This window comes from Lepidochelys olivacea, assembly GCF_965140295.1.
Source record: "Lepidochelys olivacea isolate rLepOli2 genome assembly, chromosome: 11".
NCBI classification, from domain to species: domain Eukaryota; kingdom Metazoa; phylum Chordata; order Testudines; family Cheloniidae; genus Lepidochelys; species Lepidochelys olivacea.
Window position 1 is genome coordinate 53,144,366 of NC_140421.1, and position 288,358 is coordinate 53,432,723.

General features: G+C 41.8%; 3 protein-coding genes across 6 annotated transcripts; 1 reads left to right on the plus strand and 2 right to left on the minus strand.

The window, feature by feature from the left end:
* The first annotated feature begins 12,453 nt into the window (after nucleotides 1–12,453).
* GLS (glutaminase) lies at nucleotides 12,454–120,231 on the plus strand. Of its 3 annotated transcripts, XM_084643286.1 has the most exons (18): nucleotides 12,454–12,809; nucleotides 24,788–24,884; nucleotides 27,314–27,435; nucleotides 36,505–36,634; nucleotides 38,277–38,356; nucleotides 41,345–41,508; nucleotides 50,597–50,655; nucleotides 59,753–59,785; nucleotides 60,065–60,123; nucleotides 62,212–62,278; nucleotides 62,918–62,968; nucleotides 66,376–66,552; nucleotides 67,297–67,428; nucleotides 69,218–69,310; nucleotides 108,273–108,334; nucleotides 111,239–111,315; nucleotides 111,403–111,466; nucleotides 113,672–120,231. In XM_084643286.1, the coding sequence occupies exons 1-18, from the start codon at nucleotides 12,499–12,501 to the stop codon at nucleotides 113,826–113,828; spliced, it is 1,935 nt and encodes a 644-aa protein (XP_084499412.1). In that variant the 5' UTR covers nucleotides 12,454–12,498; the 3' UTR covers nucleotides 113,829–120,231. The 3 variants fall into 3 exon arrangements, with proteins under 3 accessions (XP_084499412.1, XP_084499414.1, XP_084499413.1); XM_084643288.1 differs by lacking the exons at nucleotides 24,788–24,884; nucleotides 27,314–27,435; XM_084643287.1 differs by lacking the exons at nucleotides 108,273–108,334; nucleotides 111,239–111,315; nucleotides 111,403–111,466; nucleotides 113,672–120,231 and adding an exon at nucleotides 70,477–72,155.
* STAT1 (signal transducer and activator of transcription 1) lies at nucleotides 117,088–160,471 on the minus strand. Of its 2 annotated transcripts, none has more exons than XM_084643285.1 (24): nucleotides 160,328–160,471; nucleotides 151,410–151,538; nucleotides 150,436–150,580; nucleotides 148,750–148,848; nucleotides 147,052–147,141; nucleotides 146,026–146,104; nucleotides 144,680–144,771; nucleotides 143,841–143,992; nucleotides 142,420–142,578; nucleotides 141,057–141,149; nucleotides 138,806–138,865; nucleotides 137,375–137,404; nucleotides 137,181–137,274; nucleotides 136,076–136,117; nucleotides 134,908–134,991; nucleotides 133,575–133,673; nucleotides 132,809–132,944; nucleotides 130,112–130,167; nucleotides 129,169–129,263; nucleotides 125,650–125,789; nucleotides 124,133–124,318; nucleotides 123,397–123,472; nucleotides 122,187–122,262; nucleotides 117,088–121,374 (listed from the first exon to the last, which is right to left on the minus strand). In XM_084643285.1, the coding sequence occupies exons 2-24, from the start codon at nucleotides 151,535–151,537 to the stop codon at nucleotides 121,351–121,353; spliced, it is 2,235 nt and encodes a 744-aa protein (XP_084499411.1). In that variant the 5' UTR covers nucleotide 151,538; nucleotides 160,328–160,471; the 3' UTR covers nucleotides 117,088–121,350. The 2 variants fall into 2 exon arrangements, with proteins under 2 accessions (XP_084499411.1, XP_084499410.1); XM_084643284.1 differs by having other exon boundaries at nucleotides 122,160–122,262.
* Nucleotides 160,472–176,404: 15,933 nt separating this feature from the next.
* STAT4 (signal transducer and activator of transcription 4) lies at nucleotides 176,405–238,622 on the minus strand. Its single transcript, XM_084643373.1, has 24 exons — nucleotides 238,481–238,622; nucleotides 231,904–232,032; nucleotides 230,857–231,001; nucleotides 208,033–208,131; nucleotides 206,244–206,336; nucleotides 203,787–203,865; nucleotides 202,243–202,328; nucleotides 201,124–201,275; nucleotides 199,401–199,559; nucleotides 198,448–198,540; nucleotides 197,445–197,504; nucleotides 195,975–195,992; nucleotides 195,795–195,888; nucleotides 194,606–194,650; nucleotides 190,042–190,125; nucleotides 189,098–189,196; nucleotides 187,354–187,489; nucleotides 185,366–185,418; nucleotides 184,248–184,342; nucleotides 183,633–183,769; nucleotides 183,313–183,504; nucleotides 182,174–182,240; nucleotides 181,301–181,409; nucleotides 176,405–180,020 (listed from the first exon to the last, which is right to left on the minus strand). The coding sequence occupies exons 2-24, from the start codon at nucleotides 232,029–232,031 to the stop codon at nucleotides 179,994–179,996; spliced, it is 2,250 nt and encodes a 749-aa protein (XP_084499499.1). The 5' UTR covers nucleotide 232,032; nucleotides 238,481–238,622; the 3' UTR covers nucleotides 176,405–179,993.
* Nucleotides 238,623–288,358: the final 49,736 nt, after the last annotated feature.

Here is a 288,358-nt window from a genome sequence, read left to right on the forward strand (position 1 = left end):
GACTTTTGGGGCATTGGACTTTTGGGACTTTGGGTGATTTGGGGTTGCTGGACTCAAGAACCAAAGGGAAAAGGGCATGCCCCAATTTGCCTGGGGTGGGTTTTTTTTGCTCATGGGTTGTGTTATGAATCCTGTTGGTGGTGTTTCCCCAACATAATGCCACATTGTTTCTCTCTGTTATTAAAAGACTTTTGCTACACTCAGACTATGTGCTTGCGAGAGGGGAAGTATTGCCTCTTGGAGGCGCCCAGCGGGGGTGGTATATATTTGTCCCAGGTCACTGGGTGGGGGCTCGAGCCGGTTTGCATTGTGTTATTGGAATGGAACCCCTAGATATTGAACCCGGCCCTTGTTGCTGCCAACTCTGACGGGCAGAAGGGTTACACATACATAGCACATGTGCTTTCGTTACAAGGTCGCATTTTGCCTCCTCCCACCGCGTGACTACCCCCTCAACCTTCCCCCCTCCCTGTGGCTAAAAGTGGGGAACATTTCTGTTTAGCCTCAGGCAAACAGCCCAGCAGGAATGGGCTCCTCTGAGTGTCCCCTGAAGAAAAGCACTCTATTTCAACCAGGTGACCATGAATTATATCTCACTCTCCTCAGGATAACACAGAGAGATAAAGAACAGATGTTGTTTGAATGCCAGCAAACATACACTGCAATGCTTTGTTCTACAATGATTCCCGAGTACGTGTTACTGGCCTGGAGTGGTGAAGTGTCCTCCCATGAAGGACGCAATAAGGCTGCCCTCCCCAGAAACCTTTTGCAAAGGCTTTAGGACTACATCTAGGAGAACCGCAAATGCCAGGGCAAAGTAATCCTTTCACATGCTTGCTTTTAAACCATGTATAGTATTTTAAAAGGTACACTCACCAGAGGTCCCTTCTCCACCTGCTGGGTCCAGGAGGCAGCCTTGGGTGGGTTCGGGGGGTACTGGCTCCAGGTCTAGGGTGAGAAACAGTTCCTGGCTGTCGGGAAAACCGGTTTCTCCGCTTGCTTGCTGTGAGCTATCTACAACCTCCTCCTCATCATCATCTTCTTCGTCCCCAAAACCTGCTTCCGTATTGCCTCCATCTCCATTGAAGGAGTCAAACAACACGGCTGGGGTAGTGGTGGCTGAACCCCCTAAAATGGCATGCAGCTCATCATAGAAGCGGCATGTTTGGGGCTCTGACCCAGAGCGGCTGTTCGCCTCTCTGGTTTTCTGGTAGGCTTGCCTCAGCTCCTTCAGTTTCACGCGGCACTGCTTCGGGTCCCTGTTATGGCCTCTGTCCTTCATGTCCTGGGAGATTTTGACAAAGGTTTTGGCATTTTGAAAACTGGAACGGAGTTCTGATAGCACGGATTCCTCTCCCCAAACAGCGATCAGATCCCGTACCTCCCGTTCGGTCCATGCTGGAGCTCTTTTGCGATTCTGGGACTCCATCATGGTCACCTGTGCTGATGAGCTCTGCATGGTCACCTGCAGCTTGCCACGCTGGCCAAACAGGAAATGAGATTCAAAAGTTCGCGGTTCTTTTCCTGTCTACCTGGCCAGTGCATCTGAGTTGAGAGTGCTGTCCAGAGCGGTCATAATGGAGCACTCTGGGATAGCTCCCAGAGGCCAATACCATCGAATTGTGTCCACAGTACCCCAAATTTGAGCCGGCAACGTCGATTTAAGCGCTAATCCACTTGTCAGGGGTGGAGTAAGGAAATCGATTTTAAGAGCCCTTTAAGTCGAAATAAAGGGCTTCATCATGTGGACGGGTGCAGGTTTACATCGATTTAACGCTCCTAAATTCGACCTAAAGTCCTAGTGTAGACCAGGGCTCTGATCTGAACAGAAAACAATATTCAGAGGAATGATTAAATGTTTCTGGGAGAACCTATTCCAAACTATTATATACTGCAACATCTCACTTTCTTTCACACATATAGTAAAGGAAGTGATGATGTAGACAAGTCTTTCAACCTCATTTGCTGTTCAGCAGCTGGTTTGCAAAAGAGTGCAGCTGCCACAAAGAGACGTCACCTTGACAATAGAAATCAATGGGGAATTTTGTCAGTGTCTATAGGACCGTATACACGTTTAGCCCTGGTCTACACTAGAGGTGGGATTGAGCTAAGTTATGCAACTTCAGCTACGTGAATAACATAGCTGAAGTCGACCTACTTAGATCGACTTACCGTGGTGTCTTCACGGCGGTGAGTCGACTGCTGCCGCTCCCCTGTCGACTCCGCCTGCGCCTCTTGTGGAGCTGGCATACAGGAGTCGACAGGAGAGTGCTTGGGCGGGAGGGGGAGGGGGTCGATTACTAGACTAGACACGATAAATCGATCCCTGCTGGATTGATCGCTGCCCGCTGATCTGGCGGGTAGTGTAGACATACCCTTAATGATCAAATGCACATACTGGAAATGTTATCCATTACTGCGACCTTGAAGTGGGCGATCCTGTGGAGAGAATGCAAAAGGGTATAATGCCTCTCTTTCTGAGATATGTCTTGCCTATAGTTAGAATGGTTTAAACAACGGAAAGCTTTTTGATGCTCCTTTCGGGAGCAGAATAACAATGGACAGGAGAATTTCATAGCAGTTGAAATGCCAGTTGACTGGGGAGAAGATAAAGAGCAGGTGAGGCCTTGGTCAGGAGCTTGAGCTGCTGCTGAGGGGTGATAGAGATGGTTAAGATAATCTAGAAAGTTCAAACTTTCCACTATAGAAAAGTGTAAAAGAAAAAGAACAATATACCAGAAGAAGCAATGGCCTGTCCAGAAGTGAGAATTTGAGGGTCAGATTCTGCTCTGTTAGAGCAGAGAAAATCCAGAGCTGCTCCACTGAAGCCAGTTACAGGACTCTGGGTTTATACTGATGTAACCAAAATCAGAATCTGGCTCTGGCTTTCTTGGCCTAATGGAACTGAAATGGCCCTGGAGTTTGCCAGAGACTGAAGAATTTACCCTAACCTTGAAACTAATATACTCATTGGGTATCTTTGAAACGCTGAAACTGTTTCTTGCCTACCAAACATCACAGAGAGTGGGACTCAATAATTGGTTACAGGGAGTATACTGGGTAATTTTAATAAAAACATTAGAATTGAAACTGCTTTGCATTGTTTTATATGAACTAACCTTAGGGCTACATTATACATCTCTAGTGATATTTTAAGTGTGTCTGTCTAGTAATGGGTGAGACCACAGAGGCCTATTTTATAGGCACAGTTTGTCAGGCTAAAACAAGTTTAAATTTGCTTCCAAAAAACTTATATTTTATTTGCAGAGTAACTGGTGTTGATGTGAGTGAGAGTTGTAAGCAATGAGCAAAGATTGTTCTGTTGTTTTGTGTGCTTTGATCATCTAAAACTTTAGGCATATACACAAACAATTTGTTTTATGTAGTCCTATGGGTGCACTTTGCTATAACAAGGCAAGTAAAACTCCCATTTGAAAGGGGAAGAATAAAATATCAATACCTTATAATAAGGCATTTGTAAGAAATGTTCCTAGAAAGGTTTCAGAGTAACAGCCGTGTTAGTCTGTATTCGCAAAAAGAAAAGGAGTACTTGTGGCACCTTAGAGACTAACCAATTTATTTGAGCATGAGCTTTCGTGAGCTGTAGCTAAGGTGCCACAAGTACTCCTTTTCTTTTTGTTCCTAGAAAGGTCACCTTAACCCAGAACTACCCCCTTCTCCTCCACCCCGACTCAGTGGGACAGCTGAGCATGCCCAAGTCAGGACAGACTGATGAGAAATAGGGTAGACTCACCCCAAACTGTCTCTCTAGTTATTTTATCATTAGATTATACCAAGCCAGTGACAAAAGTGAACTTTTGTATCACCACCCTGGTTAACAAGAAGTCAAAAATGCAGTCTCCTTCAACATTCCAACACTGGACTTTATGGTGAGTGGTTACTGAAAACCAATTTAATCAGAGATAGTGTCCTTCCAATACTAAGGGATCAGCTAATTAGCCAGGTGAATATATAATTCAGATCTTACCCAATAACCATGCTGATGCCAATCCATTAGTAGCTAAAAACTAAAGGTTTAAAAAATATAATAAAGAAATAAAAGGGAGTTATTGAATCATTAAATGATCATATACATACAAATTATTTTCACTGTTCATAGATCAGGATTACAGCTGTAATAGAATACACTGGTAGCTTACAAAATTCTCTCTGGAATCACCAAACAGATTGGGGGTCATCACTCCTTGTTTAGAACTTCCTTGTTAGAAGTCCAGTCCACAGAAATGAAGCAGGAAATGAAGACAAACTAGAGATGTCTTTATATATCCTCTGCCATGTGCTTGGAATTTTACTGTGCGAAACAAAGCCCATAACCCGTTTATGGAAAATTACTGGCCCAAGATGGAGTCCAGGGTCATATGAGCATATCACATGTCCTTACATGGTTTGCTGACTTACAGGGGTTGGCCATTGGCCCCTCAGTGTCTCAGGCACGCTGAGAGAGAACTATCTGGGCAGGATGAGTTTCTTCTATGGACCTTTGTTAGAGTGAAGTGTTTTTAATGGGCCATCAACACAGAGCTGTCTAGTCTAGGTGGTAATTGTCTTCTCTTTTCCCCCAAAAAGAAGTTAGGTGTGATAGGCTTAAATGTTGTTTGTCCAATCCCATTATCTTCAAGACAAACACAAAAAAAAGAGAAAAAAGAATAGCAAACATAGCACATGCAGCATCTCTTTCTGGGGCTGACTACTTGCAACCTCACTGCAAGAGAAACACAGGTACAGCACGTGGTCTGATTAGCCACTCCAAGACCTGACAAACTTGTTCAAGCATTGGGCTGTTTAGGCCACTGCTTTTTATCTGCCTCTCTGGTCATAGCTCACAGCACTCTTAGAAAACATGCAGTCATGGCTAGCTGAGCCAGACTCTTATTAAACAAAAGGCAAAATGAGAAAGATAAATAGTAAGATGGGGAAGGGAAAGGACACATCAGGGAGGGGATGACAAAAGGAATGCAATTCTTACATTTCAGGTATTGTGCAATACTTAGCTGAAGCCAGTGGAGGTGGTGATGTCATCTGTTCTCTGACCCTGTCTCAGGGCTGGCCAGGATACTGAAGGTCTACTGCTGTCAAGGTGGATTGTGGTGTTTCAGCCATGATGGGCTTCTTGGGATTCTTTAAATTCACATGTCCTCCGGTGCTTTGTTTCCCTTCCAAAGAGTCTTTTAAGGACCCCCAAAAGGGGGTGATAGATAGAATAGTACATCCTGTGATTATTTTGCCTATTAATTAGACCTAATTTCTGACCCACCATTAATTTCCCATTATTTTCTCCTTTTGTTTACCATTCATCATATCAACACAGTCCTTGGGCATTATCACTAGACCTTTTTGTTAGCTTTAATTCAGTCTGTCTCCCTTTTGTACCTTTTCCTAAACAATTCTATATAATAGTCTGAGCTGGACTTTTGATACCTTGGACAACTTAGCATATAGGCCTCTGAACAACAGTCCTGTCACAAACTCCAGATTGCTTTGTCTTGAATTTTTATTTGAAATCGACAGACATTGGGAATTTTTATTCTTCTCTCAGTCAGTAGTTTCTGAAAAATACATATTCATTTGTAGTTGAAAGCCCATGCTGTTGCTTGAGTATTTCATAAAGGCATCTGAGTTTAAAAAAGGAAGAAGCTGAAAATGGCTGACAGTTTAAGAAATTGGATGGTAACAGACTGCAACTCCCAATGATGATTGAACCTGGTGATATCCTGAACATAAAGAGCCCACAACCAGTGGTTAGCTGTTTCCATCTCTTCAGACATAACAGGCTTCAGATTCCCATACAGAGTAATCCTGGACTCTAATTTCATAGATTCAATATAAACAAAATACTGTACTTAAGAATATCAGAACATAAGAACAGCCATACTGGGTCAGACCAAAGTCCATCTAGCGCAGTATCCTGTCTTCTGACAGTGGCCAATGCCAGGAGCTTCAGAGGAAATGAACAGACCAGGTAATTGTGATGTTGCACCCCATAATGATTTATAGAAATATGCTTATGAATGTAAATAACTGGACATAACTGGAATATGTTTTATGCTACATATGCCATGTAACATATCTTTGCAAAGGTTATGTTCTACTGCATGTATTCATCCTATTCATATGCATGTATCATTTTTATATCTGAAGTTATGAGCATTGGCTCTGTGCTTGTATTTAAAGTGTGTGCTGTAGAAAGCACCTAAGCCAAATTTGATCAACATAGTGTGAGGGGGTTATTCAAGTAAATGGAAGTAATTGGCGAACAATGGATCTTGATAAGACGCCAGTCCACATCTGAGCTTTCCTGGGAATGTTCCTGTAAAGAACTAAGTCATTCATGGACGTGTGACTTGCCTATTTCACCATGATTTCAACAATTTCCATCCCACCATCAACCTCAGCCTGGTCCAGTCCACACAAGAGATCCACTTCCTGGACACTACAGTGCTAATAAACAATGGTCACATAAACACCACCCTATACTGGAAACCTACTGACCGCTATTCCTACCTACATGCCTCCAGCTTTCACCCTGACCACACCACACGATCCATCGTCTACAGCCAAGCTCTGCGATACAACCGCATTTGCTCCAACCCCTCAGACAGAGACAAACACCTACAAGATCTCTATCAAGCATTCTTACAACTACAATACCCACCTGCGGAAGTGAAGAAACAGATTGACAGAGCCAGAAGAGTTCCCAGAAGTCACCTACTACAGGACAGGCCTAACGAAGAAAATAACAGAACGCCACTAGCCGTCACCTTCAGCCCCCAACCTAAACCCCTCCAACGCATTATTAAGGATCTACAACCTATCCTGAAGGATGAACCAACACTCTCACAAATCTTGGGAGACAGGCCAGTCCTTGCCTACAGACAGACCCCCAACCTGAAGCAAATACTCACCAACAACCACATACCACACAACAGAACCACTAACCCAGGAACCTATCCTTGCAACAAAGCCCGTTGCCAACTGTGCCCACATATCTATTCAGGGGACACCATCACAGGGCCTAATAACATCAGCCACACTATCAGAGGCTCGTTCATCTGCACATCCACCAATGTGATATATGCCATCATGTGCCAGCAGTGCCCCTCTGCCATGTACATTGGTCAAACTGGACAGTCTCTACGTAAAAGAATAAATGGACACAAATCAGATGTCAAGAATTATAACATTCATAAACCAGTCGGAGAACACTTCAATCTCTCTGGTCACGCAATCACAGACATGAAGGTCGCTATCTTACAACAAAAAAACTTCAAATCCAGACTCCAGCGAGAAACTGCTGAATTGGAATTCATTTGCAAATTGGATACTATTAATTTAGGCTTAAATAGAGACTGGGAGTGGCTAAGTCATTATGCAAGGTAGCCTATTTCCCCTTGTTTTTTTCTACCCCCCCACCCCCCCGTTCCCCGAACGTGTGGACGTTCTGGTTAAACTTGGATTTATGCTGGAAATGGCCCACCTTGATTATCATGCACATTGTAAGGAGAGTGGTCAGTTTGGATGAGCTATTGCCAGCAGGAGAGTGAGTTTGTGTGTGGGGGGGGGGGGGTGAGAAAACCTGGATTTGTGCTGGAAATGGCCCACCTTGATTATCATGCACATTGTAGGGACAGTGGTCACTTTGGATGAGCTATTACCAGCAGGAGAGTGAGTTTGTGTGTGTATGGGGGTGAGGGGGGTGAGAAAACCTGGATTTGTTCTGGAAATGGCCCACCTTGATTATCATGCACATTGTAGGAATAGTGGTCACTTTGGATAAGCTATTACCAGCAGGAGAGTGAGTTTTTGTGTGTGTGTTTTTTTGAAAAAAAAAAAAAGGGGGGTGGGGGGGGTGAGAAAATCTGTGTTTGTGCTGGAAATGGCCCATCTTGATTTTCATACACATTGTGAGGAGAGTGGTCACTTTGGATAAGCTATTACCAGCAGGAGAGTGAGTTTGTGTGTGTGGTTTTTGGAGGGGGTGGGGGGGTGAGAAAACCTGGATTTGTGCTGGAAATGGCCCACCTTGATTATTATACAAATTTTAAAGAGAGTGGTCACTTTGGATGGGTTATTACCAGCAGGAGAGTGAGTTTGTGTGTGGGGGGGCGGAGGGTGAGAAAACCTGGATTTGTGCTGGAAATGGCCCAACCTGATGATCACTTTAGATAAGCTCTTACCAGCAGGAGAGTGGGGTGGGAGGAGGTATTGTTTCATGGTTTCTGTGTATATAATGTCTTCTGCAGTTTCCACAGTATGCATCCGATGAAGTGAGCTGTAGCTCACGAAAGCTCATGCTCAAATAAATTGGTTAGTCTCTAAGGTGCCACAAGTACTCCTTTTCTTTTGACTTGCCTATGTGACTCCAAAACTCCATCTTGTAGAGGGGATTCTACACAGGGGGAGGGAGGGGTTTAGACCCACAAGGATAAACTATATAAAGCCTTGGGAGACCCCTCCATTTTGTCTTCAGCTGGCTCAAGAGGTAGCCTCTCCACCTCCAAAAGATACCTGAAAGAAACTGGAACAAAGGACAATAACCGCAGAGGTGTGAGTGATTGCTGGACCCAGACTAGAAGGAGGCTAGTCTATAAAAGAAGCTTACTGGAACATCTCTGAGGGTGAGATTTCATCTGTAATCACTTTCTTACTGTATTAAGCTTAGATTTGCATGTTTTATTTTATTTTGCTGGTAATTCACTTTGTTCTATCTGTTATTACTTGGAACCACTTAAATCCTACTTTTTGTATTTAATAAAATCACTTTTTACTTATTAACTAACCCAGAGTGTGTATTAATACCTGGGGTGGCGGCAAACAGCTGTGCATATCTCTCTATCAGTGTTATAGAGGGCGAAAAATTTATGCGTTTACCCTGTATAAGCTTTATACAGGGTAAAAGGGATTTATTTGGGGTTTGGACCCCAGTGGGAGTTGGGTATCTGAGTACTGGAAACAGGAACATTTCTTAAGCTGTTTTCAGTTTAGCCTGCAGCTTTTGGGAGACATGGTTCAGACCTGGGGCTGTGTTTGTAGGAGGTGAGCGTGTCTGGCTCAAACCAGGCAGGGCACTGAAGCCCCAAGCTGCCAGGGAAAATGGGCTTAGAGGTAGTCTCAGCACATCAGCTGGCAGTTCCCAAGGCGTTTCTGTGATCCAACCCATCACAGTAATCATCAAGTGATCCATCCCGTCACCCTTTCCCAGCTTCTGGCAAACAGAGGCTAGGGACACCATCCCTGCCCATCCTGGCTAATAGCCATGGATGGACCTATCCTCCATGAATTTATCTAATTCTTTTTTGAACCCTGTTATGGTCTTGGCCTGCACAACAAACTTAACTAAGTACAGTGTCTACATGCTATTTTTGTATTGCTATTTACTGATACTTCCACAATGCAGTGTCTGGTATATTTAGCCATTTGGGTTTATATCAGAGGCGGGCAAACTATGGCCCGCGGGACCCTCCTGCCCGGCCCCTGAGCTCAGCTAGCACCTGGCCCCTCCCCCGCTGTCTCCCCCTCCCCTCTGCACCTCAGCTCACTGCGCTGCCGGTGCAATGGTGTGGGCGGCGCAACTGCAGAGCCCGGCCTGACCCGGTGCTGTGTGCTGCACAGTGGCGGGGCTGGCTCCTGCCGGGTGGCGCAGCCGTAGCGCTGCCAGCCACCGGTGCTCCAGGCAGCACAGTCGGGGGGCAGGGGGGGTTGGATAGAGGGTAGGGGAATTTGAGGGGCTGTGGGCAGGGGGCGGGGCGGTCAGACAGTGGGGAACAGGGGGGTTGAATGGGTGCATGGATTCCGGGGGGGGCAGTCAGGAATGAGAGGAGGGGTTGGATGGGGTGGCAGGGGGCAGTCAGGGGCAGGCGGTCCAGAGGGGGACAGGGAGCAGGAGGCGGTGGATGGGGCAGGAGTCGTGGAGGGGGCCATCAGGGGACAGGGAGCATGGGGGGTTGGATGGCGTAGGAGTCCCGGGGGGCCATCGGGGGCGAGAAGCAGGTGGGGTTGGATAGGGGTCAGGGGCTGGGCCATACCTAGCTGTTTGGGGAGGCACAGCCTCCCTTAACCAGCCCTCCATACAATTTTGGAAACCCGATGTGGCCCTCAGGCCAAAAAGTTTGCCCACCCCTGGTTTATATACACACCTGGTGACTTCTGTGTAATTACACCTGCTTATACCAGGTCTGAATCTGGATTTTTATGTCCATAAATTTAGAAAAAGTATAACTCCTATTATAACCCATTTACTATTAAAAATAAATTCAGAGCTGGTTTAGCATGCAGGAGGATAAAAGTTGTGCTTCAAATAGAATAGATTTTAAGGATGACAGACCAAACATATGCCTGTAGAGATGCAAAGAACTTTACCACTGAGTCTGTAGCTACTATAACTGGATTATTAACCACTTCCTGTACTACTGTTTTCCTTTTAATCAATCTTAATATTTTCATAGAAATTCCTGTATTATGTATATGATCACAGTAAGTATCTAGAAAAAGGCTTACTGAAAAGCACTGAAACCTAATTGAATAATTAAATTAGGTCGTTGACAAAAAATTAGTCCAAAGGCACTCAGTATGTTGTTCTGGTACCATGGTGAGTCTGTAATCCATGTCAATCTATTTGCCAACTATTTTGTCTTCTCTCCTCCATTAGGGGGCAGTACAGTTGATATTTCATGGAAGTCATTTGTATCCATGAAGAAAAGGAGTACTTGTGGCACCTTAGAGACTAACCAATTTATTTGAGCATAAGCTTTCGTGAGCTACAGCTCACTTCATCGGATGCATTCAGTGGAAAATACAGTGGGGAGATTTATATACACAGAGAACATGAAACAATGGGTGTTACCATACAGACTGTAAGGAGAGTGATCACTTAAGATGAGCTAATACCAGCAGGAGGGTGGGGGGTGAGAAAACCTTTTGCAGTGAAAATCAAGGTGGGCCATTTCCAGCGGTTGACAAGAACGTCTGAGGAACAGTGGGGGGGTGGGGGTGGGGGGGAATAAACATAGGGAAATAGTTTTACTTTGTGTAATGACCCATCCACTCCCAGTCTCTATTCAAGCCTAAGCTAATTGTATCCAGTTTGCAAATTCATTCCAATTCAGGAGTCTCTCGTTGGAGTCTGTTTTTGAAGCCTTTTTGTTGAAGAACTGTTACTTTTAGGTCTCTAACCGAGTGACCAGAGAGATTGAAGTGTTCTCCGACTGGTTTCTGAATGTTATAATTCTTGACGTCTGATTTGTGTCCATTTATTCTTTTACGTAGAGACTGTCCAGTTTGACCAACTCCCCCCCCCGCTGGTATTAGCTCATCTTAAGTGATCACTCTCCTTACAGTGTGTATGGTAACACCCACTGTTTCATGTTCTCTATGTATATAAATCTCCCCACTATATTTTCCACTGAATGCATCAAATCAAGTGAGCTGTAGCTCACGAAAGCTTATGCTCAAATAAATTGGTTAGTCTCTAAGGTGCCACAAGTCCTCCTTTTCTTTTTGCAAATACAGACTAACAGGGCTGCTACTCTGAAACCTGTCATTTGTACCCATGGTAACTTCCATGTGACATTACATAACTCCCTGCTACTTCTAGCGGAGAGAAGCTTCTTGCTTGGCCTTGGCTAAGATCAAGCGTCGTATCCATTTCTAACACGTCGTAAAAGAAACCGGAATAGAAAGTGCTGCAACCAATGTTAGCAGAAAGCCATTAACTCTTTTTATTTCCTCTTCGGTTTACAATGGAAACCTTCCCCCTCTCTTACTGTAAACTTTCCTACGCTGAGCTCTTTGGGGGTGGAAAGGAAGAAGGCTGATTTAGGTGGTAAAGTTTTTGCTATAGAAGCTTTCTGTAGCTCTGCTCTCCCTGGTGCTGCAGCAGCTATCGTTCCAGCTCTGCCCCTCCAAGAAAGGTCTCAAGGCCTGAGTTTTTATGGGTATTTGTGCAGAGGAGAGGCGCTCAGCTCTCCCACCCGTTTCACCCTTCAGCTGTCTGTGAAGGCCCATCTCCCTCCCGGGGGGGGAATGGACTGCGCTGTAGCGCTCACGAGGGGGCAAGGGCGGCTGTGAACAGGAGCGGCGGGGCTCGGTAGGGCCCGTCCCCACGCTGCCCCCGCGGCGCTACCCTCCCCGCAGCCGGCGGCCCCCGCCCGCCACCCTCCGCGCTCTGAGGGAGGCTCCTGCCACACCCCTCTTCCTACTCCCCAGCCGGGCCCGGCCGCTCCCCGCCCCCCCCCCGCAGGCTCCGCCGTTGACTTCAACGGAGCAACCTCAGACACCAAGTGCGCCACAGCTTCGCGTCCGCTCTCTGAGGGGGCGGGGCGGATTGTGAGTGGCGTCTCCAGCGGCCAATGGGCTGGCAAAGCGCCTGACAGCTAGGCGGCGGGAGCCAACAGGCGCGGGGCGGGGCGAGCGCGGGCGCCTCCGAGCGGGCTCGCGGGCGGCCGGAGCGTAGCACTCGGCGGAGGCAAGCGAGGCGGGAGGATGCGGCTCTGGAGCTCTGCGCTGTTCCGGGAGCTGCTGCGGCTCAGCCAGCCCGGTGGGGCCGGAGGCTCCGCGATCAGGCGACCGCCAGCCCCTTTCGCTGCGGCCGCCTGGGGCGCCGGCTCGCTCCCCAGCCCCGGGCGGCTGCCGCCGCCGCCGCCCCCCGCCCGCAGCGTCTGCACCCGCTCGGAGGGGGCCCTGCAGGAGCCGGGCAAGGGGCCGCCGCTCTCCGCCAGGGCGCCGCCCGCCGACACCGGCAACAACAACAACCACAACGGCGGCCAGGAGCTCGCGGGAGGCGGCGGGGACAAGTGAGTCTCTGGGGCGGGAGGCGGGGGCTGGCGGGCGGCGCCGGGCCGGGGCGCTGGCCACGCGGGGAGATGCCGCTGGCGGCGGGCCGTGCCTGCGCTGGGCGGCGGGCCCCGTCTTGGGCGCGGAGCAGAGCGGGGTCACCGCTCGCGGGCCCGGCAGAGAATGAAACAACATTCACTTAAACACTTTTTTACCATCTTCTTTGTGTATTGACTCCTGTGCGCATCTCTCTCTCTCCCTCAAGGGCGGAAGCAGATAAATGCTGCAGACACGCCGAAAGAAATCTTGCAGTGTCCATCAATATCAAGGAAAAAAATCTCAAAATAGTGCTGGTACAGGCTTCTATTCTGAATGTCTGGTGTAAATTTATTTAATTCTAGTATTAAAATAAGATATTTTTAATGGATCTTTCTGTACTGAAGTGCAGTGGATTGCATCAGCAAATTTCATCAGGATTCAGCAGATTATGAACATGCCATTTTTAATGGCCTATAAATTATCTGCTGTAATCCGAATGGGGGGAATGTCAGAATCCCTAGTCTGGGGGAAATAGTTGCTGCTATAAACTGGAGACCAGTGATAGTCTTGAACATATTGCCTGCTTGAAGACAGTTGGATATTTTTCTGTAAAAAGCACTGTAGTGCTGTTGAGCAGGAAATACCTACATTTCAGTTCAGATAAGACCATAGTAGTAATGCTTTTTTGTTAGAATGGTATTTTGTGTGAACAAAAGTACTAGAAGTAAAGTTATGTACCTCTTGTGCTAATTATTAAAGGTAACCTCAGTACTGTCAAGTACAGTATGGTCAGTTCTCTAATGGTGTTCTCAATTACACTGCTATATTGGGTGATTTTTAGCAGTTAACCATTAGATTATCTGATCTCCAACCTATAATTAATAGAGGTAGAATTAATGTGAATGTTGATTATAGATGTTTACATTGATTCCCATGGTGTATGGCTAGAGGAGTAGGTAGGTGGATTGATTGGAATGTGTGTGTTGGTCTCATGGTCCTATGAGGGTGGGGAGTTGAAAACGACAGAGAGCAGCCAAAAGCTGATTTCATTAAACTCATTCTCATATCTGAGAGGGCTTAACATTTATCGCTCACTGAGCTAAACTTATTAGCTAGGAAAGGGTTCAAACCACAAAGGGGAGTGGGACTTTCATTATTAAGGTCTAGGGAACAACACATTCATTTAAAAACTTGAGCACCTCACAAATGCTCTGACTGCTGGGAAAAGAAAAGATGCTAAAATGTCTATCTGAAGGACTCCATCTTTCATATCGGCCTTTAGCTCAGGGGTGGGCAAACGTTTTGGCCTGGGGGCCAAATCGGATTTCCAAAACTGTATGGAGGGCTGGTTAGGGGAGGCTGTGTCTCCCCACACAGCCAGGTGTGGCCCGGCCCCCGCCTCCTATCCGACCCCTTCTGCTTCCCACCCTGATGGCCCCCTGGGACTTCTGCCCCATCCACCACCCCCGGACCCTCCACCCCTGACTGCCCCCCGCCGTCCCATCCAACCCCCCACCCCCGGACCCTTGCCCCCATTCAACCCCCCTGTTCCCTGCCCTCGGACCGCCAGATCCCTATCCACACCCCTGACCACCACCCCAATTCCCCCGCACTCTATCCAAGCCCCCCTGCCCCCTTATCGTGCTGCCTGGAGCACTGGTGGCTGGCGGCGCTACAGCCGCACTGCCAAGAGCACCGGGTAAGGCTCTGTGTGTTGCTTCTCTCTTTCTCCTCAGGCTTTAGCTTATGTGAGGGCAGGTCATCCCCAGTACTGGGTGTATGAAATTTGTGCTAAATTAAACTCCTATTATTCTTATGCACACAATGTGTATGCATAGTATATTTTGTGCACAGGCAAAGTTTGCTATTTGGGTATAGTTTCATGAATGATTGTAAATATAAATTAATAATGTAACATTAATTTCCATGAAAAGAAAAGGGGTACTTGTGGCACCTTAGAGACTAACAAATTTATTTGAGCATAAGCTTTCGTGAGCTACAGCTCTCTTCATCGGATGCATCCGATGAAGTGAGGTGTAGCTCACGAAAGCTTATGCTCAGATAAATTTGTTAGTCTCTAAGGTGCCACAAGTACCCCTTTTCTTTTTGCGAATACAGACAAACACGGCTGCTACTCTGAAACCTGTCATTAATTTCCATGGTGGTTCTAAATGCAGTTCATAGAATTATTGAACTTTAATGTCAAGATAATATTTCATATTTCAGTGAGAGAAACGTACGCTGTATGGTTACGGATGCAGAAAGGGCAGCATCCTAACTCCCTAATTTGAATTCTTATTCATTCTTGTTGGTAGATTAATTCCAAAGTAGTTATATTATTTTACAGACTTCACCTGTATAACCTATATCAATGCAGTGCAATTTACTAGTGCAAATTGTAAATAATAAAATGTCTAATCACTTTGATATGACTTAAAAAAAAAAACCTGTTTGATCACACGTGGGGCTAAAAAATCACAAGCCACATTTTAAAAATCATTCTCATTGTGTTCTTTGAAGCATGGATGTATCTAATAGTCAGTACTTACTTCAAGCTTTAGTGCTTAATGCACAGAGAGTAGTTTCTTAGAATGGCCAGAATTCAAGACAATTACGCAGTGATTTATAAATAAATAACCAGTTTCCAAATACTCTTTTTCCAGCTGAGCAGGCAGTGCTGGAATTATCACAACTTTTCAGCCAAACTGCTCAGTGCTGGATGCTTCTAGTTGGGAATTTCTTAATGCATGATTTCAGAAGATTGATCTATTGCACAAACATCACAGGCATACCAAGCTCGGCTTTAAATATTTCTATATATAAATAAGCAAAGAATGAGAAATTAAAAAAAAAAAAAAGGGGGTTAACTGTTCCATAAAAATTTGTTGAGCCCCAACATATGTAAAGTTTCAGAGTAGCAGCCGTGTTAGTCTGTATTCGCAAAAAGAAAAGAAGTATTTGTGGCATCTTAGAGACGAACAAGGTTTTAGGTAATGTTTATATAGAATGTAGCTCTGTGTAAAGTGCAATATAGAAAATTTTTGTGTGTGTATAATACAAACAATTGTCTCCTGCTCTGATTCTCTTACATGCTGCCTTGGTTGTTTTGAGGATGTGGGCTGAGGTACTGCTAGTCTGTGGATCCCACCAGTCTTTTTTAAGTTATCTGCCTGTTACTGAAAAGATAGCAAACTTTTCTTTTTCTTTCCTCATAAAATAAGATCAAGGGGACATTTAATGAAACTAAAGATGACAAATCAAAAACATAAAGAGATGTGTTTTTTCATACAACACAGCTTGTGGCACTCACTGCTGTACAGTAACGGAGGTGAATAACTTAGTGGGGTTCAGAAAGAGATTAGGTGCCTACATGGATAACGAGAAAATCCAGAGTTGTTATAGTAGCTATTTAAAACAAATAGTAGTACCCACTGTAGGAGGCAGGACGCTGGACGAGGTGGACCAATTATCTGATCCAGTATAGAACTTTGTTTTACTGAATGGCTCCAGGGTCTGCCTTTACTGCTGCTCATGATTTTGAAATGCACAGCCTTCTGCTCCTGTCAGCTAGTTAGTTCTGTAGCTCAAGTGGGAAAAGTTTGTGGTGCAGTGCTGAAGGTTTAGAATAAGTATGTATGAAGCCTATGTATGAAATTACATATTAACCTTTCTTTTCATGATTTTTTTTTTTATTTAGGCCAAGCACTTGAAAGTTTAAAAAATGCCAAATTTATAAGCACCTGCTCAACTTTAATTCTTCCCTTTTGTGCATATATATATATATATATATATATATATATATATATGTATGTATGTTATGGTAGTCTGATTACTCGATCATATTATTTGTTTTCCACACGATCCTTGTCTCATTCAGTTCACAGGATGGATGCACAAGGGGGCAAAATTAAGGTTGAACAACTGTAAATTTGACGTATTGTAACTTTAGAGTAGTTGACTTTGCAATCTTAATAACTTTGAAATGTAGTTTTTTGTGTATAATATTTGTATAATTTTCAATCAAATATCTTTGTACACCAGAAATGGGGGGTACTTCTTTCAGAAATAGAGAAGTTCTGTCATGTTAGAAACATACATAGTTTCTCTGCTTGTTAATTTGTAATTTTTTTCCTGTGATAGACTGAGTGATACTTCTTTTTAGGATTTTGTGTAAATTCCTATTTATAAAATCAGAAAAAATATTTGTGGGAGAAGTGTAGATTTGAGACAACTGGGCTGCATATGAAACAGCTGTAAAATAATTTTTTTAAAATGTCATATTTTTAGGGTACAAGAATCTGCAGAAGTTGTCATGGCTGTTTTAGTCATTCAGTCTACGTCATGGGCCAAAAGCAGTATTTCCAGAACTTCTGTACTTGGCTGTGTCTAGCCTGAATGTACTGAGATGTTTCCTTGAATTCTATTTTCAGCATAATGCACATGATTCTTCCTACCTCTTGTATTTTAGAGCAGGGGAAAGAAAATCTTTTATTGACGTGAGACCACTGTGGCCCTGGTCGCTAGAGGGGCCACACTGAGAATACTCAGGGCAAGCTGCAAAGACTAGGGCAGATGATCTGCAAAACTGGTGGTTTGTTCTATAATTAGATTTTACCAACCCAGGGATGAAACAGATTCTGTAATACCTTACTGATTCTCAAGAAGCTAAAATACAGCTCCTCTTAAGCAATCTAGCTTTTGGCTCCCACCCAGACAGCCAAGTCTAACGTAGCGAGCATTACTTAAAATCTTATTCACCATATATGATAGTCTACTAGCCCCAAGAAATCAGACACATTACCCACCAGGTCAATTAATATTTCAGATCTTGCCCAAATACACACATACAGCCAAGTCTTGTTAACTAATCTAAGATTTATTTAAGAAAGAAAAGAATGTTATACATACAGATAAGAATAAAAGCCTTGGGTAAGTTTCATAGCGAGATGACATGCTGCTGATTTGTAAAACTCCTTCCAGAATCAGTTCAATTAGGTTATAGTCCAATAGGCAGTCCACGTGTAGAGTTTGTTCAAATTTTTCTATGAGAATTTGTCGGGGTAGTCCAGGGCACACCTGGAGATCTCAGTCTTGTGACTGGAACTTCCCCTGACAACGTTTAAGCGGATCTTAGATAAAAAAGGATTAGGCCCGAGACCTTCTTTTCAATTCCCAAGCAGGCTGAGAAGCCTCTTGTCATAGCAGGACAGTTGGAAGAATGGGTAATATACACTGTTGCTTTGAAGGAAATCTCTATTTCCTAGGCATACACTGATAACTAGTTGCATTGATTAGCATAAGGCAGTTAACATTCAAACGGTTCATAAGTAGTTTACTACAAACGTCAAAGAGAAATAAGGACAATGATATTACACCACAAGTTTCATTTAAATGTTAATATCCCCTTTTGATCTCTGGCTCAATATAATATAGTGATGAACTATCATAAGAACAGAAGTTTAACATCTACAAGATAATTAAATCACATTGTTAAATTTCTAACAGATGTAGGTAAACACAGACAAATACAATTAGTCTAATTCTCTAACAATACAGACCTCTCATCTGTTTAACATGGCTTTGGTAACTATCTACAAGGAATGGCCCCATTTACCATTTCAGTACCTCTTTAATATGTCCTTAAAAGTTGATTTTGGGTCACTTAGCCTGCTGGTTGCCCAACCGTCACTGGCTCTGTGCCACAACCACTTTATGCATAAGTTATCTAGGTTCTTTATTTTAAAAATACCAAAACACTGTGAGCAGAGCTGACTTAAAGTCATAGGTAGATCACAATAGCCCTGACCCAGGACACTGGTTTATGATTCTGAAATACAGTAAAACAGTTACTTAGGTTCTCTATTAATGGTGCTTTTATAACTTTCAAGGCTGGTTTACAAGTGATGTGGATGGTTTTAAAGGGTGAGATTAGACTCTAATAATATAGTGTATCCTTACCTAGTTAATTTATTTTCAAATCCAGCCCAGGTTACATAGAAAGTGCCATACAAGAACAGACCAGTGGTTCATTTGATCCAGTATCTGACAGTGGTCAGTACTGAAGGTTCAAGAAACCCAATTATGCAGGTGTATAGGAAAGCCTTTTTCCTAATCCCTGTCCGTTAGAAACTGGCTCATGCCCTCAAATAGCAACTTTTGAACCCTCCCAAAACTCTGGTTTTTGGTGTGTGGTTTTTTAATAATGTCTTTACTACTACATCTCTCTGGATGTATATACATATTTAGTCCTCTTGAATCCAGCTAATCTCTTAGCATCTATAATATGATGAGGCTACAAGTTTCACAGGCTAATTTTACTTGGCGTGGAAGAGATGTGTGTATCAATTTAAAATTTGCCACCTTTCAGTTGCTGTGAGCTCCTTATTCTTGGATTATGCGAAGGTGAATAGAAGTGATCAATTCATACCAATTTATTTACATTATTGGTTATTTTATAAACTGTTTTGTCCCCTGTTATCCATTCCCCCTCCAAAGTAAACAGTACCAGTTTTTCATAAGGAAGTTTCTTCATAGCTCTAATAATTGTTCGTCTGGTAGGTAGTGGTAATGACAAGAAAGTTAACACCAGATTAAGGTGGTTGAGCATCCAATGTGAAATGAATTGATGGTCTCAGTCAGTTTCCTACTGGGTAGGTGTCTATGGGTATGTCTACACTGCAATTAAAAACCTACAGTTGGCCTGTGGCAGCTGACTTCACCTTGGCCATGGCACAGTTTAATTGCTGTGTAGATGTTCAGGCTCGGGCTGGAGCCTGGGCTCTAGGACCCTGAGCGATTGGAGGGTCCCGGAGCTCAGACTGCAGCCCAAACCCAAACTTATACACCTAAGTTAAATAGCCCCTTAGCCCAAACCCTTTAGCCCAAGTCAGCTGACACAGGTGAGCCACGGTTGTCTAACTGCAGTGTAGACATACCCTCTAGGACAAAAATCAACAGCGCATTTGACACTTCAGTTTTCTATTTAAAAAAACAATCTATTAATTTTGTGTGAGATTGACTCTTGTGAACAGCCCTGCAGTTCTGTAGGTTGGCTCCATGCTGGGGTAGAGGGGAATAAGGGCAAGGTTGAGGTGGCTGGATCCTTGCTCACATGGTCTGTATGTTCTAGAACCTTTATGTTAAGTGGTAGTGTGGGGCAACCTCCATTATTCCAGCCCATCGACTAGAACAATATTTGTGAAATCTACTTCAGTCTTTCTTGCCTAAAATTAATTTACACCTACTCTTTTCCTTGTTTTTCAGAATATGGTATAAACCATAAAGCAGGGAATAAATTGGATATTCCACTTTAAGCTAACTATGGCAATAGCATGTTCCCTCCACTTCGGTATATTAGCTCTATGCAACATATGCTGAATAACACTTTCTTGCTAAGTGTGTTAGTTACCGTGCTAAAATATTGCTTTTAGGTTAAGCAAATGTTATGTACTAACAATATTGAACTGATAAAAAGGGCAACATCTTATTCTACACTTTTAACTGATAAACTTTATTGAAGGGTAGTCTATTTGACAAAGCATTTTCTGTAAATATTGAATAGTAGCCTCATTTGCTTTGGCAGCTGGTGCAAATTTATTGTTAAATATTGTGTCAGTCAGCTTGATTTAACAGCAATGGATGTGAAAGATATGATGGGAATTTAAAAAAAAATCTTCAGTTGTGAAATAAGTGTAAATGTTACAAAAGGTAGGGGTAAGAAACTTACTGTCAAATATTTCAATGTTTAAGGGCATAAATCTGCATTGCTATAAATAGGACAGGTGCAGTTTTCCTGGGACATAATTATAAAGCTTGTGATAGAGCAGATTCATGGATTTCAGCTCTTTTTGCACGCTATAAAATATTTGTAAGTATATCCATTGCCCAAGTGACAGCAAAGATTGAAATCTCAATTTCAAATTTCCAGAAATCAAATTTTTTTTTGTTAAGGGAAACATTGTATATAATTCAGAAAGTTTATTGGGAAATTTACTGAAACTCTGTAAAGTTTGAAACTCTGTAAAAAGGTCAAAAGTCGATAACACTGGACTTTCGAATGTATATAGTATTGTAACTCCTAAAATATATGAAATAAAAATTGCGTACTTTTGGGTTATTGAAATGTAGAATTACAGCTTTAACAATGTATAACATTTTGAAGTCTAGAAATAGTCTTTTCAGAAGCTAAGTGCTTGGCTTTTATAAAAATGCAAAATGTGGCATGGAATAAAGTTCTCTAACTTTCTTGGTGTAGTTGCACATATTTGTCTTTGTTGAGTTGCCAGCCTGTCTGTACACTAGCCAGCATTGCATCATTTAAAATAATGTTAATTTTCTGAAGTGAAAAGAACAGTAAAAGTTCTGTTCGTTTACAAGTCCTCGTCTTTTCTTAGTGCATGAATAAGTACAGTGTTTTTCTCTGATTTATTTAATAGGAAGTCTGATATTTACCACTGGTTTGGGTAGAGGGAAGGAGAATTTAATACGGTATGAGGCCCATCATTAACATTAAGGATAGGATTAAATACATTTAGGTCATTGATTCATTATTAATCTTTAATGAGTAAGCTGAACTACCATTGAAATAGTTTAAGCTAATACTGAATTTAAGTGTGGATCTGCAGAATTTTACTGGTCGACATGGTTTACGTGACTACCAGCAACAATTATTATTGCAGTCTTAGGGTGGGGTCCTGCAAGTCATCTTTAAATATAACTCGGAGAATTCTTGGTAATCTTGTGAAAGAGAGCTTTTATAGCCAGGCAACAATTTTTCAAATTTTTGCTTGTTTATATATTTGTTTTGTCTGAAGGCTTTCATTTCCAGGAAAGAATATGACTTGCAGAGGTGACATATAGTAACTAATTCGAAGATCATTTTCAAATTACAGTTTATGCACTTATTATTTTTAATGGGTAAATTTAAAACAATAAGACTACTTACCATCCCTTTTTGTAGGTGGCAGTTATCTTTATTTACAGACTCCCAGTAGTAATGCTCTGTTACCTTGTACTAAATTTGTCAAATACCAAAGAGCATTGATTTTAAGTTGACACGAAGTCTAAAAGAAAAGTGAAGCACATACAAGACAACCTATTGGGGGGGGGGGGGAGGAAGGAAAATGATTTGAAGCCCATTGTAACTTTGTTCCTAATAGTTCCGAGATGTAGGTCCGTCAGGTAGAACGTCCACAATCTATTACCGTGCCAGTCCAGAGAGCAGAGTATAGAAAGCTGACTCTAAACCTGAAATTCCTGGCATGCTTTTGGAGGTGACATTGTGAACCTTCAAGAAAAGACTGTTGGTTCTGGTATTTAATCGTCATCTAATTTGGGGAGGAGCTGGGAGGGAAACCAGTTTTGTCGTGCTACCTGTTTCTGTTTTAGAACTGATCCTGCAGCATTGCATTAAGGGTGGAACATCAGAGAGAAATACCAGTTTAGAGAGGCAAGGAGAACAGGATAAGAGGTGTGCAAAATGAGTTATTTAGAGAAGGTGAATCTGGCTCTTCGATTTACACCCTCATATAATATAAAAATAAGAGGACATTGAATAAAATTTAAAAGCCACAGATTTAAAACTTATAAAGCATTGTGCTTAAAAAAAAAACAAAAAGTTTCTTCTCTAACTAACTTTTCACAACATGTAATTGATGGCAAGAACTGATTCAGATTGAAAAACTGCTTAGATGTGTATATGAATAATGAAAGCATCCCTAGCTATATTAGGATATCATGCCTAGGCGGTATAATTAAAAAAAGAAAAAAAAGTATATAAACTTGTGCTTACAGGCATGAGCCAACTCCTAGCCGATGGGGCAGGGAATAAACTTCCATAGAGACAAGTTACTTTATAATTATCTACTCCTGAGGGAATTTGGCACCTAAAAGTTATGCGCACAGTATTTTAAAATTCTGCAAATTTTATTTGTCCATAAATAAATAGGCTACAGCAAGGCAGTGGGGAGTACAGGCCACTGGCTGCATTGAAGTGGGAGATCACCCTGAAGCTCCCACCTCCTTCAGTATAGGGACTCTGCAGTGAGGTTGCATCTGACCCCGAGACAGTGCAAGGGCTGGGCCTGTATCAGAAACACCTCAGGACTCTGTGCCAGGTGCACCAGGTGTGGGTGGGGAGGCTCAGCCCAGCAGGATCCAAGTGTGGAGAGGCTTAGTGTGGGAAATCCAGATGTGGAGTGAGAGGTTTCTGTGTGAGGCCATCTGGGTGCACAGAGGCTCATTAGGGGTGCAGGGGCAATGGGACTCTGCAGGGGATCCAGGTGAAGGTGGTTGGGGAGTGGGGGGCTCGGTGTGGGGAGATGGGGCTCAGTGTGGGGATCCGGGGGCTGGGCGAGCGGGCTTGATGGGGTGGCGGGTCCAAGTGCAGCTGGTTGGGGATCAGTGGGGTGGGGGTCTGGGGGTTGGGGGCTCGTTGGAGCTTTCCAGGTATAGGGGGTAGGGCTTGTCAGGGTGAGGGTTCAATGGGCTTCCTAAACAGGGGAGCTCCAGCTGCTGCCGTGGGGATGCCGGGCTCTTGCTTCCCCCTGCAATTCCCCTTTCCGCTTTTTCTCCATCCCCCGCCCCTCACTCCCACAGTCTCCTCACCTTGCCCTATTTCATCCCCGCTTCTCTTCCCCACTGCCTCTTACCCCTCACCCCTGCTTCCCTCATTTCCTCCCACGCCTTACCCAGCCTCACTGCGGGCACTAAGTGTTGCACAGAATAGAAAACAGGAAGGCTCCCAGCACACAGAAGGGGAGCACGAGTGGGGCTAGAACGCGGGAGGCGGCATTCAGCTTCAGAGTCAGCCAAGCCGAGAGACAGCCTTAATCAGCTGGGCAGCTCTGTGCTTGCAGAATGGGATGCGGGGGGCACTGGCATGTAACCCCATGTGTCCCCCCCCATGCCTCACCTCTGTTTGGGTAGGGGGCAGTCCCCCAAAGACTTTACCCATGGTTCTCTTTTCCCCGCCCGCCCCGTGTATGGCTTCCCTTTGCTTCCCTGCTGTTTTCTCTGTGGGGGAGGGTTTTCTGCAGGTCCGCAGTCTCGCAGAATCCTCTCAGGAGCAGTTATCCTACCACAGGAATTTTGCATCTTCCCCTGAAACTTCTGGCACTAGGCCACTATTGGAGAGAGTGGGTTAGATAGATTGCTGGTCCCAACCAGTATGCTAATTTCTGAGGTTGTGAAAACTGTCTAGCAGTTACTTTTTGTTGTTTTCATATCTCATGCAGTGTAAATATTTTAAACTTCAGATTCATCTTGATGTATGTGTTCAGGGAAAGTGTGAGGTGAAGAAAAGAGCGTAGGTTATGAAAATGTAATGCACATATTTGTTCTCGTGAAAACCAGTATCTTCTTTACAGTTAGGTAGGTAGGTCTTTATGATCTCTAGACAAATTCTGCCCTTCTGCATGTGTAACTCTCGCTGAAGTCAGTGAGAAGGCTGCTTATGATTTCAGGTGTGGAGTTAAGCCTTGTGAACAAAACAAAATTTATGCTTCTTCCTCCCCTTTGTTTCCCTGATATATTGGGCTTTAACTTGACCTTTTTGTCAAGTGATGCAACCTTTTTGTCCATATGCATTCTCATCCTACAGAATCTCATGAACAGTAAGATGTGATGTAGCAGTTTCACAAAGTGATATTAGAATAAATATTTGTATCTCTTCTTTCATTTTTTAGTTTATTGCCATATACAAAACTGATTGTAATACCACTAATGCAAACTATCGTACATCTTAACTACAGTTTAAAAAAAAATAAAATTAAACATACATGGTGCTTTTTTTAACTATCAGTTTTTTGGTGAAAGTGGAATTAAAATTTTGAAATAACCGTCCTGCAAATGTTCCCAAGTTCTCTAGTAGCAGAATTGGTCTACATTGCTTTTTTTACGTGGATACATTGTAAATAATGCATGTGTACTAACTCTTCTGTGACTTTCTTTTTATTCCTAGTAAGATGAAGCAAGGTCTCTTGCCTAGCTTGGAAGATTTGCTGTTCTATACTATTGCAGAAGGGCAAGAAAAAATTCCAGTTCATAAATTCATTACTGTAAGTTTCAGAGTGGATAAAAATATGACATACACAACACCCAGATTTTTTAAATTTGAATTCATCTTCCTTTAAAAAAAAAAAAATTTTAATTACATTTGTAATTATGACAGCTTGTGTTAAGGCCAAAACGTATTGTAGTAAGATCATATAAATAACAACAACAACAAAATCAAGCAGTACAAGTATACTGACTTTCTAAAGAAAGTCAAACCATTGAACTGGTGGAGGTCACTGGCTAAGCACCTGAAGCCAGAGTATGTTGAAGTCCTTTTGATAGCAAGTAGCTTTTTCTGCAGGTGCAGAGAATATTTTCTTCATTTCTGTTTGTTCATTTCCATTTTATGTAACTATTCAGCTAGTTCATTCAAAGTTCAGAAATAATTGGGAGTTGAAAAAATAGGAAAGCTTGTTCTCTTCCAGTCTGTGAATAAAAATGAGGTGTGAAAGGATGAGCTCTACTAGTTCTAAAGTGTTAAAGGACATGGTGATCAGAAACAGTCAGTTCAGTTCATTAACTGGTATTAATACTTGATTTGTTCAGTAAATCAGTTTTCAGTGTACAAACATGTTTTGATAAACTTTTTTCTAATGTATCCAGCACATTTAAGGTAGTTATTTAACTAGCAAAAACAATTTTGAAGTGCTGTCTTTGTGCCTTTTTAAGTGAATTCGAAATTCCGTTTGACTGCAGCTTGATACAGATCATGAGTTTGACACATTTATTTATTAGATTTTTTTAAATCACCATTTTCTAACATAATAAAAACCATGAAAATTAAGAATCTAAATAAATATACGTGAAGCTATATAATTACTTACATAAATGTGTATAGGTTTCAGAGGGGTAGCCGTGTTAGTCTGTATCAGCAAAAACAATGAGGAGTCCTTGTGGCACCTTAGAGACTAACAAATTTATTTGGACATAAACTTTCATGGGCTAGAACCCTCTTCATCAGATGCATGGAGGTATAAATATACAGCACATGAAAAGATGTGAGTTGCCTTACCAAGTGCTAATGAGGCCAACTCAATCAAGGTGGATGTGGCCTATTTCCAGCAGTTGACAGAAAGGGTGAATATCAACAGAAGGAAAATTACTTTTTGTAGTTACGCAGCCACTCCCAGTCTTTATTGAGGCCTAATTTGATGGTGTCAAGCTTGCAAATTAATTCCAGTTCTGCAGTTGCTCATTCAAGTCTGTTTTTGAAGTTTTTTTGTTGCAAAATGGCCACTTTTAAGTCTTACTGAGTGTCCAGGGAGATTGAAGTGCTCTGCTACTGATTTTGAATGTGACAGTTCTGGAATTAATTTGCGAACTTGACACCATCAAATTAGGCCTGAATAAAGACTGGGATTGGCTGGGTCATTGCAAAAAGAAATTTTCCTTCTGATACTCTCCCATTCTTGTTAACTGTTGGGAATGGACCACATCCACCTTGATTAAATTGGCCTCATTAGCACTGACCCACCACTTGGTAAGGTAACTCGCATCTTTTCATGAGCTGTATATTTATACCTGCCTACTGTGTTTTCACTACATGCATCTGATGAAGTGGGTTATAGCCCACGGAAGCCTATGCCCAAATAAATTTGTTGGTTTCTAAGTTGCCACAAAGACTCCTCATGGGTGTTTTTTTTGATAAAATGTATATAGATATGCTGTATCCTCCTGGTTAGTAAAAAGAAGTACCAAATTATATCAGCCTTTCTTTAGGAAAATTACTTAAGTATAAATGCACCAAGATTAAAGTTGATTAAATCAAGGTTTTCTTTCTGATTTAAATCATGATTGAGATTGGTGATTTAAATCCATCTTGGTGCGTTTTCTACTTCCCAAGTTCTGTATAAAAGCTAGTTGGTATTCTGATAATACATTTTATGCTTTAGCAAGCAGCAGTCAGGAGTATTAATTTAACTTCTCTGTTACATGGTGGGCAACAACTTCGTGTGACATTCCTTGCTTTTACAGACTTATCACAGACTTTTACAGACTTATCACTGAAGGCACTACAAACAGGGTGAGGCTTTTCATAGTCATTAGACTGCACACAACTTGAAAGGATTCACTTGGAGGATTCTTTGTGTCTGTCATTTAAGAATAAATACTATTTTCTTGGGAATAGTCTTTTTGTACACTCAAATTCCCCAAGAATGTGTTATCTTCTCTCCAAGTTATGGCCCATTTAATCAATTCACTGATCTTGTTAAATCTGTGGCGGTCTTTTGAAGCCAGTAGTAAGGGTGGCGTGGCAAGAGATTGGGGTTTTGAGCCCGTGTATAATTCAGTGAAATTTTGGTAGGCTGATTTATGTTTCAGTTGGAAGAGGAGAGCAAATAGGGTTAAGCACTAGAGAATTTAATATTATTTCAGTAAAGGTGTATTTTTCATATTTGTAGTAATTCTGACTTCTCCTTTATTGTAATAGGCACTCAAATCTACAGGATTGCGTACATCTGATCCACGGTTGAAAGAGTGCATGGATATGTTAAGACTAACTCTTCAAACGACCTCAGATGGCGTCATGCTGGACAAAGATTTGTTTAAAAAGTAAAATATTTCTGATAATATTGTGATGTGGTTGCTATATTATACAGTACTAAGATCATACGCCTTATTTAAGTCACATTCTGTCATGGAATATATATACTGTGTATAAATCTAATATGTAGTTAAAATGAAAAAGGAGTGAGACACCCATATTTAATTTAACTTACATTAAAATAGTGTTTGAGAATGTTTCACTATCTCATGAAATACAGCAGGCTAGGTTCATGTTGTTACTCAAGGAATAAAATCCTGCATCTCTCTTACCTAATTGTTCACAAAATGAAAAAAAGCTGTTGTTCTTAAAATCAGCTACTTTCTGTGCACTAATTAGTGATGCAGAAACTCAGCTTATTTTTGAGGAAAAAACCCACCGGAAACAGTTATAGTATTGTTAAATGTGCAGTAAGATGCAGCAAAGAATTAAGTGTGAATCTACATTTATAAATGAAACTTGTGTGCCTATTCCTGCACTAAAAACTAACCTCTGTGACATGCAGTCATTGGATAGGTTTTTTAAATACCTTTGTATGATACAAGGCCTGCTAAATGATTTGGTTCAATTAAGTGTACATGCATATTTTCTAGACTTAGTTACGGAAAAGCTTTATACAATAGTACACAGTGTAAGAGTTATAAAATATCTGCAGCAAGTTAGCTAAACAATATCCGTGCCGTTTACAAAGTTCAGTTCATGCCAAGCGCTCTCCTTTCCCCTATTTTCAGTTTATTTTGGATGTTTAAAAAGGAATGTAAACTAGTTTCTATTTAGTTTTTCAGTCTTGGGAATTCTTAAATCTTGAAATGAGATTCTAGGCTTGTGTTAAGAGTAGAGTGTAACTTCTTTTCATTTTTATTCTGTGGCATGGTGATTCTGCAAGCAAAACTAGATCGGATGTAGAAGTTTTTAAAATATACTCTTGAAATTCAACTATTCTGTCAGTGTTGTGTATTTCCTGCTTCTCTTTGTGCTGGGTGGGATACTCCTTGCATTTGTGAAATGTCATTGGGGTCTATAACAGAGCAGGCTGGGGAACAGTAATGTTATTAGCAGCGATAATTCCTCCTCCTTCCTTTCCCCCTAGCTTCGCTAGTTAAAATAAGTGAAATGTTTACTTAGAAGGTTTTTTTGTTTTGTTTTTTGTTTTGGTTTTTTTTTGAGAATGGGAAGAATTGGAAAATGAGTGATTTTGATCAGGTTATGTCAGAACAACAAAGCATTTCACTTCTAGATCACTCTGTTGAATATGGGATGGATCATTAGGCAGTTAAAACCTACCATGTGAATGGATGAGAAAAATCAGTAGCTTTGTCCAGTTACTAATGCGTGTATGTTCAAGACCAGGTGTCCACTGGAACCGTTTGCAGGTATAGTAATCATATATTAGGTAAGGGTGTGAGATTTGTTGACAACATTTCTCTCCGGGCAGAAACCCTAGTGTAGGGAAGTTATACTGGATAAAAAGTGCTTTTGCTGATATAGCTTATTTCTTTCTGGGAACTGGTATAAGTTATTGACAAAAGAACTCATGCCAGTATAATCTGCTCCTACGCTAGAAGGGTTTGTCTGTATAGCCATAGTGGCAAACCTTTTCTAGCAAAGACAAGATCTCCGTGTCAAAATCAAATGATATCTGTTGGGGCACTTTTAGGTAACTCATTCAAAGGCTGAAGATTGAGCATGGAGACTGAATAATCTCTTGGGTTTGCTCCTCCATGTTAAGATAATGCACGTTGGCAACATAACTTGGGGAAAGCTGGCTTGATTGCTCTTCTGTGCATAAGACTGACTATGCTGAAGATTGGAAAAAACACTAGATTTTCAACACTAAAATAATTTTATGGAAAACTGTAGGAGTTGATAAATTTTTATAACTAAAATCAATTTCTGTTACAGGTTGTCTATACCCCCTGTATTTGCCACGCAACACTGTTTTAGGGGGTGATGAGCTATTTCGTGTAAAAATGTCAAAATTAATACAATATTAAGCTTGCACACTTAACTCTCATGAAACAGGAAATGCAAAAGTTAGGGTCCAGCTGACATGCTGACTTCCCCACTGCACAAATGTAATAAATGGTATTATTGAAACAATATCTATATTTCTGATTTCATGTAACCTGTAACTCTCCAGCTTAAAAGTCAAATTCTGTCTGAAAATTTTCCTTGCTGTTAACTTTTAACATCATGGATTACTAGTGAAAAAGGATGAAGGGAATTTAAACATAGCCCAGGAACGACTCTTGTAAATATACTAAGTTTAGCTATTTTTGAGTCCCTGGTTTGGTGGTGGTTGGGGGCATGGGGGGAGAGGAGGTTTCATGGAATATAGGAAATGTTGCTTTTCCCATATGTCTCATGACTCAACAAAACTAGGTATTTTGAAAAACAAAATTGATTCTAGGGTGAAAGGAACATGGAAAATTTCAGCTAAAACAATTCTGGAAAGCTGTGAGGGACTCAAAATGAGATTATGGAAAGTGTTTTTTCCCTTAATTATAGTAGCAGCTGCTGAGCAACAGCTATAATATTGCTATATCTGAATTTAGACACTAATTCTCTTTCAGAGTAGGTGACTTGGATATTTAACCTTCATATGAAAGAAGTTTTGTCTTTGTCACAAGGCACTTTGTCCCACTTTTATTGACCCTGAGTGACACTCTTTTCAGCCTGATCTCCTCTGATCTGCTGGTAGAAAGCAGCAATTTGGGTATATTCTATTGTAAATGTAAATCTAACAATCTGCAGTCTGGCCTCCAGTGGTCTTTTTTCTTTTTTCTTTTTTTTAATGAAACTGATCTTCCTGTTATGTAAATCAAGATAGCAAATTCCTGTGAAATATTCCATTCTAGGCTTAGTCATACTTACCCTTAAATCCTCAAGTTACAAATGTTTTTATTCATTTGGATGGTCTGAAAGCTTTTGTGACAGAAGGTGCATTGGAGTGTTTGGAATGTTCATATTAACATAAAAGTATTTCATTTACCACAAATTATTAAATTTGCATTTGTTTTCCTGAGGTGATTTGTTGGCCAGGCTTTCAGATGTCTCCACTCTCTTTTAAAAACTTTACTAGAAGAAGTACTACTACTTACATGTACTGGCATAGACAAATACCCCCAAATCTTGTTGAAATTGGTGTTAGTTCAGGTTTGTAACTGTAGCAGGATCAGGACCATATTTTGAATACTTTCCCAGTAGAAAGACTGACAAACAGGCTTTGCAAACTCAAAAAGGTAGAGAAGAAAAACACCTTGGAAGAATTGTGAAGATAAGGAATATAGTAGGGAGGATGAAAAATAACCCTGACTTATGCACCCCAGTATTCTGCCTTCCCAAAACTCTACTCCTGGATTGTACTATGGGTGGTGAAATGCCATTTGCAGCCATATGGTGGAAGTTTGGGGAACTCAAGGGGGATCCTGTTTCTTACAGGTTGGATAAAAATTCATTTTTTTGGAGGGGGGGAAAATTTTGATTTAAATCAGATTTTTTAATTTGTTTACATTTTTAAAAATCTGTTTAAGATGAAATCTGAACTTAATACAAAAATGTTAAAGCCTAAATTACTTATAATCTCTTAAAACATTTTAAATAAAAACTGAATGTGCTGAATCCGTGAGCCTCTATTAAAAACATGGAATTAAAGGCTGCTTGTCTATATAAAGAGACATGGTTTCCCCTGATTCTTTCTTTTGAGGTCAAGCTTTGTCCTGATTATCAGGGGTGATTGGTATTGTAAATTCTGTATAGTCTTCTTACCTTCCTGAGTTATGTGCATATGTATGCCAGAGTGTCTGTCTAGAAGTTCATACAACAGAATAAAAATAATTATTTTATAATCTCTCAAAAAATAGAAAATGGATGATGGTGCTCCAGTTACTGAGTTTAGGGGTGGCTCTGAGGTGACCTCTCCCTTTTCTCTTTACCGTACACCTGATTGTTGATCAGTATTTTTGCTTACCAAAATCTGCCTGATTTCCACTCATTCTTTATCTTTAGAGCTCGGGGGCTGGAGGGAGGAGTTATTTCAGGCTTCACATATTCTTTACAATTTCTTACCTAGCTGACAGCTAGGAAATAATTTATTCCTCTGATTAGAACTCACTGGACTCAGACTTTGGGTGTGCTGTTTCTGTTGCCATAAGCAAGTTACTTGGTATGGTATAGAGCTACCACTCCCTTTGAGTTATGCACTCCTGATCCTGGGTTCCACATGCACTTGTCTTACAGTGACATGAAAAGAAATAGCCTAAGGTGAAGCGTGGTTCAGATCCACTTGTGGGCCATAACCACATCTTCTCCATCTTGCTTGATCCTGAACTATTGTGCATATGTGCAGCAGCATGAAAATGGCCCATATAGTAATGGGCATGAAATATTTCTCCAATGCATTGGATGCATCCTTAGAAAGTTGAAAAGGACAAATGTTGATATGAGGGGAAAAGGGGATTGACTGTTGGTTCGAGAGGATCTTTTAGAATGAGATTGCATAGCCTTGGTCACTGGAAGAATTTTTAAAAAGGGAAGAATTTACCTCTTTCATAGGGCAATTAATGGGAGTAGGAGATAATGGAGGCTGCAGTGTTTTTACAATTGTTGACTGTGGGGAATAGCTGACCAGTTATCCTCCCACACGATTTCATGTGCCTTGCAGGTTGCGGCATTCTCCATCAGCCACTCTCCTCCTAAACACTTGCTTCTATTCATCTGTCTCTCCCTCTGTGGCCCCTGTGACTGTCATCTCTGAGCCCCAAACATGGCTCATACTGCAGATCCCTTTCAAGCTGCGTTCCTCTATGATAGGAGGATCTGGGGCATAAATCATATGTGATTTGTGAGAGAGGTGTTAGTTACAGCAATCTAAGCCTAACATATGCCCCTGAGAAATGGCTGAATTATTCTGAGTAAGCACACTAGGACTGGTGTAAGTCTCTGAGGGGGTGAGTACACAACCTGTTGTATAAACCAGTGGTGCCCAACCTTATTACGCAAGAGGGACACATAAACCTAAGCACAGATGTGTGTGGGCCAGACACATTCTACATATTTTAAGAAGGTTTCAGCTAACAGCAGGAGTCCCAGCATGGGCCTTATGAAATATTCTGGGGAGCTGTAGATTGGGCACCCCTGGTATGAACCAAACTTCCCTATTACAGAGACAGAAACACCATGTGGAATACAGAGCTCCATGTTTTCTGCATTCTGCCTTGGGATTGTTTGTTCAGGACAGGGGTCGGCAGCCTTTCAGAAGGGGTGTGCCAAGTCTTCATTTCTTCACTCTAATTTAAGGTTTTGTGTGCCAGTAATACATTTTAACATTTTTAGAAGGTCTCTATAAGTAGATATTATGACTAAACTAGTGTTGTATGTAAAGTAAACATGGTTTTTAAAATGTTTAAGAAGCTTCATTTAAAATTAAATTAAAATGCAGATCTTATCAGTTTAGTGCGGTGGTTTTTAACCTGGGATGCACACACCCCCTGGGGGTGTGAGATGCCCTTTCTGGGGATGTGAAATATGAGAGTTTTTTGGGTTTTTTTAGAAGGTAAATCATCGAAAACCCAAATTAAGAACAGGCACATAAGTACAACTACTTGGTTTCATCAAACCTATGTGTTTGTTAACCTTATACATTTTTTTAACCATTACTGTAATATACAAAGTTTTTAAGTGTTCAAAATTATAGGGTAATTTTTGATAAGGGCTGCAGAGCTTTGGGCCTAGGCCAGGAGCAGAGCCCTGGGCTGGGTGCAGGTACCCCAAGCCGGCAGGAGGGCTGAGCAGGGCCGGAGGCCCGGACCCCGGCAGGTAGGGGGCTGGGCAGCTGGAACCCCAGACCAGCAGCGAGGTGAGCGGGGCCAGCGGTTGGTATCCCGGGGCTGATGGCCGGGACCCCAGCTGGCAAGGGGCCGGTGGCCAGAACCCCAGACCAGTGGCGGGCTGAGCAGGGCCGGCGGACAGAACCCCAGACCAGTGGCGGGCTGAGCAGGGCCGGCGGACAGAACCCCAGACCAGTGGCGGGCTGAGCGGGGCCGGCGAACAGAACCCCAGACTGGCGGCAGGCTGAGCGGGGCTGGCAGATAGAACCCGGCTGGCAGCAGCATGCCAGTAAAAATCGGCGCACGTGCCACCTTTGGCACGCGTGCCGCAGGTTGCCGACCCCTGGTTCAGGAGCACCTTGAAGCCTTGGGAGACTTCCTGGTACCTCTCATCATCGTGATAGTGCAAACCAGTCACAGTGCATCTGAGAATTGAACCCATTGAGTGTGCATATATTTCTTCTGAGTGCCCAGTTGTCTTAACTGTTGTTACTTAATTGCTTCCAAAAGGGCAGGGATCCCCTTGATATAGGTAACAACCTCTAAGGGTGATTGGTCATAGAGGTGAAATAGGTCTATGAAAACTACATGAGTATCTACCAAAAAGGGATAGATTGTCATTACAAACTATGTCAGAAGTATGCGCAAATTGACAGGGTAACAAAGTAGGTCCCCTATACAAATTTGGCAGGTTGCAACCAATAAAAACCACTATTTTACGTATCCTTCAGAGAGGGCTGGTTCTATTCTTTTCTAGTCTTTCTCCTTCACTGTTGGAGAGAGGTACCTTCTACTATTTGGAGCAATCTTGTCAGATGAATTTAGGGTGAATTTCACAAAGTGTGAAGGGTCAACATGACTTAAACCTGAACTGGGGCTTCACAGAAAAAGAATGTGTCACAGATTTAAGGGGAGAATAGATTTATTCAATAACCTGCATACAACCTTATTTTGAGCTGTTAGTGATGCTATAGTACAGAATATTTGGGAATATCCTTTTTTTGTTCTTCATTGTTTGTAATTAAATGACATATGTAAGGGATTGCAGAAGACTTCGTTATGGCCTAGCTAGGGAACTTCCACTTTCTCGAGGCCACCCGGTTACTGTAGGACATGGAGAACCAACTCTAACCAGCTTTAGGTTGGTTCTGTCTGCCCTGTATGGCCCTTTGCCAGTTTGCGGAAAGCCCCCTGTAGGAAAGCACCTAATTCTATATTCATGAGCTGTTTGTGTGTACTGCATATTAGGGCTCGCTGGTCACTCCTTCGTCGGACTCCGTCCCAGGCGAAGCTCCGGTGTGCTGGATTCTCCGCCTCCGTGACGGCAACGCTGGGAGTCCCTGTTGTGGATGTGTCGCTAACCTTCAGTAAAGCCAATAACTCGCTTAGCTGCGTGTGGGTCTCGTTTTCCAGAGTACCTCTGCCGGCCTGTGATGCTTCGAACACCTTGGCCCAGAACAACATGTTTCTGGAAATATCACCAGTTAAAATGTTATAATTTTGAACCATAATTTAGTCTTAATTTTTCTGAAGAAATATCACTAAATGATATCAATTGTAGGAAGAATGCAGTCTCTTTTCAACAAAATTCTTGCAGCTCTTAACTTGATTTTGTGTGTTAAATTTTTAGTGTGTGCTACAGTTTTAGAGGCTTAAACAGACTGATAGAAAGTGTGCTGATTCTGTATCAGTGTTGCAGTAGTTTCCAACCTTTTTTGTGTTGGACCCACTCCTCATTGGAATAGAACTGTTCCTGCCCCGTTCCTCCATATGTCCCCTCATGATATGTCTGACATATTTGTTTCACTTACATATCTGTTGTCTTGTTCTTGTCTGTTTTCTTGCATACTCTTGTTTTTTCCTTCTTGCAGCATTTCTCAGTTACCTTTCTCTGTTCTGTCATCTTCCCTTTCTTCCAGCTTCCCCCATTTTTGCTTTCATCTTCTTGCACCTAATTTCCACAATTTCCCTGGCCCCATGCATTCCTGGCTCTCAGATTTACCAGAGGGGGTGGTGCTGGGGGAGGAGTGGGGAAGGATCTGTTGGCTGTTGTGGGAACAAGGGAGTAGAGAGGTGTACTCTGGGTGGGTTGGTGGCAGCTTGAAGGGAAGATGTGTAGGTGGCTTTAAAGAAGCATCCAGCTGCTTGCTGTCCCCCAGTTTCAGCATTTATGGAGCACTTATACAGTTTGGGCTAGAGCAGGGGTGGGCAAACTTTTTGGCCCGAGGGCCACATTGGGGTTGCGCAACTGTGTGGAGGGCCGGGTCCGGAACGCTGTGCCTCCCGAAACAGCCTGGCCCCCCATCCACCCCCTCCCACTTCCCACCCCCCTCAGAACTCCCGACCCATCCAACTCCTTGACCCCTGACCGCACCCACCCAGGACCCCCTGGGACCCCACCCCTTAGCCAACCCCCCTCCCCTCTTGCTCTCTGTCCCCTGTCTGCCATGACACCTATCCACACCCCTGCCCCTAACTGCCTCCTGGGACCCCACCCCCTATCCAACTCCCCCTGTCCCCTGACTGCCCCTCATCCAACCCCTCCCCGCCCCCTTACTATGCCGGAGCCAGCCATGCCGCCGCGCTGCCCGACAGGAGCGGCAGGCCAGAGTGCTGGTGGTGCAGTGAGGTCAGGCTGCAGGGGAGAGGGGACAGCAGGGGATGGGGCTGGGGAGAGCCTCCCTGGCCAGGAGCTCCGGGGCCGGGCAGGATGGTCCTGCGGGCTGTAGTTTGCCCACCTCTGGGCTAGAGTATAGCCATTTCCTCACTTTATCCTACTTCCTGACACTTTTTGCAGTTCAATCACCAAACTCATAGAGAGGATCCCTTAGAAGTGGGGCTGAGGGAGAGAGCCAGCCCTGTGGAGCTCGGCGACTCTGAGTATGTGTCAGACTGAATGAAACTTGTGATCACGTACAATTAGAAATGCAGTGCACCCCTGCAGTTGAAACCTTAAATAAGAAACTAAAATAATTAAAGAATAAAATGGATCAGTATTCAACTGCTGTAAACAATCAATTAAAAATTTCCTAATACCTTTGTGCAATGGAAGCTTCTTTCTAATAAAGAATATCTTATGCCTGTAAGAATAATTAAGGGCCCAGTCACCCAGTCCTTACTCATGCACATAATGCTGTTTACTTCAGTGAATTACACATAAGCAAGGGCTGGATTGGCCCTTTTATAGTCTTTTGAGAGAAATAAAAGGCAGCTGGAGTATTTACTTAACATTTTTCTTACATTCCGCAGGTGTGTACAAAGCAATATTGTGTTGCTTACTCAGGCCTTCAGACGAAAGTTCGTCATTCCAGATTTTATGTCGTTTACTTCACACATTGATGAGCTGTATGAAAGTGCTAAAAAACAATCTGGAGGACAGGTAATTTCTTTGTAAGGGGGCGTTTTATTTTTTTTGTTTTTCCCTTCAAACAGCTCAGCCTAAAAGAGAGCCACAGTTTGTTAAAAGTGGAGCCAATGGATTTTATATTATATATTTTAAGAAGACTGTTTTAGGGGTGGGAGGAGATTAGAATCCATTACAGACATTTTTTGAGTTCTTGCAACCTAGTAATATTTTTATACTTTTGGTTTAAATTAACCTAAACTGCATTAAATGTAGTATAGTCTCATGCTTTACATGCCTTCATCTGAAAGCATTGCCAAGCTTCTAATGATTTTTGGAAATTAAGCAAACTCTGGGTTTTCTTCTAATTGGAGAGATTTCCTAATAATTTAATAAAGCCATGGAAATACTGTCTTGCAACTGATGGGTTCTGAGCTAACTCATGTCTGTGACCATATAAAAATAATTAGATAGTATATGTTTAAAAAGACTTCCATTTAGTGAGGTAGTGGTAGGGGTTTGTATGCCAGTAGGGGTTTTTACGTCTTGCGATCTGAGTTCAAATTCTGTGTTGGACTAACAAGTGAAAAATTAGTGTTGTTTCCTCATGCTTATTTGTATAAATAACAGAACTGCCATATGTTTGGCATGATTCAACTTACCTGCAAGAGAGCTCTAAGCCTTAGATAATAAATCGTTTAAGGACAGCATCTGAGACACTCTGGCATACCTGTGTGGGGGAAATTGTATATTTATCAATACTGTACTTCTGTTAGCGTACTGCAATTAATCCATTGCTTTCACTAATTTTGTTTACAAGATTTTTTTAAAACTCTGTTTCAAATTAATTATCCTTATAATTGGAAGTTCCTGAATGCATGAAAGTTTGGATGTTAATTACTCCTAGACTAAGCTGAAGGTTGTTGTAGGTCACTGGAAAATACTTTTCTGTAAACTTGCAGTAAGGTTTTGGATTTGATCTGTGATGATTGGCATGTTAATTTAGTCATTCTCAGCATATCTCACATACAGTATGCTTCTGTTTATCCAAAACCCTATTATCTGAACCTCTCAGTTATCTGAATCCCTTCCTTGTCCCCTCCCCAAAACATCAGCATGCTTGCAACCGTCTGGTGGAACCAACTGGCACCCATGCACTGCTGCTGGTAATGCATATCCCTACCTCCTCAACTCCTCCCCACACCTCCGCTGTGGAGTTGCTCTTCAGCTGGTTGGTGTCATAGCTGTGGCCCTGGATGATGCAGCACCGAGGTCCCCAGCCTCCATGCTGCTTCCTGGGCGGCCCGCAGGACCTAGTGCTGGGTCGTGCATGCACCGAGCAGCTGCAGTAAGCCTGGGTGCAAGAGTCTGCTACCTTATTGTTACTGCATACACGTAGTAATAATGGTAAAGTCTATTCCCTGTACAGCTATTTCTGACTATAAGGGAGAGCGCTGGTGGGGATTGGTGCAAGAGACTGTCTTCTTGCTTATCTTAACTCCTGATTATCTGAATAAAATCTGTGTCCCCCAAGCTATTCAGAGAAATGGAATATGCTGTATTCCACGGCATAATATCCACACACATTTATGCCTGTTACAGTATGTTGCTTAATAATGAAAATAAACATTTTAACAATATAATGAACTGTATAATTTCTTTTCATATTTTTGGGTAGGTTGCTGACTATATTCCACAACTGGCCAAGTTCAGCCCTGATTTGTGGGGAGTGTCACTTTGCACAGTGGATGGACAGAGGTATATTTTTAGCATGTTGAAGATTTTCACTATTGGTGTAACTTGAACTACAGCAACACAACTAATTGTGATGTTATATTGCTCAGTTAAGTTTTATTGGTATTGCCCGTACAGTAGAAACCACTTCATTTTATTTGGAGCAGTAGCCACCTGATCTTGTCTTTTGATATTTGGCAGTACAGCATCCGTGGCCGTAGCATTCAGTAGTGATCTTATGAATGAACTTCAGTAATAGCCCAATGACTTTTCAGCTGCAGTAGATGACTTCTGTTCTTCGTAGCTACACAGTGAAGATTGGCTGTAAAGGGGACTTATTTTGGAGGCAATCTTTGATAGGAGCTATCTTTTGAGAAACCCTCTCCACTTCTGAAATCAGAATATATGTATTATGACAAAAGGTCTGGCCTTCCCGTGAGTTAGTATGCCAATTTTGATGTGTAATATGTTATTCTCTTCTCTCTCATCCATAGTAATCAAATAACTATTTTCTTAAGGCATACTGTGTGTATAGTAGATGTTTGGAAAACAAAGGGAAAAATCACAAACTCTTGCTCAGTCTGTGCCCAACCCCATCCCATCTCCCCCCCCCCCAAGCTTTTGGATCAGCTCTTATTTAGATCTGAAGTTTGGGATTGTCCTAATGCTTGGAGAGCTTACTGTGAAGAAGACGACAGTAGATATAATTGGGGAATTTCACAATTGATCCTTACTGGAGGATATGAGGATGGGGCTTGACGCCACTTGGCCACTGTTAAGCTGAAAATCATGGGAGGCTTATCTTAAGTGTTCTCTGGCCTCAGAACTGTTGAAACTCCTTCTAGTGCTGTGTACGCTAAGGCTCTGTTAGGCCTCACCTGCATTTAAAACTTACAGCATCATAGCTATGTCAGTTAGGGGTGTGAAAAAACACATTTCCTAGAGGCATATGCTGACAAAACTGCATCTACACTGGGAGGTATGCCAACAGAAGAGTGCATAATTAATGTCATTCAGGGAGGTGGTGTTCCTTTATCGGGAGAAAAACTCCTTTTGTTAGTGTACTCTGTATGTCCATGCTAAGGGGCTGTGCCAGCATTGGCTCTGTAGTACAGCCTAATAGCTTTAAGTCATGCTCATAGAATCCATGGAGATTTTTCATATCTGTCTTTTGAAAGGAAATGAATACGCAGAGACTGACCTAAATTAACAAGACCTATGTTTCACATTTATTAAATGAAAGTTTCTCTCAAGAGCATATACTGGTCTGGATATAACTGTTGCCTGGGTGATCCTCATTGATTTGGACTGTCCTTTTCTCCAGTAACAAAATGGTTGAATACCACCATTCAGGGATGCTTGAATGTCCGAAAGAACGGAATAATTGACTGTAGCATCATTAGAGCTGTGCCTCGTGGCAGCTGGCCAAGAATGTTGATTTATGGTCATTTCAATATCAACTTAGGTATTTTTATCATTTTAAAATATTTACATACATATGAAGGGGGAAAACGGTAAAGCTGGAAAGCTCTTGTGCTCTCTAAGTCTAGTTATTTCCTTGAAGCAGGAGTGGTAAAAATAAAATCTCCAGACCAAGAGAAATTCAGTTTGCAGCCTCACCTATACTTATTGAACCAAAGATAGGAACACAGCACTGCATTATAAACAGCTTCGTCTTTCAGTTGTGCAGTTATTCTTATTTTAACAAAATAAATATATTAATTCAAACTAATCACACAACAAATATGTTCTGATGAGAATATGGCAATTCAGAATATTTATTAATTTAGTGTGTATTCATGCAGCCTCTGAAATGTAAACTCTAAAGCTTTAACTTTATTTAAAAAATACATATTGCGTATGGGGCCAAAATGTGTTTTGACTTAATTGCAGCAAATAAGAAAAATGAATTGCATGTCTAAGTGCCCCATCCAGCCAGCTGTCCCTTGCACTCCAAAAGGGTGAACCCTCTGGAACAGTGTTGAGGCACACCACAGAGGCAGCTGTAATAGTGTGTTTTCTGTGGCTAGAGAATTTCGGGATCCAGTTCAGTCAAACTGGCAAGCATTGAAATGAAAATACTACACAATTTTTTGTAAAAGTGATTTACCAATGTTCCAGTTCAGAAGCTTCCTTCACTGGTACATGAATTATATTTTGTTTGTTCTTTGCAGATTAGTTTTAAAATGTTGACTCAAGATATTCCTGTTTGTCATGCTCCTAAGGTTAGGATTTTGCTTTGTTAGGAATATTACAAAATATATTAATGAAAGACCATCAAATATATTGTTAATGCCATCAAAGGGGTTCTGTGAGCTCCATTAAAGGCTTCTTAAAAGAATCTCTTTTTTGCAAATATAACAAAAAAGTGTACTCTTAAAACTCAGCTGACAGACAAGGACTTGATAGGTTTGGAGACCCATATTTTAGGCAGATTCAGACTACTTTTGCTAATCCATCCTTGCTTTTACAAACATTCTGCATTAGTTGTTAAAACCTACTAAGCAATACATTTTATCGAATTTTGTCTTTCATAATCTCATTACAGAGCAGATGTTTGCACTGAGACCCTTTTGAAATGTAAATCTTAATGCTTGAACGCAGGTCTGGAAGCTCAGATCCAAGTTGGATTGCTTTAATTATCTAGACACGAACAGGTGTATCCATTCTGGATGCAGGTTGTAGCTTAGTGACTTGAGCACAGGACTGGGATTCAGGAACTCCTGAGTTTTAGCTCTGACACAGATGCCGCTCTCTAGATTTCAGCAGCTCATTTATTTCGGTTTTCTTATTTATATGGTGATTGCCAGTGTTTGACTTCACTGTTGCCTTTACAGATGTTGAAAAACAAAATATGTTGAATTGATCAGAGACTTCTGTTCTTTTAAAATCTAATTTAACAATATTGGTAGTGCAATAAATAATAGTCTGAAGAATTAGTGGAGCAATTAATCTTGGCACAGTGATCAAAAAAGGAAAAATATTAAATAATTTTATCTGTTTCTCTGCTAGGCATTCTGTTGGAGATACCAAAGTCCCCTTTTGTCTTCAGTCCTGTGTAAAGCCTTTGAAATATGCTGTTGCTGTTAATGACCTTGGCACAGAGTATGTGCACAGATATGTTGGTAAAGAGCCTAGTGGATTAAGATTCAACAAACTGTTCCTGAATGAAGATGGTAAGAATTAAATATTTAATAATGAGAATCTTCTACTTCTTGTTTGAGATCAGAATATCATAAAGGAAGATGCTATGTTTGTTTGTTTTTTGTTTTTTTTCAGTACATCAGATTTGTATCCTCTCACCAAGCCGATTATTAGGTTCAGTGCCCCCAAAATACTTTTCCCCCTGGAATTGTTTCACCCTTTGATTATAACAGTTACCAGTTTTGTCTCACTTCCAGACTTGGCATAGTAAACTTCATTGGGTTTTTTAATTGCCTATGTACAATTTTGTAAACATTAGTTATGGAGATTATTGTAAAGTACCTTTCATAATGTATGTTTTTAAAAAAATATTATGGAATTCGACTCTTTATTTCATTGAGTAGGTGGAGCTGGGTAGCTAGTCTTGCCCTCTGCAAAATGGTTTCTTGATCATAGAATGATGTGTTAAATTGATTGAAAGAAATGTGATTATGAGTCATCCTCTCCATTCTCAGAGAATTTGGTGCTAGTGCCAGATACAAATGCTGGTTGACGTCCAGATAATAGAAGCAGAAGATGGGACTGGCTCCCCACAGATTCTGTAACACTGAAAAAGTGTTCTGCTTCTGATTCAAAACAAACGTTGTTTGAAATAGTGTTTTTTTTTGTTTCACAAGAGTGTTTTATCTAAAATGATTCTGTATAATATTTTATCTAGACTGCTGCTGCATATAATAATACATAACCATAAAAGTGCTGTTTTTTAAAAACAGTGCTAAAATTTTGGAAGGATGACTCATTTAACCTTGGAGGAAACACTGGATTTTTGTCTCTGAAACAAATATTTCTAGTGGATCTTGCTCAGTAAGAGGTCAGACAAAATTTCTTGTTGCCATGGTACTGCAATTAATATTTAATAGAATTTGATGATGAAAGATGTAACCCTTTTAAGAACATAGTCTTTGTGTTGACGAATATATTTAATTCTTACATTTGTCATACCAAAAGATGAACATGAATTTTCTATTACTGAGATGTGGAAATTAGCATTTTGTTCCATTGTGCATAGTGTTTGGTTTTTTTTGTTTTGTTTGATAGTGTCCACAAATGCTGAGGTGCTGTACAAACATAAAGGAGGAGGAGCGGTCTCTGCCTTGGAAAAACTCCCAATCTAAAAAGTAGGGATGTTACTGAAAATCAGCCAGCTTTATGTTGTATCATCAATTTAACATAGTTCCTATTGCTGTAATGAGGAAAGGCATAGAAGTTACTTTTTTTTTCTTTTAATACAGGTTTAGAACAAAAAAAATGCAGTTAAATAAGGAAATTAATTACTAGTCAGTTCATATTGATATAAATAGTTTAAACAAACGAGCAAAAAGAATTATAGAATAAGAGAATCTGTTTTTTTTTAAAATACTCTACTGCATCAAATTAACTGAAAATGTATGGTATATATATTACAATGTTATTTTTCTGCTGGCTGACATAAAGCTAAGGACAGAGACAAAATAACAGTAAATTACAGAAGTTTGTCTGTCATAATTGAAATGCAAATCCATAGAACAGATCCTGAAAATCAGGAGCTAGGCAGACAGTGTAGCTGCATAGAAAGAAGGAATATTTTTTTCGTATATAATGTTTAGCTATAAATTAACCCATATGTGTCGTCTGGGTGCAGCAGAGCACCTGGCACACATTTGAGCTTTCTTGAACACATGTATTCATCTTAAATGAGCAGGTTTGTAAACAGAAGTTATACGTTGTATCCTTAAGGACTGGGGAGTTTTATATTTCTCCACCTATAATGCTAGTATTAAGAATCCCGCTTAAAAAAGGGACAGGGAAGATTGTAAGTAAAACTGGAAAAAAACAAAAACAAACAAAAACTCTCTTAAAAATGAATTGAACAAATTTTTCTAAGGATAAAAATGTCACCATTAAATGTTAAGGTATCTTAGAAACTTCAAGGGCATCAGGCTTGGCTGTGTCCCCTTTGGAAAACGGGCAATATCCTTTTTTCAGAAATAGAAATTTCTCATTTTTAGCTCTGCAGCATTGTGAAATATCCCACAAGCCTTCTCCTAAACCACAGGAATGAATCCAGAACTGACTGTCCATCCTGCATCTCAGACCACTGTAGTTTGTTTTTTTGGGGTGGGGGGGCACATTTCCATGACGCGCACGTGTGGTTTTTTGTTTTTAAACAAACAAGTAATCTAGTTGCTTGAAGCAAATCAGGAATTTCAAGTGTTAGAATGTGTCTCTGGACTACATATTAATGGGCTGACTGTAGGTGAGATGTTTTTAAGGGACTACTGAATGGCTCTGCAACTTTGTCACTTGTCACCGAGTATATGGGTGTGTATGATATGTACCTATGTAGGCAAGACTCCTGGCACAGTTCAGTCTTTAATTATACACGTCCTTTGCCAATATAAAAGTGACTAATTCTTGGTAGAATTTTGTATGACTTGTTCGTACATTAATGTGCCTTAACTGTGCAAGAGAATGGCGAGAACTGGCTTACCTTTATACTTGCAGAGGGGATGTCCTTAGCTAAGTGTTGAATTGTGCTGGATACTTTGACATCCTTTATTAATCATTATAGCAGGTCAGTACATGAAATTGGTTGGAATTCAGTGCTTTGCATTAGACTCATAGACTTTAAGGTCAGAAGGGACCATCATGATCATCTAGTATGAAATGCTGCACTTTGCTGGCCACAGAACCTCACCACCCACTCCTGTAATAGATCCATAACCTCTGGCTGAGTTACTGAAGTCCTCAAATCGTGATTTAAAGACTTCAAGTTACAGAGAATCCACCATTTATTCTAGTTTAAATCAGCAAGTGACTTGAGCCTTTTGCTGCAGAGGAAGGTGAAACAAATCCTCCCTCACCCCCGCCCGTGTCTCTGCCAATCTGACCTGGCAGAAAATTCCTTCCTGATCCCAAATATGGTGATCAGTTAGACCCTGAGCATGTGAGCAAGACCCACCAGCCAGACACTTGGGAAAGAATTCTCTGTAGTAATGCAGAGCCCTCCCATCTAGTATCCCATCATCAGCCATTGGAGATATTTGTTGCTTGAAGTTGCAGATCAGCTATATGCTATTGTAGGCAGTCTCATCATAACATCCCCTCCATAAACTTGTCAAGCTCAGTCTTGAAGCCAGTTAGACTTTTTTTTTCTTTGCCCCCACTGCTCCCCTTGAAAGGTTGTTCCAGAACTTCACTCCTCTGATGGCTAGAAACCTTTGTCTGATTTCAAGCCTAAACTTGTTGATGGCCAGTTTATATCCATTTGTTCTTGTGTCTGCATTGGCGCATCACTTAAATAACTCTACTTCCTTCATGGTATTTCTCCCTCTGATGTATTTATAGAGAACAATCATATCTCCCCTCAGCCTTCACTTGGTTAGGCTAAACAAGCCAGGCTCTTTGAGTCTCCTGTCATAAGGTAGGGTTTTCTGTTCCTGGAGTCATCCTAGTAGCCCTTCTTTGCACCTGTTCTAGTTCGAATTCCTCTTTCTTAAACATGGGAGACCAGAATTGCACATGGTATTCCAGATGAGGTCTCACCAGTGGCTTGTATAATGGTACTAACACTTCCCTGTCTCTACTGGAAGTATGTTGCCTGATGCATCCTAGGATTGCATTAGCCTTTTTCATAGAACAGGAGGACTTGTGGCACCTTAGAGACTAACCAATTTATTTGAGCATAAGCTTTCGTTATGCATCCGATGAAGTGAGCTGTAGCTCACGAAAGCTTATGCTCAAATAAATTGGTTTGTCTCTAAGGTGCCACAAGTACTCCTTTTCTTTTTGCGAATACAGACTAACACAGCTGTTACTCTGAAACCTTTTTCATAGGTGCATCACATTGATGTCTCATAGTCATCCTGTAATCAATCAGTACACCCCAGTCTTTCTCCTCCTCTGTCACTTCCAACTCAAATGCCCCCAGCTTATTGAAAAAATTCTTGTTGTTAGTCACTAAGTGCATGACTTTGCACTATTAAATTTCATCCCATTTCTGTTACTCTAGTTTACAAGGTTGTCCAGATTATGTTGTATGATTTTCTGGTCCTCGTCTGTATTGGCAATACCTCCGAACTTTGTGTCACTGCAAATTTTATTAGCACACTCCCACTTTCTGTGCCAAGGTCAGTAATAAAAATGTTAAATAAGATTGGTCCCAAGACCAATCCTCCATCATCAGCTTGAATCCTCTTAGAAACTCAACCATAGTTTTCACCTGCATTTCCAAACCTCAGATCTTCTCTTCCATCAGCTCTATCAGGCAGCACTTAATGAAGCTCTTCTCAGGTAACTGCTCCAGGATGTACATTCAGCAACTTCCACATCTGGGCATCTTCATTGTCTCTTCCAGTGCTTGGGTCACAGCCACTGTTGTTTCTGTGTCTGTCATCGCCTTCCCACCTAAAGTTCACTGCCCTCTAAGTACCAGGGGCTTGCCTCATCCTGCCTCCTCCAACAGTACTCCCACTCAAACTCCCCTGTTTACAGCTCTGTTTGCTGGATCTTGTGGATTGCCATGTTAGTGTTCTCTAAACTAGATTTTTTTTATCTGTAAGCTCCTCTGCTCCTTAACACTTCTTAACATGGTTTTGCTTGCGTGCAGAAATTTCACTGAGGTAGGGAATCCCATGGTAATTTTAGATGTAACAGTTGGCTTATTTTTCCTTTGGTTGAGACATTTTCAAGTGACCTCTAAGACAGAGGTTTGCCAGTTAGACATGATCATCCATAGTTTCATATCTAATAGTGTTATATTTTTCTCTGCTAACTTGGGATGCAGCCATGCAATCTTTAATTTATGCATGTGTATAACGTTACTCATGTACATAGTGTTTGTAGGGTTTTATCTTAAATTTTAGAATTAAGATTTCTTCATCATGTTTACTCATCTCATTACTACATAAGAACTAATATAGTGTCATATCCTTGGTATTGTTCCAAGTATGTAAGTGTCTGTAGTCTGAGCCAAAGGCAAAACGATTCAGCTGTTAGGTCTAAAAATTACAATAGTACACCAGCTCAATATTTATATGGCATAATATGCATATACTTTTAATAGGCAGGCAGTATTCCTTATCATACTGAAAATTGTACACTACAGGGAACCATGTTAAGTTCTATGGGAGTAGAAGTCTGTATAAAACAAGTTGGGATATTTAATGCTAATCTGATAATCATAAGTAACCTGAAGCATCAATATGATCTTTATTTAAATATAATATAATCTGTATGGATCTGACAATGGCTATGAAGTACACAGAGATAGTGATTCACACAGTAGTGAAGGTAGCTGAATTTTCAATAGTTCAGTATTGAATTTTCTCCATTTTGTCATTTATATCACAACAACTGTTGTTAATGTGGTGTTCTATGTTAATCCACTCTTTAAAAAATCCTGTCCATAATGATGTGAGAACGCTTATATAAGAGAAGACATTGTAAGTAGCACTCTAACAATAAAAAGCCAAAAAACTCCTTAAATCAAGTCTGTGGAATATACATTTTTTTCATTTCTTCTCCAAACAGTGGCAATTAGATGACTTATTTGGGCTTCCTATTTGCACAGTTTGCGTCTTCAAAAATATTTTGGTGTGTTCTGCTCATAATTCTTTGCATTAATAGAGTACCTTTCATTTAAGTATCTTAAATTGCTTTACAAAAGTGTGTATTATCCCTAATTTACAAATGAGCAAATTATTGCACAGGGAGGATGAGTGAAGTTTTTCCAAGATACTATAAATCTTTGTATTAGCTAAGATTAGTGTTTTGGTTTCTTAATGCCCTGGTGCTACATACGTGCACATTGGGATGTATATTTATAACTTAAGGCTTGTCTTCACTACCAGGGAGATTGACGCTGCTGCAATTGATGCAGCTGGTGTCGATTTAGAAGGTGTAGTGAAGATCCACTATATTGACGGCAGAGTGCTCTCCAGTCGACCCTGGTAGTCACTCTTCTCGGAAAGGTGAAGATAAGTTGACCAGAGAACAGGGTGGATAAAAATCAGTGATTTAAAAAAATATTAAAAATTCAATTTTTTTTATTTCAATTGGATTTTTGATAAAATGCTTTTTGAGAGGAAAAAACCTATCTAAAGATAGTTTTAATTAAGCTACATTATAGCTCAAAGATATCTCATCATGGAATAGGGATTATAAATTATAATTCTGTAGTATGAGACAATATATTCATGTAATGTTTAAGAAAAGTTTTGTAAATGAGTTTCAATAGTTCATGGATTAGGGACCCAATCTTACGGGGTTCCAGGGGCTTCTGTATAGATTATTTAGGGTAATCTTTCTATCTACCCAATGGGACTCAGTGCTCAGTCTAGAAGATACCATCAGAGATGCTTAGTTTTGGAGTTCTCAAACTGGGGATTTGTGTCTCCAGAGGTAACATGCTTGTTAACAGCAAAAATGCTTTTAAATAAATAATATATAGAGGTGAGAAATAACAGACCTCAACTGTATTGTCCCTCTGCAAATTTGTGTAAATAGAGTCAATCCCTTACCTCTCTAAAACTACAAAGTTTCAGAAGGTTCAGTGAATAGAAGATTGTTGGGGGCGGAATAGATCTGGACAAGGAGAAGAAGTCTGGAGTTAAATGTGAGAAGCAAGGGACATGTGCTCGTTTTATTAAAATGTATTATGTTTGCTGTTGAAGAAAAACATCCAGAATACTTAACATTGTTGTTTTAGTTAAATAAAACAGTTTAAATGTCTGTCTGGTGGTGGTCTTCTAATACAGCGTGGCAAGAAATTCCTCCAAATATTAATGATTAACCTGTTGAATTGGAGATAGTTCACCTCCCAATGACTTCATAAATATCTGCTTCAATTACCTTTGGTAAATGAAATAACAAATCTGTCATTTATTTTCTGATATAGCTGTAAAACTAATCTGAAAAGTTTTCAAAATAAATCACTGTTTAAAAATTTATAGTGTGTACCTTCTAAAAATGAAATCTCTTTCTGAGTTGTAAAGAATATGTATTAAGGTTATAACAGCCAACAAGAATGCACTTTTATGTAGAAAACCATGATTAGAGTCTTTCTGACTAGTGATTTACATCAAATCCACCCAGCCAGAGAATATCTCCTGTCAGTGCAGCGCAGTGAAGAAGTTATTCACATAGCTGGAGTACCGTAACTTAGGTCGACTTATCCTGGTATGAAGACAAGCCCTTGCTTAACAGGAGCCATACTTATCTGTCAGTTACACCTGTTTGTACTTGGTTAAACACATGTTGTGGACTTTATGGAAAGCTTCTTTTGAAGGCTGAAAGTAAAGGCCTGGCTTGATCCTTGAGAGTCTAGCACTAAATGCTTACATGGGTCCTCTTGCTTCCTGAGTGAAAGGACTGTCTGTAGGACTCTCTGCACTCTTCTTCCTGTCTCTTCCCTTGTGCACCTGCCCAAAGGCATAGCATGCCTTTTATGTTTTGGGAAGTGTGACATGTATTTGACCTGAGCTATGATCTTTTCAAATGTACATATATTTATAGTCTGTGCAAGGGTTGACCTTTTTCTTTCTCTACTTGGAGTTTGCAAGCCAAATAGCTAGGGAGTCAACACAAAAAGGGCAGAAGGTCAGCAGAGGAAAAGCAACTGGGAAAACTGGCAGAGAAGAGATGGTGTAATTTGAGTTTACTAGGGGAAAGGTCTGTGTTGCATATGGAGTAATTGTATGGATGTAGGCTTGAGCAGTTATTCCAGCAATGCAACAGTAATGAACCATTAGAATAATAACTTCACTGTTGTACAATATGGTTCTCACTGAGGCTCCATTGTAAATACACATTCCTCCAATAAACAAATGACTCTTCTCCTATGGACTACTTATTTTCCCTTTGGGATGGAGATATTTGATCTGCACGACCATGCTAGAGAAAAGAGAATCCATCATGGATTGAGGGAAAGAAACATGCTTCTTATATGCTGGAATGTAAATATTGTACTTTATACTTTATAAAGCACTTTATGCTGAAACATAATATAAAACAAGCCACTAATGAAATTTTAGTTTGTACTGACTTCGCTAGTGCTTTTTATGTAGCCTGTTGTACAATACCCCCAGGGGTACGTGTACTCCTGGTTGAAAACCACTGCCTTACAACTACTTTTTGAGAACCATTTTTTTAATCCATTTTTAGTATGGGCTCCACTGGTTTTGTTTAGTGTTAATTTTTATTAGAATGGCTTAGTATTTGTCTAATTCACGTCAGAAGCCTACGTATGTTATGTCAACTTAGTCTGTATGACACTCGGATTTAAAAATTAAAAAAAATAGGCTTTTGTTCTGTCCAGGGTATTAACATACTCACTTTAGAAACTAGTATCAGTAGTACATAATTTCTCTCATGAAATGTGCTAGTTAGAATAAATTTATATGAGCCTTCCCTGCATGGTTAGTGGGTTTATAAATAGTAGGAAGCTAACTGCATCTGCCTGTTAAGGATTTTAGTTCTCTTACAGCTAACTAAGAGATTCACTAGTAAAATCGACCATGCATGTACACCACTTGGGTTTGACATTTGCTTTGGAGACTTTGGGTTCATACATGAATTAATGTGTTGTTCATCCACCTGTTGTTTCCTAATATAATAGTTAATGTACGGATAATGGATTCATTATTCAGTTAAGACTATAAATATAATTCAGGACAAGTTAGGAATAACCTTTTCACATAACTGTTTCAGAGCACTGTATGTAGTAGAATCGTAACAACTGAAAATTACAAATTCAGAATGTAGAGGCTGCAGTGTTGTAAAGTCAGCTAGTGATGTGTCTCGCTTCATGGACGGAAATATGCTATAGGTTCTAGAGTGATGCATTTGTAAATACAAAAAAAATGCACTACATATTGCTCAAGTATATAAAGTTGGATTATAGTATTGTAATTTATTATTACAATCAAACAGCCATAGCTTCAAGAAACTTGTGTATAATTTTTACTCAAATATGTGTTGGCTGACTGATTTTTTTTTATTTTATTTTTTTATTTTGTTTAAAACAAGTGTGAACTTCAGCCCTAAGGATGTATATATAATTGAAATTTTCTTATTTCACAGACAGGCCTCACAATCCTATGGTGAATGCTGGAGCAATTGTGATCACTTCCTTAATCAAGGTAAAACGTTCACACTTAGTTTTGTTTTGAGTATTGCATTTGAATGCGGAAAATTAGCTTAGCAGTCAGTAGTGTTGTACATTTGTGTGTGTATAGATAAGCAGTCTAATTGGAATTTAGTAACTAGTGTACAGAAGCATGCAAACAAGCCGTATAACTTGCAAAGTACGCACTTCAAAACAACGGTAGTACTAAAACTTCCATTAATGAGATTTCTGGAAGAGACCATGATCTGACCCAGAGTCATTCGGTTGAAACACTGTTTACTGCTTCTTCTGTTTAGAATTTTATTTTTACTACTTTACCTATCTAGTTAGCCTCTTGTATGCTGAGTGAAGCAGACAAATAGATAAGATTGGTACCATCTCACAGAGAGATTGTTTAGTGCAATTTTGTTATGAGAAATGTCATTTAGTTGTCGTCAGAAGCTGAGTACATCCTCAGAAATGCACTAAATCTTCTCTTGCCGAATGAGAGAGAGTCACAAGTGTGCTCCTGGACTTAGTCTCCTATCTTGCATAAAAGTAAAATAGGTTTTTTTTCCTTCTGAGGTAAAATTAGAGTGCTTTACAATTTAGCTGTCATTTATAGGAGCTGCACAACTAAATTCCATGCTCTTATATTAAACTTGCCCATAATTAACCTTCTGTGTAGCTAAATCATTTATTTAGTAATTACTTTGTATTTATTATTACTTTGGACATAAAATGTCCACTTTCTCAAATAAGTGGTTGGAAACTAACAGCTATGCATGTTTCCATGAGTAAACATTAGATTACATAGCAAATATTGCCCTGTTAGGCCATGATCCTGCATAAATGCATGTTTGTTTTTGAAAGGCAGGATTTTGCCCTTAGTATGGGTGTGCAGGTGTATTGTTAAAGTTGTAAATGTAGATTGTATGCTGACTTACTCAGATCTTGTCTACACTAGACCTTATATCCGTATAACTTTTGTCGCTCAGGGACATGAATAAGCCACCCTCGGAGTGACGTAAGTTATACCGACCTAAGCACCGGTGTAGACACCGCTATGTGAGTGGAGAGCTTCTCCTGCCAACGTAGCTACCGGTGCTCTTCAGGGCTAGAGTAATTAAGTTGAAGGGAGAGCTCTTTCCCATCGACTTAGAGCGTCTGCACTAGCAGCCCTAAAGCGGTACATCTGCGCTGCTGTAAGTGCTGTACTGCAGATGGAGCCCCAGTGTTAATCATACCATTGCTGCAATACTTAGAATGAAAATCTAGTTTTGCAATGGTGAATTGCTATCTAGAAGTTACTGACTTTTAGTGAATATTTCAGTCCTCCATAGTTTTGATGTGGAAAATTTAAAACTAGATTATGTAATTTTTCCAAGCATGACTTCTTAATTTCTGTTTATATTGTGTTCATTACATCTGGAAACTCATTTAGCCTCTGGTGTATTTCCTAGCTCCTGCCTGCGAAGTGTTAGTTATGAAAGGTTCTTTCTTATTTTTCCATAATGAATTTCTGTTTTATATGAAATAAGGTGTAAAAATTCCTGCTTAAAGACCTTTATCTTTAATAGCTATAGGTGAAAGAAAATGGCCATAAGTAAGACAGGTAAATGTCATGATTTGTTTTTCTAAAGGTTGAGCATTGAAATTCACGTTGGTAATAGTGAGTTTTAAAATCTGCATTTGTCTAAGCTGTCAAAATGTCACTCCTACTATAGTGTCACTTACTGGCCATTGCTCTCTGACAAAAGCACAGTGTGAGACTATTTGGAAGACACCCGTGTAGAGTTCTTGATAAATGGTGTAGTTAAATTGATACAACAAATCTTAATATTAGTGCATGTAACTGTGATATTTGTTTTAAAAGTGCTGTGACATTTTTATAGACCAAATTGCATTGAACTGACATGTTTGGCTGTAGTAACTGCACATCTGATAGACACATACCATACTATCGCTTCATTATTTGTTTTCAGAGTGACAATATCTAGATCCTTTCATGTACTGCTTCCTCTAAAATGGTATTTAACATTTGAATAACTAATAATAAGTGTTACTTGCGGAAAACTACCGGTATATTCGGGATAAACAGGTACAAAACATTAACTAGTTATATTTTGTGCAGATAACCTATAGTCTGCAATTTAGCTCTCTTACATATGAATTGTGTAGAAAATTTGGATAGACCACTGGCGAACTTAAGTTTGGATATAATCTATATATACAGATTTATCATTATTTTCTTACACACTGCTAGATTAAAACCATATGGTGCCCTCAGTTCACATGCATTCACTATCATTGGGATCCATGGGAATTGCTCATATTTATAGAGGACCATGCATAGCCTTGGGAATCCAGCAGTTAAATGTCTTTTACATTATCTTAAATGTGATCAAATATATGAATCTTATAACATAGTTTTATCAAATGACAGCATGTCAAGAAGTATGGAGAGACTATTGCTATATTTTAAAATTCTGACCAGATTTTACCTTTTTGGTGAAACTATTACTTCAGTTACACTTAAGAGCTCCTTGATTTGATCTGTTAATTTTCTGAACAATTAAATTAAAGGTATTCTAAATATAAATAAAATACAGTACGCTGGATGTATTAGTTTAAAAAAAAAAAGTTGAGTGTTGCCTCAAAATTCTTGTGCAAATTATCATTTAATACCTATGGTAGTATGGGTACTCGTGGCGCGGAGAAAGTATCTCACGGTGAATTTTTCACTGGACAAAAGTTGTTGCTGACATAAGTATCTTAACACTTTTAAGGGGAAAATTTCTGCCCTTGGGATCACACACAGCACTCTGACTACAGTTGGAGTTATACATATCTTGGAAAAGAATACGAACTTAAATTAATTGCAAAACCCAATTACATATTATTACTTATTTACTGTTAACTTTCATATTGGTTTTTCTTACTAAGCATAACTACGTAATGTACTTTTTAAAAGCTTGCACAACACCAGTAATATACTGGTGTATTTAAAATTTGGTGCCTTAATTTCAGGCTCTATTCTAACTGTACTTACACCCCACATAACTATTTCAGAGATTTAAACCATGTAAAAGTGCTTTAGTTTTGGGGTTCTGAATCTTTCCTGCTGCTGACTGGATCTTAATAAAAAGGCTTTTAGACCATTTCCCCTCTCATTTATGATTAGGCAGCCACTTTCCCTTACATGCACAATAATATAACATTATTGTGGTAATTACAGCAATTGTTCACATGGAAAAGAAATTTTAGGAAAGTATTTATTATCATTTTAGCTGTCTTCAGTGAAATACAACACTTTGAAACATGGAGATACAGCACCATGTAACCAGCCAGTTTTTTGCAAACTACCAATGGTGCATTGTTGGGGAGATATATATTTATCTAGTATAGGTGACCCTGTCAGTTATTTGATCTGCTGTTGCCATCTGAGGCCTTGACCCTGATTGTCAAAGCTCCTAATTTGTAAGCATTTATCTATATCAGTGACTGCATCTCCTTTTGTAACGTACCAAGACAGCTGTACTTCTTTAGGAAAACAACACATGGCACCCAGGACAAACCTCATGAGAGCTTGAGAGGAAGAATGGATCTTTCACTAAGGGAGTGGGAGGACAGGATAGCTGTGGAAGGAATTGCCAGAGGAGAAGAAATTGATTCAGAATCTGACCACAGAGTAGGATTGCCAGGTGTCCAGTTTTTGACCGGAACACCCTGTTGAAAAGGGACCCTGGCAATTCTGGTCAGCACCGCTGACTGGGCAGTTGAAAGTCCAGTTGGGTTGTGGCTGACAGGCTCCCTGTCCCAGCTTCTCTCAGCTCCCAGGAAGCAGCTAGTATGTCCCTCTGGCTCCGAGGCATAGGCCGGCCATGGGGGCTCCATGTGCTGTCCCTGCTGCAAGTACTGGCTCCGCATTTCCCATTGTCCAGGAACCGTGGCCAATAGGAGCTGTGGAGACGGTGCCTACGGACAGGGGCAGCACATAGAGCCCCCTGGATGAACCTATGCCTAGGAGCTGGAGGGATATGTCACTGCTTCCTGGTAGCTGCCTTAGGTAAGCGCTGCTCGGAGCCTGCACCCCTCACCCCCTCCTGGGCCCTCTTGCACACTCCGAACTCCTCAGCCCCACCCCACCCCCATCCCAGAGCCCCCTTGTGCACCCTCGCTCCACCCCAGAGCCCACACCCCTAGCTGGAGCCCTCACTCCTTCCCACACCCAAGCCCCTGCCGTAGCCCGTAGCAAGTGAGTGAGGGTGGGGGAGGGGGAGCGATGGAGTGAATGGGGGCAGGGCCTCACAGAAAGGGTGGGGCCTCGTAGACAGGGCGAAGCCCAGGGCAGGGACAGGGCAAGAGAGTTAAGTTTTCTGTGATTCGAAAGTTGGCAACTGTACCACAGGGCATGTTGCAAGACCCCCTCTGTATTGATAAAGCTTTCCTGCCATAATGGGAAGGACTTAAATGCACAAAATGTAAAAACAAAGACATCTTTAGTAGAAGGTTCCGCAGTTAAGGAAAGGAGAAGAGTTGGATGCTCCATGAAGTGCAGTTCTCTCTTCCAGTTGAAATGGGAAGCATTTAGATACTACAGTAATGAGTGCTATCAAAAGTCCTTGGGGTGGGGGGGGGAGTTGCAAAGGATTATCAGCATAGGGGTAAAAAATAAAGATCAGGATAGAAGTGGTGCATGCACATCCTCAGCTAAACTTAAATAACCTTGCAGAAAGATAAGGTGTGCAATTAAGCTGCTTCAGACACTTTTTTAAACTAAGCATATAAATTAGTGTCCTCCAGCAGTTTTACATCCTTCCTAGTATTCTGACATTACCTTTGTCATGAAGTGCTGTGACTCACAAAATTAAATGAGATTGCGAGTAAAGAGAAATGTGGCTGACAGTGCCATGGTCCTGTTGAGTGCCACTACACAACCTTTAGGTTCATAGAAGTTTAAAGATGGTTTTCATACTCCATCTTCATACCACTTGATAGGAAAAGTCCCTGCTTTTCATCCAGTATATCTAATAGTATAATTACATAAGCACATGCCATCTTTTTTCTTAATTTATCTTCTGGTTGTCTGACACTTAAATAGGTGTATGCATATGAATTTGAAAACGTACCAGCGTGATTATAGAAATGCCCAAGGTTTTTATTTCCTCTTTTACTTGGGTGTTGGTTCATGCTATTTTACCTCTCGTCTGTTACTCAAACTTGTAGGATTTTTCTTATTTCTCAGTTCTTTATATTATCTGATTCAGTGATTAGTAAATATTCACATTCTTTTGTCTGTTTTTTATTATGACCTATTACAACTGGAGTAAATTTCACTTAATGTTACACTAGCTGGCATAGAGTCTGTTCTGTAGTGCACAGTGTCCCAAATTATGTAAAGAATTTATAATCTCACACAGTAGTCAATACTTACATTCAGGACACAAGAAAAATAGTTTATATATAAACATATATAATTTTAAGAATGTCAGTATTGTTCTTGGTGGATCAAATACTGTCTGACATTGTGCCCCCAAGTATTTCAGAGGTGAAAATGTTATGCTAAGCAGCCAAGACACCAGTTTTCACAGAGCATGCACAGATTAACCAAAAAAAAGGGTGTAAGTACAGAAAGCTAGAATAAAGCCATTAAGAGATAAATTGATGTATTCAAATGCAAAAATTTTGCTGCGGTAATTAAAATAATGTCAGTATTTGCGTTTTCTGGGGGCTTTATAAAACGTAATCCTAGCATTCCGCTTCACTGAAATTTGTCAAAGTCTTCACTCAAGGGTGCATTTTTTGAAGATCTAAATAAAATTGTTAGGTATGTTTAAGCATCTTGCTATATTTTTACCGCATTGGGTTGCTTTCTAATTAAGAAATTATTTTGATTACATTATGGTCTAGTCAACTACAACTCAAATGTTAATGAAAAGTTGCTTTTCATTAAGTCAGTTTTACATGGGTTTATTATTGCATTCCTTGACAAGTATTTACAGCACTCTGTTTTGCTATGTCAAATACATATGCACTTGTATTCATATGCTCTACATATTATGGGAACAAAATGCTACCGTCTTATTCAATTATACCAAGTCGGAGAAAGTTTATCTTAAAATAAGAACAAACTTCCACAGAATAATTTAATTGCTTTTAGAAAGAAAAAATAATACCCCCCCTCCAACCTAAAAAACCTCAGCCTATTTAGAAACCACTAAGGTCCTAACATAAATTGACAAAGAAATTCAAAGTTAGGATTGCCAGCCATAACTTTTTCATTATGTTTAAATAAAAATGCATATGAGTTTTAAGAGCTGCATGTCACAACTTTTGAATTTCCTATCTCTCATCAGATTGTTTGTCTTAGCATTTTAAACTATTGTGTTCATTTATAAATGTTTGTTCATTCATGTGTGTATATACACAACTGCATATACAAAAATATACACACAAGCATGTCTACAATAAGTGTGTATATGTATATATATTTTAATATATGTAATATTAGTGTTTCTGAAGACGTTGCATGGAATATTTCCTTTCATTAGCATTCTAGATAGATGGATTGCTTATGAAGCTTTTAAAAATATCAATTAATTAAAGCCACAAACTGGAAAACCAGGCTAAGTCAAATAAAACTTTAGAGGCCAAAAGCTGCCCTGGCTTTAGTTCTTTAAATTAGCAAAAATATCTTCAATATTTCCATAGAAAGTCAAAGTTAAATTTTAGTATCTATATTTGAACTTCAGTCTAAAATGTGTTGTCTCTGTGTCCTGTTGATTTAGAAGGTGGGTGGTATGCTTCCTTCGTCTGTAGAAATAAAAAGGGACACTACTGTAGTTATCAACACATAATGGAAATAAAACTTTTTGTTCTTTTTCTGAATTATATTGTGTATATATAGGCTCCGATCATGCAGTCACTTATGCATGTACTTTAAGCATATAAGTAGCCTCATTGACTTCAGTGGGGCTACTTGTATGTTTAAACTTAAGAAAGCATGTGTACAAGATCACGGCCTAAGTGTACATCAGCTGGTCAACATGCTTGTTAGTACCTGTATACAGAAGATGCTGTGTAAAAGTGTTTATCTTCCCCCAGTGTGAACTCAGATGGTGCTTACAAAAAGAAAAAGAAAACACTGAATTTTTTAAATGCTGAACGAAAATAGTTAGTACTCATATATTAATCGTACATCTGACTTTTGCCCATCATGTTTATATTTTGTTAGTAAAATCAGTTTAATAAAGTGTAAAGGATTTTTTCACTTGGGCAAGAAAGAACCGAAATACTATGTATTTTTGTTTTTTCACAAAGCATGATCTTTCTCCTCCCTTTTTTTAACAAAAGCATAACTTATTTCATTTTATTTTAAATGTCTAACCCTATGATTATTGATGCAGCATCCCATAACTAATGCTGACCCGATTTCCCAAAAAGATGTTCATTGTGCATTTAAAAGGTTGAAAAGGTTTTTGTGGTTTAAATGTTGTTACATATTTTACAGCATTAGGATCTATGGAATATTTTGACAACTGCAACAGTTCAATGAAGTTGGTAATTTCTTTTTTTAATTATTTTTCATTGAACAGATTTGGCATTACATTTTTAAGGCTTGTATTCTGGTATATTATACAAGACATTTTGATGAAATGTATTGTGAATTTTTTTTAGCATACCTGTTTGTTAGATATTGTCTAGCTAGAGATTATTGGCTCTAAGAGTAAGATTATTGATTAGCTTTTATTTTATAAGCGTAAGGGACCATTGGCACATCATTTTGGCACAGCAGCGTGGTATTCCTTTCAGCTAGGAATCGTACACGTGTGACTGCACATTCTCTTGTAGATGAGTTGATGCGTAGGGCTTCACAGGTTATGTGCAACACCTTAATCCACTTGTAGAGTGGGAAATGAAACTGGCTTTATGCATTTCATTAAGTAAAATGCTGGTACATGCAAAGCTTCCGTTTTTTTGTTTTCCCTATACTAAACATAGTGTGAGTAATGTTTCTTGATTTGTCTGAGGTAATACGCTAGCCAAAAATATTTATCTAAATAGAATATCTTCAATACTGAAGTGGTTTATAAAACAAACCTCTGATGTATTGTCTATTAGTTTATACGATGCCAACTGATACGATTTCAGATTTTTAATCCATTGTTTGTGAACTTTCTCTTAAATTAAAATGAAGCTGCTTGGCTGTTTTCAAAACAAACTAAAATGCATGAGCTTTTTTTTATTTTTTGGCCCCCCCCGTAAGAATTTATGGCAGGCCAGTTATCAGAAATTGAGATAAGGGCCAATACATCTTTCACTGGCATTTACCAAATTTAAGAAAAAATCCTTTAAAAAAATTGCCTAAGAACTAATTTTAACAAAAACATTGCTAGCAAAATGTTGATGTAGTTTTAGTGTTTTGTCACTTGAGGTTTTAAGATTCTAAAATTGTAGCTTTTTAATAATACCGTATTTTGCTAACCCAAATAATCAGTTTCTTTATATAGGTAGGCTACTTACCTTAAATCTGAAATTAAGTGAAGTTATTTTTATAGTAAAGGTAACACTTTATTTTAAGTCGTCCATCTGAATTAAATTTTTAGCATGAACACTAACCATAGGAAACAAATTCAGACTCCAGCCTATAAAGTTTCTGTGCTCAGCGCTAATATAAATTAAGACAAGATCTTTAACCTCTTATGCTTGTAATCCTGTGTTATGTTCATTATAGGAACATTGATCACAATGAATTTGTATGTGTCACGTATATTACTATATACTATTCTTTGTCAATATGTTGTGTTGAATAGAGAGCGCTTAAAATAAAGCATACCTTTCTTTCTGATTAAATCCATCCCCGATATACAAGGTATTTGATAAAAACATCTTGTAGCATTCTTTGTATGAATGTTATCTGAGCTATTTACTCTCCTAACTTTTTAATTTTTTATTGTAATTATATTAATATACAAAATGATCGTAGTAATTTATATTTAAATATCTTTGTACATTTACATCTTTATTAGTTATATACAAGTAAAAAAACCTAATTATATTAAGTGAACTTCTGACTACAGTTTTTTGTATGTTAACAATTCTTGTAAATATTTTTTCTTTCCTTTCAGCAAGGAGCAAATAATGCAGAAAAATTTGACTATGTAAGTGAATATTAAAAAATTCTGGTGCTATTTATCATATTTAGAGTTGATGATACAGGGGCTCACATTGTCCTCATGGAATTTTTGCCTTCAAATTGCAGGTGACACTTGAGTTGTTTGAACAGCTATCTGATTTGTAGGTGCAGTTTGGTATTTAGACATCCTAATGACTTTCACTGTATGCCCCAAAACAGTCTCAGTTAAGGCCAGGTTAAAAATTTGGTCTGAGTTATGATGTTATCAGATCTGAAGATTTTGGGATGCTTTTTTTTTTTATAGATGATGCAGTTTATGAATAATATGGCTGGTAATGAGTATGTTGGATTCAATAATGCCACGTGAGTATTTTTTGTTTTTGTTTGAGGTTTGGTGGTAAAATATCTAGGGTGAAAGCGTGGCCCCCTTTAAGTCAGTGGTAAGGCTTCAGTTGACTTCAGTGGAGACAGGATTTCACCCTTTATATTTAAGATCTTACTTCAGTCCTAATATGATTTACATTTTTCTGATTTAAATATATGTTCATTTTTGTGGTACTTAATGTACGACAGTCTCTTTGATAATAGTTTTGATTAAATCTTATGTACAAGTGGTTCCCTCTTAGGTGTTGAGAGTCTTCTCCCTTTGAGTGCTGTTTATGTGGGAACTACAGATCAAAACTGTGTAAGCCTGGCATTCATACCAAAAATGAAACTGCCCACTTTAACATTAGTTGTACCAAAAGGATTATAAATCATTCTTTTACACAGTTGTTATTCCTTGGGTTATTTATTTATTTATATAATTTTTTTATGATGGGGAAACTCCCCTTATGGAACTCTTAGAATGTAGGGTTCCTGCAGGAAAACTAGGCTTTTCTATTACAACTGCAGGATTTCCACCATTCTGAGGGCTGTGTGAGGCAACACTCCTATGGAAACCATAAGTGTGCTCCATAGTCTTGGGGAATTTTGGATGCTGATTGGTTTGGGTAGAAGAGAGGTGATTGTAATTTACCTGAGTATAGTTGATGCAGGAATGCTTACTGTGGCAGCTGATAGCTTTCATTAAGACTTCTTTAACTATGAACATAAATTTAATGGGAGAAGAGTCTCATTGCAAATGTGAGATTGTCCACGTGTTCACCCAGACCCTCTCTGTCCCTGCACCCTGTTCAGACACTCAAACCACCACTTCAGTTACATGCACCCCTAGGCAGCTGCCTACCTGTTGACTTGAGCCTCAACCTGATTCCCTTTTTCTAACTGTCAAATCCCTCTTGATTGTACTTGCATAAATCACAAGGAGGTGTATATTCATTGTATTTCACTGTCATATGTCCTTCCTTTTCTTTCCTTTTACTGTCTTGCCTCTTTCAGTATTACTTTTAAGAAAAGGGTCTTGTGCTTTTGTTTCAAAATTTACTGGCCTACCTATAAATCATCTTATATATACTATGTATATTTTATTGGTAACCAGTAAAAGTAGATACTGTTCAACTGTTTAAAGTTCAGTTCTGAGCCTTATTGTGTTAGATTTTGCACTGATAAAAGCATAGTTATTTACTCTTCTACCAGAGAGAAAATGTTATTGAATTAGAGTAAACTTTAATTAGGACTTAAAATCTATTCACACTATATTGTCAATTTCTTCAGAATTTAATCTTATATTTTAAAAAATGACACTTAAAGTTCTGTGGTTGCCAGGGTAACCTCCATGTGTGAACCAAGTATAAATTAATGCAGCACCTTTCCAAATCTGCAGAGAGAAGGTGCCTGTGTTGTTGCTCGAGTTTTGCTAAACAGTAGTAGAGTGAATGAAACAAACAACACTGGTCATTTTTACTGTTGATAATTAAGACTGTTTTAGTCACGGGTATTTTTAGTAAAAGCCATGGATGGGTCACAGGCAGTAAACAAAAATTCACGGCCTGTGACCTGTCCATGACTTCTACTATATACCCCTAACTAAAATTTGGGCCCAGAGGGGGAGCTGCAGGTGCATTGTTGTCTAATGTGCTGTATAAACATAAAACACACTCCTTTCTGAGCAGCATAGTCTAATTTCAAGACAAGACTTGACTTGAATGGGTTTAACGAACAGTGGGTCTGTTCCTGAATTCTTTAACTCATTAGGAATTTTACCATTGGCTTCAGTGGGGGTAAGTTTGGAGCAGTAGGACAGGACGAGGGTAACAGTGTTGAGATGGTGTGATTTACATAGACTAGCTAGTGCACAACTTGGTGAGTCCAGTATTCTTATACCTTTTTTAATGCTTGATTTTTAACAAATACAAAATTGTGCTTTTCATTGCTCTCTGCCGGTTTCTTTTTTGTTGACATCTGCCTTTGCACATAAGTTTAAAAACAAACAAACAAACAAACAAAAAAAACCCTCTCACCATTGTGCTTCGCTACAGTCCAAGTATTTGAAAACTTTTTTCTTTTCAGGTTCCAGTCTGAAAGAGAGAGTGGAGATCGAAATTTTGCAATTGGCTACTACCTGAAAGAAAAGAAGGTTTATCTATCTTTTGTTTGTTGGTTTTGCAAGACTTCTACTGCTCATAATATTGACCTCTGAATTTTTGGCATTATATCTTATAATCTGGGTTTTATTTACATGGTTTAGAATACTGTGTGTGTTTCGTACAAGAGTTTGCAAGTATGTTTGTTTTATACAATTTGGAGAGAATGTAGACATATATTTAGGTAATCTTACAGAACAGCCCAAATCTCATTTCTGCGTATTAGATTATTGATTCTAAAGTCATGTCCTATAACTTTTTTAAAGATTCAGTACAAGTGACTCTTTTTAAAAAAATTAAAAAATAAAAATGCATTAGGTGTTTTTAGGTGTTGCCATATATAGTTAAAGATTCTATGCTTCAAGTCGTACATAAAGGTGTTTTAGTAGCTAGAGAGTATTAAGCTATCTAACAGTTGCAGCTCTTTAAACAGAATGTCATTTAATTTTCCTTAACGTTAAAGTTTTCTCTTTAAACATTTGTATAAGTGTTGGCTAGATTTTAAAATTAAAACTAATGTTTTAAACACTGGCTGGAATTTATTTATTTTTTAAATCTCTTTAGTTTAAAATTGATTTACTGTCTTGATATAATCAACATGTTTAAAAGATTACTTTTACTTCTTTCCCCAGTGTTTTCCAGAAGGCACAGACATGGTTGCTGTATTAGATTTCTACTTTCAGGTGACTGATTCTTATTTAATCTTGAGTATTTATAATGGAATTGAAATAAAGTTTTGAAAGTGTAAGCAGCACAAACTGAATTAATCATAGATATAAAGGAGCCCATTAATACCTAATTTTTTTGAATGAACAGAGAACATTTGATGTATTAAACTTGTAAACTAAATTAAAACTAACTTTTGGGTCTCCGTTGGTTATGTGAATTAGCAAGTTTCTGCTGTGGGAGAATAATATGTATACAAATTTTTAATTTCAAGTTTGAGGGTAGTATTCAAAGTGAGGCAACACTTTTGCACCCCTTCTCTCTCTTGTTTAATTAATTCTTATGAGCCAAACAAGAAACTATATTGTGTAAATAGTCAAATAGCCCATTTTTTGCTTTGCTTTTATCTAAAATAATTGCACTTGTCACGACACAAAAACTTGGCAAGCGGGGGTTTTCCACAGATAATCCACTGACCATTCACGCTGTGCATGCTGTAAACTGTCCACAGACTGACTAGATTTTGCCTTTCTGTCATTTCGTCCCTGTCAAATTTGAAGCACTAACAAGTCAAGAACAATGTTTTGAAAAGGAGCACGTTTCTGGTTCATATTACTCCCTCTTATCTGCTTAACTCTGAGCAGAGTATTTCTAAACATTAGCTTTATCTTAACATTCATGGGTGGGGAAGTGACTCCTGTAGATTCTTGACCTATTGACTATTTCATTTATCTATGATAAGCTGCATCAGCACTGTGAGGCCAATTTAGTGTTTGCCTTTATTACCTCAACTAGACAAGGCCAAACTAATATTCAGGTCAAAGAATTGTTGTTAGTAAACAGTAAAAGTGAGTGCAGAATTGTGGTAACATGTTCTGGATTGCGCTAGCATTTAAGAGCTGTAGTATTTATTATATATTTTGATACATTCTAATATCACATACAGGTTTTTTCTTACAGGACCTAAGTCTCATTCAGTGCACGAAATGGACTGTCCTCCCTTGGTGAACAGCTAATTCCATATTTTGTTTTCTCATTGTTCAGTATGTGGTCCCATACCTTGTTTACTGTACTCTATTCAAAACCTGCTCTGAATGTAGAATTTTTTATTTCATCATGGGCTTTTCTGTGATGCTCATCGTAGCGTCTGAGTGCTTCACAGACATTAATTTATTTTCACAACATCCCTGTGAGATGAGAAGGTATTACCTCATTTTACAAATGGGGAATCAAGGCACCAAGAGATTAAGGTCAAAAGTATCCACTAATTTTAGGTGCCCAATTTGAAAAATCCGGTCCTAGGCATCTCAAAGTGTACTTAGCATTATATAGCAATTGATATATTCAAGCACAGCTCACATTGACTTCTGTTGCAGCTGTGAGTGCTCAGCACTCTGCAAATCAGACCTTATGGTTTCAGTTCAGGCCTCCAGAAAATGAGGAACACATCATTAGTGACCGCATGTGAAAAGTTTGGTGTGACTTGCCCAGCATCCCATAAGAACTCTGTGCCATACATAGGGATAGAATCCAGTTTTCTACTTCAGTATTCATCTGTGTTAGCCGTGAGACCATCCTTTGTCGTCTTACAAACTACATAGTGTATTCACTACACTCCCTTCCAGTTTGTGCAACAAATGAGGCCACGGTCCTGCAGACAACAGCCTCTTTCACTACACAACCCTGTTTCATCCTCAGAGCAGATCCATCCTGTGCAGTGAATAAATCTGGTACTGTGGAGAAAATAGTAAGCTATCAAGTAATTAAAGACTGTAGTATAATGCATATAAGGAAGGTAAATTATGTTTACACAAGCAGTCTTAATTTTGTCATTTCCTGTCTATTTTGAATGATTGATTTGATAACCTTAACATCTAACATAGTTTTCAGTGTAATTTCCTAGCTTTTTTTTTTAAAGCAAACTGAAATAACAAATTCCATCATGTGACATATTTACTTCCACACAGTTTATAAGTAGGGTTGGAACCTCTAGAACTACTACTCAAACCTCCTGCCACTTAAGCTAACAGAGTAATACTAGTTTGTCATTCTCTGTAGACTAGCTCTAGAGGGAATATGGGACACTTTTGCCAGTGGGTTTCACAGATACTTGCTGATAGCAGAAGAATGGTGAGACTCAGGAATCTTGGATTCCATTGTAGGCTCTAGAGGAAGCGTGCTTTAATGGACACAGAATCTTTTGATCGTTTCCCACCAAGTGTGTGACCTCCTTCTGCCCTGTGCACTCCAACCTGTTCTTGTCCCAGTCCTGTCTCTGTCTCACTGCTAGCTTCTTGTCTCAGCTGTTGTCTTCAGCTAGCTGGTTACAGTCTCCGCTTCTCAGGCTTCTCATCCCAGTCTCTTTGCCCAGCCCTCTCCCCAGCCCTCTGTTCATCTGATCTGTCCCCTCCTCTGGCCTCCTTTCACATACCACCTCCCTGCCCACATTCCCAACCCCAGTGGCTCCTAATCTCTCCAGTTCCTCATCCAGTCTCAGTGTTTGTCTACTCCCCAGCCTCATCCACTGCAGTTTATCTCAGTTTCTTTGTCCAGCCTGACCCAGTTCTTTCCCTGCACCCTAACTCCTTGCTGCATGTATCTTCCCTTTCCCCTCACCTCCTTCCCATGACCCCATTGGTTCTCATCTCTTTGCCAAGCCTGTCCTAGTTGTCATTCCCCCTGGCACCACCTACTTATCCAATCTGTCATGTCATTGTGGTGTCTTCTCCATCCCTCCTTAGGTTCTTTTTCAGTCTGTTCTCCCTCACCCGAAATACACACAAACAGTTCTGGTTCTTACCCCCTCTGCATGTGAATCAGGCAGTTTCCTTTTCAGTGCTGCCTGTGTTCAGGAGCTGGTCATTGGGAGCACTGGAGAGACAGGTTCTCTGCTCTCAGCTCAGGTGACCTGACCTAACGTTGCCCGCTGCCCAGAGCTGCAGTTTCAGGGAAAGTCCGGTTCATCTGCCACCTAGAGCATGGTTAACACAGATAGAATTTCTCGGAATTACGCTGCTAAAATCTAATAATTTCCTACTGAGCATGTACAATCTGCATTTTTACAAAGGCTTATAATTTGGCCAAATTTGGATAGATTTTCATGCAGCTTGCACAAGACACATTTCTGAAAAAAGCCATCCGTTGCCAAATTTTAAATAGCTGCCGTAAAGTGTGGGGATGCTAGAGCTTTTCAAAGAAAAGCTCACTAGAATTTTTTAAAATGAGCAAAACAACATTTTCCCCAAAACTTGTTATCAGAAAACAGCCCAACCATTTTGACTGAGACGAAAAAATAATCATTATTCAGTGATACAGATCAACTCATGTAATGACGCTAGTATGTAGACCTCCAGTTGTTCTTTAGCATATTGTATGTACATAGAGATTATACATACAAATAAGAATTATTTTTCCCTTCCATTAGCTGTGTTCTATTGAAGTGACCTGTGAATCGGCTAGTGTGATGGCAGCAACTCTGGCTAATGGTGGCTTTTGTCCAATTACTGGTGAAAGAGTACTGAGCCCTGAATCAGTCCGGAATACCTTGAGTCTAATGCATTCCTGTGGCATGTATGACTTCTCAGGACAGTTTGCCTTCCATGTGAGTAACTGTTGGATGCTAATTGTATCTGGCAAATGAAACTAATCTAGACTGGCTTTTAAACAAACATTTCAGGATTGACCTTTTTATACTTAAGCTGTTATGTGAATTAATCAGAAGTTGAAAACAACATTTTTTTGAAAATCTGTTACTTACAGCATCGTGAAATTAAGCACTTCAAGGTATTTCAGACAAGTACTGTTTTCAGCCTAAAACATAAGTTGGGCTTCAAAGATATAACTCATCTCTTACAAGAGCAATATCTACATTGCTTATTCAATTTAGTTTTTATCCAAACAAATGTTACAACTGGTGAAATCCTAAATTAGGTGGTAAAATATTGCATGCGCGCAGGCACACCCAAGTCGTGTTAAGCTGTCACGGTTAAACAAAAGGGATCTTTACGCTCATACTATTTTGTAGCACTGTCATTGTTGCAAATTATCAATGACTTGTTGGACATCTGTGTGTATGTTTCACTTCTCTGCTGAGATTATCAGGCCTGGGGTATAGTTCTTGCTGAACCACTAATATGCTGTCTGACCTTAGGCGAGCAATGTGATTGCTGCTCTGTCTCTCCGTGTGCCTTATCTGTCAAGGATAATAATGCTTACCCAACTTAGAAAATATTCTGGGAATGATCAGCTAAAGTGCTATATAATAATTTTTTGTGTGCTAAGTGTTACAAATAACACAACAGACTAGAATGTTAACATAGTATACTAAGTCTTTAACTTCCTGTAGGTTGGTCTTCCTGCAAAATCTGGAGTTGCTGGTGGCATTCTTCTGGTTGTTCCTAATGTTATGGGTCTGATGTGCTGGTCACCTCCTTTGGACAAAATGGGCAACAGCGTTAAAGGGATTCACTTCTGTCATGTAAGGAAGGCTTCCTCTAACTTTCAATAATTTGTCTTTTGCAACCAACATTTACCTAATTGGTTAGCATGGCTAAGGCCTAACTGAACTTAAATGAAATCCTTAAATTTGTTCATGTACATAATTCCAGTCTGACCTGACCTGAGATTGAAAAGCAGTCTTGTTTTCTGACTTTCGTGGCTGTAATTCAAATTAGATTTATTATTGGACTATGCAAACCTTTAGAAAACATGGTGAAACCAATCTTGGAAAAAATGTTCATGAAAAAATTTAAAGGAATAGTGTCTTGTGACATGAGAATGGCACTGATTTCTTTGATATATTAGAACACAAGATCTCTTCCACCTTAAAGAGGCTTGCTAAAGTCCAAATGTTCTTAACGCTGGCATCAAACAGGGACGTGAGTTTTTCAAAGGTCCAGTCTGTAGCAAAGACAAAGCTAAGGGTGGCTTGTCTGACAGTTGTCTTCTGTATAGAGACATTTTGTATGTGTTATTCACAGAAAGACACTAACAAACTCCACTTCGCTCCAATATGTTAGAATAACAATAATTTCATTTACTTAGCACTGCTTACTGGGGCCTTTGGCGGCTAATAATAAAATGGGAATGGTGTTTCTTATATTTTGGCCAATATCATACTTGTATGTTTGGGAAGAAAGAAGATGGGTTGAAAGTCTCCGCAAAGAGAACTGTCAGACAAGCATCCTTAGCTTTGTCTTTTGCTGCAAATATGACCTTTAAAAAATTGAAGGGCCCTGTTTGGTGCCAGTGTTAAGAATATTTGGACTCTGGCCAGCCTCTTTAATTGGTAGAGATCTTGTACAATACTTCATTTCCACAGTAGTAATGAATGGTGACACATCACTGGCCTTCCAAACAGAGAGAAGAACATGGCAGGGATGCCTTCTGCCTCTTTCTCTTCTCTCTACAGCTGGTGGCAGTGCAAATTAAGCGGTACTCAGACAATCAAAGACCTCAACAGAGGATACTACAATATTTAAAGCATTGTGCAACATTTAGAGTACTTCATTCACGTGACTTCTGTATCAGATGCATAACAATCCAAGTTTGCACCTCATTCTGGTGTGTGCGTGCCGGTACATTGTGTCTCTTACTATTTTTACTATGTTTGCCTTTAAGTCCTATATTAAACAATACTTTCCAATTAAAATCAAACTGTTTTTAAAAACAACTCTTTTTAATAAAGGAAGACCTAATCACTGATGATTTGGCAACCTTCACATTGCTGCAAAATAAATAGCTATAAATGTGTATATATATTATATATAAATAAATTTGTTCTTTAACCTGCAACAGCATGGAAAAGCTACTTGCCATAATACTTGTGATTGGCTTTCCCTACAGTGATTCTAGTTTAATTAAAATCAAATGTTGCAGTGAATCTTCCTTGTTCAGCTCCCTATCACAGGTTTTGTGTTACTGTGATATATAGCACCTTGCAAGTGTTTGTGAAGTGTACATTACAAAACCAAATGCTATCATACCTGTACCATGAAATATTGGTGTAAGTTAGCTTTCTTTCAAAATACCAGCAATAATTCAGTATTACAACCTGAAAACATGTCTTTATTACCAATGTATGGAAGGACATTTTATGAAGAGAGTAACAAGAGGCTTTTTTTGTAAGTCAGGAACTTAGCCAAGTAAGTCATATTTGTTGTGAAGCAAAAATATTTAAAGTGTGTGCATTATCAACCTCAGTTGAGAAAATTAATAAACTATGCAGTATACAAAGGATGATGTAGTTTATTTTTGACTGTTTTCAGGATCTGGTTTCTTTGTGCAATTTCCATAATTATGATAACTTGAGGCACTTTGCAAAGAAGCTTGATCCTCGCAGAGAAGGCGGCGATCAGCGGGTAAGCTAAAGTTCTTTTAATGACTACTTTGTATAGTTGTCAGCTGGAAAATATAAGGTTCATCTGTAAACATAAAACTGCTCAATGACATGTATTGCATCAAGAATTAAAGATAAGTTAAGCTTATCAGTCTAGTTTCACCAGAGCAGAGTTTATTTGTGACAAAGACTGTCATATCTGTGATGAGGCTTAAACAGTTACAAGATTTTGTGTAAGATTCATAATTGCTAAAGACTTCAGCCTTTTTTCTTCTCCCCAGCTAGAGTGGGTGTATGGTATTTTAATATTCAGGATGAATTTCACTATTCTGCTTACTTTTTAATAAAAATTTGGCCAACTGGTAGCTTAGTCTTTTTGTTCTGCACTGCTGTGCATGAGATCTGGGGTCACTATTTTTCACATTGATCTCACTGAAATCAGAGATGTAAAATCCGGCTCGAGGAGACATACCCATGCTAGCACTTACCAAGCTAGAGTGCTAAAAATGGAAACGTAGCCGTGGTGGTGGGAGGGGCTAGTGCCTGCTGTCTCAAGTGGGGTCAAACTCAGGGCAGCTAGCCCCTCCTGCTGCTCATGCTGCCGCAGCTGCTCTCCATTTTCAGTACACTACCTCAATCAGAGCTAGTGTGGGAAGGTCTGCTGGAGCTGCTGTTTACATCTCCAGCTCCAAGTGTAGACATACCCGCAGAGAGTTGTAGAGGCAGTGCACTCAGCACTTATGTGTGGCTGGGAAGATAGAGTAAAATGAGGCTATATTAGTGCCCCTTATTGAGGAGTACTGTTTTCAGGCTCTGAAGAGAATCACTTCATTTCTTTTGTACTAAAGGATAGTAGAAGTGTTATGGGTGCTTGAGGGTAGAAGGCAAATAGTGAAAGGTTTTCCTTAAGGATTTTACAGGGATATGGAGGTCTCCCAAAGGGAAGATACAGTAATATGAAAGATGTTTGTTTTTATTTGCATGTACATTTCTCTTTATAACTATCTGATATGGAATTTGAACTTTATGTATAGCTGGAAAACAGACCATAACTATTTGTAACAACATGTCAAGAGGTGGAGATGGGTGGAAGTTCAGGCTTTTGGCATTGATTGCAAATATCAGTAACACGCAGATTTGCTTTCTTCAAGTACACTAATAAATAATGTATGTTGCTTGAACAACTAGCATTCCTTTGGACCATTGGACTATGAAAGTCTCCAGAAAGAACTTGCTTTGAAAGGCACAGTGTGGAAAAAAGTGTCACCTGAGTCAAACGAGGACATCTCCAGAACCATAGTGTATAGAATGGAAGGTCGGGGAGAGCAAAACTAAAGGAATGGGTTATAGTTTCATAAATTTCTTCATTTTAAAAGCCCTCAAGCATCTCTAGATTAAACAACTTCAGTTGTGTTGTTTTCCTTGATATTTTTGGTTTATATATAAACTTTTTTCTTTTAATATTGTGTGAATACTGTATATGCTATACCAAAAATAGAATATTGACATTTTTAAAAAATCTGTCAACCAGCTTTCATGGTTCCTTAAAGTAAATTTACTTTAAACAGAAAAATCTAAATGTTTTAAAAGATAACTCCTTTGATATATTTGAGAATTTATACATTAATTAGAGGAGGACTTTATGGAGCTCTGAGAAGATTTTGTGATGTGTCCTCTTACCAGATCTGGAACATAGAGTAGTGCAAGTATTGTATATCTGGAACATAAAGTAAAACAGTACACCAGAATACAGTAAGATGACGAATCCCTAAATAGGTATACCTGAAAGAGAAATGGTTTGTGAATCTTGACATTAGCACCCGTATCTTCTGTTTCACATACACTTACAAAAGCATAAATAGCATCCCTCTGATACACCATGTTAGCAAACGTAAGCAAAGTAAATTACCAAATCATATTCTTTTTTAATCAAATCATTTTAAATTAAGCATGTTAATATTCGATTAATAGAAGAGCAAGAGGCTTTTTAGCTTGCAAAGCTGCTCTAATTGCTTAGTTAGCTAAGTTAGGAAGAGAAGGATTTCTTACTGAAGTATTGTGAGTGATCCTCTAGGAGCTGTCCTGCCAGGTATGACTCATAAGTCTGCCTTACTAATAATACTACACTCCACTTTTATTTTAAAGAATGTAAGCAATCTTAGTTTTAGAGGGATAGGTGAAGAGAAAATATATTCAAAGAAAAATTAGAAATGTTTATTACTTTTTAAACAGTTTTAAGTCTTACTGAATGCAAATGAAAGTACTTCAGTTGTTCTGGCTGTGTTGGTCCAAGGATATGAGAGACACAAGGTGGTGAAGTAGTATCTTTTATTGGACCAACATCTGTTGGTGGAAAGAACAAGCTTTTGAGCGACATAGAGCTCTTTTTCTTCTGCCAGCCCTGCAAAGAGCTCTGTGAAGTTTGAAAGCTTGTTCTTTCCACCAACAGATGCTGGTCCAATAAAAGATAATACATCACCCACCTTGTCTTGCTCTGAATTAATTTTAGCAGTTATAATATCTTTTACCTCTATTATATATGTACCCACACACATACGCGTAATATAATTTTATAAGTTAATAGAAATAGTTTCCCCCTCTTTTCTTCGTTTTTTGTTTATCTACTTTGCACCTCTGTGTAGTCCTTCCCTAGTAACAAAATTTCTATCTTTTACCGCAAATTATGAGCATGTTAGTCTCAAATAATGCACTGTTCATACTGTGGAACAGTTTGATCTGGTATGAAATGGTCACCATAAATCTTAAAAGTAGGGCTGTCAAACAATTTAGAAAAAAATTAATAGTGAGATTTTTAAAAAATTGCGATAATCACCGTTTCAATCTCATTGAATCCCATTTATTTGAATATTTTGGGATGAATCCCATTTATTTGGGATGTTTTCTACTTTTTCGAATATATTTATTTCAATTACTACACAATACAAAGTGTACAGTGCTTGCTTTATATTTTATTACAAACTTTTCCATGGTAAAAAAGATAAATAGTATTTTTCAATTCCCTTCATACAAGTACTGCAGTGCAATTTCTTTATCATGAAAGTGCAACTTACAAATGTAGAATTATTTTTGTTACATAACTACACTCAAAAACAAAGCAGTGTAAAACTTTAGAGCCTACAAGTCCACTCAGTCCTACTTCTCATTCAGCCAACTGCTAAGACAAATAAGTTTGTTTATATTTACAGGAAATGATGCTGCCTGCTTCTTATTTATGTCATCACTTGAAAGTGAGAATAGGTATTCGCATTGCACTGTTGTAGCCAGCATTGCAAGGTACTTATGTGCCAGATATGCTAAACATTCGTATGCCTCTTCGTGCTTCATCAGCATGGAAACACGTCTTCTGGAATGGTGGCCGAAGCATGAAGGGGTATATGAGTGTTTAGCATAATTGAAATTAGTATATTAGAAAATGTAAAAAAAATCCAAAAATATTTATAATAAATTTAAATGCATATTGCGATTATTTTTTAATTGAATTAATTTGTTTTGAATCAATCACTTGAGTTAACTGCAATTAATTGACAGTCCTATGTAGTAGTTCAGACTATGTAGGTGGTGATATACAGGGAAGCCATATTTTCTGAATTCTAGAGGCCAAATGCATAGCCATTTTATGTGTTTCTATTGATGCTGATTTTTCTTGTAAAATTCTTCACTCCCTATATAGTTGACCCCCGTTGCCCTTGTCTCTAGCTGATTATGCTTTGTTCCACGCCCCCTTCCACTTAACCACCATACAAAGACCTAATTTATTGTTAATTCCAAAAATCTGCCCAAATAACTTCAGATCAGATCTCTTTCTAAGAGCTACTGGTTTAGCGTTTACATAAAGGTCTCAAACTACATATGTAATTTTCTTTTGGACAGAAAAGTATGTGTAGGTGTGTGTGTGTATCTCTCTTTCTCTCTCTCTCTCACACACACACACACTCACTCACACACACACACACACTCTCTGTATTAAACACCGCTCTGAGACATGTAGCGCGCGTGCTCACGTAGGCCCCCTAGCATGGGTACAAAATAATAGTGTAGCTGGTGAGTCCTAGCTTAGACTAGTAGAGGAAAGACAGGGTGAAGGGTATGGGTATGTGAGTACATACTCTACTTGCCCAAGCTGTGCCCCCCTGTCTACACTGATATTTTTAGCAATGTAGAGTCCTGCTGCCTCCTTGATGCCGAAGCGTTTCCCCTCTGCAGGAAAAGACTCCCACATTAGGGCAGACTGTGGCAGGGAGGAGAGAGTGGGGAAGGCTTGGGCAGTTCCCCGCTGTAGAGCTTTTCCATACCATATGGAAAGGCTCTGCCAGCGCCCGGCTGCTGGAGCTTGCTTCTGCCACAAGGAAATACTTTTAGCAGTGGGGAAGAGCTGAGCCTTTCCCAGCTTTCCCCTTGCCAGAGCATTTTCCTCTACCTAGTGAAAGGCTCTGGCAATGGGGAACTTCTGAAGCTTTTGCTGTCCCACTCCTGGCAGAGCCTGTCACTGAGATGTGTAGCTACACACCACAGTGTGGGCACAGCCTACTTTTTACTGTGGCGTTTAGCTACAACAGATGCTCTGTATACTGCTGGAAGTGGTGTGTAGTGTAGACATAGCCTGAACCGTTAAAAGGAAGGGATGCGCTCTGAAACAACTTGGGATCTTATAAAACAAGAAAATGCTTAAAGCAAGACGTGCCGTGAATGGTGATGAGGAAACCTATCCTGACTATACCATTTAAGGAATGATTATAGCTAACAAGGACCTGTCTCACAAAAATGTAGAAGTACTGTTTAAGATGTTCTATAAACAAGTATGGTTGCAAGTGAATCCAAGTGATCTTCTTGTAGCAATACATTATATTTTTTATAGTTCTGTTATTGGGGCTATTTGCATTTGAAGCATACGATTATAAATTGCTTAGGCAAACCTTTTCAGAAAATTAACATACAGTGGACTTTGAAATCCTAGTAAAATAATGCAGCAGGTACTGTTAAGTGCACTTCAGAAAAATGGCATAAATTACTGAATGAAAATTCAGCATATAATTTTATCCAAGTTGTTTTGCTTACATTTTTTCCAGGGTTACAGTAAAGTAAGAGTAAGGGAAGGTTAGTTAAGGTCTTTAAATGTCCTTAAAATCAACAGTTTTACATGAATAAGAAAGTTACGGTAAAACAGTAGTCACTGCGATACTGCAAGCAAAACTCTGCGTGTGCACACCTGAGATGTGCTCAACTGCTGTATTTGGTTAAGTTGTATTGAACATTCAGAGGGATTGCAGGATGGAGCCTAAGGGTATATCTACACTACCTGCTGGATTGGTGGGCAGCGATCGATCCAGCAGGGGTCGATTTTATCGCGTCTAGTCTAGATGTGATAAATTGACCCCCAAGCGCTCTCCCGTCAACTCCTGTACTCCACCACCGCGAGAGGCACAGGCAGAGTTGATGGGGGAGCGGCAGCAGTTGACTTACCGTAGTGAAAACACCACGGTGAGTAGGTCTAAGTACGTCAACTTCAGCTATGTTATTCATATCGCTGAAGTTGTGTAACTTAGATTGATCCCCACCCAGTGTAGACCAGGGCTAAGCATCTGTGACCTCTAGTGAAAAGAACTCAACGTTGCTGAATATTTTTTAAAAAGAAAGTGTACCTGTGTGGGGCAGGGTTTACGTAATATAGCTCTCAGTGCATTCTTTGCTGATTTCACATTATTTGGAACTAATTTTAAAACTAGCTGAAGTTGGAGAAATTGTTTCTGCTGGATTCAGATCTTAAAATAGTAACCCACAAAGCTTTAAGTATTTAGGTATGTAAGGTTTCAGAGTAACAGCCGTGTTAGTCTGTTTTTGCAAAAAGAAAAGGAGTACTTGTGGCACCTTAGAGACTAACCAATTTATTTGAGCATGAGCTTTCGTGAGCTACAGCTCACTTGCATCCGATGAAGTGAGCTGTAGCTCACGAAAGCTCATGCTCAAATAAATTGGTTAGTCTCTAAGGTGCCACAAGTACTCCTTTTCTTTTAGGTATGTAAATTATACACGGAGTTTTGAGAAGAGGAGGCAAGTCATAGGTGGTAAATGTGGCAGGATTCAAAACGTACAGGATTCAAAAAGTGATTGGACATTTATATGGATAACAAGAATGTCCAGAGTGTTTTTGTGTTTTTAAGTTTTGGAAGGGATATAAGCCAACCTCTAACTATTGTGGATAAGTTGGAAACTTTCCTTTGGGCCAGTTTATCCCATAACCTGCCATCTCCACAGTTTCTTGCTCCTCCTCAAAAGCTTCTGTTACTGGCGGCTGTTGGTGATAGGTTACACAACTAGTTGGATCATGGCCTGATCCACTATTGCAATTCCTGTACGCTTACTTGTATGTTTTGTGACTAGGGTCCTAAAGAATGTTGTGGTGGGCCTAATTATTAAATGTTTTTATTGAAGATCTTTCTGAGTATATAAAGGATTTAGTATTCATCTGTGTTATGGCAATACCAGTTCTTGATATTCAAGCATTTGAGCTGTTTTTTTTCTTTTGTCAGCATCAGCATTTCATTGGAAATGTAAATACTTTTGTAAACTTCATTTTAGCATTTGTGTTATACCTTTTGGCTCAGTTCTTTAAGTTACTTGTCTTGTTTTCCATTTTTCTTTCACATTGTATGTGTTTATGTATGTTGCTCAGGCTTATTTTTGTATTGTGTAATAAATTTATTTTAAGCCAATTTTATTGTATTTTTTTTTATCGGTGAAGGATAACTTCCATTCAAGCACATTTTCTGAGACTAAATAAGATAGTGAATATATTCCAGAAACGTCATCCTGGTTTAAAATAGGTATGGTGGATGATGCAAGTTAGTTAAAACAGTAATTGAAAACACTTTAAAGAATCTCTCGACTATGTTTTGTGAAATCATTCTTTTTTCTTTTTGTTAGAAATACCATCTTAGAAGCTTGCAAAAAAAATATTTGTCATGGTTCTTTTCAACTTCCCACACTTTTCTACAAAGCAGAAACTAATATGATAGTGTTTTTACTTTTGCTTAAACATTAGCATCATTGATATCATTTTGGAACTACATGGCTGAGGATAGAATTTAAGTTCAATATTTGGTCTGGCAAAATAATTGGGGAAGTAAGCATGTTGGTTTTGGTGCCAAACTAATAACTGTGGCTATCAATAATCATTTTTTTAAATTAGCAAAGTATAACTTCTGTTAAATCTTATTTATAATGTAGAAAACATTCCACACTTAAGGTTGCCAACTTTCTAATTGCACAAAACCCAGCATGCTTGCCCTTCCCCCTTCCCCAAGGCCCCACCCCTTCTGAGGCCCTGCCCCCACTCACGCCAAACCTCCCCCACCCCTCCCAGGTCGCTCGCTCTCCCCAGCCTGCACTCACTTTCACTGGGCTGGGGCAGGGGTTGATTGTGGGAGGGGGTGAGGCTCCAGCTGGGGCTGCAGACTCTGGGATAGGGCAAGAAATGAGGGATTCAGGGTGCGGGAGGGGGCTCCAGGCTGGGGCAGGTGGTTGGGGTGCGGGAGGGGGTGCGGGCTCAGGGGTGGGGCTAGGGATGAGGGTTTTTGGGTACAGGAGGGGGCTCCGGGCTGGGGCCGAGGGGTTTGCAGTGAGGGAGGAGGCTCAGGCTGGGTCTGGGGTGTGGGAGGAGGTTCAGAGTGCGGCCTCCAGGAGGGAGTTTGACTGCTGAGGGTTGGGGTGTGGCTTCTGGGAGGGAGCACAGGGCTGGGGCAGGTGGTTGGGGTGCAGGAGGGGGTTCCACCCTGAGGCAGTGGGTTGGGGTGGGGGGTCTGTGAGGGAGTTAGGGTGCGGGAGTGGGTTCCGATCTGGGGCAGGGGGTTGGGGCACAGTAGAGGGTTCGGGGTGTGGGCTCTAGCCGGGAAGCGCTCACCTCAGGTGGCTCCCAGTCGGTGGTACAGCAGGGCGAAGGCAGGCTCTCTGCCTGCCCTGGCTCCGCACTGCTCCCGTAAACGTCTGGCATGTCCAGCCCCTAGGAGGAGGCATGGCCAGTGGCTCTGGGTGCTGCCCATGCCCACAGGCACCGCCCCCACAGCTCCCATTGGTGGCAGTTCCCGGCCAATGGGAGCTGTGGAGCCAGCGTGGGGGGCAGCATGCAGCACTTCCCTGATCACCCCTGCTGCTAGGGGCCGCAGGGACATGCTGACAGTTTCCAGGAGCTGAGCGGAGCCAGGGCAGGCAGGGAGCCTGCCTTAGTCCCACTATGCCACCAACCGGACTTTTATTGGCCCAGTCAGCAGTACTATCTGGAGCTACCAGGGTCCCTTTTCGACCGGACCTTCTGGTCAAAAACTGGACACCCGGCAATCCTATCCATGCTGCATTTTAACATCTTAAAGGTAAGGTGGATTTGGGGTTTAAACAGGTTGGTAGTGATTGTTGCAGCTTTTTGGGGCAATAGCTGGCTTTTGAAAGAGCCCTATGGTTTTGGTATATTCTGCATGCTTTGTAACAAAATTAGTGTTGATGTCAATGGAAGTGCACTCAGAGTGCAGGATATTAAATAGAGATCCTTAATGTGGATGGTTTTGAAACAGGATTTAGTTTTATTCCAAATGAATTTATAAAGTGTAATTACTTATAACATGCTTTGAAAAATATTTTTATAATACAGTGAATAGAAGTGTGCTGGACTTTTTCAAAATATAGACAAAATAAATCCCTGATCAGAAGAGTTTAGTTGTCTTCAATCAGCAAGATGAGGAAAGTTAAAGAAGGGGAGTAGCTGTGGGGCAGGTGAAGGAGTTTACAAATACAATAACTTACTTTGTATGTGCCCCTTGTGTTTTGGGTGGTTTTTTTTAATATGTGCCTTTTTATCTACTAAAGATAATTTTTGATGGACAAAAGGACTGGGTATTGTAAAGTGGAAGCTGGAAAAAAGGGAATAGTGGAAAAGCCAATAGAAGAGTGAAAACGGCTAAATCACCCAAGTATTTACTCATCTGCACTGTAAAATATTATTGCTCACATTATTTCAGGTCTTGATACATACATGTCATTGATTATTAATGCATAGCATGGTACTTCAAGAATGAGCTTTATTTAAATTATAGTGTTCTGCCTGTTTCTCATTAGTATCTGGAATGCTGTAGTTTTTTTTTAATTTGGTTTACATTGGGCAAAACAGTGCAAAGTTTCATCTTTCTTTCGTTGAAAAGTTGAATCCACTATTTAAAAATGTTAATGTTCATCAGAGAGAGCTGTTTTTTTGTAATTATACTTGAGTTTATTATTGGAACGATTTAACATGCATAGTGAATTGTATTTTCAGTACATGTTTTGTTCTGTTGCTTTGTTTAGGGATCCAGATATCACATGCGACATTCCACATTTATGCGAGTTGTTACAATGGCAAGAGGCTGTATAACTCTGTGGGCCTCGCAGTGGTGATTATGCAGTGCCTAAAGCAGGGGTCTCAAATTCGAATAACCATGAGGGCCACATGAGGACTAGTACATTGGCCCGAGGGCTGCATCACTGACACCCCCTTCTTGCTGCCCCAGCCCCACCCCCACTCCACCCCTTCCATGAGGCCCTGCCCCACCCTTTCCCAACTCCTTCCCCGAAGTCCCCACCCCAACCCCCCAGGGGTTGCAGGGGGTGGGGGGTGTGGCGGGCTCAGGGCAGGGAGTTGAGGTGCAGGAGGAGTGCAGGGTATGGCAGGGGGCTCAGGGCAGGGAGTTGAGGTGCAGGAGGAGTGCAGGGTACGGCAGGGGGCTCAGGGCAGGGAGTTGAGGTGCAGGAGGAGTGCAGGGTACGGCAGGGGGCTCAGGGCAGGGAGTTGAGGTGCAGGAGGAGTGCAGGGTGCGGCAGGGGGCTCAGGGCAGGGAGTTGGGGTGCAGGAGGAGTGCAGGGTACGGCAGGGGGCTCAGGGCAGGGAGTTGAGGTGCAGGAGGAGTGCAGGGTGCGGCAGGGGGCTCAGGGCAGGGAGTTGGAGTGCAGGGGTGTGTGGGTGCGGCAGGAGGCAGGCAGGGAGTTGGGGTGCGGGGCGCAGGAGCGGTTCGGGGTATGGGCTCCGGCCCGGTGCCGCTTACCTAGAACCGCTCCGGGGTGGCAGTGGTGTGCAGCGGGGCCACGGCAGGCTCGCCGCCTGTCTGCCCTGGCCCCAGGCTGCTCTGCTCCGCTCCAGGAAGCAGCTGGAGCCATGTCGCGGGTGGGGCCACAGGGCTCTGTGTGCTGCTCTTGCTGCTCCTTCAGGTACCTCCCCCGAAGCTCCCATTGGCCGCGATTCCCCATTCCCAGCCAATGGGAGCTGCGGGGGGCGGTGCCTGGAAGCGAGAGCAATGCATGGAGCCATCTGTCCCCCCCACCCTCCGGGGCCACAGGACATGGATCCGGCCGCTTCAGGGAGCGGCAGGGGGCCGGGCAGGAGGGGAGGGGCACTTGGCAGGCCATGCGAAACGCGAGCTGCATGCAGCCCGCAGGCTGCATGTTTGAGACCCCTGGCCTAAAGCTTGCTAGCTGCTTTACAAAACAAAAAAGACATCTTTGCCCCAAGAGTCTTGCAATAAAAGATGAAATAACATACCTTCAGATGTGTTGATGAGGCTGGAAATCAGGTAGAAATCTGGTAATTTAAAGTCACCTTACAGTAACTGGTTTCAGAGTCGCAGCCGTGTTAGTCTGTATTCGCAAAAAGAAAAGGAGTACTTGTGGCACCTTAGAGACTAACACATTTATTTGAGCATAAGCTTTCGTGAGCTACAGCCTTCATGACAGCTTATGCTCAAATACATTTGTTAGTCTCTAAGGTGCCACAAGTCCTCCTTTTCTTCTTACAGTAACTGTAGCTCTTTGAAATGTGTTGTCTATACATATTTCACTTTTGGTGCACATGCGTCATATGTGCATGAGATCGGATTTTTTTTTTTTTTTTTGGAATAGCCGCGTCCATGAAGCCATGCCTGTGCCCCTCCATGCCTTCTTGGTGCCTATAGCAGAGGGGTGAGGGGGCGGCAGCCCACGCTCAATTCCTTCACCAATAAGATTCCTGAGATTGGGCCTCCAGCGAGTGGGAAGAGAAGGCTGGATGCAGAATTTGTGTGCACAACATGTCTTGAACTACAGTTACTGTAAAGGAATCGTAATTTCTTTGAGTGATTGAGGACACAGATTCCGCTGTTCGTAATTAGCAAGCAGTCATCTGAAAGCTACGAGGCAAGTGAACAAAGGCCTACTTGAAGAGTGCTTGTAGGACCGCCCTGCTGAAGCTTGCATCTAACCTATAGGCTTGCGGCAGGGAATAAGAGGAGATAATGGTGTGGTCTGAACTTCATTTAGAAGCTCTTGAGTATTTCAGAAATGGGGAGATGTGCAAGGCAGGCCACAGAAGCCACCTAGGCACAGGTAGAATTATCTCTAATGTGTCAGGGTGGGTCTTTGTTGGCTAGGGTATAATATGCTGTGATAGTTCTCAGGATCTCAAGGGCTCAGTCACCTTGTTGCCCCCTGCCTCTAGTGAGAAGTAGTCTTACCTGGAGCGGCTGGGTATTAACTCCCTAACACCACCAGCCTTTTAGCCACTCAAGCCCTCTCCTCTGGGTTATGCCAACCTTGTCTTCACTTTGCAGGTTAACAAGGGGAGCCTCTTCGTGCTGGAGTCCCTTTGAATTGTTCCCCTGTGATATCCAGCCCGATACTGGCCACTCTCAGAAATCCCAGATCCTCTGCTCCCTAAGGAGCAGTGTATCCCAGTTTACCAGTTTTACCTTAAATCATTGTTCTTATAACATGCCCAACACTTGTGAGTACGTACAGTTAAAAAAAAAAAAAAGAAGGTGCCTAGGGGAGGAGCCTCTACTATGGACTTGAGAGGGAGCGGGAGAAGAGTAATTTTCCTGCAGCTTAAGAGCCCCTCTCTCTGGTGTGCTCTGCCTTAAATTCAGTACTAAAGGGAGACTACCCAGAGCCAATCATAACTGTGATTGGGTACTGGTCTGGCAATAGGATCCATCAATGCCATATGGGGGCCAGTGCCAAAGATGTGACCGGTGCTGAAGGCTGTGGTACAGTGGTACACAGGACCATCCTGGCTGAAGCCATGGTGCTTGGTGCTGATGTAGGCAATGCCAAAGTGGGAGTGCACTCCTTGTATTTGAATGTGACTATGGGTCCCAACTTTGACTTTGTTGCTGAAGGTTCTGTATGGGACTCCATTTTAAGACTTGACAAAAATCTTAGAGGTTCTCCATCACCGGTGTGGCCAATGTGGAGGGCTTATGTGGTGCACTCCAGGAGCTCAGACTGGTGTCGAGGCTAATCTAAGCACTGGAGGTGCCTGCTACTGATGGTTTCTCAGAGGGTCTGCCCAGAACAGAGGCTGCCTGCATTGATCTCTCAAGGAGAAAGAGCTTCAGCTTTGCGTCCGTGCTCTTGTGTGCTCTGAGAGAAAGATTTACAGATGAAGCAGCATGCCGGCATGTGGCTCTGACCCTTGCATATAATAGGCATCAGGTATGGCTGTCACTGACTGGCATGGCTGTATCACAGGATGGGTGGATTAGAAAACCAGTGACTTGGACTCTGCCATCTTGGATTATATACAGGGGGATATGTACCAGCGAAGGAGAGGAATATAGGAAGAGAAGAAATGCTATAACTACACTAAAATAAGAAAAAGGGTGTTTCGAATGCACTCTAAGGCAGAATCTATAGACAGTCTCATTTTAAAATCAGCAGTCTCAATTTTAGAATCAGCATTCCGTTCCTCAAATATATCTAGTCTCATGCTAAAGATACTGTCCCTGATTAACAGCAGTTAATTAAAATACATTAACTGATATGTGCAATGTTACATGAATAGGGGATTTATAATGTACAGATCGTGATCTCTTCAGGGCCAGGAGTATGTCCTATGTGTCCAGAAAGCACCAAGCATATTGTGGGGGCTTGTGTAATCTAAATAATAACCTTCTTGGTTTGTTAGAACCTAAATACAGATTGTGATTTATATTTTGCTCAGTCTAGGTATTCTCATTCAAAATCCGAATATCCTATTATGACTTTCCATTTTTAGTTAAATGAAAACTTACTCCATCATTGCTAAAATTTTCATTCCTTGATGCAAAATAGTTTTATAGCTCATTTGAATCTTTTCAACCAAGAAGTCTATTTTTGTCTGGCCTGATCTGCACACACAGTTGCACCATTTTAACCATATCTATTTAAAATATTAGTTAAATCTGTGTATCTTTGTGTGTGAGTAAGGTCTTATGGAATTAATGGATACGCTTTAAATTATAGGTTCAAACTAAACTAATATGAACCAGGTTTAAATATACATAATTGTGTCAGTGCAGAATTTTTCACCGATTAACTAAATTGGTTTTTAACCAATTGTTAAACCAGTGCAACTTGTGTGTAGGAAGGCCCTAAAATAGATGTGTGTATTAAATGGACCACACAGATTCATGGGAGGCAGAGATAATTGTGCGTGTGGGGGGAGGAATCCAGAGTTAAGAACTTTTAATACCTGAACTGGTCAGGAAAAGGGATGAGGGGGGAGGAATTGCACAATTCTTTTCTTCACTTCAAAATTGTCAAAATCTACTTAACACAGATAAATTTACCTAGAATTAGCAACAAACAGTCACTCCCATCAGTCACAACTGTAAATAATTATGAAGGTGTTTTGTATGATAGTATAAAAGCTATTGGCCAGCAGTATGAGATGTGTCACTAGTTAGCGTTTCTGGTTCGAGCCAAACTTTGAGAATTGAGTGAGTGTGCTGTTGGAGACACTAAATTAGAAGTTCAATTTGGTTGCATCCTTCTGACAGTCCCTTTCTGTTGCTTGCTTTGCAGTTACCTTTATAAAATGGAAGAGAGGCATGAATGTGAGCATTTGGGCCCCTCTATAATTAAGTCTTTTTTATTATTAGCTTTGAAATCACTGGGGGTTTTTTATGCAGGTGGAGAAAAACTTGTCGGTTCTATGGTAATAGTATCTGCTTTTTTAAGGTCTTTTTCTTCTCTTTTTTGTATTCTTGAGCTACGTGACACCAAGTATTCAAGAATATAGTGCCTTGTTAGTCTCTAAAGTGCCACAAGTACTCCTTTTCTTTTTTCAAGAATATTGTGTTTCCCTGTATCTTCATTACCTTGAAACGTCATTCTGTGGTACTTCTTGCACATATTCTCTTCAGTCTTCTTCTAATTCCCTTCTCTGATCATCTACAGGAAGTTTCTCAAGCTATAAACAGTGCTAGCTGTAAATTATTGGGAGGTGTTTGCCAGTACTTCCTCTGTGAAGACCTGGCTATATATTAACTTTAATTACCTGGTTTTCCTCAATCTAGGAAGGTAAACTATTCCTCCACGTAAATGTTAAGATACCACCATTCAGTCTCCCTTAGGTGAATTGAACTGTGTTAAAGCTTACCAGTTTTTGACACACTGCATACTACTGAGAGCTGAATTTTCTGCATTTTTCTTAGTCTATTTGGCTCCCAGAGTTCAGTAGAGTCACTTGGAATTGATTCGGTTTTTGTTGTATGTGTTATAATTTTCATAGTGGCAGAAGTGACCTTGTAAGTCATCTAGAACTTTCTCTGCACATTGAAATCTATATATTTACTGGTGTATAAGAATTGACAAGAGATTGCTTTATTTTTCCCTTCCTGGATGTAGATTTATAGTGATGTATAAGTCTTTAACAGTTAAAATTATTAGTGGTACCCCAGGTAAACTGTGTGCACTTTGTATGCAAGCATTCACCTGGCTTTCCATCTTTATACAATATATTTTCTTAGTTCAGGTAAGTCAACCTGTTCAGCAGGATGTTCCCACACTTTGCCTTGCAGGGCACCAAAGGGTCACACGTCATTTGCATTAAATAAAGCAATCTGGAGACATGGCATATGGCCAGACATATGGAACCCCCGCACTCTGGCCTGTTGGTTCAATATGGAGCACTGCATGCTGAGATCTGTTGCCGCTAAAAGTTGCACTTCTGGGTTGAGGGCCACCTTTAACCACCATTGCACTGAAGCATGATTTCTTTCCTGCAAATAATTTGTTGTATTTCCATTTGACCCTAAATTGGATTTCTGAAAAATTTTGGAGATGTTATTGTGAATAAAAGGACATGATCTTTTTTTTTAATTACATTTTCTATTAAAATATTTGGGTGGTGAATGAAAATATCAACTGGAAATGTATGTGCCTCTGATCTGGAAATACATTACTTGCTAAGGGAAAGATTAGATCAAGGACCACGTGGAAGCCCTCGTCATTTGAGTAATTATTAACAAAACGATGTGAGCTAAGAACACGGTGCTGAGCAATTAGAAGAGGTAATCGTGCTTGCTTCCTGTTGATGTGATTAGCTAGTCAAAAAAATTTTCCTTGAAGTAGTAGACAACTTCTATATGCACGATTACTCACACAGCGTCAGAAGTATTTATTTTAGGTCTTTTAGCCACTTGTAGACTTGGTTTTGGTTAAAATATGTAGAACATATTGGCCTGCTTTTCTGTATCAATACATTAATGTGCATGGTCAGCATAAATTCTATAAGGCTGTTCATAATCCTTGTTTCTGCTTGTCAGTATTTCTATTTTTAAGAACTTATTTTTCAAAAGATTAGAACTTGCCTAACTGAACCCGTAAGTGTTTGAAGATGACATTTACTATTCTGAGTGAGATAAATTATTTAATTTAAAATCAATAGGTTTAATATTCCTAAATTTGGTAGAGAAGGGAAAAATCAAATTTTTTACTAGTTTCATGTGTACAATTTATGTCTCTAGACTTAAACAGAAACGTAAGCTCTTGTGTGAGTGCTTGTCTATCTGTTTTCCACTCTTTTTGTGCTCATGTGCCTGAGTTCACGTTCTTTTGGCAGTGTCTGTTGGGCCACACCTGCCCCCCAGATTCCTTTGTATGACCCACATAAGGGCATAAAGGGTGGGGCAACCTCAACTGTCCTTCAGTTCCTTCTTAACGCCTCTGGCTAAGTCGGAAACCCTAGCAGTGTCCGAGTCTCTCACTCACTGTGATATTAATCCTTTTGTAGTGTGAGAAATTAGGGGTTTTTTTTGAAAAAAAACAAAACAAACCACTGCTTTTTTCCCCCCATGATTTCTCAGAATTCTGTGGCACTGGGTCCAGCCCTTACAGCAGAGCTGAAGTCTCCTGGATTTAAGAATGGTTCATCTGGTGATGTGATGGTCATAAGCAATGTACCTGTTGAGCCTTGGAGAGGGGCATATTGCTGACAAATGTGGCACTTACAGGTCATTCTCTAAGAGAGTTTTAGGGAAGACTGTCTTGCCTTTTGTGTTCTCTTTGTTGGGGTATTATGGGCCCCTCTGCAGAATCTCGAGTGTTGGATGCTCAAAAGCTTAAGCAAACCTTTTCAGAAAGTGTTCCTGTGAACTTGGGATCTGCTCAGAGCTCAGGGACTTAAGTCTAGAAGAGGCCATCTTCTAAGACCAGTAAAACATCTGTGGTCCAGGGGAGGAAGATCCACTTCTCCAGCAAGGGGTGCAGATCTCTGTCTCCCTTGCTGGTTCCTAACCAACAAACACCAAAAAAAGGCAGAGATCCCCTTGGTCTGCCTCTTTTAAGGGTAATTCAAGGTCCAAGATGACTCCAACTGGCACCCTGTCAGGCACCGGTCACCGTGCCTCTGTATGGACTGACTCTGAGCTTCAAGTATTGCCTGGTACCAACAACACTGATACCCAACACTTTTGATAGATTCTGTCTGCCATACAGCCTTTTTCAGTGCTGACAGGTTTTATAGTACTGAGCCATCTGGCTGTCTCAGCGCTATGTGGGTCACCACTCCTTTCAACTACGGGGAAGATAACCTCTTCCGGTCTGGTTTTACCTCTGACTCCAATTAAGACTGCTGCACCTCTGGAAGAGGGAGTCTGTCTCCTCTTCCTCCTTGGAGCATAGCAAAGAGGCATCACCAAAACACTCTAGAAGTCCTGATCATTTTGATTCTTTGTGACTTTGCGACGGAATCTAGGGCACACTATTACTCTAGAACTAAGAATTCTGAAAGAGAGCACTCCCCAGGTTGCTCTGCCTCATACCCCTACCATCAGCCTTGTCGCTGTTGGGCACCACGAGGCTTGGAGCCAGCCAGAATGCCAGTTTCTGCAGCCCCACCTGGGGTTAGGACTCCTTCCACAAAACAGCAGGAATTGCTCAAAGACCAATTCCCCTAAACAGCTGCAGGAACAGACTGTGCAGAAGAGGATCTGCAGGCTGGTGAACAGATCATACCAGCACCCGTTCCCTCTTCTTCACCTGTTGAGACAGTGGTGGTACCTTTGTCATCATGCACAAAGCCTGATAATAAAACATTTCAACATTTATTATGCCTTATGTTAGACATGCTCAAAATTTCTGGGGCAGTTGTCCAGGAGAAATCCCATAGACTCCTAGGAATCTTACAATCATCTTTGCATGGATTGTGATGCCAATAAACAAGGGCCTTATGGGGCAAGCCAAACTCCTCAAGTAGATACAGGTTGATCAGTGATATCAAGTCTCCGTGTTAGGATTTGAACATTTCTGCATACAATCTGTTCCAGGTTGCTAGTAGGGGCTGTGGTCCATAGGATGACTAGACAACTGGGATCACCAAAATTCATGTTCAGAGAAGCAGCCTGAGACTTGACCTTATTTGGCTGCAAAAATTATTCTTCAGCTAGTCTGCAGGTGAGAATTCTCAATTATCAGGCTGCATTGGCAAAATGTTCTAAATTGGGATAGTGTACCTAAATTCATGGACAAACTCCCTCATGACAGCAGGGAGGAATATAATTCTCTTGTCTGAGGCTCAGCTTATGATACATATTTCTTTCCAGGCTGCTCTCAACATTTTGGACACAGCAGTAAGATCTCTGGCCACTCCATTGCTGCGAGGAGGTCCTCTTGACTACAGCCATCTGGAGTATCAAAAGAAGAGCAAACAATGAGAGAGTTGCAACAAAGTTGCATTTTGTTTAATAGTAAAACAGACAAAGGCCTGCACTTACTAAAAAATTCTAGGGGAACACTGAGGTCACTAGTACTAGTTCAGTCATGGCATCAGTATGCCTTCAGCCATCTTTGAAACATTCAGGCAGAACCTAAAAATGAAGTACCAAACAGCAGACTTGTTTTTATACTTGTGTGGTTTCATTGGAGAGCTTGGACAAATCAGCTTCACAAGTGGCATATAGTCCTTTTTATATATATATAATATATATATATATATTTTTTATAATCAAAATGCTTTATATGAGACTGAGAGTCTCAGTCCTCATTTACAGACTGGAAAGAGGAGTTTTAGTCACTTACCCAAGCAGTGATTCAGTGGCTGAATGAGCTAGAACTTAGTTCTCTTGACTCCTAATCCTGACCTTGAGCCACAACTAATTTGTATGGGTTTTTTTTTTTTCTGGGTTTATTTTTGGCTCATTGAAGTGCGTGCTCCTGCCGTCTGCCTTCCTGGCACTAAGCATTTTAAAACCTAATCAGGAAATCTGGCCTTCTCCAATTTTTAAACTCCTAACTTTAAGCATTGTAAAAGCTTTATCTTCTGACACATTAGGGAAATTTTTTTGTTAAACTTTTCTCTAAGACTGAGAGTTTTTATGGATGGCAGGGATGTACTTGTTAAAGCAGATTTTTAAAACCTGTTTAGTTAGTTACTTTATCTTGAATAGCTTTAAAAGAATGTTTACTTCATAGTCCCTCTAGGACAGTGGTCCCCAAACTTTTTTGGTTGTGCCCCCCGCCCCCTTTGCCCAGCCTGCACGCCTCTGGGAGTTGGTGCTGGGAGACACAGGCAGAGCCGGAGGCTGTGGGGTGGGCCAGAGCTGCCACTGTGGCCAGGGCCATAATAGGAACGGAGCTATGGCCTGGGCTGGAGCCAGGGTCAGGAGGGGGGAGGCAGCTGGAGGTGGGGCTGGGTGGCGCCTCCACCCTGCCCCCTGTGCGGGATGGCCCGGGCCCCTCCATGCCCCCTGAATGTTCCTCTGCACCATTGTACGGGGCTGCGCCCTACAGTTTGGGGACTACTGCTCTAGGACCAGAGGCATCTATTACGAGGGGTGTGTTTTGTTCCAGCTCCAACCTGCTTCATAGCTCCTCCAGGTATTGGGTTCCGGGGGAATGGCGGCCACTCACATTCCCATTTTCTGGCTCCCAGGCCTTTATTATATTTTAAAAATTAAAATAAAATGAAAACACTGTTCCGATAAACTCTACCCTCTGGGGGGGAGACAAGGCACAGGTGTAGCCCAACAGACACTGCCAAAAGAATGTGAACTCAGGGTACATACAGGATTTTTTTATCGACTTTTGGTGAAAGCATAGTACGTCTGTCCAACAGTCAGTAGGCTGTGTCTGGTGGAGAAGATTCTCCCAAAAATTAGTTTAATTTACATTGAAAATTGTAATCATACACAGACAATGGTTCCCAATGTGAATATATTTAGTGGACTATAGAGGCACATTCCAGTGCAATATACATGATGTAAAACTATCTCTTGTTTCTAAAATAAGTTGGTGTTATCCTGTGTTGGGGGCTGAAGACTTTATTCCCCTTTCTGGTGGCATTTCTGATGTTTTTGTCCTTTTCTGCCTATTTTATCAATCCAAATTTCTAGAACTAAGACAAAGTAAAAAAAAAAACCTAGAATCTGATTACTTTGTAATTCAAAGATGTTTTCTGTATTCTGACTCTTAAAACTTCAGGCACTGGAAACATTTCACTGATAGATTATATTCAGATTTATCATAATCAGAAGGTTAGGCCAAAACTTTCAAAAATAGGAAGCTAACGTTAGGCTCCTAAATCCATATTCAGTTTGGGTTTAGAACTTCAACGTAGTTTTTTCTGTTTTAGTATAGATCACTGCACCTGGTTGAGATCTGACATCAGCACATCCTGGGATTTAGAATGTGTGCACTGCTGAAGTATCAGGTTTAAACATGGTGCATTTTATTTATTTATTTATTTATTTATTTTTCAAAACAGGGTAACAGGTGATTTAACTTGGGTGATTTATTTTAAAAATAAAAATTAATCCCTATGAAAAGACATTTAATTAATATGCAGAAAAACAAAGTAGCAAAGCGGTGTGATTTAGATCTTGCTACATTTGGAATTTGGTACTTTTGTATTGAGACAGTCCCCTCTCTAGGGCTGATTTGAACTTTCTTCAGCAGCAATTTGACCACTTCCACAGACCAGCTATTAAACAGATCCCACTGAGAGCTGAGAATGTAGGGAAACCTTGTAGCAGTAAACTTCTCCCCTCAGTGTGACACATTAATCCAGGTTCACTAGACACACTCACCTTCAACAGCTCAGAATCTATTTTTTGAGTTTCAGAGTTAATCCAGCTCAGAGATAGATTAATGATGGCATATCCTGTTAACAATAAGTGCAAAAGCTCAGGAAGTCCAACGGCTGTTGCAACATTCCTGTCTTGGAAACTTGCCCTTAATACAAAGTATTGATGCACACGCACGGTCATTTTGCAGCCTGTACACTTGCACATTGTTTAATATGTCAATTTGATTATGGCAGAGCTGCTAACCAAAAATGACTTTCAACAGGCCAGAGTATGAGCCAAGAGTAGGAGCACAGAAGAGAGATCACTTAGTGCTTTGCCATAGTCAGACAATAAACAGAAGCAGAATGTGGCATCTCTACCATGACCTGTAGCCTTGAAATAACTTTTAGCAGACCTTTAACACAAATGTGTGGAGGAAACCGAGGTTGCCGTGGCAATGTCATCCTCTAAAAGCCCACCACTGTTGTTCCAATACTGCAAGAAGACAGATGTGACTGTTTAACTAGGCTGCTACTTTATTAATGTGTTTGGAAAGCTATCCCTCAATAACTCTTTCAGTGCTGGTCATCCTTCCTTCTATAGTCTGTGCTATCTGGGAGATCTGTCAGCCGTCCAGCCTTTTAACCCAGCACCAATGCTCAGACCCCATTCCACTCCCCTTGTAGGAGGGATGATGGTATGGGGGAAAGGGGTTGGCTACTTGCTGTACTACCTGACATTAGGAGCTCCAACCACTTTCCTCACTTTCTGTAGGGGATGCTGTCCCCTTATCCTGCTTGCAGTTCAGTTTATCAAGGAACTTGGATCCCCTTTTGAAAAAGTAGCTTCACTGGACACTTGCCAAGTTGCAACAACATGAATTTTACAACCACTGTGTCTCTGGGCTGCTGAGAAGAAGGTGGAAAAATCCCACTTTGCCCAGGCCAATTTAGTGGTGTGGGGAAAATTTCCTTCCCAGCCCTGAAGTGACCAGCATGATACCGGCAGGCCCAAAACCCCATCCTGTTTTAATCGCAAAGGGTGAGAGCTCTGGTTCATGGGTGCAGAAGAGCCTCCTGGGCAGGGGGAAGGATTTATAAACCTTCCCCTTGGGTGCATGGGATCTAGTTTGCTTTGGCTGCACCCTTTAATCCAGCCCATCAGGTAAGAACCACCTTTTCCCTTGCTACCCTTCCCCTGCTCAAGCCCACAAGGAAACTGAACTCCCACAAGGGTGGGGGACAGAAGGAGCCCCAGAGCTATTTTCCCCCACTGGTCCAGAGAAAACCTTCCCATTTCTGATGCTTAGCAAGCATTCTTTTAGAACATGTTCCATCACATCCTTAATATGTCATCTGTGTGATCAGCTTCTTTCAGTGGGCATAGGAGGGGGTATGTTCCACCCACAATGGTTCAGGGCCTCTACCGTGGGCCAGAAAATTAAGAGTAAGGAACTGCAATAATTTCAGTTATACTTGAAGGCTGGCTAGTAAATGAATTACGTTTACATCACACTGAAGTTCAGACACTGTCAAGATGCTGAGTGACAGGCACATTTAAAGAACATTTGCTTTTTCTGTCACTTTTTGAATATCCTGCAAAAGATTGTAACCACTAAGGTTTTTTTTTTTCAAGTGTCATGTGAAGAGATTATGTAGAGAACAGATCTCCTACGCTAATGTAATCCTATCAGCATGTTGCCTCATCTGTTGGTTAGGTATTATTTAGCCTTTCCAATGTAACACTCTGTGGGTCGGCAGGGTTCATTTGCCCCAAGATCAGCCACATTATTACAGTTAGTTTGGGAGCAAGGATCCCAGTGCATGCAGGAGAGACACTTTCTTTCAGGGAAGACCTTTTGAATTTGCAATAGTTTTTATTTGTACAATCAGCAGTATTACAAACACTACAAAGCAGATGAGGTAGTACAAGCATACAGAGCTACTACTTTGAGTGGTGATCCAATAGGTGCTCTACTCTAGATGTGTCTCTGTCCCTGTGCCTAGAATCAGAGATTTTTGGTAGCCATGCCCATTTGGGTTGCATATGTGCCCTCCCTGTCTCGCGCCGTACTCTGCCATTGTATAGCGCTGTGCGGCCAAACTGCCCAAACAAGAGATCCCCAGTACGGTCAGTGACTTCAGTACTGACCAGTGCACGGCTGAGTACCTTTAAGGCAGTTGGAGCCTCGGGTACTGTCGCTGCCGTTAAGCCGAAGGACTCTAATAGGGCAGGCTCAGACAGACATCCCTGTTGGGAGAAACGAGCGGAAGCGATAGGCCCAGCCTCTTCTTAAGATAGCACCAACAGAACTGCTCAGACATGCGGCACCAAGTAGATCGGCTCTGCAAAAAATTACAGTGCCGCCTACTGGACACTCAACAAAGCCCAGAGTGGCCACGGCACCAAACCACCATTTAAACTGTAGCAGCAGTGACAGCACGTGCTGCCACGGTACCTATAGCCATTACGGTATTACAGGGAATTTGTGTGTCCAAAGGACTGCCTAGTATCGGAGATGCCTGAGTCTCCGCTTTTGGGTACCGATGTGTTTGCGGTACACATCTCATCCTCAGACGTGCACTCTACTCCACCGCCCAGGACTGTTCCTCCTCCTCTAGTGCTGATGACAATGAGGAGGAGGAAGGCATTTATTCGGTATCAGCACGGGGCTCCTCACCACAACAGGGAGCTACCAGAACTGACCCCTATATTCAGATAAGCTACCACCACACATAGGCATTGACTTCTGCTGGCGCTGGTGGATGCTCGATCCCCCTCTATCCCTGGCCCCGCCCCGACTCCACCCCTGCCTTGCACCCACGGAGTTGGCGCCTAAGCCACCACACCAGACATGATCCACAGGGTTGATATGAACACCCATGGATGTCCCCACCCATGCACTTTCCATCGCAGTTGCCTTCCTGGGACCCATGGACTGTATACGGGCAGCAGTTTTCCAGACCCTACAGTACTCACAAAGAGAGAGTGAGACATTCTCCATCAGCCTTGATAGACAGCCTCCCGATCCTCAAGAGGAAACCTTTGAGGAACAGGAGAAGAGACCAGAAAAAGAAGCCACACCTGCAACCAATATTTCTTCATCTTCTCTTGATGAGGCTGTCATGCCTTCTCTCCCCCCCAATAGCAGCAGATGATTTCAAGCATTTTCAGGAGTTCTTCAAAGAGAAAATTATTCTCTACAAATCCCCATTGAAGAGGTTAAAGAATTTCAGCAGAAGTTGCTTGCTATCCTCCAGACATCGGCATCAGTGAAAATTGCACCTCTCATTAATGAGGCACTGATGGACCCAGCTAAAGCTATCTGGTGGACACCGGCCACAATCCCCCACACTTGCAAGAGGGCAGAGAAAAAGTATTATGTACCCTCTAAAGGCATGGACTTTTTATTTTCTCATCCCCTGCTGAATTAATTTGTTTTCGATGCTGTGAATGAACATGGCAGACAGTACCACACTAAAATCACTCCATATGATAAAGCCTAGAAGCTTTTAGATTTATTTGATCACAAAGCATCTTCATCAGCAACACTGCAGTTTAGAATTGACAGCTATGAAGCCCTTATGGGAAAATGCAGTCATACTAATTATTCAAAATTGAGTGAGTTTATTCATTATATTCCAGCTGATAAAAAAGAACAATTTCAAGCAATCATGGCTGAGGGTCATTTCCTGGTGAGTAAAAAGAAAAGGATTACTTGTGGCACCTTAGAGACTAACCAATTTATTTGAGCATGAGCTTTCGTGAGCTACAGCTCACTTCATCAGATGCATACTGTGGAAACTACAGAAGACATTATGTACACAGAGACCATGAAACAATACCTCCTCCCACCCCACTCTCCTGCTGGTAATAGCTTATCTAAAGTGATCATCAGGTGGGCCATTTCCAGCACAAATCCAGGTTTTCTCACCCTCCGCCCCCGCCCCCCCACACAAACTCACTCTCCTGCTCGTGATAGCCCATCCAAAGTGACCACTCTCTTTAAAATGTGTATGATAATCAAGGTGGGCCATTTCCAGCACAAATCCAGGTTTTCTCACCCCCTCACCCCCCTCCAAAAACCACACATACAAACTCACTCTCCTGCTGGTAATAGCTCATCCAAAGCGACCACTCTCCCTACAATGTGCATGATAATCAAGGTGGGCCATTTCCAGCACAAATCCAGGTTTTCTCAGCCCCCTCCTCCCCACACACATACACACAAACTCACTCTCCTGCTGGCAATAGCTCATCCAAACTGACCACTCTCCTTACAATGTGCATGATAATCAAGGTGGGCCATTTCCAGCATAAATCCAAGTTTAACCAGAATGTCGGGGGGGGGGGGGGGGAACAAGGGGAAATAGGCTACCTTGCATAATGACTTAGCCACTCCCAGTCTCTATTTAAGCCTAAATTAATAGTATCCAATTTGCAAATGAATTCCAATTCAGCAGTTTCTCGCTAGAGTCTGGATGAGTGGCATTGCTGAGCGGCATTGCTGGCCATGTACATTGGTCAAACTGGACAGTCTCTACGTAAAAGAACAAAGGGACACAAATCAGATGTCAAGAATTATAACATTCATAAACCAGTCGGAGAACACTTCAATCTCTCTGGTCACGCAATCACAGACATGAAGGTCGCTATCTTACAACAAAAAAACTTCAAATCCAGACTCCAGCGAGAAACTGCTGAATTGGAATTCATTTGCAAATTGGATACTATTAATTTAGGCTTAAATAGAGACTGGGAGTGGCTAAGTCATTATGCAAGGTAGCCTATTTCCCCTTGTTTTTTTCCACCCCTCGCCCCAACGTTCTGGTTAAACTTGGATTCATGCTGGAAATGGCCCACCTTGATTATCATGCTCATTGTAAGGAGAGTGGTCAGTTTGGATGAGCTATTGCCAGCAGGAGAGTGAGTTTGTGTGTGTGGTTTTTGGAGGGGGGTGAGGGGGTGAGAAAACCTGGATTTGTGCTGGAAATGGCCCACCTTGATTATCATACACATTTTAAAGAGAGTGGTCACTTTGGATGGGCTATCACGAGCAGGAGAGTGAGTTTGTGGGGGGGGGGGGGTGAGAAAACCTGGATTTGTGCTGGAAATGGCCCAACTTGATGATCACTTTAGATAAGCTATTACCAGCAGGAGAGTGGGGTGGGAGGAGATATTGTTTCATGGTCTCTGTGTATATAATGTCTTCTGTAGTGTCCACAGTATGCATCCGATGAAGTGAGCTGTAGCTCACGAAAGCTCATGCTCAAATAAATTGGTTGGTCTCTAAGGTGCCACAAGTACTCCTTTTCTTTTTGCGAATACAGACTAACACGGCTGTTACTCTGATTCCTGGTGAGTGTTGGAGACCCCAGGGCATGGCCACTAGTTAAGTCGAGGGGATGGAACGCCATAAGGGTCGAGGAAGTCTCCCTGCTGAAGGCCTAAGGGCTTCTTCTCAACCTCCCTTAATAGAATTCAGGCCTGGCTGGTTTAAGTAAGCTCTTTTGCTCTTAAAACAATGTTGCAGCCGCAGATAATGCCTTATAGTGTAAGGTTTGCTGACACCATGTTAAAGATAATAGGAGAGAGAGCTACAAGGCCAGACAGAATGTGCTGGTTGTTTAAGTTGCTAGGAATGCTTGTTAGAGGTTACAGGAAATAAATATTGTTGGAAGGCAGAGTATTTGTGCAAAGTTTTAATTGGCTGATGTGTAGTGCAGTAGCATTAAGGAATATAAAAGTGTGTGTAATAACCTGCTCTGGTGTGCAGGATTTGAGATTCTATTCTCCCTGTACCTTGTTTGCAGCTGCAAATAAACTTTTCTGCTTCTCCACCCCATTGTGATTACTGAGTGAAGCACACCAGGTAACGAACCCCTGCTGTTGTTTTGCCTCTCGGCACTGGGTGCTGGCAACATGAGGATTGCATTACAAGCTTCCTTGGATGCGTATGACACAGCTAGTAGCTCGATATCGACAGCAGTGGTCATGCGAAGGGCATCATGGCTTCATCTCTTAGGGTTCTCGAGGGAGGTTCAAGCCACCGTGGAGGATCTCCTCTTTGAGGGGTCAAATTTATTTGCAAATAGGACAGACGAATCCTTCCACTCCTTTAAAGATTTGAGGGCAACTCTATGGTCTTGAGGTATTTAGATCCCTATATAAAAGAGAAGGAAGATCTGGTAAATACCACAGTGCACAGAGACTCAGTTTCTCCCTCCTCAAAGACACTATGACCCACAAAGAGAAAGAGACAGAGGGCTGCAAAACATAGACTGCCCCATCACAAATATCAGTGTCTCAGCCATCTACATCAAAGCAATAATTTTGATCAAAGCCCCACGTTACCACCCCTAAAGTCACTTGCTGCAACAGCCTAAGCATTTCCATCAGTTTGGCAACAGCCTTACCCTCTTCTCTCAAATGTGGCAGAATATCACCACAGAGAAGTGGGTCTTAGAAATTATCACCATGTATACTCAATCCACTTTACCACCCTCCCTCTTCAGGGACCTCTCTCGTGAGCACCTTTTACACGAGGAAATGAAAAAACTCCTACAACTAGGTGCAATAGAACTAGTTTCAATCCAACACAAAGGGGAAGGGTTTCTATTCCAAGTATTTTCTGATACAGAAAAAGAGTGGTGGGTGGAGACCCATTCTAGACTCAAGGGCACTCAACAAGTTCATGAAAGTACAACAGTTCAAGATGGTTACTTTCGTAGCAATAATCTCATCACTGGACCAGAGGGATTGGTTCTCAGCCCTTGATCTCCAAGATGCCTATTTTCATATTACCATTAATTGATCACACAGGAGATTCCTCAGGTTCACCCTGGGACAGGATCACTTCCAATATAAAGTGCTCCCGTTCAACCTGTCATCTGCACCCAGGGTGTTCTCCAAGGTCCTCGCTGTTGTAGCTGCACACTTCCAGAAACAAAGAATTATTATATTTCCATATTTGGACGATTGTTTGCTCAAAGTTCCTTTTCTAGACAAGGCATTAATAGCTATGCAATCGGCCCTGGACCTTTTCTTACAAATAGGCTTTCAAATAAATACTCAGAAATCAGCACTGACAACTTTTAGTTCATAGGGGCCTATCTTGAGGTAGTGGAGGCCAAAGCCTTCCTTCCAGTGCATAGATTCAGCACCTTAGTTAGCTTGGTCTCAACAGTTCAGACCAGTCCATAGGTATCAGCCAAAACCTGCCTACAACTACTGGAGCACATGGCGGTGAGCATCTTTCTCATAACACATGCCAGACTCCACATGCGTTGTCTCCAGGAGTGGCTCAAAAACTACCCAACAGATCCAATTTAAACAAGCTTATCTCAATGCCCTCTACAGACAAAAACTTACTCAACTGGTAGACGGATCTCCACAATGTGTGTGCCAGAGTTCTCTTCATCTAACTACCTCCTTCACTAATACTGATTACAAATGCATCCTTATTAAGATGGGGAGCCCACTTGGATGAGTATACAGAGCAGGGCAAGTGGTCCCCTTCGGAGTCAACATTACACATCAACCTGCTAGAGCTCAGAGCAGTAAGAAATGCCTGCTCACACTTTTTACCAATAATCAAGAACAAACACCCAAAGATAATGACAGACAACGTCACTTGCATGTTTTACATAACCATGAAGGGGAAGAAAGATCACCTTCCCTTGTGCTGAAGCAGTGAAATTATGGAATTGTTGTATCCAGCACAGGATCCATACCTCAGCTGCTTACCTGCCAGGACTTCAGAACATCACAGCAGACACACTCAGCAGGAAGTTCTCCCAAGAACACAAGTGGGAAATAGATACCACCATTCTACACAGAATATTCATACCCAGGGAACTCCTGTGAATAGACCTCTTTGCCACAGCCGAGAACAGCAAATGCCCACAATTCTGCTCAAGAGCAGGTCAGGTCGTTGATCTCTTGTGGATGCCGTCCTTCTCAAGTGGAACAGACATCTCTTACATGTGGTTCCTCCCATTCAATTAATACCTAAAGCAGGGGTGGCCAATCTGAGCCTGAGAAGAAGCCAGAATTTACCAATGTACATTGCCAAAGAGCCACAATAATATGTCAGCAATCCCCCATCAGCTCCTTCCCCTCCACTTCTAGCATCTCCCACCCACCAGCAGCCCCGCCGATCAACACCTCCCCCTCCCTCCCCGCACCTCCCAATCAGCTGTTTTGTGGTGTGCAGGAGGCTCTGAGGGGGGGATGGGGAAGAAGCGAGGGTACTGCAGGCTCAGGGGAGGGGGCCGGAAGGGGTGGAGTAGAGGCAGAGCCATGGGATGAGCAGTGAGCACCCCCCAGCACACTGGAAAGTTGGCACCTGCAGCTCCAGCCCCGAAGTCGGTGCCTATACGAGGAGCCGCATCTTAACTCCTGAAGAGCCACATGCGGCTCCGGAGCCACAGGTTGGCCACCCTGACCTAAAGTAATACACAAAATAAAGGAAGAAAAGGCCAAAGTTATTTTGATAGCTCCAGCAGGGCGCAGACAGACACAATTTCCTTACTTTTTACAGATGACCCTCCAATCGCTCTTCACCCCATTTCACAACTCCTTTCTCAGGATGTGGGCCAGATCCACCACCCGAATCTGGGAATTCTCTGCCTGAAAGTGTGGCTCCTAAATGGAGGACACAATAAAGTTCTGATAAGTATCAGGAAAACAACCACTCACCACACACACATTCAGAAATGGAAGAGATTCCAAATATGGTGTTACACTAGACAAGTTACCACTATATTCTTTCCTTTGTCTCTGGTGCTAGGCTATATCCTGGAACTAAAAAAAATCAGGACTATTGTTAAATTCACTGAGAGTACATCTCGCAGCCATTACAACCTTCCAACGCCAAATAGAAGGGCACTCAGTATTTGCTTATTCCACAACAAAAAGATGTTTCTTAAAGGTATGCAGAACCTTTATCTTCAAATTTGAGATTGCACGGGACCTTAATTTATTTCTATGCTGCCTCATAGGTCCCCCCCTTTTGAACCTATGGCCATTTGCTCACTCCTACACCTCTCTATGAAAACGGCATTTCTAGTGGCCATCATGTCCGCCCCTAGAATGGGAGGAGAGAGGGGCTCTCATGGCATACCCTCTCTTTACCGTTTTCTTCAAGGATTAGGTCACTTTTCAACTGCACTCAAAGTTCCTACCTCGTGTGCCTTCATCCTTTGACTTGAATCAGCCTATCCACCTCCCATCGTTCTTCCCCAATCCTCACGGGGCTAAAAAGGAGGCAATATTGCACACACTGGATGTTAGGAGAGCATTAGCCTTCTATTTAGAAAGAACCAAGCCTTTCAGAAAATTTCCAAGACCGTTCCTTTCCGTAGCAGATAGATCTAAAGGAGCCTCGATATCTAAGCAAAAATTCTTGAAATGGATATCTGATGGTGTCAACTATTGCTCTTGTCAGCACTACTTGCAACCCCCACCGGGGACTTGCACGCACTCTACAAGATGGCATTCCACCTCCATAGCTTTCTTGAATGATGTTCTGATCACAGACATTTATAGAGCAGCGACCTGGGTGTCCGTTCACACATTTACAGATCATTCTGCTATCACTCATGACTCTGCATCTGATGCACTGTTTGAATTGACTGTTTCATCATCAACAAGAAATCCAATAGGGGCACTGCTTTACAACCACTTAGAGTGGAGCACGCATATGGATGCTACTCGAAGAGGAGGTTACTCACCTTGAGCAGTAACTGAGGTTCTTTTGAGATGTGTCCCCCTATGGGTGCTCCACTACCTGTCCTCCGTCCCTCTACTTCTGAGTTCTTATATATAGACTCTGTGGTAGAGAAGGAATTGAGGGCAGTTTGGCTGCACAGCACTGTATAACGGCCAAGTACGGCGTGAGACAGGGATAACGTATGTGTGGCCCAAACAGGCACTGCTATCAAAAATCTCTGACCCTAGCGGCAGGGACACAGGCACACCTAGAGTGGAGCACCCCTGAGGGGGGACACATCTCAAAGAACCTCAGTTACTTCACAAGGTGAGTAACTTCCTCATGCATGCTCACACTATCCTTTGTTGGGGAGCACCGTAGTAGGTAAGATGACCCAAGAGTGGTCCTTGGCCTGACTGGTTCCAGGAAATCTCTCAGGAGTGCATGGGCTGAGATGCCATCTTTTATCATAGATTACACTAACATGTACTATGCTTAATGCATATTCAGTAGGTGTTTCAACGCCTTTACCTTTTCTGTATTTCCTCACCTTACTAATATTGGGGTGCCCTTCTCCCATAGATTACTAGGTCTTTTGTTTCAAGTTTATTAGCATATATATCATTTAGTCACCATGATATTCTTTTGGTGGGACATCTGCTGATATTCTTACCTTAAAATATCTAAAGTTCCTCTGGCATTTTGTGGTTACCTGTCAGCAATTTAGCAACAGTTGCTTATGACAAAACTCTGTCTTGTGATCTTGTGACAGTGGGTCATTTATGCGATTAGTTACTTATGTCAAGGTTTTAGGCCTTAGGCCTCTGTTAGTTTGGTTAACCTGTTGCTTTATGGGTTTGAGACTTATAGGCTTTTATATTATTGCCTTAATCTGTACCTATACCTTAATATGCCCATGTATCTATAGCAACATAGCTGGCTGCAAATCGTCGCCTGTCCCCCCTTTGATGGGGTGATTACTAGTGAACGGAACTATTTAGGGTCTTACAATATCTCCATATGGAGGCTTAGGAACTGGACATCCTGTTAGTGGCTGTTGTGGATGAATAGGTGCATAGGGATATTCAGGTACCTGGTATATTGGTGCTGGTTGCATGGACACACATGGCTTCTCAGATTGGGTTACTTGAGGTTGATTGGTCACCTCCTGAAAGGTAATAGAATTCTGAGTGGAGATAACTTGGGGTTGACTTCCCACAGAAGGTGTTTGATATCCTTTGCATGGACCCCTGATTTTACAATGCATACAACACAATACAACAACGATTATTTCGACTGCAATATCTTGCACAAAATCCTTCCCTTTATTCCAGTCTCCATTTAGCTAGCACCTCATCACTTCCGTCCATTAACCTTGTGAACATTTGTCCTGCCTTGGTTACTTCATCACTAGATGTTATTAAGTGTGAATATTTACTCTCTATTAATTGCTTCAGTTTTAAATCTAGTGGGGGAATATGAAGCTGGAACATTGGTGTGTTCTTTGCTGGACTAGATCCTGGTATTCTGGATTAGTGGTGATAACGGTTTCATTTTCAAAAACAGGTACGGGACAAATTTCCACGAGCCCAGTTAATATGTGCACCTTTGGATCAAAACAAAATTTTTTAGTTATGACCTTGTGCTCTGATTGACCAGGATGAAACTTTTGACTGTTACTACATAATATTGGCCATTGTCACAATAGGTCACCCTTTCTGTGGGAAGTTGCTACTTGGCCAGCTTAAGAGTATGGTGATGATGACAATTGGTTTTGTAGTTGGTACCCTTCTTCCTGGGCAACACAACAACGTGTCTACCTCAAACACGTTACTTCTGCAGATGTACGAACACCATTTTTCAGAGCAACAGGCAATATATGGAAATTTCCAGGTTTGGGTGCCTTAGTGATAGACCACCAGAAAAGGTACATTCATTTGTACCTTATAGATGTTTTCTACGTGACCTGCTGAGTGGATTGCTGCTAATTGGCTAAAAAAAATCTTCATGTGGATTGAACACAGGCAGCGAGTCCCTGAACGAGACATATAAGGATTTTGCCATGATACAATATTTATTAAATAACACTGGTCACGATCAGGGTGTGGTATCAGCAAATCCACAAGCAGTAACCCAGGGCAGAGGGCTGTCATGGTTGATGGCATCCCACAGGATGATCACCTGGAAAATATTAAAGCCAGTAATAATATTATTTAATGAAAAATGGGTGAAGAGGCTGTAATGCTTTCTAAAGAGCGTGGGAGGACTCTCGGAAAAGCAGGACACACAGTAATAGATTATAATCTGGATTCAGTGACCCTGCTCAGCCAAGAGCTTCTGATGGAGTTAATCCAGTTTTGAGCTAAATTAATTTTTTCCAAACAGGTTTTTTTTCCTGCATGCGCAGCAGCGACATTTCTCTCTCCTATATCATGTGCAAAACTGTTAAGGGATTGAAGAGAGACAGTTAAATTAAGCAAACACCCTTATTCCTTGGCTGGCACTTCCACAAGACAGAAATAATTGATTGGGCGACCCAGACAATATCTTGCTGAATTGAACATGATCCACGACCTGGCAGGGCCTGGATCTTTTCTAATGAATAGAGCTCTGCATCATGTAACTCAGGGAAGAGGTTAGCTTGAATGATGATCATCACAGCCATACCTGATCATGTGTAAGAGAATTATTTATATAAAGTAAACGTTTGTTACATTTCTGTGCTAACTGGTGGTAAATGATTCCCATCATATCACTTATGTGCAAATATATTTGTTTGCTTTGAGATATCTCATGAAACTTTGAGGTCCTGTTTACACAGTGAAAACAGCAAAACCAGCTACTTTGATAATACAGGAAGTCCCCCTTACTCCAAACATGGTTACAACACAGGTTTCAGAGTAGCAGCCGTGTTAGTCTGTATTCGCAAAAAGAAAAGGAGTACTTGTGGCACCTTAGAGACTAACCAGTTTATTTGAGCGTCAGCTTTCGTGAGCTACAGCTCACTTCATCAGATGCACACACAGTTATTCTAGTGGCGTGGATAGGACCGTTCATTGTTAGCTGTTTCCAACCATGCTCATGTCTTTGACTTGGGGTTGGAAACTTTTACACTATTGAGAAATCTTTCTAATGTGGCAGGCTTGGATTTTTGTTTTCAAATCTGGAATGGGGATTCTTTAATAACCCTTATTGTCTTTATTTAAATGCCAGTAACAATATACCACACCAAGTTAGTGCAGTGGGGAAAGGACAAAACAAAGAGATGCTTTTTACAACTACTACCTTTGCAGCCTTGTATACATTTACCCATATGAGATCAGTGCTTGTCAGTGGGGCTAGACTGATAACTCTAAAAATTAAAGTCCCTTTCCCCACAGTAGGAGTAGTGCACAATTTCCCTGTCTGTTTCCTCTGGGGGAACCACGTCTAGCGATGAGAAAATGCTGTTCAGTCTCCATGCCCATGCAATCCTTAGTGCTTCTAAGACTGCCAGCATGGGTGCCAGTTGCAGTGATTTTTGTGGTGATGGACAGCTGTCTACTAGAAACTGTATTGTGAGCACAGAACTTCCTACTTAGGACAGTGAGGCTGTCATATCATACCAATCACTACTGAGATGGAACATTGCTCAAAATGCCTTGTTTGCCACATGAAGTGGACGATGAGTGAACCCAGAGGACTGCCAACTAGTTTATGCTTAAATAGCAAGCTGCCTTCTTAAATAGTTGACTCTGGTCATACATTTTAAGAGATTTAAGTTGGTTTAAATGGCTTTAATAAGGATACATGGCTGTAAAGCAGAAAATGGCAAGGGGTTGAACTAGTTTCAGGTCTCAGAGCTAGGAATGACAGATGCTGTGTTCTTGGGGAAGACATTTAACCCCTCTCCCTCAATTTCAAAATTAGGATAATACCTCCTACACAAGTGGGGTTGTGTTCATGGTGGCAAAGAGTTTTTACAATAATACATCCAACAGCATAACACTTTTGAAAAGCCGGTGTTAACTATGGCCAGAATATTTTTTCATGTTGGCCACTTTTAGCTGATTTTTGGAGCACAGGATAGTTCATATTTTCTGCCTGGAACTTCCTCTGACAGACTCCCCCCTCCCAAAAAAACGGTAACAAACCCCCTTAATTCATGTCAGAATTAGAATACAAAAATAAAATCAGAAAAACTAAGTTGGTACAAACCTGAGTTGGCAGCAGCAGCGGCGTAATACCCATATTTTGTTTTCCAGCACTCTGAAAGGAAATCGATGCAAGCACTAAGAGCCAGTTTACTTTACATTTCTCATCACTTACTGTGTGTCAGAACTCACGTTAGAATGTTAAATGTAACAGTCTGTAGTGTTGTTGTAGCCATGTTGGTCCCAGGATTTTAGAGAGACAAGCTGGGTAAGGTAATATCTTTTATTGGACTAACTTTTTTCTGTTTTTGACAAACAGAAGTTGGTCCACTATAAGATATAACTGTTCCATTTTGGATTCTGCACCGGAGCCGTGTGCTGGTATTTAATCCAAAACATACATTTAACAATCACTCCCTTCTACTTGTCCTTCAGCTGCTTAAATCTCCTTGGCTACAGAGAGTATATAGTAGGGGCTTGCTCCAAAGCCTACTGCAGTTGGTGGAAAGACTCGCCTAGACTTCAGTCGGCTTGGATCAGGCATAAGGTGAATTTCCTATTCTTGTTTTTGAAGATGAAGAGAAAAATGTTTCTACCAATTTGAGTAGCATAAACAGTCAACTTCTGAACATCAGACATACCATTCCTTATCGTTTGTGTGGCTAGAGTGGTGGCGATTGCTTCTAATCAGATTGGCTGGTTTCACTGGCATAAAATGTTTCCCTAAGCAATTGACTATCAGTTTATGAACCCATTCTACTTATCTCCCACAACATACTGGAGTTTTTGCTCTCATTTATTTTGTGTTGCAACACAATCTTGCTCCTCATATTTCCTTGCCTGCTCCCAAGAACAACGTAAACTATTTGGCTACCTTCTATATCAAAGTTTTCACTTTTGCAGTAGATGCCATTGTTTCAGGCTAACAATTTCAGAGAGTGCCGGCTGTTCATTTTTAATTTTTAGAATACAAAACTGCTTTGATATCTTCTGAGTTAACTTCCATAAATACAAATCCTCCAACATCTGGCTCTTTTTAGTTACTTTTCACAATACATTTTTGCTGAATTTAATTGCGTTTATCAGACTGATATATGGTGTGTTAACATTAGTTAGATTATTACAATATTTGGATATAACCAAAATTCACAGAAACAGTTCCTTTCTGGAACCTTCTGAAAGGGCTGTGGAAAGTCTCATCTGGAATTCAAGCAATGTCTGGTATTTGTTGAGAGGATTTTCGGTGTTCCTTGAGGTTTAGTAGTTGGATCCATTTATATGCCCATATGTGTGGTTTTCAGCTGCTACCTTTTGAATAATTCCCATGGAAAAGTCCACTCCCTTACTCTTGTTTTGTGAGTCACACACTCATGGTGAGACGTAGGGGTGAGAGATGCTGACAAGCACTCAGAAAAGGAAGGAGCCTCTCTCTCCTACAGAGCCCAGAAACTCCAGAGAGAAGGGTAAGGAATGTCTTCTGCAAAGGTTTGTAGAAGGAGGCCAAATATCTGCGTCCCCACCAACATTGCGTACAGTAGTGAGGAGTGGCGTAGATTTTGTTTAGTGATGTGTGTGATTTACTGAAGGCTGAATTCAGTAAAAGACTTGTGAGCATGAGACCACTGTTGTGCCTGTATCTCAGACCTCTCATTGCTTTGTCTTATGAACAGAACGTTTTCTCCTAAATTGATATAGTATGGTCAAGACTTTTAGAAGATGTAGAGTCAAAATTATCTGTTGCTCACAGAAATGCAGGAAAATAAATAACTTATGAATACAAAGTTTTTAACTGGATCTGTAGCCACTCACAATCCTTTGGCTTCATCTTTGCTTAGAAAGTTACATTCTGGATTTTCCAGTTTAATAGCAAAGCAGGAGGAGGAAAACTGTTTAAAGAGGACCTTAAAAATACTTCTGGGAAATGCAAATTAGCCTAGCTCAAATCAAGAGTTTAATTTTCTCTGCACCTATATTACAAGGTGCAGAATGCCCTCAACTCATGCTGAATTGGGAATTGAGGGTGCTCAGCAGCTCACAGTTTTGAGCCCATAATTCTTAAATTTTATACTGTCAGCAACCTAAAGAGTAGGTGGGGGGTTCTTGCAAGCAGTGTAGCAGTTTTCACTCATCTCTGGGGAGAGCCACTTCCTGAATTGCATTCAGATAAAATTAAAAGGTAGTTAAGCTAATTTCCATTTGTTGCCTATATTTCTAAACACAGACTTCAGACCGATACCTGGAAAAGTACAGTGTCATCAACTGTACTTAAAGGGGTCAGCAATGGGGTACAGAACTGTAGAGCTCCAGCTCATGTCAGTAGTGGCCATGTTACCATCTAGTAGCTGTCCAGTAGCTTATCTGAAATGGGTTTGGTGGTCTCAGCATGACCCGCAGAGTACATGTCCACATCACAAAGCTAGAACCATCCCGCTGTTCGGCACTTTCATTGGTCGTCTCAGTAAAGAGGTCAGGAATTGGATGGTCATGGAAGTTGAACTACATTTTCATTCGGGGGAGCGACCCCTCCAATAACAAGGCAGGGACACATTAGCAGGATAGTGTGAGGAAGTTGCTGCTGTTTCTCCTGATAAATAGATTAATTCAATCTACCTGTCTTAAGTACTCACATCTCCACAGTATTGTAAGGCACCTTACAATCCTGAATGTCTTTATTCTCAACACCCCTGTGAGGCAGAGCAGGGCTAGTCTCCCCATTTTACAGATGGAGAACTGAGGCAAAGAGAGGTTCAGTGACTTGCCCCATGTCACCCAGGAAGTCTCAGGCAGCAAAGAATTAAACCCAGACCTCCCAAGTCTTTGGCTAGTGCTCTAACTATTGGACAGTCTTTCCTCTCAGTCTGGCATTGTTTGTGCGTGTGCTAAAAGAAAAAAACCAAAACAGCATATAGACTAGAAAATGGGTATAATACATTGCAATGAGGCAGTTAATTAATTACAAAACCTTTTCTATAAGCTGTATATAATAAATAGTGGACTGAAACCCAGGAGTAACTTGACAGCATATGCAGCCTTTCCCCTCTATTTAATTGATCTCTTGGAGAAAAAGGGGAGGTTTTAAAACTCCTGGAGTGACAGTCTGACATTATTTTTTATCGTGGTAGCCAAGTAAACATAAGTAACCAGCTTGAGCTCCAGAGCTCCATGCTTTGCCCTGCCTGACCATGTTAATGATACAGGTCTATCTGTGCGTGACAGTTGCAGTCAAGCACACCACAAGAACAACAAAATATAGCAAGTAGCTTGGCTAATAGCAGAGAGCATGAAACGAATGATAACAAGAGCGCGTTCTTGGGGCCCACCCTGCAAATTGGCAGGTGTCCTCACCTCCCACTGAAGTCATTGGGAGTCACAGGCCCTCAGCACCTTGTAAGTCTAGGCCCTAAGTTAATAGACTTTGGATTTTGTCATTTTCTTCACAAAAGGGCAAAAGGTGACTTGACCCAGTGCACCTATGACTCCAGGGTAGCCCAAGAAAGTTGTCAGAGTGCTAAAGCCCAGAGACCTTGTGTCAGTGTCCACACAAGGGGGCAAGGCAGGAGGACAGTACGCCAGTGAGTCTGCTAATATTGATTCAAGGTAACCCCACTAGTGTTCATATACTGCTGGACTAAAGACACTGGCTGTGCCTGCCTTCGTCTTTGTGTTACAGGTTTTGAGGTCACAGCATATGCTGTAAAGAAGTGACTTGTTTATGCCCTTCTCTTCTTTCCATATAGGTTACTGTGCTGCTTTATAACAAATACCTTCATTTGGTACTTGGTAATGTGAAATGATTCCTCGATTCTGGCTTATGAAAGGCACAGATGATGACACAGCACCCCTTAACCTGCTCCCAGTGCCCCAGGACCACGTCCACGCTGTTCGGGGAACAGGTGGAGAGGTTTGGGTGGGCGGGTGTAGAGAATTCCTTCCTTTCTGGTGCACCAAGAAGAATGGTGATTCTGTATTGGTCTGTTACAATGATAGTCTATAAAGGAGGCAGAGCTCAAACCAAACTGAGTGGAAGAGTTTAAGCTTGGGAACCTTGGTGTTGGAGGGCAGTGCAATGTTGCAAATCTCATTGTAAAAGGATAAGACTTGGTATCTCTACCTGGCCATAAATGCTGATGAAACCAACTGTGTGAAATGTGTATTTGGCCCTTATTATCTAGAGCAGCCTTTTTGAAATGTGCCTTTTCTGTCTTGCTTATGCTTATTAGTTTTTCTTTTTATTATTTAACACTGTGAAGCATTCTGGGATGTAGTCTGTAAAAAGCCTCCATAGTATATCAGCTAAAGTGATGGAAAGTATGAGCAACAACAGTGTATTGAAACAGGTGCTGTATGCAGATGTCCTCAGACAGCTTTTCCTTGGAATCCTTCGTGCTGACTGGTAACATCCCCTACTCTTCAAGTCTCTATTCAGCGTAAACGATCAGTCATGATGAATTATGCAAATCATGCAGTGGGTTAGAGAGTGAGTAGTATATAGTGTTACATTTAAAAGAGAAATACAATTTGGCCAACAAAGGAAAATATTTCGAGATTTTTGTCATAGTAAAATACAAATTGGTGATGTTCTACTTTCTAGTGTTTCTATGCATTCAGAGTTGGACCAATAAATTACCTGTGGTGAAGCTGTTTGGAATTCGATCTGACAACGTTTTCAGATTGTACTGCAAATGTACCTAGAGAAATTGTTACATAGTTGACATGTTTGCCAACAGTGACCCTACTATATCTTAGCTTTCTTCCCACAAGTCACCTCAAGAGAAAAAAAAAACTTTTTTCCTTCCCACTTTGCAGGTGAAGTCTGTGATAAATCTCTTGTTTGCTGCCTACACTGGGGATGTATCTGCACTCCGAAGGTAAAACCAATATGGTGTTGGGGAAAGGACATCACTTGTTTCGACTACTATTATACTTTGTTTCTGAACACATGACCATGTTAGGAGACGTTAGAGCTGCTTTAATACGCCAAGGTAGCAGGGCCATTTAAACACACGAGGTGTTAAAAGAATGTGCTCTATTGGATCTAGCACTGCTTTTAATGTCTAGTCTTCAGATCCCAACAGAACAAGGAGTTAAGCTTATTACACAATCAGTCCTTTGTTCTGCATATCAAAACTTCATGTGGATAATATGAAAAATAATGTGTACATCAGGTTATAGTCAGAGGTATAACCATATAAAATGGCACCACGCTGCTTTGATATAAATGGAAAAATCAGTTTGTGTCTCAGTCATGTTATCTTCCTCACAAATTTTTACAGCAATGGAAGAGCAAGCTGGGTTCTAGTCTGCCTTGTGAACCAATTCCAGAACTGTGAGCAAAGCTCAAATTGAGGAATGTTTATTGCTAGTGAGGTAGGAGCCAGATGGAACCCAGCTTGATTTTCAGATCCCACGTATGGTTTTTGTTTTGTTTTGTTTGTTTTTTGTAGGGCTGGCAGTATTTAAAAATCCTTTTGCATTTTACACTAAGCAGATTTCACACAAAGTCCCTGAGAGAGCAGATAAATGTGGAAGGCTTAATTCTTCACTGTACCTTTGCAAAGCTGGGACAAAGCTAGCAGTGGAGCTGCTGTAGTAGCTTTATACTGGTTAGAGATTCTTCCGACACGGGGGGGATTTTCCATGAAATTTCTCCAGCTGATGTAAGTTCTGTTTGTACTTCACATCCCAAAGTGATCTCACCCAGTCAGAGAATCTGCCTGGAACTAGGGTTTTGGCTGGACTGAGAGAGGTATGTATGCACATAAGTATGCTCCATAGTGGCATTTTAAGAGTGATTTTTCTGACTGGAACCACAGATGAAGATGCCAGGAAGGAAGCCAAATCTCTAGTCTAATCTTAAAGCCAGGTCACTTTGGTGCCTCTTTTATTAAATCTCAGATGAAAATATAATGTACTTTTGATACTGTGACGGGTTCCCCCCGGGGGTGCCATCTGGACCTGGGGTACCCCTGAGCCCCTGACCCACCAGCCTGGGCTCCCTTTACACTGTACTGCTGTGACCAGACTGCACTTCCACCAGCACACATACAGGTAGGGAAACACCCAGCTGCAGTTGCATGCAGACGCTGTGCTCAGCCTTGCATGGTTTGACTCCAACTAGGGAGCTTCCCAGCTACTCAGGCACGCACCCCCTTTGGGGTGTAAACCCAAAACTATACCATCTTGCATTGCACAGGGACTGCACAGGGTAAGCTTATGAAATTGGCCCCGTCCCTCAATGTAGAGAGGAATATACAACAGCTTTCTGCCCCAAATTCTGACTTCCACATACTGGTTTTAGATAAATCAGAAACCAGTTTATTAACTATAAAAGATAGATTTTAAGTGATTATAAGGGCTAGCAAACAGATCAAAGCAGATTACCTAGCAAATAAAAAATGCAAACTAAGCTTAATATGTACTACATAGGATGAGAATTTGGTATTCATATCTGATCTAAGTGATGATACAAGCAGGCTGCAGATTCTTAAAGGGCAAGCTGCACTTGCTTTCAGCTTGGAATCCCCGGGTATTCCATTCACAGGCTAAAAGTCCAGCAGTTCCGTCAGTTCAATATTTGTTCCTTAGGTGTTTCTAGGAGTCTCTTTGGGTGGGGAGTCAGTGAAGAACCAAGATAATGTTGCTCCCTTGCCTTATATAGCTTTTGCATATGGCAGAAACCCTTTGTTTCCAAGCTTAGTTCCCACACCAGTCAGTGGAAGTATATTGACATCCCAAGATGGAATCCAGCACCAGGTGACCTGGTGACATGTCGCTGTAGTGTCACAGCAGCCATGACTCAGAGGCAGTGTGCAGCATCCTCAGGAAGGCCCCCAGGTGGGAGATAAGCATCTTCTAATGCCTATTGTTTTCTCTAATGGCCCTTCCCCACCCAACTTTTTAGAATGAAAGCATCTTGTCTAGTGGGTATTCCGCAGGTGTAAACACATTTGTAATACAGGTTTCAGAGTGGTAGCCGTGTTAGTCTGTATCAGCAAAAACAACAAGGAGTCCTTGTGGCACCTTAGAGACTAACAAATTTATTTGGCATAAGCTTTCGTGGGCTAAAACCCAATTCATCAGATGCACGGAGTGAAAAATACAGTAAGCAGTATAAATATTACAGCACATGAAAAGATGGGAGTTGCCTTACCAAGTGGCGGTCAGTGCTAATGAGGCCAATTCAGTTAAGGTGGAAGATGCCTATTCTCAACAATTGGCAAGAAGGGGTGAATATCAAGAGAGGGAAAAGTACTTTTGTAGTGCTAACGAGGCCAATGCAATCAAGGTGGACGTAGCTCATTCAGCAGAGGGAAAATTACTTTTTTGTAGTGACCCAGCCACTCCCAGTCTTTATTCAGGCCTAATTTGATGGTGTCCAGTTTGCAAATTAATTCCAATTCTACAGTTTCTCGTTGAAGTCTGTTTTTGAAGATTTTTTTGTTGAAGAATTGCCACAGATACATAGTCAATACGTACAGGTACATAGTCAATATTCCTAACTTCAGATACAAAAATGATACATGCATACAAGTAGGATAATCCTATTCAGCAGATCATAACCTTTCCAAAGACACCTCACTGATCTATCTTGCATAAAATACATAACTGTCATAATCCTATCATAACATCACTATGAACAATATGGGGTACAGTGTCACAGATACCACTTAAATCCTGTCAGAGGGCATTTCATTGTTTTACAGTAGAAGTATGATCACTTCTGTATTTTTGTAATTCTTTCTAAGATTGTCTTTCTGAATTTGGCTTTTCAGATTTGCTTTGTCGGGTATGGATATGGAGCAAAGAGATTATGATTCACGAACAGCATTGCACGTAGCAGCTGCAGAAGGTAATGACTCTTGACAAATAAAATATTATCTATTAATTTAGTGGGCTTAATTTAAAAAGTATATTAAATCCTTCTTTTATTTTATAGGTCATGTGGAAGTAATTAAATTTTTGCTGGAAGCCTGCAAAGTGAATCCTTTCCCCAAAGACAGGTGAGTAGTTGCACTGTTGTATGAAGGAGGGGAGCTCCAGTAACTAATTAGATTGGTGAATCCAACTCTAGTGCGGTCAATTGACCGGAGTCCTTGTTTCCTCTGAAATCTCATTGGATGCTGAAACTAGTGACAATTGGGACCATCTGATCTACCCAGCTAACTTGCAGCTGGTGCTAGAGCTCCCTGGAGCTGTTTCTGCTCATTTGATCTAGCAACACTAATTCCTCCCTTAAAGAAGCAGGAATTCCAGACCTCAGTAGGGAAGACTGAGAAAATAAATCACTGGCTAGAGAATTTTCTTTCAAAATAGGCATCAAAGCAAGAAAAAGGAATTTGTAGTTTGGTGTGTGTGTGTGTGTGTGTGTGTGTGAACATACATGCGGAACACGCACGCGGATGTGGGTGTAAGAGGTGTCTCTGTGTGTTCCTGTCCAAAGTAACTAAAACTATTCACAAACTTCAGTGTGAACTTGACCCCATTAAAAAAGGCTGTTTTACTGTTCTGGTGTCCTGAGAGAGGTGCAGTTCACATGGTTTGTTATGTATAATCATTAACTTTGTTTTTAATTTCACCTCCAGTTTTATTATTGTAACTCAGAGTGTGGCATTGGAAACCAGAAAAAAATAGGTCCGTGCAAGGTCCCTCACCAAAAGAAAACAAGGCCCGACATCAGTAATGAAACCACGCTCGCCCACTCTCTCTAGCTCTCTTAATCAAGTACATTTGTGTCGTTGTCTCTGCTTCCTTCAGTGTGCGTGTACCTTTCAATGCTTCCCTCCGCAGAACAGTGATTTTGCTATTTAACAGTAAAGCATAGAATTAGCTTTAATTTGATAGTTTATTTCATGTGATGCTGTACAGACTAATATAAGTCTGCTAATGTCTTGTATTATGTGCACAATGTCCTCCTTACGGCACTTATAGGAGTGTCAGAAAGGCAGAGCGTTTTGAGTCATTTATCATTACCTGTGATTTTTTGAAGCTTTCCTGTTAAGGTGAGATTTTTACTTTTTGATACTGTCCTTTTCAAAAGGAACTCACAGTGCTACAGAGTTCATACACCACAATTAAAATGTAACCAAGTTTGGTGGGAAATCTGCATTGTGTTTACACCTGCTCTAACTACCAGCTTTTCCATTAAAACCCCTCAGGGGAAGAGTTTGTCCTGTACTAAAAGGACGTCAAAGATCAACACTAGGAAAACACTTCAGTACCAATAATCTGAGGCACGTTTCTGGGGTTGATTTACTTGGTGAAAGGAAGGCAAAAAATAAATACTTTACATTGGCTTTGTTGAAATACTATATTTAGATATCTCTTACTCTCCTGTTTAAGAGGGGAAAATATACAATTGTATGCAATAGCCTTTGCATATTGTTGTTACATTTGAGAGGGTTTAGTGTGGATGATGTGAAAATAGCAGCAGTTACACTTGTATGTGTGTTTAGCTATGTTTTGTTTAGTCTGACGCTATCCATTAAAGTGCAGTTCTGATGTGAAAAATGACTGAAAAAAATCAGTTTTTATCGTCTTTTAGTGATTTCCATATCAAATGTGTTCAGTTTTCACACTTTCAAGTAAAAAAGATTTTGTTTCCAGTGACTAACCGTGCACAATCAGCCTGTGGGCTGAAGATCAAGTTGGGTTCTTCCTTTATGTATTACCAATGGTCATGGTGGATTCTACATCACTGACCATTTTTTAAATTAAGATTGGATGTTTTTCTAGAAGAGATCATCTAGGAATTATGTTGGGGAAGTTTTATGGCCTGTGTTGTATAGAAGGTTACAGTGGTCCCTTCTGACCTTGGACTCTGAATCCCTGGTAATAAAAGTTCTTCATGCCAGATTTTGTCCTTGGTGACACCTGTGAATTCACACTGAAGACAGTGGTGTTACACGGATATGTGACTGGTTGAGCTGAACTTTATTAAACAATTATACTGAAGCATAAGAAGGAATGGAATCCCATTCATTCTCCATTAGTTATTTTGATACTGAAGGGGTAAAAAGTTGTGAAAACATCTGTTGTCAAAAAAGGTTGTGACCCACAGTCCAATTCACTGAAGGTACTTACGTACTCCCTGAGCTTAGTAGATACTGTACGGGCAATTGTTGTCTCAAACATCAAAGTATAATGGAATTCATAGTGGTGGATTTACTTGCTTACTGATTTTGGAAATATTGTGCTCCCTGTTTCAGATGGAATAACACTCCTATGGATGAAGCTTTACATTTTGGACACCATGATGTATTTAAAATTCTTCAAGAATTCCAGATCCAGTACACACCTCCAGAGGATTCCAGCAATGGAAAGGAAAATCAAACAGTTCATAAAAATCTAGATGGCTTACTCTAACCATCTTCAGCTAGATCCCAAGAGTCAACTCACTTACCTATGCTTTTGTGGAAAATGAGTATGAAGAGCGTGTGTATTTGTGTCTGACAGTGGTGTATATTTTACAGAATATTTCATTTATTTCAGTGTTACAGGAGTTTTCTTCATGATACGCAGCAGACAAACCTAATCGCTCCAAAAAACAAACAAACCCCAAACAACCCCCTGCCCCCCCCGAGAGTCTCCCTCTGTAATGTGAGCAATATTACCTTGTGTTGCGTATAATTGATGTAAAAGAAGTATTAGCTGTTTATGGCTTGACTGTGCACTACTTAATTTATTTTTGTGTTCTATGTATATCTTCAAACCGTGGTCAGGAATTTTTCTGCTGAATTTGCATTTTTAAACAAATCTCTTACAGTGTGGTTAAGTGGAACCATGCTGTTGCCATGTGCAAGTGTCACTGTGGTTTTGCTAGATTTCAGGAGTTGAGGATGCTGGTGTAGATTTAGCATGGGTGCGTTGAACAAGGATCTGCACTTACCTTTTTTTCCCCCTAAATAATTTCCCATGCAACCTTATTTACATCATCACCTTGTCACCTACATCGATCGGTTGCCGATCGCAACGCATTGTTCATATTGTTCTGGTCAGTCCTTCAGCCACCTGTTGGCCAGGTTTGTCAGTAGCACCAGACGCCCGATGAGCATAGCACACCGCAGCCCAGAACCCCTGAGCTCAAGCGATCCACCAGCTTCAGCCTCCCATGTAGCTAGGATTAAGGCGTGCGCCATCTTGACCGGTTGTTTACATAGTATAAATCTCAAAATAATATATTGGTGACATTTGTCAATGGTCTGAGCTAATTGTTCTTAGAGATGATTTTTTCAGGGAATCTGTTTTAAGGTTGGTTTGATGACCAAATGGCATAGAGGAATATCACTTGTTTGATGGTTTTTTTGAGCTGTTTCTTTCAAATGCCCTTTGTCTAGCCTCTCTCTTCCATATTCAGCTGCTGAAGTGCTTTTCCCTTAGTTGGGAAAAGCAGGTGCTTCCACAGAATGCATTTGTTCCTGACAGGCATACGTGCATCATGGGGGGACTTGTAGGCTGCAAAATAATTCATCTCAGTCTTATGTTTTGTCTTTAGCTGCAACTGCACCAAAAACCTTTTCGGGGGATGTAAGTATATGAAAGGCAAAATACTAAACCAAATGTTTGAAATGAGTTAGGCTCACAATAAAAAACACTGATGGCATGAAACAGCTTAGAGAAGCATAAAGCTAATCAAAGCATGAGCAAGGTTGTGGATATGCCAAACTGTGGGTCTAACTCTCTTCTTATGCTGGCATAAATCCTCAAATAGTTTTGTTGAAGCTTCTGAAGTTACACTGGTGTAAAACAAGTAAGAAATCAGAAACAGGACCACAAATCAAGCAGTTCATTTGTGTGTGAACTGTCGCATTTGCACTCTTCACATGGTAGTCTGTGCCCTACATACGCCAGTTGTTAGAAATCTAAATCCAAATATTTGTTCTATTTTGGGGACCTTTACACTACATCAGCTTCTTGCCCAATGCAACAATATGTCTGATTCCTGACACTACAGTATGAATGAAGTCACCTTTAAAAAAAAAAAAATCTTCTGTAGGAGTATCCATTTCACATTTGTTGGAAGTAGGTGATAGTCAAGACTCAGACAGTGGATGGGAAATGAGACCATTTGTGGGAACTGCACACATCTCAAAGATATGCCAGTAATAATAATTCATCCCTAGATCTCCAGATGCCCACTTTACAGATGGTGAAACTGAAGCATGGAGAAGTCACCCAGCAAGTCAGTGGCAGAGTCAAGGTATGGAACCCTTGTCTCCTGCATCCCTCTCCAGTGCTCTAGCCACCATGCACATCGCCTCCCCTAAGAAAGAGAAATCAAATGGAGGCACTTGATATTCAGCACAAGCAGTGGCCTATCTCATAATAAAGATGCTGTCTTGTAGTAGTTTGAAAGCCTAAACCCCTGAAATCTGATTGGTAAAAATTCTTGCCTGGCATCCATCTCTCTCTCCTCCTCCCCCCCCCCCCCCCCCCCCGATCTGATATTACTGCTCTCAAGCTGGTTTTTTGCCTCAAGTCAGTTATTCACCCGAAGGCCTCATGCTTTTTTAACCCTCTCCTTTCATGCCTTGTGTCACAGCCACCCTCCTCCTTAACCAAAAACTGGATGGGATTCCCTTTGAACCCTTCTTGGCCAGATGGGTCACTGTTGAGAGCACAAGGCCCTGGCTCTGCTGCACTCCTACAGAGGATAAAACCAGGCAAACTAAATCCCATGTCTTCTTCTATAGTATTCTTAGACCTACCAAATTGATCCTATGGGAGTCAAATTTCTCAGGTTGGGCTCTGGGGGTACTGATTAGTCCCAGACTATGAGACCCATTCTGTTTGTTAACTGATCAGATTTCTATGTATAGCTCTCTGGTTTGCTAAGAAAATGTATCCTCTGCTGTCTCAGAAAAAATGTCAGTGATTTATTTTGATGTAATTGAAATCAATCAGGTTTACTTTGCTCAAACACTAACATTTCCAAAAGGCAGGTACATGTATTGAGAAGATAAAGGCATTTTAATTAAATAGTTTAGAGATTATGGCTGTCCCTGCACCTAACGTTTTCCTCCACCCTATTAAGAGCTTTTAGCTAGAATTTAGGCACAAACGCATTTTCGCCAGGATAGTTTTAGCATTTTCTCATTGTACCAGGAGATATTATTTTGCAAAGATTTGTGCCCAGTGGAAGCAGTGCATTTATTTATATATGCAATTTATTTATAGATATATGTAGTTCACTGGTTTGGCTGCTCATTGCTGGCACTGACATGTAGATTCTAATTTAAATGGCTTTTGTTGTGTTATCAAATGCTGACATCCTTATGCTCCAAAGAGTTTTCTGTGTTCTGTCATATATGTGTTTCTTATGTATCACAGCAGCTAGAAATGGTTATGCTAACTTAATGCTTTATACACAGAAATATTGTGCTGGTCTTAGTGTTAATTATCCCATCTTTTTGTGAAAAATGTGATGTACTGGGCTGATAACTTTTTAGCTACTGAGCTAGAATGTCAATGAGTGTTTTTATTGATGCTGTAGGATCAGCAATTGTGACAGATTGGTGTGACATTATAGATTCCTTACTGTGGGGAATAGACAGTGATGAATGTATTTGCTTTCAGCAATTTCCCGTAAGTAAATCTAAATTTAAAAATACTTGAGCTGTACTGGTTCTGAAAATGAAAGAGATTTATTTTAATGAATAAAATCCAGGTATTGTTGCTTTTTACAGCACAATTAAACAGGAATACCAAAAAACAGATGTTTGAGGGGTTCTTTTATTGGTTAGCTACATCGTTTACCCACCTCTAATACCATCCCAACTGAAGTAGCCAAAGAGAGTGGACTTTGTGGAGCCCTCCAATTTAGGCTGCTTTGATATCCTCCAGTCTCGAGGCTACTTTTGCATTGGGAAGGCCTTGTGACAAGCTTTAATTGTAGCATCAAATCATCAGGAGGCTCCATCTCGTGGCCAGTGAATACTGTAGTTTTAAATCTAAAAGCTTGATATAGCAAACAGGAGCTCATTGGCTTTCCCTCACCCAATACAGGTGTCCAGTTGGTGATGGAGAAATGATGCTACAACGGAATACCCAACCTGCTGTGGGCATTCTAACAAGAAGACGACCCTAGTGTTCATATCTTTTTGAAGTGCTGGAGGTCTCCAACATCTATTCTTTAGGAATAGAGGCTGTCGCTGGGATGGGGAAGTAAAGGTCTCTGAATCTGTTGAGTTAGGAATTAGTTGGGATGGTCTGGCTATTGAAATAGTTGAGTACCACAGAGGGTGAAATAGGGATATACATGCATCATTTTGCTCCTGAAGGTTCCTCACAAATTCCAGCCTCAGACGGCAACAGAAAATTGTGGAAGCAATTAAGGGATTCTACTGAAAATCAACATCACCCAGCCCTATACTAAATAGGTCTCATATTGCAGCCAGGAGTGGAGACATACATTGTTGCTGATTTCATGGTTTCAACATGTTGTAGATGGCCTTATGGAGTGCTTGACAGCCCTAAAAAAACCTTTTCTTACGTGACCATGCCATGTATGAACCATGAGCCCCAGCTGGGCTATCCACATTCTTAAGGGGTTGCCTCTGTCTGTCTCCCTCCCTCCCCCCACCGCATTATTTTACTCCTTGTTGTGTCAAGTTTATATAAGCTTGTAAGTGACTTGGGGCAAGGACAATGTCACTTGTTCTGTACTGTGAGGAGCAGCAGCATAGCACACTGATGGCACTGTGAAATAATTAGCAACAAATAATGCCTTGACTAGCCAGACTGCCACTTTGCTAGATTACTTGTTTGCCCAGAGCCTATTAGAACATATGGCTAATTCTCTAGCCATAGAAATAACTGACAACCATATAGAGATGAAACTGCCCCAGTGGGCTTACAATCAAATTGAGGCCTCTGTTATGTCAAAAATTCAATTAAATCTCACCAGTCTCAGAGAAACATGATCTCATTAGTAACCATAAAACAATTGCTAAGTGACGCTTCAATTTTTTAACCTGGAAAAGAATAGTTCTGGTATTGTAAAACTTCTTTTTATAACTATCATCCATGCAAAAATTACATGAAGCTAGCTACTGTACATCTACTGGACTCATGAGAAAATTTGACTTTCAGATGTAACTTGAATTCAGAAGGGAAGGTATTATAAGCACCATCTACAGATTAACACATCACAATTCTTAGGAACACCCACTTCATTTCACTTGATAAATATATATGTGCACATAGCTACTCTAATGAGAACGGTAATAAAATTAACCTGTTGATATATTTTGCATTTGTGGTCATTGATTTTTTTTGTTAGCGATATAAAAATAAGGCAAACTGGCACTATTTTGCTACCTAAGCAAATACTCTCAGATCCATTCAACACTGGCATGGAATCATAGGACTGCAAGGGTCCTCCTTGCAGGCAACATGCTAGTCTTTACAGGCACAATGTACTAAATGGATTTACCACTTCCTTTTCATGAAGCAGGCTCAAGCAGCTGATTGTTTTTTAACCTATCTGAATGGTGGAAATGTAACTTCCCCATCCCTTATAAACTAACTAGCAAAACGCTAAACTCGCAAGCTGCTGAGAGCCAAAGCACTGCGGCTGTTGGAACACTGAGGCAAGAGAATTAGTGATTTTCAGTTTCATGAGGAGTTATGAGTTCATGGTGAGACTTGCACAGAATTCATTGAATTTCAAGAGGCCACCCTCATTAGGGAACTGTGGCTTAATTAGCCTCCAGTGTATTGAGAACAAATCTGCTCCTCTGCTATTAGCAGACTGCCTCTTTCCTCCAAGTACCAATGCTTCCGTGGGCTGTAAGCACTGACTTAACACAGAGTCGATTGTAATTCATCTTTCTTTATCCTACTGCTATTAATGAAGCTGTGTGTCTATGCAGAGACTATGCCCTCTTTCAAATAAGCAATAGTAAAAATGAGAAGTCTTCTAAAATGTGACTTAGTTAATAGTGCTATGCTACAGGAAAAGTGTCCCCCCAAAGAGATTACAGTCAAAATTAGTGCGGGCAGTACAAACGTGTAAAGCAGCAAGGCCTGCAGCTAGTGCATATCCGCATAGCTCCACTGACTTCAGTGGGGCTGTGCTGCAGTCAAGCCCCTTAGGATATGTCGATGCTGCAATTAAAAACCTGTAGCAGGCCTGGGCTAAGGGACTGCTGAATTGCACTGCAGATACTCAGGTTTCTTAGTGTAGCAAAGCCACACCCTTGGAGGCCTAAAACTAGTTTATTTTTCAACTAAGGTAACCGTGCTACTTTCACTAGTGGAGTGACGTGCTAGGAATGCTTCTGTTTGCTGCTACAAAGAGGAAAGCAAGACACAGTTATGCTCTGGATGGGCTTGAGCCTACTCCCATTCAAGTCAATAGAAAACTCCCATTGACATGAATGGTGCAAGATCAAGCCCTCAGTGGACAACGTGGACTTCTCCATTCCAACAGTTCCTGGCTAAACTGTGAACTATAAAAATAGCTGCAATCTGACAGGCCAAGAGATGCCATCTATCGGTTTGGCAAGTTTGCATTTCTTGAGGATTTTTTCTTTTTTTCCCCCTCAATTCTCAACTTACTTTTCAGGCTTAAGCCCCTTGCCAGTAGCAAGGTTAGAATATTTTCTCTTTGTTTGGATGGCAGGTGTGTCACAATGAAGGAGCCCTACTCTTAATTTATTTTAGTTTTGGTTACTTAAAATTAAACTTTTATGTGCTTTGTGGATACATATATTTTCATGGTAGACAATGATTAATAACTCTGACAGTGTCAAAGCACTTCCACCTCCACAAGTAACTACCGGTCAAGGGGTAGTCTATGGTGACTTTGCAGTCAGCTTACAAGGATGGTTGGATGGAGGGCAGTGCTTGTATTAAGGATCCTCTGAGAAAACATCTCTCTGCTGCCTCACACAGATTTTATTGAACTGTACTTCAGGAAGGGACTGGGTGTAATTCTACAGTGTCTAGCTTTCAATTCCTTTATGCCATAACAGAAAGCAGAATATGCAGCGCGTGCTCAAACACTGTTCTCTGGGGTGACATGATACCTTTGGGAATTTTCTCCATGAAAGATTTTGTGAAACATCCTATTCAATTGGTGTTTCTTTTCTCAATGAGCGCTACAGTCACAGTTTTGGATTTCACTCTTACCATAATAACATGCTAGTTTATTTTTACAATGAAGCATATGCCACTGATTTAGCAGAGCAGAAGTAAACACAGGTCAGTGCAGTTTGTGGCTGTATCCTTTGAGAAAGTATCTAAGCTTTCATTTAAAAGAAAATATTCCAGGCCTCCTCATTGCAGAAGAAAGCCAAATGTGAGCAAAGTGCAAACTGAAGCTGTATTGTCTGCCTGTGTATGCAGGCAGCCTGGAACCAATCTCAGAGGTGACTTACTTTAAAACCTAAAGACAACATTGTAAATGTCAACATAACTATTTCATTTAAGATAAATTTAGTAGAAACACGGGCTTCTCCCATAATCCCACGCTGCTGTCCCAGCCAAAAGCCCTCACTGTTCCCCCACGCTGTTGCTAAGATTTCCAGCTTTTCCCCTCCACCTTCTGTGCTGGAGTTTCACAGTGGTGACAGAAAATTCTCTAGCTCATTGAAAATTACAATTAAACGAATGTCATATCACAATCAGTAACATACAGGTTACTCTGGGTATTATGATTTTCACACTGAATTCATTAAGAACCTCAATTCCTTAATTTAACTGAAGGTCCAGTCTGATGCATTGGTGTGCCACACCATCCAAGGGCTTTCTTCAGAATGTAGGGAAAGCTTGCCACAGACTACACACAGCCTTGATGCATACCTCTGCAGGCTCGGAAGCAGAAAAATGCAAGCTACTTAAGGATGGACATGTGCAAACAGTATAGCAGAGAGACCAATAACACTTAAGTCGGATAGGCTGAACACATCTGTAAAGAAAGAGCACATGTTGATTAAAATCTATCCTAAAACAAACCACAGCAAAGAATTATACTAAAATACTCTTTTACACTTACATTTTACCATGCATTGTAGTAGTATTTTTCAGGGGGTTACACAGTAAAGGCACTGAGACTGATGTGCTGCTATCTATTATTAATGGGGGCTTGAACTCTGACAGCAGAATTATTAAGTAATATTCAAAAAGTGTTACCCAGGGTTTTCAGAACCCAGTGCTATTTGCTAAACCAACCAAGACTATGTCATCTTTTCAGATTGCCACAGGCAAATTCAGATCTCTCAATTCAACTTACTGTGAGAACAAGAAAATTGTATTTTGCCAACTTTGTTCCACTGTTAAGCCAGATAATATGACAGTGCTAACTGGCCAAATCTATTCATAGCTAGATGAATCACCTTACTGCTGTTTGTATAGTAACTTTTCCTATTGTGTTTCCTCCACAGTCTTACCTAGCCTTCCTCCAGGACATAGCATATAAAGAGAGCCACTGTCCTGGAGTCCAAAGAGGGGAGAAATAGGTTAAAATGAAGCAAAGTAGCTCCAGCCCGCAAAGGAAATGCATTTGCATTTCTAACTAAAGGTGGTAAGTTGTTCTGGAAAGCCAGTTTGTGTTCAAATCACAGTATTTTTAAAATATGAAATATTCAATGGCAGGATAAAAGCCTTTTAAAAGCAAATTCCATGTCCACCCCCGCTCTCTTCCCCTTCACCTCCCCCACCCTGGCCAAAAAAAACCCCAAAAAAACACCATACCACAGTGTCAATTTCTGCAGGGCTCACCATTCGAGACACCTCATCAAAATCTTCAGGAGACATGGGTAAGAGGTTTTCTGTGGTCTGGAGTCTGGAAGGGTGGCTGACATGGGGAGAAGAGAAGGGACAAACCTTCAGCGTATTAACATTAATTCCAATGAAAAAACAGCACCCTTGAAGTCAATTCATTTCCCATTTCAAACTCTTTTCACTCTATTTGATTTTTAGTAGCATGTGCCCCTCACCATGGCATCTGGCTGCCTCTCATTCAGTTTAAAAGGCAACAAGTAGGTAGATGTCACTGAGATGGGTGACTCATCAAAGTTACATCTTACTCATTCTGCAGTAATGTTACTTACGCAGTCTGAACAAATGTGAGCTGTGGGGAAGATACTGTCTTCAGCAAGAGAACCCATTACAGGGAGCTCCTGGGCCCCATACGCAGTACCTGAAGTCTCGGGATGGGTGCAAACCCCTATGCCCATGGATCCTATTACCGCTACATCTACACAGGGATAAAAAACCCAGGGCTGGTCTAGGTCAGTTGACTCAGGCTGCGAGGCTGAAAAATTGCTGTGTAGATCCTGCAAGGATGCAGGGTCCAGAGCTCAGGTTCCAGCCCAAGCCCAAGAATCTACAAGAATCCAGCAATTTTTAGTCCTGTGAGCCAAAGTCAGCTGACCTGGGCCAGCCACAGCCGTGCCATGGATCTTTTATCCCTGTGTAGCCATACCCTGCAAGATCAACCACTCTGACTGTAGTAGGTCACCAGCAGCAGGATGTCCCACAAGCTAGAGTGTTCTACTTAGAAAGCCCGGCCAGTTCTGAACTGCATCGCTGAGACACGAGGTTTCACACTCTGCAATGCCAGAGTGGTTTTAATAACTGAAATCAGAGGTGGGTGGGTGGGAAGACGCACTGATCTGCTACAGTCAAGCCAGGATAGGTCATGTTTGGCCAAAGAAAATGGAGGTAGCTAATTTTTATGAAAAATCAAGTATGGGAAACAGCTGTAAATTGCCCAAATATGTCTACATTTTGTACTTTAATATAGTAGCCTTTTTTCTGTTCTATTATGTGTATTGTGGTGTCTTCCTACCCAGTGGGCTTAGCAAAGCAGGGGAGAGATCTAATGCCAAACCATATACATCTTTAACACTCCTAAAATACACAACATTTTTAGTAGCTTCAAATACTATCCCATTTTTAGAAATCCAGCTGTTCTGGGCAAACTTACACTTCAGATACAGAGATTAATTCAGTCTTGATGTATCCATTCCCTTTGGGGCCATCTAAATCCATAGGCTCAGAGGCTAAAAATAAAATACACCAATGCTTAGCAAATGTTTACTTTGAGAAAAATCTTTTATATGAATTAAAGGAGCAGTGTCAAAAACTGCATTTCTTCCTGAAAACGTTTTACCGGCTACTGTTACAACAACTAAGGCTGTATTTCCACTTGGTTTCCATTGTGCATTAAAGAAGACTGTGTCAAGTCAGTTCCCCCGGCTTGTGTGACTTTTCCCACATAGCATGACGGAGGGGGGAAAAAAAGGAAAATATGGCCCTGATCCATTCACGCAGCAGCTTCTACCCCCTGAAGTCAATGCAGCGCCACACAAGTGCCAGCGTCCAGTTACGTGGATCTAATTGCTAGTGGGGACATAAGGTTGTAAAACCACAAAATATGGCAGGCAGACTCTGGGGCAGTTGTATGGCCTGAAACTGCCACGTACACATTTTTCAATTTGATCAGATTTCCCACTGACAGCCCCTCTACTACCTCACTTCTTTTTCACCCGTTGAACAGTTCAGATACAACTGCTCACATTTTAGATGGGAAGAATTCAGCAGGTCTGGTTCAACTACCGTCATTTAATTGTATATCATAGCTATTATCTGGTAGTCCAACATTTCAATGACAAACAAATACCTCAAAATACTTCTGCAAATGAAATGCTGGTAGCACTTACTCTCCTTGGGTCTGGAGTAGTATTTCCCAAAGGCATTGTCTTTGGGAATATTTGGGTACAGATAGCTCAGTGGATTTTCAGGAATATTTTCGGCCGCCATCACTTTGTAGTTGCGAATAATATCAGGGAAAGTAACAGCCGAGAGCTCCTTCTTGGTGTAAGGTTCTACCGAATGGAACTGAGGTTCTAGTGAATAAAGAAGGACATGAATCCTAGAGATGGTGCCAAAAGCCTGGTTAAAAGTATACAGAAAAACACAGCTGAGCTTACGTATTCAGAGAGGATCAAGTGAAGGAAGGGACTTACAGAATGAAATCTAATTTGCACTGTCACAATTTAGTTTTTATTTCCAAAGCAAATACTGCTCCATGCAGAGGAAAGTATGACCTAATATATGTGAGAACAGTTCTTTTCACATATTTTATTCAGAGTGACTGGGGTGACTTGTGTTCACCTCTGGAAACGGGCTGTAATCATATATTTAAATTAAAACATGCTGAAATTTACAAGACTGGCCCTTTTCAGCCTCTTCTGATAAAATTCAGATCACATCACCTGCTACCTGATTTGACCCAAACAACCATGGCTGTTTTATTATGGGGGTGAGCAAGGTATGGTCCCCCTGCAAGCTGAAAGTTTGGATTCGGGACAACACTGTCTGTCTCCCCCTCAGCCTCTGACTGGCAAAGGCAGGAGCAGGAAGGCTGCAGAGAAGGAAAGACAATGGGTGAGGCAGCAGCTTTCAGCAGCAGCAGATTCTCCTAGGCTGTTTAGTAGCTGGGCTCCATCAGCAGCTGCAGCCTCCTGCCAGCTAGGGGCGATCTATCTCCTTACAGCATAAGCTGGAAGATGCAGGGAGCCTCTCCTTCGCAGTCAGTGCAGTCCCTGCCCCGCCCAGGCCCCTCCCCAGCCAGCCTGGGTCTGAGCCTAGCAGGAAGAAGCTGGCCAGGCAGGGAGCTGAGCTGACTGCAGAGGAGTTCCAGCTGCCCATCCCCCACAGAGTCTTCTCTCCCCCTCTCTGGAGACAGGTGCAGGGGAGCTGCTGAGAGCAGGTGGAGGGGGAGTTACAGGGTCAAAAGAGGGATCTCTGGCTCGGGGGGGAAGGGCAGCAGCTGCAGCACCTTGGGGATGGAGGAACTTGGGGCAGATGCAGGTGAGAGCTGGGGGCACCTTGGGGTGGGGGTGGGCATGAAGGATATGTACTGGGACATGTTGGGATGGAGGAGACCTGTAGGGGGGAATGATACTGGGGGAACCTTGGGGATTTGTCCTCCACAACTTTATAGGCCAAACTGACTCCCCTGGAAATGCCCCTGTCCCCACGGAAGTAACTGAAGCAGCCTACCAGACTGCTGTTGGAATATTGTACTAGTGGTAGTACTCTGGCTCTTAGTGGGGAGGATTGTTAATTTCATGTTATTGCCAGTCTGTGTAAGGGAGACAGAGGGCTCCAAGGATTTTTAACTTTGGTTTTAAAATGTAGGTAGAAACCCAAGTTATTCTCTGTATTTACTTACCATTTTGGGATCCCTCTACCCAGGTAAAAGTGATGGCTCCTTCTCGGCTACTTTCACTAAATCTCAGTAAAAAGGTCCCTGGCCTTTGGTCCTTTAACAAAGCACGTTCTCTCTCCTTGCTGATAAAACCCATGATACAACTGTAATATTAAAAGAAAAATTGTACAATTTACTTCTAAGTACATCCAAAGCCTATTATTAGGCTACCTCATGTAACTAAAAGCAGAATTTTTCCAACTGGTTTATAACATCCCATGCAGCTATAACACCACCATCAATGCACAAATTAAAATGTGCACTCTCACTCCTGGGTGCAGTAGTCCTTGAGCAGCAGCTATCCAGAGAGTGGCTATTCAGCCTTTTCTCTCTTGCTATGTGTAACATGCTATAAAATGTTGTTGTCTCAACACTTTCTAAAATCAGAAATTGGTTTGTTATCCAAAACCAGTGTCTCAATTCAATGGATAAAATTACTCAACTTACTCACATGTGTGTTTGCAAGACCAGGGCCTAGACGGCAGTTTTAACTTAAAGAGAGCATTAAGTGGGTATTAACGAAAACTGTCACTGCGTTCCTTTTTGACATCCTGTGTTTGCTTTAGTATCCCATGCTCCTGTAGGAATCGCAGACAATTGTTTGGATTTCTCAGTATTCTTTGGTTTTGTGCTCACTTCCCAGACAGTATGTGTATCTCTGCCAGATCAGATATTGACAGTCAAGGTTATTTCAACCCCAGTATTACATTGTGTGTTAAGCCATGTTCTCTTATGCTTGGAAACACTCTGATAGTAGCTCACTTTAACTTTCTCACCCTCCTTGTACCATGATTACCAGATGCAGGGTACTATGATGTTTTGTCCCTCTGGAAAGGTTTATCTTTTGTCGGACAATGCTTCAGAGTGATCTGGGGTGACTTTTGTGGCCTTGAAGGAAAGGAGCTCTAAGGAGAGCATATAGGGCTGTGTCTAATCTGCTTGTGATGCCTGAATTTACCTGCACAGGGCAGAGTGGGCCAGTGTGGTATCCCAGGGTAACATCTATTATATGGGCATGATGGTGAAGACCTTAAAAGGTGGATGATGTCTGAACATCAAGATGACACGAGAGTCTCAAACAGGGACATGAAGGAAGAAACTGCTCTCAAGACAATGACCTCTATCCATAAGCAATATCTGTGTTTTCATGCTTGGGGATGAGGTAGCTCTGATGCAGTCAGTCACTTAGCAATACTGTCCAGGTTTTCTCCAGTAGATCAGAGTTTGAGGGAGAGGCAAGAGATTTTTTTTTTTTGCTTTAAATTAACGTTTAAACTCAATTTTATTTATCTAGGAGTTCAAAAGTCCTCTGAACCATTGTTCTTTCTTTATGCAAACACTCATTTATGTAATTAAACCACCATTACTCTAGGTAAATATGTATCTTGGCAAGCACAGTAAATTAGGAAATACACTATCTACCCAAAAGAGAACAGCAGAAATCTACAAGGTAAATTTTATATATTTAGAGATTTTTAAAAAAAGAACATTTCAGATATTGTGGGTAACAGCTACAAAGGATCCTTTGAGGACTATATATCCCAATCCTTTGTTTGGCAATCTTCAGCTTGATATATGAAAAAGGCAATCTGGGGGCAATTATGATGCCACGTATATGCAACAGGTGTTCATATTGTACAAAAAACAATCAGACTGGTTGGCAGTCTGTCTGATTCAGGGCCTCTTGCGGTTCCAGTGGGTTATTAGCCCCTATTAATTAACTCTCAGCTATTTGGCTTTCCTAAAAAAACCCAATAAATGTTTTAAAGCCTGTGGCTGATGTCACAAACCTGTTTATCTTTGTTCCTAGGGATCATTTTATTGTGTTACCTGCCTGCAAATCCTCTAGGTTTAGTTGAAAAGAAAGGTTTGTTTGTACCTTTTATTTCTGTCTCTGTTCTTCCGCTAACAAACAGAGAACTGCTCACAACAGGGAGGAAATTTGTTTTTTACAATTCTGTATATCTGTAAGATGATCTTGTAGATGGTATTAATGGTATAATTATACAGAGAGAGCCCTGGATACCAGGGGTGAAATCCTGGCGCCACTGAAGTCAGTGGCAAAAATCTCTTATGGGTGTGGGTGTGAGAGAGTTAAGTCTTCTGGCTGGATCTTCAAAAATGCTCAGCAGCCAGTTGCTCCCACTGTTAAGCCAAATCTGGACCCCTCAATGGGTGCTGATCAGTTTGCAAAGATTAGGGCAAAGATTTTCAAAGAGGAGCAGAGATTATATATAGAAAAAGAGGAGTTTATGTGGGGTGGAGGTCAGAAGTGGAGGTGACAAGTTTGTTGGGGGCATCTGAACAGGAAGCTTTGAGGGCAGAAGTCAGTGCAGAGATATCTGTAGTAGCTAAGCAGAAAATTAGGGTGAGAACACAGCACACTTTAGTATAGTAACTTCCCTGTTAACTCAGCCAAATCTGTGGGCCCAATTCAGCAAGGCACTTAAGCATTTGCCTATTTTGAAGCACATGAGAACTTCTGTTGTTCACATGCACAAGTACCTTGTTCAATCAAAGGCTATATCCATAACTTTCCTGGTCTATGTTTGTTAGTCCTGGATATGAGTGTTATCTTACCAGCATAAACACCCTAAAACGGTCATTAAAATAGTAAGAAAGTTTGTCATTGGCAATCAATAACTAATTAAAGCAATTTTAATACATAGCCATTTTTACAGTAAGTCACTGAAGGTTCACAGAATCGGAAGCACCTTTCATCATATATGAGCTGTTAACAGGATTGTAAAAAGGTCAAATCTGAACTGACAACTAAAAAGCAGGATTAAAACCCCATTTTGAGCCTATTTCTGGCAGAAGTCATAGTCCCTTTAATAATGGGCTATGTGATATCAGCAACACTGAAACCCAAGGTTTCTAAACATTGAAAAATCAGCTCCTTTGCTAATCGGGAAAAGAGCTTTACTATTAACATTTTAATTCTTTAACATTTGATCAGCAAAGATTAGCTGCTGTAGCTGGACTCCATCATTGGTATCAAAGGATTCAGTCAATCCAGCTGTTGCCAACAGGAGGCTCACAAATGCACTTTTTTAAACAAGGGTGAACCTTGTACAAGATTCCCCCTACAGCACCTCAGACTTCTAAACAGTCTTCTCAGCCTGCTAAACTCCTGTTCTTGTGAGCTAACTCAGTTCTGCCTTGAGATGTGGTGAAAGCTCACTGTACTGTAGGTTGAGAGCTGGTGATTCATCTCACTTAACCTGAAACTAATCTGAACTTTGACCTTTGGCATTAAAAGGCAGTGCAATGGGTTTATTCCCCAAATTCATAGTCTTTTTACCACTGCTTCAGCTAACATGCAAAGGATCCGTCTGGCTCCTTCCAATGAAGACCTAGAACAAACCTCATTTGCCCTATTAGCACTCATATTTTATTTCTGATCACAACTGTCATTTTAACAGAGCTAAAGGTGTGAGCCATCAGCTATTCATCTTCATTAGCAACATACAAGATTCTTACCCGTCATTCCAGAGACATAAGAGGTGTTTTTTAATGAGTTCAAGGATGCCCTCAATCCACAGCCAGAAGGGAAAATTTTTATCATTTATGTTTTCCTGAAATTACAGTACATGGGGAGGAAGACACAAATAACTGTTACAAAAAGAAATCTGAGTACAATGGACTCAATTTATAACAATGTCCTGAAAAAGCTGCAGTGTCTCTCCTTCCTCTCCTCTTCACCCCCTATTTTTCTTAACACTTCTCCTCTTTCTTTGTTCCTTTTTGCTGCTCTTTTTATTTCATTTATTTATTTTTTGTTGTCTCCTCTCTTCCCTCTGTAATAGCTCTAGTTCCTCCACTCCCTAAGATAAAAGATGCTGTGTTGAGATGAGGTGCATCCATTGGTACCATCCTAAACTGGTCTGTGTGGCACAGGTACAGGGAAGAGAAGCTTGGGCTGGCAAGGGGATACCTGGGCCTGCAGGACCTTACATGTGACCTGCTGCCACCACAGGCATGTATATTAGGGTATGTCTTCGTTGCAGAGTTAACTTGTGCTCTTCCTTGGGTGTTGCCCCTAACCCAGCTGCGGTCCACTGGACAACTACCCTCTTTATTTAAGAGCAATGAAGATCCTTCACTTGATGATTAACAGATGAAATAAAAGTGTAGGAATAAAAGCCAGGAACAGCAGGTTGTTGTATCTATGGATTTATGTATTTCAATATAATAGAACATAAAGTGCTCTAGGTGACTTTTACAGAAATTAAGATTTAGTCCCTGAAAAGATGCACACAAATCAGCAGTCTAACCTCACCCCCATATAACTTACATGAACCAACCATAACTGAATCAAAATATTCACACACACCCCCCCTTGCCTTCCCAAAAGCCTAGTGAAAAACAAGAGGAATCGAAGCTTTGTCTTCATTATCTAACCTGTTAAATAGACAGTTCCTACCTTGCAGAATCTTGTCCAAGGAATAAGGCCATCAAGAGAGCCTCCGCCTGTTGGACCTACACAACAAACCAACAGACTGGTTTCAGACGTGTTTATTTGAAATATCAATTAGGCTCAAGACTTAATGTAGGTGAAACCGATCTGTATTTACATATTAAATTCTAAGCATTTGTTTAGTTTCAGTTAGGGGTGTAAAAAAGAAGGAAGAGAAGCTGTTGATTTAACTGTTCGAATAGCTGGTGCAGAGCTAGCAAGCCAGTTTTGCAGAGTAGCCCCTCTAGGCAGTGTTCTGGAGAAGCAGAATGTACGCAAATGACAAACCGATGTTTTGACAGGCACCAGGAAGAGCAATCGAGAGCTCTGCTACAGATTTCATATTAATGAAGTAGGGTAGGAACTAATCCAAATACAGAGATAATCTAAAATTGTTATATACCAAGACATTTTCATCTTCAAAATAATTCTAGAAATGTGGTCCAATCATTCTCCATTTATTGGCAGAAGCCATCACACTGAAATTAGGACTATCCATGTGAGTTGAGAGAGAGATTTGGCCCATTAACTCATCGATCATCGCAACATCCTGTGAGATCAAGTATTATTCCCATTTCAGCTTTAGGTGACTTGCCAAAGGTCCCACAGAAAGCTTGTATCATAGCGAGGAATAAACCTCATATCCAGACTTCCAAGCCTACTCTTAACCACAGGATCCTTTTCTTTCCCATTAAAATCCTGTAGCGTACGTACGTGTTTTGATTTAAGGGAAAAGCCACAGACATTCCTTTAAAGGAAACTGTGGCCCAGTTGCCACAGCTACATCAACATGTTCAAAATCCCCCTAGGCACACCACAGAACTAGGGTAGTAGTGTATAGTTGTAGCTACGCTCACAGAGGACGAAGATTCGGTTACTTATTACTATTAAGTATTCCCACTACATTCACAACTGGATTTTCAACTATGAGGCATGGGACCCCCCAAAATCTCAGGGGAAACTATACATACTGGCCTGTCAACTGCAAGCCTTTCCAACTCTGACTCTGTCTAGTATCCTACTCCTACTCCCAATATCAATCAATCAGACTAGCTCCAGGCACAAGGGAGAAATCTATTTTTTTTTTCTTTTTTCCCCCTATGTCCATCTAGAATGAGTCTCGGTTCCCAATACCATTGATAGTATCACAGCACAGACTATTCACACCCTCACATCTGAAAGAATGGATACAGGCTTTATCATCAGACAGCCAAACTCCATATACTAGTGAACTACATACAGCACAGAAGGAAGTCTTGAATTTATTGCAGCTAGTAAGGATTCTCCAATCAATCTCTCCAGCGCTAAGATTGAGTTTTATAACTCTAATGTAATGATAGGATGAAGGATATCTGTTTACAAACTTAAGTGGAGGTTATCACAGTTTGGGAATTTACCAAGTTGTAAAATACTAAACCAACAGAGAGATGTCAATAATCAATATCTCTCTATCTAACAGTAGGAAACCTGTATTTTTTTTATGATGAATATATTCTGCCTTTGTTAATTATTACAGAATTTTAAAACACATAGAAAAGTGATCTAAACAATGGTAAATTATGTTACAAAAGGCTGCCAAACCTTTTAAAAATTTGATATTTGAGCTCTTGATAGAGCTAGAAAAAATGCTTTATAAACTGGACAGCTGGGATTTCCAATTTAGATTTTTTTTTTTAAAATATAACCCTTTATAAAATTTAAGGCTAATGGCAATGCTTCTGGGAATTAATAACAAAGTTTTGTTTTTTAAATTAAGTCTATCCTTCCTCTTATCCAAACACTACAGAATTAAATTAGTCAGTGTCTCTGAGAACCAGACAGGAAACTGACACCTTTTCGTTGTTCAAGTGGGAATACACAAAAATTGAACATTGAATTAGAGTTTAGCTAAGGACATGTAGGTGGGAAGAGCAGGAGATTTTTTTTAGCTTGACACATTCCTTTAACGCTGTCACAGGTCTCTTGGTCCAGCCCTGTCTTTTATGCACTGAGTCAAGACTGTATATAGCCGGTCCTGGTTTATGGGCAAGTGTAACATAAAAACCTGAGACAAAAATTACAGTTACTGGACTAAATGACCCATTTCTTCAAGGAATATTTCAGTGCCCTCTCAGAAGTAGATTTGGTCCCAATCCTGTAAACCCTTACTCAGCAGAAGTATGTGTGTGAGTGTGAGTGAGAGAGAGAGAGAGATCGGCAGGATCTAACCCTTACAGTATACTAACTATTCAGCATGTAGAGAAATGGAAAATGGCTTCAACACTAAGTGGGTGATCACAATACAACTCTATCTGTATTACAGAACACTGAATATTAATAGTTTAAAATTGAGCTACAGAGTATACCTATAAAAAAACCTACAAAATAAAAGTTTCTCCAAACGTAAAGTAACCATAGTAGATAATTGCAACAAAAAAAAAATAACAGTCCAACATGGTAGTAACTACAGCTGGTCAAAAAAATTTCAAAGTTTGACTTAAAAAAAGGCAGGGGAAAATAAGCTTTTCATTTTTTTCCTATGGAAAAGTTCAATCCATTTTTATCTAGCAATAAGTCACTTTTCCCTAGCAGTCAAACAAGCCATCTACTTACTTAATATAACCAAGAGGAAGGAACATAATAAAAGGGCTTGTAGATATAGTAAAATTTGTTATAGGATCATACCAAGAAGTTTCTCCCCCAGCATGCTCAACTGATCTGCATGAAGTCCCCTTTTAGTTACAGAAGAGAACTGCCAACTTAGCACTTCAGAAAGCTGAGACCATCTTGCACAAGGTGGGTTCAGAAAGAAGGACAAGTTCTAGAGAGAAAACATCATGTCCACAATCTTAAACACACATGAAATTTAGCATGAGCACAAGTGTGTGGTCAAAAAAGTAACACGGAGTTTACATAAAATATGCTGACGTTTGACGATAAATGAGGACTTCTACATAGATGGAAGGTCCAGCTGACTATGGAGAAGCAATTAACAATACTGATTGACTCTTGTTCTCCAAGAAAAAAGAAACCTCTCTGGGTTTAATCTAACCCAACAAACCATTCCATGTTACTGAAGAGCAGTGAATTAAATTACTGAATATTTACACTGGGAGAAGCCAAATAAACATCTGAAAATTGTAGTATCCTTTATCATGTTTTATACACCTAACAGTTTGCTTGGTTTTAAAAAAAGCACACACAAGAAACAAACCCTGATTGACCGACCCTCTCTCCCCCCCCCCAAAAAAAAATCCTAGATCCAGTAAGAACTGAACTTCAGAATAAAGATGAAAGAATGAATTATGTCAAATATTATGAATTAACATGGAAAGACAATCCACATCTCCCTTGTAAATTACACAGTAGTTTCAGGATACTGACTTACACTTTTAACATTCTATCTATCTTTCATGTCAACAACACTTAGAAGTAAGTATTCTGTAAATACCTTGGGTTCAGTAGTCAGCATGTTGTACCACAGAATGGAAGCCCATCCACTTGGAAGTTGGCTCACATTTGAGATCACAACAATGGGAAGGGATGTGGTCTATAAAAGAGAGGTTTTTGGAATTATTTGGGATACAGTTCTACTACTGTAGATACTTTTACACATAAATTGATTTAGGTATATATACTATCATCTTTCATATACAATAAATACATTATCAATTTGTGATGAACATGGGCTATGTCTGTATAACTAATTAATTCTGATCAATATTGTGAAGTGGTTTTATGAAAAACTGCTGAATTACTAGTGTCTATATGCATGTGGATCCACTATTGCTGACATGGCCTGCAGCAGGTACACACCAGACAGGGGCAATGTGACATACTTAAGGTTAACAACGGCATTTAGACCTCATAAAGGTCATGCTAAAAAAGCAGTGGCATCCTTAGAAATCCTGTCATATAATGGGAAACACACAAAACACATCCAAGACTCACTAGTGAAGGAATGTAGTAAATGCTGGTAGAGACTGCTATTATGAAGTTTACAAAACAGTTCCCTATTTTCACATGATTATAACTTACCAAACCTTTTGGATTGATGTTTTCTATGTTAGCAAATTGTGGGGGGAGGGAGAGTTGAGGTTTTTTTGGGACTGGGGGAATGTGTTGGAATTGGTGGACATCCCTTCAACCAAGAAGTCAGGTTTACATCTCATTCAAAAGCTGGTACCTCCAGCAGCACTTCTAATGCTAGCCTGGGGCACTGGTTCAGGTCTGACCTGAAGGGAAGAGTGCTACCCAAAGAACTGCAGGTACCAATTCTGCAACATAGAGTATTCTTTGGGAGGTTTTATAAACCAGACCCAGCCTTACTTAGGTGCTGAGATTTGAAAGAATCAAAATACAAAGGCCCTATCGCTATATGCGGTGACACTAAGTATTATCAATGGATTTGAAAACAACAATAGAGGCAGAAAAAATGCTGAAAATTCTAATACACTAGAACCTTAATTTTATGAATACCACTCTTACAAACTCGTTTTTTTCCCCAAGAGGATAATAAAAATCACAACAAAAGTGATGATGATGAAGAACAAGCATGTCTTCAATGCATTGACAATTCCTTTGCACTGGCTTGAAGGACAAGAAAGCGATACAATGCACCATGGTGCACCATAACTTCTGTAATTCTGAGACATTCCTAAAAATTGAACTCAGGCCCCAATTATTTCATAGAAGAGGGGTTTCTACTGTACTTAAATAACAATCTCTGAATAAAATTACTCAGAATTAATTTCACCCCTATCTAATCTACGTAGTAACCTTACCTCTAGATCTACCACCAGCCCAGGCTGGCACAGCTGAGTTTCAAAGCTGAGGGAATGAAGTTCTTCTGTTACAATGAGGGGACCCTTTAAAAAACAATCATAGGGAATTAAATGATTAAGCTCAAATCCTTAAAACACTGGAAATAAGACATTTTAGGCTGTTAGGCTTGATATGTTAAATATTGTATGGGAACCCATTTAGTAAGGTACCTCTTACATCCCCAGCAGTGTATAAGCTATGAAGTTACTGTCAGTCCAAATAATGACATTTAGTATTCATTGGTTAATGTAAAAGCAAGACCCCTATAAGCCATTTTTCAAATATTCCAATTAAGTGGTTCTAGGGATTAGAAGAAGTGTCATTAGGCAGGGAAGGGAGCAGTTTGATGGTCTCCTGGCTTAGACAGAATGAGTCGTCATCCCTCACCCCCCCCCCCCCATGATTTCCTTTTCTTCCTAACTTGTTTAGAAGATTGTATATTTTAGAAATGCCAGTAAAATTGAGCACAAAGGGCAGTTTGTAGGTAATACCACAGGATAACTCTGCGTAATGTCATACAGCTTTGGACTCTATGGAAAACCAAAATGCTAATTTGTGCCCTGTTATCTAAAACTTTGAATCTGTTCCAATGGCCAAACATTGGGGTGAAGAGCGCCCTCTGCATAGGTTTATGGAGGGCACCCTCCATGGCAAATCTCACCCTATCCGGGAGGCGGGAGCCTTCACCTCTCCTGGAAACTTCTAGATGCTCCTGCCCTTAGGCTTGCAAGGGGTAATAGCAAGGGCACTGGATGTCGCACTTCCCCTAGAGCGCACATGGACATTTCAGCAGGAACTTCCTGGTCCCCTCCATGTCTGCTACTGATCAATCCCAGGGAATTCTGCCATTGGCAAAAATTCTTGTTAGAGCCATGCCGCCAGGGGGAGGAAGGCACAAAGGAAAAGCACCAAGCTGGGATCTTATATACATAGTATGGTGCCTATGTCTGTGATTCCAGGGCTTGCTTTCCCTGAGGTTTTAAGTTCCTACCCTGCTCTGCCCATTTTCCCCTTGAGGATTTTTCCATGGGATGGGCAGTTTGGCCCACTATCAGGCATTTAACAGTCCTTAATATTATTAAAAAAACTGGACCAAAAGAGGGGGGAGAAAAAGTCAGTGCTGCTTACCTCATTAGTTCTGCTTCCTGTATTTTTTTGTTCCTTTAATTGCTGCAGACAAAAAGAACAAACCAAAATACATGACAGTCCCAACTGAAAAAGTGACTGTTACAAATGAAAGATGTATTTACATAAATAAAGCAGCATTTGCACAGTCCCTTCTGCATAACTGGTCATGAACCTGCTGCATTAGTCTCTGATCCTCTTTAGCTCCCAAACATGGGAACCAGGGGATTTGACTGTAGATACAGTAGATAACTGCTATCCCTTTATAAAAGCATTCTGCTGTGAAAACAGATATTGCAACCTGACTTAATATCTTTTTATCATGCTGCAATGATTGTGTAGAAAAGGCCTTTCTTAGAGGCACAGCAACAGTTATTGATGAGCGTGGGATAGACTAAATAATGGATTATCATCAATGAGCATCCACCCTAAATCGGTCTAGGAGAATGTCGGCCGACTCTGTACCATTGTTAGTGCCCTATATATAGGTCTACGCAAATAGGAGAGAAGAATCCGGCATCTGAATCCTCCATTTGCATTTGATTCCTCTCCAGATAGGATGGATACTCGCTACCCTTCCTAAATCAGCATGGCAGTGAGATTATTTAGTCCACTAAATTTGTGGGCTGTTGTCTAAAAGCCCCTTCCCTAGACAATTCAGCTCTAACCTTTCTTTCCCAACACATCTAAAACCTCCCTACTCGTGGCATGCTGCAGAATCCTTTCCAGAAACACTCTCCCTACTGCCCCAGCACCTCCACTGCTGCAGGTTTCCTCTCTTTTCCTCACAGAAACTGATGCCCTCGCTACAATTTATTAGCAAATGTTTGTTTCAGGCCACAGGGCAGTAACTACTTTCCAGTGTAGGAACAGATTACAAAGAGCGTGGCCTCCAGCTCTCCTAGGACCCAATCTTACTTTCACTCAAGTCAGTGGCATAACTCCTTATGTAGGGGACATTTGGCTATTTGGTACCACTAGGGTAGAAAGCAGCGGCACTTTAAAGCAGTAGAGAGTCAGTACTTAAAGGAATGCTTTCTGCAAACAGGGACTTGAGACATATTAGACAGTGATCTAAAAGTGGGAAGGCAAGAAAAGTGTACCCCACCAGATGCCTGAACTCTGCTGCTAGGCTTCCATTAGTGGATTCCTCCATGTTCATTACTTTTGTATTTGTTCCCAGAATGTTAAATTTTCTGAACCTACACAAAGAGAGGGGGGGAGTTATCCGACTTTAATTCATTTTAAAAATACCCAACATGGCAAAAAAAAAAAAATGGGAAGAGTGCAGGTGCAACATACCCTTTTACTGTGTTCTTCTCATTCACATCCCTGCAAAGGAGATTCAGATCTTTGTAAGTTCCAAAAGTAAACCGCACACATAGAGGGGAAAAAACAGGATTATTTTCTCTTATATTTGTAATTGATAGAGCTGGTTGAAAACTGGTAAAAATACTTGTGGAAAACAATGAATTTTTTTGCCAAAAAAAAAAATCAATGAAATTTCAAAACTCTTTGATCAGCTCCAGTAATCAAGAAAGCAAAATGTTTACTGGATTAAATGTATTTCACATCACACTGTATATTTTCCCCCAAAGTTTAGATTTCTCCAAGGTGCCTTTATAATCAAAGACAGCCCTTCACTTTACTACACTGTTTATAACTTTGGTACTCCATTGTAAAAGATAAGAGTTCATAAACTACTTTCATTCTAAACCCCTAATTTCAAGCACAAAAAGCTACCATTTAACTTGAAACAGTGTTGCCCAATACTCATGATTTTTATCATAAACCTCGTGATATTAGATGTTAAGTCCCAGATCCTGGAGTCAGATAACTATGCGAGAATCTGCTTGTTTTGTTTTGTTCAAGTAAGTTTCCAACCCTTGTAGTGTTTGTGGAGAAAAGCCTCACTGCACACTAAATAATAGAATTTAAATAAAAAAATAAATTATGTATTTGTTTTTTTTTAAAATCATCATTTTTCAGCCAATCATGATTTCTGAAGGCTGATTTTGGATGCCTGGTGTTGGCAACAGTGTTGAATTATCTCAAGCACATTGTTGGCTGACAGGTGAATTTTGTTTAGAAGGTTTGGTAACAGTCTGTTTGGAGTTTTCTGATTTGAATGTGAATAAGCAGAGGGGTTTGGTTTTTTTATAGTTAAGACATTTCTCAAATTTTTATCTTAGGGGGCTCTTTTTTGCATGTGGACAACTCAAAAATGGTTTTGTCTTAAAAGTTTAATCTTGTCATCTGTATAGTCCCCAATGTGGAATGCCTATTCTGCTAACTTTGAGAGAGACTAGTTGATAATTAAAGCTGTACGTGAATGAAAATAGCAGTATAGGGTCAAATTCTGCTCTCAGATAGAATTAATGGGAATTGCATGCGCGCACACACAATTTACCCACACAGTGAGTGACTTTCCTTAGGAAATAAGGCTCCAGTACTACAATGAGCTCTGCATGGGTGGGACCTATGTGGAACTCACTGCAGGGCTGGGTCTATATCTTTCCCTGTGGTGCAAAGGTATATACTAGAAATGGAAGAGGATGGGGAACTGTTCTCTTGCACCTAGCAAAGAAGCAGAATTATAGTGAAAATAGGGGAAATGGCTCCTGTGGTAACTGATACAATGGGGCCCAAGGTCTACTCTGTCATTAAGTGTCTATCTTTTACTGGGGCAGATCATCATAACTATATACAGGATATGAAAAAGATGAAACATACTTATCAAATAAGACTTTCACTTTTAAATTATAATTCAGTTCTTGTAGCTTCACCAGCAATCTGGAAAGAGAAATCAGTACAGATGACTGCAACTGCAAAGGCTTTACTTCTCTCAGAAACATGGCTCCTCTTTTATTTTGGTGATGAACAAAATGGCTTCTTGATTTGCCAGTTCCTTTTAAAAATCAATGAGTCAGCATGAAATTTCCATCCTGCATTTAAATCAACAGACATTTTGCTACAGACTTCACTGGGAGTGTGACTAGTCCCTTTTGACTGACTGGATACTGCCCACTGATAAGTCATCTTTGATATATTTATTTTTTCTTTCCATTTTGAATAATAAACAGTGCCTGTACACAAGCTCTGAGCGCCCTACCATTTATTTGTAATTACAAAACCAAATAATGCAGTGCAGTTTAGCTCACCCCATTTTTCTGGAGCTCCAGCTCCTAATTAAATGCTAACGCACCAGACACTGACCTACACCTCAATTCACTGAATGCTTTTCAAAGGTAACAGTGAAACAAGTGGTCCCTGTAGAATGCCCTGGAGAGGCAATTCGACTCTATTTCAGACCAGGGATAGGGGTACAATCAAGAGTCCATGGCACTGATGGAGAACACTCTACCATCCAGCCCCTCTCTATTATAATCAAGGGGGATCTAGTGTGAGTTCCCATGCTAACTCAGAACTGTAGCAGTGTCTTACAAGGAGACTAGTATTATTGAGAACTACAGAACTATGCAAAAGACAGGAACTTTGAAGGCGAGGCCTGGAAGGGAACTGACTGTTAGCCATCATGGAAAGACCATTCCTAACCACTTTTATATGCAAAGAATTATTCTAAGTATAAGCAAAGAAAGTAAGTGTATTATTAGCTGACACCTATGCAAACTAAAGGAGCTTCTGAAAGGCAAGGAGATATTGGCAAACTAACTGTAGTTCTAATCAAGGAAGTGTCATTAAATATGGTATAAAATGGCTAGTGCTAGAGCCCTACCAAATTCACGGCCATGAAAAATGCGTCACGGACCGTGAAATCTGGTCTCCCCCCATGAAATCTGGTCTTTTGTGCGCTTTTACCCTATATTACACAGATTTCACAGTGGAGACCAGTGTTTCTCAAATTGGGGGTCCTGACCCAAAAGGGAGTTGCAGGAGGGTCTCAAGGTTATTTGGGGGTCTGGGGGGGTGTCACGGTATTGCCACCCTTATTTCTGCACTGCCTTCAGAGCTGGGCAACCAGAGAGCGGCGGCTGTTGGCAAGGCGCCCAGCTCTGAAGGCAGCGCCCTGCCAGCAGCAGCGCAGAATTAAGCATGGCTGTGCCATACCATGCCACTCTTACTTCTGCACCGCTGCCTTCAGAGCTGGCGGCCAGAGAGTGGCAGGTGTTGACTGAGGGCCCAGCTCTGCAGGCAGCCGTGCAGAAGTAAAGGAGGCAATACCATACCACACCATCCTTACCTCTGCGCTGCTGCTGGCAATGGCTCTGCCTTCAGAGCTGGGATCCCGGCCAGCAGCCGCCGCTCTCCAGCTGCCCAGCTCTGAAGGCAGCACCGCCGCCAGCAGCAGCACAGAAGGAAGGGTAGCAGAACCGCAACACCCCCTCCTACAATAACCTTGTGACCTCCCACAACTTCTTTTTGGGTCAGGATCCCTACAATTACAACACTGTGAAATTTCAGATTTAAAGAGCTGAAATCATGAAGCTTACAATTTTTTAAAATCCTATTACCGTGAAATTGACGAAAATGGACCAGGAATTTGGTAGGGCCTTCGCTATTGCTCAAGGGAAGAGGACAGGTTGGGGGGGGGGGGTTAACTCCCCAAGACACCGCACCTGAGCGATCATGAATACAGCTTAGTGCTCCCTGGCTAGTCTGCTAATGGTGGTTCATCCCTCCTCACATCGAAGTGGTCTGAATGGTTTAGACTGAATGCCTTCAACTCCCTTCTGGCTACGGAGGCAGGACTGTCACTCAATACCAGGGCCCTGACCAAAGGAGTGAAGTCAGACGGTTCCAAACAGAATCTTGGTCAGTTCTCAGCCAGAAGGAAGTGGAGCAGTGAGTGGGAAGAGGGAGGAAGAAAGGTAGGGCCTAGGGAAATCCTGCCAGAACACTTTCTCTGTCACAGAGCGCTCACTATATTTTGTTTCTGGTCACTTAGCCAGATGGAAGGTTTTGCAGCCCTTTCAGCTACAGGAAGTCCAATGAGGGAATAGGCTTACCACAAAGAAAAAATTACCTCAGTTTTACTGTGAACTGCACTCCAGTTTTCAGGACCAATGGCCTCTGAGGATGAGTTGGCATGCACGGCTGCCTCTCCACCACAAAAGAACTGCAGGGGGAACAAAACCATGGACATTTTTAGCTACATTAGTACAATACTGTTAAAAAGTGATGACACTTTCAGCACAAAACAGATTAGTCTAATTTATTTACTACAGTATTTTTAACAAATATCCACAATAAATTGGTACTGTGTGCACGTTCAGTTCCTATTTATTCAGGTACTAAATCTTTGGACTCTATTCTTACTAAAGTGATATGTTTTTAAGTTGGATGGAACTCTAAAAATATAAACTTTTATTTCATCAGGGCTTTTTTAAAAAAAAAAGCACTAAAAATAAAATTAAGTTTGAAGAAAAAAAGCTACTTCACACAACTTTAAAAATCAAACGGCATGTAAATAATAAAGGACAGAACTGGTACAATCAGAGTGTAAACTAACAGAATGATCCATCTCACCTATCTACAGCACTATGGATTACTAAATTCTTAAAGTGTTCATACTGTGACTGGATGTCAGGCTCTAGGATGGTATTTCTCATCCTACTCGCGCAAGCACACTATGCATATAACTAAGGAAAATGGCAAGATTTAGGCCTTTATATCTTCTCAATTTGCACTGTTCCTAATGGAGCAGGAGCAGATTTCTGTCTTTTTCACCTGTGGGTTAGCTAGGGCGCTTGAGTGGGACTCAGGAACTGGGGCTTCTGTTCTCAGCTCAGACTGTTGTGGGATCTTGGACAAATCACTTTACCCCTTTGGACCTCTTCCCCTCCCACATCTCATCCGTCTTATCTGTTTAGACTGTAACTATTTCAGGGCAGGAATCCTATGTTACGTATTTGTACAGTGGGACCCTGATCTTGGATGGGGCCTCTAATTACTACTGGAATGTAAATAATTGCCTGGAGATGCAGGGCTAATCTGACTCATCCCAACTCCCACCCAAGGAAATAAGAGGTGGACAGTTTCTAAGGTATTCATCCTGCATGTATCTCTGTGGGTAGACCCCAGCTGCGCACACATGGAGCAGCTTGCAGGACTAGAGCCTAAAATCAGAAATGGACTAAGGGTCCAAAGCTTGATTCTGTGTGAACTGAAGACAGTGGCAAAACTCCCATTGACTTAAAGGTGCAGAATCAGGGGCTTAAACAGGAGAGTTTACAGGGAAAATCCTAGTAACAGACAGCCCAGTTTTTGTTTTTTGTGAAGAATAAAAGAAAATAGCAGGTGGGGCACTAACCCATGTATGTGACATGTTAAGTGGGGGGAGTCTACCATCCATTCACACAGACCAAACACACATATGCATCCATTACCTCTGAATGAGTTGTTTGAAAAGATTGCACGTGCGGTCTTGCAGGACTTGTTTGTTTTTTGTAATGGGATCTGGCTCATATGTAAATTTCTGCTCCAATTCCTCAAGCTTTTTAAGCTGCTGACGAACTTGCTGAAGACTCTCAGCAACAATGGTGAACCTGCAAAAAAACACATCTTATTGATTATTGTTACCAAACACTGGTATTACAGTAGTGCCCAGACACCACCCAGCTCTGTCTCCAATTAGTATGTTTCTAAGAGTCACACGGTCCTCAGGAACTTGTGAGCTTGTCTCAGTGGAAAAAAGACGATGATGATGATGTAGGTTTGGCAAGGATCTGTTGTTAGTGCAGGTAAACATTTAAATCTCCAGAATCTGCCCTCTTTGCCTCTCCTTCCCATGTAAGTACTGTGACCTATTTAAAGTAATAAGGAATGGAAGCATTTCCTCGAGTTACTAGCATCTGTTTTTTGGAGGATATGTTTTGGGTACTGGAGACAATGCATGCATTGTAAGGCTGCTTAAATAAATTGCTGTACTGCATTTGGTGCCATAATGGAGATTTCTATCCTCTCTACAGTGCATTAGCTCTGCAGCACAGGAAATTACATTTAAGCAATCTTAGGGCTAACATGACATACAGTCTTTAAAGTGCCACAAGTACTCCTTTTTCTTTTTATGACATATAAGGTAGTTTATATGATATTTAATAAGGAAAACTATATTTCTCCCCCAATTAGAGCCCTCATTCTCTAGGGATGCATTCTGATAATGGCAAATTCAGTGGGACTTGCATCATCTTACACCAGAAATTACAGTAGAACCCCATTTATCCAATCCTCTATTATCCAGCTCTCCCCATTAAACAACCAAGGCACACAGGTCCAGAAGCAAGCAATCTCTCCTGCTGCCACTAGATGGCACTGCAGCCTTATACCTTCCCATTCTCTGGATTATCAGATCTGGCCCCTGTCTCAATTAGATCAGATAAATGGGGTTCTGCTGTAACTTGTCCTTAGTTTCTCCTTCATGTGTCAATTTACAACATTTAATCGGCACAAATACTTCCTAGAGGACTTCAACCTTAACACCAAGGCTCAATTCGGCCTCTGGAACATAAAAAGGCAAATTGTACTTCACGTACAGAAAGTTATACAAGAAAGGCAGACAATGTTTTCTTCAGACTTCCTCGAAAAGAATGAATACAATACAACATTATATAACTTTCAGGAGCACAGTGAAATATGCTTGTTGGTTCTCTTGTGGGTAAAAAAAATTACAATTTTAATAACAGTAAATTGACTGTGGGCCAAAATACTCTAAGCATGCCCATTTTCAAATATATTTGCTTATCAGACTTTCCTTCGTGGTATGTTTCAAAACCCCTGGGGTCAGTTGAATTGCGATGTAGAGACTTACCAATTTTGTAGCTGGTCGAGGCAAGCATTGGGTGGACCACCAATACAAGCAATTTGTTGTCTATGCTTCCATTCAACAAGCTCTTCATTAATCAAAGCACTTTGTGTGTGCTCTGATATATTCAACAGGTTTATTATTTTGGTCACCACTTCCTAAAGAGAATATCAGATTCCTCTGTTTAATTATATTTTAAGTACATTTAATTATTTGCTTTATCAATTAATGCTGCATCTCACAAAACTTTGCAAGGAGCTCTGAATAATAGAAAATCTACTCTGCTAACATGAACTTGGAGAGCTGCTCTTTTTCCTCAACCAGCACAGTATTTGCTACACAAAGAGAAGAGACAAAGACTGCTAACCCCGCTGACTTCTCCCAAGTGACTAACCTTAGATTCCCCAATTCTGCAATGACCTCTATGCAAGCGGACCCTGGTGCCCATACAGACTCATTGCAGAATTGGGGCTTACAGTATTACAAGACATGTATGACTATTTAAGAAGGGTTTAAACAAACAAAAAAAACAGCACTTTCTAGCATCACCAATGAGATATGACACATTTCCTTTCCCATGATTGCACCAGCTTTAGCTGGTTAAATAAGTGTTCAAAATGAAAAGGCTGGTTTAGTAAGAAAAATCCTAAAATAGAAGCAGTACAATTGCTTTAAGAGGTTTGGACTCCCAATAACAATGCAAAGGGCACAAGAACATTTAAACTGGTGTTAACAATCAAGCTGCTTCTTTGTTTAAAACCATGGTTCTTTTATATCCTATGATAAGCCAAGCCAAAAGAGAACAAAAGTGCATATTTTCAAACTAAAGTATTCTGGAGCATCACCTTTCGCTTAAGGTCAAGTGTTAGAAACATCTTCTGGAGGAGAAGCTGTTCTTTCTTATATTCATCCTGTGCCACTCCATTGGGTTCATTTTCTAGAAAATAAAATCAAACAATAGAATAAGAAATATTTTGTGTGGGGGAGGGTGGGGGAAATTGTTTCTACTTTCAGTTAGACATTAGGAAGTCTGCAAAAGCTGATGGCAGCAGAGTCCGTACAAAGTGCTGAGGAGCCAAGTGGCTGGAGAGAAAATCCTGGCATTGTCTCTTCCTGTTTGGCTCTTTCCTGTTGGTTGCTGAAAGATTTCAAGAAGGGGAAAACCACATCCTTTCTTCTGCTTGAAAATATTAATTTAATTTAAAAGCTCAGTAGTTCTCAATTACATTCACACCCAGGTTTCACGAGGGATTTAGACCAGGGCATCACCAAAATTACTCAACTGGCAGTGTCCAGATTATACTATGCTGTTTAATGCTTAGAAAGATGTTCAAAAACTCCTCAGTTCTCCTTTTGAACAAATAGCCCAGTTTTCAAAACATGCAAGATGACAAATCCTCATTAATGGCTAGTCACTTTCCAACTTTGGTTTTGAAAAATGAAGCCTTTGTAGAATGTTCCAAGAACAGAACCAACCAACTTTAATCACTCCGGTCCCAATTCTACTGAAGTTAGTGGCAAAACTCCTATTAACTTAAATGGTGCAGGATCAAGGCCTTTTGCGGAGGCAGAAGGGGAGAGAAGAGAGAGCTCCTCTAACTCAAGAACAGAAATTCATACTTTCTCCAAACTTTTAGACATTGGGGAGAAACTCCTTAGCAGAGACAAAGTAAGTCAAGTTTCAGCCCATAAAGAATTTTTATCTCAAAACTAGTAACTGACTGAAAACAAGGATCTATATAATTAATATGCAATCAATTTATATGTATATTTTAGAGGTGTACAAGTGCATCTCTATTTAAAGTTATAAAATTTCATAATAAAATTACTTATGTATGCAACGAATACACAAGAGCAGGGAGAAGCCCAAGCTCCAGAGATAAGATCTAGGGCTGTACTGTCTCAAAATTCATGGGGTTTTGGAGTTGGGGTTTCTAGTAACGATGCAAAGGACAAAAGAACATTTAGATTGGTATTAAAAAGGCTTTCCAACTTTACATAACGGTGGGCATTGTGAGGTGAAATATTTTAGGGATGAATTTTCATAGCATAAGTAGGCAGAACAAGTAAAATTAAACCCAACAATTGGCACATCTCTGAATTTGGCTGTCTCTAAATCCTGATTACTGGTACAATCTAATAAGAACAAATTTCTGTACTGTACTTGAGATTTCTTATGGATGAATCTCACCTCTGTTCTGTAAGGTTTTGCATTTAAAGTCATATTCATCTTGCACATCCTCTAGAGTCTTGATGTCTTGTTCTACTTCCTACAAAGCATCAACATCGTAAAACACAGTTAGTCAAATAGACTTGGTCATATGAGACTTTTACTGATTGGCAATCATGTGATACCAGCTACTTGGAGGCCATAAAAGACTAGGATTGGAAGAAACCTCAGGAGGTCATCTAGTCCATCCCCCTGCTCAAAGCAAAAAGAAGGTAGTAAGAAAAATCCCCAAACTAACCACTGCCTTCTCTGCCAACGGAAAGTTCACTTGTAATAAAATGGGGCTAAATTCTGACCTTGCATAGTCCCACACAACTTTAATGAGGTGAGGAGAATTTGTGCACGACATGAGGCAGAATTTGGCCAGTGAATGGCATTTAACGATGTTGGGACAAATCCTTCAGCCCTCACTCAGGAAAACTCTCATGAAAGTCAGAGTAAGCACTACAGGATTTGTCCTACAGAAGATTATCAATCAAGATGAAGTTATTTTAAAAAAAAATGTGCAGGGCAAAGCCATAGAAGCAGGTCTGACTTATACAAGCGGACGATCTGGCTTCTGATAATTTTTATGAATGAACTATATATAATTTCTCAAACTACCTCCTTTCTTCTACGGTATTGCTTAAAATAGATAGATATCTGACAATCTAATCTTTATCTATCCATCCATCCATCCCATTTTAAAACTTTCTCCTGCTGTGTTTGAAATTTGGGAAATCTGGTATAGCCAAGACTAAACTAAAAATCTGATTCCAGCCACAGTGTGACAGGCATTGTGGACATCCTGCATCTCAGTACCATTGAATAGTGATTAGGTAAAGATTTTAAAACATTTTACTGGTGGTAAAAAGCTGGAAAAAAAAACAACCCTACTGCTGAATTCATGATTTCCCTTTCACAACTTAGACACTAAAAATATTTTCCTGTTATTAGAAAAATAAATGTAGATCTCCAAGCAAAGCCTACAGTCCCACTTTCACTTACCACAACGTTGTTCTTCACACTCCTGACTTTCATATCAAGCTCCTTCTGTTTGTCCAGCATTACAGTATTCTGTATGTTCCCTACCTGCATCTGCAGTAGAGAGAACAAAATCAAAGAAAAATATTGGGTTTTTTGGTTTTGATTAACACAAGCTACAGTGTATTTGGTGCCATAATGACGCCTCTAACAAAGCACACTTTGTTCTGATAGTTAATGAGCAATTGTTATATACATCATGGTCAAAGAATTAGGTTTAAATAACTGGAAATAGAGGAAGGCTATAATAAGGAAAGGGACTGGGGTGTGTGTGAAAATATATAAACTTTGCCTTTTGGGTGACACGTACTTTATATCAGTGGCTCTCAAACTAGGAGCACCACTTGTTCAGCAAAAGCCCCTGGCGGGCTGGGCCAGTTTGTTTACCTGCCGTGTCTGCGGGAAGCGGTGTGGGCCGAGAGATGTGCTGGCCGCCCTTCCCGCAGCCCCCATTGGCCTGGAGCAGTGAACCACGGCCAATGGGAGCCGCGATCGGCCCAACCTGCAGACGTGGCAGGTAAACAAACCGGCCCAGCCCGCCAGGGGCTTTCCCTGAACAAGCGGCTGCCCTAATTTGAGAACACTGCTGTAAGGGACTTTCCTGTGTGCTTGGAATGTTTACAGTTTGGCTTTATGACACAGAGCTCTTTGTGTGTTATCACAATGGCTTCCTTCACCTACTAACTTACAGTATACTGGAATGGGCCAATTTTGGATTGTAACACCAAAGTACTGATTCATCACAAATGAGTCATCTATTACTATCTAATACCTGAGGTGCTACATTTTGCAATATGAACTTTTGTCTGCACCAAATGTGTGAGTGTGGGTTTTTTACAATCTTTATTACCAAAAAATGTGACTGGTCCCGGGGGGGAATAAAAAAGGAAAAAACAAGAAGATTTACTCTAACAGGTGAAGAAGGGAACACCCTGGGTCCTTTACATTTTTTACCTATTAATTTAGTGGGCAGAGAAGGGTTCCATGGAAAACACAAGATGGTAAAGAAATATTTAGAGAGCAAATGAAAAAATGAGAGACTGTTGCATCAAGATCACAGACAGAAGCTACAGAAAACTAGGAAGGATCAGGTGGTCACCACAGGGCAGGTAGAGAGGTACACTGCAGAAAGGAAGCCGGCTAGAATCCCACTGATGTTGGAAACGCTGGAAGGGCAAAGGCAAGTCTTACAGCTGAGTCATAAAAAAACCTAATAAGGTTGTTTAAATATTCTCCTTACTACAGCAATGGTAAAACTATATATTATTCTTACATTTAACTAATCAAAAGTAAATATGAGCAGGCTAGGCCACTTTGAGTCCATTATCAAAAGTAAAACACCACAATAAAATCCAGTTTAGAAAATCAAACTGGCTTCTTTTTGTAAGTATCATCTAGCTCTGGACTACAAAGGCAGCTGAGGCCTTGAATTCCCGCACAGGGAGAAAGTTAACTTCCTTTTTCTTTAAACTATGCCTAGACAAGCAAACAATTTAAAATAAACCACATCTTGTGCGGTGGATGTTTGTGATACACCCAATCAAGCTTCCTCTTTTAAAACAGAAGGTGATGGGCAAAAGGAGAAAGCACATATGGTTCTGCTTTCAATCTGTCACTCTGTTTGGGTGGCTGTAACTGCAGCAGCGAGAGAGAAGGAATTACCTGGTCTGACGACTGGGCACTGCTCAATATTTTCCTTTCTTCCTTCAGACAGTTGAAGATTGTCATTGCCATTTGTATTGGGTCTTCTTGAAAATGATCCTGGTTGCACAGCATTAGAATAGTCCATTATTAGTACACACCAACCACTCCAGTTCTCATGTCTTTGATGAAACCAACAGGCAAAAAGCTTAGCAGGTGGTGGATATATGTGAGCCAAGATGTGGTGTGGAGATGCACTGCCTCAGTAGGAGCTATCAGGTCAGGCACAGTGTCCCCTAGAACTACAGGAAGCATGAATGCTGTGTCACCCTTTCCAAGAGTGCAGAATCCAATATCCTCTTGTCTACCCCAAGGGCCACTCCCCACCCACTTTCAGGAAGTCTAGTACTGCTGTAGGTGCTGGTTTTGCAGGGTTCTTGCACCTACTGGGTCCTGCTCTGCTCAGGGGAAGGCTCCTTGCTCCATATGAACCCAGTTAGTGCTTGGCACAAATCTAACCCTATCATTTGAGATGTGTACAGAGTGCTTGTACGGGGCCAACTGCGAGACAGCAAGACAAAACAGGTAGCTGCACTATCCTAAGCTTGGCTGAACAGAAGAAAGACCGAGGAGGTTCAGCTATCGGTAGGACTCCCTACCCTCTTTGCATTAGGGAGCACTGTTCTGCAATAGCTGCAACCTTGTGGAATAATGTGTTTCGGGGGTGGGGAGGCAGCATTGTGCCCAGTGAATCCACTAACTAATAAAATCCACCAGGTCCACATTCTGCAGTGTCCTACAATATATTAATCCCCAAATGCTGTATTCCCTTTCCTCTTTAGTTCAGTATCATGTTTCTCTGCCCACAGTACGATATTGTCATTAGTATTGTGGATTTTACTCTTTATAACTTGCCACTGTCAACCAAATTACTGAAACTGTTACTGCCTCTACTGACTTTACTGGAGACTAACATGTTATCTAATCCTTGCCATAACATAAACCACTTTTGTTTCTTTGGTATAATCCTACAGAGCCTGGAGCTGCAGAACACATGCAGGGAACGCTTGATCTTTTCACTGAGATTCTTCACTAGAATCTGTTTCTTGGTACAGATTCTACAATGTTGTTTCACAGGCAAATTCTCTTGCTTCTGGATAGTTTTCAGACTATTTTGTTTTTAATAGGTATGAGAACTGTATTTTAAAATGTTTGCTGGAATCTCGTTTAAAAAGAATCTGGAAAACACCTATAAATCCACCTTCCCTATTTTCAAGTTGATTAATTTATTACTGAAATCAAGTAATAAAAGAAATGGATGGGTGAAATTTCTTTTAACCAAAGTCCCTCTGCTAAGTTTTTTGTGGCTCCAAAACTTCTTTGAAAAATTTTTTCTTTCCCAGATTACAGCATAACACCCCCACACAAACTCCTGGGAAACTGAATAAATAGGAAAAAGTAAAGAACTTACACAAAGGGCTACCAAATAAACATAGTAAACAAACTGGAAAAAAATCATTTCTTTAAACTGTTATAGTACTCAGGAGTTACATGTACCATTCAGAAGTTTTAAGAAAAAACCTCAGAGGGGGTATGACCTTTAACTTGATTGTGTTTAAGTTAGAAGAATATTCTCTTGAATAAAATAAGACCCTAATAAAATGACAGTAGTATGCCTGTGTGAATCAAAACAAGTTACACACATACCTGAAGATTACGTTTGCTTTTCCTGATGTTGTGTTGCAACAAAAAGTTGTTTTCTATTAAAAACCGACTGAACTGATCGTCTAGCTGTGACAGGAGGTCATGGAACAATACTGTAGCAAATGAAACGTTGTTGGCAGCATGTTCCCTAGAATATTTAAGGCATCTTTAATATTAAATGCAACCGTTAAACTGATATTTTAGAAAAATACGGTAAGTGAATGCATTTTTTTCAGATTCTGGTATTAGTTTTTAAAAGCATTGAATAGGCATCTGTAGATTTCACTCAATTCCACTCTCTGTAACCATTTTATTCCTTCATTATCATCTCAAATGAATACTACTTTCTTTGCTTTTTTCTTAGGGTTACTCTTCAACATTGTGTATTTGCACATGTATTTTTCCTTAATCTCTACTATACTGAGGAGCTGGAAGTGGGATGTAGTCATTTGCATGTTAATGAAGCTCTATAAAAAGATATTCTCTAGAGATTTTAACAATACTTCAGTTTGCTAGTGGAGATGAAGCTAAACACCTGGCTCATATATCCCTTTAATAATAATTGCCCATCTCTCTCTGGTGGACAAGCCAAACAGGGAAACTGCTGTGTACCCCTGAGCAGCCAACACCTGCACTACCCAAGAGGCCCAGACCAGATTAAGTGCTGGAAGGAAGTCCATGGGAAACAGTGACTAGCAGCCACATAGGCAACTACTAAATGTCTGTCCCCATCGCCTAATGGTCACTCTCACAAAAATTTACTGAACAGTTTGCTGCCCTTGTATTTTACTGCCCTAAGTGGCTGCTTGCTCTCACTGTACAACAGAGGTGACCTTGTTCTTAGACGTGCATGCATGGTTATCCATGAGAGCCATCGGCACACAAGGCCAGAACCTGCCACCATATATTTCAAAGGCATCACCAGTCAACTAATATAATGGCAAATTCCTATATACATTACAGCACGTTGCTCTCACCAGTCTTGATTTTCCAGCCATTGTGCCAGATACTGTCTGATTTCCATGGGAAAGCTGTCATCATACAGCTGGTGTACTTGTTCCAAGAATTTGGAATCAAGTTGCTGCAACTGATACCACTGAGTCATCCTGTGGAATCAAGATGAATAAAGTTTAATAAAATTACACAAATCTTTTTCATACCTACATCCCAGTACAAGGTATTTAAGAAGAAATGTTCAGCTCTACTATCTAAACATATTTTTTGATGGAAAATGTTTTTCTAACTAAACTAAATTTTGGGGGGAAATTCTGTTCACAGAAAATTTTCAGGTTTTTGTCCAAAAAAAAAAGACCCCAGGAAATGTTTGGTTCTCGGGTTTTCAGAAATTCCCAAAAATGTCAAGAAAATTTTGACAATTTTATTTGCATGGAAATAAACATCCTTTCCCAGCCAGCTCTGATTAAGGGTATGATGCAAAGAAGAATTGTAAAATTTACATCTTTATTTAATGGAGAGTCAACTTAAAAAAGAAATCACACTTCTCTTTGAAAACTCTTACCTATTTTTTTTATAATTAACGTTTAAGATTGCTATAACAGTGATCCCTGTCCAATCTGTTAATTTTGTACATTTGACAGCACTTTGCATAGAGACAGTTTCAGTGTTTTCCCAATGCAGTCCTAGACCTTGCAATGGGGCTCTGTGCAGGAGCAGCAGGCTGTCTGCATATTGTATATTGCAGGACTGAGGTCTCTCATTCAGTTCCCCTTCTGCGTGGATGAATTTTTAATCCATCAATAGGAGAATGAAGAACTTAAGAGACCTAAAAATGTGACTGCAAACCCATAAAAATGGTCAGGGAACTCAAGTGAAGGCATAGTACCTGAAACTACATTTAACTCAATACTGAAAACTGGATAGGATCTCTTTAAATGGAAAAATATAAAGAAACTCTACCTGCTTCCTCCCCTGCCCCACATCATGACTACTCAGGCTTTGGCTTCACTGCAGTTAATCTGAGTTACCTAGATTGGAGCTAACTCCTCAGTTAGCCTACCTTGAGTGAGAGTGGCCACAGTACGAAATAACACTTGAGCCACAGAGCAATTGCATTACTATGCAGAGTGACTGGGTTAGCAGTAGAGCTGGTCAAGAATTTGATAACTTTTATGTCAGAAAATGCCGACTGATCGTAGCCAAACACTTTGCACAAAAGTGTCGGTAAGAGACAGACTTACCCCAGAAAAGCCAGTAGCCCAGTGGTTAGGGCTTCAAGTCCTTGCTTTGCCTGATCTGGAGCAAGGACTCGCATGTCCCAGATAAGTGACCTAACTAGCAGGTCATAGAGCCAGTCTTTTTCTCTGACCCAATGAACATTTAACTCATTTATACAAAGGGGAACAGCTCCAACAGGACACAGAGAGAGAGAGAGAGAGAGACCCACTAACTCTATAGCCTAGTGTAGGGCACTCACCTGGAATGTGATGGACCCTAAGCATCAGGCTGTTGGCTGTTCTGAAGTGGGTCAGTATCCCCCTCTCTGGTGGGTCTCTCCCATTGGTTTTTCATGGAAAATTTTCAAAAGGTCTCAGTTTCATCCCGATGCAGAAAAGGATTTTTTTTATTTCAAATGTTTGTGGAATAAGACCGCTGCCCTCCCAGCTCTAATTAGTAGCAGAGAGGGTTGTGTTAGTAGCCCTGATGAGTTGTGCTAACTTGAACAGTAGCCTACTGGTTAAAAGGTTTCATGTGTAGAAGGGACTAGAGTTAGGGCAATACTTTGAGTTATAACTCGAGTTATCTTTGCAGCGAAGACAAGCCCTAACAATAGAGAAGCAAAAAGTGAAGACCTGTATAGTTGGGGGGAGGCACCAAAGGGAGATTATATTAGAGTGTATAAAATTAGTGGTTGGCTTGTTCAGATGTTGGATAGCATTTTCAAAGTCCATTTTCAGAAGTATTTAAGTCAGAGGGGTCTTGGTAGATAATCAGCTGAACATGAGCTTGCAGGGCAATCCAATGGCTAAGGCAGCAAATGTGATATTGTGGCCCAGTTTTAAGAAGGGGCATCTTGAGAAGCAGTAGGGAACTGGTCTCGCCTCTGTCTAGGAAATTAGTGAGACTATTGGAGTACTGCGTCCAATTCTCATGTCCAGAATTTAAAAGAAGTTGACACATTGGAAAAGGTTCAGAAAGATCGTAAGAATGATCTGAGGTCCGAAAAGCCTGCCTCCGTGACAGCCTAAGGAAGCTCAATTTGTTTATCTTATTGAAGATCACCTCTAGAAGTACCTACTCAGGGAAAAGATTTCTCATATTAGAAAGCTCTTTAATTTAGCAGACAAAAAGCATAACCAGGTCTGTAAGCTGAAGAGAGACTAATTCAGGCTTGAAATATGGTGAAAATTTTCAACAGTGAGAGTTGTTAATCACTGGAAGAAGTTACCTACAGATGTAGTGGATTCTCCATAACTGAGTCTTTTAAAAAGATGCTCTAGCTCAGTGATACTCATGACTTCAGTGGTTCAGGAGCCAAATTAGCAATCAACATTGCCCAAAAGAGCCACAGTAGGGCGAATTCATTGTTTCACTTACTATATATTCATATTTAAACAGTATGATGGGAAATATATAATAAAATAACTGGTCATTTTGCTGTGAGATTAACTTATCAACTACAACTGGTTAATACAGTATTTCCCAAAGTGTGGTACACGTACCCCTGGCGGTGAAAGGATTTCAAGGGGTACGCGGCAGAATTTTTTATTTTACTTTATCATTTTTTTAGCAGCAGAAAACAATTCACTAAAATTTAATATATAAGAATGGTGTACACTTGTACAGTAGAAATCCAGGTTTACATTGTAACTAATATGATAACGCATTCAGTAACATCTAATAGCACAGCAGAGCTGACACAAACCACGCGTGTGTGTTACCGTGGCTTGGGCAATACATGTGCCTTTGTGGCATGCGCAGAAGTCAGACTGACGGATAAAAGATAGAAGTGAATAACTACTCGTAGTAATCTAAAGATCGTAGCAAGTACATACTTGGCATGTATTAATATACAAAATTTCTCTTTGTTTTTGTTAAACCCATTTACAATGGATCACTGGCTAAAAACAGGAAGTTTGAAATGTACAAAAGAAAATTGTGAAGGAAATACGAATGCTAGTGATAATTATGCCAAAAAATGCAGTGATATGGCTACATCAGACAATTGTGACAACAAAATTAGTGAACCGTGTGAACCATCTGTAAGTTTATTGAACGTATCAGCTGCAAAGAAAACGAAAAAAGATCGCAAATATGTTGAATATCTTAAACTGGGATTTTTGCGGACTGGCGACGAGGTGGACCCTGTTCCACTATGTGTGATTTGTTATGAGACTCTCACAAATGAAAGTATGAAACCATCCAACCTAAAATGCCATTTCAATAACAATGAAAGAATAGGGAAAACCTGTAGAATTCTGTGAAAATAGGTGCAAAGATCTCCAAAAGTCCCAGAAAACAATTCGTAATGTGACAGGAGGTGAAAATATGAAAGCTTTGGAAGCTTCATATAGTGTAGCATACTTACTTGCAAAGTCTGGAGCTGCTGAAGTGATTGGCGAGACATTAGTAAAACCTGCAGCCAAAGTAATGGTACAAGTGATGATTGGAGACAAGGCTAGCAAAGCTATAGATTGTGTCCCCCTCTCAAACAACACTGTTCATCATAGAATCACAGATATGGCCGAAAACGGAAAGCAGCAATTATTGTCAAGAGTACAAAAGAGTTGCTACTATGCACTGCAAGCAGATGAATCCACTGATATTGTGAACTTAGCTAATCTTTTGTTGTTTGTCAGATACGACCTGAATAATGAAGTCCACGATGATATTTTGTTCTGCCAACCTATGCCAACACATACAACTGGAGAAGCTATTTTTAAAAGTTATTGATGACTTTATCAAAAACAAAGACTTGGATTGGAGTCATTGTGTTGGAATAAGCACGGATGGTGCCAGAGCCACAATTGGTTCGAAGAAAGGAGCTGTTGCACATATTCAAGCTGTTGCGCCAGAAGCAAAATTGACTCGTTGCATTCCCAGAACACACAGGCAGATCTAAAGCAAGTACTGGATGAAGCTGTGAAAATAATCAATTTTGTGAAAGGCCACCCTCTGAACGCCCGGCTGTTATCTCAGCTTTGTGATGAGATGGGCAGTGATTACACACACCTCCTATTTCACACTGAAGTGCGTTAGCTTTCATGTGGAAAAGTTCTGAATCACCTGTTTGAGCTGTGAGAACTGCAAGTTTTTTTAGATGAAACCTTTAACCTGCAAGACGATATACACAACTGGAAACAGCTATGCAAACTAGCATATATTGCAGATATCTTTGCTCATTTAAACAATCTCAATCTATCCTTGCAAGAGAAACTCATATCCATATTCCATGTCCAAGACAAAGTGAGTGCCATGGTCGCAGAATTGAAAGTGTGGCATAAACGTCTTAGTCATCGTGAACTGGATTCCTTTCCATCTCTTCATGATTTAGTAGTAAACTCTACTAATGAACTTGATAGTGATGTGTTGCAAACCACGAAGCAGCATTTGGAAAGCTTACAGAAAGATCTGCGTAAGTATTTCCCTGAACTGGATGGCACCTTTGAATGGATAAGGAACCCTTTGAACATTCATGATAAAACTTTGCCAAATAACCTCTCTGCTTCAGAAGAACAGCTCTTGTAGCTGGCTTCAGATAGCTTCCTGAAAACAAAATTTGAGCAAAATACACTGACGTCATTTTGATTGGGGGTTAGCTCTGAATATCCAGCTCTATTGGACAAAGCTGTCAAGTATCTTCCGCCTTTTCCCATCTTGTATTTGTGCGAGATCGGATTCTCTGCGCTAGCTGACATCAAAACAAAAAAATGAAATCGTCTTATTGACGTGGAGCCCCATCTTCATCTTAAGATCACAAACATCAAGCCAGATATCCCCACGATAGTGTCTGGTCAAAAGCAGTTCCATCCCTCGCACTGAATAGTTTGGTTTGTACTGAAAATTTTTCAATACCGAAATCGTAAGTATTAAAACTAGTGCTTTCTTCAGTAACCTAACCAAACCAGCATATTTTAATTTCAGAATTATACAAATTCACCATATATATAATATGCTGTTCTGCCAGACTGTTGATTCACTTTTATTATTTTAATTATTTTAGTACTATTTCTATATGTAACTATTATTTCTATTAAAATTTGTTTCAACTGTATGTAATATAATTTTGTATTTATTTCTAATAAACATTTAATCCAGAATGAAACTAATTAGGAGTGTGTTATGTGGCTATCATCCCCCCCCCCTCGAATTATCTTCACCGGAGAAGGGCTATGCTGGTAAGACACATGTCTCAAAAGGGGTACGCTGTAAGTTTGGGAAAAACTACTGTAAGTTTGGGAAACACTGGGTTAACAGAATCCTAGAACTAGAAGGAATCTTAAGAGATCTTCTAGTCCAGGCCCCTGCACTCAAGGCAGGACTACTATCTCTGACAGGATTGGGCATGGTGGTGTGTGCCTGCCTAGCTACTTGAGAGGCTGAGGTTGGCGGATTGCTCAGGGATTCTGGGCTGGTGCGCTATGCCAATTGGGTGACTGGTGCCACTGACAGCCTGGCCAGCGGGCGGCTCAAGGACTGACTAGTGATCGGCACTCTCTCTGTGAGGGCTGATGGACTGATCAATCACGGTGATCTCTGACAGGTGTTTGTCTAACCTATGTTTAATAACATAGTAAAAGCATCCTGATTGGCTAATAATTAAATCAGTGTTTTAATATCCTGTGCTGCGAAGAGCCACAGGATACACATTAAAGAGCCACTTGTGCTCATGAGCCTCAGTCAACTGCTCTAGTTCAGCCAGAAATTAAGGGGTCATTGCAAGAATCGCTTAGCAAAACTCTATGGCCTATGTTACCCAGGTCAACGATCATAATGGTCCCTTCTGACTTAGATTTTAAAGTCACTTAGGCTCCTAAGTCCCTCTGAAAGTTATTTCTCTAATTGTGCATGTTCTCTCTGAAAAGGTATGCAAGTATCCAAGATCTTTACATTTCATTTTTCATAATACTATGTTCTTAATCCAATGTTCCTTCATTATGCCCTCCTAAAATCTTGGGACCAAGTTGTACCCCTCTGTGTGTATTTATTTAGGAAAGGGATATGGTACTAAAAAAACCTCGGATCTCGGAGGAAGCAGGTGATGTAGGTTCCCAACCCTACATATCTGGAAAATCTGAAGAGATGGGAAGGTCCAGTTCTATAAAGGAGTGGCTTTTTTGTGTTTTGTTGTGGCACTGCCCCAAGGCAGCATAGTTCCTGAAGGACGCTGCCATTTACAAGTCACCTTACATGTCTGAAATCTCCCTACCTGTTCTTAAACTCTTTAGCCAAGACATCTGCACCCACTGTAGGGGAGAATACCATAGAGGTAAGCTCTTCTGTGGCTCTTGCTTTCACTACCTTGCCGGGCAAAGGAAGAGGATTAGCATGTACTAGGGCCAGGGTTTTTCCACTGACTCAAGGAGAGGTTTGGGGTCATAGGAAGGATCACTGAATCTGTGACACTGAATCCAGTCACTGGAATACTTTGTGATGCTGATGCAGGGGGGCTGTGGTCAGTATAATAGGATAGGATCAGTGTTGAGCTGAAGAACCGGTTCCTTCAGTCGCTCTGGGTCTTCGGCAGCACTTCGGTGACATGGCCTTCAGTCGCTCCGGGTCTTTGGCAGCACTGAAGGACCTGCCGCCGAAGTGCCGCCAAAGGCCCGGAGCGTGTGAAAGACCTGCCGCCGAAGTGCCGCTGAAGGCCCAGAGTGCTGCTGGTGAGTAAAAATTCTCAGGGGAGCTTCCCCAGCCGAGAGCTCAGGCGGGACGGAAAGGACGGTCCCGCGGGCCACAGTTTGCCCACCCCTTTAACATCCGGTTCTAAACCGGCTTCAAAATTTAACAACCGGTTCACGCTAACCGACTCCAGCTCACCACTGGATAGGATCAAGTAGCAGTCATTGTGACTTGGTCAGAGCCTGCCCACCGGTAGGGTGCATGTGAGGAATGAATTTTATTCCCAGCATGAAGTTCCACTTCTCAGGGTTTGTGCAAAGGATGGGCTTAACCTCACTTCATTCCTTTCTTTTTAAATAAGTTAATTCAGGCTTCCTGAAGGATGCATACTGGCAATTTTTCACTTTATTAAAAGAGAGAGAGAGAGAGAGAAGTTAATCTTAAACCTTTAATTTTGATTGATTCATTTTAAGAGTTAAAACAATCCCACAACCCAAAATCAATTGAGTTGCAGAGTCTATAACCCCTGAAATTTACTTACATTTCCACAACTCAACACTCCTGCTTGTCTACTCCCCCGCTAACTATAGCTGGGACTATATACACGGCCCCAGGTGGCTGTCAATGTCGCATACAGTCACTTCTGTGCCTTTTCTCTTCCCTCAGTCATGCCAAGTTCAACCCACCCAGAGCTCAGATCTGCATTTCTAAAGTCATTCTTACATAATTTCAAACCCTAGTGAAAAGGGTCAAAGACTTTTATTTTTTTAAACAAAACATAATTTGAATAATAAGCCCTGATCTCTAAGGAGCAATTGGTACCCAGCATCAAACTTACTCTTCCTCTTTTTTACATGAAAAACAACATAAACTCCTGGTAGCTTTACTGTTCTGGACCACTTCGTGAGCGAGTTTTGTTATTTGCCCATAAACTGACAGATACTTTCGCTGATTTTTGTACAGAAATTTCTGTACAACTGATTGGGGGGAGGCATAACTCAGTGGTTTGAGCATTGGCCTGCTAAACCCAGGCTTGTGAGCTCAATCCTTGAGGGGGCCATTTAGGGATGGGGCAAAAATTGGGGGGATGGGTCCTGCTTTGAGCAGGGGGTTGGACTAGATAACCTCCTGAGGTCCCTTCCAACCCTGATATTCTATGATACTGAAAAATAAGAACGTCTATGATTCCAGGCATAGGTTTGTTTTGCTGTTTAACTTAAGTCCCTGGGTGTTCAGAGCTACGTTGTAGATAAAACTTTCAAAAAAGTCTGAAGCCGGTTCACTTAAAAAAGGGGAATTTAAAGTAATTTCAGTCATTGCAACTGCCCCTTTTTTCCTTCTGGTTCGACAAACACATTTTCCTTTTTTGTTACAAACATCTGGCTGTTGCCTAATGCAGTACAGAACGCACCGCCAGAGAACAACTCATTCTATGTGCTGTCAAATGCCAAAGTAAACAACAAGCTTCCCCTGCCCCCCAACCTTTCTCAGTTATAACAGGTAAACAAAATTTCAAGCTGAAGTGTGATCTTCACCGTGGTAGTGCCCCCCTTTAAACTGCAAGCTGGAAGTTTCAGGGGGGTCGAGCAAGGCCTGTATTCAATCCGACTTTGCACGCTGCTGCTCTCCCGCCCGGTGGGACTCGTGTTGCTGCTCCAGGAACGGAGTGTCCCCCCGCGTACCGCTGCCTCTGATGGCGGGGAGCAGCGTTACCCCCTTGCCGGCCCTGGGGCACCCATCGCTGAGGGGACTGGGCTGAGGAAGGAACCTTGTGCCAAACCCGGGGAACAGAGGGCGGGTCCCGCGAGGCTCGCTGCAGCCCCGGGAGCGCCCATCCCTCCTTTGCTCCCCGGGCTTGTCTCGGGCCACTTCAGTCCCCGGGCCGCCCCGGCTCCCGGCAGGGCTGAGCTCGGAGCCCGCGGCGGCTTCCGCCCGGCGCTAAGGGCCCCGGCAGCAGGGCGGGCAAACAGCCCGTGGGCGCCTCCGTGCCCGGCAGCCGGCGCGGACCCCAGCTCGGCGTGCGGGGCCGGGCAGGCGGGCATCGCGCGCACTCCGCCCCGGGGCTGGCGGCGGCCGGGTCCGCGGGGACACTCACCCGGCTCCCGAGAGGAGGGCTCCGGACCCCGCTGTCACCGCTCCGCTGCTGCGCCGGCAAAACGAAACCGAGCCGGGAAACAGCAACAAAGCGAGAGCCACGCGGGCAGCGCCCGGCCCAATCCCGAGCCCCAGCCAATCCGCTGGCTCCGGCGGCCGGAGACCCGGCCGTTCCCGAAAGCGTCCTCCCCTCCCCGCTTCACCGCGCTCCTCCACAGCCCCCCTGCCCCCGCAGAGCCCCTGCACCCTCCCCGCCGCTCCACGGGGCGAACCGCCCCCGCAGAGCCCCTTCACACATACCCCCCCCGGCTCCACGGGGCTAACCCCCTCCCCCCGCAGAGCCCCTTCACACATCCCCCCCCCCGGCTCCACGGGGCTAACCCCCTCCCCCCGCAGAGCCCCTTCACACATCCCCCCCCCGGCTCCACGGGGCTAACCGCCCCCGCAGAGCCCCTGCACCCTCCCCGCCGCTCCACGGGGCTAACCGCCCCCGCAGAGCCCCTGCACCCTCCCCGCCGCTCCACGGGGCTAACCCCACCCCCCGCAGAGCCCCTTCACACATCCCCCCCCGGCTCCACAGGGCTAACCCCCACCCCGCAGAGCCCCTTCACACATCCCCCCCCGGCTCCACAGGGCTAACCCCCCCCGCAGAGCCCCTGCACCCTCCCCCCCTGCTCCACGGGGCTAACCCCCACCCCGCAGAGCCCCTTCACACATACCCCCCCCGGCTCCACAGGGCTAACCCCCCCCCCCCCGCAGAGCCCCTTCACCCTCCCCCCCGCGCTCCACGGGGCTAACCCCCCCCCGCAGAGCCCCTGCACCCTCCCTCCCTGCTCCACGGGGCTAACCCCCACCCCGCAGAGCCCCTTCACCCTCCCCCCCGTGCTCCACGGGGCTAACCCCCCCCCGCAGAGCCCCTTCACCCTCCCCCCCTGCTCCACGGGGCTAACCCCCACCCCGCAGAGCCCCTTCACCCTCCCCCCCGGCTCCACAGGGCTAACCCCCACCCCGCAAAGCCCCTTCACACATACCCCCCCGGCTCCACAGGGCTAACCCCCACCCCGCAGAGCCCCTTCACACATCCCCCCCCAGCTCCACAGGGCTAACCCCCCCCGCAAAGCCCCTTCACACATACCCCCCCGGCTCCACAGGGCTAACCCCCACCCCGCAGAGCCCCTTGACACATACCCCCCGCCAGCTCCACAGGGCTAACCCCCACCCCGCAGAGCCCCTTCACCCTCCCCCCCGTGCTCCACGGGGCTAACCCCCCCCGCAGAGCCCCTGCACCCTCCCCCCCTGCTCCACGGGGCTAACCCCCACCCCGCAGAGCCCCTGCACCCTCCCCCCCTGCTCCACAGGGCTAACCCCCACCCCGCAGAGCCCCTTCACACATACCCCCCCCCCGGCTCCACAGGGCTAACCCCCACCCCGCAGAGCCCCTTCACACATACCCCCCCGGCTCCACAGGGCTAACCCCCCCCCCGCAAAGCCCCTTCACACATACCCCCCTGGCTCCACAGGGCTAACCCCCACCCCGCAGAGCCCCTTGACACATACCCCCCCCGGCTCCACAGGGCTAACCCCCACCCCGCAGAGCCCCTTCACCCTCCCCCCCGTGCTCCACGGGGCTAACCCCCCCCGCAGAGCCCCTGCATCCTCCCCCCCTGCTCCACGGGGCTAACCCCCACCCCGCAGAGCCCCTTCACCCTCCCTCCCCGGCTCCACAGGGCTAACCCCCACCCCGCAGAGCCCCTGCACCCTCCCCCCCTGCTCCACGGGGCTAACCCCCACCCCGCAGAGCCCCTTCACACATACCCCCCCCCGGCTCCACAGGGCTAACCCCCACCCCGCAGAGCCCCTTCACACATACCCCCCCGGCTCCACAGGGCTAACCCCCACCCCGCAGAGCCCCTTCATCCCTCCCCCCGCGCTCCATGGGGCTAACCCCCCCCGCAGAGCCCCTGCACCCTCCCCCCCTGCTCCACGGGGCTAACCCCCGCCCCGCAGAGCCCCTGCACCCTCCCCCCCCGCTCCACGGGGCTAACCCCCACCCCGCAGAGCCCCTTCACCCTCCCCCCCGTGCTCCACGGGGCTAACCCCCCCCCCCGCAGAGCCCCTGCACCCTCCCCCCTCCCCGCTCCACGGGGCTAACCCCACCCCGCAGAGCCCCTTCACACATACCCCCCCCCGGCTCCACGGGGCTAACCCGCACCCCGCAGAGCCCCTTCACACATACCCCCCCTGCTCCACGGGGCTAACCCCCACCCCGCAGAGCCCCTTCACACATACCCCCCCGGCTCCACAGGGCTAACTCCCACCCCACAGAGCCCCCCCCCACTGTCCTGCTCCACAGCGCTAACCCGCACCCCACAGAACTCCTTCACCCCCCGCCCCCGCTCCACAGAGCTAATCCCCACCCCACAGTGCGCCCCTGATGGGTTCCACAGAGCCCACTCCACAGCGCTAAGCCCCACTCCACAGAGCCCCTTCTCCCCGCCCGGCTCCACAGAGCCCCTTCTCCCCGCCCGGCTCCACAGAGCCCCCCCACACTCCACAGGGCTAAGCCCCCCACCACACAGAACCCCCTCCTCCGCTCCACAGGGCTAACCCTCACGCCACAGAGCCTCTTCCTCTCCACACTGCTCCATGGGGCTAACCCCCGCCCTACAGAGCCCCCTGCCTCCCGTCCCACTCCACAGGGCTAACCCCCACAACCGTCCCCACTGTCCTGTTCAATAGGGCTAACTACCAAGCAGCAATTTCCACTCACCACATTCTGCTTATTCAGATGTGTTGCAATCAACTTTCAGAAACTACCTAGTTCAGTTGGCAGCCATAGATTGACCTTTGAGTACAGCCTCGCCTTGTGCCATGTCTACTTAAGAGATTTACAGGGAGTTCGAAACGTTTTTATTTGTCACTATTAATTCCTCAAAAAGGGGTCAAGAACATTTTAACTGCTGCATGTGCTAAAAAGAAACCCATTCATGAGCATGTTTACAGCACTTACAACCTTCATGTTTGAGAATTGTAGCAAAAAGATGACAGTAAATCAATAAACCACCAAATTCCATGGGAAAAATCATTTCAATGCAAGTTCTCCTCACTAGCTTTGAATTTTAGTGGTGCATTGTATGACAACTTGCTTGTGTTGCACCTCTTGCAAACTTCGGTTTCACTGTTGCATTTTGATTTAAAATAAAATAAACCTTTCCCTTCCAGTGCCCCATGAAGTTTTTTGATATATTGGTTTTTTAAAAAGGCATTCAGTAAAAAGCTGCACTAGTTTTGCTGCACAGTGCTGGTGCCATAGCTTTAAGAAACCCGATAGTGAAACCTAACCTTGACATTTAGACAGAGAAATTAAGGGCCCATATTGCAAATTGCTGTGTGCCCCCAACTCCTGCTTAAGTCACAAGAGGAAGGTTTCTGTCTTTCAAGAGAAAAAGACTAGAGTATTTTAGCATGACTATTTTAGGGCTTGCCTCACTGACCGCTCAGTCTTGCTGCCATTGAAGTCAATAGCAAAACTCATATTGTCTTCAGAGAGGCATGTGTCAGGTCAAAGTACATACCACAGAGAGACACTTCTCCAAGGTACTAATGGAGGATTTTTGACAGTTGGCTTGAGGCCCATACTTTTCATGAAGCCTCTTAATTCTGCTTGGAGACTGGGAGGGGAAATTATTTAAAGTAGTTTCCGTTTGTCATCAGCATTTTTATTTGTTTTTGAATCTGTTGAACAACTCTGATTGTCAGCTTTGTTTTCGCCAATATAAATCTGTAATAAGAATTCCCATAGAAGACAAGCTGAATGTAGTTCTTTTGCTTTGTCAAGTACAGTGGTTCCCAAACTTGTTCCGCTGTTTGTGCAGGGAAAGCCCCTGGCGGGCCGGGCCAGTTTGTTTACATGCCATGTCCTCAGGTTCGGCCGATCGCGGCTCCCAGTGGCCACAGTTCGCTGCTCCAGGCCAATAGGAGCTGCTGGAAGTGGTGGCCAGCACGTCCCTCGGCCTGCGCCGCTTCCAGCAGCTCCCATTGGCCTGGAGCAGCGAACCGCAGCCACTGGGAGCTGCGATCTGCCAAACCTGCAGACGCGGCAGGTAAACAAACCGGCCCGGCCCGCCAAGGGCTTTCCCTGCACAAGCGGCAGAACAAGTTTGGGAACCACTGGTCTAGTAGATGATCCAAATATGATATTTTTTCAGCAGAGGACTTACAGTTCCCACTTTTAAAACAGTATGTTCTGGGAAAAACTCATAAAGTTGACATCATGATATTTGCATTAGCCACAAAATGTATTAGGTTTCAGAGTAGCAGCCGTGTTAGTCTGTATTTGCAAAAAGAAAAGGAGGACTTGTGGCACCTTAGAGACTAACCAATTTATTAGAGCATAAGCTTTCGTGAGCTACAGCTCACTTCCTCAGATGCATATCGTGGAAACTGCAGCAGGCTTTATATATACACAGAGAATATGAAACAATACCTATTCCCACCCCACTGTCCTGCTGGTAATAGCTTATCTAAAGTGATTTCCAGCACAAATCCAGGTTTTCTCACCCTCCACCCCCCCACACAAATTCACTCTCCTGCTGGTGATAGCCCATCCAAAGTGACAACTCTTTACACAATGTGCATGACAATCAAGCTGGGCTATTTCCTGCATAAATCCAGGTTCTCACATCCAGTCCACACAAGAGATCCACTTCCTGGACACTACAGTGCTAATAAACAATGGTCACATAAACACCACCCTATACCGGAAACCTACTGACCGCTATTCCTACCTGCAAATCCGCACAGACACACCCCTGGAACCCCGACCTGGGATATTCTATCTACTACCCAAGATCCATAAACCTGGAAATCCTGGGCGCCCCATCATCTCAGGCATTGGCACCCTGACAGCAGGATTGTCTGGCTATGTAGACTCCCTCCTCAGGCCCTACGCTACCAGCACTCCCAGCTACCTTCGAGACACCACTGACTTCCTGAGGAAACTACAATCCATCGGTGATCTTCCTGATAACACCATCCTGGCCACTATGGATGTAGAAGCCCTCTACACCAACATTCCACACAAAGATGGACTACAAGCCGTCAAGAACACTATCCCCGATAATGTCACGGCTAACCTGGTGGCTGAACTTTGTGACTTTGTCCTTACCCATAACTACTTCACATTTGGGGACAATGTATACCTTCAGATCAGCGGCACTGCTATGGGTACCCGCATGGCCCCACAGTATGCCAACATTTTTATGGCTGATTTAGAACAACGCTTCCTCAGCTCTCGTCCCCTAAAGCCCCTACTCTACTTGCGCTATATTGATGACATCTTCATCATCTGGACCCATGGAAAAGAAGCCCTTGAGGAATTCCACCATGATTTCAACAATTTCCATCCCACCACCAACCTCAGCCTGGTCCAGTCCACACAAGAGATCCACTTCCTGGACACTACAGTGCTAATAAACAATGGTCACATAAACACCACCCTATACCGGAAACCTACTGACCGCTATTCCTACCTGCATGCCTCCAGCTTTCACCCTGACCACACCACACGATCCATCGTCTACAGCCAAGCTCTGCGATACAACCGCATTTGCTCCAACCCCTCAGACAGAGACAAACACCTACAAGATCTCTGTCAAGCTTTCTTACAACTACAATACCCACCTGCAGAAGTAAAGAAACAGATTGATAGAGCCAGAAGAGTTCCCAGAAGTTACCTACTACAGGACAGGCCTAACAAAGAAAATAACAGAACGCCACTAGCCGTCACCTTCAGCCCCCAACTAAAACCCCTCCAACGCATTATTAAGGATCTACAACCTATCCTAAAGGATGACCCAACACTCTCACAAATCTTGGGAGACAGGCCAGTCCTTGCCTACAGACAGCCCCGCAACCTGAAGCAAATACTCACCAACAACCACATACCACACAACAGAACCACTAACCCAGGAACTTATCCTTGCAACAAAGCCCGTTGCCAACTGTGCCCACATATCTATTCAGGGGACACCATCACAGGGCCTAATAACATCAGCCACACTATCAGAGGCTCGTTCACCTGCACATCCACCAATGTGATATATGCCATCATGTGCCAGCAATGCCCCTCTGCCATGTACATTGGTCAAACTGGACAGTCTCTACGTAAAAGAATAAATGGACACAAATCAGATGTCAAGAATTGTAACATTCATAAACCAGTCGGAGAACACTTCAATCTCTCTGGTCACGCGATCACAGACATGAAGGTCGCTATCTTAAAACAAAAAAACTTCAAATCCAGACTCCAGCGAGAAACTGCTGAATTGGAATTCATTTGCAAATTGGATACTATTAATTTAGGCTTAAATAGAGACTTGGAGTGGCTAAGTCATTATGCAAGGTAGCCTGTTTCCTCTTGTTTTTTCCTACCCCCCCCCCCCCAGATGTTCTGGTTTAACTTGGATTTTAACTTGAAGAGTGGTCAGTTTGGATGAGCTATTACCAGCAGGAGAGTGAGTTTCTGTGTGTATGGGGGTGGGGGGATGTGAGAACCTGGATTTATGCAGGAAATAGCCCAGCTTGATTGTCATGCACATTGTGTAAAGAGTTGTCACTTTGGATGGGCTATCACCAGCAGGAGAGTGAATTTGTGTGGGGGGGTGGAGGGTGAGAAAACCTGGATTTGTGCTGGAAATCACTTTAGATAAGCTATTACCAGCAGGACAGTGGGGTGGGAATAGGTATTGTTTCATATTCTCTGTGTATATATAAAGCCTGCTGCAGTTTCCACGATATGCATCTGAGGAAGTGAGCTGTAGCTCACGAAAGCTTATGCTCTAATAAATTGGTTAGTCTCTAAGGTGCCACAAGTCCTCCTTTTCTTTTTGCAAAATGTATTAGAAGGTTTTGAATTCTGTGCACGTGTTCTTGGGACAACCCAATTAAAATAAGGGTTGTGTTGCCAAAATTATGTCTCTGGGCACTGTGCACACGTAATGGGGAAATTCTACTTTGATTTATAATGGAATAACAGATTGAAAAGGGTGGAAACCAGTGCACTGTTTGACCCAATTTGCTAATAAAGGCCCCAATCCTACAATGTGCTCTGTGTGGGTCAGCCTCTGCATCTATGGAGCCCACTTCATGGGTTGGAAAGCAGTATTCCTCCAGTGGGGTTTCATCGGATACGTTAATGCAGAACAGGGCCTGTTATATGTGCATTAGCTTTAACTTTCCATTTCCTTTATTGTGTTGTATTTTAATCACAATCTTAATTTTATTTGAAGATGGGTTTGTATTTGAATCTTACAAATAATTCATGTTAAGCACTATTAAGAATAGAGATGATATTCTTTGTGGGAAATGCCTAGCTAGCACAATGGGATCCTAACAGGGGGCCTGTGGGTGCTACCACCACATGTTAAACAATAATAAAAATAAAGTAAGAACCAGGACCAATGCCCAACTAAGTAGTTAGTCTTAACTCATTGCACTATGGTTTTAGTCACCCAGCTCCCATAGACACTAATGGCAGTTATAAAGCTTAATCCCTGTCCACCTAATTGAGAATATAGCCCTGTGATTTTTGCTGTTATAAGAACCAAACCATGACTTGTCAATCACAGATTTGTGGCCAGTGACCATGAACCAATTATAAGTACAAAGGTACATATGACAAAAGTATATAGCTTTGTACTCCTATGGAGTACTGTGGGACCCCTTTCTCAGCATTGCCCCTCAGTTTACCCATGTTACAGCTGTCCTGTTTTTTTAAGATCACTGTTATAGTGCATTGGCTAAAGCAGGGGTGGGCAAACTTTTTGGCCCGAGGGCCACATCGGAGTTGCACAACTGTATGGAGGGCCAGGTAGGGAAGGCTGTGTCTCCCCAAACAGCCTGGCTCCTGCCTCCTATCCACCCCCTTCCACTTCCTGCCCACCTCCCAACCCCCGACCCATCCAACCCCACCCTGCTCCTTGACCTCTGACCACCCCCTCCCAGGACCCCCCGCCCCAACCGCCCCCCAGCACCCCACCCCCCGCCACTCCCTGTCCCCTGACTGCCATGACCCCTATCCACACCCCCGCCCCTAACTGCCCCCTGGGGACTCCACCCCCTATCCAACTGCCCCTGCTCCCCGTCCCCTGACTACCCCCCCAGCACCTCCACCCCATCCAACCACCCCCTGTTCCCTGACCCCTGACTGCCCCCTGGGACCCCTCACTCCCCATCCCCTGACCATACCAGCTACGCCGCCTCGCTGCCCAGCAGGAGTGTCGGGCCAGAGCGCTGGCGGTGCAGTGTGCTGAGGCTGCGGGGGAAGGGGAACAGTGGGGGAGGGACTGGGGGCTCAAGGGCCAGGCAGGACGGTCCAGCAGGCCTGATGTGGCCTTAGGGCCATAGTTTGCCCACCTCTGAGCTAAAGCATTGTTTACAGTATTGTTGGAGCAGTGTGTGTCCCAGGATACTAGAGAGACAAGATGAGTGAGGGAATATCTTTTATTGGGCCAACTTCTGTTGGCGACAAGCTTTCAAGCCCCACAGAGCTCTTCTGCAGGCCTTTTCCCAGATGACTTGTCTGCTAGGGTTGGCAACCCTCCAGGATTGTCCTGGCCGCTCCAGGAATTGAAGATTAGCTTTTAGTTAAAGGTTGTTACAAGGAAGAGGGAGAAAAATTGTTCTCTCTTTAACCTCTGAGGATAGGACAAGAAGCAATGGGCTTGAATTGCAGCAAGGGCAGTTTAGGTTGGACATTGGGAAACACTTCCTTTTGGGGTGGTTAAGCACTGGAATAAATTGCCTAGGGAGGTTGTGGAATCTCTATCATTGGAGATTTTTAAGAGCGGGTTAGACAAACACTTGTCCGGGATGGTCTAGAACAGTGGTGGGCAACCTGCGGATCTGATTGCGGGCTGCGAGACATTTTGCTTTCGTTGACTGTCCGCAGGCACGGCCCCCGCAGCTCCCAGTGACCATGCTGGCTCTGCTTCCCACAGCTCCCATTGGCAGGGAACTGCAAACCGTGGCCACTGGGAGCTGCAGGGGACCGAGCCTGTGGATGGTCAACGTCAGCAAAATGTCTCTCAGCCCGCAATCAGATTACCCTGATGGGCTGCATGCGGGCCGCAGGTTGCCCACCACTGGTCTAGAACTTAATCCTGCCCTGCGTGCAGGGGGACTGGACTCCATGACCTCAAAGTTTCTTCCAGTCCTAGGATCTGAAGCACTTGTCCAGAAGCACAAGCTTTACAACCCGCAGCAGGCTGCACAGCCTGATCGCATCTTGGCAGGCACCGAGGGCCTGGAAACACTGGCTGGCCTCTGGCCGATTGGCTGACGGGGCCAGGGAGGCAGGAGGGGTGAGCGAAACCGGGAACAGCTGAGCCACGTGGTTTCTGAGAAAGGACTCCTGGAACTAGAAGGCAGTGATTGAGAGGAAAGCGAAAGTTAAAGCAGCCTGAGGCGGGGAAATGGAGGTTACCTTGAGCAGCTGTGTCCCTGGCCCTGTGCCCTCGCTGGGGAACGAGCTGATTTCCCCCCTTCCCTACTGCATTCTGTTAGCTCGGTGCTTGACCAGCTAGCAAAATAGGGTGTTTGAATCATTTAACAAATGCTCTGCCTGAAAATCTGCCAGGCCGCTTGACTGCCTGGTGCATTTTTAGCCGGTTGCTGTGCTTCCGGCCTTTGCTGTCATTTGAATGCTTGACTTTTCAGCCTGATGCTGCTCCTTCAAGGTGTGCTGGAATAATACAGAGGCACCGCCTGCAAGGAACGTGGCCAGCTGAATATATCCGCATCCTCCTGGCAGCCTCGAGCCCTTTCAATGCAAAGGATTCCAAAGCAAGTTTACACCAATGACCCATGGAGTGCCATCAGTTTTTAAGCAGAACACCCCCATTGCTTCCTCCTTGGTATGGCGTGGTGCACGTACAAGCGTCACTGAACTGCAGCCACCTCTGGGTTGGAAGATGGGTGTCAGGTAGTTGCCAACACATGTCAGGATGCTGGTGGAAGAGAAGTAACATAGTTTTTGTTTATAGACAGTGTTTGTCACCAAGACACTGATTAAAAGGGCAGAGACACAGGACCAGTATTTTGAAAACAGCAAAAGCAATTTTGATCCATCGTAAAAATACAACCATAATATCTCCTTTGTTGTTGCAACATGATTTTGCAATTCTTCTGTTGGTAATAAAACTAGAGGTGTTACATATGTGTTAATAGAAAATTGGGGTGGAAATGAGCTATTGTGGATTTTATTAAGCACTGACAATGTGCTTGACACTACTATACACACAATACAGACACTCACGCCAAATCTAGACAAGATGGATTCAAAGCAGACAGGATGCACTGGGAAGTACAGAGGAGGAAATAATCATGATGGTTTTGTGTGTGTGATGACTTATTGACTCATTTTTTCTGGGTACTTGTGGAAGAAGCGACCTTTCACGAGGGGGGTTTAAGTTATAGAATCACTGGTTGCCATGCCATGGTTAGGTTTGCAGCTATACTTTCTTTCCAAATCTTCTTATACCGTCATTATTTCCCCTAATTTTTAGTAAGGAATGAGCTTATTGCTCTGAATATTTTCGGGTTTCCTCACACGTAGAAGTTTTTTTTTCTTAGAGTTTAAAAACTCTACGATAAAGAGCTGTCAAATAAGACACTGTGAAAAATGACCCACTTTTTACATTTGGAATAAAACATCTCATAGTTTGTCAACCACCAGTTAAACACATGCTACGCTGGCATTTGTTGACATGTATATTGTGGAAGCTAGACATAATTTGATTCTGAACTGCTTAAACTGTTTAAAATTAATTACAGGTTAACTGTATGTGGATGGAGGCAAACTTCACCAGATTCTGTATTATACAGTGGGAAGAAATAAGATGCAAAGGGTTAAAAATAGGACATACAAATATAGTTGGCCTTTCCCATTTCTAAATTTATAACTAAGATTTCCATGTAAGATACAGTAGTTTTTGACTGCTGAACAACTACAGCCAGAAAGCAAAAGAACGTTCCTTATTATCTTCCCTGACAATTAACGTCATTCCCTCACTGGATTTTCTGATAGTTTATTTTTGTTTCATGTTATCTTTCCTTTATGATTTTCTTTGGAGCCTTGTATTAACTGATATTCACAGAAATAGGGGCATATGTTGTTCCGCCTGAACAGGAAAAAAAGATTGGCAAAACAATGGAAGAATAAAAGTTTGGGCTTTGGAACAGGCCTCCAATACGTACGCCTCCTTTCCTGTTTTACTTTGGGATCTGTCTATAGATATTGTGCTAATGAAACAATTTTCAAAATGTCATTGTCAGGGAACAAAATCCAGATGCAAAGTGCATATGGTAAATCTTGTGGATTGTAATCCTGCTGAGGTCTGGTTATAGGTATTGTCTTTTTAAGTAGAAGAACCAGTTGGCAACTGAAATTTTCATGTTTCTGTTTAATTCGTTGCATGGTGGTGATCTGGCAAAACTCTAAATTCAGCATATTTGTTGTCTTGTGATCTCTAGACAATTTTTGACTTTGCAGCTGCGAAGTACACAGAAAGTGAAAGTGCAGTTATCAGCTGCTGTGTCCCTGCTGAGCTGGTCCACCACCTTATTCTTGACACCAGGAAGGTGATGAGCTTCCCAAAGACGGAGTGCCTCTTGACAGAGAGTCAACGAGTGTGCTCCCCGTTGCCTGTCGATGTAGAACATCGAGGCTGTGTTGTCCATCAGGACTCGTACCACCTTGCACGACAGGTGGGGCAGGAAGACTCCACATGCCAGCTGGACTACTCAGAACTCTTTGACGTTTATGTGCAACTTTTGACTCCTCCAGGGATCACATCCCTGGTGTTGAGGTCACTGAGATGCGCACCCCAGCCGAGGTCCGAGGCATCCAACACCAATTCGATGGAGTGGGGGACTTGTTGAACGGAACCCCCTCTAGGACTGTCCTGTGGTCAGTCCACCATTGCAGTGAGGTAAGTATCGCCTGGGGAATGGTAACGATCTTTTCCAGGGAGTTTCGGGACTGGGAATAGACCGTCCCCCGCCATTGTTGCTATGAGCTGATTGCCAGGAGGATTGTCCTGAGTAGGGCAACCTTCCTTTTGGACACGGCTGATTGACAGGCCGGCAATTGGTGGTGTTTGATGCCCAGTCGGTACTGGGCCCTTGAAGATGGTTAGGGCTGGTCCCGGAGTTCTTGCTGGGTGGCACGTGCCTCAGAGGGTCTGCGCCAATCTACTGGCAAGGTACGCCTCGAGTCCCTCGATCAGTGCCCCCAGTGCGGGGACCAAAGGGGGCTCTGGTGAGCCTGCCTCTCCTGTCCTGAGGCATGACGGCTGTGGGCGGGCGAACGCTGGCGGGACGTCCCTCTCAATGGGGAACGGTGCCGCTGAGGCGGGAACACACATATCGGTCCCAACGCAGCTTTTCCCCGAGACCGGGGTACCGCAGGGAGCTGGTGTGGGTGGCACCAGGAGCGTCAGGATCTCCTGAGCTGTTTGAAGGGCTTCAGGCATCAACGGCACCTGAAGTTGGCTGTGGCCTACACCACTATCTGGAGTTGCAGGCAAGGCATGGGATGGGATGGGCTGCACTGCTCGACTTGAGCTGGGGCCCGACTTCCCAAGGGGGATGTTGAGCTGACCGACACAGGCCTTGGCTCACCCCCTGCCCTCTCCTTTCGCTTGTGGGAGGTAGGAGATCCTCCCCTCACAGTCTTTTTCAGCTTCTTGACCGGAGCCATGGAGGGAGACCAGCTTGTGGACACTGCCAGCAGAGCACTGCGCATGGTGCAGTCAGACCGCTGCTCCGGTGCCGGAGTGAGTGCCGACTCCATTAGGAGCACTTTCAGACTGATATCACACTCCTCCTTCGTCCTAGGTTTAAAGGACTTACAGACATGGCACTTGTCATTTATGTACCTTAGGCAGCTGGTATGTGGATCGCTGATGGGCATAGGCCATTTGCAGCAATTGCAGGGCTTAAAGCTTGGGGACCGGGGCATGCCCTGACTAACGAACTTCGGGACTAACAAAGAGTTTGAGACTACTAAGGGTAACTAAGAAAACTACTATGTATAAGTACTTTACAGGATTTCAAAGTTCACAAGAACAGAGAAGGAATCAATGCTAGCCAAAGCAGCAGACATTCCAGCACCGTCACTGTTGGCAAGAAGGAACTGAGGGTGGGGGGAGCCAGTGGTGCCCCTTATACCACACCATGTGGGCGCTACTCCAGAGCTGGTTCCCCTACAGATACTGCTGAGGGAAAAACTTGCAGCATCAGTGCATGTGGCGAGCGCACACCTAATATGGAATGGATATGAGCAAGCACTTGAAGAAGAAGAATCTGTGTTCCCAAGGGTCTTATTCTTTCAAATCTGATTTTTTTGACCATTAGCCTTTTGTTTCCAACTGGCCAGAGCAGAGCTAAAATATGGGACACCACAGCGATTAACACAGTCTTCTAGGTGGTTTATAAGGTCAAGAATATTCTGTATGCAGTGTTGGGTTTTTTTGTTTGTTTTTTGATTTTAGAAGCTGTGACGCATGGCTAGAAAAGGTTAAACATCCTGCAAAATAACCCTCAAAAGATATGTGGAGGGGGAGAGATAATGTTTGTGTTTTGTGTATTTACATATGTATGAGTAGGGTCAACAACGTAATCAACAGTCCCTGTCTATGCTGTATTCTGATAATTCAGAGATCTAAAGAACATCCTATTATTTAAATGAATTGTAAACATGGGCTATCTCGGTATTCATCTCTCTTTGAAATGGTGAATGGTAGAGGAACAAGAAAACGGCTTTATGTTAATTTGTATAGCTAAGTACCGGTGATGGACCTCCTTCAAAGTCATCCTAATTACTTTTTGTTCCCTGAGGAACTCCAACTTGTCAAAAGACATGCAATTGACCAAAAGATCCTTGGGTCCTGATTCTGTCTTCTCAGATCTGCTTAGGCGTCATCAGGGGAAATTTGATTCGCAAGACAGAGATCCCATTTATGCTGGTACGCCCTGAATATGAAATTTGGACATTGGACTATGACCTATGAACTGAATTCTAAAGGAACTCTTGCAACTACAAAGCTCACCATCTGTGATATGAATCTGAACCTCAATGGATTGAACTCATATCTGTATGTATATTGATCTTTTAACTATACTTGCTCTCTTTTGTTTTTTAATAAATTTTAGTTTAGTTGATAAGACTTGACTGTAGTGTGTATTTGGGAGGTTGTAGTCTGATCCTTTGGGATTGGTAGAACCTGTTCTTTTATATGATGAAATAAGATTTACAGAAATTTTCATCATATTTGATGTGGGTATCTGGATGGAGGCCTGAGGCTAGATCACTTTAAGGGAACTGTGTTGTTTGGACTTCTGAGTAACCAGTAAGGTAATAAGAAAAGGAGGACTTGTGGCACCTTAGAGACTAACCAATTTATTAGAGCATAAGCTTTCATGAGCTACAGCTCACTTCCTCAGATGCATATCGTGGAAACTGCAGCAGGCTTTATATATACACAGAGAATATGAAACAATACCTATTCCCACCCCACTGTCCTGCTGGTAATAGCTTATCTAAAGTGATTTCCAGCACAAATCCAGGTTTTCTCACCCTCCACCCCCCCACACAAATTCACTCTCCTGCTGGTGATAGCCCATCCAAAGTGACAACTCTTTACACAATGTGCATGACAATCAAGCTGGGCTATTTCCTGCATAAATCCAGGTTCTCACATCCCCTACTCACTCTCCTACTTTTCTGTGTGTATGGGGGTGGGGGGATGTGAGAACCTGGATTTATGCAGGAAATAGCCCAGCTTGATTGTCATGCACATTGTGTAAAGAGTTGTCACTTTGGATGGGCTATCACCAGCAGGAGAGTGAATTTGTGTGGGGGGGTGGAGGGTGAGAAAACCTGGATTTGTGCTGGAAATCACTTTAGATAAGCTATTACCAGCAGGACAGTGGGGTGGGAATAGGTATTGTTTCATATTCTCTGTGTATATATAAAGCCTGCTGCAGTTTCCACGATATGCATCTGAGGAAGTGAGCTGTAGCTCACGAAAGCTTATGCTCTAATAAATTGGTTAGTCTCTAAGGTGCCACAAGTCCTCCTTTTCTTTTTGCGAATACAGACTAACACGGCTGCTACTCTGAAACCTGTCAGTAAGGTAATAAAGAAACTGCTTTATGCTGTCTTGGTGAACCTAAGTATTGGAATATCCACCAGCTTTATGGGGATTGTCTGCCCCATTCTTTGCAGTTCAGCCTAATTGAATGACCACAGCTGGCTCCCCACTAGGACCCCGGTCACAGGAGCATTATAGGTTAAACAAACTGTGTGATGGGTGAAATTCTGTGGCCTGCGTTGTGCAGGAGGTCAGACTAGATGATCATAATGGTCCCTTCTGACCTAAATATCTAATATCTATGAACATGCTGTGGTGTGGAGAAAGTGAATAAGGAAAAGTTATTTACTTGTTCCCATAGTATAAGAACTAAGGGACACCAAGTGAAATTAATGGGTAGCAGATTTAAAACAAATAAAAGGAAGTTCTTCTTCACTCAGCACACAGTCAACCTGTGGAACTCCTTGCCTGAGGAGGTTGTGAAGGCTTGGACTATAACAGGGTTTAAAAGAGAACCGGATAAATTCATGGAGGTTAAGTCCATTAATGGCTATGAGTCAGGATGGGTAAGGAATGGTGTCCCTAGCCTCTGTTTGTCAGAGGGTGGAGATGGATGGCAGGAGAGAGATCACAAGATCATTACCTGTTAGGTTCACTCCTTCTGGGGCACCTGGCATTGGCCACTGTCAGCAGACAGGATACTGGGCTGGATGGACCTTTGGTCTGACCCAGTAGGGCTGTTCTTATGCTGGATGAATTTGATGCTTGCCTCTTTAAATGTCTCAGTTCACACTGGTGATTCAGACTCAAGAACAACCAAGGCTACTGAGTCCTCCCACTGTTGTCTTATCTTTAAAAGTCCCACAAGTATCCAACAGCAAAACAAAATCTATTTTTATTTCTATTAGTCATATAAATTACAGAGATTATCAAACTATATACACGGTTTAATATCAGTTCTGTGCTATTATGTTTCTGGAGAATTACTTACGGTCATTGGTTTTTCAAAGTTTGACTACATCCCCCTGACTATGTACAAATCATTCAGACTAGACAGCAGAAAAAAATGTATTCATTTATTTTAAACATACTCCATTTGCACAGCAAAGAGATGCCAGTTGAATCAGATCATTGGGGCTCTCCCTCCCTTTGCTTTCCCAACAGTTTACAATTGAGGACAATACTAGTGGGGAAGATCTGGACTCCCTACTGCTTATTCTGCTTCTAACCATCTACTCTGATCTTATATCCCTGCCCCAGTGGATTTTTCCCTGTGTTGCTACTTGGAGGTGCTCATAGTGGTTGTGTGCACTGACCCTTACTTCTCATGACCAGAGGAGCAAGAATCCTAAGATTGTTCTAGAACTTCTCTAGAACTTTTCAATTTAATAGTACTATCAGCTATCAGCCAAGCCACTAGGATAAGAGCTAAAACAGGCCCACCAAAGGTAATACATTGGTATTGTTTTACTTTCAGGTCCCAGATACATTATCAATTTAAATGTGAGAGCCTCCAGGGATGGCCCACAAAAGGCCTTAGTAAGATACCTTTGGAGGTGCCTAACAAAATGGTACGGTAAATGTTGAGTGGGGGTTGGGGGGAGTAGGTGGGAGTTGGGGGGAGTAGGCATGAAATCCTGGCCTCACTGAAGTCAATAACGAACCTCATTATCTTCTGTGGGGCCCGGATTTCATCTCAGGTGCTTAAGGGCTTGCCTACACTTAACATGCTTCAGTGGCACAGCTGTCCAACTAGAGTCCCCACCTGCGGAAGGGAAGAAACAGACTGACAGAGCCAGAAGAGTTCCCAGAAGTCACCTACTACAGGGCAGGCCCAACAAAGAAAACAACAGAACGCCACTAGCCGTCACCTTCAGCCCCCAACTAAAACCTCTCCAACGCATCATCAAGGATCTACAACCTATCCTGAAGGACGACCCATCACTCTCACAAATCTTGGGAGACAGGCCAGTCTACAGACAGCCCCCCCAACCTGAAGCAAATACTCACCAGCAACCACACACCACACAACAGAACCACTAACCCAGGAACTTATCCTTGCAGCAAAGCCCGTTGCCAACTGTGCCCACATATCTATTCAGGGGACATCATCACAGGGCCTAATAACATCAGCCACACTATCAGAGGCTCGTTCACCTGCACATCCACCAATGTGATATATGCCATCATGTGCCAGCAATGCCTCTCTGCCATGTACATTGGTCAAACTGGACAGTCTCTACGTAAAAGAATAAATGGACACAAATCAGATGTCAAGAATTATAACATTCATAAACCAGTCGGAGAACACTTCAATCTCTCTGGTCACTCGATTTCTGATCTCAAAGTGACTATCCTTCAACAAAAAAACTTCGAAAACAGACTCCAACGAGAGACTGCTGAATTGGAATTAATTTGCAAATTGGATACAATTAACTTAGGCTTGAATAGAGACTGGGAATGGCTAAGTCATTATGCAAGGTAACCTATTTCCCCTTGTTTTTTCCTATACCCCCCCCCAGATGTTCTTGTTAAACCCTGGATTTATGCTGGAAATGGCCCAACTTGATTATCATACACATTGTAAGGAGAGTGATCACTTTAGATAAACTATTACCAGCAGGAGAGTGGGGTGGGGGGAGGTATTTTTTCATGCTTTGTGTGTATAAAAAGATCTTCTACACTTTCCACAGTATGCATCCGATGAAGTGAGCTGTAGCTCACGAAAGCTTATGCTCAAATAAATTGGTTAGTCTCTAAGGTGCCACAAGTACTCCTGTTCTCTGTGCAGTTGTAGCGCTTCACTGTAGACACTACCTACACTCATGAAAGGGGTTCTCCTATGGGCATAGGTAATCCACCTTCTTGAGAGGCAGTAGTTAGGTTAACAGAAGAATTCTTCCATTGATCTAGTGCTGCCTACATGAGGACTTAGGTTGGCTTAACAACGCCACTTGGTTTGTGGATTTTTCATACTCCTGACCGACATAGTTAAACTGATCTAATTTCTAGTATAGACCAGACCGATGTTGTACCTCACCCTTTGCTTGTACAAATGCATATTTTGCTTGCACAATTAAGTATGCTCCAGACTGCATACTTCCCAGGCAGAACTTGGATATCTATCTTTTGTAAATTGTCAGTGTTTGTTATTCTAAAACAGTTAATTTGTCATGGGTAATTCTGAGAAAAGACAGACTGTCATGACTAACAGTAACATGGCTGCTTTAAAAAGGCAAATGACCTTTTATGTTAAGAACCAGTTATTCTGCTTATTTACATCTGTACCTGAGGCAATTTAGCTCTTTGTAACTTTGCACTATGACGAGGTGCATGTTTGACGGTACTCAGCAAATGAAGCAGCTCTTTGGTCTCCGTTTTATCATTCAGTGTGTCCCTAAGGCCTCGATTATGGCACACCATCTAAACCCTGCATTGAATAAGGACTGTTTCTTTATGGGCTTTTCTGAAGTACTCATCACAGTGCCTCACAACCATGAATAAATGTACCCTCACAACTGTCCTGCAAGACACAGAGATTTTATTAACCCTGTTACAGATGCGGAATGGAGGCACAGAAATTTAGTGACTTTTGAAGTGTAGTGCCTCTAAAGCAGGGGTAACCAACAGGTGGCCCGCGGGCCAAATCCAGACCGCCAGATACTTTTAAACGGACCCCGAAATCTTTTTATTTACTTATTATTGCTATTATTTTTATTATTTTCTCTGGAGTCTGGACCTTGACCGAGAAATTTATACCATAGCAAAAACTAATTTACTACCCACCCTTGCTCTAAAGTTTCTAGAGAACTCTTCTATTTCCATGATCCCCTTCTCCTCCCTCTTCCCTTCCATGGATTTTACTGGAGGAAGATAAAATCTGTCCCTTTGTACTGAAAGCAGTTCATGGCAGGAAAAGCTGACTCCTGGCACCTACGGTCAGTGTAATGAAGGGATGGATGAGAACCTTTAATTTAAAATAAAAGCAAAGAAACAGACTTTATAAAAACAGAACACGAAATGTACAGCATAAATCCTGATTTTCTGAACACATCTTAAATCCCTGTAGTTATTCTAAGGTCTTGCTTTCAAAATGTTCCATGAACAGAACATCTCCATCCTACAGTAAGTCTTGTTTTACAGCAATACTGCAGTCCTTATTTCCATAAGCAGGCCCACTGGGCTAAATTCATACCTAGTGTAACGCCACGGAAGTCAATGGAGTTGCACACCAGGGAAGGATTTGGCCCATTGAGTTAAGAGGTAATATTGCCTTGAGTGAGGACTTCAGTGGCAGGCCCCAAATGATGCCAGATGTTTGTAACTCCAGTGACTTCCCTTGGGAGGCTTCTGATTTCCATGCATTTGAAAGTACACATAGGCCCAAGAAGAACATGGCATTGGCTTCCAGGAAACCCTTATTTACAAAGCTGCAGAAACAACTTCTTTTTTTTTAACTTTCATTTTATAAAGTATTTTGGCTGCTTTGTTGCTCTTCATGGTGTCTGAATTTCAGTCAGCTGAATATGGAGAACTCAGCTAGAAGAGAGGAATGAAAACATCAGCTTTAAGGCAATTACTGCTGCATATTGAAAAACAAAACTAAACAAGCCACAGTTTGCTCAAATTATTTCCAGTGACAAACACACAATCACAGTGCAAACTAAGCCCTGACTTATGTAATGGTTCCACGCCCTGGCCTCTTAAAGAGGCACTGTCTGGTAGTTTAGGTTTAGACCCTAGAACTATACAGAGGGAGATGCCCCACGCACACCCCCACTCACACTCTGGGGAAATTAGGGGCTTGTTTACCTGGGGACTTTGCATGTGGCAAGCTGAGAAGTGGATAGACAGCACACTAACTTGCTGTGCACTAACTCGCCACCTGGACTCTGCTGCTGTCCACTAAAAGTTCCCTCTTGCCACATACTGAGTGTTTGTCTTCACGTACAGTGCCGCAGCTGCGCCGCTGTAGCGCTTTGGTGAAGATGCTCTATGCTGCTGGTGACAGGAGAGCTTCAAATCACACCAGCCCAGCTTCGGTCCCCAGATATTTAAACCCGGGAAGAAATGCAAGAACCTGTCCTGCTTTGGGTGCAACTTGTGAGGCTGAGCCTCCTCATGCTCTGCAGAGAGCTCTGAATGCCGTTCTTAGCAGGCAAGTAAAATAGAAAATGATTTTAAAATAAATAAATACATTTGTAATGTAACTTTTAAGTCTCTCCATGAACTTTTAATGAATGTTTTGTATTTGTTTAGTTAAGACATTTCAGTTCACCTTTAACATCTCTGAGACAGACCCATCGACACCATGCAGCTGGAGTAGTCATTTTCATTAGTGCAAAGTGTCTGTAAAATGCTACCACAACAGAAATGGCAACTACATAAAATGCATGGCAATGGGTGAATCAAGCCCCCTGTGTTATCTGTAAAATCGGTATAATACTTACATACAGTTCTGGGTGTTGAAGCTTAATTAATGTGTGTACAGAATTTTGAGATCCTTGCATGGACTTTTGAGATCCTTGCATTGCGAAGTGCTAAGATACAAAGTTCATAGTACAATGGTCACCATGAAAAAGACATTTCCTACCATACTGAAGAATTCAACTGCATTTAGAATAGGAAAGAACTGCGTTATCTCCCATAGCTCTGTATGGGAACTGAAGGCAAGTGCTGACTTTTTAATGGTTACAACTGTACTCTCACCCTTTTGCACTGCAAAAGAAGCCTTTCTCTCCACTGGTAACTCTTTCTCTCCACAAAGTAGACCCCATTTGCTTAGTAGTAAATTATGAATGAAAAAACTTGCAACATACAGCAGTTTCAATCACTGTGGGACTCAGGTGTTCTCTCAGCACAGCATAAACACTTGGAGACATGGGAAGAAGATCTGATGGAGAATGTGGATCTGTGGAATCATACAGGCTTAAAAGAAACACAAATAAAATAAATAACCTTAAAGATGATTAGGAAATAATGGGAAGAAACCCCTTTGCAACTTAATGCATCAATAAGGGACATGAATGTAATCATTCCATGGTAGATCGGTGTTTGGGTAACACGGATGTAGCAGCAAGTAGCCTGTGAAAGAGCCAACTGCATGCTAATGTCCTATTAGCCCACAACATCAATGAGAATACCTTGAAAAGATATAGCTGCAGGAACACACACAAAACCATACTGTACACTTTGTGCTACTCCAGGAGCACAAAGGTGCCCTAAACCTTGTTTAATCTGTTAATTCTGTCTGCGTAGGGGGATCTTCCTGTGATCAGGAACTGCAGAGGCGCTCCTATACCACTTTCTGGCCACTTGATGCAGGAGCTGTAGTCAGGGAAAGAAAGGTGAAACCCAGCTGCCGTACCCAAGATTCTAGGGGACATTAAAAGTTGGAACACATTAGAGGAGCCTAAAGGCTGCTCTAATTTATTTTGCATACATTCCTGATGCATAGACAGCATCAGGACTGGGGAAGAAGAGGTGGTTTTAAAGCCTTCTTTACTTATTCCCCCAGCCTTTCATTGAGCACTCCTTTGCCAGGCCAGAGAATTGGGACCCATATCTCTGTGTTGCTCTCACTAGGTATTTCCATGGGAAAAAGATGGAATCAAAGAAACTGCGGGATGAAGGGAGGTACACAGACTTAATGAATAACATCCAAAGTGTAAAACAGCTCTTAGATTACTCACATTTTGGAGATTGGGATAAATACAGCAGGCACATAACCTTTGACCCCTCCTTCTGTAGGTCTTGAGACTAAAAAAGAATCAACGTTAGGGAAATTTTCAAAAATGCCCTAAAGTTTCTACGCTTATTATTTCCTGAGATTTAATACAAATATTTTAAAAGCTGTAGAGCATAATGTATTGAAAGGGAAACATAAGTATTTGTTTAATCAGGAACGAGCAACAAGAACATGGGCAACAAGACAGGGCTTGAACCTGCACAGACTTACACACATAAGTAACTGGACTCACTTAAGAAGTTCCTTTGAAGTCATGAGGAGTACTTAAATGTATTATAGGTATGTGCTCTAGTCTTTGCAGGTCTGAGCCTTTAGATGCCAATCCTGCAAACAAATGTTTAACTGAAACCTTTAGCTGCCTTTAACTGAAACCTTTCATGAGGGGACAAAATAGGATTGTGTTCATTCATAAGTAATTCTGACTACACTGGCAATTTTAGTCAATATATATCGCACGGGATCTGCTGCTTGTTTGTCTCTCTGGAATTATAAGTTACTCTCATGAGCTGTTTGCCATTACTAAGTCCCCTGAACCTCAAGTGAGAGGTTCTTGGAACTGAAGAAACAGCAAGTGACACTGCTACATAATTCTGGAAGCAGACAAGCAAGTGGTCTTGTAAATAGAAATAAATATCTGAAACATGGGCAAAGAAATGTAAGTTGAAAATAAATGTATTTCTGTAAATAATGAATTGAATAACTTCCTATAATATGACTGCTTTCACAGAGATGTTTCTTAGCTTGTGCATATCTAAGTGTCATTGTTATTTATTATTGTATTACCTACAATTCATAGAGTAGGGTCCAATTATGCTCGGTTCTGTACAAATACCCAACAAAAACACAGCCTCTGCCCCAAAGAGCTTACAATCTAAGTATACGACAAGAGACAACAGGTGGAAACAATAGGCAGACAGGGGGTGCATGAAAAAACAAGCACAGTTTTTATAAAGGCATTCCATAAAACGAGGTACTGTTTCCACAAGTAAACATTTGTTTTCCTAAGAAAAAAAGTTAATTTGCATATCATCTGAATTTAATGTTACTTTCCAAAAAGGATAAGTATAGACTATAGAGCCCAACCTTCATTTGGCTGACAGCTGTAGTATTTGCCAAAGGCTTTATCTTTGGGAATATCTGGATACAGATATTTCAGTGGATTTTCAGGAACATTGTCTGCCAAAATAACTTTGTAATCTCGCAAAATGTCAGCAAATGGCAGCGCAGTTAAACGACCTTTATTATAGGGTTCCACTGAATGGAACCTTACTTCTCCTGTAAAGACACAAAGGCAATATAATGGTGAATAGGTAAAGAGGTCAACAGTCATAATTAGCTACACATTTCACCTGTCATTTATAGTTTAGGTTGCCTTGAATTTTACACTTTTAAGCTGCACTCACCATTTTCTGACTGGTCCACCCAGGTAAAGGTAATTCCTCCCAGATTGCTTTCACTAAACCTTAATAAAAATGTTCCAGGCATTTTGTCCCTGAGCAAAACTCGTTCCTTCTCCTTGCTCACAAATCCCATTATATACCTGCAAGTATAAGAAAATCATGGCTTTACTTACAGAGTAACTACAGCATCCATTCTGTGGCATTCATTTCCCAACTTTTATATTGCAATGCCAGATAAGCGCCAAACAAAGTAAAAGGCTGGTTTTATAGGCCCACTGCTATAGACCTCACAAAGGCTCAACATGAAGTTAGTGGGAGTTTTATCTGCACAGGAACACAGCATGGGCCCCCATCACAGTGTGGAGCATGAGAAAATTTATCATATTACTTGCCTGTAAACTAACTAAGTCCATAAAGGAGAAATCTAAAATCCACTTCAAATAGTTTCAGTAGAGTTTTCTTCAGACTAAAAATAATTGCAAACAATATGGCATACTTGGAGATTTTTAGGCCTTTGAAAATTCTTTTCTGTAATGCTGAATGTAGACTTAAATAAAGAGAAGGGACAAATGAGGTAAGCATGTTACGTCAATGGACAGTTGCCAGTATATTGCTCACCCGTCAATCCAAAGAGGAAGAATGTGTTTTTTAATTAGGTCCAGTATTGCTTCGAGCCATACCCAAAAGGTAAATGACTTTCCAGATAAATGTTCCTATTGGTAAAATAAACAAACAAATAAAAAGACAATTTCAACCACATCTTTAACACAGTATCAATGCTGCATGTCTCTGTCATTTTCACAGGAATAGTTCTAGTTTCTACTTATCTGAGAATGATAGAGAAATTTATTCAAAGCAGCAATTCAAATCTTACTATCTTGTGTAAAAACAAAATATCTATATGATTTGCTTTTCAAGATTTTTAGAGGAAGTGCTTCACTTTACACTCTTTATTTAGAATAATTAATGTCTATATCATTTCTCCCTCACTATGAAACTATAGCTTGAGAGCACAGCTATTTCCTTCCAAGAATCTTCAAATATTACAAATATATTTTAAATAATGCATCTTTAATATGAATGTATTGGATTTACTTTCCATACTCAGTATTTTTGTCTGATTCTGACAAAAGTATTTAGATGTATTGATTTACAGCCAATCAGTTCTTGAAGTATCTTTGTTTTAGTTCACAAATGAGCATGTAGAGTAATTTAACTTTTTAAAACAATGTTAGGGTCTGGCTCCCATCAGTGATTATGGTTTCTTAAGTCAGTTGTAAGCTAACTGGAATGGTCAAAGAAGATTCAAATAAAACTACTGACTAACGGTCAAGCCATTCATTTTCTAGAGATGGCCTGTATGTGCCAATTTAAACTGCATCGCCATTAAAATGTCTTTTATTAAAAAATAGTTCCATTTCAACAACTTTAAGACAGGTCATTTTCTGGAGTAAATGGTGACCAACTGTGGTTTAGGGCATGAACTCCTCCCAGTCAGATTTAACCATTAGGGTCCTTGTTGCTTCTTTCCATTAAGTAGCATTTTAGAATTTAATTTGTGTGTGCTACGCCTGGAAATCCTGACACAGGGCAGCTCAGAATGGGACCAATCCTGATCTGAGACATGTCAAGTGGGAGGTTTGTCAGTGATGTCAATGGGGCAGAATTAAGCCTGCATGCAGGCACTCAAAGGAAAAAGAAGAATACTTTAATTTTTTTTTTTTTTACAATCCTACCTTGCAGAACTTTGCCCAGGACAGTTGATAATCATTGTAACTAATCTGTTGCCCTAAAATTTAAAAAGAAATATATCAGTCCCTTTGTCTGAAGTTCCTGAAAAAGGTTAATTTGTGATACTTGAATATTAAAGCATTTACATTGTACATGACATTTACCTGAACAACATGATTACAAGCAAAGTTTCTCTATAGGTGGACCTGCAATTTAAACATTACAGCAATGCCCTGAAGCAACTGGGGACTTCTGTTCTATATCATCTTAAACACAGAGTTCCACTTTTTATCTGAGTTTGCTGCTCATGGGCTTCACTTTATCTGAGGTTCTTCTGTTCGAAGTTCTAATAAGAAAATCTTTTATGATACAGACGGCCCCACCAATGTACTCTTCTGTAAATGCTAGCAGAGATAAATATAGGACCTTTAGAGTAACATTGCTTAAAATGTAGTTATTCGTCATGTTGTTTCAAATCTTGAATGGCTTAATTCTCCTGTGAAATATAACCAACCTTACCCTATTTTTTCCCTAGTTACTGAGATAACAGAGGAGGGAGATTGTGTTTAGACAGGGAATGGCACCCGGAAATTGCAACAGGTCCCAGACATTCATCCAGTAACGGGCTCAAACACTTGAAGTGTTTGGGGCAGGAGTGGGAGCTGGGAGGGGAGATCCTTCAGCCTGACCATCTTGCAGGAGGATTGAGATACAGGCACAATGCCTGGGAGAATGCAAACATGTCCTTCCCTCAGTTTTTTTTTTCTATTGTACTTAGGGTTCCCCTTGTTGTGGCTGCAGGTCTTTTGCATTCTCACTCCTGGTCTCGTCCCTCAAATTTTATTAATGTGGTTGCAGCTCTGGATCCCAGCCCCAGAAGAGGTTGACCATGAGCACACTGGACATACGCAACTGCACCTCTCTTCAACCTGCACCACCATCACTTCACTGCAGGAAGTGGCTCTAATCTGGATGTTCCCTCCTCCTGTACAACAAGCCACTAAAAAAAGTGGTTTCATTCCTCTAGGCAAATTGCCTTCCCCTCCCAATCCTCCTGCAGCAGCCTTCCCCAAACCAATAGCAGCTGCCTTAATCCCCTTTTGCTGCACCTCAGAAGTATCCTCCCCACCTCAGTCTCTACCAAAACTAAAATCTAGCTAAGGAGCCCCCTGTGGTCTGTCAACATCTTTTCTTCCCTCCCTCCAACAAAAAGGGCAATCAGTCCAATCAATATCCACCTGACTGACATTAGAAGGAACAGCCTCTCCACCTTTTAACCACAGATAAATCTACCAGCCTCCTCCAAAGCTTGAATCCCCCTTCTGGAGGACAGGTAGCTGAAACCTTCAAGTGTCCATCCTGCTACTAGAAAGCTTACTATGACTTAACTATTACACTTCCTGCCCATAGAGGAGCTCCCTTCTCCTTCATCAGCAGAGCAGGAGTGATCCCTCTTTGCCTTCAGGAGACAAGTGACCCAGAAGATAAAAGGTAGGGTGTGTGTGTGTGTGTGTATTTATTTTAACAGACCAAGACTGCCCTTTCATTTCATAATAGGTTCACAGTTCTTTAACAACGCTTACCATAGTTTGTTGCAACTATGACACCCTTTTGCTTAGCCTAATCGTCTGGAAGTTCACAAGCTAAGGCACTTTTTGCCAAAAATAAGGTGAAACGTACCTTTTTTACTTTAAAAGTATTAACGAACAATTGGCAACGCTGAGCGGAGTGGTGGAGGTAGTTGGTGTTACTGAAAAGTGATGTCACCCGTAGCAATAGCACATGAGAGCACAAAGGGGAAGAAGGCAAACTGTATTTACAAATTGGTTGAGAACTAGTGAACAATGTGGGGGAAGAAGGGGGGTGGTGGAAGAGGGGATTTTGGGCATAAATTTTGACTTCTAACCTGCAAGTGGGCAGAGTGTGGCTTGTCATGTGTAATATTTAGAAGTAAATAGAAATTGAACAGCTATCGTAGTTTTATGGTTCTTACCCATAAGTTTCTCTGCCAGCATATTGAGCTGCTCAGAATTGAGTCCACGACCAACATAAGATGAAAACTGCCAGCTCAGTACTTCTAAGAGTTGACTCAGAGTGGCAGTGGGGGGATTGTTAAAGAAAGCCAGGTTCTGCAATAGAATTCATGCTTTGTTTATACATTGGTAGCCACTCTGAAAAACATTAGACATTTCAAACTGCAAAGAGGAAGTCAGGTGCACCTTAGTTTTGATAGTCCCAGAAGGAAGTGCTGCTAACAATGCTAACAAACAAAAGCTGCCCGATAAGAGCAGGTGTTCTCAGAAGACAATTTCCATCTGGAGCAAACACAACTTCAGTGTGCCAAGTCTATTAACTAATCCTTTAAGACACCCTGTATGGAAATATGTTGTTAAATTCTTTTTATGGCCTGGCTGATGGATTTTTTTTTTCTATTTGAATCCTTTAATCTAGAACAGACTAATGACTGTGCTCCAAAGACTTAGGTTAAGAGTTTTGTTTGGGTTAAAATTGATATCTAGATGGATTGTCATTTGGTCTGCCAATTCTTGGTGGCATTCTGACACATCCTTTCCTGCATTCTCTGTCCCCGCAACATCTACAGGCAACCACCAATCCCCGACTGAAAAACTAGAGGAGCTTCTCATGTACAGCTACTATTATAGCTATTCCACGATATGGTAGCAGTAATGCTGGTAAAGGTAATTGGTGTGACTAACTTAGCAGTCTGTTCTCAACCTACCGCAGACTGGGAAGCAACAATCTTTCCCCTGAAGTTGGAGCTACTAGCAGGTGGTGTCAGTCCACTTACTTATGCTCTAATTTAATAAAAGCACTAACTCCTGTGAAATAAGTGAGGAAAACTGTATTTAATACAGTACAGAAACTCTTATGTATCCAATTTGACAGACTGATGCTCAAGCTATGAGTTACATATTGCAAAGAATTAATCTGAATAATGAAAGCTCTTTTACGTATAACATGTAAGTATATATTAATCACAGGCGTGGATCATTTTTTTCAGTGAAGTTAGTGTTTGTGAATGATATAGGTTTGCAGCATTTAGTACAAGGCAATCTTCTAAGGTGTTCCATATACTCACAAATTAGGAACAGTGCAAGAAGCAGGAGTACAAGACTTCTAAGTACACCCCTTCAATTTTCCCCAGTCCTGTTGCAGAGAAACCACATCAAGAGAGTGAAAGGGTAATTAAATCTACAAGCCCATTCTATCATTGGTCTTTTTACCAGGACTACCAACATGTCATTTGAGAATGTTTGCTCTGTGATATTGAGATTTGTCCACTAAGAACTGTGTATGGTGCCTAGCAGAGTGGGGTCCGGGTCCACGCCAGGAGCTCCTAGGTACTATGATAATACAAATCAATAATAAATAGACTGGAAACTTCCAATAAGTCATTTCACACAGACCAAAAACCAGGAGTCAAATAGTAACAGTTTTCAGTCAATACTGACCTATCTTACATTTGAACTGTTAATCTGGAGGTAAAAAAGGCACCATGTCTGGATCCAAAGGCCCATTCAATCCTCTACATAATGTTAATCATATTATTATAAATGTGATTACAGCTAATTTGTAGTATAGAGTGTATGTACAGGAAAAAAGGCCAGATTTCCTAGAAGTATCAGATCTGGGAAAAAATCTTTTTCTGCTTGACAAGTGGATAACTAGAAACCTGAAATATACAGAAAATTAATATTTGGGATTTGAAGACCTACCTGAGAATCCTTTGACAACAAGTTGTACCAAATAATAGAAGCCCAAGCATTAGGTAACTGACTGACATTGGAAATCATCACTACAGGCAAAGAGCTTGTCTGGTGAAGAAGACAGAGTATGTGAATGTTACAGAGTGTTGCATACAAGGCATTCATTGGGGAATGTATTAGTCTACCAGCATGTTGTTGTTTTTTAAATTAGCATAATAGTTTTGTAGTACTGGAAACTGCAATAGTCTCAATATCGCCTCTTTGTCTTTTGGCATATTCCTTGGGGCAGAGATCTCCTGGGGTGCTGTTGCTGGCTAACTGTTGGTCTGGGGATGGGCCCCCAGATGTTCAGTGAATGTTAGTCTCAGAGCTCAGCTATATGTGCTGGACTCCACAGAGACCCAGATGGCCGGCTGTAGCTGTGCCTAGGGGCTGCCTTATCAGCTGTATGAAAGGGCTGCACGAAGTATAGCTGCCAACAGCCAGTCATCTGTCTGGCAGGGAGGGGATCTATGGTATCCCCTGCACTGTTGGAGGGCTCATGTCAGCCACACTATGATGCGCACAAGTGGTGAACCAGGAAGACCTGCAGTCATGTGTATCATGGGCCCCTAAAACTTTCTCTTGCCATATCATATCATTCTCAAAGCAGCATGCCGTGCTGCTCCACGCGGCATCCCAATCCTGCTTTTATTGAACTCAATGGGAATTTTGCCACTGACTTCACTGGGGGCAGGACTGTGCACGAAATGCTCTGCAGAACATCATATTTATACTGTATCAAAGTGAAGCACGCATAGCCAATTAGAGTTAGCTCAAAAGTTGCTGTAAATCTATGTACTGTGCATCTTTATCCAAGAATTCTCAAACTCTTGTAAGTAACAGGTATTGATTTGGCTTGAGGACAAATAATTGCTTATTCTTCCCCACACAAAAACAGTGAAAACATTCACCTCCAAATCCATAGTCAGACCATACAGGGAGACCTGTGTTTCAAAGCTGATGGAGTGCAGCTCTTCAGTTACCATCTGAGGGCCCTGAGGAAGCAAACACATTATAAAACTGTGAACAAAGCTGGCACTTAAAACTGGTTTTGGGAGCCTGACTACAACCAAACCGTACAGAGAACACAACACTAAAAGAAAATATGTCAGTTGAATATACTGTATAAGCAGAGCCAGTGGAAAATCGTGGGTATTTTATTAAAAAAAAAAAAAAAAAAAAAGCAGCAGTGCCCCGACCTTAAACTCTGCCTAAAACTTCTGCTGTTTTCTGAAGAAGCTAAGAAAACATTGTTAAAGGGATTGTTGCACTTTTAAGGATTGAAGTGAAAAATGAACAAAAGGAACTATGCTTTTTGCAAGTTATAGAGATGGCCTCAAATGTTGTTTTTTCTTTTTAAAAAGCTTCTTTCGTGACTGACAATTTCAATGTAAAACAGATTCCGATTTCCCAGCGGACTCTGTCTATCTTTGGAGGACTGGGAATGCAACATCCCAGAAGGGATAAACTTGAGCAGCCGCTCACTTAGCTTTCCTGCTGCCCGACAGCTCCTCCATACATTGGGCTAGATTGTGCAACTTGCACAAAGAGCTGCATGGAGGCCCTCCTGCACCAGTTGCAGCACAGGGAGAGACTGGGCCTCAGGCACAAACTCTCCCAGGGCTGCTCAGAGCTCAGGGGGGGTGGGGGTGCATGCCCTGCTCTGTACCATCCAAAGGGGTGGTGTATCTTGCTCTCGAGTGTGCTAGAGCTCCACTTCCTTTTCAACCCTTTCCAGCTGATTTGCTCCATGGCGGGGTTAAGTCAAATCCCTGCTTACAGAGAGTATTTATAATTCTCTGTCTTTGCATAGGCCGCAGGAGGAAGGTCTCCTTCCATGACTCCCCTTCCCCTTGCGCATGCCTGCAAGGGCAAATAACAGCCGGGAGCTGTATATCAGGTTTCCACCTCCTATCAGGTCAAAGTTCCCCTCCTGAAACTACCCAATCCTGCCATTCCTAGTATAATGTTCAATGGGGAAAAGCCAGTTTTTTACAACCAAAAGTGAGACACAAACCCAAATGTATGATGTCAACTTTATGCATCATCCAAAGCCATGGAAGGCACAATTTCACTGGCTTTGCAGTTCACCTTTTAAGGTAAGCTTTGAATAAAAAGTCGTGTCGTCCCCCCCCCCCCCCAATGTGGCACAAACCACAGCTGCAGAACCTTCTGATCAATAGGCTTTCACGAACACTTACCTGGAATGAAAGAACTAACCAATCAAAGAATTAAAAACTGTCTGGGCCAGATTTTTAAGGTATTTAGGCACCTAAAGATGCAGATGGCTGCCCAGTGGGATTTTCAAAAGTACCTGACCTCTCTCAGGAGAGATTTCATTTGCCTATTCTAGCTACTACACTCCTTTGCCTTCTCCTTTTTTCAGAACCTGGGACCAGCAGCAGTGTGGCACAAATAACACAGCTATAATAACCAAGCAGGATACTTGTGCTATCTCATTTATGAATCCATTTCTAGAGCCTCAGTATATTTTTTCCCAATTGCAGTTGCAGCATGGAACATTGACAATTGTCTCCATCTGTTAACTAAAAATGATTAACTCAACTTCCCCATCCAGGACTAGAACACTGACCGTATGTGTTTTGAAGAGCACATCTGCAAACCGTAACCACAGACATACTTGGAGAGCAAGTCTGTGCTTATAAAAAGGCAGAAGCTGGTAGAAGTTTGGCATCTGTCACCGCATGCAGCGATCCACCAGCAGTTTTACTTAAACACTCCAAACTAGCTATATAGCTCCAATAATCCTACTGAAAGTCATAGTCTCCTCTTGCCTGCAGCAGATGGAAGTAGCCAGCAGAAAAGATTTGAGGACAAGAAGTAGCCACCCATATGTTTGCACTATCACCTCAGAAAGTGGGGGCCGGCAGCAATACTGAGAAAGCTGGCAAATCTGTGGCATGGCCAGATGAGCCACACACAGGAGAACAAAAGTAACAGACTGGCCAAATCACAAGGATCTTCACATGGAATCACTCTGTCTCTGTGCTGTTTCCTGTCCTCCCCCAGCACAATAGGCACTAGCTGTCTTGCTGCCACTAGGTTCCCCACAGGCTGGCAGCATGGCTGTGACTCCCTCTGATGGTGGAGGATGATCAGAGGATCTGTAGCTGCTGAGAGCTGCTGTAACTGCATTCGGGATATTATACCATTTACCAAACAGAATGGTACACAAAGTACAGCCTTTTCCCGGCCCCGCTCTTCCATCCAGCCCATCTCCCTCACCCTGGTGCCAACACTTATAATTTTATTGTGAATCTTGTCTTTTTTTTTTTTAATGTCAAGTCCCAATTCCTGGAGACCTGTGGTTATGTGAGAATCTCCCCTTACTTTTTGTGGGTTTTCTTTAAATGAATGTTGCTAACCTTCCTGGGTATAGAGAGAATTTTGAAAACGTAAACCTAAAAGGCTAACAAACTAGAAGGCAAATAAAAAACCCCAAACGCTAATTATTTAAAAATCAGGAGACTTTAAAAGATCTCATAGCATCCTTTGGGGGCCTGATGCATATATTTTGAACACTTGGGAGTCCTGATAGTAGTTTTGAGTGGACACTTGGCACCAAGAATTCTCAGGGGGAGGATGTGATCTGTTGGAGGAATATATTCTCTCACTACCTGTCCCATCTGCATAGGCCTCAACTTTTCTTCATGCCATCCGTGCTCTTTTGCTTCCCACAGGGTTGCATAAAGGGAGGGGAGCATTTACACTATGTCTACACTAGAAAGTTCAAAGCCCTGCTGCGGGAGTGTGAGTGTGGTCAAGTGCCGGTGCTGGGAGAGAGCTCTCCCAGGGCTCCTGGTAATCCACCTCCACGAGGGGATTAGCTCTGAGCGCTGGGAGAGTGGCTCCCTGCGCTTGGAGCCTGTCCACACAAGCTCTTTAAAGCGCTCAAACCTTCTGCTTTTTCACACCCCCGAGCCAGCAAGTTAGAGCGCTATAAAATGTAAGTGTAGCCAAACCCTTGGATAAGACCACAGCATCTGTGACTAAATCCAAACTTAATAGGAGGTGCACAAACTAAGGGCAGGGCAGTAGCATTTTACACCCACTTTGCACTCATTTACCCTAGTGCAAATTCACTTCACAAGGCACGGAGCACCAGAGAATCGGACCCTGAGTTTCAGTTTTACTAATCAACTGGTGAATTGTTCCAGTCAAGAATACAGATGTGTGTGCAAAAATGTGTCCTGCTTGGTTTTAGGTTGTGATGGGTTTTTCGTTTTTGTTTAAACCATCCATGCTGATCTTTTTCTTGTTTTGCACATAAACTCTATGACTAAGGCCTGGTCTATACGCAGTTTTTGTACTCTTATAATTGTGTCTTTTAGGAATGTGGGGTTTTTTAAAGATATATTAGTATAACCCCTAATGCGGATGCAGTTAAACTGGTAGAAGGGTACTGTAGACCAGTACAGCTTTTCCTCTTCCTGGACAGGAATACTCCATACTATGTTTATACTGGAATAGCTGCATCCACACTAGAGGGTTATACCACTTTAACTATACTGGTACACTTAAAGCTGTACGAACATTCATGTGTAGAATTCTAATTTTTGTTTCAATCTTATATTAAACAAAAACCAGAGGGAAAAATAGCAAACTTACTCGAAATACTAATTCATACTGATGTCCCTATACCGATATTAATGGTATTTGTTTAAAGGTCTGTTTTTTAGAGAGCAAGAAAATGCCTATTTTGAGGTTATGTAAATTTTTCTTTGGGGTATATGGGAGAATTATACTTTTAGACCATTCTAGGATGCAATCACTCACAACATCTGTTCACTTTACAAAGCAGAAGTGTACATAAGTCTCCCAACCGTCAGAGGGCATGGATAGTCCAGTGTGTGTTAGTTATTCTGTAAATCTGAAGTTTTATATTATAATCTAACCACAAGGGGGCACACTAAGACCAGCTACTGATAAATATTACCAAAGTAGGACCAAATTCAATGCTGACTGAAGAAGGCACAACCCCATTGACTTCAATACAATTACACTCTTATTCCACTTGTGAATTTGGCCCTCAGTTTACTTGTTTAATGAACTGTTCTTACTGGATTAAAAAAAAAAAGTTTGTGGAAACATTTCTCTTGTTCTGGGTTTCATAAAACTTTGTTTTTACAAAATATAAATGTTGGGCCCAATTTAAAAGAATACTCCTTAAGAAGAAACACATGCATTTGGATACATATATCCTGCTGTCTAACACAACCGTTTTTGTTGTATAAAACTGAGGCTTTTTCATTCAAACTTCTAAGAAATTTATTTCTGAAAAGTTCTCGTGTATTTTTATTATATTACAACTGTCTACTGTTCAGTTTATCATGACTGTGTTTATTTCAAAAGCTAACATGCCTACAAATGAGATTCGCGGAAATCCATTCTAAAATACTTTTTATTTGAAAGTCATAAAAAAAAAACACATTACAAAACTAAAAAACTTTATACCTCATTTCCTTTGCTTCCAGCACTTGATTTCATTTCTTTGGGTTGCTGTAAAATGGAAATTAAGATTTATATTCAGGAAGTTTATAGACAGAAATATTTAGCAGCCGTATTCGCTACAGTGGTTCTACTACTATGGTTGTATAGTGATGGTCTATTTGTGCTGTGCATCCTTCAGAAACTAACATATGATTTCTTCAGGGATCTCAAAATAGTAAGTAATTGTTCCATGACACTAAATGGCCGGTGGAATCAAAATTTGTCTTTACATAAACTAATGGCACTGGATAATCCTGTGATAAGTACACGATTTACATTCAACATCTATAGTTCAGGCTCTGATTGTGTTTCTTCATAAATCTATTCAGTGATTATTTTAAAGAAAAGTTTTTTAAATACACAATTAACTCATAATATTTCAATAAAGCTAAGTTCATAATAAAATAACTAAACAAGAATGCAAAAAGTGAAGACTTGCATTCTAATTGCAGACTGCATTCTAATTGCAGACTCCATTCCTGCAGGACTTCTATGATACCCCACAGTGGTTCAGCCACAGAAAGAGACCACAGCACATCACTGGAGATGTAGTCCCGTCAGGCAGCAGGACCAATCAGGAGAATGGGGACATGAAAGACCCAGCATTAATGTTGATTTTGACAAAACTCCATTTTTGATAGGAAAATTTTTCATTCCAAGTATTTTAAACACCCCTTTTCCTTTATTTAATTTTCATCTACTTGGTCAGTTCATTTGTTCATTCAAGAAAATATCCAAAATAATTATCAGTAGCAAATATGGAAACTCAAACGCTACAAATCATATGAAGTCAGATTAAAAATCTAGAGCCACTGGACACAGAGGGAACGGGAAGGAGATTGGTTTGTAGAGCAGAAAGTACATGGTACCTAATCTTGTGTGGAGTATTAACAGTGAACATTGTATAGCATATATTTGATAAAGAGAGTAAAAGCAAGTACTATGAGGCTATGTGTGCTGTTTCTTTAAAACTCCAGCAAAAAGCAGGGCATGATGGGGCTGTGAAAGGTTCTAGGTAGAAGCTCTATAGTGAAGCAGAGAGAAAGAAAGACAGCTGTAAGAATGATATAGTTTTCCTTGTTCAGGTTAAAAAAAAAATTCTGTGATTGCTCTACCAATGTCACATGACAAGAACAGTACCTTGCAAACTTACCAAATGTCTAAATTCTACAGACAGACTTCCATTTGCAGATTCATCCATATTCATAGCTTTGACATGAGTGCCACATAGAACAAATCTGCGATTACTAGAAAACACATTACAACAATGTACACAATGGCAGATAAAATAATGTGGGATAAGTTAAGAAGTCTCAAACTTTTATAGCCTTACCTTACAGTTGACACATTCCTTAAAAAAAAGAAAGAGAAAATATATCCTGTAACCCAGTGTGTGTGTGTGTATATATATATATATATAGTATGCACTCAAACTAAATAGCGCCTTTTTAAAAAAGAGCAGATTAAATTATGCCTTGGCCTCTAAAGGTCCATTCATATTATCAATGCAGCTGTGACTTTTGCTCTGTAATCAGGCAGGCACATAGCTAGTTATAAGTAATATGACAGGTTTCAGAGTAACAGCCGTGTTAGTCTGTATTCGCAAAAGGTAATATGATTCACTTTGTGCCTCCACAGCCTTTTTTCAGCCATCAGAGCTAGATGTGCATATCCAAAGCTACCACTCTGCCTAACTATGTTTGCATCAATGCATTCTGGGAAAATAGAGGCATCTGTACAGCAGGGCACAGAATGACTGGAGGACGTGCACAAAGCATCAATATGTAGGGCAGTGCACTCTGAGATGTCCTCCTGCCCAGACACCTGGGAAGAAGGAGGACTAACCAAATCACACTGTAAAAAGAAAAGGGGGGGGGGGGCTCAGAGGAACCACTTACAGGAAGACAGCCATGTGCCACGCTCAGTCTCTGGCAGGGGTGGAACACTCTAAGCTTCCATAGTTATTAACTATAGCACCAGTCCTCCAAGAACATGCTTAACTTTACTACCCTGAGTAGTCCAACTGAAATCAATGGAACTATTCACAGAAATGAAGTTAAGCAGGTATGTAAATGTTAGCAGGATCTGGGCCTGTGTGGTGTTCTGACATAAATTAGCTTTTAGAGCTAGCTATGCTATTAACTAGTTACAAGTTAGAATCATTCAATTAGAAGTTGAAATGTGGCTAGCCCCTAAGGTTCTGCTGAGAACAGCCAGTGAGAAACCTGAAACTCCCATTCTCTTCGAGGATCCGGATCTTAGCAGTTATTTGTTTTGTGATTACAAATTAATGCAGCCTGATTTCGTCAAAAGCATAGGGGCATTGCAAAGACAGATGTGTTATGAAAGCCAAAGCTCGACCCAGGTTCACTTGGGTATGACAACCTTTTAGTGAACTTGGGCTAACATATGCTTTCCACCCAAAACTCAGCAAAACTGGTCGGCATTCCCTTTAACTTTTTTGATCTGTGTAAATGCAGAACTCAAGGGGCACAATCCCACAGGACTCAAAGCTGAAAAATGGTTTGAATGAATATGCTGCTGCTGCTGCCAGCCAAAAGCACTGTGTTTCACACAGCTCCTGTTACAAATCTTCATTGGAACTGCTGACTCGAATTTTAAAATATCCGATATAAAGAGAGATTTTTTTTGAATATAAAATAAAATCTTTCACCAGTTATTGACTATAATAAACCTCCTTAATATTCGAATAGGTCTTGTATTTTAAAAACACAACAACTTTCAAACCACATAAAGCAGCAACACAGACTTTGAGCCCTAGGGGTATAATGTAGTCACTTACTTGTCAATAGTTGCTTTCACTCTGATCTGGTAGTTCAGCTCTGGCAATTTAATTAGCAGCCTGGGAAATAAAAAGTGTAAAACTGAATAATCAGAACTAGGACTTGTCCCTTTTATATAGTAAAGCTATTTGTCACTATAGAATAAAGGCCGGTAGTTCCCTAGTCAAAGGTCTCTAAAATCCCATTTTAAAGAAAACCAGACCAAGTATCCAGAGCTGCATCATGATTTACAGGGTCCCAAGCTTAAGCTGAAGAGGGAGGGACTTGCCACCTTATCTCCCTCATTCCCTCATCATAAGTGCTGGCATGTGACAAAAGTTAGGATGGCACAGATAAAATGTGAATGCATAAGACCTGCAGCTGTTTTGAGAGACATCAAGAGGATAGTAAGTATGGGGGTTCCTATACCATTGTCCCCCCACAAGAATGCTCCTGTTCCCTCTATTCTTACTGCTGGTGGATGGGATTCAGCTGCGAGTTCCACCATCCAGTCCTATTTTCAGAGAAGGCAAGGAACCAGTGGGGAGCAAATTCAGGCTCTGAGTTGTTGAAGACTCAAGCCTCCAAAAATGCAGTAATTTGCCTTGCTTATGTGCAAGAGTAGCCTTGAAACTACTGCAGAGCTGGCTTGTGTGATGTGATATGTTATTATTATTGACTTCATTTTTGTGCCTTATTTTGTCTGTAATGTCATTAAAGCAAGAATCCAATACAGGATTTTTTTAAAAATGTGACCAGGAAAACATCTGAGGTCTTTACTCACAGTGAGAAGCTGGCACCTTCACTCACGTGGAGCACGATCTTACTCCATGTATAGTTGTAGGTGGCAGAATTCGGACCAGTGTATGTATGTCCTTACTCAAGAAAATTCTCATTGAAGGCAATAGGATCTCTGCTTGAGTATAGTCAGCAGGATTTGGCCCAATGAGTTAAATGTTGGCTCTCCCAGGATATAATGTAATATGGAAATAAAGGAATTAACACTAGTTTTCCTTTACTTACCTTAGTTTAACAGTGAACTGTATTAAGGTTTTAAGTACCATTGGCCTCTGGGGATGGGTGGGCATGCAGGGCTGCCTTTCAATCACAAATGAACTAGTTGGAAAAGAAACAGCTTGATTAAAAGCACGCATAAATGTACAGAACTAGTCAAAAGGCTTTCACATCATGGAGGGTGACTTTTCTATGCATATTGGAGTGGCAGGTGTACATCCCAGTCCAACACCTCACTTTCTAGAGATTTCTTGCAAGTTATTCCCATTAAAAAATAGCCTAGGTGAATATAATAGAAGAACACAACATAGCACACAGGTATCCTATTCCACTAAAAGATACAGGAAAGATACACCACAAATGAGGAAGGAAAACATGCTACAAAACTGATTCCAATAAAATGTCTAAAACATGAAATACAACAATCATTTCACATTTCCGTCATATTTTGAAGACAAATGGCCAAATTTTGCTCTCCGACAGAGCCAGTCCTACGTATGTACTAGCAGTGCAGTCGCGTGGTACATCCACAGCAAAGGCAGAACACCAGGGATGGAACAGTAACAACATATGGTTTACTTAAAAGGAAGAAACTAAAAGGGATGCGTGAGTGTGGCACTCATGGTGGGGAATGAGAGGCATGGAAGAAATTGGCATCCCAAGGCATTGTTCAGAGGCACATGAATGATTCCTGTTGAAATCAATGGGAGTTATGCATGTCTATCCAAAGGCAGAACTTGACCACAAAACTTTAAGGGCCTGATTTGTGAAGCTCCTATCCCCAGGTTCCTACCAACATCTGTTAGTGTTATAGGGGCTCATCACCTTTAAATACCAAGCTCTGTTAAATACTCTCTTAAATACCAAGACGTGTTCAGGTTTTTTTCTTTTCGATGATAAATTGTGTTTGGTTTAGATTCCTGCATCTTAAATGACACACAAACGTATAACAGCTCACGTACCTTCGGAAAAGATGGTAGAGCAAGAAGTTGACTCTTTCCAACAGGTGAGGCCTTTGCAGTAGAATAGGATCTCCGTCATAAGTCAGTTTAGTCAACAGCTCATCCAATTTTTCCAGTTGCCTTCTTACTTGAAATAGGCTCTCTGCCAGCAGTGTAAAACTATTGCAGAACAAATGATTAAGTTACAATTCTCTCATATAAATCGCTTATTAGAACATAAAAGTTACTGAAGTTCTTGTCAGAAAAATCATAGAATTAGAATTGATTGGCATTTACTAGCCTTATACAAGCTAACCCGAGCCAGTTAAATGAATACATGTGAACCACTGGCCAAATTTTTCCTTTATCATTTTAGAAATTAGCCCTTTCCCAAAGACCTCATGAACACTGACTTGAAGCTGCCTGTGACTTGCTAAAGAGAAATATATATGCAACCACTACTACAGGACAATAATGCCAAAGCTCAGTAGTATTTTTGCAAAACATGCTCTTTAAGAGAAGAACATTTATATCCCTGAGAGGTGAGGAGATGACTGTGAAAATCCAATCCAAGCACACTTGGCTAACAGTTTACTTTAATGGGATTCATGTGGCTAAAATCCCATATTGGACTTTTATAAAAGTCTCCCTTCCCATAACTGTGTGAGGAGTGGATAAAAAATCGCAGGGACTTCAAGATTTGTCCTGTTATATCTTTGTCACAAATTCACATAGGTCCTTACAAAAAGATCAGGTAGAGCTGGTTGAAAAAATTTTTATTGAAAAAATATTTTGGTAACCAAAAAAAAAAAAAAAAAAAAAGCTTTTCAACCAAAATACAAATTTTCATTTTGATATTGGTTTTCTGATGAAAAACTGAAACGTTTTCAACAATGAAAAATGGTTTTGTTTTTGCTTGTTCCCCCCTGCAACCATTCTTTCCCTTTTTCCTTGCTGACCTCACTATGCCTCTTCCAGCAGACGGGGGACAAAAGCTTCACGGGACATAAAAAAATTGTTGGGAAGGCACTGAACGGAACAAGAATGTTCTCTGGCTCCATTACAACTGTCAAATTTAATTATGTTTATGTTTCAATTTGAACTTTGAATCTAGACATGACCACCTCCTTTTGAGCCTTGTGGTACTCTCAAATACAGGCTATGATCTCTCATTAAACTCCTACTTGTTGCAATGACCTATCGTTTCAAATCTGGTGAAGTGATGCACTGAATGAGTCAAAGCAGGAAGTCTTTACCCGATAAAACTCCCACTGTCCTCAAGTGACGAGTTTAGTGAGCTCAGTGTGCCACTCTAATACGCACAGAGAAGTCAGACTCCATGAGATAAGAGCGTTGTTTCTCTGTGGGTTTTTGACTAGATCTGTACACTTATGTGTGGTTTTAATCAAGCTATTTATTTCTTTTTAGCAAAACTCCTTTGAGGAAGTATATGTGATATATGGGAGGCTTCTCGCTGTTGTTTTGTTTAATAATCTGCAAGTGATGAGTCTCCATGTAGAGCTTGTTGTTTTGTATTCATTCTAACAGCAGATTACACCTATCAAAGCCCATGGCATTTCAGTTACTTACTTCCTTAAGTACCATATCAGCAGCAAACTCAATTAATTCATACATATGACAGGGTCCCATCAGAGCTTCTATCTTTTTACATGTGTTGGGCTACTATGAGGCAGCAGACTTCCTGTGGTTTTCACTGGAAAATTAAAGTAAATGGTAAGTTTACCAGTTCTGGAGCTGATCAAGCCCACTATGTAGAGGACCTCCAATGCAGGCAATTTGCTGGCGCCTCTTCCAATCTAGAAGCTCTTCAAGCAGCATGTTGTTCATCAAGACATCACTTTCATTTATTACTTGTGCCATTTTGCTAAGGACTTCCTGCAAGGAATAGGAAAAGTGTCACCAACTGATCACAGGGAACACCAATAAAGCTCGCAAATGAAAACCAATTATTATGCTGGCCATAAATTTTAAATTCTTAGAGTTAGGAAAAATGTGCAACATGTTAATGTGCAATTAAGTGTTTTGGATTCACCTTGTTTTTAAGCATTTCTCTTTGAAACACCATATTCAAATTACTTAAGGCTTTAAATATATAATGTTCTCATGCTTATGGATTAATTTTTATTTCTGAGAAAGTGACCATACTTATACCACTACTGCTTGGGTTCAGGTGACTGGATTCTCTGGCCATTGTACTAAAAATAGTCCTGAATATTAATGAATTCTTTCTACACAACTTTTTTTAGTGAATTTATTATGGCATGACACCTCCAGGATCTTGCCATGTAGAAGCACCGTTAAGGTCACAAGCTCCTTTCTGTGATCTTGGACTGTATCCCCACATAGACTTTTCTTTAATGATGAAAAGAATATGTGGAAATTATATGGAAGTTTTTAAGCTATTCCAAGGTGAACAGCAAAAAAACAGACATAGAAGAAGTTCTTTCCCCACCATCCGTTGGCATGCAATTGCACTCAATAGTGTGATGTCTGGTTTTATGGTTATGTGATTACATTGATCCGGAGCGGTTTTTTTCCTGACTTTAAATGCAGTAACTTGCAAACGAAGAGGATGAATCCAGAACAGTTCCTGTGAGCTGATGGTTAATCCTCACCTGCCAACTAACAGGCTCAAGCCCATAGTTGTACTCTTTAGAATTGCCAGTTATTTAATTGCTAGTAAACTCCCCCATCATCCCCCTGGTATTTGTAACACAAAATTATGTTTACCTGCTCCTTTGGATGGGAGAGTTTGTGCAAATGCCTCCTTAAATGTGATTATTCAGTGTGGGAGCAGGGGGAGAAAGCAAATGAACCACAAATGACAAAACATGTTACCAACCTTTCTTTTGTAGTCTAAGGTATTGAGCATTTCCTGCAACATCATCATTTCCTGTTTCATCAGGACGCTGTTTTTGTCACCCTGCTCTACAGGGGGAAGAGAAAAAAAATCATCTGGTAACCTCCGTGTAAGTGTATGTGTTTATAATGGGGGTAGGAGGTGGGAAGCCCTCAACAGATTATATCCTGGTAGCTAGTAAAGAAATCTACGAATGTTTGTAATTAAAATTTATATAATATAATTTCAATTGCATAGACTGACTCTGATATGAATTTAAGAATTATTATAGGAGCTGGGTATTTTGATTTTTTTTTCTTGTGTGGAACAGGAGGAGTATAGGGAAGAAATGAGTACTAGTAACATAGAAATTATTAGATTCTTATGTCTGTGTATACTCTTATTTCATTATTATATCATTCTGGTTTGGATGGGATTCAAGTACTGAACTGTGATGAGCCATTATAAAATTGTGTCCGATGCTGTCAGTAATCATAGCAAAGTTCTTTGGAATCTTAGTGTGAACGATGTATCCGGTTGAGGAAATATTTGCAGGTGGGGGATAGGTGCAAGAAGGTTTGGTATTTGGGATGGGGGATTTTATGGTGCTCGTAACCATGAGAATTTTGGAAGTTGTGAGTACTGGTCACTAGGTGTTTTCATCTTGACGTGATCTTTCCTGCTACTGGTCGTCCACTGGCTTCACGTCTTCCTAGTGTGACCCACTCCCTTTTCCTCTGCAGCTCTATACCCCTCAGTTTCTCTACATCTCCAACTACTTTCAAAGAAGAACTTAATGCCATCTATATCTGTGCTGGGCCCTGGCATGTGCCTTCCATAGAAATTTGTGCTCTGACACCTTAAATCTCAGTCTCATATGACTGGCATGCTGAAGAACTTGGGACACCTAGGGGCCCAGATTTCTCTACATGTTCAAAGGGAGGTGCCATTAAGGTCTCAGTGCAGACATAGCTGGGTGCCAGTTTCATTTCTGAAGAAGGGTGATGAAGAAGTTGTTGCAGTGTGACAGATTGCAGATCCCAGAACCACTGCAGGCTGCTCAAGCTTGCATTTGGAATGCTTACCAGATGATCATCACCGCTCTGGTCAGAAAGACTGGAAGGCCAAGTTAGTGGCTAATAAATTGGTTTTAGAAAACTCCACTATGGGGGTAAGCATGGGGACCTATACATTCCACTCTGTAAGAGGAAGGGCCATGTTAAACATGAAAAAATTGTTTTGAAAAAAGTATCCTCTAAACTATGGAGACCATAATTCCCAAGACTTGATCACACTGCTTCATAGCTCATTTACAGAAAATAACTGCATCTGTACACTGAGGATATTATTACTTTTTTTAACCCCAGAAGTGTGCATTATGGCACAGACAGCAGTTTTGCATACACATCATGCTTATATCTCAAAATATCAGCTTTTGTGCTTACGTATGCTTTGAAGGTAATACACAAAACATATCTGTGACTGGAATCTAGCCCTATAATCAACACTTTCTCACAGCATCTTAAAATAATTATGAAAAAGCTTACCTAGGCTCTGTATTGTTTTATACCTGAAGTCAAACTCCTCTTGCAAATCTTCTAAGTATTTGACATCTTGTTCTGTCATCTTTTTATAAATTAAGAAGAAAAAAAAAGATTCAGTATAGCACTTGAGGGTTCACCATATCCGACAGTTCCTAATTAACATTATTTTATTTTGTAACTAGCCTGTAGTTGACTTATTTCAATATTTTGAAACTAGACTGCAGTTGACTTATTTCAATATTTCCCTTCCCTGTCAAAGACTTGACAGGACTGTTTATCTCCTACTCACTAATCTCCCAAAAAAATGATAATTTTGTGTGCAGCTGCAGACCATAATATTATAGAAGGAGAGAGGGGTTCCCTTCATTGCATCCCAGGAAAGTCATATATTCTCTTCTTTCACACACTGATATTCTTATTGATACAATCAGCCCAATCATGAACTCTGCTGTAGCAAAACCACATTGATTCAAGTTTTGCCTGCAGAACAAGACCCTGTCTGTATCTGGCCACATAATTTATTTTCATCTAAACCAGTCTCCCCAAATAATAATTCAAATCCTTATTTGTTTGAAAGTAGAAATGACTAAAATTAGTTAAGACGGCTTATCAATAATATAAACCTAACTAAAACACATTTATGTAAACTATTAGAGTAATTGCCCTTTGACACTTAAACAAATCAAGGATGCCCCTCCCCCACCCACATTTTAAAATCTAGTAGTTTGGCACTGTAAATTGTCATTCTTTGAAGAATAGGTGATTACTCACACTAACTATGAAAATTATTAATTAAATTATGCTTGTGGATTTGAACACACAGCTACTCAAAGTATGGCATGGGGATTTTTAATGTGGATATCCAAGAAAAGAATTTATCTTTAAAAGTATAATCCCAAGAACTAATTTAAAAAAAACCCCTAAACAAAACACTTACTTCTACCATCTTGGTGCGCACACAAAAACACCTGTTTGCAGAGTATTGCCACAGCAGGATAATTTCCCTTTTTTAACTGAAAGCTCCAATTTTTCATTTGTTTTTATAATTCTTTGGCCTATTTGGAGATTTAAAGTTATTCTCCACTTCTCTAAGGTGAAACAAGCTGAGTCATACTTTGTGCAAAAGACCTTCTCCTGTGACAGATGAATATCTCAGAACAGGGCCATACTACTCTGAAGGCCTGATCCCACACCATTTAAGTCAATTGAAGACTTTGCATTGACTGCCCTGGGAGCTGGATCAGGGCCTACAAGAAGGGAGTGGAGATTTCCAGAAAAAGTTCTGGCCAGCAGAATGACATAAGTTCTGCAGGTCTGTAGCCACAGACTTCATTTTTAGATAAAGACACCTTTATGAACTTTGAAAAAGGCCAAAGCAGTCATTCAGTTTCTCTGCTTTGCACAGAGTTTCACTTTCATGCTTTAATATTTAAAAGGGTTTGGAAAGACTTCTCCAAGTAATCCATCATAAAAGATGATTTATGAACATGCTCTTCCCCTAAGACACCCCCTCCCTTCCCTTAAGGCCACACCCCTCACACTCGCTCCTCTCCCTCCATCACTCGATGCTCTCCACCTCCCTCCCCTCCCCACCCCAACCGCAGCTTGGCTCCCTCTGCTCCGGGGCTGGGATGGAAGCTGCAGCCCATGCAAGTAGGAGGTGGCCCCGGCTGAGCAGGGGCTGGCACGGGTTGATGACCTGGCATCTTCCCCCCCACCTTCCCACTCCCACCTGCCTACAGTAACCAGACTTTTGGTGTCCAGACTTTCTGGTTGAAAATTGGACACCTGGAAACCATAGTAAATGTTTAGAAGATTATACAAATCCAGTCTCCAAATCTAGATGTGTGCACAGACCGCCACATCTGGGTTTTGTTTTTTTTTCCTATGTTGGGGACTAAACTTTGGAAATGAAAATGCAAGGTGTGCAGTTGAATGCACATTTGGCTGTTTTTCATGCACAACTCAAGCATACATTATTCTTCTTTACCCTTTCCTTTTCAGTGAAATTCACCTTCCCCACAAAAAGCCCCAGCAACAGATTCTATGCAGGAGTTTGCAGAAGAGGATCAATGCAAACCAACATTATGAGCAGGCTGCTTCTCCTCTGTGACGCTATCTGGACCCTAAATATATAGGTGCTGATCCAGTGCCCCGTTCCCTGGGTTTGACACCCAAATTCTCCCCTTTTCTGTTTTTTTCCTTTGTTCTTATATAAAGAACAAGAAAACAAATCCTCAAGCCAAACTTCTTCTTGAGCTAAGTTGTTTCTAGTATTATCCCTGCAGGACCTCTTTCTCTGTCCTTAGTTCCCTCTACTGTAGAGAGAGATTTCTGCGATACAGTAGTAGGCCCCAGCTGAACAGGCTGTGTCACTGAATCTGCAGTAATAAATCTGTATCTCTGTGCGGAGTCCTAGAACCTAGCACACTGTCCCAGACTGTAACAGACACAACATACCTGGGCACTGTTCTTAATGGCTGACACTTTGTGCTCCACACTTCTTTGTCTTTCTGAAACTATGGAATTCTGCAATTGTTTTTCCAGTGGTCCCTAGAACAAATTAAATATGTCATATGTAGACCATCTATGATCTCTTGAACAGCAAAGCTATTTCGCCTTACATAGAACATTCCATACAAATAACTCCACTCCAACATCTAGCACAGAAGACGGAATTTAGGGCTAGATCTTCAGCTGGTGTAAATCACTGTCGTTCCACAGACTGATAAACAACACCCACTGTATCTTGAGATCAGAACGGATAAAGGTAGTGTTGCAAACATTTTAAAATTTAATATATGTTTAACAAACAAGAAAATCCAAAATGAAAATATATTGTAGGAAGATTGTTATATTGCTGAAAAAAATATTTTAATACCCCAGTAAGCACATACATTCTATTCACTTATTAACATAACTTAAATGAATCTGTCTGAATTTTTCCATCAATATAACAGTTTTCACAAAATGCATATTGTACAGTTTGGGATTTTCTTGTGTGGTTTTTAAAAATATATTAACTTCTTTTAATAAGTTTATGGAGGGGATGGTATAATGGGACTGCCTATGATGGCATGTAGTCCATCGGCGACTCCCAGTGGCAAAAATCCCGAACTGCTGGAGACAGGACACTAGATGGGGAGGGCTCTGAATTACTACGGAGAATTCTTTCCCAGATGTTTGCCTGGTGGGTCTTGCCCACATGCTCAGGGTCTAACTGATTGCCATATTTGGGGTTGGGAAGGAATTTCCCCCTGGGTCAGTTTGGCCGAGACCTGGGGGGGTTTTCACCTTCCTCTGCAGCACTGGGCATGGGTCACTTGCAGGTTTAAACTAGTATCAATGGTGAATTCTCTGTAACTTGAAGTCTTTAAAACATGATCTGAGGACTTCAATAACTCAGCCAGAGGTTAGGGGTCTATTTCAGGTGTCGGTAAAGTTCTGTGGCCTGCAATGTGCAGGAAGCCAAACTAGATTATCACAATGGTCCCTTCTGTCCTTAAAGTCTATGATCATTAGCATAAATATTATATAATAAATACAAGATAAAACTTAACAATGAAACTTGTCTCTTACAACACGAGTCAAAAACTGCTCCATGCTTCAGAAACACAGGCGCCGACTCCATGGGTGCTCTGGGGCTAGGGCACCCATGGGGAAAAAATGGTGGGTGCTGAGCACCCACCAGTAGCCAGCCCCCCATTAGCTCTCCCCATTCCCCCCCCCCAAGTGCCTCCCTCCCACTGGCAGGCCCTGCGGATCAGCGCCTCCCACAAACAGCTGTTTTGCATTTTGCAGGAGGCTGGGATGGAGGGGGGAGGAGCGAGGATGCGGCACACTCAAGGGTGGGGGTAGAGCGTGGGTGGGAAGATGTGCGGTGGGAAGAGGCATGGCGGGGCCTTGGGGAAAGGGGTGGAGAGGGGCAGGGCCTGGGGCAGAGCAGGGGTCAAACACCCCCCAGCACTTTGGAAAGTCAGGGCCTGTGATCAGAAATAATGTCTTCTCTCCCAAGGCATTCCTATAGTTTCTTAAGATTAACAGTAACATACTGAAGTTACTTAAATTCATGTGTAAGGTCCTGATTCTGCACACACAAACGTGCACATGCTGTTTACATGATTTGGAGACAGAAGTCCAGATCTTGTCCTCCCTGTTCCTGTTGGTTTCATCATAAGAGAACTGAATTTGGTCCTCAGTACAAGTGATCAACCTGGCCAAAGCAGATTAATAAAATGTAATACGTTACCTGTACAGGCATGCTGGCTGCAGCCAATATCCTTCTCTCTTCTCTTAAGCAGTTTGAAATAATAACTGCTATGTGCATAGGATTACCATGATATTTTCCCTGCAAACATAAATAAATTGTAAATGTTAAAATTAAAAGAAATCTAGGGTCTTCCCTATGTAAATAATAAAAATCTTGATTTCATTGTCCACTGACTGGCCTTGTACAGGTTTAGGGGATTTCGCTCATATTTCCCACCATTGTTAACACTGATTCAGCTATAAACCAGCGTTAACCACAATGGGAGCCCTTATGTAGATAGCCTGCCTGCTGGCGACACCATTTTCAGCACCGTGTCATTTAGACTTTTTCTGAGCTAGGTTAGATGACACAGTGCTGGTACACAGTGAGCCATGCATGTTAGGGCTCCCAATGATGCTAATGCTGATACAGCTGACAAGGTGTTAACAATGGCTGGAGTTTTTTGAGAATAAGCCAGCTTGATGCAATTGCATGACTTCTTTAAAGAGACGGACTGCATACATTTATATGGTATTTATTATCATTTATTCACATCACAGCAGCACCTAAAGGCCCCTATCAGAGTCCCGCTGTGTTAAGTGCTATACAAACACACAGAGCATGATGCAGTCCCTGCTCCAAAGAGCTTACAGTCTTACAACAGGCCAGTCACACAAGTAAGTTTAATGAGAAGGTAGGAGCAAATGGGGTGGGAGGACAAAGATTACAGTATAAATCAAAAGGCGTCTTAAGTAACTTATTTGTATGTCTAGATAATATGGAGGCTTCTACAGTAGTAGTAGATTTTTCACCCTCTTTAAAAACAAATATGATTGCATTGATTACAAGAATCCGATAAAACATATTACTGCATGTAGATTTATGATGCAATGCAGCATCCATTAGTGCCATTAAATATAGCCATGACTTATATGTAGCAATGGAACAATTTGACCTTCAAATGAAAACATATCTGGTTTGAGATGGTTTTCTTGTCAGCATATTTTTGATGCATTTTTTTTTAAATCAGGTTTTCCATTTTCAATCCAGCATGTAGCATGCATTTGAGCAAGAAAACTATATATCACATAACAGCATAGTAACTATGTAAGCAGAAAAGCCTTCCCCCGTACAGTATATACCAACAGACTTAAATCTGTTCTCATTTTAGCCAATCTCTTTGAACAATTTTTATTCCAATAACACATGGAAGAAGCAGCTTTCATCCCAAGACAAGGAGCCCAATTTTCCTCTTATTCACACTAATGTAAACCAGGGGCAGAATCACTATCTTTAATGGAGTTATACTGGTTTAGAACTATTGTGAGATGAGAATCAGGCCAAAGGGGACCAAATATTAATAAAGTTTATGCTGTCTTTGGCAAACTGGAAAGCTTGTACCACTTCCCTGAAGCAGTGCCTTTCCCAATAATATTCTTTTGTGCTTTTGCCTTTTTTTCTGTAATATTTGTTTACCTTAGTGTTTCTTCATATTTTTATTATCATTAGTACAGTACAATTTCTCACGCTTTTCCTGAACCAAATACTTCGTCTCTTTTGCAGTGTTTCCCCTTCTCCAGCTTTCTAATTTAGTTTTCACTCTCCTCTGGCTTTGTTTCTATTAAGTATTTTTCCTATCCTTGCTTTTTCTTTGCCTGGCACAATCAGCTTCACAATTCTTAAAACATCTCATTAGTTCTTAAACCAGTTGTTCCATTGTCTGTCAACAGGATGAGGATGCGTGATGGAAGAGTGCAGAGACTCGTCGTCTCTTGTCACATCCGCGTGACTGCACAGCTGAATTCTTAGCGGTAGTACTACATATAAAAAACAAAAAATGTACAAAAAAATCCCTTGGTGTTTTTGGATGAGGCATGGATAGCTGGAGGGTGTTTTTCATTGCTTACGCTGTCTGCAGTTGCAAGGCAGCATAGTATGAGAGAAAGACGGACTTTCAAGAGAAATACAAATCATTTTAATCAGTGGGACTGGCTGCTTGTTATTAAACGTTGTGCTTCCCCTAGTGTTGTGTTTCCAGAGAGAAATTGTACTGATGTAAAAGGCACAGGACTTTTGCAGTCAATTGAACGGGGAGTGAAGGGTTACCTTACCCTTAGCAGAGAAGCTTTTGGCTTTCATCACACTGGGCAAGTCTACACTCAAGCGCTACACCGGCGCAGCTGCATTGCTGTAGCACATCTGGTGAAGATGCGCTATGCCGACTGGAGAGCGCTCTCCCATCAGCTTAATAACTCTACCTCCGTGAGAGGCGGAAGCTGTGTCGGCGGGAGAGCATCTCCCACTGATATAGCGCCAGTGTGGACAGGGCTTAGGTCGACGTAACTTATGTCGCTCAGGGGGTGTCTTTTTCACACCCGGGAATGCAGTAAGTTACATCGACTTAAGCGCAAGGGTAGTCCAGCCCTCAGTGTTGAAACAAGGCTTCAGAGTTAATCAGCTGAATGCTAAGTAATGTACCTGCTATATGGGGTAAAATAAACTTCCCACAGCTGCCACATGTGCTGTATCTCCTAATATCCCTTTGAAGTGTGCTGAAAAGATTGTGACAAGTTCAAGGAGTTGTGCTTCCAATCACCAGTGAAGACTCTAACATCACCATGGACTCAAATTCACTATGTACATAACCTAAAAAGAAAGAATGTTCTACTATAGCAGTAATCTGTATCATTTGCTTTGGGGAATGAAGGGCAAGGGCTAGATTGTTGATTTTAGGCACAGCCCTGAGCAAGGTAGTGGTGAATAACCAGCACTATTCCAGGAGGCACTGCACGTCAGACACCCCTCTAAGGCACAATTCCCATCCTGCCTCCTCCTTGCTGTGGGTGAAGATAAGGGGAAGGTGTGTGGGTAAGGTTGTTGGTGGTCATTTACTGATCTATACAAACCCTTTCTTGCACCAGCTCAGCTGTGCTGGCCAGCGTGTTACAGGAGCAGAGCCAAACTTCTGCACATTCCTCAATTCTCTCTGCCTACTTCCCACCCACTGGCTCTGAAGGAATGAAGGAGAGCAAACAGGTGCACAATGCTTGCTTATCACTGCTCATGTGGACACAAGGGTGTAGCCCATGCAGTAGTACAAGGAGGCTTCTTACTCCCTTGTATGGGCATCTTGTCAATCTAGCCCTCAGTAAATTCTGAATGAAACTTTGCTCCCACTTTCAACATACATGAAAGGAGATGAGGGGAACATGGGACATCATATGTGATCAGGGCTGGGATTTGAGGATATTCCTGCAGAGGACTGAAGCCTCATCCTGTTTGACTAGAGTGGTGTTTCATGAGGAAAGGGACAAGATTAAGGGTTGGCCAAATCCTCAACTGGTGTAAATTAGCATAACTTCCATTGAAATCAATAGCTAATTTATACCAGCTGAGGAACGAGCCCTGATGATTAATCGGTTAATGTTTGTCCATTGCTTAGCTAGTTCTTTCTAATTCTTATAGGTTTTGTTTGCTGATATTCTTTACTGCCCTATCTCCTACATTTGAGTGTTCTGTCCTGGAGATGGCTGGCTGGAAGGAGTCTTTGCTGTGTCATGGTGTCTCTACAGGCAATCTGCAAGTGGACAGCCTGAGGAGTGGGGAGTCTGGGTTAGGCACTGCCCAGCAACAGAATCCCACTACCCTGTAACAAAATCTTAGGGTTTTGGCAGCATGTTTAATACACCACAGACCTGATCTTGCTGTCAGATTGTCATGGGCAGACCCTTATACCCATAAAGAGCCCCAGGACATAAGGGTCTGCCGACATGGATTGCAGAAGGCGATCATAACATGCAGTGACAGACCCATCTCAGAGATCTCTCTTTCAGTTTAGGCTGAGCCTTTGAGCCCATTTTAAGCCTTGGATTGGGGGGATGGCGATCAACTGAGGTCAGAGGGGTCCGCATCAAGATGGCTGAGGAGTGGCCATCCCAAAGAACCAAAAGAGGGCAAAAACTAAATCCCTCAGACTCTAGTTTTTTGTCATTGCCAAGTGAAAGAGACAGGATTCAAACAAAAGCTGTTTTAACAAAGTCAACAAAAAATGAAATTCTGTGTTGGAGTCAGGAAATGTATTTACATAGAAAAGGCGTTTCAAAAGAAACTCTTGTCAGTGGGATGATTTAAAATCCCCCGCCATACGATCACCAGGTAACAGGGACTTTCCCAGCATTTCTACAGATACCAGTTGTACACAAAACTTTTTTCTTGTCTCTTTTTTTTTTTCACAATGAAAAAAATTAATGACTTAGCTGTTTAAAAGACCAAAGTGATTAAGGGGGAATTAACTCCCTTCCCTCTCAGCTCCACAAAGCTCAAGTAAATAAGTTTTGTGTGTAATGGGGAGAGAATTCTCTCACTCCTCGCTCGCCACAGGAGTGCAGATCACCTCTGCAGCCTATGTGAGGCAGAGGCTGTGATTGGTTGGACCTGCTACATAGATGTTTCTAGACACAGGGGCAAAGTAAGCCCAGCCCCCTTTTTGCTACACACCCTAAAAAACCCTGTTCTGGACTATGGGGAGCTGGCATGGAGCTCAGCTCCATAGCTTCCCGGGAGTAGAAAGTCTCTGGTGTCCCACTTTGCCATCGCTCAGCAGCAGGACCAAACATAGTGCTGCTGCACTGGAAGCTGCTTTGGCATCAACACCAGTGGGTGAATTTCATCCTAACAGAACGTAGATAGTGTCTTAAAAATAACAAGATCAATGAAAGCTCATTTATAAGCTAGATTCCATCACCCACCTTGTCTCTGCTATACAGAAGAACATCTTTAAAGACTTAATACTTAATGTCCCAACCTGTTTTATACAACTCTCGATGATTATTGTATTTGCTGCTGAAAAAAGTATGCAGATAACCACCCAGTTTTCTTCAATATCAGTTTAAATTCTCCACAAAAACTCCCATCCTGGTTCAATTTTGCCCTTAGTTAACCAATGTAGTTGAAGAGAATTTGGCTAAGCATGAATTTAGCCATTGAGTGAGAAGCAGAAAATGATCTCCCAAAACTGGAGGGTCAAAAAAAGATGGTGGGGGTAGAAGAAGATGGGGAAAATTGAGAAAAGAGCCTGAAGTCAGGGAATCCAATCAAATCCTAGATTGTGATATAATGTACCATGCCATCCTGCCAGCCACCAAAGGAGAGTACAGATTCCACAATTAGGCAGTATTTTATTTGTTTGTTTACATAAAAAACCATCAAGTATCTTGATAAACACTTTACTCTTACAGCAGTTTTCTATTGTGAATAAGTTTTAAACCGAGACAGTGGGAAATCTTTGCTTCCTTCAGTTATTTCCTATAACTTGATTTCAAGCCTCTGGGTTTTTCTTATAAGTGTTGATGGGCTTATTAATACCTAACATAGCCTAAAGGAAGGCCAACAGAGAAGAGAGCTGGGGTGAACTTTGCATCTGAAAGTTTTGTTTTTATTGTTAAATGTCAAAAATATTTTCCTGCTCCTTTCCTTTGTTTCCTAAATATAAAAGTATTTCCTTTCCTAACATTTACATAGTGATCTACAATAAATAACTAATTAATATTTGGACAGGGTTTTTTCTCAGTAACTACCAGGACACTGTTAAATGAAGCGAACAGTTAGTGGAAAATGCTTTCATTCTGAACAGGTGAAAATATTCTCTGAATGCTGATGACATTTACTAAGAAAAAACCCCCATACATTTCCCAGAGAGCATATAGATTCTGCACTCCATATAAGACAACTGATGAGGTACAAATATCTTAATAGATCATGAAGAAAAAGAGAAACTGATTACTGCTAAAACAGTTAATTCACAATAACCTTTCGAGATAGATATTTTTGGCCAAGTTTTCAAACAGCTTGTAGAAGTATGTCCCATATTAATAAATACAAAATCTTGCATGTGCGGATGCGGAAAGGCATTTGTGCAGGCTAAATGGGGGACTGCATATTTAACTAGTTTTAGACTGTAATTATTATTTGGTGCCTAGAAACTCCTTTCTATGTGCAAATGTGGAGTTTTGCTCAGGTAAATCCAGAATTTTCCTGCACCCCCTCAGTCTCTTATACCTCTTCAGTTCCTTTCTTGCTCCCTACAGTCTCTTATCTTCTTATAGTTTCCTGCCCAGACCCCTAATCATAGAGCTCACAGCCATCTTCCCAGGCAAGCTTCAGTTGGACTGAAAATGGTGAAAGTAAGCAGCCATCTTTACTAGAGGCAACCTCACTGCAGAATTCAAAGACTGCTGGGAAACTTTGGCCATCTTAACTGAAAACAGCTTGCTTCATCTCCATTGAAAGTAATGAGAGGGTGGCCATTTTGAATATGGGAAAATTCATAAGTTTGATGCCAGCAGTTGTAAGATCATGGAAAACTAAAAAACACCAAGACTTGCTATAACAATACTACAGTATCTAGCTCCTCTTTAGTGCTTTTCATCAGCAAACCTCAAAGTGCTTCACAACGGGGTCAGTATCATTTGTGATTTTATGCTAGAGTTGGCAACTGTTTTATTGCTTAATGTGAAACAAGTCACCTAGACCAGAGAGTTCTCAACATTTTTTATAGTGTGGACCACAACTTAATTGACCGACTGTCTTGTGGACACCTCCTCTCTCATCTGTGATCATGTGGGTCACCTCTTTCACACAGTTCATCAACAAATCATGATCTCATAACAGTCCTATAGCAACTACAGCAATTGCTTATATGGTAAATTAATATAAGTATTTAATTCTTAGCTTTGCTTCAGGTGATATACCAGCTGAAAACAAAGAGGAACAGCCAGCACCGTGTACTTCAAACTGTACTAAGACCTGATCAGATTTTTACAAGCTACCCCCAGCTTTACACAGACCACAAGTACAGGCTCTGCAGGTCACTAATAGTGGATATACTTCAATGGAAGTGACTCTGGTATGCACCAGCTGAGAATCTGAATGACTGTGTGGACAGTGACTAAAGCAGGGGACTGGAAGTTAGGACTGTTGGGTTCTACTTTTGACATACACTGACCTGTTGTGTGATCTTGAGAAAGTCACTCACCTGCAAAGGACTCTCTTTATTTTTTTAACTGGGCTTGTGTCCTTTTTGATTCTTTACAAAAATGTTTTTAGGTTTGGGGGATTTTTCCCTGCTTTTTTTAAAAAAGTAGGAGTATCAGGGATGTCAACTCTGGTCTTCCCAGGTTTTGTTAGAGGGCCTACTGGATGGCTCAGAAGATGTTGGTTGGAGGGGTGTTGTTGCTGAATCTTTTACAAAAGTTTTCATTCCCCAAACTGTTAATTTTTTATTGAAGTTAAACAGGGGTTTAAAAGACAGGGTGTTTAAACAGTTTGACAAAAATCCTTTCCCTTCCCAATTGCTCATTTTTCACTCTCCTGATTCTTGTAATAGCCTCACTTTACTAGATCTCCAGTCACCCCCATACAGTCTTCCAGGCTGTACAGATCTTCAATTTCCAATTTCTTTTTTAAAGGCAGGAAAAAACTGTTTTTGTTTTTTGTTTCATTTTGTTTTTAGAAAAAAACTCCAGACCTTCTTTATGCCTCATAAAGAAGAACAAAAAGCACAACCCACCCTTGTTTTCCTTTGCATTTTTTTCATTCCACCTTTAAAAGGCTAGCAAACCCTTCAAAGGGCACAGGATTCTTTCCCAATTCAGTCTGCCTCCGTTTACCCATCCATTAAGTAGGTATGATAATACTTACTGTACCTCTCTCATAGGTGTTATGATTCTTTGTTTATAAAGTGCTTGAGAATTCTCTAAAGGAAACTTTTCAAGTCTGGAGTATTATTATTAAAAGGACATTCAGACAGCCATTATGCTTCTGTTTTATCTAGGTCAAAGAGGAAGTACCTGTGTGAGTATCTATTTACTGTACTTATCTTAGACTTATATTTTAGATTCCCCTCCCCCATCATCCTCAGGATGCATGAAAGAAGAGAACTCAAAGGCAACCTCCTTCTTTTAGGCAATTCTCATGATATGGGGAAGTCCTAGAATGTACATATACAATTCTGTATTTCCCCTCTTCATCAATGCCCGCCTACTGTAAACTGTGTAATTTCCAGGATCTCATTAAATTCCTTAGGACACACAGAACTAAACTTTAATAATTTGTGGGCAGATAAACAGCAGAGTTTAATTAGTGCAGGCCAGGTCACCATCTCCCATAGAGAAACACAGAGCTGTGGGAGGAGGGAAACCCAGAAAATTTAATGCAATGAAATGTATAGAATTTGCTACTAAGCATCCCCACACAGCAGAAGAGATCTGGGGCCCACTGGAATTTGCAGGAGATGAACTTTCCTTTCCACTCCATTTGTAATATCAAAGTGTTTTCCCTAATTTACCAGTAATATTTGTTGATCAATGCTATTTGGTGAGAGAGAACACATTCTGGTAAATTGCATGTCAGACTGACTTCAAGTCATTTTGTAATTTCACACAGTTACTGACATTAACCAGGATGTGTATTCTATTTTGATTATACAAATAATTTAACTTTGAAAGAATCTTCTGTGATTACTTAAAATCTGTGTGAGACCAATTTCTGCCTCATATCCCGATTGGAGTCTTTGGTTATTATGGGTCATTCAATGCGAGGATGCTGAAGAGCAAGCCTATTTAAGGTAGAAAATTAAATATACACTTCTACTTTCACAATGCATTATACAGCAAAGGTTAGTCAAACCCATAACCTCATTGCGATGGGGGGGAGATGGTGGCAAAGGAAGAGGATTGACCGATTTATTTTTCTCCTACAGTCATTCTATACTAGAGCATTAGTAACAACCTCCCAAGATGATACTTGCTTCAGAACTTCACCGTCAGGCCCCAGTAGATCAGGACTGAGCACAGACTATAAGAGTTTCTCGCTCCCATCTATGAGCCAATTTACATTTGTAAGTCCTATAAACACCAGTAAACATGTACACGAAGTGTTAGCGTTGAGTTAAACAAGCAATAATTAGGAATTGGCCTGCCAATAGAATATGCGTTTCCACTCTAGTAACACAATTTCCATTCTTACATCTTGTCTGAATTAGAACAGTTCTCTTTAAAAATTCCCCACCACCAGAAAGCTCCACAGTTTCACCCAACCAGCTGTAGCTTTTTAGTACTCCCTGGCTGCAAAGACCCTCCCTAGTTTAGATTGCCTGCACTGGGACTGGAACAAAGATTTGTACCGTCTGAAGCACTGGGACAAACCAGCCTAACCCTGTCCATAACTGAAGGTCCGCCCCCTTACTTAAGGGGGAGGAACTTCTAAGCCCAGGCTACAGCTGATTACTGTGGACAACAAAAGAAACAGGAATGGAAATGAGGTCAAAGGTTGAAAAATCAGGGATCCGGTGGGCGGGGGGGCAATGAGTAGAGATCCCCTGATAGCACCCACTGCTCCTCAAAGGTGTCTAGGGAGTCAGTGGATACTGCCCAGATGAACTCCGCCTGGAGGTGTGTTTGGATAACAGACTGGAAATAGGCCCCCCAGTCACAGAGCACCTGCCTGTCCAGCTTCCTCCTTCTGGTGGAACTAAGATTTGTGTCTATCCTTAAACCCTAGCTAAGAGGGAAGCACCTTGCAAAACATTAAAAACTCTACTACTGATCTACGGTTAAGGCTGACCCAACGAAAACTGTTTCATTCACACTGGTCCCTGCATAGGTTACAATGCATGGGCCTTTCCAAAACAGATTGCTTTTGGTGATGTGGGTATCCCAGAGCCTCAATGGCTCACATAGGTTGGGACTGTCCCAGGATACAAGCCTTTTGGCTAGAAGCAGGCAGGAGGATTAATATGATAATGGTTACCTTCTTTAACGTTAATTCTCAGAAGTGTGTTTTGAGATCTATCCCATCACCTTGGAAACGCTCATGGAAAGCTTGGTTGTCTTGAGCAGTGCTTCTAGCTAAATGACTCATATTGCTTAGATAGAAAAGTGGACTGCCTTGAGGGACAGAAGTTTAGCACAGCAACTGGACTGTCCTGGTAGCTAACAAGCGGGTAACATTTCAGAGAACAGGGACCTTAGATAAACTTGAAAAGCTTTTGTGTGACTTTTTAGATACCTTTGATTAATTCCTAGGGAACAGAAACAAATGTCCAGCTCCTTTCTCCTCTCTGCCTCCCTTCTTTCCTTCCCCTCCCTTTTCCAATGTACTACCTTTTTGTTCTTCTGCCTTTTTTTTTCCCAGTTCCTTATTTTGGGTGGGGGAATCAATTAAATAAAGAAAATCCCCCACCCTAGCTAATGTACTGGTGGCAGGCTGGCTAGCTCAGTTGGCTAGAATGGTCTATAATGCAAAAGTCATGGGATTATGCCTTCTCCAGGCCAAGATTTTTAGTGGGGCGTGCTGGTGGTTAAAGTATGTTACCCATTGGAGCAGGATGTTAATCATGAAAACTAATAGTTAATCAGTCTTATACAGCAGAACACATTAAATATACCTTTCCTATTTGTTATTTACCCACTCGGATTTAATGCATTGTTGTAGGCCAAATTCTCACACAGGGGACTGAAGGAGACAGAGAAAGGATGATGGTAGGCCCAAGGGGTGCTCGGTAATGAGATCTAGAGCTTGTCCTTCATAGGTCACAGGATCAAATCTAGCACAGGTCACTAGCAACCAAAAGTTTTTAGCAGCTAATGGCTTATTTGACCTCCATTCACTTTACAGAGATAAGAGCCCCCACTGGTATTAATTCACACTGCTGATGTCAGCATTAGGATTGAGTTGCAGTAAGGGGAAGTTTTCACACCTCCGTCTTGACCGGCATCTGGCTTGTGGATAAATAGTGGAATTCAGTCTGCTGGGTTGTTAATCTGGTATTGTTCATGAGTACTAAATCTACATGAAAAGATTTTAAAAAAATTCTGCTCTTGGGCATCAAAGGTAACATTTTAACACTGAGCATTAAAATAAATATATTGTATAAAAGGAATGATATTTCAAGTGAGGCAATATGGCACTACAGTGGGCATTAAAAGACAACACTCTATCTTGTTCTGAGTATTTCTTTCTATGTTCCATTCTCACCCTGTTATAATCTTTAACAGGAAACTGCAGCTCACACTTCAATGGCTATTGTTTCCATCCTCTGCAGCTGCTTCTCAGTACCGTGTTTGTTAGAAATATTTGTTAAAATGCCAGTTGGAATCTCCTATTTCACAGCATACGCTGTTTTTGTCACTTTCCTTTGTTGCTGTGAAACAAAACAATTTTAGGAAACATCTGTCACATTTTTTCTTACTGGGGAAGTGACTTCTGTAACCATTTTGAAATAAGAAATTTAGTCTCTCTCTCACCCCCCCGCCACAGACTAATTGTTGGTGGGAGGGTGGTTATTTACAGGTAGGGACTGATATTGTCATATGCGTGAAACACTGATATAATATCAGTGACAAACTGTCAAATGACTTACTGTGCATGTAAAGCAGAGTTATTATTATTTATTATTTGCATTACAGTAGCACCTAGAAGGTTCAATCTGATCACCAGTATTATTGCATTCATCACTCTCACAGGTACTATCTGATCAAAAAACAATTTATGTGCAAAAAAGCAAAGTCTAAAAAGAAATAGTTTAGCCATACAAAGATGGGACATCCTTAAAAACAACTATATTAGCAAAGGGCTAGACATTTAGAAGACATCTAGACTCATAGGAGTCATGCTGGAGGTGAAAGGTGGGACGTTGGCTGCTCATTACCCGAGTCATCCTGCTAGGATAGGGCCCAAGATGGGAGGCTGCAAAGGAAAAATGTGAGATTTAGCACATACTGCAGATGAACAATCTGCACTAACCAGTTTGGCAGGGAAGAGGGGTTTTGACAATGTTCCCTTGAGAGACCATGCTCCCTTGGGACTAAGATTACACAGCTGGCACATTAGCCATTCTCCTTCCCTAGAGCATCAAGTTAGATTCCTTCCCAGCTGCTAAAGGGGACTGGAGAGTGGAGAAGAGGCTCCCTAAGCCCTTTTCTCCTTCTAGTGCAACTGGGCAACGAAAGGCAGGATTTGGCCGACACTTAGGTTTAACTTAGCCCACATCATAAACCCATGAGAAAGCGACGTTGTGGTTGAGGAGAAAAGTTACAGTGCAGCAATTCTATATCAAGTCTTTCCACATAAGAATGATACTTGCAACATTGACACCTGTTTCTTTCCCTAACCCCTACCAACCAAAAGTAAATATATAAAACAAAATTAAAAAATTTTGACCAACACACACAAAAGCCTACCTACCCCTAAGAGATATGAGCCCTCCAAAGCAGAGGCTCAAAGCTGAGTGCCTCAGTTGCAATCTAGTTTGCAGCCAGGGGCAAATCTGATGGGAAAATATCTGAATCAGAACAACATAGATCGGGCTTCGGCAGTAACGATTGTCCCAGTGCAGAAGAAATTGAGCAAAGCGTAAATGATAGAAGTCCTATTACTACGGAATTAGCAGATTTACCCGATGGTAAAGAATGGAAATGTGAGGCAAGTGATGGAGAATCATCCAGTTTTCCTGGCAGCGTAAAGGCGACTGGTGATAAAAAAGAATGTGGCTCACATGAAAAGGAGAGTAATGACAAAGAAAAATCTGGTTTACATGAAAAAGAGAGAAACTATAAAGAAGAATCAGCCTTGCATGATGACAGAAATGGCAGTGAGAAAAACTGACACCACATATCGATATACCAGATCCTGCTTTATGGCTGGCGATCCTAAACTCTGCTGATATTGATCGTACAATTTTGAACGGGCCAAGCAAAATCAAGGATGTGACGTTTCCAGTAAATGAGCAGAAGCAACACTGCTCAAAGTCACACTCTGAAAAAGGGCTCGAGAATGGTGAGAAACTGAATTGGCATTGGCTAGTTTTCTCAAAATCAACTGACAAAGTGCCCTGGTTTTGTTGCAAAATATTTGACAAGAATGCCAAATCATTGCTTGCACTTTCCAGGTACAATTATTGGCATAACTTAGCTGATGCTCTGAAGTAACATGAAAAGTCACCCAGCGTTGGAGGAACGTGCTCAAGCATCTGATCTCAATTACCTTCTTCCTTGCAAAGAATAATTTGGCCTTCCAGGGATCATCAGATAAGTTGTTCATTTAACATAACAGTAATTTTCTCGATTTGGTAGAGCTCCTTGGGAAATACGACCATGTTATGTGTGAGTCAAGTAGTTCATAAAGAAGCTATGGATCATTACTGCAGCAAAACAGTTGGAAACAAATTGATTGACCTTATGGCAAGGAAGGTGCTTGATACATATTGATTATTACGCCATAATAATGGACTGCAGTCCTAATATTAATCACAGTGAAAAGTTGTCATTTACAGTAAGATACGCTGATGACAAGGATGGCTATATCCAAGTAAAGGTACACTTTATCTGTTTCCGCTCTGTGGATGACTCTACTGGAAAAGGCCTGACAAAACTGCTTATGAATGTTTTGAATGAGAATAAAATAAAGCTTCAGGATTGCTGTGGCCAAGGCTACAACAATGGTGCAAATATGAAGGGAAGAAACAGTGGCGTCCAGGCAAGGATCCTTGTGCTGAATCCAAGAGCTTTCTTTGTGCCTTGTGGCTGCCATTCCCTCAAACTGGTTGTGTCAAATGCAGCATCATCATCTTTAGATTCCATATCTTTCTTTGGAGTACTGCAAAGGATATGTTTTCAGCATTAACTATCAGGTATAAGATCCTCATGTACAATGTTACAAATCTGACCATGAAGCCTCTAAGTGACACTTACTGGGAGAGCTGCACTGACAGCATAAGGCCAGTGAGGTACCAAGTGACTGAGGTTTATGATGCCCTGATGGAACTGGCGCAGCTGAGTAAAGCTGTGGCTGGAATCAGAAATGAGGACAAAGCCTGGCAAACCAGATCACTGACTTCTGGTATCAATTGTGGTTTGGCATGATATCCTGTTCCAAGTAAACGTTGTAAGCAAGGCATTACAACAAACTCAGTCGATGGACATCGCGACTGCGACTACTTTGATGAAAAGCTTCCTTGATTTTGTTGTGGCCTACAGAGACAACAGATTTGAATATGCCTCACTGCTGCCAAAGAAATAGCAAAAAGCTCCAGTGTTAAGCCTGTCTTCAAGGAAACTCATATTCATTGCAAGAAGAGACAGTTTAGTTATGAGGGCAGAGATGAGGTGACGGGAAGCTCAGAAGAAAAATTCAAAAGGGAATTGTTTTGTTCATTCGTTGATACTGTTTGAATGTCCATCATAGAAGGGTTTAGAAAAATGAAGCACCACAAAAAGACCTGGGCTTTTTGCATGACCTTAGTAAGCTGCCAGCGGACAGGAAAACACTCTTGAACAATTGTACGGACCTTTACCGGATGCCGACACCTGGATAATGTTCAGACATCAATGATAAAGACCTCTGCCAAACTGGACAACATCCATCACATTTTGCAACATGGGAAGCATACTCTCCACTCCAAGTTTTCCAATTCATTCATGAGGCACAGCAGACAGGCATTTTTCTTAATGTGTGGATAGCTTTGAGGATTCTGCTCATGCTACTGGTCACAGTCAAGAGTGGTGAGCACAGTTTTTTTTGTTTTTTTTAAAGCTCAGGATCATTAAAACATATCTTTGATTGATGATGGCACTTGAAAATGCCATTGACCAGTCTTTTGATCTCTCTGATGCTGTGCTTCAGTTCACGAGGGCAAAAGCGAGGAAAAACAACCTCCTGAACTAAAGGACTAGGGTTGACATTCTAAGACTATCACCTACTGCAACACTGTTTAATACTGGTCCACGCAATGTTGGTGCACAGTTCAATTGCTTGATGTTAGTACATTTCAGTTATTCTTCAAATTAAAGTTTCTATAAGCGCAGAGAAAAGGATATGTTTATTTGCTTACATATGGCATGAATAAATACAGAGTTACAGATCATAGCATGCAAATTTATTGTCTTATGACAGGGATAAATCATGCATGCAAATCGTGGATCAAAGTCAAGAAATGGGCTACAATTGCAATAAAAAATAAAATATTTGAAAGGTTAACAAATGGGTGGGTGTCAAAGATGCACCTCACCTGGGTCGCCATTTGGGTTAGGGCCAGCCCTGCACACTTAGATCCTTACTCAGGAAAAGCTCCCATTCCCTACTCTCCCCGCCCCCCTCACCCTGCCCCAGTTGGCTAGTGCATATACTTCCTTTACATTCAATCAGAGTTTTGCATTAGGTGGGAAATCCAGATTTTGTCCAATAGTATGAACTGCTACACAATAACCCAAAGCTTGAATGCTAAATAGGTGGAGGAGCTCTCCTTCCCATTTGTCTTCAACTTCTTGAGATGTTATGTTATAACTGCACGTCCTTCACTTCCCCACTAAATATCTTTTTTTTTTTTGTGGGTTACACTGTGCCACTGACTTAAGCAGAGTTCCTCCAGTGATTTCAATGGTAAGATTTGCTTAAGAATCAATGACCTAATGTGACCCCGTGTTTTTAAATGCCAAAAGCAAACTGTTCTAATTAAGGAGCAGGTATCTCAATATCAGAGGGTAAAGTTTGGCTTCAGTTACAAGTAGGAATGATTTCTGCCTATTCTTCATTTGTGTATATCGTAAACCTACCATATAATGTGTCAGTCTCTGTTCATTTTCTTGTGCACCAAATTCACCCACACATTATGGGGAGGGGAAATAATATATTTGAAAATATGTTGCGAGTTTAAAGTTGAAGGATAAAAGGAATGTGACTCATTTTGCCTTTGATTCTCATTTTATAAAAATCCTACCTAAGCCATTTCAAAATATGTTTAAAAACAAAATATAATTGGTCACGGTCTAAGGTTATGTCTGCTGTGTTTCATCTTGGAACTAACTCTTAGAAATGATAGCAGACTCTTCTCCTACCTACAGTCTTCTCATTTTATCTGGTTACTTACGTCTAGGCTCAACACCTCACCATCACACTGTTGTCATAGCAACAACAAAAATTGTATTTGTGACTAATCTGGTTTGCTTCCCTCCACCTGATTTCTTTAAGCATGAGCAAGTACTGTAGCTGTATACTTCTATTTTTTTTCCCCCTTCCTCCACTTCATCGGTTCATAGTACTCCTATTCATGTGAATAGGAGTTCTATGGACAGATATAAGGAAAATAAGACCTTTCATAAGTAAACCTGCTGTAATAGCGTCCACCCAAGATCATAGCAATGACAGGTTAACCTCATCTCTATAGCTTTCATTTTCTTGAATCTAATTTACCGAATACAGAAATAAAAAACAAAACCAAAATAAACAATGTCCAGTGTTTTAGCCTAAAACTTTGATGTACATCGTGCCAGTCATGTAGAGAAATCCTCAAGCAATTTATAGACTGATTTATATCAGATTAATACCTAGAAATGGTATTTCAGCCAAGGAGTGGATAGAGGAGTAAACAATAGACACATGTATTACGAAGGAGCTGGTAGCAACTTTAAGTTTGACCAGCACTTTCCATTATCACACAGTTTTCAGTGGCTTGTAACTTGGCCAGATTTTAACCATTCAGACATAAGTTTCCCGTACTTGCTCTCTGCCTCAAGCTGCTTTTTTTTTTTTTAATTTTAATACTTTCTGCTAAATTGGCTATTTCTGAGAATGAAGTTAATTAAAAATTGGTAGTTTTGCTAATGTTACAAGATTAGGGTGCCTAGAGCCTTGCATAGGAATTGTTTTTAGTATTTAACTTGAAATAAATAATAAATGAAATGCTTTTTCAGCTGTTTCTTTGAAGTCTAATATCTTCATGGTTTAGAGCAGGAACTTGAAGTTTGATTGAAGGTGCGAACTGTCCTAAAGGTACACAGATGTCTTTTGCTGTTTCCATGAAAATCCATCAGGTCTGAAAATAATTATTTACGCTTTCTCAGCAGCGCTTGTTAAAGGTTTGCAATCTCTGAATGTTCCATCTGCACTGTGCCTCCTCCAGCCCCACTTGCCATCCAGCGAAATTGAGCATGTTCCCCCACTCCGCTTTCCTGCCATCTGCACTGAGCATACTCAAAACCTGAGGTCCAGATTGGATGCAGCAGCAGCATTGCTTTGGCCAGGGAAGGAGGGCTGGGCTCGAAGGAGACCATGAGGTCTAGCGTCAGCTCTTCTACTAACTGGTTTTAATAATTCAGTGCACTTCACAACTTTTATTACTGAGCAAGGTCTCATACCTCTAACTTAGGAGGCAGGCATCTCCCACCTATTTAATGATTGGACAACTGAGAAGCTGCACAAAGACACTGCAGGAAGAGCTGTGAATAGAAATCTGTGTCGAGTATGGGAGACGCAGTCGCATTGATAGCCACTAAATGTGCCAGATCTATGTGTTTGGCTGAGATATCTGTAACCATTAGACACAACTCCCCTCCAGAGCCAGGAACATAACTGTAGAGATAGGTTTGTAGAAGATTATAATTTAGAGATGCTCCCTCATCAGGGACAACATTATGTCAAAGGAATTTAGAGATGTGCCCTGACAGTGGGGGTTGGGAACTCTGTATGGCTGCGTGCAGCTGTTCATCAGAGACACTTTCCAGTTTGTTTTACTCAAGTTTTATTCCTGTCTCATTCACTGGTTTGTTATTTAATGAACCCCAAGATCATTACAGCAACCAAACAATCCCGACTCCAAATATTCCATTGCCACCTAGAAAATGGTTGTGCAAGGCACTGATAATGTGTGTGTTGTGTCCCTTTGTAAAGGCTGGTTCACCCGAATGACATTATAACTTGTGATAATTAAAGATATATCAAAATGTGTTTTAAGCGTCATTGGAAAATAGCATCTCTAGTAGATAGGGCGCTTCAATACCAGATTGGTAAATGCAGTGGATTGCTCTGCTCTCTTCCCTCTGAGTCTCTGTGAACAGGTTCTCCTGTATGGTTCTGGGGGTTGGGGATGCCTTTCACAGCTGTGTCTTGGCTCTTGGGTATGTATGTTTCATTTGTTGATAGAAGGCACTAGTGCATATTGAAATGTATGTGTAAGACTCCTATTTGCTGAATGATCCGAGCAGGAGTTTTGTAAATTTCAATAGCATACTGCCCATTCCAAAAAACAGAGCAGATGAATGTTTTGGTATACAAGTGAGATGCATGCTGGACACCCACTACATTAACCAGTGAGCAAAGTCTGCTGTAGAGGTTACTCAGGAGTAGATCTAGTAGGAGAACAGGGAGGAAAAAAATCCCATAACATTTTTTGTTTTTCATTGCAACTTCGGTGCCACTAGTCCTTTTTCCAATTAACTCTACTCAGGAACATAGTGGTGAATACTACAGGCAGACTGCTTCAGCCTTTGTACTTGAAGACAAATTATAGCTTCCAGATCTGTCAAGCTTGACAAAGTGTTCTTTAAAGTTATAACAGAACTGTGCTTAAAATAATATATAAACTACACTTTCAGATCATGGGTTGAGGTTGGGTAGCTTCGTGTGTGTGTGTGTGTGTGGTGTAGAGGGGAAGGAAGAGGAGTGAACTGAGAAATTTCAAAGAAATGTTGCACTAGAGAGCCAAGAGTAAGTCAGGTGGGCTATAACCTTCAGAGATAAATAGACTAACACTGTTCACACAGACACCAAAAAGTAGAAGATGAATTACAAATATATTTTTCCTCTCGCATTAAGAGTCCAACCCATCTCCCATTTAAGCCAATAGAAAGTCTCCCTACTTCTATACCCCATCCTCCCAATCACCTGTTTTCCCCTGGCACTGGTGGTGTGTTGGGACAGGAGGTGGCACAGCCAGCGTGTGCTGCAACACCAGAAGGGATTGCTGGAATAACAGCTGTAGGGGGCTGTTGCAAGTTGGTATAAGTTAAAGGGGTGCTGTGTATGTTCTTACTTGTGCCAGGGATCAGGGAAGTGCCCTGCCACCCTTCTTCAGGCGTGCTAAGCAGAACTCTGGCCCAACCAAGGATCTAGGCCCAGCCTAGAGCACAAATAGGTTTGAGAAAAGATGCCAAATTTGCTCTCCCACATGCGATTTGTATACTTTAATATCTTTGGAGTAGGGCTTATCTTGTATTGGGTGTCCTGTACAGCTTTCAGTACATTTTCAGCGCTTGACAAATAATAAAATGAGAACAATGAGGGTGCTGGTTGTGGTTTTTCTACCTGCCCAAGAGAACTAAACTGAGTGGGATTAGTTTTGACAACTGAAGATCCAGGATCTGTATCAATACATCTGGACCTTTGGAATTCTGCCATGTAGCACTTATTTAGGTTAAAGACGTAAGCAGAAATTATATTATACCAATTTCAAGGCCAGACATGTAGTACTTTAAATGAAATATGTGTTTGTTACAGCTTATTTATTTTTTTTAAAAGCACCACAAGCTATTTGCTTTATCTACAGTACGGAACATTTCAAAAAATCCGCTCTGCCCCTGCCAGTAGCAGTTATTGTGGAAATCAGGCTAGACTGCGGGTTTTACTATTAAAGGTCGGAAAAGAAAAATCAGGAAAAAGATCTAATAGTGAAAGTGCTATTAGATGTCTGATGGTTGACATTTCTATTCTGAAAACATACCAGTCACTTGTTATCTAAAAAAGTCAGTTCTTTGCTGTCGTGATACAACTGAGAAAGGCCAGCACTGCTACTAATAGAGAGAACTATTGCTCTTTTTCTCAGATGGAAATATTTTACCACAAAGGTCAGGACTGATATCACTTTTAATAGGCAGAACAGTGACTTGTTGAGAAAATCTGTAAACCTTTAGACCCCAAGCTCCTGAAGTCAATGGAGCTCCATACAAGGACCTTTCTGCCTGGAGCAGCTTGCAGGACTGGGATCTTAATACCCAATCCTGCATAGGGATACAGAGAACTATTCAGTATATGCCCCCACTTGTGTTGCATTTCTTTTGAGAAAGCCAGCCATGGAGTGGGCTGAGCAGTGGTTGCCAGCCTCTATGCAGTCTTTATCTGCTTAGGTCTGTGGGGCAGGAAAAGGCAGACTCTGGGCCCTACCTCCTGCTCTGGCCCCTACATGCGGTTCTAGTAGCATGCAGAGGCTGCAGTGAAGCCACAAGAGGCTGGGGGAGAATACAACCCAGAAGAGGAACACAAGACTCCTGGGATTGTTCTCATATATTCCGGTTACCACTTCAGAACCTGGCCAGATCAGAATCCAGGTGGCACAAAAGATGGCTCACAGCCACCTTTGCCTCTGCCTACTAGTACGCATCTATGGCATTGCAGCTCCTAAGAAGCACAGCACAGTATCTCTCCCAGCAGGTGTGTCAGGACCTAAGGACATTTGTTCTTTCTTCTACACACACACACACACGGCTATTATCTAAACATACACATACATGTATACAAAAGTACATTGAAGACCTGAGTGCTCGTCTCAATCTGTCCTACATTCTATAGGTTATCTAGAGTGCACATTTGTTTAGAGCTGGTTGCGTTTCTAGCATTTGATAATACTCTTTTTGTCAAATACGTAGCAAAGGGAAGAGGGGGACATTTAAAGAGCGAAACCAAACAACAAAACAAAGTCTGAATAAAAATACAGAGAAATCCCTATACTCAAGCATCTGGTGCGGGTGACTGTGTAAAATGCGTATCTGTTCAGCCTTCAAAAGATGGTCAGGACTGTTCATCTCAATGCCATTGGAGGCATTCTTTCTGTACGTATGATCCTGCAGAGAGAATGCCTCTGGTAGGGTGATGCAGCAATACTTCCACCACACTATGGCTGTGTGTCCTAGGACAAAAACAAATACGCTGGGCCTCTCTGCTTGTCCTGCAGAAGCAGTTAATAAACTTGTTGTTTTAACTGTTTTGAAATTATGGATGATGTTGATATACAAACAAGGAAGGAAATGAAAAGTGACCTTAATTTCAAGTTGCATGAAAATCACATAAGAAAAATTAGTGTTTCAATAATGCAAGAGGAAAAACTGGTAGGAATGGAAATATTGTCAAGTTTCTGAGGCCATCACCAATAAATGAATAAAGGGAACAAAATGATTGGCAGTGTCATGTTAAGATTTTCCATTGCAGTACATATAATAAAGATAACCCTTTGCAAGAACTATAACAGTCATTGCAGTCCAAGTAGGAAACATGCCACCATCAAAGAAGGGAAAGAAACCTTTCATAAAACGGAGATATGTATCTGCTTTGTGCAGAAGGCACAATTATAACAGGAAGTAAATCATTAACTAAATGCTATCGTTTTCCCAGAATTCTTACCATAAACAAACATTTATTAGACTGTGTTTTACTAACGTCAACCAATAAAAGAAAATATCACTATGTGCAAAAGCTTGATGGAAAAACCTTTAAGCTTGTCAAAAGACAACCTTCAATCTGCATCAAACTGAAGGTCTATATGCTATAGAGCTGTGGCTTTCAACCTGTGGTCTGCAGATTATGTCAAAGACAACCAAAGGGGTCCGCACCTCCCTTTGAATTTTTTTAGGGGTCTGCAAATGAAAAAAGTTTAAAACCACAGCTATAGAGCCTCATATCCAGTGCTGGCTGCAGTTTTTCACCTGTAAATAACTGTGCCTGCATTTTTGTGTCTGCAATGAATTGTATACTACTCCTGGGGGAATTCTGTGCCACTGCGCAATGCAGAATTTTGCAGCAATTAATGGTTTTTGCACATAATTTCCTTTCCCCGAGAGAAATGGGCTGCAGTGCTGTTGGCCGCCACTAGGGGCTGCTGGACCTGGCCGAGCCCAACTCGTACATAGAAGACACTGCAGGTTAGCGCTGGGGAGGAGAGTAGAGGGTTCCCAGCAGCTGCAGCTTCCTGCATGCCCTGAAGGAACGAGACGGTGGCATGCAGGAAACTCCACACAAGCCTGGCTGGGACCCAGCACCAGGCTGTTTCTCCTTCTGGAACCCTGGGCATTAGAGGGACGGGTGTCTGGGCTGGGGAGGCCACGGCTGGGCTCTGTGGGTGAGGGGGACGGGTATCTGGCTGGGGAGGCCATGATTGGGCTCTGGAAGGGACGGGGAGGGTGTCTGGGCTGGGGGAACATCTGGGCTCTGGGAGAGAGGGGGATGGGTATCTGGGCTGGGGGGGCAACAGATGGGCTCTGGGAGGGGAGGATGTCTGGGCTGGGGGGACCACGGCTGGGCTCTGGGCTTCGGGGGAGGGTATCTGGGCTGTGGGGGGGCAGAGAAACAGAAACTGGGTTGTCATATGGGTTTCTTTAATTCTCTACTCTAGGGGAATTTTTGTGTGTGTCTGTATTGCTATAGACATACTTGCTGACAGGTATTTTGAAATCAATGACCAAAATAATTGAAACTGGCATGATTATATAGTGTTATTTAGACAAATAACATTTGCAGAATTTTAAAATATTATGTGCAGAATTTTCAATTTTTTGGCGCAGAATTCCCCCAGGAGTATGTGTACACAACTATTCGTAGTTAAATATCTACTTTTGTGCCTACAGATCAGGTAATTAGTCATTTTACTAACATCGCACCTATAATTAGACAAGGTTGAAAAACTTCACTTGCAAAAACTGAGATCTGTCTGCATATCAAGCCCCTTGGTTCCAGTTTCTGCTGTTACACTTGTGCAATCTCCACTGAAATCATATGTGTTACTCCATAAGTGTAACTGAGAACAGAATTTGACCATAAGTGTCAACTTAATTTTGCCTGGAGATAGTAGGGTCTGATCTTCCCATAGTTGCTTAGATACTACAGTGATGAGCACAGTTTAAGAACATAAACAGAACTGAACTGACTTCAGTGGTAGTTGGATTTTGCCTTAGAAACCAGAAAGAAGGTACACATTTATTTAAGGGCAATCTGAGGTAATAATCTTACCTGAAGAAGTTTCCTGATTCTTTTCAGGTTGTGTATCAACAGGAGGTTCTTTTCTTGAGAAACACGGTCTAACTGTTCATCCAATTGTATTAACAAGTTCTGTAAGAGGATTGTTGCCATTGGTTCATTGTTGGAAGCGACCTCCCTATGCAACACAAAATTCTTAACATGAAATATGCATGTGAATGAACAAAAATGTCATGATATATGTCAAGTTATTTGCTAAGTAAGTTATAATCTGCATCTTGGTGAAAAATTCAGAATTAAAGGAAACAAGTAAAGACTTTTTTAAAAGATAGTTTGCTTCTTGCATGCAGTCTGGAGAAAAGAGTAGATGAAACCGTTTCACACTACAAAATACAAACAAACAAAAAAAACAAACCTAAAACTAACTGACATTTTTTCATGCAAAAAACTGTAATGTTAATATTCTAAAAACAAATAAAATATTTTGTATAGAGATGAGTCCAAACAAAAATCTATTCAATCACACCTGAAATTTGAGGTTGAAAGAGAGAAATTTGAGGTTTAAAAGTTATAGGACAGCTCGAATGACTATGTATTATCTGATTATATTAAGCTTTAATATTGTTTCTCTTCATTAAAGATAGATGAAGCCATATTTCAATAAATGTGTGATAAAGAAAATTTCATTCAGCTTACTTCTTTAAAGAATTATTTTTAAATAAAAATGTGGTATTTGATTTATTAAAAATCAAAGCAAGAAAGAGATCCCTAAACACTAATTAGTGTTTTTATTATAAATCTGCCTCGACAAGTAAAATATATGCAATGGAAATCTGTAATTGGTAAATTAATGTCGTGAAAACATTGGCACTTTTAATGTTTCCCTCTGAATCTCTCAGATAAATAAAGGGCAACATGCTATGTGAATAAGATGGCCTTTAATACATAACTAAAGGTACACTTTTCTTGCAAAGCATGTTCCTTCACAGTTCACAAGCAAACATGCTAGAAATCTGCCTGAATAAACCATAAAGTTTCCACAAATCAAACCTTAGTAGATAGAAGAACATTTAATCCTACCAATCTTGGCTTTCTATCCACTGTGCTAGTAGATGTCGGACTTCCATGGGAAAGTTATCATCATAGAACTGGTCTACCTGCTCCAAAAACTTTATTTCCAACTGCTGGACTTGACTCCACTGAGACATACTATAAAAGAAATGGTGAAATTGGTTTAATATTTAATGTATAATCTTTGATACTACACAAGCACTCCATGGCATGTGTATCATTTGTTTTCAGCATATGTTCATCCTTTGTCATACAATTTTATAGTCCTCCTACCCTTCATTTTTTCTGCTTTCAAAGGTACACTGTCCACCTGAAACAGTGAATTATTCAGTTAAAAAAAAAAGAGTAAACAGTAGTTTCAGGTGTAAGACTGATCTGGGTACCCTGCGGATTTCTGTGGTTTCACACCACCTTTTCCTTTTTATTGTAAATGATTTTCTCTCCCTGGTTGCTGTGTGAAAGACTCATAAAAGTAGATCATAAAAATATCAGGCAGAACAGTGACTTTTCTTTTAACAGTATTTCCCTTTTCAGAAAAGTAGTTTACAAAGCCAGATATCATCACTTACAAGACCAGTAAGCTGGCAGGAAGGTGCCCTTGTTGGTTTGATTAATTCACACTACTCTGATTTTATATTCCACTTATCATTGTATTTCATCAACTTCAGCTGGTTCTAGAACTCCATCCTCTTCTCTATTGAGGTGCAATATCCTGCCCTAGCACATTGAGTTATTGCTCTAGTACATCTTTAACTGCAATAAACCTGTGTGCACTTTGGGTCCAAACCCAGGAGTGGGAAGGCCACATAAGAAATAAAAGAGATGAAAATGTAGGCATGATCAGGGCATCTACTGCCCCACTCTGAAATTCATATCTAGACTAAGCACCTCTATATCTATCTCACCTAGAAGGATTGTACCTTGGGGTTGCTTAAGATTGTAGTTGTATGTTTTTGGTAAACTTAGTACTGGGAAGAAAGGCAGATACAAGGAATAGGCCACCATGTGATGAGCTTGCATGGGGATAAGGGACAGACATTAGACCTGCATCGTCACTCCATACTCAGGCAAAACCAACATTAACTTCAGTAACTTGAGTGTGGGATTGCAACAATCTTTCAAGGTTGTAAATATTGGGCCAGATTCTCATGCTGCATCCAACTTCTCCTGGGCAGACTAGAGTGGGAGGGGTGGCCATCAGGAAGCTGGTTATACCTTCCTGATTCTCTGCCTTAATCCTGAGCACACATTAGAGTAGCTCAGAGGCTGCTCTAAAGAGCACCTGTTGGAATCATGTTCCAGCCAGTGCTCCTGCCAAACCCTCTCCATTCCTCCCCACCCCTGACATACTTCCTATGCTGGGGGCTGCAAAGAGGGAGTGACAAAGGAGCAAGCTATATCAGCTCAGTATCCCTAGCATGGTCTCAGTGGTACAAAAGAGGTAGAGAGTGAGCCGACGAAGTGAGCTGTAGCTCACGAAAACTTATGCTCAAATAAATTTGTTAGTCTCTAAGGTGCCACAAGTACTCCTTTTCTTTTTACGAATACAGACTAACATGGCTGCTACTCTGAAACCTGAGAATTTAGACCATATTTATTTTTTTAATTTACATTTTTATGTTGTAAAAAGTTATTACCAATCAATGCTGCAGATATTTTGCATATTTCAGAGTAAAACAGATAAGGGGAAAACACCCAAACAACAAAAATGTTGCTACAATGGCCTGTAACGCCTTTATTATTATTATTACTATTATTATTTGATGATATTACCTAAAAGCCCCAATCTCTGCTTGATTGACTGTAACAGGGTGGGTTTCTCTTTTTAGGGCCAGGAGGCCTCGGGCAGCCAACCCTGTGCTGTAATTAGCCCCATCTTAGCTAGACGGGGTAGGGCTAATTGTGGTCAGGTGACAGTATGAGACACCTGAGCCTCACAAAAGGGCTGAGAAAACTCAGTTTGGAAGATGAATCACAGGGAGTAGGTTGGGTTCTTGTAGGTCCTTAAATAGGGGGTGGAAGAGGGAATGAATTTGAAAGGGGATTCTAGGAAAGGAGCCAGAGTGACTTAAAGGTAACCCACAAGGGATAGGGAGCTGAGTCTGGAGGGTGGGCTAAAGATGAGCCCAAGCAGTGTGAAAGACCCTTTTGTTTGTGTGAGTTGCTGTTTTGGGCTTTCTGTACCATTGGTCAGGCACAGGGCCAAAGAGGGGAGGAGCAGGGAGGTTCTAGAGGTGACAATCCCTCCAATACGCCATCCTGGATGTTGGGGATGGTACTGTGGTGAGTGGAACTGCTTACAGGGCCCCATTGTGCTAGGTGCTACACAAAAATTACAGCTTGTTGAAGTGGTTTTGAGAGAAAAAAGACTATGGAACTGTCAGTCTTTTGAGACAAATATAGATTAACAGTTTTTCAATGTGAAAATTCAAAATGAAGCATTTTATTTTGAGTTGTTTCATAACGTCAAACATGGTCTTAAGCCATATATTCAGTGTCTTCATTATTACAACAATCTGTAACCTTCTAACCCCCTTTTTTTGTCCTATGACTACAGGGTGTTAATGGGCCACTTCACCTAGAATGGCCCCTTAGTTTAGCATTAGTAGTTAGCACATTGCATCTCTTTGACCTTGTATTTAGCTGTTACACTCTAGATATGTCTACATTGCAATTAAACACCTGTGGTGCACCTGTGCCAGGTGACTTTAGCTCAGAGGCTTGGGTTAAGGGGCTGTTTAATTGCAGTTTAGACTTCAGCCTGAGCCCAAACATTAAAACTAAACAGCCCCTTAGCTCAAGCACTGAGAGTCCAACTCCACTGGCATAGCCCAGGCATGGGTGTCTAAACTGCACCGAGTACCTTTCCCAGACCTGAGGAAGAGCTCTGGGTAGCTCAAAAGACACCCCCCCCCTCCCCCCAACAGAAGTTGGTCCAATAAAAGCTATTACCCCACCCACCTTGTCTAGCTAACTTTTAAAAAAAAAAGCATTTTGTTTTGATTGAAAATATAACAATTTTGTAGAACTTTATTTTTGGGTGACTTGTTGATATTTCAATTTGTTGTCCCATTTTGTTGTGATGCGTTATTCATAAAGCAGAATTTCCATTCTGTAGAAAATCCTGATGTTTTAAAAACAAACAAAAAACAACTCTAGTTCTGAATCTGAAAAATCAATTTTCCATAGAATCCAAATCCCAAAATGTTAATTCTCAAGACTGAACAGTTTACTTTGTTTAGATAAGGTAACATCATTTAGGGTATTTAATATAATTGTGATACTAAAATATTAATGTTAATGTCTACATTCATCAAAACTACAAAGTCAAAAGTGTTCTGTCTCATTGAAATGAAATGGTTCCATGTCCTCCAAATGAATTAAAAATAACTTCATAGATGCTTAAAATTTTTAATTAAAGGGAAAATAATAGTTTTTTGAATAAGAATCTCAAACCAAACACTAAAACATTATGAACTTCCATTTTTAGTTTTCATTGACCCAAAGGAAAACCCTGAAGAAGCTGAAGTACTTTATGGGTATAACTGAGTCCTGTGGCCTTAATCAGGCAACATTAAGGGAGGTCAATGAGAGTCTTTCCGTAATAAGTACTGCATAACTTAGTCTTGTGATATGTGTTACTGAGTGCTGTACATTAAGTCAATAAGAGCACCTAAGTTTAAAAACTGATTAACAGCCAAATCTTGAGGTCTTTATATAATTACTGATTTATCCCCCCTCCAGATATTGTTATGAATATATGGCAATTCTCTCCAAAAAGAAGCTTGTGAATATTTATGCATTGATAATGATATGCAGATCTTATTCAGCATTCATTTCTCCAGGATTACATTATTACAATTTATAAAAACTCCCTGCAACATCACTTTCAAGCCGCCTCCTTTTTACATTTCTTCTATTTAGTGGAAGAGAAAATGTAACCAACTATTTACTTTTGTTTTCTGGTAATTGGGTATGAAAGCATTTCATTCCCTTTCTGCAGCTGTATTGATAACTTTACACAGTTTGCATAACTGATCAATGATGTATATGAAGAGGGAAATGCATGTGTTCCTTCCATACTGATGACTGTGTCTTTTGCATATATAAAGACTGGTGATTTTTCTCACACACACAATCCATCCATCTTGTGCAACTTCTGTGGCCTGAGCTATAGAGGAGCTCAGACTAGAGCAGGAGTGGCCAAAGTGAGCCTGAAAAGGAGCCAGAATTTACCAACGTACACTGCCAAAGAGCCACAGTAATAAGTCAGCAGCCCCCCGCATCAGTTCCCCAACACCACACCCTCTCCCCTGGCTTCCAGAGCCTCCTGCCCACAGGCAGCTCTGCTGAACAGCACCTCTCTCTCTCTCTCTCCCTGCACCTCCCGCTCAGCTGTTTCTTGGCATGCAGGAGGCTCTGGAGGGGGAGGAGCGAGGGCATAGCAAGCTCAGGGGAGGGGGCGGGAAGGGGTGGAGTGGGGGCAGGGCCTGTGGCAGAGCCAGGGGTTGAGCAGTGAGCACCCCCCCCCCCCCCGGCACATTGGAAAGTTAGCGACTGTAGCTCCAGCCCTGGAGTTGGTGCCTATACAAGGAGCCGCATATTAACTTCTGAAGAGCCGCACATTGGCCACCCCTGGACTAGATGATCACAAGGGTCCCTTCTGGCCTTAGACACACTTCAGTAGGAGTTTTGAGTGCAAAACTTTAATAGAATTAAATGGCTTTTGAGAATCCTGGAGTTTTGGATGTGCTAGGAACACCTAATAAGGCCCTAAGTAAGGACTACAGGATTTTGTCTGTAGTGTAAACTTTAAGGTTTCTTTTATGCTCACAGTCACTTGCCTGCATGACCCTTTGTACGATTGGGGCCTGTTTTGTAAATGGGAGACTTTTTTTTTTTTAAAGCATATCCAGCTCAAACACAAACAATACACATTGTGGCAGGCTTTCCATTTCGCTTTTAGTCACAGGGCATGAACATGGCAAATGTATTTACTTTTCTCTTGTGGTGAAACAAACTGTAAGACAACGTGAAGCACAGACTTTATTCAAATTCATACCAAAAAGTACTTTCCTTTTTCCAGGAAAAATTAAAGTTAAAAAAACTGAAAACATACATAGTTTAGTTTAGATTCTTATTCTAAAGCATCTAGTGCAGTACACAGAGCTGATATTGCAATGTAATGCAACAGACTATTTCTTAATGCTGCAATGTAACTTTCATATTTCATTTATGGTGTCAAAATAGTGTGTGTGCTATACAGTTTGGATGATCTGTTTCTATAACTTATAAATACATTCTAGGACAGTTAAATTCAATGGTATGTTAGGAAAGCATCAGGGCTTCAAAATGTGTATCTTCTGAAACTATCAAATTCACAAATGGAAGGTAAATGCAGGGGTGCTGGAACAATTTGTATAGTAGGGGTGCTGAGAGCCATTGAACCAAACTGTAAACACTGAAATGACTTCAAGCCAGGGGGGTGCAGTAGCACCCCTAGTTCCACGACCTATGTCTAAATGTATCTGTTTAATTCTCAAAGCTCTGTGCTGTTAAGAGGGCCATTATTGTGCATAAGTGGGAATCTTATAAAACAGTGCCATAGCATCTACTTCTATTCGGTTTCTTTCAGGAGTTAGATTAATTTGTTTTCAAAACACAAATGGCCTGTACCCTTCTGGTAAAAGAAGATGATCTCTTAAGGCTGTCTTCGCACTATGCTCTAGCAGGGTTTCCGTGCAAATTTTGGGTTTCAGAATACGCTTCCTGAAAATGACTTCTTTCTGAACTTCTAACCGCAGAGCTTACCTGGGGAAGGCTCCCCCCCACCCCCTCGCCCAGGCCCAGGCCCAGGCCCATCTTTAACGGGGCACAATGGCAAGGAACCGCCTTCAAAGCTGCTCTGCAGAGCCCTGAGGAATCAGGGCTATGCGTACGGGGGGGGGAGGCGAAGGGGGCCAACGAGCTAGTCTCTGTCCCCTGTTTCCTCGGCTGGCCTCGCTCCTCCGTTCCGTCAGCTCTTCTCTGCAGGTGCCCACTCAAGAAACTTGCCCTTCCACGCCCGCGGTTGTGGGGCTCGCTGCCCCCCCCGGTTCGGCCCTGGAGCTGCCGGCCGCGGGGGCAGAGCTAGCGGCCGGGGCTGAGCTGCACGCAGCCCTTCGCGCCGCAGCCCCCGGGGCACGTGCTTCAAGATGGGTGGCCTCACCCGCCCCCACTCCAGGGAGCGCTGCGAGCGGGCGCCGAGCCGCGGGGGGCCCTGCCCGAGGCAGCCGCTGGCCTTGCCTGGAGGCCCGCTGGCTCCCCTGAAGGCCAAGCTCCCCCCGGGGGCCGCCTGTCCCCGCTTTTGCTGGGAGACCCAACCACCCACCCACCCGGCGCCAGCTGCTGCGACAGCTCGACGGGCGCCCAGAGCCGCAGCTCCTGCGCCCGCCCCGCTCTCCGTGCGGGGCCCCACCTGGGCCAGGCCGGCAGCTCGCGCGGGGCCAGGGCTGCCCGGGGAAGCCAGAGCGGAGCCCCAGCAGAGCCTGGAGCCCGGCTGCCCTCGCGCCCCTCCCCCGGTGCCCTCCGCTCTCCTCCCACTTGCCTGTCCGAGGGGCGCCCCCAGGCAGGCTCCGCGGGTGGCGAGGCGCGCAGGCTGAGCTCCGCCGGGCGGCTGGCTGCCGGCCCCCGCCTGCCGCGCGCTTTATTCTGCGCGCTGCCTCCCGGCTTTCCTGTGCGTCAGCGGGGAGTCCCGGTCCCCGTCCCCGTCCCCGTCCCGCCCCGGAGACCCCGTCCCGCCACTAGGGACGCCGCAGCCCGCCCCCGGCGTGTCCCCCGAGGAGACGAGACCCTGCGCAGTGGCGAACCGAGCATGGGCTGGGGGCTGGAATTGCACTGGGCGAACCATCCCCAAGGGGCGGGGCGGGGGCTGGCCAGGCTCCAGGCCACTGCGTGACCCGAGGGTTTCAGTGCTGCTGTTCCCACGCTGCACCCCAAGAGGTGGATTTTGGAGTCCTGCTTTCCTACCGATCTACCTACTGCAGCTGTTGGCCCCAGCAAGGGGTGATTTGGCCAAGCATCGCCTTGCCCCCAGTGTTCCCACTGATGAAGCTTTGAGCATGATGTTGGCAACGGAACATTATTCTCTGAGCTATATTTTTCTTATTACGGTATTATTTTCTCTTTACATTTTTTTTCAACCTTATGTGTTGCAGGGTTCAAAATGGACTAGTTTTCCCTTTTTTGCCAGAGTCTCTGTGACATTTTAAAATACCTTTATCAAAATCATGTTAGATTGTCATTAACAACTTTGTGTGCCAAAAATGCTTGCTAACAATCCTGAATCCAGTTTCTATATGTATTTTCCAAAAGTGGAAAATTAAGCTGTTGACAGTTATTTGTGACAAGTTTGGTTTGGAGCGAGTGGGCCAGTTTTCATCAGAGAAACAAAAAATGTTGACAGGCTTTCTTATAGCCCTGTTACTGCTGAGTAGAGCCCTCCGAAACCTGTAATATGCTTATCCTCTTACTAGTGTATAGAGTGACCATATGTCCTGCTAAGATTCTCTTGCTTTTCAGTGAGTCGGTATAGTTTTTGCCAGCCCAGAGGTTGAGCAGCCAATGTCTTAAGTTTTCACAATGTTTTGTCCAACTTTCGTAAAGTAAATACATGGTTAATACGAGTTTAAAAGGCCAGGAACACTTGTGAAGAAGCTGTGCAGCAGATAGTGCTGGAGCTGTGAAAATGTCAATTTTTGATGTATGGAACTTTAGAGGCAGTGATTGTCATTGTGTTTTCTGATATTGCCCTAGATGTGCTACTAAATATTTTGTTTGGAAAGAGGGCACAATTTAAGGAGTGGACAGTTTTAAGGTCAGACGTATGAACAGTCAGAACTTAGGGGAGTGGGTGCAATACAGAAGTATCTCAAATAATTTTTTTTTCTGAATAAGCTCTGGATGGAAAAGAGTGGCTCTTCAGTCAGCAGTCCCACTGCTAGCACAATGCTCTGATATCTAAAAGTTATATGTTGAGAAGAATTTTGGTCTGATTCTCCAACATCACATGTGGCAAGGTTTGTTTACACCTGTCCAACATGGATATAAAATGCTACCAAATCAGAATAACATTTTACATCAATTTTGCCCTTGTGTGGAAATGACTAGAGTTAGACAAAGATCAAGGCAGTGACGAATCAGGATCCTAGGCCTGAGGCAGTGCAAAGCAGCTGGAATGCTGCCCTGTCAACGTTCCTTCCCCACTCTGAACTCTAGGGTAGAGATGTGGGGACCTGCATGAAAGACCTCCTAAGCTTATTCTTACCAGCTTAGGTTAAAAACTTCCTCAAGGTACAAACTTTGCCTTGTTCTTGAACCCTATGCTGCCACCACCAAGCATGTTAAACAGAGAACAGGGAAAGAGCCCACTTGGAGACATCTTCCCCCCCAAGCCCTACACCTCCTTTCCTGGGGAAGGCTTGATAAAAATCCTCACCAATTTGCATAGGTGAACACAGACCCAAACCCTTGGATCTTAAGAACAATGAAAAAGCAATCAGGATCTTAAAAGAAGAATTTTAATTAAAGAAAAAGTAAAAGAATCACCTCTGTAAAATCAGGATGGTAAATACCTTACAGGGTAATCAGATTCAAAACATAGAGAATCCTTCTAGGCAAAACCTTAAGTTACAAAAAGACACAAAAACAGGAATATACATTCCATTCAGCACAGCTTATGTACCAGCCATTTAAACAAAAGAAAATCAAACGCATTTCTAGCTAGATTACTTACTAACAAGTTCTAATACTCCATTCCTGTTCTGTTCCCGGCAAAAGCATCACACAGACAGACAGACCCTTTGTTCCCCCCCTCCCCTGCTTGGAAAGTATCTTGTCTCCTCATTGGTCATTTTAGTCAGGTGCCAGCGAGGTTATCTTAGCTTCTTAACCCTTTACAGGTGAAAGGGTTTTGCCTTTGGTCAGGAGGGATCTTATAGTTCTGTATACAGAAAGGTGGTTACCCTTCCCTTTATATTTATGACATGCCCTAATGGGGATTCCAAGGATTTTTTTGATTTATGATATATTCCTTTATTTTATTACTCTCTGTATTATAGTAACACTTAGGACATCTCTATACTGCAGCTAGAAGTGTGCCTCCCGGACTGAGTGGACAGACACATGATAGCTCCATTTGAGCTAGTGAGCTAAAAATTGCAGTATGGCAGACTTTTCACTGGCAGCAGCTCAGGCTAACCACCTGAGTACAGCCCCAGAGAGTCAGGCAGGCTTGTATGCAAGTGGCTAGCCCATGCTGCCATCCATGCCATGGGAAATCAACGCTATTTTTAGTGTGTTAGCTCTGCTCATGCTAGTGTGTCTGTCTACCTGCGCTCCCAGCTGCAGTATAGACATACCCCTGAAGGCCCCAATCAAGATGGGGACTCCATTGTCCTAGGCACTTATTCCAAGCATGGAGTATGAGATACTCCAGTGGTTCCCAAACTTGTTCCGCTGCTTGTGTAGGAAAAGCCCCTGGTGGGCCAAGGCGGTTTGTTTACCTGCCGCGTCCGCAGGTTCGGCCGATCGTGGCTCTGAGTGGCTGCGGTTCGCTGCTCCAGGCCCATGGGAGCCGCTGGAAGCGGCGTGGACCGAGGGACATACTGGCCGCCACTTCCAGCAGCTCCCATTGGCCTGGAGCAGTGAATGGTGGCCACTGGGAGCTGCGATCGGCTGAACCTGCGGACGCGACAGGTAAACAAACCAGCCCGGCCCACCAGGAGCTTTCCATGCACAAGCGGCAGAACAAGTTTGGGAACCACTGAGATAGTCCTATGTGATAGCTACCCTGTTGGCTGACACAGAGATTGAAATGGGACCATCCAGAGCTAAAAGCCTGAGCTGCTACAGAGCTAAGGACTCTGCAGCCGGAGGCAGGGAGGAAGGGAGGTAGATGCCCCGATATTTGAGGCTTTATCTTATATAGAAGCCTATTACCGCCCCACCCTGTCCTGATTTTTCACACTTGTTGTTTGGTCACCGTAGCCAGAGGCTATAACAATTCATGCCTTCAGCACTGGGAAACACTGGGAAAAGCATTGGATCAGCACTGGGAAACATTTATAACACTCGCTCACCTGTGATTTACAATTGCACTGAATAGCAATCTTTGTACTGAAACTGACAAAGAGGAATCCTTGGGCTTCACAAACTTACTATAGCTGGCATAGTGTGTTCCATTCTTCCCATGAAGGGACATTCCAGTGGCAATCCATTCACAAATGAAAGCATCCAGACATTGGAGCTGTAGTCATAGCAAAGGTGGGTATGGCTGCTGAAATGCAATGATATTTTCCAGAGGGTGGAGGGAGAATGTCATTGTTAGGAGAGGAGCAAGGAGAGCTGAGAAATTCTGAAGTATGAAGATTGCATACGATAACATTTAGGAAACTGTAATGCTACAACAGGTGTCAAGTGTGGGTACAGCTGAACCAGTGCTAAATATCAAGTGTTAACTAGGACAAACTGTGGTCATCACCATTTTGGTAACCATGGTTAAACATGTTTCAGAGTAACAGCCGTGTTAGTCTGTATTCGCAAAAAGAAAAGGAGTACTTGTGGCACCTTAGAGACTAACCAATTTATTTGAGCATAAGCTTTTGTGAGCTACAGCTACTATTTCCCCTTGTTTTTTCCTACCCCCCCACCCCGACTTTCTTGTTAAACCCTGGATTTGTGCTGGAAATGGCCCACCTTGATTATCATACACATTGTAAGGAGAGTGATCACTTTAGATAAGCTATTACCAGCAGGAGAGTGGGGTGGGAGGAGGTATCTTTTCATGCTTTGTGTGTATATAATAAGATCTTCTAAACTTTCCACAGTATGCATCCGATGAAGTGAGGTGTAGCTCACGAAAGCTTATGCTCAAATAAATTGGTTAGTCTCTAAGGTGCCACAAGTACTCCTTTTCTTCATGGTTAAACATGTTCGATGTCAGCATTGCAAATTTTTACGATTGTGGGCAAAGGTTTAATTTTCTCTTAAACGTGTTTGTGAGCCCAGATCATTAACACAAACACTGCAAAATTCCAATGTATAGAATTGTGCACTTCAGTGTGGATTTTTGTGATTACTTGGTAATATTTTTTCAAGTGCTGCTAAACTTATGTACCTCAGGATTTTCTCCATATTCTATTACTTCTCTGAAGACCGGGTGCAGTCCATTGCAAAGCCACATTTGCTTAGCATGCCACAAACAAATATTATGCATAAAAGGGACCAAGAGCCTGCATCTGTGTTTACTGAAGTCCAGAGGAGTGTTTGGTCCCAAATCCCACTTGACTTATTCATGCAAATAGTCTTTATCATCTTTTGGTGTTGGTAATGGCCTCAATCAGACATTCAGCTATTGCCATCTCCAACACCTTGACAACACCAAAAAAGATAAGGGTTAACATCATCCAGAAGCTCCCTGGTATGTCCTTGGGATATGATGCACGCATGCTTTGAACAAGCCATGGTCTTGCCAATGGCTGAGTATCGTGCCCCAGTTTGGTGCAACAGCTCCCACACCAATCTTGTTGACACACGTTAATTTTAAGCAGTTCTCTCAAAACAAAGGCAATATCTTGGCTTTCAGTTTTGGCAGGTGTTGCGCCAGCCAACATCAGGTGAGATGCTGCTGTGGTTCAGGAGTACAAGATCCTGGCTGCATCAGACCTGCCAATACACCAAGACCTCAGTTCACGGCCATTCTCCTGACTCAAACCCAGGAAACCTTTCTGGATATGCTTGTCAACACTACAGGCCAATGGAAAGGATGTCAGCGCTCTCTGGCTTGAATCGTGGACAGCTCAGACAAAGACCTGATAGAATCTCAGGACTTCTTTTGTTGACTATTCAATCTTTCCCATAGGCAGTGGTCTGCACTCAACCTTGTTCAGCCAGCACATGGAAGGTGTGGGTATCTCCTCCACAAATGGGAAATATAAGAATCACCAAATTGTGACACTAGTGAGGTACAAGCCATGCAACATCTCACAGACAACTGCCCCATTCATGCTTACTGTGGTGGCATAAGGGGTATACACCGTTTATCACAGAAGCATTAGAATGGCTTTCAAATCTCTAGATTCAATTATAATCTCAGCCCATTGCTTTTCAAATGCCATGTGAAAAAAGAATGCAGATAGTCAAATTGTAACTCAGTGGGGCTGATTCTTTGCTCCAGCTGAGCTATTATTGGCTCAGAAAAGGAACGTGAGGGGAAAAAACCAAATAATAATGTCTCCATTTCCCCTGTTCTTGGAATGGTCAGGGGCCAGTTTGGCAACCAACACTTAGAACAGCCTTGGGCTTGCTCCCGTTCCCAAGAGGGCTTTCAGCAGTTGGGAATAGCCAGAGTGCTGCAGCTCTCCAGCCAGACTCCTACATACCTGCACCCCTTTATGTCTGGTCTGGGGGAATTCTTTGGGGGCTGTATCTGAAGACTTTATGGTCCCTTTGCAGTGCCAGAGCATTATAGCCATAACACATTGACTTCGATGGGCATAGGATCAAGCCTTTTTCTCTATGCGAAGTGAATATAAACTGGTATGTCTAAGTGGGAAATTCTGATCTGGTGATATTTTTACAGCCATTTTGGATAGGTGTTAGTGACTACACAAGGTGCAAAGCAGTGGAGAATCGGGTCCACAGAGATTGTGTGTTGTGTTTTCTTTTTGAAAACACACCCAGCTTCAGGTTGTTATGAGGACAAACTGCCAGCAGAGGGCACTTAATACCATGCTTCTGACAAGGTGCATGAGATTAAAAAATGTTAATGCCAACAGATTTCTTGCTGTTGCATCAGTGCATAACATTTAGGGAGATCTGTCAATAAGTATTAGCCATATATTAAAGTTTATATGCCCATATACAGTTTTTCTTAAACAAATTATATAGAGACAGGTTCAAGCCAAAACTCCAGATTTGGAAATATTGGGGAAATTTGAAGCCAGATCTGAAGTTTCTGGTTTGGATCCATCTCTTAGGTTATGTAAATAATATTCCAGTGGAAAACATGTTAAGTACCTTTTTAAAAGAGGGCTGAACAAATAATATGGTAACCAAATACAAATCCAGTTTATCTCCAGTCTGAAAATGCACACCTTTGATTAGATCTGCTATCAACGTATGTATTACTTTACAAACTGCAGGCAAAAATTTTTAGTCTGTGTGACACCCATTGGCATCAATAGGAATTCTACACAAACACACACATTAGACTATCCAAGGTGGCCTCTACCACTAAGATCTGAGAGCACGATTTTCCCCTGTGAGATTCAGCAGGAAGCATTGCACATAATTCCCTTAGCCTATAAATATCAGGCAAGGAAGAATAATTCTCCTGTTATTCATCAAATGCTCAGTAACCACCCTAAGGACTGCAGGAGCAAAGTTCAGTTTCTAAATGTGCTAGATTATTGGCTCTTGCATCAGGGTTCAGATTTGTGTATGACATTATGTCTGACTGATAATAGTAATAAGCAGTGTTTCTTCCTTGTAATAAAGGCTAAAGTGAGAGAAGTTTCATTTGCCATGCTGTTTGCTGGAGGGAACTCTGTAGATACCAACCGGACACACACACACAGTTTGTTGGTTGGTTTGTTTTTTAAGTCTTGTTCATTTTAATCACAGATGGGAATACTTGCTTGTCCTGGACAAGAGGTTCTACCACAGAGATTCTTTATAGTAAGTGGGATTCATAGGTCTATTAGGGCATGTCTACACTATGAAATTAGGTCGATTTTATAGAAGTTGATTTTTCAGAAGCGGTTTTATACAGTCGATTGCGTGCGTCCCCAATAAGTGCATTAAGTTGGCAGAGTGCGTCCACAGTACCGTGGCTAGCATAGACTTTCGGAGCAGTGCACTGTGGGTAGCTATCCCACAGTTCCCGCAGTCTTCATTGCCCATTGGAATTCTGGGTTGAGCTCCCAATGCCTGATGGGGCAAAAACATTGTTGTGGGTGGTTTTGGGTACATGTTGTCAGTCGCCTCTCCTTCTCTCCATGAAAGCAACGGCAGACAATCGTTTCGTGGCTTTTTTTCCTGGGTTAACCGCACAGACTCCATAGCACTGCAAGCAGGAGCCCACTCAGCTCACCGTCACCACTACTGTTGTGGGCAAGTCTACTGTGAGGGCTGCTGTGATCCAAGTAGCCAATGCAGTCATTGACATTCTGTTATCAAGGATAGTGACTCTGGGAAATGTGCAGGCCTTTTTAGATTTTAGGTGCATCATAGTCCTGTCCTTTGTCACTGGTGAAGAAGTCTTTCAGGCGCACATTCCACATGAAACAGCTCCAGGGCTCCTGCTCTTTTGCCTTGGGCACACAGCAGCAGCTTCTGGGTGCCTTCGCATCAATGGTGAACGGCTCCACTGCTTCCGCTGCAACTCTGCAGCAGATGGTGCAGTAGGACTGCTAGCTGTCCTTATCAATGGTGTTTTGCTCTCTCCACCGCTTCCGCTGCCTCTACTATCCTGATCTCCTGCAAGCTGGAGGCTTCTGCCTCAGGTTGCTCTCCCAGCCGGCAGCACCGTGCAGTTTCACCTACCCCAGCCTACCCCTTGCTCCCATGGCTCATGAAGCCTGGACAGTAGTAAGGAGCAGTTCAACTATAGGCTGAGCAAGAGCAGAATGGCCTTTGGACGTTTAAAAGCTCGCTGGCGTTGTTGGTTAGACCCCAGCGCAACCAACATTCCCATTGTTATTGCTGCTTGCTGTGTGCTCCATAATATCTGTGAGAGTAAGGGGGGGACGTTTATGGCAGGGTGGGAGGTTGAGGCAAATTGCCTAGCGTCCAATTTTGAGCAGCCAGACACTGATTAGAAGAGCACAGCAAGGCACACTGCATATCACAAGAGACTTTGAAAACTAGTTTCATGACTGGCCAGCCTACGGTGTGACAGTTGTGCGTGTTTCTCCTTGATGCAAACCCGCCCCCTTTGTTGATTTTAATTCCCTGTAAGCCAACCACCCTCCCCCCTTCAAAATCAAGTAACTATTGTTTTAAACCATGCATTCTTTATTAATTTAAAAAAATTGACATAACACAAGGAAACCACCAGTGGTTTTGGGTAGTGTCGTCAGTGACCATTCCCTCGCTCCCTCCCTCCGTGAAAGCAACGGTAGGCAATCATTTCTTGCCCTTTTTCCTGGATTGCCCACACATACGCCATGCCACTGCAAGCGGGAGCCCGTTCCGCTCACCGCTGCAGTTGTGAGCATTGTAAACACCTCACCTTTGGCCTTGGAAATTTTGGCATATATATTGGCATTACGACTTTTGGAACGGAGTACTGATAGCACGGATTTGTTTCCCCATACAACGATCAGATCCAGTTCCCCCCGCTTTCGGAGACTGCATGGTCACCTGTGCTGATGATCTCGCCATGCTGGCTAAACAGGAAATGAAATTCAAAAGCTCCCGGGGCTTTTCCTGTGTACCTGACTAGTGAATCTGAGTTGAAAGTGCTGTCCAGAGTGGTCACAATGGAGCACCCTGGGATAGCTCCCGGAGGCCAATACCATTGAATTGCATCCACACTACCCCAAATTCGACCCAGTGATGTTGATTTTAGCGCTAATCCCCTTGTTGGGGAGGAGTACCAAAATCGATTTTAAGAGCCCTTTAAGTTGACAAAAATAGCTTCGTCATGTGGACGGGTGCAGGGTTAAATCGACCTAACACTGCTAAATTCAACCTAAACTCGTAGTGTAGAGCAGGGCTTAGACAAGCAAATCTTCTACCTAATTAATACATAATGGACAATGAGTTCTGTATTGCAATTATTCCCTCCCATACAGCATCTAGTGATTATAGCCCATGACTTGAAGCAGAGGCAGATTTACAATGAAACACACAGTGCCTGGCACCGGGCCCCACAACTACAGGGTGGGCCTGGCAGCCCAGCACCCCCTGCGGGGAGGAGGTTGTAGCCTCTGTGGGGGCACAAGCTGTGAGGGAGGGCAGGGAGGGAGCCGTTTAAGAGCTGGGCTCCTGCTGGCTCCCGGGACTCTTACTGGTGGGGAGTCAGGCGCGTTCCCCTGGTGGGGTGCCCGCCCGCGCTTGTCCTGCTGCCCCGCTCCTCTGGGCAGCGCAGGTGCAGTCCCTGGCATGCCCTGCAGCAGGCAGCCCCTGGAAAAAAGCCAGGGAAAGGGAGCGGCAGGCCAGGGGGTCTCAGCTCTCACGTGCTGCTGCTGCTACAGCTCCCTTTGGCAGTGAACCGGAGCAGCGGCAGGGCAGGGATGCATCCACCAACCAGCCAGATAAGGTAACCCAGCAGCCCCGACTGGGACTCCCCCTATACACACTTCCTCCCCCCGCCCTGAGCCGCTCAGGGCAGCGGGCTGGGGTGCCCCCCCCACACCTGGCCCATCCCCCAGCCCTGACTCCTGCACCCTAACTCTCTCCCATGCCCCCTCCCATATCCTCACTCCTGGCCAGATCCCACTCCCTAACTTTTTTTTTACTTTTAATAATAAAGCGCTCTTATCCAAAGCACTTTACAATAGCTAGCTAATGGTACAAACAATATTTGGAAAGATCATTAAGTGGTCTGCCTCTACCCTGAGCAATTTTCAAGTGGTCTGTGGGGAAAAAAAAAAGTTTATTTTCATTTACTTCCTATTACTTATAGGAGGAGAATGAAGGGGGAAAAAGAATGAAAAACTGGGATGAGGGAGATTGTTCTTTTTCTTGGCTGGGTCCTGTGGGGAGCCCCCCAAAATGAAGCTGAGCACAGGGCCCCACTAACTCTAAATCTGCCACTGATTTGAAGTCAGGATTATTATTACCATTTATTATTTGTGTTGTGGTAGTCCCTAAATGCCCCAGGCCTGCTGTGCTAGACACTGTACAAACATACCAAAGAGAGTTCTTTCCTCAAATTGCTTACGATCCAAGGATGAGATGAGATGGATACAGCCAACAGAGGAGGAAAACAAAATGTACCAATGAGGTGATAAGCAATGGTCAGGGCCGTCCCTACCCATATGCAAAGTACGCAGGTGCGTAGGGCACCAGGAAATTTGGGGCACCAAATTTCCTGGTGACCTGCGCAGCTGTGTGCTGCTCCAGCCCCGCCCCTTCCCGCCCCTGAGGACTGCAGCAGGGCTGGCCTGCACTCGCCGTCAGCAGGAAGTGCAGCTACCCAGCCCCAGCCGCGCAGCTGGGGAGGGCTGGGGGGTGGTTCCTCCTTGACCTCCAAGCTAGCTCCCCCACCCCCCCCAAGGCCTGGAGCCCCACACATACTCACCCCCTGGGGGGCTGCGTAGGGCCCCAGAATAGCTAGGGACGGCCCTGGCAACGGTCATAGCACACAAGCTGCCTGCCCATTTAGGATTTCTGGATTCTCTTCAGGGCCCTGACGCTGTCTAACTTCAACTTTGGGCAACTCTTTTAGCATCTCTGTGCCTCAGTTTTCCATCTGTAAAATGAGACTATTCGTCCTTATCTTGTAAGGTTGTTGTGCTTCTTTATTAATGGTTGTAAAGATCTTGCAGTTATTGTATAAAAGATGCTAGGTAAGAGTATACGTATTATTATTGCTAACCCAGGCATGTAATTAGCACTATGCCACTGACCACTGTACTATTTTTTCCAAGTAAATGATCTGATCACAACCAGAACAAACTATATAGATCAACTCACCAAACACCAGTTAAGGAACTTTATCTAACCTCTCATGTGTTCTCTTACTAATCTCTGTTTAGGATGACATCTCCCTAGTGGTAACAGTGGACAGCAAATTACATGAGTTTCCAGTGCTACATCGCACCAAAAACCAGCCGACGTTTCTTTTGGAGTTGGTGTGAAGAGGTATCATATTACAGATTAGGGAGCCCAGTGGTCAGACCACACCTACTACAGTTGATAGTATGTACAGTTCTGGGCACCTTAATACCAGAAATACTATTAATTGTTTAGGAAGCTCTACTTTACCACTGGAAAGGAGAGTTTCCCAACTTTATGTATCGTCATAGTCACAAGGGGCCAATCACTGTAGTACCTAACATCTCCTTCAACCTCTGGTGGCTTCCAAGACATCAAACCTTAAAACCCAAGCACCCTCAAAATCCAAAACCCAGTTTTAGAGCTTGGGCCCATCTTTATGTATTACAAACCACTCAGATTGATTATATCTACCTTAAGTATTTCTGGTGTGCCTTTCATTTTCTAAGCACCAGAGGCAAAACTGAGTTGCATAAAAATAGACTCTTCTGTTCTCTATCATTCGCTTCATCTGCTGTTCCTTATTTTTATTTTTTCTCCTACTTTGTCCTCTTCCTTCTGACCTGCACACAGAGTATGACAGTAGTAATTTCTCATTGAGAAGCAGTGCTCTGTAGGGAACAAGACTGCCCTGGCAGGGATATGCAGAAGATGAGATAATGACCTTTCCCATATCTAGTTTATGAGATTAAACTAATCTCTAATCTCTATAATTTTAGGCCACATCTGTTTTCAGAATGCCATACTGCCCACAGTTCATCCGGGTCCCTAAGCACATGCTTAGTTTTAAGGGTGTGAGTAGTCCAGTTAAAGTCATGGGATGACTAAGTGCTTCAAGTTAGGCACATGTTTATACACGTTGCTGAATTGGGGCCATCATAATGGCAAGAGGACACGTCACAACATTTTACAATACTAATTTGTATATGTGACGGGTGCTCTGGAAGAATTAAGCCTTCACTTAGCATTCTCAACACACCCTAGGTGCGCTAATAAGTAGGAATCACTGTCTCTTATTGCTTAATTAGATACCTTTCACATATTGAGGTAGTGATGACACATGATGTAGAATTGTATAATTAAATTATTTCACTTTGTCAACCAGCCTCCATGACCTGTAAAAAAAATAATGTTGAAACATATTTGCTTTCAGTTTAGTAATTCATGGTGTTAGACATAGATGCCAGATCTGTGTATGATTAGGCATCAAACACTTTTATGACAAAAAGGGTGTGGTGTAAATCTATTAGTCTGCATTGAACAAGAGTCACTTGTAGAAGAGTCCTATGCTTTATTTGATTGGGTGTGATGTAGGATTTTTGCAATTGCATAACTGTTTTCTTTAAAAAACTGTTGTAATGCTGAAAATACTGTAGGTATGGCGTTAGTGGCAGGGTAATGTAGTCAGAAATAATGACTGCAATGTCATCATGTTGGTTATACAGAAGTAGTAACATTCCATTCACAAACACATGCTTAAACTTGCCATAGTATCACTTAACTTGAATTTTGCAGTAATTATAATCATCTTTTAATTTAACATAAAAGAGCTCAATCCTGATTTTTAGGATCCCTGAGCTCCCACAATTGGTATAAAACTTTCTTGTGGGTGTTCCTCCATTGCAGCGTTTCCCAAACTGTGTTCCGCACGATATGACTCGGTCTTCCATGAAAAAATCGTAATTAAAAAAAAAAAAGGGTCTTGCACTTGATTTTTGTACTACTTTATATGTGCTTTCCAGTTAGAAATTGTTAGTTCAAGTTATTTTAAATTTGTATTTTTGCTTTGTTTTATAAAATAAAATATATTTGAGCATAAATAATGCAAACGACTACAAAATAATATTATAAGTGTTCTGTAAATATATACCAGGTGTTCCGTGGCCAAAAAAGTTTGGGAAAGTCTGCTCTTTTGGGCTCTTTTGACACAGAGCTGAATAGTCAGTCAGGGTTAAGCCCAGATGCTTAACCTTGTTACTTCAAGACATGCTGAATTCTATCACCCCACTGTATCTTCTTTGTCAGCACAAATTGCTCCTGCCCAATGGGATGATAATTTAAAAAAGAAAAGAAAAAGGAAAACCCAGTCCCTGAACTCTTGCTATCTTGCTGTATGGCACAGGAATGGGCACGGATCTTCTTACAGGAAGGTGATTTTGCAAAAAAACCCTCATCAGCTGTACAGCTTTGAAAAAGGAGACTACTCTTGTTTCTCAAATCCAATCAAGTGTGTTCATTTTACTGTGGTGACTCTAATGGTATCAGAATAATGGCAACAAGAAACAACAACAAAACAATCAAGTTTGCATAGTGAGAACTCTCCTTGTTTACAAGGGAAATAAGTAAATAACCCACAGATCCTGTTAGTTCTACAGCCAACTCCAGCTGGAAGCTGTTAGGAACTCTGCCATCCGAACTTTAACAGACCAAAGGCACAGTAACCCCACATTGTCAGCAGAGGTCTTAAAGTTCCATATATTGTACTCCTCACCTGACATTTTAAAATGATACATTCAGGACCTATGCTGTGGCTGCTTTTTGCTGCATCACCTGTATGAAGTGGCCCCGAGCAAAGGATGATTCTCCTAACATATGGAGATCCTCTGGTAGTGCAGAGCCAACACAACAGCTCCTATCCCACTTCATATCTCTGCTGCAGGTGTAGGGGCCATGGCTGGGGGTTAAGGAGAGAAGGCCGAGGGGGGATTTCTCACTCTGTACTATTTGTTTTAGTCTATCTCCAGTCTCCCACACTTTGTTCTGGGATCTTTAAATTATCTTGTCCTAGAGGAGTGCTGCTGTCTTGTTGGGTTGTAGATTGAGATGTAGCTGGGGCTTTGTAAATTAGGACCACGGCTTTGACCAGCAATGGATACAGACTGGGGTCTAACAATAGGAATGGACCTCTGAAGGAGAGAGTATTTACCGCTTTACTACAGTAAAATGGGCATGTCTCATGTACACTATTGATCTTTTAAATGGAGACTTTTTAAAAACAGGGAAGCTCAAGCATGAGGATCACTTTTACATTCAAAAATTTTTCAGCCAGAAATATATATGGCTGAAGAAGAGTAGCGAACCTGCTCAACCTCTGGGTTTTGTTATTTAGGGAATGTCTGCTGCTTCTTTTTGAAATGGCTCTAAAAAAATCAACTAATGCTATAGTACTAATATACTATACAATGTATACAACTGCCTCAGGCAAAAATCCTTGTCACTTTTAGTTTGGTCTACGCTAATAATTTTGAAAGTCAGTTTAAAAAGTGTAGAGATATATTTGAAAGAACTACAGCAGTTTCTGTTCAATTTTATCTTAGGAATTCCTATGCAGAGTGAATCACTACAAACAAGTACTATGTGAAATTCTTGGAAACATGTTGTGGAATGGTACAGCACATCTTAACAGGAAAAGGTGGTTTTAATGCCTCATCAACTTGGTATTTTATGCTCTGGGCAAAGCCACAGAGCCCAGAAAAAAATCACCTGTAAGTAATATTTCTGCTTAGTCATTGAGTCTGACAACATCAGGATAGGCACATACCTCTGCTTCCATTTATGGATTTTTACAAATGCCTTGTCAAGGCAAAGAGTACAGCTTGTTTGGGTCAAAAATATTTGAGAGAGAGCTGAAATGTCAAAGTGCCAAACACCTTAAAGTTGACGTTGGATGATAATGAAAGTCAGAGGCTCATCAAGACTGGTTGCTGAAGAATGATGTTGTACTGTTGAGGAGATTTACAGATTTTTCAGAGCCGAGCAGACTGAAAGGTCTTTGCTGAATCAGATGTTCATTAATTCTGCAATGTCTTTCCTGCCCCCACTCTGCTCCTGTTTTTCCCTTTTTTTTTCTATATGCAAGTTAATATATTCTATCCAGATGGAAAAATAATAGTGTGATTGGGCTGTAAGGTGTGATAGCAATTTAAATAAAATTATAAATTCCTAAAACAGATTAATAGGTCTCACCCTATTGAATGATGCCGCCAAAGCTTGCAGACTAGTGTTTAGTGCTGCCATTAGTGAGTATCCTTCATGAATCTGTACTAAACAAATCTCCAGCATGCTGCTGAGGTGGACTGATATCCTACTGTTAATTAAACTGGCTCATTAGACTGACCTCCCACTTGGTAAGGCAACTCCCATCCTTTCATGTGCTGTGTATTTATACCCTCTACTGTATTTTCCACTCCGTGCATCTGATGAAGTGGGTTCTAGCCCACAAAAGCTTATGCCCAAATACATTTTTTAGTCTCTAAGGTGCCACAAGGACTTCTCATTTTTGGGATGCTTGAGGCACTATTTTATTTTCTGGCTATGATTTAAAACTGAGGTTCTATTTAATCTAGACAGCTCTAACCTCATCTCTGACATTTATAATGTAACGGTCACCTTGTTCCTAAGCACTGATACTTGGTATCTAAGGTTGTGACCACTTGTGGTGATAAGACAGCACTACTTTGTGTTTTAGTCCTAATGGCCTGGTAAGATTTCAACACAGGTGATTACATTCTTCCTACCCCATGTGAGTTCAGGCAGGCTGCCAAATCTCCAGCTCTAGGCAGGCCCAGGTCAAGGGGGCCCACCCCACCAGCAGCAAGATGTTTATAGTACATGCTCCAGAGCCAGGTAATGTGCAACAAAAGGTGTTGTTGCATGCTAAATGAGAGTTCCGCTGAACACACTTAAACACACTGAAGAATCATAATTTCGCCCCTGTCTGGAGTAGGTCACAAGGTTCCCTCTTCTTCCTCTTTGACAGGAAGCCTTCACCCTAAATCCCTATGGTGGGGTGTTCATCCCACACTAGCCCCTTCTGAGCCACATTAACCCTTTCTGGGCTACGTAACCTGATAGGCCACACCTGAGGGAGAGTTAGGCTTGACAGACAATCCCTTCCTGATGGAGCCCAGCTGAGCAGATGGGGCTGGTACAAGGCCAAGTGAGGACAGAAGGGGCTGTAGTGTAGAACCTTTCAGTTGCTCTCTGGGCTTAGGTGGGGGAAAGGAGGAGAGCTAGGGGGAGAGCAGAAATCAAAGTCCTGGGATCCTAGCCCTGGAGGAAGGGTTTACCCAGAAGGGTGCTGGACCAGAAGCCCAATAGTTGTGGAATAGGAAAAGGCTCAGGGAAATGGCAGGAAGGTTTGGGATCTTGCAGACCTTGGTTGCTAATTCAAGGATACCTGAGCTACAACTTGGAGTAGTGGGTGGGCTCAGGCTCCCCTACCAGCCACCTTGGAAGTGGCATAGCCTTGCATTGAAGGGCTGCCAGGAACAATATTGGGTCAACCAGTCCAGTGATCCTTTGATACCCTGGAAGGGGGAAACTGTAGTGTCCTGGCCAGAGAGCCAAACCATGAAGAGGGAGCACTGTAACTCCTGGAGCACAAGAGAGCCTCAGTGTGAACAAGTGGTAGAAAAGGGGTATATCAGACTGTATGAAGCTAATCCCCAGCTGTAGCCACAAGGAGGCGCACTAGTGGTGAGTAAAGAACCTTGTAATGAACTCATGCAGACACAGTCTTGGGTTCCCCCCACACTTTTTTTTTTTTTAAAAACCTTGCTCTATCCACTGTCATCAAGACTGAACACGTCAGTTAGCAGAGTAGGGCATTTTGGTGCTAGTTGAAAGGAAAATGTATGTCACATGCCTGGGCCTTGTAGCTGGACTTCCAGTCAAATGGCTTTACAGGGATACTCCGATTTACTTGAACTGTTTTTCTTCCTGTTTAAATTTCGCCTGCAGCATCAGTTTGATGTGACCTGCTCCTTCACTGTGCCAAACCCCTCTGACTCTTTTGTGTACTGTTCAGCATCTGCTCTGTTCCATCCAGCACTGGCTGAATTTGAATCGTGTGGTTAAAAGCCAGTCTGTGAGATCCTGCGAAGCTCATATTTACAGCACCAATACATCCCATAGGAGGATAAGGAAATCTAAAGCAGAATCTGTTTTAAAAACAAAGCCTCCTATGTTCCTAGTCCTTTTCCATTCGAAGATGGTCTTGAAAATGTGATTGATTGCAGACTGAAAAGTAGTCTGATTTATTTTTTTTAAAGAATTCCCTCCCACCCACCCCCCGCCTGTGCCCAAAAGACGTCAAGGCATTCATTCACAGTTTCCTCATAGCTAGGGCTGGAAAAAACATGACTGTGGCTCCTTTTACTTTTAGAAAGACACTAGATCACATCTGTAGGGGTTAATGCTGCTCAAGCTGCTACCAATGGCACTAGGGCTGTGACAACCAGCAGTCTCCCAGTCAGGTCTAGTTCTGTCAGTAGCTGAGACAGCTCCTTTTCTGAGCTGCCAGTATAACTTCTGGCCACAAGGGTTGGCTCCATAGCACAAGAGGAAGTAACTTCTGCAGTTCTGTGCAGTATTAACAGGTAGGTTGTATCCCTGAGCATGTTATGAGGGCACAGCTGCTAGGTCATACCCCAACCACTAACTGTAAAATCAGCGCAATCCCCTGATCCCACCCAGCCCTGCTGACCCTCTGATCACTCCTACTGCCAAATGCCATTAGGGTGGACCTCTCCCTCTTCCCTTCACCTGTTCAGTGCTTTGCTGTGGGGCAGGAAAGCTGGCACTATTAGGGGCTGGGGAAACAGATTTACCACCTCTTCAAGCAAAGCAGTGCAGTCTCCAGAGCTGAGCACTATGCAGTTTGGGGACCAAGAAGAGAAGTATCTTCCTCAGAAAGCATCAGTGGTTCTACCCACAAACAGCCCTTCTAGCACCTCCAGTCCCCACCCCTCACCTGGCAGCCAGTATCCCCACTCTAATGCCCAGTGAGTTTGTCTCCCAGCAATAAGCCCACTAGCCTCCCTCTACTCAAGAAAATACTCTGGTTTCTTACCATGACACCCACCTCACAATCCTTTGCAGCCATGCAGGATTCATAGAATCATATGACTATCAGGATTGGAAGGGACCTCAGGAGGTCATCTAGTCAAACCCCCTGCTCAAAAAGCAGGACCAATCCCCAATTTTTGCCACAGATCCCTAAATGGCCCCCTCAAGGATTGAACTCACAACCTTGGGTTTAACACAACAATGCTCAAACCACTGAGCTATCCCTTGGTATCCTGGTGAAGATATCATTATCCTGGTCAAATCATCAGCGCTTTCAGGATGAGCTCAGAGTCTATTCTTTATGCCATGAGGGTTCTGAACCCGTTTTGGTGGCTTACCTGTGAACACTACTGAACTGTCTCACCACAGGACTTTGCGTTCACTGATGGTCTGTTATAACAATTCCTTGTCCATGATCACCAGTGCACTGTCTCCCCCAGATGCTGTTTTCTCCTCTCCCCTACCCCCACCTCATCTTTGCAGGTCACTGGCTTACAGATGACCGACGTGTCAGTGTCCAGACTGTTACAGAGTTTGCATGTTCTTGTTGTCATATCATCCCATTTCCTCAGCACTTATTTTTACAGTTGTCACTCCTATTGCATTGTAATGGAAAGATAATCACATTCCACGTGTTTCTACCAAAACAAGGAGATGGAATAAAGGGAACTCCAGTTGCTGTGCCATTTGTAGCTTTGCCATGGAGAAACACATGCAGGAAAGTGAAGAATTAAACACATGGCTTTCCAGGTAAGAAAATCCATGTGGCCTGGCCATTCTGCCAATAGCTTTAGAAATAATCCTGTTCTCCTTATTCTAATAAACTTCCTTCTTTGGTGTTAGAATAAAGTGACTCTCTGTGTTTCTTCACCATAGTTATTGTAAGTGACAAGTCAGAAGTTGACTCATCCTGAATAAACAAAGGAAAACATGCTAATGTTAAGCTCTCTGTAAGGCTTTGAATTTGATAAAGCCAACAAATGGGCTGAGTGGAAGGAGCATTTCACCAAATCAAGCTACAATTAACTTAATACAGAGAGTGGTGAAGTGCATGTTGGCTCATTAATGTAAGCAACAAGGAATAAAGCTGAACTATTTATAAATCACTTGCCTTTATTGAGCATGGAGCTTGATAATTATGAGATGTTGCACTTAAAAAAAAAATAAAGTGTGGTGAGCATTTCATATCAAATCGGAATGTTATATGCAAACAGGGGTGCTGTTTGGAAAGGATGCAGAAGCCCATAGAGTGTGGAGGAATGGATGTGACTTCAGTATCTGTAAGGAAGAATACATATGAGTCTGTCTGGCAGTTGGGGTTTCACAAAAGGAGTTTTATTAGCATAAAACCAGTATTGCCCATAAAGCTGAACCTTTCCTTGTCTGCTCCACCGTAAAGCTGCTGCTAAAACTTTCCAAAGCTGCTTCCTGCTATGGATTTAAAGAAACAGTGCCCATATGCTCTGTTACCACCAATTGATTGGTTTAAGGACTAAAAGAACTTGATCTACAACACCTAAGCTTTTGATTAGGGTGTGACATGTACCAATCAGTTCAGTAGACATGAGGCTTTTCAACTGACAACTAGACAAATAAAAATCATATAAGCAGTCCTACATTAAATTATTGATAATGTGACCAGCCCTTCTGCTGTCACATTATTTTCCGAGGCTGTAATGTAACTGAGTCTACAGTTTGGCTGGTCTATTACATTGTATATCAGATTTTAGACTCATTTTCTTTGCTGCATTGTATGAAAATCTAACATGTTTTTGGAATTTGCCTGTTTTATAGATGGATTTATGTGCTACAGCAGTAATAATAGAGTGTGTATGTGTACGTGTGTGTGTGTGTGTGTGTATATATATATCTATATATATATGCATGTGTGTACATATATGTGTGTATATATATACTGCTAATGAGCACATCTTGATAGTCTCACACAGACAAAGCTCCCATTGTCTGCAATTTGTCCATGCACAAATTTGGGTATTTGGCCCACCTGTAGGGCCTTATATTTTGCAGGAGGTATGTGCTCTATCTCGATTTTAAGGGGATATGTTTGCTTTAAAGCATTAAGTAGAAGCACAAAAACATGCTAAGCAAATGGAGTCAACTGGCACAGACCATTTTCAGGTCTTATTTGACTCTATGATAATGTTTTGCAAGTGTTTGGTGAAGTAGAATTCAGCAGTAGTTGTAATAAAAGTTTAAGTGATGCAGTACAGACACAAAGGTTATGTGAATTTGCTCCAGTAAATGAAGCACCTAAATGGAATCTACTTTAGAAGAAAACGCACCAGAGAATACTGGGGGTATGATCCGCATCTTCTTCAAACACAGTCCCAGTAATGCTCCTCTAATGATACAGACATTATCTTATATAACACTTTCAGATGACATTAATTGTCCAACCATGCTTACCTATTTTAAAGCAAACAGTCTTGGATCATTTTGTAGTATTGGAGCCAGCTGGTTAATCAGGTGTAACATGAAGTTTGACATGATTTACTGCATGCTGGTAGCTTATACTGTAACTGTATTGTCCTGCTGTATGTACTGTATAATAGCTTTGAGCTGCCCTTGGACAAGACCCCATTGTAAACAAGCTGTCTAGCTTTACTGGGATATCCTGTAAAAATATTTTCATAAAAGCACAAGCTGATATCATTGTGAAGAATAATGCACCTACTATTTGTGTCTCAAACCCTAAACTATCCCTGTTAAGTACATTAGATATTTCCCCAAATACAACTCTGGCTATGCTGACTTCATAGGCTTAACTGGTAATTTTGTATCACCTCTCTCAACATTGATAAATCATCAGATTATTTCAATTAGTTGGACCTGTGTGGCCATGCTAAACTGTCTGGGCCACATTCTGCCCTCTGTTATGCCATGCAAAATGTACCATCAGAATAAAAGAATCATTTGGCCTGTTTGAAAATAAATTCTTAGCACCTTTTATGCCTGTACCCCTTTAAAAACAGGCCCAGTTAAGTCATCTCATATCACCGACAGGATACTTTCTGAACTTAATTTAAAAAGTGTTTTAAACACAGAAAAGGTCTGAGTGTTTGCCTGTAAAGTATTATACCAACTCTCAACATCCTTGAGTTGATAGCCTTAGCTTCTCTTGTCTTTTGAGATTGCCTCAGTATGTAAGGTCCTCTTCATCTGCCATCAGTCCTATAAAGTCATTTTATTTGTTACTACTAACATTATTTTTGATGTGATGCAGGGGTCACAGTCGTAAGAGTGTGGAATTCAGTGTGTCACCTTCTATTGATCTATCAATTCCAACGAGCATTTCAAAGATGCACTTTTTAACACGTCCATGCCTACACTGCGCTGCCAGCCGGTGAGCTACAGCACTGGGATGAACTATAAATTCAGCCTGCCAATCTCAAGACTTTTCATCTAGAATGCAAATCTATAGACAGTCAGACAGCAGAAAATTTTGTATTTTAAAAATCAACCGTGGTGCTTAACGGACAACCAAAGTCTGAGAATATCATTATGTTTTAATAGTAGAAGAGCTTGGGAAGGAGGCTGAATATTCCAACTTCTTTTCTACAGCATACTGGTTAATTTGAAGTTGGCCTGCAAAGGGGAGAAAAATAGGGTTTGTGCTGGCGCTTTTTATTTTATATACTGCATAAAGTGGACAAGAAGTTACTTTGCACGCTTTGTTTTTTAAATGCTAGATTAATGCGTTATCTACCCTAAAAGACTGTCACTGGACACTACTAAAATTATTGTGGTATATAGAGCTGCAAAAACGGTTGTGACTGTGTGTTTACTGCACCTTTAAAGTCTCTGGAATATTTTGTGTGGCTGGCAGACTTGAAAAGTGCTTTGTCTGTTGGAAGAGCTAAAGTTGGTTGGAGACTGAAATGAGGCTCAAGGCAGTTTACAAACAAGTAACCTTTTCGTTTGCAAACTTGATCTGTTACACTTTTTTGGGGGGGGGGCATTGTCCTTGGTGATGGTCCAATCCATTTAAAGTTGCTGTAGTCAAATTTTAAAAGTTTAACAAGGTGACTGCATTTTTGGATGCTGGTAACAACAATGACATAACAAGAGTGAAAGCTGAGCAGCTGAATGCTTTTGCTGCCAAAAATGGGGTATTTTTGCAGCAAGACATAACTTGAGTTTGCTATCTTACTGCAAAATCCTAGTGGAGACAAGGCCTGGATAGTTTGTACCTCCGTGTTGCTAGTGGAGGTAACCTCCAGTGAGGGGATATAGTCTTTGATCTCAACTAGCTACATTCAGGTAAAAACTACCTGTGCCAGTGGTTCTCAACTCTGGTCCACTGCTTGTTCAGGAAAAGCCCCTGGCAGGCCGGGCCGGGTTGTTTACCTGCTACATCCGCAGGTTCGGCCGATCGCGGCTCCCACTGGCCACGGTTCGCTGCTCCAGGCCAATAGGGGCTGCAGGAGGTGGCGTGGGCCAAGGGATGTGCTGACCGCCCTTCCCACAGCCTCCATTGGCCTGGAGCGACTAACTGTGGCTAGTGGGAGCCGCGATCAGCTGAACCTGCAGACACGGCAGGTAAACAAACGAGCCTGGCCTGCCAGGGGCTTTCCCTGAACAAGTGGTGGACCAGAGCTGAGAACCACTGACCTATGCCTTGTCTCCAGTCCATTAGCTATCCTGCTGTAAAAATCCTAACTTGCATTCTATCTTGCTTTAGAAACCCATCTTTTTGGCACTGAAGCCATAGCCTGAGATGGGAAGACGGTTTAAAGTCAGATGGTTTAAAATTCTTTGGATGAAATCCTGGCCCCCTTGAAGTCAATGGCAAAACTCCCATTGACTTCAACAGAACAGATTAACATTTTGTCTTTCTGTTAACAGGTGACTAATGAACATTTTGGAGAAACTATTTCAGTGTTAAAGTTTCAACATCCAGTGTGTTTAAAAACTACCATGTAATTTCTTGGAATAGGCCTACTCAATAAGGTGCTAAAGTGCGAGAGCTGGCAAACCACCTGCACTGACTGGCAACAGGGCTTGTGGCAATGGACCTTAACTAGTGTTAGCAGTGGTAAACTTTATTAGAAAATACGCCTGCTACAGAAAGGGTTTGACTTGTTAAGAAAGGTTGTGCCTTTGCTATAACCTGTATTAGTTCAACGTAACAATGTTCCTGGTTCCTAGCCAACCTGTCACTATGACAGAAAGCACAATGCTGCGGGGTGGGGAGACTTCACTCTGCCATAGTGTGAGAATGTACTGTAGCTGCCTATGGATAAAGCCAGGCCATTGTTTTAGGGTTATTTATTCACCTAATTACATGTATTCCAGAGGGTGATTTCTCAGCTCTTTGCTTTAATGTACTGCTCTCCTTGGCTTTGCTCTTAACTTCCTTTCTAGAGAGAGTCAGTCTCTCTCTCAATTCCTCAAGTTGCCAATTAATACATGTTAACGTTTCTTAAATGATTCTCAAACTGGGAAAAGTATGTGGCAAACGCCAATAATAAGAGATGGTCTTAAGATTGGTGCGGCCCTTTTCTAAACCTGTCAGCACTCCCCCCTACAGTGCCAAGCAGCCTGCTCCAGCACACTCCCAGCTGTTAAACACTCCTGGGTCCTCCAACCGAGGGCTGGCCTTATGGGTGGGTGATGTGGAGGGGGGCACTGTTGTCAACCCCCCTGGCCCACAGCCTGGGCACAGAGCCAGGGAGGGGCATGGCTGGGGGCTCCAGCTGCTAGTCGTGACTGGACTGGGAAGGAATGGGACATCCTCTTCCCCTGCACGGGCCATTCCTGGGGCTGGGTCAGACCCACCTCCGAGAACCTCCCCTGGCTGCAGGAAGCTCCCTACTCCACTTCCTGCTCCCGTTGCTCCCCAGCCATGGGGGGAGAAGAGGTCACTGTATGGTTAACTGCCCCCCCCCCAATGTATCCAGACTCAAAGGATGCCAAAATACAAGTTCTCCCAGGGCACCATTTTCACTAAGGCTGGCCCTGCTCCCACCCTGCTGGAAAGTGGCTCTGACTCCCCCCGCTCACTGCTGCAAGCTCTCTGCATCATCCCCATCGGTAACTGACCAACCTGCTCCAAGTGCCAAACTCTCCCACTTCTTGGTCTGCCCCTTCCTTGAATCTTGTAACTCGTTTCTTTTCAGCTCTCTCCAGCGCTACACAGATGGTCACAAAAGGCACTGATAATTATTACTATATAATAGTTGCATTACTGTAGCAGCTAGAGCCCCTGTACAAATGCATACAAAGCCACGGCCCCTGCCTTGAATAGGTACAAATACTGTTGAAATTATCACCATTAATTAGGGAGAGCCACAAGCATTTCAAGAGCATGCCCAATCCAGTCTGGGAATGGCTCTTGGCTGCAGTACTGAAAGCCAGTTCTGCGAATCATATCTCTTTGCAATTTTCTAATTAATTCAGCTGCATTTCATTGTGTACCACAAAGGCAAGTGACACACATGGAGTTTTGGAGGCACACGGATTATGTGCATCTTGGCCCCCCTCCCCTACTCCCACCCCCTTTTTTTTTTTTTTTTTTGAAAGTGACTTTATAAAAATCAAATGTTCTCTTTTTTTGGTTTTTGGTACTATGTTTATGGGAAAATCCAGTTCCATTTCCTAGTGTTATAGAAGCACCTCTGGGGCAGCTGGGGGCATGCTGGAGCTGGCTGCTTTTCAATGAGGTAAGGAGTGCAGAATTGATACCTCAACTCAAGGTCCCTTAGCCTTGTACTCTACCCTTGTTCTGCATGTGCAACTCGTTGACATGGGTGAGAACTTTGTGCAAATATAAAGAGTAGAATCTATCCCTTAACTATATTTACCATAATACTAGTGACAAAGGCAAACATAGGCCCAATGGGGGGAATGGCCCCCGTTGGCAGTGGATTGCCTGCCCTTGCATTCCAACAATTACTACTAGAACAAGGAAATATCTACCCTACCCCTCTGGTAGCCAGCCTTTCACCTTTGTAACAGCCAGTCTGCAGCCTGAGTTTGCACGTTGGTTTTTAGCCTTCTATAAAGGGAAAACCTTGTTCTAATGAAGTGTTAGTGTTTAATTATACTTCCCAAAGCCTGTTTGCTAACACCGAGGTTCCCCAAACTGTACCTCCTCCCCACTTTGGTCATGTCAGCCTGAATTACTGTCTGATCCATGTCTATGTGGTCACACATACTAAACTGGAGATGGGATTGGCTCACAAAGAAGCCTATCCAGATCTGAACAAGAGCATTCTAGATCTGAACAAGAGCCAAGGCTGAAAAGGAGTGAGATGTAATGGCATTATAATCAACCCTCTTGGGTTTTTGCAGTAGTTCTTTTACCACATATAGGAACACACTAGAGACTTTTGTACATTTTATTTTAATTCTAACTTCAAAATAACACTCCTAACAATACCAAAGTATCAGGACAAGATCAAAAGCTATTTGTGATATATAAATCCCAACAGCCTTTTTCAAATGGTGGCCCTGATTCATTTACACTGGTTTTACGTTCACTTCATGGAGTTCTCCTTATTCACACAATTATAAGTGAGACATGAATCATATCCATGAAGATAAGGTTTGACTACATCACAGGAATCAACCAATAACGCTAGAACTGGTTGAAATATTTGTTATTAATTTTATCCCATTTTGGTTAACAAATTGTTTGCTGTCCAATCTTGACTTTGATGAATAGCTCTATTCGCTACAGTATATGTATTCACTAGTTTCAACAAATAATTTTTAGCTTCTTGGTTTGTGCAAACTGGTCATGTCAAGTATTTGGTTTTCATGGTGGGTGATATGATATGGTATTGTTTCTGCTCCCTGAATGGATAACAACGTTTTTTTTTTAAAAGAACAATGAATTATGCATAATACAACTTTCTAATGAATTTTTCTAGGCCAATAGTAATACATGATTTTGGAATTCACAAACCTATCATCCAAATGTTTCTGACTAACAACTGACCTCTATGTATCATAAGTAGCTAGTCTAAGCGCCCTTTTTTGTTTTAATTTTTACTATTCAACCAGCTCTTACTTGTTACCACAAAAAACTGGTTTTAAAGTAAAAAAAAAATTGTGCTTTAAATAATGCACTAAAGATAATACTTGTATAAATTATGGCTGAATATCTGTGAATGACAAGAAAACATTCCAGTCTTGAACGTATCATTGGTTTTAGCACATGAAATTGTGATTTCCCTATTTTCTCTTATTATTTTACGGTTTCTTAGAATTGCCTGTGTTAACCAGTGGGGATGCTGGTCCATAGATGAGTTGCATAACATGGATTTTATAAGGTAAAGGCATATGGTTCATCACCCACAGAAAGAGGCAGTTACCTGAGCCCTTCAATGTGCTTTTTGTTGATTCAGACTCAGTGGTAATGTCTTACAAAATATCTTGCCCAAGCTAGTTTCTCAATCTTCTATTGACTAAGAAAGTAGAGGATATGGTTGAACTTCCTTGAGCCAATGAGACTCAAGAGGGAGTCATGGCAGAAGCTGGAAAGCTTATCATATAATTCAGCATTTAAGCTACATGGATTTTGTATCTAATAAAAGCAACAAGGATTAATGAAAGTGTTTAGATTGATTTCTGTGTTTATGACTCATAGTTGAATCACGATTCAACTATAGATCCTCATTAACTGCCAGGCTGTTGGAGTCGCTAGTGGGAATGTATGCTATGTACTGTTTCTTTTTTACACATGGAAAAATTACATTTGATCAATGGTCAGTGAAAAAATAAATGAAACAATAACAATTGCAAATAAAGCGTTAGTCTCTTTCACCACCATGTTTATATTTCACAGAAAATACCCACTTACAGCCTTTCAGAATCCATCTGACACATACAGAATCCCTCCTATGCCAAAGCTTTAATTTGGGTCGAAAGGCCAAGTATTCCTCTGTCTCTGAAAAATTGGTTTCCGTTGCAGAGATTCATTTTACATCCGATATAGCAGTCACACAAATCCTCTTCAGGTTCGTTTTTCATCATTATTTAACATAAAAAGAAATTAAGGGATATTTGCAAATACATGCAATTATAAGAAGAAATAAATTATTACAATAAAACAAGTGTGGGAATATTCAAAATTCAGGATGTAGGAAGACAAAGTAGATATATTCAGGTCATGGAAGAAACCTATTAGTCTAGGAAATAATCTTCCAAGGGAAGTATTGGAAGCTCCATCACATAGCAAATTTAAAACGTACTGGAAAAACTACTAGTAAATGTACAATAGGGGACTATCCTCACTGGCAGAGAGCTGGACTAGATGACTTTGCAACTCTAAGCTATATGAATATTATTACCCTTTTTGATTCAAGGGGCTAATCAAAAATGTGGGGTCTAGTGAATGTTCCAGTTAGGACAAGAAATTGATGATAGGTATTTCTTTTGATGCAGTTTTGTTTATTTACGAAGTTGTAAGAACATATGAACAGACAAACTGGGTTAGACTAGTGGTCTATCTAGCCCGGTAGACTTTCTTCAGACAGTGGCCAATGCTAGATGCTTCAGAGGGAATGAACAGAACAGGGTAATTTTGAGTGATTGATCTCCTCTCATCCAATCCAGCTTCTGGCAGTTGGAGGTTTAGGGACACCGGAACATGGGGTTGCATCCCTGACTATTTTCACCAATAGCCACTGATGGTCTGTGTCTCTGAGCACAGAAGGAATCAAATAGCAAACAGCTTCTTTTGCTAAGAGCATCAAGAATACGCTTTTTCAGCTTGCACCCCTGACCCAAAAACCTCTCCCTAGGTTTCTTCAAGGGTCAGATCGCATGCTTTCAGCTGCTCCTTCAGGCGGTTTGTCTCTTTCCTGGCTATTGTATTTTCTGCCCCTTCCCCTTCCCTACACCCCAGGACCATCCCTAGCCATTCTGGGGTGCTATACAGCCCCCCCACGGGGGTGGGTGATTGGCCCCTGGCCTCTGTGGGGAGGGAGGCTGGCTTGGGGGGCAGGAGGGAACTGCCCCCCAGCACGCACCTGCAGTGTGGCGGGTCACTGCACTTGCCACTACTGGTGAGTGCAGGCCCGACCCTGCAACACTGCTTGGAGGAGTGGGGGCGGGGTTGGGGCAGGAAGGGGGTGGAGCAGAGCTGGCCAGGGGCTTTGGGGAAGGGGTGGAGTGGGGGCAGGGCAGGGCAGGGGTGGAAGAGGCAGGGCTGGGGCGGAGCGGGGGCAATGGGAAAGAGGGGGAGCAGGGGCTGGAGCAGCTGCCTAGGGCACCAGGAAATTTGCTAAATACTGTTTTAGATGGGGGTGTGGCAGGGCCGTCCCTACCCATATGCATAGGGACGGCCCTGCCACACCCCCATCTAAAACAGTATTTAGCAAAGCTCCGGGGGGGAGGGGGGGTTCACATACTTCTTTTGTCTTAGGAGGGGGCTTATCCTTGTCTAAACTGAAGGATGAGTTCACACCCATCAATCTCAAATAAGTTTTAACTCAATCCATCACAAAGTTTCACCGAGTTTATAGCAATATTATAACAGCAGGATGCTAAATTCAATATGCAGGCAGAACATTGGAAGTTTGTCAGTAAAGCCGTTTAGTACTTCATCTGTTCATCAAACTTGTAATCCTATCAAAAAGAGAGCAAGTTTGCTAGGATCTAGTTTCCATAAACCCATGTTGATTGGCATTAATTATAATACCCTGTTTTAATTCTTCTATTAATCCAATCCCCTATCAACCTCTCCATTATTTTGCCCAGATATCAGAATGACAGGCCTATAATTTCCCAGGTCATTCTGTTTATCTTTTTTATATATCGGCACAGCATTCGCTTTCTTCCAGGTCAGTGAGCTCTTCAGCCAGCACCTCTAAAAGTCTTAGATGCAAGTTATCCAGATCTGCTGATTTTAAAACATTTAACTTCAATAGCTGCTGTTTAATGTTCTTCTGAGATACTAGCAAAATAGTGTTAACCTATGATCCCACTACATCTGTTTCTACCCCCCTGCCACATACAGAACAGAAATACTTATAAACGCTTTTGCCTTTTCTGCATTATTATTGATAATTCCACCATTTCTGTCTGGTAATGGACCAATGCTATTGATTTTTTGTTCTTTTTGTATAGTTATGTATGTGCTCAAGTGTGTACAGGGTCAGGACCACAGTTTCCAATTCTGTAAAGTGCCATGAGTTTTACAAAGATTTTGTGTAAATCCCTAAATGATAAACAAGTCTCCTCTGCTCTCCTAACCTAACCAGTAATATATCCCCTACATCGGAGGCTGTTCAGGTTATTGCTTCGCACCATTGTCCCTGTTTGACTTCTTAGTGTATGTGAAATGTGCCTCAGGTGGCACATGACCAAGATTCATCGCTGAATTTGGTCTGCTGGTTGGATCATTAGCTTCCCCAGCCCAGGCCGGGTACTGACTGAGTGGGACGTGAGTGCTGATCCATGCCACCCTGCCCCAGTTGACTGATCAGATAGAAGTGGACCTTATGCATAGGTACTTGTTCACAGAGCAGGCTAGTTATAGGCAAAGAGGCAAGGAATCCTGAAGAGGGTTGGGGGAAGGGTCCCGTGAGACCTGCTTTCTTAAATGAAATTCAGCAGTAAAAATTAAAAAAACCCAAACTTTTGAGAAAAAGCAGCTGCCTTTCCTCATATCAGTGACCTAGCCTGAGTATAGAGCAGCAAGCAGATGTTTGGATACTTAGCAAGAAGCGGAGATTCACAAAGAGCCTTATTGTTATGTTTTCAGATACTTTGGGGGGGGGGGGTCACAGCTCCGACTGGCTTTTGTCAGAATTGTGAATACTCAGAATTGTGAAAATGAGGCCCAAGGTAAACAGCAAATGAAACCATCTGCAGCCATCTTTGATTGTGCCCAGTGTACACTGCCATCTTCTTGGGTTTGGTGCCAGGGCAGCAAAATGCTATGAATAAAGTCACTGGAGCAGCAGCCAACCCCTCTTGCTGACAGCTGTACAGCTGGCACATGGCTTCCAAAGGCTCAAGGCTGTAGGAATGAAAGTTTTACCACCAAACACTTCAGTTTGAAACAACTGCCTCCACGAAGAGCCAACATTTAATCACAGCAATATATGCATAACTCTTTTTAATTTTCCTTATTTCATTTCAAAATATAGAAAATGCCATTTCCTCCTCTTCCTTGGTCTTTGAAGACATTTTTGATTGCTAAAACATGTTTCTTATAATTTCTTAAATTAGCCTGGCAATGCCTCCTTTGAATGTCTGCCTTAATTATGCTGAAGCAAACTATGATTTAGCTGGCTTCAAATTTCCATGCATGGATGCCAGCAGTGGTGTGTTTGGTCGCTCTTTGTGATTCTAGTCCTGCCAAAGTGAGTCTCTCAGGCTGTTAGCTTCTGATTTTGTTGGATGTCAGACATTCAATCAAGAGACACATGATACAGTGTTAATGCTGAGTGACTGCTGGCTCTCATCTCTAGCTATCAAAGCATGGAGTGGGGGGAGGGGAGAGAAATTTGGTATACAAATTCTCCCCCCCAAAAAATCTGCTTGCTTTAATAATGACAGCAGAAAATGTGTAGATATACCCAGTGCAGAAGTGTCACTTTGGTGTTTATTAAGCTTTTCAGTTACTGTTTCTAGCTGTGTAGTGGCTGATTTCTTTAATGTTATATTTTCTTCTTTTATGTACAAGTTATACAGGGTGATTTATGTGCACAGAAGATATGTAAGCTGTCCCCCTCCTGTGGAGCTGGAATATGTAATGTTCTCTTTCTGTAAAAGAGGAGAACATTACATATTCTAGCACTGTGTGTGAAGTGAGGCACCTCACATATCCCTTGTGAGCATAAAATAAGTTGTTATAGATAACAGCTATGTTTGAAATAGGATATTGTGAACTGTTTTGCGGTGCCATCAGTGTAATGTTCAGTTGAAGAACCCTTAGTACAGTGAGTGGAATGACAAACAGGGTAGCAGAATTTCCCTCTTTTTAAAATCCTTTTTATTTTAACCTTTTTGGAGTGCCATTTGGGAGATGATGGGGTTGAGCTGAATGTATTATTACATTTTTTTTTTTAATTTGGAAAGCTGAATCGGATGACTAGATAAACACTTGCTACCCAATTAAAAATATTCCAATATTAAAAAAGAGGTGCACATGCTCAGCGGACTAGCTCTAGATCCAACAGATCTAACTCTAATGCACCTGTTGCTGTAGTAGCTAGATGCTATGATTTTAAATGATCAGTAGGCCTCAGTACTTCCCCTCTCCTCCACTCCTTAGGCTGTATCTTTATTGGCACTTTTTGGAGGGGAAGATAATTTTGAGGAAGGCCAAGGGATAGGTCTTGCAAGGGTGAAATTCAGGGGGATGTAAGAGGGAATAGAGAGGTGTATTGACCTTGTGCTGGTGGCCATCAGCACAGGGGTGAATGTCCACCTGTATGCGGCATGGTCTGAACCCACGTAGGTCTCTCAGTAAGTAGAAGGCATGGTGTGTGAACTTTACCCGAAGAGCATCAAAGGGACTTACACATACAGCATTCTTCCTAACCATATCTGGGGTTTTTTTGTTTTTTTTGGTCAGTTTGTTACATGTACAAAGTTTCTAATAGCTGCTCCTTATTTTATTATCTAGGTTGTGGGAAATATGGTACCTTCGTTCAGCCTCCCAATAGGCATGGAAATGGTTGGTAGGAACAGCCATGTTGGAGCCAGCAAGGTGTAAACAGCACCTAAAGGGCGGCCATGTTGACACCTAGATGGCCAACACTTTATTTAAAAATAGGTGACACACTGTGTGTTTGGAGAGATGGCTAATGAGGGGCATTAGAAGAATTTTAAATTAAGGAAAATTAATTCAACTGCAGGATCAAACTATGAGGTGCCAATCCTGCCTTGCCCTAGATTTGCAGAGGACGTGCATCTGTGCAGAACTGAGACATCGCTAAGAAAAGCTCCAACCCTAAGAGTATACTGGGTCACCAAACACAAGATGAGCATGATCTAACCAAAACACTCATTTGTTGAATGCTAACTGGGCTAAATTCCCCTCAGGGTCATGGAGGTTGTCTCTGGTGGTAGAAAGTGAACAAGCATAGGAAGCTACAGCAATAGGAGGCAGCCACAAACTTCTTTCTGCTGGGGTCAGAGAGGGCACAGGAAGTTAAGTGGGTAGCACAGGCCAGGATGGCACTGATTCAATGCATCCTTTCAGCAGCCTCAGCTGGGAGTGCTCCTACAGAACCCTGGTGGAAATCCCCCTCCAGTTTAGTTGACTCTGACCTCCAGAGACCGTGAGTATTCGCTATACCACAGCATACGTTGCTTTTTGATTTAGCTTTTCTGAGGAAAAACAAAGCTAAAACATGTACAGCTGCAGAATTATTACAAGCTGCAGGTATGCAGGCACGGAGTATGGTGGCCACATAAGCTTGCCCTGTGATAAATACCTTAATGATACATTTTAAGCAATTTGTGGGGTAATATATCCACATTTTATTTAATTATCTGCGGTTAACAAGGAGGAATTTAATTCTATTTGTGTAACAATACCTTGAGTAGACTGATAAAAATGCAGTTTCAGAACCCTATTTTATTCTGTTCTTAATTACACAGGGCTATTTTAATATCATACCTCCTGGAATGTCTCTGTATATTCAGGACTAGCTCATGTTTCACATGTTAATACATCTAAAGCATGACAAGATTCCCCTAGGAGTACACTGTTCACTCTTATTGAACATTCTGAAAATAAATACTTCGCATTCTGTGTGGGGTTGAAGTTGAATCGCATTATTGGACAGCCCTAAATCTCAGAAGTCAGGAATATGGGGTATCAAATGCAGTTTATTAAAAGGATATTGTCAGGTTGTTTAGGCCAAACACTTAGGTTACGGATAAGCCCTCTCCCCACCAAAAAAGCTTGTATGAAACCTAATACTAAAAGAAACATTTTACTTTTTTGTTATTAGAATGAACAGGGTTTTTTTGTTTGAATGTAAACATTCCCTTGTCTTTGAAAGCAAACATTGCAGCTTTGTACTAACGGATGAGGATCACAAAGTGAAATTAATTAATTTTTAATTGTCCAAGTTGATTGAAGTGTAGAAAGTACACCTTATAAATGGTGTTACAGGGTGGCTGGCCCTTTAAGGGGGGATGGGTTTCAGCTCCTACCTGTGTCATAGTTAACTCACCTCCCCCTTCAGCTAGTTGTGGGGGGGAGGGAGGGAATGGGTCACATGATCCAATCACATGGGGCAAATAATGGAGAGCCCTGACTGGCGGGAGAGAGAAGGAAGCAAGCCCTGGAAGCTGCTCTTCACTAGAGGGCAACTCAAAGGAACCCAGGAGGCACTGAGCTGAAAGCTACGGGGCTGTAGGAAGGAGGGCTGTGGGACTCCTTAGCCAATGAGCCGAAGACCTAGTAGGGGCAAAGGATCTGTAGCTGGTAAATGACTGAATAACTGAGATCGCAAAAACGGGAATCTTCTTGTAAGGATTCTGGTCTTCGAATCAAGTATTGCAAAGAATGTGAGAGGGAATGGAGGGCAGGCTGCCTGCAGGGCCATTGCAAACCATGAGGGGGTTCTCTGGGCAGTGGTGTTGGGACAGGTTTTATAATGGGGATGCGGAAGGCAGAAACCATGTATTTGGGTTGTTGTTACTACTTCAAGCTGTTCTAGCACCTGTAGCCCTGGGATGGCACCTGTCTCTAGAAGAGACACAGGAAAATAAGATTCTTTCAGCTCAGAAGTGTTCATATTAAACCCGATAAGGAGACCCATTCTGACTCTTTAAATATATGCTTTTTAATCGGACAGTGTTCCCTTAACACAGACACAAAATAACCAAAGCTGTGGTCAGTCCTAGCACATCAATCTTTCTTGCTACAAAGATTCAGCTCTCGGCTTTTTAACATTTATTTACAAAACTAAACCAACAGTAACAATAGTCTTCTATATGGTCACAAGTTGTCCCTTGGCTTTCCTGTCACTCTTCCTTAAACCAGTCCAATTCCCAGTAGGCTTTGTGTTTACAGTGTTGGCCCCATTTCCCTGCTTACAAATGTAGTCAAGCAAAAGGGCAGCAGAACCCTAACGCTGTGCCGTCTGGATTCAATGCCCCAGGCTCAGGCTGACACCCCCTCATCCCTGCCTGGCCAACACTTAGCAAATAAAAACCACAGGCTTTTCGTGTGGTGTGGTGTGTGTTTTTGTTTTTTGTTTTTGTTTGAAACCACCACCATCAAATCCAAACCAATAAACTTGGAAACAGGGTAATTACCCAAATCCCACTCTGGTTGTTCAAATAAGTCGAGGTTGTTCATTAACACCAGTATCCTTAAAAACCTGCTTGTGGCATCCTGACCTCTCTGTGAATGCATTTTGGGCCTAATTCAAGCCACTGGGAATCCTTCCATTGATTTGAATGAGCTGTGGAGCAGGCCAACAATACCTGTGTTGCCCTTTAGGCCTCACATTGCTCATTGGCCACTTTGTTTAACACTTGCTGTGTCCTGGGCAGCATGCTCACTCCTGTTTCCAAATGGTGCAATAACTCAGAGCATGCATCCCTTACATAACCTGTTACTGTCATTGCCTCTGTTTATGTAACTGTTCCATAGAAAAAGCCACATACCAAGGAAACAGACTTGGCCCTAAGACCAGTTCTGACTCCTTTCATTCTCCTTGCAGTGGCCAAAAGTAGCAGAACAAATGAGGTCAGAGAGAGTTTCCACATAGAGGGCTATACTGTGGCATTTAGTCACAACTTTATCAGGTGGATGAGCAGAGACACCCTGTTCTGGAGGAACTTGGTAAAGGGCTATACCTCGGGAGACTATTCCTTCCCCTAATTCTCTGCCTTGCAGGGGAAGCACATTAGTCACATCTACATTTGGGTGGTGTGGAGGGAAAGACAGAACCCTTTTTTTATACACCTCTGCCACCCCCTGCCCCTTTTGGGAGGCCTGGATAGAGCAGACTCTCTACACTCCTAAGTACAAGGATTACAACATTCACTGACCACCCCCCACCCCAGTGTGAGGTGGGTAGTGTGGGAGACCAAATGGTTCTTTGTGCCCTCTCTTCTGAACTATCCTCCATGCCACAGGGAGCAACCTGGCCCTTCAGTAGGAGAGCCTGCAGAGCTCACAGACAAACTAGGCACCTACCACTGATAAGATGGAGCTGTTTTATGGCTATTTTCTTTCTCTCTTCCCTTTTCTGATAGTATTTCCCTAAGGGAATCCTCACAGAAACCAGAGCATCACCTGCTGGCATCCTCCACCGTCACATTATACTAATAGGGTAAGACAGTTCACTTCATTTAGGCACCTGTTCTATTTTTAAAGGCACTCCATCAGCCAATTTAGTCCCAAGGTAACTCCCACATCTTTAGTTACTTCAGATAAGACCGAGCAGCATCTACAGACAAGCTTGTTTAATACCTATTTAGGGTCTGGCTAAAATAGTCAGCATTTTTAAAAAGTATTATTTTTGGCTGAATCCCTTATGTGAATTTGTGTATGTTTAATCTGACTTTGAGAACTGTTATGGTCTGTTGATTAATGGTGTGTTCTGAAATGCTCAAACTAATGTGAGTCCTCCTGATCCTATAAATACTTGCCATGTGGAATAGAGCTTGCTAAATTAAGTAGTTGCCTTTTTTGCTACTCTGAGGCAACAAGCACCACACCCAGTATGAAGTGTTTTGTAAATGCATATTTACCTGGTGGATTCCAATGGCCACTTCTGTTGAGTAACCATTTACACATTTTTAAAAGGAGCATTTTAATGACCGATGCCCTAATTTAGCAAGGTACAAACACATTCCGAACTTTAAGCATATGAATGGTACTTAAAGTTGAAAATGGGCTTAAGTGGTTTGCTGAATCAGAACCTGAAGCAGTGTTGCTTTGGAAGTCGGCAGTCTGTTAAATCTACCCTACCTCCAGTACTCTTCAAGGAACCTGCTACTGTTGTGGGGTAAGAGGAACTCCAACGTAACAAGCCACGTGTTTTGGAGGGAACATGGAATCTACCATCTACTAACAAGCTCTGGGAAAGCATATGATAGATGACCGTAAGTACATTTCCATAAACACTGATGTGTATTTGCTCTGCGTCTTGCTCTGTGTACAACTTTATTTTTAATATTTACACTTCCTTATTACCAGAATTGTAGGATCATTACAACAATGTATTCAAATCTCAATACCAGACACCTCAGTGTGATCATAAATGTAAATGATTTTTGTGTAAAATATATATCAATGGATATCTTGTAGATCAGTCTGAGATGGGGGCTGGAACAATTTGTACAGTGCGGGTGCTGAGAGCCATTGAACAAACTGTAACCCCTGTATATGATGTGTGATGTTTCACTCCATATTCTTTATGAAAATATACTTATGATATACCTTATGCAAGATGGCTTATGAGATATCATTGGAAAGGTTATGATTTACTGAATGTGATTATCCAGTTTGTATGCCTGTATCATTTCTGTATCTGAAGTTAGGAATATTGACTATATGTATCTGTATTTCAAATGTTACTTTGGGTGTCAACCCCTACCAGCCCTTCAGGTACAACAATGGAAAAGCCAGACAGGGCGAATGGCCCATTAGCAAAGACAATGGACTGTGCAAGAGCTTAGTCTTCCTGTGGACGCCCCAGACAGCCAACGGGTAATGGCTGCCACAGCCCTGCAGAGACATGGGTCTGAGTCACCTGGTACTGGACCCACCCCTAGGTATGCCAGTGTTCTTCCACTGGGAGACAAAGGGTTCCCATCGTACACAAGAGCTATATAAGGCAGGGGAGTTTCGCTGTGGTTCTCCTCTGCCTCCCCACCCAAAGGGACACTGAAAAACACCTGGAAGCAAGAACTGAACTGGGTGGAGAAGGGTTGAGCCAAGCTGGAAGGACATCTAGCTTGTGAGTAATAATATCTGAGGTCTCAAGCTGCAGACCAGTGAAGCTACCTTTCAAGACTTTCTGTAATCTGCCTTTAACAATATCTAGGGTGAGAAATTACTATTTGTAACCAATTTCTTTAGTGAAACTAGCTTAGTTTGCATGTTTGGTTTTATTTGCTTAGCAAACAGAACAAAGCAGATTACTATCTCTTTAACCACTTAAAATCCACCTTTTGTAATTAATAAACTTATTTCTTGTTTATAATATAACCCAGTTTATGCAATTCATAATTGGGGGGGATAAGAGCCTGTGTGTACCTTCCTCCACATTGAGGGAGGAGGCAGATTTCATAACATAACTTTGGGTCTGCACTCCAAGGGAAGTAGACACCTGAGTGCTGGGGCAAATCCCTTAAGCTGAGCCTACCCAGAACTGATCTCCATGTCTGTTTCGTTCTGCAGTTGGGTGTGGCCCTACCTGTGTGTTTGCTGGCAGAGGCTTAATACCCTAGCTCAGCAAGACAGGTAAAAAAGGGTGCCCAGGCTGGCATAACAGGCAGGCTCAGTGGTATCTCAGCACATCAGGTGGCATCCGAAGGGGGGGGGGCACTCATCACATGATGGAAACCACCTCAAGGCAGGGGGTGCAGTAGCGCTCCCAGCACCTATGGTCTGTCGATGTTAAGTGAAAAGAGTTGGTGGATGCAGACAAGCGGATTTCCATGGCAACTGGAGTTGAAGTACATTTGCGGAGCAGTGTGAAAACAATTGCACTGATGCTGTTCCTGTTTTGTGGATAAATAGAGTTTGGGCATGATTTAGATCTCATATTGGTATAGCCCCATTGACTTCAAAAGAGCTACTTCTGATTTATTCTGATGCAGATGACATTGAATTCGGGTTCCTTGTGTCAGAAAGGTGCTTGTGACACAAAATTCATTTATAAATGGAAACAAGGAGGCATTGATGTTAATTTGCTGCTGCTTTGGAAAAAGTTCACTGTCATAATGAAGTTGGAGAATAAAAATGACAACTACTCTGCATATAAAACACTCATTATTCCAAGGGGGTTGTTAACAACATATTGGGATAAAGCTTAGGAGACGCGTGGAGAACCCCAAAGCTGCACATCTGCCTGGTGCTTGTAGTCATATCCATCATAACTGGATTACCATCTGCAGTATTTTCCTGCATGGAAGTAGGAAGTACATGTGGAGAAAATTGTACTCATACTGCTTATGCCTTTTTGTCCCTTTAGGGATCGGGATGAGTGTAAGAACTCTCCTGTTTGCAGAATATTTAGGACAAAGCTTCTGAAAATGTGTTCTTTCTGAGCGCTTCAGCTACTATTTTTCCCATTCTGCAATTCTTTTAATTATTTATGCTGCTCTCATTGTTGCCATCGTTCACAGAATGGCAAATAGCCATCAAAGAGGATGATGGAGTTTTCCATCTGCCTGTGCTCTTGCTTCAAGATCAAAAAGGTTTTGAGACTGAGTCTTACATAATCAGATCATGTTTAACCTCTTCTTCAAAGAGTGATGGTGAGAGAATATTACATCATTCAAAAAGAAACTGGTGCACTCTGAGGTGAAGAGGAAGGAAGAGACAGATAGAAAAATGGTTTTCTATGCCTCTTACAGTGTTCAGCCCTGTTGCATATGATGCCCATGCATCACATCCTTAGTAGGACTGCATACTCTCTCATGAAGGAGCCATTCCTGCTCAGTTTGAAACTCCTGTTGACTTGAATGTGCAGGACTGGGTTCTAACGCCTCATCTGTATGGGTTGATTTCTTGAAGGGAGACTTTTTTTTTTAAGTGGAAAAGGGAAAAAAGTACAAATGCTTAAATATTTCTCACAGTACTGTGTAAAAATGGATAAAGCAACACAACCTGTTAATATATAACAAACCTAACCAGTTTTAGCCTTAGATCAGTCATATTTCCTTGATTGTGACCCACTAGTCCATGTTTGGAAGGTTATGCACTTCACTGGATACTAAGATATTTCCATATTCTAATTTGGTTTTCATCATATAAAGTTTTTCTTCCCTCCACTTGTTGTTTAGTTATTGAGGGTGGTTGATATTATTGAGCAATCTAACCCCTGAGCTTTACAGTGCAGTGCTGAATCTGTTTTATCTATAAGGTATTTATAAACTAGGATGAGAGAAATTAAATTAATTTTGTCTCCTTTAACTTCCATGACAAGGCATCAGGAGGGATAGAAAATATTTTAAAAAATCAATGGGAATGAATAAGATTAGGGAATCTAACCACTTCTCTGATGAGCCTCCATATATCTCCTCTGAACAGCGTCTGCAGTGCAGAAAACATTTCTTTAGAAAAAGTTTGATGCATGAGAATGTTGACTATGAAAGATAAATTAACTTAACTGTTTGTTTCAGAAATGATTTACACTCCATAATTATTGTTGGGTCTATCTTTTTATATGCATTTACAGTAGAACTTCAGAGTTACAAACACCAGAGTTACAAAGTCATCGACCGCACAACTCATTTGGAACCGGAAGTATGTAATCAGGCAGCACCAGCAGAGAACCCTACCCCCAAAAGCACATACTATACAGCACGGTACTGTGTTAACTGTAAACTACTAAAAAATAAAGGGAAATTTTTAAAAAAATTGACAGGGTAAGAAAACTTTCTGTACCTCTTTTGTCTAAATTAAGATGGTTAAAAGCAGCATTTTTCTTCTGCATAGTAAAGTTTCAAAGCTGTATTAAGTCAATGTTCAGTTATAAACTTTTGAAAGAACAACTATAAAATTTTGTTCAGCGTTATGAACCTTTCAGAGTTCCAAACAACTTCCATTCCCAAGGTGTTTGTAACTGAGGTTCTACTGTATCAGTCTTCAGTAGAGTGGTACTAAATGCATCCTTTACAGTAACTGGAAACAAACAATCTGGTGGGATCGTATGCTAGCAGGGATGGACAGAAGGAATGGCTTGAAGAAGAGGATTCAGAACGCCTATAGTCTGCTTTTGACACACATCAAGATGGTAACTAAGGTTACCAGGTGTCCAGTTTTCGACCGGAACACCTAGTTAAAAAGGGACTCTGACTGCATGCTGACCAGGCTTTTAAAAGTTTGGTTGGCCAGGGCTGGCAGGCTCCCTACCTGGCTCCGCGGCTTCTGGGAAGCAGCTGGTAGTCCCTCCAGCTCCTAGGCCTAGGGGCAGCCACAGGGGCTTCATGTGCTGCCCCTGTACTGAGCAGTGGCTCCGCAGCTTCCATTGGCCAGGAATACGGCCAATGGGAACTGTGGGAGCAGCACCTGCAGGCAGGGGCAGTGCATGGAGCCCCCTTGCCTCCCCTGAGCCTAGGAGCTGGAGGGACACGTCATCGCTTCCAGGAGCCACCTGAGGTAAGCACCACCCAGAGCCTGCACCCTGAACCCCTTGGCCCCAGCTTGGAGCCCCCTCCTGCACCCTGAACCCGTCATTTCTGCCCCTAGCCCAGTGAAAATGTGTGAGTGAGGATGGGGGAGAGCGAGCGACAGATGGAGAGGGGATGGAGTGAGCAGGGGGCAGGGTCTCGGAGAAGAGGAGGGACGGGGGGGGGGGGCAAAGGTGCTCGGTTTTGTCCAATTAGAAAGTTGGCAACCCTAGTGATAACCCAGAAGATACGGTATCAAATGTGCTTTTTCATACTAGCAGATAGGAATGACTGTTTTGGTTCTGCATTAGTATTTAAAAGCTTCAAACTGCTGGCTGCAAAATTTAATAATATAATAAATAATGTATTCATTTTTTCCCTACAAACAAGTTGAATTACACTTAAAGCTTGATCCTGCAAACAGCTATGTATATGCAAACTGTCCTCCGGGGATGTCCATGACTCCTAGTTTAGTGAAACAGCTGGAGGTGAGGGCAAGACCTGGCCCTATGAAACATGGCACAGGCTGCCTCTTAATTCATATTCTGCAACCAAATAATTTCCTTTTGCTAGAAGCCTGTCTTATCTGACTGTGTATTTTTAATACATTGTCATCCCCATAGTAGTTGATGGAGGCTCCAAAATGGTAGCCTTAAAGATATAAGTCCTCTGTTTAGCCAGTCTTTTAAAATATCAGTCCTGGAGAATTCATTGTGTGCATTCATTCAGCCACTCAATCCGTTCATTCTATCTAAGCCTAAAAAAATCGGACGGACTAATTGAAATACAGGCAGCTTCACAAAACTGCTGCTAACCACTGTTCTTTCGATGGTTAGGGGTGGGTGTACTCATAATAGTCAGGGAAACGCATCGAACTGGTGAAGATGGTGGATCTCCTAACATGCTTCTTTGAATAGAAGCTCAACATGAGGCACACAGCAAGCCTGCCCTTAACTTTATTAATAAACAGAATGTTGCCCAACACCACCCTCTGATTATAACCAGAAACATTTGTAGGTGCAGGTCTATCATTATTGCATCACATTATTATATGCAAAGCAGATACAAGACAAGGCAATGTTTTTGTTTTTAAAAACTGCAGAAAAAGAAAAGACTACCGAACTGAAAAACTTTTTCAGGCTGTACATCATTGTATGCAAAGAATTTGCAATGCAAATATTTTGCAAAGGATGTATTGTTTGTCTTGCTGTTTTTAGTCCAGAGCAACAGAGACTGCTTTGCAATGTTTGCTTTGTCCTTTTTCTTATTTTCATTTTCCCCAACTACGTCTCATGATATAAACTGTGGATTTGTTCCCCCCCACACCACGTACTCTAGAGAGTTTACCTGATGTGAACTTTGAATCTCATGAAACAAGGTGCCTTCTCCCCACCTAAGTTATGCCCTTTAAGATTTGGTCAAGGGTATCCATAAAGAAACATATCCCAATATGTCTCCAAAGAGTTTTTCTTTTAGATGAAGGAAAGATTAGCTTCATTTTAGTAGAGAAATTGGCCCCTCTTCCATCCCATAGCATCACCTACATAGTCCTTCCAGAGAGAGAGAGAGAGAGAGATTAATTATGGAGTTTGGAATTACATGTGTTGCCTCTGACAAAACTTATCCTACTATATGATTAAGTCTCCTGCAAAATGTGCCACTTTGTGGAACTGTGGGGAGGCTAACTCAAAATATTCGCATAACTTGTTTGGGGGGTTTATTTTTCTAATACCTAGTGGATGCACTACTCCTGAAGTGAAGAGTAAGAGAGATCTGGTTAGTTTGACACTTCTATCTTGGAAAGTCTCATAGATAGTTTGTTAGTAGAAAGTCATAGAGTTCTATGAAGTTTCATAAAAAATATAGGGGAAAAAATCTATTTAGGGATTTCTAGTTTCTTGGCTCACTGTTTTTGTTTATGCGGTGCTATGTGTTATAATAACCAATCCTCTGAAGAATCCAGGTTTCTCATTTCTCTCTTAAAAACTGTACAACATCCCACTTGCTTGTAAAGAGCACTTAGAAAATAATCAAATTAATATACAACAGGTGGGCAATCAGCCTTCCAAGATGCATTTTAAAAACAGGTCATCCATGCATTGTGGGATGGCAGCTGTTTAAAAAACAAACAAACAAAACCCTTAGTGAAAGATGGCTGGCAGCCTTCAGGGAAAGAAGACAGAAGAACTCACAGGAAACCCCGCAAGTAAAGCCTAATAGAACTTCCTGGCCCCTACACAGATGCATAGAGATGTGATCTGGTCCTATAGATATATATATATTTGGGCCCTTACCAAACAGACTTCCACATGAAAGACACTGTGGAACTCAGTGTACAAGACAAAAAGAAAGGAAAGCTTGTTTCCTTGTCCAGCAGAAGTTGGTCCAATAAAAGATATTACCTCATCCACCTTGTTTCTTTAATATCCCGGGACCAATCGGGCTACAACAACAGTACAAACAATGGAAGAGATTGAATTTTCCCATCTGAAATGGAAACTCCACAACATGAAGAAAAAGGAAGAAAAACTTACCAGTGGCACCTACTTCCTCAGCAAAGGCCAGAAACAAAACGTCATCCACAGAGAACTCACCATTTACAACCCTCTGGCCACCAAATACAGCTCAAGCTGTACGGAATACTTTGCAGAAGGACCTCATAGAAACTGAGGAACCATCTTTTGTATATCACACACTCCAGAAAGGACCACCTCCAACAAGAAATCGACACATACTCCTACACACTGGAAAGGAAAAAAATTCAGGAAACCTACCTCGAGATCATGCAAGAAACCCAAAACAGCTATCAAAAAAGCCTGATGACAAGCATCCAACACAAAACCAGGAAGTGGAGTCAACTAAACAACTCCACAACCCACAGAACACCACCTCTTGGAGAAACCATGCCATCAGGACCTATTACATGACATTCCAACATCATCAATTAATTCAGCTGAGGTAGGGGTAGTCTTGATAATCGGTACTCTCTCTATGGGACTGAACTGTTGCCCTACCACAGAATCTGATACCATACTAACAGGTGGAGAACCAGAAGAATTCTTTCACAACTATGATGGCACCACACACAACTCTTTTTTGTCTAATAACTGTCAGTGAGGATGTGAATCATCTGACTGGACACCCACAGTGGACAAAACCAAATACTTGATCATTACATTGATTACTTCAGGGGAAAAAATGGCTGTGAAATCATTAACAAACACAACTTCCTCCAAAATTTCTGCACTGTTGAGAGGATAGCTTATACAGTTCCTAGTGGCCAAACCATCAGATAAAGTGGGTGCTGTCATAACTCTCAACCCTGATGATTATGTCAATGAGGCCAACTGACAACCACCTATTATAAAGAACTCAAAGAAGACCCCACATCATAATTCACCCAGGAATTTAAGGATATCCTCAAATCCTTCCCCAAACTACTCCAAGAGAAACTCTATAATCTCATCCTCCACAAACTCATCCCATGACCCTCTATATGCTTCCTAAGATATACAAACAAAGGAACCCAGGCAGACCCGTTATATCTGGCCATGGCAGTCTGACTGAAGGAATATGAGGACTCAAAAACCGCACAAAGGGCCAGATTCCTCCAGGACACAACCGAGTTCCTTCAGAAACTCTGCAACATTAACAACCTCTCTCAGAACACCATCCTTGCCAGCATGGATGTCACTTCCTTCTATACCTACATCCCTCACAGTGATGGAATGACTGCCTGCCTCAAATATCTACATGACAAGGACAACACTCAGATATACACCCCCAAACACATCACCAAACTCATCCATTTCATCATCACCCCATAAAAAATTTACTTTCAACAACAAACATTTTGTCTAAACCATGGGAACAGCCATGGGTACTAGGATGGTTCCCCAATATGCCAGCCTCTTTATGGATCACTTTGAGGATGAATTTCTGGATAAATGCACCACAAAACTAATGATATACCTGAGACTGATCATATTGTCATCTTCTGGAGAGATAAATTAACCTTCCTAAGAATTGCATCACAACTTCAACAACTGTCTCCCATCCATCAAACTTTCCCTAGAAAACTCCTGTACCAGCATCAATTTCCTGGGCACCATAATCAGCTTCAACAATGGAACCCTACATACATTTGTATACAAGAGACACACGCTTCACCACACCTGCCTTCATAAATCAAGTAACCACCCCAAACACATCAAAACTGGTATCTAGCCAGGCACTCAGATACCACAGAATATGCTCTGAGGAGAAAGTACAGGATACACACCTCAACACACTTAAAACTCTTTTCACCAAACAAGGACACTCCACTAGAGAAGTAGATCACATTATAGAACGGGCCATCCAAATACCTCAAGAGAACCTGCTTCAATACAGAAAGGAAACCCCCTTCCGACCACATGCACCCTAGTTGTCACCTACCACTCCACTCTGGAACCCATATGAGATATCTTTAAACAATTACAACCAAAACTCAATGGGGACCACAACCTGAAAGAGACCTTTCCTGAGGACCTTTCCTCTTCAGGCCTTCAAATAACCCCCTAACCATCACCAAGCTCTTCATCATCAGAAGTAAGCTCCCGACAGACTAGGTCCCACCAACTCAAAGCAATACCAGACCCTGCCATAACATCAGATGCAAAACCTCCAGGCCTATCTGCACTGTTATGATGATCCATACCTCCCGCAACTCACCTTTTGAGATCCCTGGTGCCTCCATGAGATTTAGTGCCTCAAGTGCACTAAATGCCCCAATAACAGCTATGTGGCTGAACTCAGACAATCACTACACTCTTGAATAAACTCACTCAGCAAAATGATTAAAAGCTCCGTATTGCCTGTGGGCGAATACGTTTCACAAAATTACCACTCCATAGGTGACCTCTCAGTCCTCATCCTCAAAAGAAACCTGCAAAATCCTTCAAAAGATGAGTCTGGGAGCTTAAAGTCATCACTTTGCTAGACACTAAAATTCATGTTCTTAAAGACACTAGATTTATGGCTTATTACAACAATCTGTAACCCACTAAACCTCCCCCCTCCCCCCCCTTTTTTTTTTTGTTGATCCCATCACTTCACAGGTATTAACGGGCCACATCACCTTGAATATTCTCTTAGAATATGTGTTAACTATTTATGCTAAATAAACTGTTCTACCTTGTATTTAGCCGTGACACACTGAGTATCTGTTCCAGATCTGAAGAAGAGCTCTGTGTAGCTTGAAAGCTTGTCTGTCTCTCCAACAGCAGTTGGTCCAATAAAAGATATTCCTTCACCCACTTTTTCTGTCCGTATTTGGAAAAGCACCTTTATCACCAATTGTGGTTCTGAAATAGCTTCTATATGCCTTGTTTGGAAGATCTAAGGGGTTAATTGTTCTGTGGTTTCTTTATGCCAGCATAAGGATCCACACCAAGAATAGCACTGGCACATGGGGCCTTTTCAACCGGAGCTTCAAAGAGGCCTAAGTGCTCGGTGCATGTTTGGGGCATTCCACAGGACCAGATAAGTGTGGTGATAGGGGGTGTGGCTAGGCATCCCTACACCCTGGTGATTCCTTGCTACCACAGGTCCCATATGGGGTCTGACTGGGGATGGAACGTACAAAAGTTAAGCTTTTGGCAGCCCCTGAACAGAGGAGGAGAAAGATGCCTCCTCTCAATTCCTGTACCACCCTTAAGACCAGTGCAGGGATGAATTTCCCCTTAAGTGACTTTTATTTCTTTCTCTCTGGGCCTAGATGCCCAAGCTACCTTATCCAGGCCTTGAACACCGGCAGAGGAAAAAATCACAGGTTAATTAAAGACATATTTTTGCTCTCAGACAAAGACCCTATTTGGCCAAAAAGGGAGACATTTTTGGAAAATGGAAACTTTGCAGTGTTTTGACAGGTCGGAACACAAACTTTCTGTAAAATCCCCTATTGGAGGAGGCAGATAATCCTAGCTCAGTGCTGAATTAGCTGATACAGTACAAAACTCTTTAAGAAAAATCCTAGGTTTTGCCTGCATGAAACCACTGTTTTGTTCCTTCTGATCTGAATAAGGCTTAATGCTCTACAGGTGAGCATAAGATGAGGACCTGTATTAACATGAGCTCCCTGCTCCCATCAGCTTTCCATGACTTAGCGGCTGGACCACCATCAGGTTTGTGGAGAATTGCACAGCTGTGTGCAAATGCAGCCCAGATGTGAACACCTTACAATTTTTCCATGAAGAAAAAGCTGGAGATTCTTAACACTTAAATGCTGGTGTTTAATCTTAGATCAAGATTTCCTGAAGGCTTCTTATACATACTGTTTTTTTAATTAATACTGTATTTCCATAATTCTCTGGTACACACTCAGCCCTTCTAACTTAGAATATATATTTGCCTGCAACATTTCATGAGCGTGCAGAATTTCCTGTACAAATGCTGGAAAATAGAGTAAACTTGGTCTTATAGCTAACACATGGGATTGGAAGTAAGGACACTTAAGTTCTATTTCCAGCTCCACCAAAGCCTCACTGTTACTTTGGACACATCACTTACCTGCTGCTGCCTCAGTTTCCCCATCTATAAAACAGGAATATTACTTGGTAGGTTAATGTAAGGCTAAATTCAGTAACACTTGGAAAGCACATCTCTATAAAAGGGAAAACATTTTAATTATAAATAAGGCAATCAATAACTCTCTCTCTCATCCTTGAGATAAAGCCTTGAGACACAAGAGGTTTGACTTATTCTCAGGCTCTTCCTTAACTCGAACAGTCTCTCTATTACTGTAGTAACTTCAGTTACAAATAACAGAAATATCTGGAGTTTAGAAATATTGATTTGATTTGTTAAGTTGTTTAATTTGGAAGTATTTCTAAAACACTTCCAAAACATAAAGTACTACACTATATAAGCTCTCAGTGTTGTCTATGCATTTCTAGTTAGTTATTCCAGAACTTTGGACAGGCTTCAAAGTGGGCTGATATGCTAATATGCTTCTCCATTATACAGACAGACCTGCAGTATGATGATATAATTCATGGTAGTTCTGTTTCTGTTGTATAAAGTGCTTGATTCAGCCAATCCTCTTCTCCCTTTTCAGTAAGGCTGGCTAAGTTATATTTCTTAGTCTATTAATTAGGCCAACTGGAAGTATACTAATACTGTCAGAGGCAAGTCTGAGGAATGTTAATGTCTAACATTTGTTGGGTGTAACTATAAAATCATAAGGAAGGGCCACAGTTCTCCACAGTATTGTAATTACAGTACCTGCAACAGCTATATTTATAGTTGTTTGTATTTGACTGGTCTGGCTTGTGGACCTATAAACTCTAAGCACCAGTTCAGGACCATACAAGGTCATGCTTAACTTTAACTTCCTTATGTACAGGGAATTTGGGAATTTCTTATCCTGACTCATTACTTTATAACATTGCTTTTCAAGAATGATTGTAATCAATAGGGTATGTTTGTTTACATATCAAACTATATTTTAAAATTGAGTATATTACACGTTATGGGTCAGATTCTGGCCCCTCAGTCCAGCTGCTTTTCTCTGCTCTGGGAGCCAGCTTATCCTGCTGCTTGGGAATTCCCCTGGTGAAAGGTGATATAGAGCTGACTAGTTGCTCTACATGATCTGCAAAAAGAAAAGGAGTACCTGTGGCACCTTAGAGACTAACAAATTTATTTGAGACTAATTTCAGACTGCTACTCTGAAACCTGTCATTCTTCGTGATCTGTTTCCCAGCTCTTGGCATAGTGTGTGTGGCTGGGGGAAACTGGGCATGGCTGGAGCATCTATGCATTCTGGCTGTTTCCAGCTCCTAGAACAGCCTCTTTGGACTGCTCTAATTTATGATGAGGTCTGCTCCTGACCCTGGTCAGCTCCATAATTTTGGAGCCACAAAACAGACACACAGCCAGATTAGCCCCTCATCTTAGTTTAGCTCCCAAACAGTCCAGAGCACGGCTAGACACAAATCTAAAATCTAGATATTTTGTTTCTAGCCACTTTTACAATGACAAGCATTTCTTAAAGACATAGGATATCTAACATTCAATGCATCCATGGATTCCCCTTAAGAAATATTCTTTTGGATATGCTTGGCATTCTCAAGAGACTGGGACACGTAATGAGCAAGAATTATCCTCTGGTTTGTATATGCCTATGGACAAAGGCCTACCATTTTGCTTTAAAACCTTTGAGTCTGTTTTGTGACCTTTTTCTTGCTTCCCAATTAACATAATTTCCAATTTCCTGCTGCTATATCTGAGGCTTCTCTTAGGGATTATTTAAAACTTTTTATTTACTGAAGGATGTGGAAGCAGTTCTTGCGGTATTTCAGTTGACAGAATAAAAAATACACTTGGAGTTGTGATATCTTTAAACTATGATAACTTGCTTTAGGGTGGGATGAAGGGGGGCTGAATGGCAATAAATTAAGCCATGTCAAAGAAGAGTAGATAAAATGAATGAGTGCTGATTCCTATTTATAAATGGAGAGAAAGTGACAGAGGAATAATGTAGAAATGCTCAGCTATGAGGATTGATAATGGAAAGCTTTTTCTCACAATGGTTTGAATGTAGTGGAGGCTGAAAGTTGTTAGTGGCTATGAGAAGACAGCCTCCATTTGCTTTCTATAGGACAGAACTGGCATCTAGATACTATGGTGACCAGCACCCTAAAAGGACCTTAAATAGACATCTGCATAACAACAGCTACTACTACAATTACTACTGGCATCCTTATTAATGCATTTGAATCTGACAGAATAGGACTTGAACTTGGGTCTCCCACATCCCGGGTGAGTGTGCTAACCACCAGTACTCCTTTTAATAAAGAGACCAGTCATCAGGTGGGCATGGAATCTGAACTATCCTTAAAGCCCACAAGTGGTCCCTCATTAACCTGATTGAGGCATACTGATGGGATAGCGTGGGGAAGTCTGTGCTGCTGCTCATGGTGTACCAGATCTGTGGATAAACAGAGGACTTTAGTCTCCAGTGCAGACAATTTATCGTTTTCCATAAGCAATAGTGACTCTTAATAGAAAGATCCAAGCCAAGGTCTGGTGGCACCAGTCCCAGAAGAAGTTGCAGAAGCACTGAGTGGCATGAAAAATAAAAGCTCTCAGCATACAAGCAGAAGTATGCAATTGCCTGGGGCAAGTAGTTTTGAACATACTGCATCATGAGGACTGAGAAGATGCCTGAGGAAAAGCACGAGTACCAGTATTTAAGATAAAAGGAGACACACAAGACTATGGGCCTGCCTACACTCAAATGCTACAACTACACCACTGCAGCACTTCAGTGTAGACACTACCTACCAATGGCGTAGGTAATCCACGTCCCGGAGAAGCGGTAGTCAGGTTGATGGATGAATTCTTCCATTGACCTAGCAGTGTCCATGCAGGGACTTAGGTTGGCCTAACGCCGCTCAAGACTGTGGATTTTTCATACCTCTGATAGATATAGTTAAACCAACCTAATTTTCTAGTGTAGACCAGGGCTGTGGTAACTACCACGGCATTTAACTCATGAGCAACACAAGGAAAA

What these genes read in the sequence shown, in the direction of transcription:
- GLS (XM_084643286.1), top strand. Translation starts at nt 12,499, where the DNA reads ATGCGGCTCTGGAGCTCTGCGCTGTTCCGGGAGCTGCTGCGGCTCAGC. An exon ending in TGATCACTTCCTTAATCAAG is followed by an intron (nt 50,656 to 59,752) that starts GTAAAACGTTCA and finishes CTTTCCTTTCAG; the next exon opens with CAAGGAGCAAATAATGCAGA. An exon ending in CAGGACAGTTTGCCTTCCAT is followed by an intron (nt 66,553 to 67,296) that starts GTGAGTAACTGT and finishes AACTTCCTGTAG; the next exon opens with GTTGGTCTTCCTGCAAAATC.
- STAT4 (XM_084643373.1), bottom strand. Translation starts at nt 232,031, where the DNA reads ATGTCTCAGTGGAGTCAAGTCCAGCAGTTGGAAATAAAGTTTTTGGAG. An exon ending in CTTGATCAGCTCCAGAACTG is followed by an intron (nt 199,560 to 201,123) that starts GTAAACTTACCA and finishes GTTCTGCAATAG; the next exon opens with TTTTACACTGCTGGCAGAGA. An exon ending in GGTGGACCAGTCAGAAAATG is followed by an intron (nt 183,505 to 183,632) that starts GTGAGTGCAGCT and finishes GTGTCTTTACAG; the next exon opens with GAGAAGTAAGGTTCCATTCA.
- STAT1 (XM_084643284.1), bottom strand. Translation starts at nt 151,537, where the DNA reads ATGACTCAGTGGTATCAGTTGCAGCAACTTGATTCCAAATTCTTGGAA. An exon ending in CAGCAGAGTTCAGGCATCTG is followed by an intron (nt 136,118 to 137,180) that starts GTGGGGTACACT and finishes TTTTGTCTGCAG; the next exon opens with CAATTAAAGGAACAAAAAAA. An exon ending in GGCTGGTGGTAGATCTAGAG is followed by an intron (nt 133,674 to 134,907) that starts GTAAGGTTACTA and finishes TCTCTTTTATAG; the next exon opens with ACCACATCCCTTCCCATTGT.